This window comes from Manis pentadactyla, chromosome 3 (genome assembly GCF_030020395.1).
Source record: "Manis pentadactyla isolate mManPen7 chromosome 3, mManPen7.hap1, whole genome shotgun sequence".
NCBI classification, from domain to species: Eukaryota; Metazoa; Chordata; class Mammalia; order Pholidota; family Manidae; genus Manis; species Manis pentadactyla.
In genome coordinates this window covers 106,261,072-106,549,429 of record NC_080021.1, presented here as the reverse complement: position 1 = coordinate 106,549,429, position 288,358 = coordinate 106,261,072, and the positions used below count along the sequence as shown (strand labels likewise).

Sequence of the window (288,358 nt, the reverse complement as noted above, 5' to 3'; positions counted from 1 at the left end):
AGCCAACCACTTCCACTGTTTTTCTTCCAAAGGCATTTTTGTTGCCCTTCATCAGTTTTCCTTTGACTACCACTTTGCAACCGGTAAGTTTCCAACACGTACATTAAGTAGAAGTTTGAGCAAGTTATTAAATCATTTGTGTCAATATCATGTTTTGTGTTTGGATTACTGGGGAATCTCACCTGAGGCTTTCAGCCCCTGGCAGGTTCACTACAGATTTGGTGGGACAGAGAAATGACAACGGAAGTTCAGGGGTGAAAGGGTTTATACCTGGTTTTATTCTCATGGCTGTAGGTCGAGCACTAGAATTACATCTGCATCTGCATCCAGCAATCTGCAGATCCGTAATCCGCCCCAGTCTCTGCGGAGAGCAGTGGGCAGAGCTCTTCATATAGTGACTCAGTCAATCATAGCTTATTACCTACAGGTGTGGAAGCAGTAGCCTGGCTGCAGGCCAATACATCATCAAGTAGTTTGGGTTCAGGTGAGGATCCTGGCCCTAGGAACTTCAATTCTCCCCACACCATTTTAAGAACATACCTTTTTATAGAGTCAGTCATCAGATTTAAGCAGAGCTGAGCAAATGAATATCACTGAACAAGGTAAGAAAGATCCCCCCAATGTGAAACAATACAACACAATATACACTTGAGGGTAGGAAAATTCCTTGTGTCTTTTTTCATCAGCTAATTTTTAATTAAGTACATTTTCAGAATTTGTAATGTTTAAATACAGATATTCGAATAGCATGATTAATTTGAGCCCCAGCACACATAACTGATCATTTTCTCAAACATTTTTTTCCCAGAAATGACCAGTTAACTTTATTTACCTGGCTTTTCCATTTCCAGGTATTTAAGGAATTTAAATCTTCTCATTTTTCTAATTTCCTTTTAAGTATTTCTTTTAATTTAAAGAAATATAGAAACTCATAGTTTCTCTGTAACTCACAGTGTCCTAAGAACTGCCTTTTTCATGCTCTGTTCCCTGCACTCAGAACCACACTGTTATTTAAGCAGGTGACAGCAAATATTTGCAAAATGTAATGGATGACACAAGATGACTTATGCAAAACATAAATTAAGAGTTCACTTGCAAAATAGGCATGACTACCATGTATTACACCACCAGCATTCTTTCAGGAACAGGAAAGCCAAAAAGTATGAAATAAAAACTTGATGAAGAGCCAAAGCTCTAAGCAGTGCCCTGCCTTTGAGTCCACTCCCACCCCACACCTTAAGACTGAGTGACGGAAGGCAGAAAGAAAATCAATCGTTCTCACACAGAAACAAGGGTCTCACTATCGATATCCAAGAGCAGTCTTTGCTCTGGTGAGGCTGCCAGTTTCTGGTGAAACTGAGTCATGTTATCATCACTTAAAGGCTCCGTAGTGTCACGAGTATGTTATGGGTTTCAGGTTTTGGGGGTGAAAGGTCAAAAACCACTGGAAAACATGGGCATTTTCTCCCTAAAGTTCAATCCTCAAAGCCTCTCCCTTCCTCAGTGATCCTCAGGGAATGCATCCGCATGCATGGATGAGCCCCAGTCCACCTTAACTGGCTGACTTCTATATTAGACACCCAGCTTTGTCCTCTCTCTGATTGACACTACAAACTATGCTCCCTTGTTAGTATTAAGACCCAGAAAAAAGGTGCAGTATTCTGGGTTTGTTCCTTATTATCTGTGCAATCTCAGATCTCATCTTTTCATGCCTCAGTTTCTTCACCTGAAAAATTTCCTCCAAGTGTTGTGTAAAGATTCAGTGAGTTAACATACATCAGCACTTTGTATGTATTATATTGGTGTTTCTTGTAATGACTTATCTTAGAACCTAACAAATGGGACTCCTATTTCCCCAAATGTCTTCACTTTTATCATTTGTGATCTTTTGTGCAAATTGTTCCCTCTGCCTTAGTGACCTTTTCTCCCCCTAAATTCTATTTCTCAAAAACCTCTTCAAATACCAACCCTCCCCTTGAAACTTTCACTTCAAAAATTTGTCTTTTTCTGAATTCAAGATGGTGTATCTACCCTACTTTTATTCATAATAAATGAATTAATATATAGGTTTTAGTATTTTTAAATCTCTGTATGTCATTCTATAGAGCCATTATCTTAAATTGACTTTCTTCTTGCAGCCATACTCCAAACATCTTTTATTATGTTATTTTATTTCATTTGTAAGTGACTTTGAATTAGAAATAATTTTCAATTGCAAAGCCAGAAACAAAAACACAGTTTTAGGAAGAAATAAATTAGAGCTTTCTAAAAACATAACATTTTAGGGTTTAGGAAGATATTCAAGAGGACAGATTTAAAATATTTTTGAAGTATGAATACAAAGCATTTCTGAGCAATCTGAAGACACAGAGATAGCATTACTCCAATATTGTACCGACAAACTATACCTGGGGAAATTAGTCCAGGTGCAGCCAATTAGTTGTGGAGTCAGAAACTCCCCAGAGAAGGGCCGCTGCATGTTCCCAGCGTGTTCCCTACGTGAGGTTTCTCACACAACGTATCTTCACTTATAATGAGAGAAAAGCGCCCCCATGTGGTTTGTACTTCGCTTTGGATTTTTTTCTTTTTTCTTTTAATCTAAAGATTAAGTGCTTTCCTTCAGAACAGCAGGCCACCAAGCAGACGGCACTCCCCGCAGCGTCGGGGCCTCTCCTCGCTGGGATCCTTGTCGGCAGCAGGCCTCCCGTCTCAAGCCAGTGGCCGGACCCCATCTTCCCCCATCCTTGCCGGTGTGCTCGGTGCCGGGATCCCCTGATGACCAATCCATTCTGATGTTCTCAGGAAGAAAACAGAAGACATGCTGTTTCGGAGCCTGTGCTGGGACCCACTCCGCTTTCATCTATCGGTTCTTTAGTTTCCTTTTCCCATTCTTATCCTTCCAACCTCTCGACTCAACCTTTCTAGTATCTTTGATATTCTCTTATCTGTTTATTCTTATATTTATTTAGGTTTTGTGTGCGTTTCTTAAGGCCTTACAGAAATGGTATTGGGCTACAGCTACAGTCTTTCTTACTTGAGGTACTCAGCACTATGTCTTCAGGATGTACACGTGGCTGTGTATACATTCAGCGCGCTGCTACTGCCTGCAGCCTGTGTACCATGTGATGTTCCATGTGCAATATCATATCTGCCCGCTACCCCAGTGATACCCAACCAGATCACCTCCGACTCCCACAAACAGTACTATGAGGAGCCCCCACGTGCATGCTCCGTTGTGGACCTGTGGGTGAATTCCTTTGAGGAATACTAAGAAAGAATTCCTGGGTCCTAGCTATACACATACTTAATGTGATCATTTACTGATAGAACATGCTCCAGGATTTCTAATATTCCCACCAGCCGTGCTTGAGGGTACTTATAACTCCATATCCCTTTCCCTCTGCTAGGCTAATGTTTGTGAAGTGATATTTCATTGAAATGTTAACTGACATTTCTGATGAATAATATGTTTGAGTAACTCTTTGGTGCTGTTAACCTGTAAGGTTTTCCCTTCTGGAAACTGGCAATTTATATTGATTATATTTTCAGTCCATTTTTTATGTTGGTGTGCTTACCTTTCTCTGGTTAATTTACAAACATTCCCCATGTCTTATCTATTAAGTTTTAGCCCCTTGTCAGTTTTGACATTGTCATATAATTCTCCGTATCTGTCACTTTTTAATCTTGTCCATGGCACCATTCATTGAATGAAAATCCTTAGCTTTGCTTCATTTTATATGTTTGTGAAGGTGTAAGAAGCCCTTTCAACCCCCCTATGGGAAGATAGGCCCCCAATTTTTCTTCTATTAAACTTTAATGTGTACTTTCCACATTCACATCTTTAGTCTTATCTGGAGTCCACCTTTGCACATGGTTTTAGAGGGGTATCACGTTCATTTACCTGTATATGGGAGCAGTTTCCCACATCACCTACGACAATGCAGCTCCTCATATTAATTTGTAGTACCATCTTTATCATATACGAAGTCACCAAATTGTCTGTTCTAGCCCAGTGGCCCGTTTGCTTGTCTTTATGCCAATATCATACTTTTTAAACTGCTGTGGTTTTGTAATATGTCTCAATATATGGTAGAGCAAGAACCCCCTCTTCTCTTTTTCCTGAAGACTGATTTAGCCATTCATGGACCTTTATTTTGTCACATAAATTTTATAGTAAATTTAATAAGGAATTTGACTGAGATTTCCCTTGAATACATAGATTAATATGGGAAGAACTGGCATCTTTATAAAATTAACATCCATCCAGAGACACTGAACATTTAGATTAATTTTTGCATGCTTTATTCAATTTAAAATTTTTCTCAGAAAGGTTTTATGTATTCTTTGGTAATCCCTAAATACCTTTAAAATCATTGGGTTTTTTTTTTTAGTTAACTTATCCAGCAACCTGCCTAAAAAATCCCTTATATGTTTTAGTGGCTTGTATTGTTTCTGTTGGGTTTTTTCTAGGTAAATTATATCATCTACAGTAATGACAGTTCCATCTCTTTCTTGACCACACATTATACACCAGTTCTTCCTTTCCTTATCACATTCACTAGAATTCTTTTAGACAATACTAGTGCTTGTGGACATTTTTGTCTTTTCCCTATCTCAAAGGGAATATTTTTGGTTTGGGATATATAATGGTGACAAAAAATTCGCCTTTTTCCCCTTTTCCTTTTTTGTTACAGAACCTCTGAAGTTTTGGCTGGCCTCATCCACCTATAATTAAGATTACCTTTCCCAGCCTCTGTTGCAGTGACATATGGCTCCATGACTAGGTTCTGGTCGATGGGATATGATTAGAAGTGATGTGTTGATCTTTTGTTGTGACTTTAAAAAAGGAAAGCGCGTGGCTTCCCTTCCTCATTTCTGATGGCTGAAATATGGATACAGAGTAGCCACCATGGAACATACAGATGAGGCCAGTGTCCCAGGAATGTGACATCAGCAGGACAGAAGGAGCCTGGATCCCCAAACCATAAAACTATCAGCTCTGAATGGCTGCTGTGCAAACAGCACACTTGAAGGAAGTACTTAAGCTTTTATTTATACCCTCATGTTTCAAGCCATTATGGCTAGATATAAAAGTCTTGACTCAAAGGTCATTTTTTTCAACACTTTTAAAATACTAAGCTGTTGCTTTCTTGTATCCAGTATTGCTGTCAGAAGTTTGCTTTTTGTTTCTTTGTAGGTAATCTGCAATTTACCTCTAGAAACTTTTTAAATTCTTTCTTTGATGTTCTTAAATTGTACTATAGTATATAGGTGTGAGGGGTTTTGTTGTCTGCTTTTTAATATACACATCATACTTGGCACTTTAGGAGGCACCTGTTTTGGTCAAAGATTCATTTTTAAACTCCTCAAAAGAACAGGCATTGTGAGTAGGTAGACCCCTCAGTTGCAATCTGCTAGACCTGAGGGTTTAGAGACATAGAAGTAAAACATGCCAGACTGTGGCTGGTCATTCTTCATCTATTACTGTAAACTCTTCACTCCTGAAGGGACTTTGCACTGCCCTGATATTACCCCAAAGGCCCTGGCACCAGAGAACCGGGCTGAAATAGCTCATTTCTGTGGTGAAAGATCCATCAACTAATGACCTAAGTCATGTAGGGAAGAAGAAAAACTTGAACAGAAAAGCTTTCCTCCAACCTACTGTGCCTGCACTGTCCTCCACAAGCTACCCTCTTCCCTCCAGTCTGCCCTCCACCCAGCACCCACACCACCGCAGGAGTTTGCCACACATTCACTCCCCAGGAGGTTCATGCCATTTTTGTTAGTTTCCCAAATCTGTGCTTTCTTCTCACTTTCAGCTTCTCTATGGTTGATTTGAAGAGAGAAAGCCAGCAACCCATTCTAGTGTGCCATCTCACAGGAAGCCAAAATCAGGTATGGGCATTTTTTAATGGCTTTATGTAGATATTGTCATATTAATAGCAGAACTTTCAGACCTGGAAGGAAGAGAAGACATCTGCAGCTAGAGCCTGGCAAGGAAGATAAATTAAGTCAAATGGCACCTTGCTGGGCCACACTACTCACAGCCTATTGATGAAGACAAGTTACTCAAACCGTCAATGAGTCCATGTCTAAGGAAAGAAATGATCTGGAAGAGAGTAATATTTTGGAATGCCCTAGTGAGGCTTCTAATCAGGCATCACCTTGACTAGTTCTGATGGTGAACAGGACTCAGGTAAGAGGAGAAGTTAAATAAGGCTTTCTTTCCCATCACCCATTAGTATATCCCAGAAGCTCCTTGCAAATTAAACAGAACAACTGAACTAAGACTGTCCTGGTTGCGCACTGTTGTTTTCATTTTTGTTTTTTTTCCTGCAAGGATCATTCATTATCTAAATAGAGACTTGCCTTAGAGACCTTAGGGAGGTCCTCATTTATGCTGCCTTTTAACATGAAAAGTGCGGGATGAAATAGTCAAAGGCCTATGAATGCTCGCCCTTCTCAGTGTTGGAGAGTCAACATGGCTTTCATTGAGCCCAGGGACCATGTGGAAATCACAGCCTCTGGGCATTGTCTTAAGCCAGGTGCTCAAAAGAAAATATCTGCAACTATGATTAAATGGATGGATGTCAGGAATGAGGGTAAAAGTTCTAAAATTTTGCATGGGTCTGAGTTTGTTATCCTACCTTTTCTAAAGAAAAAGTAGAGATGTCTAGTCTTTTAAAATAAGCATTAGAAAATCCCAAATGCAAAGCACGGAAGGGCCATTCTAAAGAGCAAAATATGGAAAATATCAACAGAAGATAGTACTGCAGGCAATCAAACTGGAGTGATACAGAAAAGTACTTTGACATATTACCTTTATTATCAGCTTCTCAGACTTTATTCTATCACATCATCTACTCCTGGAGATAGCTTTGCCCATTAGTGTTAATTAAATGTGAATGTTAACATGTAGAAAGATTTATAACTTCCTTGGCCTGACAGCTGTACTGTAGCTGAAATGTCTCAAAGAGGATGAATGATCCAGGCTACCACATGTGAATTATGATACACTTCTCCAAATTGGCCAGAGCATTTTAAAAGTATTTTAGGGAACTTGCCAAACAAGCCTTTTCCCTCCCCTGCCATTCTATACACTACCATCACCATAAAAGGACCACATCTATATGAAGCAGTGTGTAAAACTCGGGCCCGGGTTTAAAAAAGGAAGAAAGTGATGAATAATGACCTCATGACTTACAAAAGTTGCAAATTATGAAGTTGCAAAAAAAAAGCAGTTTGGTCTAGAAATCCCCCCATTTGAGCCACAGCCAATGGGGACAAGTATATTCATATAATCTACCTGTACAGATTTAAGATGGGTCAGAAACAAAATTCGTGTCCTATTTTAGACTGTGGGGCTTAATGACCAAAACAATGGATGTCAAAGCACCTTTGAAATTTCAGAACAGAAAATAGAGAACATAAATTTGAAAATAACAATCATTCCTCATGACATGTAGTCATTCATGTGTTTTCAAATTCAGCTTTTCAAAATTAAAATAAAAATCATCCATAATTGTTGGAAATCACATAAAGATTTTTAACCCTGATTTTATGTATTCAATTTACTTACATAACTGGGGTATCTACATAAACATGATTTTATGATCCCTTTATCTTTGTAATTTTATTAGCATAACTTTATTATTCCAAGACACTCATGCTCAGGAATGACTTGACTAATCATTGCAGGACATTCCCAGAAACCCATCAAGGGTTCCTTAGGAAGCATCAACAGTTGGTTTATGCTGTCCTGAGACTCTTGAAGTTCCTTGCCTCAAAGTTCCTCCTTTGCTGTTGCCACCCACCCTGGACTGTAGCATCAGGATCCTTACCCAATCCTATTCAGACCTCTGCTCTGAAAGCCCCACATTAAGCAAAAGTTCAAATTCTTAATAAAATGTGACTTGCCTTTCTCCCTTGAAAACCTGTAAAAACTCTATTGAGGTTTGTCTTATCAACCTTGTAAAGAGAAGAAAATCTGTAGTTTTTAGGGAATAGTGATGGCCAAGCTTTGCGTTCTGTGGGAGGGGGAACATTTGCCCATATATTTTAGTGGGAAATGGGATTTTAGATGGAAAAAAACACCTTACTGAGCCTTTTTGGTTTATAAATTAGGGAGCCTTTAGAGTTCAAAGGGAGGAGAATTTAGCACAAAAATGCTCAGTTGTTTTGCATAATTACTGTGCCTGTGGGTGAGGAGAGATAGAAAGGAAGAATGGATGGAGTCTTGAGCAAGGAAGAGGCCTCAGGAAAGTCACTGGGTCAGGGAAGGCCAGGGAACCTTAGAAGAACCACATCTATTATTCAGGTTTTGTTTTTCTGTGCTCTGTACTCTCCTCTTCCATTATCTTTCACCCTCTGTAAAAGTCAGCTACGTGCATTTGTCTTGTGCTCAAGGCACCCTGAGGGACTTCGGTATGAGCAGTGAAAGGCAGGAAAGGCAATGGATGCTTTCTCAGATCATCCAGCTTTTGATGCTAGTGAGGCTGTGGTCCTGTGGTACAGGTAGAGTGTGTGGCTTCAGTGAGCACGGACGCAGACTCCCACTCCTCCACGTGACCCCTGAGGGCTGGGACCGGCACCTGCTGCTCCATAGTTCCCGCTGTCAGGAAGGCCCTATAAGTTAGGAAGAGAGTGGCAGCCAGACTAGGGTGAGGCAAGGGATTTGTAACTCAGTTGTCAAATGTAAGGGCCTTCCAGAACACTCAGTAATATAAAGAAAAAAGAGTTTCATGTAGTATATCAATAAGCCACAGTTAATGCAAAAATATGATGAACAAATATCAATTTTTAAATAAAGACAGGATCATTATGACTGATTGTTCCTTTTGTTTCAGGCTCCAGTAGGCCTAGCATGGCCCTATTACTGATTTTTTACTTTACTTGAAAGGTTACCATTTTGTTCTTCATACTTTGCATTGATTTTGATTTTTTAAAGTATCGTATTAGCATTCTCCATAGAAACAAACCAAAAAGTATATATGAAATACACAAATATATATGAGATTATATATATAATATATATGTCAATAGGATATATGTACATATATTAGAAAGATTTTTCTACAAAGTACTGGCTCACACAGTTACGGAGACTGAGATGTCTCACCATCTGCCATCAGCGAGCTGGAGACCCAGGAAAGCCAGTGGTGTAGATCCAGGCTGAGTCTGAAGGCCTGAGAACCAGGAGCATGGGGGTCAGAAGATTGATGTTCCAGCTCAAACATCAGGCAGAGGAAAAGCGAATCCTCCCTCCCTCCACCTTTGTGTTCTCTTCAGCTCATCAGTGGATTGGATGAGGCCCACTCACAATGGAGAGTGCCATCCTCTTCCCTCAATCCGCCAATTCAAACGCTCATCTCTTCTACACATGCCCTTACAGACACACCCACAAATAACACTTAATCAGGTATCTGAGCATCCAGTGGCCCAGTCAGATTGACACATAAAATTCACGAATGTTATCTATGTTGATTACTGAGTTTTTTGGCATCACCTTAAAGTTTTGCACAGGGGGTGACTGAGGCCCTGCATCACCTTAATCCCAGCCCTGGAACACAGATATTGTGCTATCACATATGTGGATCTTATTGCAGTACAAAACTTTTGAGAAATATCACATATTTATTTATTGAGTATAAAGCATTCGATTCAATTCTGGGGGTTGAAGAGCAAGACAGACAGTCTCTGCCCTCATGAAGCTTACTGTCCAGTGCAGGAAACACACATCACACAGTCAAGATGATGTTTCTTGTAGAGAAAGTAAAACAACCCTGGAAACCTGCAGCAGAAGACCCTTCTAAAGGCAAAGGGTCAGGGAAAGCCTCTCTGCAGAAAGAGTATGTCACCTTAGTCCTAAAAGACACATAGGAATTGCCTACATTAATGAGGAGGTAGAGAGCAGATGAATGTTCTAGGCAGGAGAATAATGTACAGAAAGACTTAGAAGTGAGGAAGCTTGTTTTTGTACAGACAGTGAAAGAAGGTCCATAGCTGAGAAGCATAAAAAAGTCAGGCAAGTTATAAAATAATTAAGTCCTAGGGATGCAACATACAGCATGGTGACTGTAGTTAATAAAATAGTCTTCAGATTTGCTGAGAGTAGATCTTAAAATTTCTCATCACAAGAAAAATAATGGTAACACTGTGTGGTCATGGATGTTAACTGGGCTTACTGTAGGGATCGTTTTGCAATATATGCAAATATAAAATTATGATGTACATCTGAATCTAATATAATTTTATATGTCAACTGCATCTCAAAAAAATGTTAGGCAAAGCTGGGCAAAAACAAAATATTCAGTCAAGATAGGCAGAGCGTAGAGGGTGGAGGACTTTGAAAGTCACATCAAGGGTCCTCAACTTTATCCACAGAGCAATGAGAAGACTTTAGAGTTGTAAATAAGAAGGGACATAGCCACATTTGAAAAATAAAATGTTTGAAAAATCAGAATTTAGAAGTGGTACTGGAAGAGGCAAGGGTTGGACAAATCAAAATTTAGAGGTGGTACAGGAACAGGTAAATGTGTATGTTTTATTGACCCAGGCAAGAGAGAGGATGGCCAAGATGAGGTAGTGTCAGACAGGTTAGAGAGAAGCAGAATACTTCTAGAGTCTTTTATAGATGAAATAATCAGGATTTGATTGCTCTTAAAGGGGTAGAAAAAAGGAATCAAATACAATATTTCAGTTTCTGGCTTGGCAACTGAGTGGCTGATTTCCTGGGGACTGGGCATGTTAAGGTAGCACTAGCTCAATGCACACGGAAGTTGACAACTGAAATGCTTATGTATGAGTGTTCTAGGCAGGAGAAAAATGTACAGAATAATTGCATTTACTTACTCCCCAAAGGAACCAGAACTTTTCTAGACAAATTTTTTAAATAGAAATTATTTCCATAAGTTGTTTCTTAAGAATTTATTAAGAAATTAGAAATTAGAAGTTGTCATCAATCATTTTGAAGAGAAAATGAGCGATATAAGCTTTTGGCAGTTGCACATAAGACAACCACAGAATAACAATAGGCGGGTCTCAAAAGTGTGGAAGTTCATTTCCTTTTTGTTCATCCAGTCTGTGTTTCTGAGCTTATTATTCATACATTCTGTAAGCTTGAATTTCTGAGAGGCTTATCATAGGAAAAAAGGTCATAATTCTCAATATTTATTATGAAGGGATTGGAATGATTTATTCCATAATATTACAAAATAGACAAAATGGCATTCTCCCCTGAGATCCCTATTTTCCAAGTCCCATTCAAGGATTGTCATTGTATTTTAAAACAGTATCATGTTTATTATCTGGTATGTTTGGGGGTGGGGAGAGGACAAAGCCATTACAAAGAAAAACAAATAAAATTTCACCTCGGGTTTTATATGTTTAAAAACATTTACAGCAGCACATTTGCTCCCAAATTACCCATGGGCAGCAAGATAGCAACAGTGGCAATAAGACAGTTTTTCAATCTCTCCAAATCACCCTCCACAAAAATAGAACAACTGAGACAGCGAAACAACCCATGGACAACATGCACAAGTGATAAGTTCCCACAAGCAGGAGGAGTCAAACACCAGCAGCAACCTACGTGGGGTGACAGCTGCAGGAGGTGGCGGAAGGTAAGGGGCTTGCAGCCAGCAGCCCAGACTCTCTCCCCAAGGGAAGGGTCCACTCAGGAAGTCTCTTCAAGCCAATCAGACAAGAGTAGTCAAAACTAGGAAGGGCCTTCCAGGCTCCAGATGCCCCTACAAACTCTCAGATTGCTCAGATCATGATGCCTTTAAAAAGATAAAGAAGTTTTTGTAATTCTAAAAGCTAACATTCACAATGAAGATAAGTCAGGTATAAATATTTCTGCACTCGATGGACAGTGACTGTGAAGGGGTATGTGCCTAGTAAACATAATGTTCTTCATGTAATTGTAGATTAATGATATCAAAATTTAAAAAAATAAAAAATAAAGGGGACTGGGAGAATTATGATATTTTACAACTAGAGCATGCTTTTGCTTGCAACAGACATTAGTTTAAAAAATTTTTTTTTAAATAAATAAATAAATATTTCTGCACTCAAATACACAACATCACCTTCATAAAGCAGAAATTACAGGATAAATTCTCAGTTTAAAGCCAAACTGCTGGGTATTGGGTATAAATGGAATAGATCAGGGACATAAAAGGAAAATGCAAGAGAAGAGCCAGACCAAGGTGGGAGGGGGGCAAGGGCAACATGTCTCAGAAACAGTAAGTCTGTCAAGCCCAGCACACCACAAATAATGATAGAAAATGGAGACCCAGAGCACTGGGGCCAGGAAGGATATTCTGGGCACCCTCCCCTCCCAGAGCACAAAAAACCATCATCAACAGCAATGACTGTGATTGACTCCATGTGTTATTTTAAGGAAAAAAAATAGTAATAATGGACAGAAGAACACGATTCCTATAGACAATGAATGAATCACGCAATAAAGACATGACAAAAACCAATAAAAACCTTAACTATTATTTCCAAATGAGCTAAGTGAATTTGAGAAAATGGGTAAAGCTATGGAAGAATGCCATAAATCAGGATTGAGAAGGGAGATGACTAGATAGAAGTTTGAAAAGTGAGCTGAGATAATTTGAGGAAGAATTAGAAATAAAGGACAAAATAATTTCAGAAATGAACCAAAGTGAGAAGAGCACAATGACAAATCAACATCATAAGAAAAAACAAAATTGAATGGGAAGAAAATTTAGAAAAGGAAAAATAAGGACTGGAGAAAAAGTGACTGATTATTCAGGAAGATATTCTTGATATAAAGAGGATGTGAAGCTACATATTTAAAGGGCACATGAGGACCCTGGAAAATCTACCCACAGTGGCCAAATGAGACATATTTTAGTAAATCTATTTAACTTAAATAAAAGGAAAAAAAACCTCATTATACATCAAAGCAAAATCATCAAGCCCCTCATTAGGGAAAGAAAAGGGAAAGACTGACTCAGACTTTTCGCTAGCAACATTTTATGCCCTAGTCAATGGATTAAGATTCATATTACAAGTGTTAAGAAAATGTGGACAAGGATTTTGTAACCAATAAAACAGACATTCAAGTTTAAAGTCATATAAATCTTATGAATATGCAAGAACTCAGTAAGTGTTGTTCTCATGTGTCTTTCCTGAGGAACCCACTAGAAAACAACTCAGACTGGACACATGTCCTTGGGCAAGGGGAACAAAATGAAAAATGAACAAATGGGACTACATCAAACTATAAAGCTTCAGTACACAAAGGATACCATCAGTAGAACAAAAAGGCAACCTACAGTATGGAAGAATATGTTAGTAAATGACTCATCTGATAAGGGGTTAACATCCAAAATATATAAAGAAGTCATACACCTAAACACCCAAAAAACAAAGAACACAATTAAAAAATGGACAGAGGACATGAACAGACATTTATCCAAAGAAGGCATACAAATGGTCAACAGGCACATGAAAAGATGCTCCACAACTCTAATCCTCAGGGAAATGTAAATCAAAACCACAATGAGATATTATTTCACATCAGTTAAAATGGCCATTATCCAAAAGACAAGAAATAACAAGTATTGGTGAGGATGTGGAGAAATGGGAACCCTGCTACACTGTTGATAGGAATGTAAATTGGTGCAGCCACTATGGAAAGCAGTATGGAGGTTCCTCAAAAACTAAAAATAGAAATAGCATATGACCCATTAATCCTACTTTTAGGAATTTACCTGAAGAAAACAAAATCCCTAATTCATAAGGATATATGCACCCCTATGTTTATTGCTGCATTACTTACAATAGCCAAGGTACAGAAGCAACCAAAGTGTCCATCAGTAGATGAATGGATAAAGAAGATGTGGTACCTATAAACAATAGAATATTATTCAGCCATAAAAAAGAAATCCTGCCATTTGCAACAACATGGATGGACCTAGAGGGTGTTATGCTAAATGAAATAAGCCAGGTGGAGAAAGACAAGTACTATATGATATCACTTATTTCTGGAATATAAAAACAAAGCAAAACAGAATGAACAAAACAGCAGTTGACTCACAAACACTGAGAGGGGACTGGTGGATACTAAGGGGGAGAGGTTGGGGTTAGTGGGTGGGGAGGTTGAGGAGGCTAAAGGGGCACAAAAATTCCCAATCATAATATAAGCTGGTCGCAAGGATGGCAGTACAGCATGGAAAATATAGCCAATTATTCTGTAACATCTTCCTATATTGACAGATAGTAACTGCACTAGTGGGAGTGAGGATTTAATAATATGGGGTAATCGTTGAACCGCTGTGTTATATACTTGAAACCAATATAAGGTTGTGTATCAATGATACTTTAATTGAAAAAATAACTCAGACAACTAAATGACAGAAGAATTGTCATAATGACTGGTTGTGAGCATCAAGTATATATTTACTTGTAAAACACAAAGTGATGGACATAAGGAAGACAGAATGGAATATACTGCATAAGATACAGTACAACAGTAAATAATTATAATTCAAGGTCTTCTTTAAAAAGCAAGCCCTTTAAATCAAAGTAAAATGAAATATAGAAACCTAACTGTTCATCCAGTTTATGGCATAAGCACAGAAAGAGGAAGCATTTTAAGTGACTGTAAACATGGCAATCTGTTGATACATCTCTCATGGCATGTACCCTAAAAATAAACAAAATTAATTTTAAACTGTTTCATTATACCTTTTATGTTCTACCTTATTATATTACTATTAAGAAATTACTGTTAATGTTTTAGGTTTAATAATGATGTTTGTTTAAAAGGACCTTTATGCTTTAGGGATCATACTAACATATTTTTAGAACAACAAATATCAAAAATACAGTAATATTTGCTTCAATTCAAAATGAACTTGACTCAAAATCATCCAGTAAATAAGAGTGTAAATGGGCAAGGATTGGCCTGGAGTTGACAACTGTTTAAAGTGAATGATAAAACCTGGGGTTTCTTGTATTATTCTCTGTATTTTTATATGTGCTTAAAATTTCCATCATGAAGAGTTTGAAAAACATACATGGTCATGATTTTTGCTTTTTTCAACTTTATCTTAATCAGTCCATCTATAATGAGCATGTTAGATACACTCTCCAGGGTACCGAGGCATTTGAAAAGGAAGCATGACACATTTCCTTGATGTTGGGGTGTATCACTTGTCAATGAATTTTAATAAACACTAGGTAGCATAGTGATTTTGTATACTGAACAAGCAAAAGAGAAAATGGATTATCCCATTGACATGAATAGTGTCACCAATCAATAGTATGGCATGGTGACATCACTTTTTGCAAGTATCCCATTTCTTAGTAGGTGAAAATATCTGTTCTCCTTTTAAAAATCTGCCTTGGTATTACAAATTCACCTAAACATAATTTATTTAAACTTCTTTTTACACAGTAATTTTCATTCTTGCATTTGTTTTTCATTTTTCAGTTTGTTTTAACATGGCTGTGCCCTGCCAGGAAGATGCTGAAATTGGACTTGGCTTAGTTAAATAGAAGGAAGAATTTTATATTCTTCAGACTGGATTGACACAAAATATTCCATATGCTGCAAAAATTAATATGAAGTAGCCTTGAGCCTTTTCTCTAATATCTGCATATTGCTTCTAGCTTATTCTCAAGTCATTAATTTGTCCCATAACTTGTTTTAGCTATCTAGATGTTCCCATCAGCTGACTTTTTTCTTGACCAAAATAATATATCATTCTATTTTTACAGTGCATGACTAACTGAAGGAATCACTGAAGTTTTAATTAATGGATTATGATTAAATAATTCAGCTTCCAAATCCATTATTTGGGACAGAAAATAAACTTAACCAGTGGGATAGTAAAAAGAACAGTGGGTTTGGATGTCTGGAGATCTGCTGTGTCACAAGGCATTTGTCCCCTAGACTCATTTCTCTGTGTCTTAGTTTCCTTCATGCAATTTTTTATTGAATGAATATTTATGCACCTACAAAGTGACTGGCTTTGCACTGAAGCTAGGAATACAGGGGTAAGCGCAGTACCACATCCCTATGGTGGTGTTTGAATGCACTGAAAAGATGTTTAGAGTCATCAGAGTGATGGGTATTTGGGCAAAGATGGCAAATTCAGAAAGGATTTGGTATAAAATAGAAAAGCATGACTTAGAATGAAGGGAGAAGATAAGAAAAAAGAGAGGTGCATCCACTAAATGGTGGGATTGCATGAAATAAGCCATCAAATCCTGCCAGTTCTAAATGCTTACATAATTGGATAGCAGTTGCATCAGAGAATCTTGGCTTTACCATTTATTACTGCCATGATCATAAGCAAATTCTTAGAATCTCTGTACTTCAGCAAACTAATCTATAAAATAGTGAGTATATATAGTGAGTATAATCTACAGAATAGTGAGTATACCTCAAGATTGTTCTGGGACTTAAATAAGATAATACATTTAAAGCCTGTGCCCGCTATACATGAAGCATTTTGTATATAAATGGTAGTGATTATTAGTTTATCCTTTGCCCTTCTCAGAGAAGCTCCTGAGTCTTTTATCTGATTTTATTCCAACAAAGTCGTAGGAGAGATTTATGAGATTTATGACAGAGTATCACTTCTGTTTCACAAATGAGAGAACTTAAAATCCAAGAGGTGGTCTAGGAAATGAACGGAAGAACCTTGTCTCCTGGCCTCCTGTCCAGCCTTCTTTTTCCCCGTCTTCTCATTATTTTGGCTTCCCTTTGAACAAATAACAAATCTTAACACAGATTGGGGCTTGTACAGATCTGTTTATCTTAGAGCTTAAGATTTTAGTGTTTTCCTTTGGGTTTTTTCTATTCCTCTACAGATCGATCTTACACAAAAGTGATTCCTCTCATGCTAAGCCTTCTTTTTGGAGTGTTAAGGTTATGAACGTCCTGTCACTCAATGACCTGTTAGAAAGAAGACCAGGAAGTTTTTAAAATCATTTTTATGTGCACCATAATCTCTTCAGTCATTCTTCCATTACTTTGGGTTTGTGAACTAAAGATCACTTTATAAGCCATTTCTCAGGGAATCAGGAAAGCTCCCACTAGAAACTGCTGCAATTGGAATGACATGCCTCAAATAAAAAGTCACACTATCATGGACTGTGAGCTCACCTTCTCTTGAAAATTCAGTAGAAGTCAAGTTTTCACTTGAATTGCAGATAATCAAGAAAAACCTAAAGCTTCCAGTGAATGTAAGTATTGGGGAGTGGATAAAAAGGATGGACAAACAGCCATATTAGAACAATCTTCCCAACCTTAAAACACTCTCTGAGTGACCTCTGGTGTTTAAACATAATTAAATGGAAGTTGCTCTAACTTGCCACTGTGCAGCTGGACATGCTGTACAAGGACTTCAACTTAGTTCTCTTCCAGGCAAAGTTCTTAGCTGGTCCAGGAAGAGGAATAAGACATTGTCTTCCTGACAGCAACTCGAAGGGGATATTCAATTTGTTGGTTTCCATGACCATACTAAGGAAATACTTCTTTTGCTCTTCACCTAAAATTTGCTTGGACATTAAATTTGTAGTATGGCTGATGATATTTCCTAAATATTGGATGTCCATTTTGAGTGTGTTGACAGGTGTGACAAGTTAATTTTACTGACACTGTCACTCCTGTTTCTATATACAGGTCAAATGTGTCACCGTCTTTATAAAACTTTTCCTGATACACCCCCCACCCACAATCCAATGGGATCTTGCCTAGAACCCCTGCCCTCCCCTAACCCATAGCCATCTATACCTCCCTTGAGTTGTGGTTGTGTCCTTGTCATAGCCCTTTCTAGATGATACAGTTCTTGAACTAAGCCTCTGTATCTCACCTCCCTGCAGAACTTACTGTGGCTGCCTGCAAATGGTAGGTAGGAATCCAGGAAGTGCACGTAGGATTGCACTCCCCTACCTCAAAGCAAAAGCACTTTACGCACCAGGAAGATGATGCTTGAGGCAAAAAATGCATTCCTTTGAAGCTTTAAAAAAAAGATGTTGGCCATGATACAGCATTCTTCAAATTATGGATCTCAGACTGCTAAGCTTTTAATACAAGCCATAAATTGAGGCATCAAATTGTTCTAGCTACAAAAGGGAAGAATGTACGGAGTTTTGGGGTGTATGCTGATGATTTGGGTTGTTTTTGCGATGGGAGAAATCTATCAAGAGACTTAAAGTGCTGCATCCTCTTTTACTACCAGAAAGCCAAGTTATTTATTCATGAGGTGTCTCACTGCTCTTAACCCAAATATTATTTTCAGTTAGTGAAGACATTTTTTCTCTGTTGGAAAATCTATACTGGAAGCTAGTTTATCAACAGAAGGTTGCTTGGTGAGCAAGGCTTCAGAGTAAGAAGTGTTCACTTAGCAATCTTGATGCTGTGTTACCAAATTCTAGTAGGTTGAGGCATCCATCTGCAGTTAGACATATACTTGCCAAAGGGACCCAATTTCCTAGATCTTCTCAATCAACATTCGCGTGCAGTTTCTTAGGGTGGGTTACTTTTGCAAACAGTTGTTCTTATGAATTGCATTTGAACTGTCATGACCATTAACTCAGTAAACTAGTAATTTCATATTAGTATGCAAAATTTCAACCTATACTTGCTTAACCGTCAGTATGTCAGAAAATGTAGTCCTTACAATTTGCCATCTGAAACCTTTGTAAAATATATATTTAGACATTTATGAATAATTAATAGAACTAACAATAAAGTGTGAATAAAAAATCAGTAGAAATTCTAATAAGAATTTTTACAGAGTAAACCTTTTTGTAGTAAGTGAATTCTTTTTGGTGCACAAACATCATAAAAGATGAAAGAAAACTATCACATGTCCTTTTAGCAAGATGGAGTAGTTCAGGTTCTTTTTGCAAAATAATTGTGCTGAAGTCTTTCATGTTGAATGGCTAGCTAGGTGAGAATATGAAATTTCCATTTTGTCCTTAGAAAAAAATGTATTGTTCACTCATCAGTTCTTGAGTTGGAGAAAATCCATTTACAATATAGTTATCTGAAGACTTACAGTTTGAGATTTCTCTTAAGTGACCAATTTCAACGTCATTACGAGAGGATAGAATGCAGTCTGTCTCTTTGCTTTTAACTTGTGATTCATCTAATAATTGTGAAATGCCTTCCTCAGGTAATTGCCATTATGGGCAGAAAATAAAAAATCCTGAATGCCCAGCTGTGTTCACATTGTGTCAGAAAACTCAGCAGAAGGCCTCAGGGGACTCAGCATGTAGTTGTTCTCATGGCTGAGATTTATTACAGAGACAGAGTAGGGATACACAGCTAGATGACCAGGGCCAAAGACAGGCTGGGTCTGGAGGAGTCCAACTGAGGCTTCCTTATGTTCTGTGCCTCCCATGAGGGGTCACACAGCGTCTTCTTCCCCCAAAAGCAAAAATGCAGCAACATCTATGTGAGGTTTCTGCCTAGGAAGCCCACTAGAGATTCAGTGCCCACAGTTTTCAGTAATCAAGGAGGTTTGTCAGGTAGGTATCCTCTGTTTAGCATGCAGCAAAATTCCAGGCTCCAGAAGAAAGGCAGGTGTTCAGCGTTTGTGCAGATAATTTAGGTACAGTGAGCCACCCTTGTCATTTAGGAAGAGTTTTTTATCAGTGTAGGGAACTGTATACTAGTCAAGTTCTCAGAAACCACCCTACTATTTAGGGATAGCAGTCACTAGACTATAATATTAATTGTTTTCTGTACAAGAACCTAAAGGTAGACTACAAAGATGGTGTTTCAGTCTTTTTTTTTAAGTGTTTTTAAAAATGATGCACTATTTTGGGTAATACAGTAAGAGAGGATAATTACTTATTTCATTGTTATATCATCATAGTTGGGAATAATGAATGAGTAATGATGAAATAATACCTAGGAAGATGAAATGGGGTAATTCTTCAAATTATAGGTAGCATAAAACCACTGAGATCCCATACCATATCTTAGATTTATGAATGGTCCAACAGACCTGTATGGTAATTGCAAAATAAGTTGAACTTTATTCCACTGAACAAAAAATAGGTTTTCTTTTTGTTCTTTAGAAGACCTGTAAGACACAATAAAAGTCATGAGACAACAATTTCTACAAATAATTACAACTGTTCAGAAAAGAAATACTAAAATTTGGTGCAGTGGCTCCTAATTGTATGCCAGGGTTAACCAAATGCTCTCGTTCTAATTATTGGCACTTCGTGTCTGGGAGGACAGTAGGCAATGTTAACTATTCAGTTTAGCAACAAAAGCAGGGATAAATACAAGAAAATTCCATGTTCAATCTGTATGTTTTGATATGCTAAAGACCACTAATGAGATAAACAATAATCAAATAAAGAGAACTTTAGGTTGCGAACAGGCATTAATAAAGGTACATGTTAACTTGCTGATGGTATAGCAATTTAGAAGTTATTTAATTTCAAGTCTTTCAGAAATAAAACATATACTTGTTTTCGTATATTTTTACTTTTCCCATGTATTTAGGATTGAAAATTTTCTTTTTCTTTTTGCTATTCCTCAATTCACAAGCAGAAATTGTGTGAGGAGAAAACATTTTCCAACCATGGTCTGTTTGAAGAGAGTTAAAGAGAACTGATGTTTAAAAAACCCCAGTACATTATTACCTATACAGTTTTCTTTCTTTTTTTTAGTTAAAAAATCTATTATATGAATGAAACTACACTATTTCTGAGTATTTCTATACCTATATAACACCAAACATATACTTTGCATTAGTCTTGCAGATGGTTAACCTCGCTAGATAGTCTGAAGGTTAGCATTAATTTTTTTCAATACCAGAGCAAAGAGGGGGCCGTTGCTGGGATAATTGTTTCCACAAGTTCAGCTGCACTTAGGAACATTTATAACTCCCCGTTTGAAGTGTTTTGAAAGTGTAAAGTACTATATCAATTAAAGGTAGGATTTTCTTTAAATGACAAAACATTTCATTTTTGGTGACTTTGTGTGATGAGGTGTTCAGTGCTCATGGGTTTGCAGAGTGGCTGCTAGTCAAAAGTATACAAGTCAGTCAATAAAATAGCCGTTTTATCTTGCTACTCTGTGCATTGGCTTGATTTTTAAAAATCCTTAATTAAAAAACAAAACAGACTGGCTATTTTGGCTGCATAGACCTTAGTCTTCTTCCTAATCTTGGATTTGACAATTATTTGTATTTTTTGAGCTCTCTGCATAATGTTGTACATATATTATGGGAACTACAAAGAAACAAAAAAGGTGATTTCCTTTGAGAAATTCGGTCTAGTTGGAAAGTATTAATACTTAACAAAGATAGCCTTTGGGATTCTAGAGCATTATTTAGTAACTTTTTCAGTAACTTTAAAAAATAACACAAACTCACCAATGTGAGAGGACTAGCAGAGATGAAAATGTAATAGCGCCCACTCTGTTCTCAGGCCTCACAGCTCAAGGGCCACTTCCTCTGGAAATCCTTCCCTCCGGTGGCACTAGACTTGAAGTTCCTTAAGAGCATGTGGACAGTGTCTGTTTTTGCTCACTGTTATGTCCCCATGCCTTGCACTGTACCTGCCATACAGATCCTCAACGAATATTTGTTAAGTCACTCTATTTGGGTTTATCTTGTGTCTTCGTGTCCTTTGTATCCCCTCAGCATTTTCTTTGTGTTCTGCTGTGTTTAGAGTTAGAGCTCTTGCCTCTAAGGCAATCCTTTCCTTATTCTGATAAACAGGGACTTTATTTTGTTTCCTTAGGATGTTTCTTCAGGTCATAACTATTTGGATATAGAAGACTTATTCTTTCAATAGAATCATATGTACAGTAGACAAATTTTAAAACTCTTCAACTTCTCTGCAGTGTTCACCACTGCTGACCTCTCCTTCCTTTGAAACCTTTCTATGTTGGTCTAATCGACACCACAGTGGCACTGGGCTCTCCTTAATCTCTCTGGTCAACTTAATATGAAGAACTGTTAACTAGGTATAAATTTTTTAACTAGATCTCTGAAAACAAACAAAGGACTCTCAAGTGTCAGAGAAGTAATAAGTGCAGATACCACCCCTAAAGCTGGGAGCAAAGGTAATAGGAGGTTGGAATTGCTAAAATTTACCCACTTCAAGGAGGAGCTGTGTGAAGGTGAAATTCAGGCCTTAGAAGGGAAGGGAGTACTGCCCCTCCAGGGTTTGTGTCCCTGAGCTCAGAGGGAAAGCTTCACAGCTCAGACCAAATGGCTGATGCTGGTGTCTCTGAGGGTGTACAGAAAGGCTGGTTCTGCTGGAGTCATTGCAAAATGAATTCAGCTGCTGTCACGGGAAAGCAGGATGCTGCCTGTGTGAACGGATTTTGCTGAAGTGATACAGGAACTGGAAACCAGCGGGAGGAAGTCCCTTCTTCCTCCATGTTTGCACTGGGTTGCTGACACCTCCCATTGGCAGAATCAGCTAGCAGCGCAGAAACGTGGCTTGAAGTCTCCACCACAGCATTGCAAGGCAAAGTACGGAGGGCTTACCTTTAGCAACTGGATCAATCAGAGAGCAACAGGAAGCCAAGTGCTAGGGTATTAATAGTACAAAATTGCATGATTTTACAGCTGTAGAAATACTGACATCAGTACTAAATAAAAGCAAGGCTTACATAACAACCAGAAATAGAAAAGATTGAAGGGAGAAGTCATGCATGAAAAAATTAAGGGCAGTTCAGCAAATTTATAACTATACAAATCACAAAAATGGAGTGATGGCACAAATATAAATCTTCCATGAAGTTAGTAGTTACAGATCGCAAAATTAGATTTAAAATTTCATTAATTTTTATTAGTGAACTATTATTTTTAGAGCAGTTTCAGGTTTACAGAAAAGTTGAAAGTGCAGCGGGTTCCTGTGTGTACCTGTGCTCCCACAGTTGCCTCATGGTTTTCCCTGATACTGATAATCTTGCATTAGTGTGGTGCATTTGTTTCAGTTGATGAGTCAGTATTAATATCTTCTCATTAATTAAAGTCCATAGTTTACAGTAGGATTCACTCTTTGTGTTGTACAGTTTAGTTTTTGAGCTTCCCTTCACCCCTCTGGTCATTTTTTAATGTCTAATTTGATGGTCTCTGTCCTTTGTTGTTTGAGTGTAGGCCTTCCCTTGGGAAGGTTTCTTAGGGCTGTTCCTTGGGGTCTGCTCTTTCATTTCCATATAGCTTTCCCAGTAACCTTTTCAGTAAAATGGGAGATTGAAGAGGAAACTTGAGGTTTTAACCACCACATTTATTGGCTATGTCAAATTCAGACTTAGGTCAGGTTTTTTCCACACTGGTCCCCTCTTTTATCTGAGTTTCCTAAATATTTTTAAAGCTGTACCTGACTGTTTGGTCATCCAGACTCAAAATCTTGATAAAACTTTTGACTTCACCAAGATGTAGACACATTGTGTTGCCAAGTCCTGTTGGTTTTAGCTGCATTGATGTCTGTCAGACTACTATCTCCTTCTCCCCTGCCGCATTGCAAGTCTGGGTTCCCGTTCTCATTGTTTCCTTGCAGCATGTGCTGCTGCTCACTAAAGTCTTCTGACCTTTGGAGAGAGAGACGTTAAGTGAGTTGTGCTGCAATGGACAACTGAGTAACGATCTGGCTTGCTTGTTGTTTCTGGCAGAAAAGAAACTGAGGAAAGACTTACTATGTTAGTGCAAAAAGAGAATGATCAATTATTTCCTCTTGTTGCACCATCATATTAAATGTTTTCTTAATGTGTGTTCCTTTACAGCATAATGGAAGTTTGGAGTAACAAGTGGTGTGACTTTCAACTCCAGTATCAAATTATTTTTCCAGTATAGCTCTTGGCATTCAGTCCTCAAATGTGTGAACACCTGCTACAATATCATTCCAATTCTGTCTGATATCCTTCAAGAATCTGTCAAAGAGAGAGTGACAAGAATCTTTCTTGCAGCATTCCGTGTAAGTGTTCTGTGCATTTTTCTTTGATTTTTTTCCTTTTTTAAAATTTTGATAACATTAATGTACAATTGCTTCAACAACATTATGGTTGCTAGACTCCCCTTATTATCAAGTACCCCCCAAAGAACCCATTACAGTCACTGTTCATCAGTGTAGTAAGACACTATAGAATCATTACTTGTCTTCTCTATATGTACTGCCTTTCCCATTCCCCCCTGCTACATTATGTGTGCTAATTGAAATGCCCCATTTTCCCCCTTATCCCTTCTTTCCCACCCATCCTCCCCGGTCCCTTTCCCATTGTTAACTGTTAGTCCATTCTTGGGTTCTGTGAGTCTGCTGCTGTTTTGTTCCTTCAGTTTTTTCTTTGTTCTGATGCTCCACAGATGAGTGAAATCATTTGATACTTGCCTTTCTCCACCTGGCTTATTTCACTGAGCATAATGCCCTCTAACTCCATCCATGTTGTTGCAAATGGTAGGATTTGTTTTCTTCTTATGGCTGAATAATATTCCATTGTGTATATGTACCACGTCTTCTTTATCCATTCATCTACTGATGGACACTTAGGTTGCTTCCATTTCTTGGCTATTGTAAATAGTGCTGTGATAAACATAGGGGTGCATCTGTCTTTTTCAAACTGGGCTGCTGCATTCTTAGGGTAAATTCCTAGAAGTGGAGTTCCTGAGTCAGATGGTATTTCTATTTTGAGCTTTTTGAGGAACCTCCATACTGCTTTTTACAATGGTTGAACTAATTTACATTCCCACCAGCAGTGTAGGAGGGTTCCTCTTTCTCTGCAACCTCACCAACATTTGTTGTTGTTTGTCTTTTGGATGGTGGTGGTCCTGACTGGTGTGAGGTGATATCTCATTGTGGTTTTAATTTGCATTTCTCTGATGATTAACGATGTGGAGCATCTTTTCATGTGTCTGTTGGCCATCTGAATTTCCTCTTTGGAGAACTGTCTGTTCAGCTCCTCTGCCCATTTTTTAATTGGATTATTTGCTTTTTGTTTGTTGAGGTGTGTGAGCTCTTTACATATTTCAGATGTCAACCCTTTATTGGATCTGTCATTTATGAATATATTTTCCCATACTGTAGGGTACCTTTTTGTTCTATTGATGGTGTCCTTTGTTGTACAGAAGCTTTTCAGCTTGATATAGTCCCACTTGTTCATTTTTGCTTTTGTTTGTCTTGCCCAAGGAGATATGTTCATGAAGAAGTTGCTCATGTTTATGTCCAAGAGATTTTTGCCTATATTTTTTCCAAGAGTTTTATGGTTTCATGACTTACATTCAGGTCTTTGATCCATTTGTAATTTACTTTTGTATATGGGGTTGGACAATAATACAGTTTCATTCTCTTACATGTACCTGTCCAGTTTTGCCAACACCAACTGTTGAAGAGGCTTTCATTTTCCCATTGTATATCCATGGCTCCTTTATTATATATTAGTTGACCATATATGCTTGCTTTTATATCTGTGCTCTCTAGTCTGCTCCATTGGTGTATGGGTCTGTTCTTCTGCCAGTACCAAATTGTCTTGATTACTGTGGCTTTGTAGTAGAGATTGAAGTTGGTGAGCATAATTCCCCCTGCTTTATTCTTCCTTCTCAGGATTGCTTTGGCTGTTCGGGGTCTTTTGTGGTTTCATATGAATTTTAGAATTATTTGCTCTAGTTCATTGAAGAATGCTGTTGGTATTTTGATAGGGATTGCATTGAATCTGTAGATTGTTTTAGGCAGGATGGCGATTTTGACAATAATAATTCTTCCTAGCCAACAGTATGGGATGAATTTCCATTTATTAGTGTCCTCTTTAATTTCTCTTAAGAATGTCCCGTAGTTTTCAGGGTATAGGTCTTTCACTTTCTTGGTTAGGTTTATTCCCAGGTATTTTATTCTTTTTGATGCAATTGTGAATGGAATTGTTTTCCTGATTTCTCTATCTGCTAGTTCATCGTTAGTGTATAGGAACACAACAGATTTCTGTGTAATAATTATGTATCCTGCAACTTTACTGAATTCAGATATTAGATCTAGTAGTTTTGGAGTGTATTCTTTTGGGTTTTTTATGTACAATATCATGTCATCTGTAAACAGGGACAGTTTAACTTCTTCCTTGCCAATCTGGATGCCTTTTATTTCTTTGTGTTGTCTGATTGCTGTGGCTAGGACCTCCAGAACTATGTTGAATAAAAGTGGGGAGAGTGGGCATCCCTGTCTTTTTCCTGGTCTTAAAGGAAAAGCTTTCAACTTCTTGCTGTTAAGTATAATGTTGGCTCTGGGTTTGTCATATATGGCCTTTATTATGTTGAGGTACTTGCCCTCAATACCCGGTTTGTTGAGAGTTTTTATAATGAATGGATGTTGAATTTTGTCGAATGCTTTTTCAACATCTATGGAGATGATCATGTGGTTTTTGTCCTTCTTTTTATTGATGTAGTGGATGATGTTGATGGATCTTAGTTTGTTTTTTACAGTGTGTGCGAGGCATTTTCACTGTGGAGTGTATTTGAGGGCTTTTTAGCAGGTAGGATAAGTTGCCTGTTCTCCATGTAGTTGTGAAACTATGTAGTCTTGGTGAACATGGAGTAAAATATCACTAATTTCTATTTATGGCATGGGGAGTGCAATGAGGGGTGGATGGAAACCATTTAAGTGGATGAAATGTGTGAGTTCCAGAATGCTTGTAAGGAAATGCAGTTTTATGATGTTCAAATAGAGGAAGTCCCTTTTTGTTACAGTGTGTTCCAAGAGACTGACTAGCCACATATTTCTCAGGCAACTATAATGATCTATAATTACTTCAAAGAGTTAAGTTATCCAATTAGGATATGAGAATTTTAGTGATTGTCTAAGTCAACTTCTTCCATTAAACTCATGAAGGAGTTAAGGGTAAGAGGGAAGCCGAGCTAAACTCTAAATCCTAGGTCTTTTGGCTGTCAGGAAGTTGTAACACAGAAATGAAGTACTGTTAATTGGTTACCCACAAGCAGTGTACAGTTGACCTGTGAACAGTGCAGGGGTTAGGGGTCCCAATTCCCCACACAGTGGAAAATCAGCAGGTAACTTTTGACTGTCTTAAACTTAAAAACTTAAATTCTATCTAGTACCCTTCTGTTGACCTGAAGCCTTTCTGATAACATAAACAGTTGGTTTATGCATATTTTGTATGTTACATGTATTATATGCTGTATTCTCACAACAAAGTGAGCTAGAGGAAAAAAGTACTTTTTCAAATTGTCACAAATCTTCAACAAATTTTCCAATATATTTATTGAAAAAAATCTGTGTGTAAGTAGACATGAGCAGTTCAAAACTTTGTTGTTCAAGGGTGAATTGTATTTATTATAATAATTGTCTATAGATCATTTTGTTGTTCATTTTAGGATTTAAATGGGCTTCTGAGGGATGGCTTGGCTGACCTAGTGTCTTTTAATAATAGTGGGCAGTTCTCATATATCGCTCACTCTGGGCCATGTGTTGTCCTAAGGTTTTCTTTTTGTTAACTACTTAATGCCTGCCATAGCTGTGCAATGTGGCAGTTAGTGTTGTTATTATTAATAAATTGGTATCATTAGTATTAGTATTGGTTTTCTCAGTTTACAAATGGGGATACTGAGGCAGAGAGGGCATGTTGCTGGCAGGTGGTATATGTGCAAATCCAAGTTATTGGCTTCAGAAATTGCTTTTGACCATTCTTTGTTCTTTTGCTATCTTTAAGTAAACAACAACAAATCAAAAATAAAAAGTACAGACATATTGCAGAAATTTAAATAGTGTAGACACCATATTTGCTAAATTAGTCACTAACATCTTTCAAATTTTTCTATGCACATAGAGATAAATATGTAAGTAGATGTGTGATTTTGCTTCATATTTAGGAATAGAGGAGGCATCATATTATAAATACTATTCTATAAGTTTCTTATATATAGTATGTTTTCATTTTTGTATGTGTGGATCTTCAGTATTCGTTACATCTGTGTTGATGTAAAGTGGTTTATTTAACTAGTATGTTATTGATGGGCATATGGGGTGTTTCCAGTGTCTTTTACATATGTTTGCCCACTTTGATGAATATTTCTGTTGGATATAGTTCTGAAGATGGAATGGTAGAGTCAAAGAATAAACTTGATACACTTTTGATATATAAAGTAAGTTGCCTTTCAAAAATGTGCAAATTTATATTCTCATCCACTGTATATTATCAGTGTGTTTTTCCATTCTTGAATTTGCATCTGATGTTATCTTTATTAATTGTTACAAAAGGAGAAAAATGAAATCATGTTTTAAATTTGTGTTCTGTTCATAATGAATGAAGCTGAGCATTGTTTAATATTTTTATCAATTGCTCATTCATAGAATCTGTCACCTTTTAAATCTCAAAATTTGATGTGTAGGAACTCTTTTGTAGATGTTTGCAGTTAATTGTAATAATAGCAACTGATGATTATTGAGAGGCTATTCTGTGTCAGGCACTGTTCTGATTGCTTTAAATGTGTTATGCATTTAATAACCCAGGAACACCATGCAATGGGCATTAAGTCACAAGAGGTTAAGAAATTTCCCAAAATAGCTAGGAAGTGGCAGAGTTCAGATTCAGGTGGGATGGCTTGTGCTCTTAACCATCAAGCTAACCTGTCTTTGAGGCTGAGAATAATAACTGTTACAATTTATTGAGTGATTTTTGTGCTTTGTCTTATTTAATCTTCGTGATCATCTAGTGGGTTCTGTTATTATTTTTATTTTGTAGATGAGGAAACCAAGACTTGGAGATTAATTCCTCAGTTAGTAAACAATAGGATTGGAATGTCAGTGAGATCTGTCTGGCTCCAAAGCCATCTTCTTAACCCTCTGTCATCTCCTTTTTTTCTTTCCCAGGTACATTTTCCTAGGAACATTAGGAGTGGCATTAGAAGGAGGGAAAACAATGCAAAGGGGAACCATAGGTCATGTGAGAGAGGAATTAATTCAGTTTCCTTTGCTGAAAATACTAGCCGCAGGCATTAAATCCTGTGTTTTTCCTAGCTGCCTAACAAGGGTGGAGTGAGTGGTTAAAGGCAGTGAGAAGCGAAGTTCAGTGAAATTTCTGTTTGAAAGTGTGGGAAGTGAAATAAAAGTGTGAATCGCTAGATATGATAAATGCCAGTCAACTGTTCACCAAGTGTTGTTCTGTGCATTAGAATTGCTTTTGATTATCCTTACCTATAAAAAGTAATGCTCTTTTTCATGTAAAAATTGCTCTGTGGTCCTTGAGATGTTTACTTTTAAGAAATAGGTAAATGTGGAACCTCCCCTGCCTCACCATATTGGCTCTGCTGTTTGTTTTTCTAGCAAACTGTATACATGAGTTGTCAATGTAAATTTCAGTCTAGTTCAGATAAATAATCAATTCTTAAGTCAGAGTCGGTTGTATTAATAAGATTCTACTCTGAAGTATTTTAGCAGCTAAGTTGAATGTATTTTTTCTTCAGTGTATCATTTTCCACATTCTTATTTATTTATACAGATGGAAACTGCTAGAAATAGGATCTGCCCCCAAGTGGGCAGTCCAGGTCGTACAGGCCTTGAATGTAATGGACTCACCAAGGCCCTGTGAACTAGATGTTCATGTAACGGAAGATGGTTATGGATGGGTTCTTTGCCAGCGGCTTGAACGGACACGCCAAACTATTGGATTCTGAGCACAACTATGGAAAGGAGCAGAGGTCCGGTACACCTCGGGGGAGGGAGAAGGGGACTGAGGGGTATTATGATTAGTATACATAGTGTGGGGTGATCATGGGGAAGACAGTGTAGCACAGAGAAGACAAGTAGTGACTCTGTGGCATCTTACTACACTGATGGACAGTGACTGCAATGGGGCATGGGGGGGGACTTGATAGTATGGGTGAATGTTGAACCTACGTTTTTCATGTGAAACCTTCATAAGAGGGTGTATCAGTGATACCTGAATAATAAATATAAAAAAGCCTGCAGGCTTATGATGGGGACTATGTTGAATCTACAGTTGATCTAGGGAGAACCGTCATCCAGTTGAATCTTGGAATCCGTGAACACGCCCACCTCTCTTCATTTATTCAAATCTTCTCTAATTTTTCTCAGTAATTAAAAAAAAACTTTTTATTAATACAATGTTATGAAGGAGTCACATGAGCAACATTGTGGTTACTACATTCACCCGTATTATCAAGTTCCCCCACTCCCACACACACCCCATTACAGTCACTGTCCATCAAAGTAGTGAGATGCTATTGTGTCAGTACTTGGCTTCTCTGTGCTATAGTGTCTTCCCAGTGACCGCCCTACGTTGTGTGTGCTAATCATAGTGCCCTCTAATTCCCTTCTCCCACCCTCCTCTCCCACCCTTCTCACCCACCCTTCCTCAGCAATGTGTTATGGTTGGTTTCAACCACCTTCCTAGCAACAAGGTTCCCGCCGTAGAGCGAGCGGCTCTGGGCGTAAAGAACGTGAGGCCGTAAAGCCGTGAGTGTCGTAAGCCAGGTGCGGTGCGGAGAGAAGCGGAGGACGTGTCTCCAACATACCGGCGGCCGCAGGAGGAGCCGACGGATGTCTCCGGGTGTCAGCGCGGAAAGCCGACGAGCCGGCGGTGCAGCAACGGTGAGTAGCGGAGGGGACCGGGGAGCGGCCGAGTCAGGGGGAGCCGGGCAGCCGGGGCGGCCGGAGCAGTGACGGCCAAGTGGAACGGAGCGCTTTCTGTCCGCCTCCGCTGCCGCCGCTGCCTGACCCGCCCCGCGGCCGCTCCGCCCTCCCTGCGCTGTCGAGTCTCTTCCTCGGTCTTTCTCCGGCTGGCCGCTCCTGCCGCCGCTGCCGCCCCCCGGGACGGTTCGCCGCCGCCGCATCCCCGGCGCTGGGCGGGCGGCCGGGACGCGGCCGGCCAGTTTTCTGGTCTGGGTGGGGCGGCTGTTGCTTTCCCCGCGTTTCCCCACTTTCCTGCCCTTCGGCGTCGCCTCCTCTCATCCCCCTCGGTGTTATCCTCCCTCAGCGCGGAGGCCCTGGGAGCCGGGCAAGTAACTTGTGCCCGGCGCGGACCCTGCAAAGTGCCTGCTGCGGGCCGCCGGTCGCTATCGCTCGGCCCCGCGGCTTGGGTCGGCCCGAGCTGCGGGTGTCGGCGGGCTGCGGGCTGCGTGTCGTCCGTGCGCGCGTGTGCGCGGGTCCCGGCTGAGTGTGAGTTGTGAACTCTAGCTGTTGGTAGAAGACCTTAGAGTGTGGCAGCCTGGGAAAAGCTTCATCATCTGTTTTGCAGTACCAACTACGTGTGTGCTCGAATTACTAGTAACAGATGCTTGTGACCACTTAATTCCCTCTCCCCTCCCTCTCTTTCCCCATTCATATTTAAAATTGAATGTGAATGGAAGATAAACGTGGGAATTAGGTCAATTTCTTATGTTTATTGTTGTATTCTAAGAATATTCTGAGATCTCTATTTTCTTCCAATTTTGGTTTTTAGATAAATAATCCAATTTCAATTTTCTTTTTATAAAATGTGATACCATTGTTATTTAGATACCTCAGTTAACTATTCGTGGTCATCAACCCACAATATATCCTAATTTTCCTAATCTCAGATCTTTATATCCATTCAGTCCAACATTCTACTTGAATGTTTGGGTTTTTTGTTAAATGCTCAGAGTGTGAAGCGTTTTTTTATTTAAAAATTCATGGTTCTCTTAGAATCTTACATTTTTAATATGGAAGGTATCCTCCGAGGTTCCTTTTTATCTGAAAACTATTACAGATAAGCTGAAATTTAGGGTCTTCAAGTTAGAAACTGTATAAGAGAAAGGATCATACACCATGACCAAGTGGATTCATCCCAGGGACGCAAGGATGGTACAACATTCGAAAATCCATCATCATCCACCACATCAACAAAAAGAAGGACAAAAACTACATGATCATCTCCATAGATGCTGAAAAAGCATTTGACAAAGTTCAACATCCATTCATGATAAAAACTCTCAACAAAATGGGCATAGAGGGCAAGTACCTCAACATAATAAAGGCCGTATATGATAAACCCACAGCTAACATCATACTGAACAGCGAGAGGCTGAAAACTTTTCCTCTGAGATCGGGAACAAGACAGGGATGCCCACTCTCCCCACTGTTATTCAGCATAGTACTGGAGGTCCTAGCCACGGCAATTAGACAAAACAAAGAAATAAAAGGAATCCAGTTTGGTAAACAAGAAGTCAAACTGTCACTATTTGCAGATGACATGATATTGTACATAAAAAACGCTAAAGACTCCATTCCAAAACTACTAGAACTGATATCAGAATACAGCAAACTTGCAGGATACAAAATTAACATACAGAAATCTGTGGCTTTCCTATACACTAACAATGAACTAATAGAAAGAGAAATCAGGAAAACAATTCCATTCACAATAGCATAAAAAAGAATTAAAAAACTAGGAATAAACCTAACCAAGGAAGTGAAAGACCTATACCCTGAAAACAGAATGACAAGACACTCTTAAGAGAAATTAAAGAGGACGCTAACAAATGGAAACTCATCCCATGCTCCTGGCTAGGAAGAATTAGTATCGTTGAAATGGCCATCCTGCCCAAAGCAATATACAGATTCGATGCAATCCCTATCAAATTACCAACAGCATTCTTCAATGAACTGGAACAAATAGTTCAAAAATACATATGGAACCACCAAACACCCTGAATAGCCAAAGCAATCCTGAGAAGGAAGAATAAAGTTGGGGGGGATCTCGCTCCCCAACTTCAAACTCTACTACAAAGCCATAGTAATCAAGACAATTTGGTGCTGGCACAAGAACAGAGCCACAGACCACTGGAACAGAATAGAGACTCCAAACATTAACCCAAACATATATGGCCAATTAATAAACGATAAAGGAGCCATGGACATACAATGGGGAAATGACAGTCTCTCTTCAACAGATGGTGCTGGCAAAACTGGACAGCTACATGTAAGAGAATGAAACTGGATCACTGTCTAACACCATACACAAAAGTAAATTAGAAATGGATCAAAGACCTGAATGTAAGTCATGAAACCATAAAACTTTTAGAAAAAAACATAGGCAAAAATCTCATGGACATAAACATGAGTGACTTCTTCATGAACATATCTCCCTGGGCAAGGGAAACAAAAGCAAAAATGAACAAGTGGGACTCTATCAAGCTAAAAAGCTTCTGTACAGCAAAGGAAACCATCAATAGAACAAAAAGGAATCCTCCAGTATGGGAGAATATATTCATAAATGACAGATCCGATAAAGGGTTGACATCTGAAATATGTAAAGAGCTCACACACCTCAACAAACAAAAAGCAAATAATCCAATTAAAAAATGGGCAGAGGAACTAAATAGACAGTTCTCTAAAGAAGAAATTCAGATGGCCAACAGACACATGAAAAGATGCTCCACATCGCTTGTCATCAGAGAAATGCAGATTAAAACCACAATGAGATACCACCTCTCACCAGTAAGGATCGCCATCATTGAAAAGACAAACAACAAATGGATAAAAACTCTCAGGTTGTGGAGAAAGGGGAACCTTCCTACACTGCTGATGGGAATGTAAATTAGTTCAACCATTGTGGAAAGCAGTATGGAGGTTCCTCAAAATGCTCAAAATAGAAATACCATTTGACCCAGGAATTCCACTTGTAGGAATTTACCCTAAGAATGCAGCAGTCCAGTTTGAAAAAGACAGATGCACCCCTATGTTTATCGCTGCACTATTTACAATAGCCAAGATATGGAAGCAACCTAAATGTCCATCAGTAGATGAATGGATAAAGAAGATGTGGTACATACACACAATGGAATATTACTCAGCCATAAGAAAAAAATCAGATCCTACCATTTGCAACAGCATGGATAGAGCTAGAGGGTATTATGCTCAGTGAAATAAGCCAGGTGGAGAAAGACAAGTACCAAATGATTTCACTCATATGTGGAATAAAAGAACAAAGGAAAACTGAAGTAACAAAACAGCAGCAGAATCACAGAACCCAAGAATGAACTAATAGGTACCAAAGGGAAAGAGACTGAGGAGGATGGGTGGGAAGGGAGGGACAAGGGTGGGGAAGAAGAAAGGGAGCATTACGATTAGCATGTATAGTGTGTGTGTGTGTGTGTGAGGGCTGTGCAACACAGAGAAGACAAGTAGTGATTTTACAGCGCCTTATTACGCTGATGGACAGTGACTGTGAAGAGGTATGTGGGGGGGACTTGGTGAAGGGGGGAGCCTAATAAACAGAATGTTCTTCATGTAATTGTAGATTAATGATACCAAAAAAAAAAAAGTAAATATTTGAGTAGTAGAAAGTATTGCTTAGAGGCATATTCTTCTTACTTGGATTACAGTTTTTACTTTTTATTCCCATTCTCAATTACCATTTACTCCGTCCTTCCTAATCTTCACTTGTACCCAATCTAACGTGTTTTATATATGTTCTTGCTTATGTCTCTGTCCTTGTATGTAGTTCTTTTGTGTGTTTTGCATCTGCATAGCTGCTATTTTGCTATATATTTTACTTTGTTCATTCAGCATTCTTTGAGGTCTGGTTATGTATGTACATCTAGTTCATTGCTTCTGACTGTGCAATATTTCATGGTTTGCTTTAGCACAAATGCACGCAGTGACCTCTTCTTCCAAAGGTGAATTGATAGTCATAATTTAATGTTAAAGCTTAACAGTAGCAAGTAGAAGTTTTTTGGAAAGCAATATTTGATTCAGGGATGTTGACATGACTCTTTTGGGAAATTCTAGACTGTGAAGAGAACGTTGGATAATTTAAGTGATTTGTGAAGAAGCTAGTAATATTATTTAAGAGTAGGCACCAGGGGTAAAGAGAACACTTAGATCCTTCTGAGCAGTGGTTCTTCATCCCCTGAGGGCCACACTCTTTTGAGACTCTGATGTTAGCTTACAGAAATTTCCATATAAATTCTACAGTTTTATAACTACATGAAGGTCTTTCTGTGGGTCAACGCCTAACCCTATTCCCACTTAGAGCCTGTACTTCAGAGGTTCTTGAGAGGTTTTATCCTATAGCTGTATGTTCATGATAAATATTGTCTCTGGGAGTTTCAGCTGTTTTTGTATGTTGTTTTGTTACCTATTTCTAGTAGTTTAACTTTCAGTAGCACTTGGTTTTATCAGGCAAACAGAGGACTGTTAGTGATTTTTACTTTAGAGTTGAAACTATGTATATGGCCTAATTCACTTTCACATATCCTTCAAAGAGACAGTATTCCCTACTTTATTTACTTGAGTGTCCTGTTTTTCTTTTCTAAGATTAATAAGGACATATGTTACTGTTAAATAAGAAAAGCTCTTGCAGCTGAATAAAGACATTTATTTTTTAAGAACGTGTACAAATGTATAGCAGTTTATAGCTTTGACCATCAGATAATTTGGGATGTTAACAAAGAATTCTGGGTAATTATGACAGGTCCCACCCACTTCTCTGCTAGGGAGACTAGGTCATGTAATATATGGTATTTTAAATTATTCTAGATTAATCCATCTCAACAGCACAGAAGAGTAAAGTATACCCCTGGTAGATATTGGGGTATAAAACCTTCATAAAGTGTTTCACAGAAAATACGTATTTCTCGATTATATTTTTGAAATTAATGCAAAATTGCTGTGTTACTATATAATTCACTTGTGTGTGTTAGTGTGAGGACTGTAGGAATTTGAACTTCTTCCCCTTAAAAATTGGGCCAAATGAGTCCCCTTGGGTGATTACACTATTTAATCTGTGTCTTCAAGTCTCCAAGTTGTTACTTCCTCCCTCTACCGAGCATATCTTTCTTTCAGAAGTCAAAACACTTAGGGGGGATTCATTTAATGAATTATTAACTTATTCTTTTGGTACACACCTGAAACCATTTGTAGTATAAACTATAGCAATTTAAAAGTCTGGTTTTTGTCAATGGAGCTGGAGCTAATCTTTAACATTTTAGTAATAGCAGTTAACATTCCAAAAGGAATAGTAAATCACCTTACCTTTCGTTTTTGGTTTTATATAATTTTACATTTTGGTACTTGATGACATCCTTGGTACAAGATGTGATAGTGTAATGTATCAAACATTAAATGATTGTGTACTGTGTTGTAGGACTGTGCTAAGTGCTAGGGATACAATGGTGGATAAAACTGGGTTTTGCACATATGGAGCTCGTGGTCAAAAGGTACAGAGAGTTATAGAAACAGATACTGTTAATACAGTATAGTCACTATAATATAGAGAAATGGAAAGAATGGTCAAAGAAAGCATTACTTGAAGAGATAATGTCCAAACTGAATAGTAAAGGATCAGAGAGAGAGAAGATGTGTGTGTGTGTGTGTAAAAATTGAGGTGAGGGGCACAGAGGAGGATGGAAGCAGAGGACCAGCCAAGGGGAGAACAGGAGCAAAAGCACATTGGAAATAAGGGACAGAGAGTGATGGAACCAGATTGTGGAGGGTTTTTTTTTTTTTTTTTTTGTGAGGGCATCTCTCATATTTATTGATCAAATGGTTGTTAACAACAATAAAATTCTGTATAGGGGGGTCAATGCTCAATCATTAATCTACCCCGAGCCTAATTTTCGTCAGTCTCCAATCTTCTGAAGCATAACGAACAAGTTCTTAGATGGAGAACAAATTCTTACGTAGTGAATAAGTTACATGGTGAATATTACAAGGGCAGTCATCACAGAAGCTTTCAGTATTGCTTATGCATTATGAACTATAAACAGTTCAAATATGAATACTCATTTGATTTTTATACTTGATTTATATGTGGATCCCACATTTCTCTCTTTATTATTATTATTTTTAATAAAATGTTGAAGTGGTAGGTAGATACAAGATAAAGGTAGAAAACATAGTTTAGTGTTGTAAGAGAGCAAATGTAGATGATCAGGTGTGTGCCTGTAGACTATGTGTTAATCCAAGCTAGACAAGGGCCATAAAACATCCACGTATGCAGAAGATTTCTCTCAGAATGGGGAGGGGGGAGGTTCTAAGTCTCACCTCTGTTGATCCCCCTTTTTCTCACCTGATGGCCCCCCTGCGACTACTGTGTCTGTCTTAGGTTGTTCCTCCCTTGAGAAATCTTACCCGTCTCTGGCTAACCAGTCATCTTCCAGGGCCATACAGGGAAATGTTAAGTTGGTAAGTGAGAGAGAAGCCTTATTGTTTGAAAAGGTTAGCTTTTTACTTCTTTGCATATTTATGCCTTGTGGATTCTATGCCCAGCATTTGTCTTGAGGTGTCTTTTCCACTTGGAAGAATTATGATACTCGGTAAATTCGATATGAGGCATGAATTCTATTTAAGGGTTGTAGTTAGGAAGGAAGAAGAAAAGCTATAGAAGTAGCAGGCAGAAGAAAACATGGGAAGATTGATTATTTCTTTGACATATCTTCTTGTAGAGTAACTTCAGCATGTATAGGTTTTAAACTACTAATTAAATTGCACACACACATTAACATAATAGGAGTACAGTTACATAACCAAAGCAGACCTATAATTACCAGCCATCTCCAGTGAAACCAAGAAAAACAGTTAGGCACCTTAGGCATTTGTGAAAACTTATCTATGATATGGTGGATATTATCCAACTGAACTTGAACCGTCTGAGAGAAATCAGACAAATTAAAACAGTCCATTCCTGGGGACTGTTCACATCTCATATGTTCTTTTAACAGTAAATAGTCTGTAGTTGTAAGATTTTGGAGCGCTACAATTCGCAGTTCTTCTAATTCTTGGTTGAGTTCCAACAGTATAGATCCAGTCAAATTTGTTGTTTTACTGTATGCACAGGCCAGCTTAGATATCTCCTTCTTCATTCCCATGGCAAGTCCAGGAACTGGTGGGATGAGTGCATCTACACCTGTAGCAGAGTGTGGATCTTTGTTGGGGTTTTTTGATGATCATCTTCTGGCATGAGTCTTCCAGAGAGTGCTGATGTTGGAAGTTCTTTTTCATATCGTATCTTAGTTCATTTTCGGGGTAGCCCAATTAGGCTTTGATCCTCTGTATAAACACAAACAGACCCTTTGCCTACACTTTTATATGCGCTTTATACCCTTGTGTAGGACTCATTGGAGGTCTCCACACAGGAACTGCCTTTTTTTTTTGTATCATTAATCTACACTTACATGATGAATATTATGTTTACTCGGCTCTCCCCTATACCAGGTCCCCCCTATATACCCCTTTACAGTCACTGTCCATCAGCATAGCAAAATGTTGTAGAATCACTACTTGTCTTCTCTGTGTTGTACAGCCCTCCCCTTTCTCCCACCCCCCCATGCATGCTAATCTTAATACCCTCCTTTTTCTCCCCGCCCCTTATCCCTCCCTACACACCCATCCTCCCCAGTCCCTTTCCCTTTGGTACCTGTTAAGTCGATTCTTGAGTTCTATGATTCTGCTGCTGTTTTGTTCCTTCAGTTTTTCCTTTGTTCTTATATTCCACAGATAAATGAAATCATTTGGTATTTCTCTTTCTCTGCTTGGCTTGTTTCACTGAGCATAATAACCTCCAGCTCCACCCATGTTGCTGCAAATGGTTTGATTTGCCCTTTTCTTATGGCTGAGTAGTATTCCATTGTGTATATGTACCACATCTTCTTTATCCATTCATCTATCGATGGACATTTAGGTTGCTTCCAATTCTTGGCTATTGTAAATAGTGCTGCAATAAACATAGGGGTGCATTGGTCTTTCTCATACTTGATTGCTGCATTCTTAGGGTAAATTCCTAGGAGTGCAATTCCTGGGTCAAATGGTAAGTCTGTTTTGAGCATTTTGATGTACCTCCATACTGCTTTCCACAATGGTTGAACTAATTTACATTCCCACCAGCAGTGTAGGAGGGTTCCCCTTTCTCCACAGCCTCGCCAACATTTGTTGTTGTTTGTCTTTTGGATGGCAGCCATCCTTACTGGTGTGAGGTGATACCTCCTTGTAGTTTTAATTTGCATTTCTCTGATAATTAGTGATGTGGAGCATCTTTTCATGTGTCTGTTGGCCATCTGTATTTCTTTTTTGGAGAACTGTCTGTTCAGTTCCTCTGCCCATTTTTTAATTGGGTTATTTGTTTTTTGTTTGTTGAGGCGTGTGAGCTCTTTATATATTCTGGACGTCAAGCCTTTATCGGATGTGTCATTTTCAAATATATTCTCCCATACTGTAGGGTTCCTTTTTGTTCTATTGATGGTGTCTTTTGCTGTACAGAAGCTTTTCAGCTTAATATAGTCCCACTTGTTCATTTTTGCTGTTGTTTTCCTTGCCCGGGAGATATGTTCAAGAAGATGTCGCTCATGTTTATGTCTAAGAGGTTTTTGCCTATGTTTTTTTCCAAGAGTTTAATGGTTTCATGACTTACATTCAGGTCTTTGATCCATTTTGAGTTTACTTTTGTATATGGGGTTAGACAATGGTCCAGTTTCATTCTCCTACATGTAGCTGTCCAGTTTTGCAAGCAGCACCTGTTGAAGAGACTGTCATTTTGCCATTGTATGTCCATGGCTCCTTTATCAAATATTAATTGACCATATATGTCTGGGTTAATGTCTGGATTCTCTAGTCTGTTCCATTGGTCTGTGGCTCTGTTTTTGTGCCAGTACCAAATTGTCTTGATTACTATGGCTTTATAGTAGAGCTTGAAGTTTGGGAGTGAGATCCCCCCTACTTTATTCTTCTTTCTCATGATTGCTTTGGCTATTCGGGGTCTTTGGTGGTTCCATATGAATTTTTGAATTATTTGTTCCAGTTCATTGAAGAATGTTGCTGGTAGTTTCATAGGGATTGCATCAAATCTGTATATTGCTTTGGGCAGGATGGCCATTTTGACGATATTAATTCTTCCTAGCCACGAGCATGGGATGAGTTTCCATCTGTTAGTGTCCCCTTTAATTTCTCTTAAGAGTGACTTGTAGTTTTCAGAGTATAAGTCTTTCACTTCTTTGTTTAGGTTTATTCCTAGGTATTTTATTTTTTTTGATGCAATTGTGTATGGAATTGTTTTCCTGATTTCTCTTTCTGTTGGTTCATTGTTAGTGTATAGGAAAGCCACAGATTTCTGTGTGTTGATTTTGTATCCTGAAACTTTGCTGTATTCCGATATCAGTTCTAGTAGTTTTGGGGTGGAGTTCTTAGGGTTTTTTATGTACAGTATCATGTCATCTGCAAATAGTGACAGTTTAACTTCTTCTTTACCAATCTGGATTCCTTGTATGTTTTTGTTTTGTCTGATTGCCATGGCTGGGACCTCCAGTACTATGTTAAATAACAGTGGGGAGAGTGGGCATCCCTGTCTAGTTCCCGATCTCAGAGGAAAAGCTTTCAGCTTCTCGCTGTTCAATATAATGTTGGCTGTGGGTTTTTCATAGATGGCCTTTATTATGTTGAGGTACTTGCCCTCTATTCCCATTTTGCTGAGAGTTTTTATCATGAATGGATGTTGAACTTTGTCAAATGCTTTTTCAGCATCTATGGAGATGATCATGTGGTTTTTGTCCTTCTTTTTGTTGATGTGGTGGATGATGTTGATGGACTTTCGAATGTTGTGCCATCCTTGCATCCCTGAGATGAATCCCACTTGGTCATGGTGTACGATCTTTTTGATGTATTTTTGAATTCAGTTTGCTAATATTTTGTTGAGTATTTTTGCATCTACGTTCATCAGGGATATTGGTCTGTAGTTTTCTTTTTTGGTGGGGTCTTTGCCTGGTTTTGGTATTAGGGTGATGTTAGCTTCATAGAATGAGTTTGGGAGTATCCCCTCCTCTTCTATTTTTTGGAAAACTTTAAGGAGAATGGGTACTATGTCTTCCCTGTATGTCTGATAAAATTCCGAGGTAAATCCATCTGGCCCGGGGGTTTTGTTCTGTGGTAGTTTTTTGATTACCGCTTCAATTTCATTGCTGGTAATTGGTCTGTTTAGATTTTCTGTTTCTTTCTGGGTCAGTCTTGGAAGTTTGTATTTTTCTAGGAAGTTGTCCATTTCTCCTAGGTTTCCCAGCATGTTAGCATATAGGTTTTCATAGTATTCTCTAATAATTCTTTGTATTTCTGTGGGGTCCGTCGTGATTTTTCCTTTCTCGTTTCTGATACTGTTGATTTGTGTTGACTCTCTTTTCCTCTTAATAAGTCTGGCTAGAGGCTTATCTATTTTGTTTATTTTCTCGAAGAACCAGCTCTTGGTTTCATTGATTTTTGCTATTGTTTTATTCTTCTCAATTTTATTTATTTCTTCTCTGATCTTTATTATGTCCCTCCTTCTGCTGACCTTAGGCCTCATTTGTTCTTCTTTTTCCAATTTCGATAATTGTGACATTAGACCATACATTTGGGATTGTTCTTCCTTTTTTAAATATGCTTGGATTGCTATATACTTTCCCCTTAAGACTGCTTTTGCTGTGTCCCACAGAAGTTGGGGCTTAGTGTTGTTGTTGTCATTTGTTTCCATATATTGCTGGATCTCCATTTTTATTTGGTCATTGATCCATTGATTATTTAGGAGCGTGTTGTTAAGCCTCCATGTGTTTGTGAGCCTTTTTGCTTTCTTTGTGCAGTTTATTTCTAGTTTTATGCCTTTGTGGTCTGAAAAGTTGGTTGGTAGGATTTCAATCTTTTGGAATTTACTGAGCCTCTTTTTATGGCCTAGTATGTGGTCTATTCTGGAGAGTGTTCCATGTACAGTTGAGAAGAATGTGTATCCTGTTGCTTTTGGATGTAGAGTTCTGTAGATGTCTATTAGGTCCATCTGTTCTAGTGTGTTGTTCAGTGCCTCTGTGTCCTTACTTATTTTCTGTCTGGTGGATCTGTCCTTTGGAGTGAGTGGTGTGTTGAAGTCTCCTAGAATGAATGCATTGCATTCTATTTCCTCCTTTAGTTCTGTGAATATTTGTTTCAGGTATGTTGGTGCTCCTGTATTGGGTGCATATATATTTATAATGGTTATATCCTCTTGTTGGTCTCAGCCCTTTATCATTATGTAATGTCTTTCTTTGTCTTTTGTTACTTTCTTTATTTTGAAGTCTGTTTTGTCTCATACCAGAATTGCAACACCTGCTTTCTTCTCTTTGTTGTTTGCATGAAATATCTTTTTCCATCCCTTGACTTTAAGTCTGTGCATGTCTTTGGGTTTGAGGTGAGTCTCTTGTAAGCAGCATATGGATGGATCTTGCTTTTTTATCCATTCTATTACTCTGTGTCTTTTGATTGATGCATTCAGTCCATTTACATTTAGGGTGATTATTGAAATGTATGAACTTATTGCCATTGCAGGCTTTAAGTTTGTGGTTACCAAAGGTTCAGGTTAGCTTCTTTACTATCTTACTCTCTAACTTAACTCGCTTGTTGAGCTATTATAAATGCGATCTGATGATTCTTTATTTCTCTCCCTTCTTTTTCCTCCTCCTCCCTTCTTCATATGTTGGGTGTTTTGTTCTGTGCTCTTTTTAGGACTGCTCCCGTCTAGAGCAGTCCCTGTAAGATGGCCTGAAGAGGTGGTTTGTGGGAGGCAAATTCCCTCAACTTTTGCTTGTCTGGGAATTGTTTAATCCCTCCTGCATATTTAAATGATATTCGTGCTGGATACAGTATTCTTGGTTCGAGGCCCTTCTGTTTCATTGCATTAAGTATATCATGCCATTCTCTTCTGGCCTGTAGGGTTTCTGTTGAGAAGTCTGATGATAGCCTGATGGGTTTTCCTTTGTAGGTAACCTTTTTTTCTCTCTGGCTGCCTTTAATACTTTGTCCTTGTCTTTGATCTTTCCATTTTAATTATTATGTGTCTTGGTGTTGCCCTCCTTGGATCCCTTGTCATGGGAGTTCCGTGTACCTCTGTGGTCCGAGAGGCCATTTCTTCCCCTAGTTTGGGGAAGTTTTCGGCAATTATTTCTTCAAAGACACTTTCTATCCCTTTTTCTCTCTCTACTTCTTCTGGTATCCCTATAATTCGTATATTGTTCCGTTCTCGATTGGTCACTCAGCTCTCTTAAAATTCTTTCATTCCTGGAGATCCTTTTATCTGTCTCTGCATCAGCTTCTCTGCGTTCCTGTTCTCTGTTTTCTAGTCCATTAATGGTCTCTTGCATCTCGTCCATTCTGTTTTGAAGTCCTTCCAGAGCTTGTTTTATTTCTGTATTCTTCCTCCTTAGTTCTTGCATATTTCTCTGCAAGTCCATCAGCATGGTTATGACTTTTGTTTTGAATTCTTTTTCAGGAAGACTGGTTAAATCTATCTCCCCAGGTTCCTTCTCAGGGGAAGATGTAGCAGATGCCGAAGCTGTCTGGGTTAGTCTTGTCTGGATCATATTTTTTTGCCTTTTCATGTTGACAGGTGATATTGACTGTCAGCTGGGAGGGCCAAACTTCACTTGCTACTGGCCTTTCTTTACTGGGACAACTGCCACCCCTAGTGGCTTGTGTTGGGTAATTGCGTGTAGAGTGGGTCTTTGTGTCTTGCCCGGCCGAAGTGTAGGAATTTTCGTTTCTGTGGGCGTTTTGCCTTAGGCTGTTTCTCTTTTTTCATAGTGCCTGGAGGGGTGGAGGGGTGATGGAATGGGGTGGGGGGGCTGTTTGGGTGTTTACCTCCGTGAGGGGTCTCAGAGATGCTGCCCAGGGGGTTAGTGTGCCCGGTTTTCCATGTAATTTCCAGCCCCTGGGCTGTGACCTGTGTTGTTTCTGTCTAGCTGTTAAATCCCTGTCCCTTTAAGACTTTCAAAAAGCACTGGCTTTTCTTTGTCCCAGGGGCATCAGCTTCGGCACCCGCTCAGAGGTCTTGCTGCCCTGTTTCCCTAGTTTCCAGCCCTCCATGCATGCACTGTGACTGTGCTCTGGTGCGGGTGGCTGGGGCTGGGTGTTTAGCAGTCCTGGGCTCCCTCTCCCTCCCGCCGGGAGCTGGGGGGAGGTGTGCTCGGGTCCCGCCAGGCCGGGGCTTGTATCTTACCCCTTTCACCAGGCGCTGGGCTCTCGTGCGTGTGGATGTAGTCAGGCTGTTGTCCTGTGTCTTCTGGTCTCTCTTTTAGGATTAGTTGTATTTGTTTTATTTTCAAAAATATATATGTTTTTGGGAGGAGATTCCCACTGTCCTACTCACGCCGCCATGTTGGCTCCGCTCTGTGGAGGGTTTTTTATGCCATGTTTAGGTACTTAAAACTTCAACTCTCATTCTATGTTCTGGGAAGCCATCGAAGAGTTTTAAGCAGAGGCCTTATCTGATTGTAGTTAGGTTTAATAGATTACTCTGGTAGGTGTTGTGAATTATAAATTTGAAGGGAAAAAGATTTGAGGCAGGGAAGCCATTTGGAAAATAATGGGCTTAATGAGAGCTGATGAGGTTTTAGATTCGGGCTCATTTAGTAGAAATGGAGAAGAGGGACAGATTTCAGATTCTTTACCTTTGTTGTTGGTAAATAAGAAATTCAGTAGGACTTGATGCTTGGAAGTAGTGGTCAATGGAGAAGTAAACAAGCTTAACTCCAAATTGGTTTCTAGCTGGGGTGACTGTGTGGGTGGTAATGACACCAAACCAAGAGAGAATATGTAAGGATCAATTTAGAAGCTAAGGAAGTCAGTTTGGAATGTTTTGAATTTCAGATGGTAGTGAAATATCCAGTGGGGGGTCTAACAGGGCTGTTGGCCTTTTGAATTTGATACTGTGGGATGTGACCGGGTCTGGGCTGGAAAAAATCAGTGTCTAAAGAGGTGACTGAAACCATGGGACCATATCGGGCATGTATGTGGGCTGAGGAGGAAAAAGAGCAGAAGGCAGCATCTTGGGGATCATCAGTGTTTCAGAGTCAAGCCTAGGAAGCGAAGTCCCACAGAGGAGAGAGAGTGCTAACCAAGGACACATGAAGGAATGAGTGATCACTACTGGGTCCAAGTGAGACGAGAAACTATGCATTGTTAATGGTACAGGTTGATACAGTTGTGATTTCTTTAGATGCCCTCTGTAGCCTAAATGAGTGATGGAGATCAGAATGTAGTATTCACCTAGGACTGAGGTTTTACCAGGCTGGTACAATGAAAAATGATGTGTAGGGAAGCTAAGGTATGGAGCAGTTTAGATGATCTGTTGTGGCAAATGTTGCATGTTATGTTCTGTGTGTTATCCTTTATAAATATTAACCTATTTAATCCTCACAACAACTGTAGTTGTTATAGAAGATTCTAAATGTAAATTACATGAGGGCAAGGAGGTATTTTTCGTATTCCCAGTGCCTGCCATAAAGAATGGGCTCAACTACTTGTTGAATAAATGAGTTGATATGAAGTACATATTCCCATTTTACAGGTGTGGAAGATGTAACTTATGCTATTTAATTGCAGAGCTAGTAGGGGAAGAAAGTGAGCCTAGGAGAGGGAGCTGGCAGAAAATTGAGGGATTCTAGGACTGGAGATCTCTATGAGGTGTCCTAGATAAGAAGGCAGGAGAGAGAAGAGGAAGAAGTATGGTCAGAGAGTGAAATGTTGGATTCTACCTTTTTGAGGTGGAGCCATTCTGGGTGATGACAAAGGGGCAGGTTTCAGGACTGGAGTAGAACAGAGGATGTTTCATTGTTGAAGCTCTATGGGCCAATACATAGATGTTGAAAGATTCCTAGAGTTAAAAATAAAAGTTTAGGTAGAGAGGAAGATTATGAGCAGTCCTCAGTAACTGAGGAGCTATTACATGGAAATGTATAGGTGAGGAACAATGGAGAGTAGAAGAGATGAATGCCATTTTCTTTGAATCCAGGTTTTTAACATAGGTTGGGGTTAGATCTGGTTTGCTGAAAAGACTGGAAAAAACTGGGCTTGCTGAATATGCTTTATTTTTCCCTCCTGGGTATGGATTATCTTCAAAGGTACTTCAAAGGTACTCAGAATATAAATATGAAAGTTTTAAAGTTTGCCTGATATTCCAGCCATACTTAAGGTATGAGTTCTAAATGTTACATTTTCCCCTTCAAAAACCCTGCCTCACTCTTTTTATATAGTAGTAGAGAGAATTTTGTCTGTAGCAGCATGGCTCACCTCTGTGTTTGGAAACGGTTGGGTACACATCCCAAGGTTAGTAAAAAACAAAATACACTCACTCTTCCAAATCTTCAGCCACTGCCCAGTGGATCGCCATTTGTTGCCAGCCCCTTGCTGAACCTTTTACCCTTCCCCTCCTCCAAGTCTCTGAATGCTTTTGTTTCAAGAAGCTCTTGAGAGCTTGCTTTCTGTATACATTGTGGGACAGAAAAAAGTAAAAGTTCATTTTAGCAGTAAATTATAGTTAACATTAAGTTGAACACTTTGGGAATGTTTCAATAACCCTAAGCAATTAATCCTAGTTCATTTTTAAAAGATCACTGAATGTTATATTTCATTTGCTTGGAAAGGCTCTCATTTCATTGCATGTATTTCAACATGTAATTTCTGTCCTATTTCCCTTCAGAAAAATATGAAAACGCAGTGATTTATTATAGGTTTATATTAAACCTAATTTCATTATTTATCATATTGATTGAGAGCATTGTCTCTGATTTATGGAGTTTATCATTTTGTGGCTGAATACTTATGTCTGCTTGTCCTGTTCGTGTATGTGTGTGTCTTTCCCACAAATGGGTAAGTGCTCTTAGGAAATATTATTAAAAATTTGGAGGAGATGATTTTCAAAGATGCCTTTTAGAGCAGATATACCATGATTTTCTGGTTCTCTACGCTCTGCCCACTTTGGGTCTTAGTATGCAGCAGCTGAAATACTGCTAAAGGACCTTTGACACAGAGCCCATGGATGCCCCAAGTATGATTTCACTTTCATCTCCCTATCTGAAAACCTAAGTGCTTGTCAAATCAGATGTGTGTTGAGATGTCTTTACTGAATGTGCCTTGAGGAGGAGAACAAAGTTGGGGTAAACTTGGCATAATCCCCACATTTATCTTTATTATAGAGGTTTATTGGGGAATACGGTGACAGTTCTTTCTGAGGAGAAAGTTGCGAGTGTAGGTGGACTTGCTGTCATCTTCATCATTTTCCTGCAGCCTCACCGGCCTGGTGATTTCCATACATTAATATAAAGCAGATCGGGTGGTATCTGTGCTCCCCATTTGATCCAAGTACTGTTACAGGAATATTACTTGACAAATTAAGGTACTATATTTGGAAGTATTTCGCTTTTCCCCTATCAGTAAACTAGATTAGATTGCCTCACATTAGTTATTATCATAAGAGGCTCTTCATGTGTTCCGGTATGAGTACAGTATGTATTAAGATATTTTCTGTGTAAATTTTTGTGAGTCTGGTAACTTTACCAATTCTGAAGTATAAAATATTTAAATATAAACATACTTCAATAAGTATTTAATACCTAATGGGATTTAAATTTGATACTAATAAAATTTGAAAATTCTTGAATTTTCTTTTATCCTTTTAAACTTTGTGATTTAGGTTCTGATAATCTGTTTGAAAATTAGGAATATGCTTAGACTCACATGACTTTTAGTGGCAGAAGCTACCATGTCTTTACTGGTTATAATTGATTAGAAGGTGCAAACAACAATCGCTAATTGTTAAACTGTAAGAACGTTGCAGGGAACCATATGACCAAAGAAGTAGTTAGCTTTACAGTTTGTTCACCAGACCTCATACTCTTTGTTGCAGAAGAAAGGCTCTATTCAGTGCTTAGAAAAGACCCTTACTCCCTTTAGACAAGGATTGTGGGAAATTTCAACTAATTCATTTTTTTCTTGTTTTGCTGAATCGGTAGTCTTGTGACCAAAACTTTTCTCTTTTAACAGATTTAATAAAGAAATATTAATTTAAAACTCAGTAAGTATTACAGAGTCCAATACTTTTGACTTGCGAGAACATAGACATCAAGGTATTTAAATATTTGTCTAGATAGTAAGTTTTGCCTAGAAGGAGATATTTTCTACCAGAAGAGCTGGTTTTGATATTAACAATTTGGGGTAGAGAGGAGTAAGTTGGGGAGGTGGTTAAGCCCAGATTAACCACTAACATGCTAAAAATCCAAATTCATAGGCGTCACACTAAACTATTTATATGTTCAACATTTTCATTGACTAGTCTTTTCATATCAGGCCTCCCAAGTTTATCCACAACTCCATTTGCAAGTTTATCTGTAACTTCATTTAGCTGAAGATGAAGGCATAGATTTTGGGGGAGTTGTTTTATACAATGTAATAAATTCTTCTGCAGCTATTTAAAACAGACACATTAATTTCAGCTTCAGAATTTACATAAAGGTAGACTGGTAACCTAAAATTAGTATTTTTTCTCTAAGTTTATCGCACTTTTCAGGATCCCTTGTGCTATAAGTTGTCCAGCTGTACAAAACTACTTTCCAGAAGCCTTGATGTTTCCCATAAAGGTATGTAGACAAATCAAAATCTTAACACTTTTTATGGGTTATGAGACTCATCTTGACTAAGCAGAATATCTTTGGGACCAGGAGTCTACAGGGAGAATGGTCAAAAGGAGGCTGTTAGCACAGACAGTGTCATTAATTTTTAGGAATCATCATGTTACAAGGGAAATCAGCTTCTCTATATCATAAGGAGGGTTTTGAACATGCTGGAAGAGCCTAGAAACTTTGCTGTGCGGGCTGTCAGAAAAAGACAAAAATATATTCTTTTACTCTTAAGTGCCCTAATCACTTTTGGAAGGGATTTGAAAAAGTCTGAGAGAAATAATAGATTTTTAAGTTGGAAACAGATTTTAAGGAATCAATCTGATCTAGTCATTTAATAGATAGGAATTGAGAACCTCAAAAAGTTGTGTGATTTACTGTAGATCATAGAGCTAGTTTGAAGCAAAAGGTGCAATTTCCTTACTGAGTTTGGTTGGTTAAAAGTGTGAAGTCACTGTGAAAATGTAAGGAGGTTATGTGGGACCATATGACAGAAGAACTAGTACTAGCTAATTTTACAGTTTGTTCACTGTACCTCCTCATCCACTTTGTTTCAGAAGAAAAACTGTTCAGTGACTTGGGTGAAAGACTGAGACCTTCCTACAAACATAAATTGTTGGAGAGTTCTTGCTGACTTGATATTTCAACTACTTCAGGGTTATTCCTAGGACCTAGATAGTTATTCTTCAGAATCCTGGTTAAGGAGACGTAATAGCAAATGAGTTTAAGAGTTGTTGATGTATGGAAACCATAGACCCAAGTTAAAGAACTATGTGAGTTTAGTACTTAAATTTTGAATGCAGCAATACTTTTTGAGATGTTTTATCAGTTGTCCCTCCCAATTTATCTTAAACTACATTGCTAATTCTTTTGGCAAGAAGTAAGTATATAAATGGATCTTATGTATATCCATTTTCTTTTTTCATGTGGCTAAGGCATTATGGTGTTCTTAGCAAGTATGTCTTGATAAGTCAGGAATGGACCACTAGTTGAAGAAAATTAAAATTGTAACTAAAATAGAAAAAAATCCCGTTAGAAAAAAATAAACATTCTTTTCACTCTTTTTTTTTTGTTATCATTAATATACACTTACATGAACAACATTATGGTTGCTATACTGCCTTCCCCATGCTCCCGCTACATTATGTGTGCTAATCATAATGCCCCTTTTCCCCTTACCCCTCCCTTCCCACCCATCCTCCCCACTCCCTTCCCTTTGGTAACCACTAGTCCCTTCTTGAAGTCTGTGAGTCTGCTGCTGTTTTATTATTTTTTTTATTAAGGTATCATTGATATACAATCTTCTGAAGATTTCACATGAGCAACACTGTAGTTAGTACATTCACCCATATTATCAAGTACCCCCAACATACCCCATTGCAGTCACTGTCCATCAGCATAGTAAGATGCAGTAGTCACTAGTCTTCTCTGTGCTATACTGCCTTCCCCATGCTCCCCCTTCATTATGTGTGCTGACCATAATACCACTTAATCCCCTTCTCCCTCCCTCCCCAACCACCCTTCTGACAACCTTTCCCTTTATTAACCGCTAGGCCCCTTCTTGAAAACTGTGAGTCCGCTGTTGCTTTGTTCCTTCAGTTTTGCTTTGTTGTTTTACTGCACAAATGAGTGAAATCATTTGGTACTTGTCTTTCAATGCCTGGCTTATTTCACTGAGCAAAATATCCTCTACCTCCATCCACTTTGTTGCAAATGGTAGGATTTGTTTCCTTCTTATAGCTGAATAATATTCCATTGTGGATATGTACCACATCTTTTTTATCCGTTCACCTACGGATGTCTACATGTACATGTTGCTCCCATGTCTCGGCTATTGTAAATAGTGCTGTGATGAACATAGGGATGCATATGTCTTTTTGAATCTGAGATTTTTTCTTCTGGTAAATTCCTAGGACTGAAATTCCTGGGTCAAATGATATTTCGATTTTTAGTTTTTTTTAACAACCTCCATATTGCTTTCCTCAGTGGTTGAATTAGTTTACATTCTCCTTTCTCCGCATCCTCACTAGCATTTGTTGGTCCTTGTCTTTTGGGTATTGGCCAGCCTTACTGGTGTGAAGTGATATCTCTTTGTGGTTTTAATTTGCATTTCTCTGATGATTAGTGATGTGGAGCATCTTTTCATGTGCCTTTTGGCCATCTGAATTTCTTCTTTGGAGAAGTGTCTGTTCAGATCCTCTGCCCGTTTTTTAATTGGGTTATTTGCTTTTTGGGTGTCGAGGCATGTGAGTTCTTTATATATTTTGGATGTTAAACCCTTGTCAGATATGTCAATTATGAATATATTCTCTGATAATATAGGATGCCTTTTAATTCTACTGATGGCTGTCCTTTGCTGTACAAAAGCTTTTTAGTTTGATGTAGTCCCATTTGTTCATTTTTGCTTTTGTTTCCCTTGCCCGAGGAGATGCATTCAGGAAAAAGTTGCTTGTGTTTACATTCAAGAGATATTGGCCTATGTTTTCTTCTAAGAGTTTTATGGTTTCATGACTCATATTTAGGTGTTCGGTCCACTTCAAGTTGACTTTTGTGTACGGAGTTAGACAATAATCCAGTTTCATTCTCTTAAATGTAGCTGTCCAGTTTTGCTAACACCAGTTGAAGAGGCTGTCATTTCCCCATTGTATGACCTTGGCTCCTTTATCATATATTCATTGACCATATATGCTTGGGTTTATAACTGGGTTCTCTATTCTGTTCCGTTGACGTATGGGTCTGTTCTTGTGCCAGTACCAAATCGTCTTGATTACTGTGGCTTTGTAGTAGAGATTGAAGTTGGTGAGCATAATTCCCCCTGCTTTATTCTTCCTTCTCAGGATTGCTTTGGCTACTCGGGGTCTTTTGTGGTTCCATATAAATTTTAGAAGTTCAATGAAGAATGCTGTTGGTATTTTGATAGGGATTGCATTGACTCTGTAATTGCTTTAGGCAGGATGGCAATTTTGACAATATTAATTCTTCCTATCCATGAGCACAGGATGTATTTCCATTTATTGGTGTCTTCCTTAATTTCTCTCAAGTGTCTTGTAGTTTTCAGGGTATAGGTCTTTCACCTCCTTGGTTAGGTTTATTCCTAGGTATTTTATTCTTTTTGATGTATTTGTAAGTGGAATTGTTTTCCTGATTTCTGTTTCTGCTAGTTCATCTTCAGTATGTAGGAATGCCACAGATTTCTTTGCATTAATTTTGTGTCCTGCTGGGGAGAGTGGGCATCCTTGTTTCTGATCTTGGAGGAAAAGCTTTCAGCTTTTTGCTGTTAAGTATGATTTTGGCTGTGGGTTTGTCATATATGGCCTTTATTATATTGAGGCACTTGCCTTCTATACCCATTTTGATTAGTTTTTATCATGAATGGATGTTGAGTTTTGTGAAATGCTTTTTCAGCATCTATTGAGATGACCACATGGTTTTTGTCCTACTTTTGTTGATGTAGTGTATGATATTGATGGATTTTTGTATATTGTACCATCCTTGCATCCCTGGAATAAATCCCACTTGATCATGATGGATGATATTTTTCATGTATTTTTGAATTCAGTTTGCTAATATTTTGTTCAGGATTTTTGCATCTATGTTCATCAGGGAGATTGGTCTGTAATTTTCCTTTTTATTTGAGTTTTCTTTGCCTGGTTTTGGTATTACGGTGATACTGGCCTCATAGAGTGAGTTTGGAAGTATTCCCTCCTCTTCTACTTTTTGGAAATCTTTAAGGAGGATGGGTATTAGGTCTTCTCTAAATGTTTGATAAAATTCAGCAGAGAAAGCCATCTGTTCCAGGTCTTTTGTTCTTAGGTAGTTTTTTGATTACTAGTTCAATTTCATTGCTGGTAATTGTCTGTTCCTTCCTGGGTCAGTCATGGAAGCTTATAATTTTCTAGAAAGTTGTCCATTTCTTCTAGATTATCCAACTTGTTAGCATATAATTTTTCTTAGTATTCTCTAATAATTCTTTGTATCTGTAGTGATTTTTCCTTTCTCATTTCTGATTCTGTTTATGTGTGTACACTCTCTTTTTTCCTTGACTAGGTGTTAACTATTTTATTTTCTCAAAGAATCAGCTCCTGGTTTCATTGATTCTTAGTCTTTTATTCTTCTCGATTTTATTTATTTATTCTCTAATCTTAATTCTGTCCTTTCTACTGACTCTGGGCCTCATTTGTTGTTCTTTTTCTAGTTTCATTAATTGTGAATTAGACTGTTCATCTGGAGTTGCTCTTCTTTCTTGAGGGAAGCCTGTACTGCAATATACTTTTAGAACTGCCTTCATGGCATCTCAGATTTTGGGGTAGAGTTGTTGTTTACATTTGTCTCCATATATTGCTTGATCTGTTTCAATTTGGTCATTGATCCATTGATTATTTATGAGCATGTTCTTAAGCCTCCATGTGTTTGTGGGGTTTTTTGTTGTTTTCTTTGAATAATTTATTTCTAGTTTCATACCTTTGTGATCTGAGAAGCTGACTGGCATGTTTTCAATCTTCTGAATTTACTGAGGCTCTTTTTGTGGTCTAGTATGTGGTCTATTCTGGAAAATGTTCCATGGGCACTTGAGAAGCATGTGTATCCTGCTGCTTTTGGGTGGAGTATCCTTAGATGTCTGTTAGGTTCATCTGTCCTAATGTGTTGTTCAGTGCCTCTGTCTTACTAATTTTTCTGTCTGGTTGATCTGTCCTTTGGAGTGAGTGGTGTGTTGAAGTATCCTATAATGAATGCATTGTATACTATTTCCCCCTTTAATTCTGTTAGTATTTGTTTCACGTATTTGGGTGTTTCTATGTTGGGAGCATAGAAATCTATTCTTTACATCTTATTGTTGGACTGACCCGTCCAACATAATGTCCTTCTTTGTCTCTTGTTACTTTTTTGGTTTTGAAGTCTAGTTTTCTGATACAAGTACTGTAGCTCTTGCTTTTTTCTCCCTATTATATTCATGAATATCTTTTTCCATCCCTTCAGTTTTAGTCTGTGTCTTTGGGTTTGAAGTAAGTCTCTTGTAGGCAGCATATAGATGGGGCTTGCTTTTTTATACATTCTGTAATTTAGGGTGATTATCGATAGATACGTACTTATTGCCATTGCAGGCTTTATATTCATGGTTACTGAAGGTTCAACGGTATCTAACAGTCTAACTTAACTCGCTCATTACAGAGGTTTAAACATAATCTAAAGGCTCTTTTTTTTTCTCTTCGTTTTCTTCTCCCTCCACTCTGTTTATGTTAGGTGTCATATCCTGTAGTGTATCCCTTGACTGACTTTTAGGGTAGCTGATTTAATTTTTCATTTTCTTAGTAATTAATTAGTCTACTTCCTTTTCTGTGGTTTTATTTTCTCAACTTCTCCTTATCTGGGTATTGTTTAATCCCTGCTTCAAATTTAAGTGATAATCTTTCCGAGTAGAGTATTCTCAGTTGCAGGCCCTTCTGTTTCATTTCATTAAGTATGTCATGCCACTCCCCTCTGGCCTGTAAGGTTGCTGCTAAGAAGTCTGCTGATAGGCTTTCCTTTGTATGTGATCTTTTTTTTCTCTCTGGCTGCTTTTAATACTCTGTCCTCATCCTTGATCTTTGCCATTTAAATTATTATATGTCTTGGTGTTGTCTATCTAGGGTCCCTTGAGTTGGGAGATTTGTGCACTTTCATGGCCTGACCGACTATTCCAGTAGGGAAGGGCATTGGCTCTCCATGATGTAGATGGCTTATGAGTAAACTTGCTGCATTCTGGAATGACTGTATTTATAAGATTTATGAGGAGGCCATTTAAACCTATTTATTAGTAAACCAGTTTAGAGAGAAAAGATAAAGCATCCATCAAAGACATTTTCAAGCATTTGCTTTTACCACCCTTTATGTCTCACTCATTATCTCAGAGAAATTAGGCATTAGGCACTGAGGCATAATTTAGAGCAACAATCTCTAGGGGAGGAAAAAGGGGGTGGGTGACCAAAGAGGACTAAAATAGCTAAGGAGGCAGTTAGTGCGTAACGTCGTCACTAAGGGATCCATCCCTTCTGTTTTACATGCATCCCTCAGGCAGACCACAGTGTTATTTTTAACCACTTTGTGAATTATACTGTTCTGCATCCCTGTCAGTCTTTCTTTATTTCACATGCAGGCTTTTATGTAGAGCAGAAGTATAAAGGATAATTTGTTCCAAGGAGCCCTCTAGTGAAGATTATAATCAAGAAAACAAAACTTCCAAGCACCGGATGAGCTAATGTGAGGAAAATGGAAGTTCCTATTGCCAGGATCCTCACCAGAACCTCAACTGCTCTGATTTAATTGGCCTGCTGCTAGGCTACTGCTTCAACACCCTGGGCAATAAGCTATTACTGACTGAGTCATTATATAAAGAACCCTGGCCAGAGGCAGAGATGAGGATTACAGACATGCATAATACTGGATGCATGTTTTTCTAGTGTCCAGCTATTGCTGGGAGAATAAAGCCAGGTAGAAACCCTTTAACCACAGGAACGTTCCATTTTCATTTCTTGGTCTCACTGAATCCATAGTGAACTTGCCTGGGGCTGAAACCCTCAGGTAAGACAGCTGAGTAGTAGTACTTGGCTGTCTTGCCAATGGGTTTCAGCCCCGGGCAAGTTCGTTATGGATTCAGTGTGGCCAAAGAAATTGACAGCAAAATGTTTTTGGGGTGAAAAGGTTATACCCAACTTTATTTCCAGGTGGCAGGTCAGTCACTAAAATCCCGTCCACTCAGAGCGAGTCTGTGTGCAGCAAGCCAGTCTCTGCCTCTGGGCCCTTCTGTCTGCACAGCTGTCCTCTGGGCCTCTCTGCAGTCATCCTGCACAGCCATCGTCTGGGCCTCTCTGCACAGTCGTCCCGCACAGCCATCCTGTGGGCCTCTGTCCTCGGCGTTGCCACCACTTCAGCCTCTGCTCTGCTCTCCTGCAGCCTTGCAGCCCTGCCACCGTGTCATGCCCAGAGCACTGGGCGGAGCTCTTTTTATAGAGTCAACAGCCATGTATTGCCCACAGGTGTGCAGTGAACTGGTCAACCAGGGCCAGGTGAGAATCCTGGCCACAGGAACTCTCATTTTATCCACATTGGCCCTTTGAGTTTAAGATGTAATCTTCCCCAAAAGAGTTAAACTCGTTAATATTTCTATTTAGTGGAATCCTTTAGGAAGCAATTTTATAATAATATCACTATCTAAGTTACAAAGCTTCAAAAACACTTGAGTTTCAAGACTAGTAGATCCAGTTAACTATGAAAATATTAAAAGGGAAAAATAAAGTCATTTAAACCCAAGGGAGAGAGAGATACAAACTGTGTTGAACAAACATTTTAAAGGTAAGTTCATTTACAGACATCATTTTCCAGAATATACTATCCAGTTAGCTTTCACTTCCTACTAATCTTATAAACCTGGCTCAATAGAAATAATGCTTTAGAGGCAAACGAATGAGCTTAATTTATTTTCTCTGATTCTGTTCTGACATACTTGTTTAGTTGATTTGCCAATGACTCAATAATCTTTCATTCTTGGAGGTAGAATTGTTTATATTTCTCCAATTCAGTTTTAATAGAGTCCTCTTGAGAAATTTTTTTGGAGAGTTGAGATTCCAGATCTTTAAATTCTGAGTTCTACTTGCCTTCTACATGAAGCATCATCATGCTCTCTCAACTGCTCTAACTTCTCTTGTGGTGGTGGTTCTACCTAAAGCAAATTAAAATAATACATTTTTAAGTAACTGTAATGTGAATAATTACAGCATATTTTTTTCTTTAATTTTGAGCCAATGATTCAGAGAGCATTTTAATTGTGAAATTTTAAATGTGAAAAAAAGACCTGAAGTTTAATATATTTATTAGAAACCTCAATTGAATTAAATCTGCATTATAAAAATGAATTTCAATCATTTTTATTTTAGTACTCATATAATATGACAATTCAAAGAATAACAGTCTGTTTAAGATATTCTAAAGTAAACAATATTATCCAAGAGTATGGTACAATTTTTAAATCACAAGTTTTCTTTTCCTCTTATTAGTTTTATACCAAACAGTCTTAAAAATAAAATGATTATCTAGTGAGAATCATTCTGAAAGATCAATTTTGTAAAAATAATGATAGAAACTGAAATATTTAAAGGGAGAAACACATGCTACCATCTTTCCAGAAATCTATAAAACCAACTGCTTTAAGTAGAGGAAACAGAGACAATGTATATGTCCAAAATGTATCTGCAGAGAGATGAATTGTTCTGCACAGACTAGATAAATACCGATGAGGGTAACGGCCAATGAGAACAGTTAGAGCTTCAGGAGAACAGAGGTGTGAGCAGGTTTGAGTAATTCAGGATTAGACAAGAGGGTCAGAAACTGAGAAACAGAAAAGACACATGAGAAAAGGTCAAGAGATGGTGAGATCAGCCCAGTTAACTCAGGATTAAATCAAGTGGCAGGGAAAGAAAAATCTATGTTCACCCAGTAACTTGCAAATGATTGCTCATAGCATCATCATTAACAGTCAACAAGTGGACACAACCCAAAGGACCATCAACTTATGAATAAGTGGTTACACCACACCATGGAGTATTGTTGACAAAAGAAATGAAGTACTGATATGTGCTGTAACATGCATGATGAACCCTGAACACTGCTAGTCACAAAGGACCACAAATTGTGGTTCCACTTGTATGACATATCCAGAATAGGCAAACTTTGGAGATAGAATATAGACTGGTGGCTGCCTGGAACTAGGGGTGATGGCTAAGGGATGTGAGTTTCTCTTTGGGGTGATGAAAATGTTCTACTTGATTGCAGGGACAGTTACAGAAGTCTGTGAATTTACTCAGAGATACTGAATTGGACATTTTAAATGGGTGAATTTTATGCTGTATGAATTACATCTCAGTAAGACTTAAAAAAGCCCAATGACTGGATGTAGATAATTTTCTTAATTCTCTATTTTGGGGTACATACTGTACATAATCTGAATCTACATTGTTATAGGGTATCTAAAGGGGAAAGGAAATGATGGAAGTATTTAATTTCAACTGGTTTATATAATGACCTTTTGTACAGATTATCCTGAAACCTATGAAATAAATGTACACAGATTCTATATACATTCACAATGGTGAAGATGAGAAAAATGACAATTTGTTGAAACATTGCATTAAACATTATCTTCTGATTTTATCTGGCTTCCCTCAACATGGCAAAAGAGAGATCTATAAAAAAATGTTTGGTACTAAAAAAGACAAAGTCTCAACTGATGTGAGGAATGATGCATAATCCTCAGCTTTTCTGAGCGTAAAAGTAAGAAAAAATGTCTAATATAAATAGGACTAAAGTCAGAGTTTAAGAAGTACATTGTAAAGACTGTAAAATTATAATAAATTTATTATAATGAAAATATAAAAGAAAGCTATCCACACAAATTAGTATTCTAAAACACTGTGTATTATTTAATCACCTCTAGATTAAATGTTAATATGTTAAATTTCATACATACTTGACTTATATATTTATTTAATTTCTTCCTTAAGTACTATGTCTTGTATATTAGTACAGCAATATGAGGTAACCTCTAGCGAAGCCTCTAAATTAGGTTGTTGTATTACGGTGTCATCCCGTTGTTGCTGGAGTTGTCTCACAATTGCCTAATAAGATATTTAAGATATTTGTTATTGCTTTTGTAAGTCACATTATTAAATTATGTTAATAATACATCACTCTAACATATATGTTTTGAAAAACATCACCGCATTCATCAATTCACCTTTTCCTCATGCATACACATTCCTGTTTATTGAATTTGGTGTGATCCTCCTGCCTAATCAATATTCTGTACTTAAGACAATGAATTCAGCCCCACTATCCACTCCCCCTAAGAATTTGCAGAGCTTTACTACCTACTGAAGTCTTAAAACAAAACAAAACAAAACAAAAATAGGCATGTGAATGGGACTTGGGTGGTAAATTCTACATTGTGAAAAGGTTTCTTTTTTTCCTAGTAACCTAAATTGACTTCGGAGTTCCTCACATAATGAATCCTCTACTCAAGCCCTTCCAACAGATCCCCATCTGAGAATAAATGTGAAGTCATGCCAATGGGACTCAGACCCTAGGTAACCTGGCTTCTACCTGCCTCCCTGACCTTGGCTCCTATAACGCACTCCATTCCTGCTATACATGAATCCTGCCACTGTCTATTAGTCCGAAAAAGGGCTCCAATCACAGACAGTTACAGTTCTCTTTGTACTGGACACATATACGTCTACTAAGTTTGTTATGTACAGACCTAGGTCTTATAATCTTTCCTTAACTACATTTATCCTTGAAATGAGAATTGTGAGTAAACTATTTGTAAAAATGTTTGAAGAAAACTATAAATAGTATTGGGAAGATTAAATCGTGTCGTTTTGCTATGCCTCAGCACATTTTTCCCAAATTACAATGTATTGGAAAGTAGATGCCTGTAAACAGAGATCAGAACAATACATGATCTGACACTAAAATGTTTCCTAATTTAATTCAAATTGACATGAATCAAAATAAAATTATACAAATTAAAAATGTATAAAAGCTACTGAAGGAAAAGGACTGTGACATATACAGTATTTGCTCTTCATCTCATCTGGGAAATCTAGAATAACTTTCAAGGTGATCCACTTAATTGAATCTAGAGGTTCATTTTAGGTATAAGCATTTCCACTTATCTGCTTCATCATGGTATTAAAATGTGATGACACAAAGATTAAAATTATTATTTTAGCAGTGAGACTAAATTATTACTATCAGTAAAAATTTATAACTTAACCTCTTAAGATTTCACAGTCAACACAAATGTCTTTCTTCAAAATAAGCACCTTTCAGGTCTAATTTTTTTGCTGGATATAAAGTATGCTTTTAAGCTGATTTATAGTCCATATTGTTTTTATATCCACTAGACTCAACATTTTTCCATAATCAAATATTACTTTGAATTTTCTTTCAGGAAGTTTGAAAAATATTTATTTTCTTAGATACTTACTTCTTGTTCTCTTTCCTTATTTTCACCTTGATTCATTGTTTCTTTGAGATAACTACTATCACTGATTAATTCTTGAAGGATAGCAAAAAACAAGAAATTAAATTAAAAATTTTACATACCTGTGAGTTGTTATATTCACTTCCATCAGGACTTTCTTCTTCCACTGATGTAATTTCTAAGTCTTGTTCTGCTGACAAACGGATATATATTTAGTTAAAATGAACTACATAGAATGGTTCAATAAAAGTCACAATCTTAAATAAAAACAGAAAATAACATTTTATCAATTGAGAGTTTAAATTAAGCTTAATCTTTAGCTGAATATTTAGTAATTTAGGAAATACTTCTAAACTGTCTACAACTTCAACAAATATTTGGGAAATACTAGAAATTGCCAGGTTAAAAGCACATAAACTTCTCAAAGACTCATTAAAAAATCCATTCATACAACATCAATAACAAAACAATCAGAAACAAAACAAAATTTTAAAATACAGTAGAAACATATAAAGCCACAACATACTCTATTTTCTACCTCAGAATTGTACCATTTTAACAATGTGCTAAGCTTCAGCTACCTTAGTAAGGATCCAAAATTACTGTTTTATGCCCCTATTAGAGTATACCCTTCCTTTTATGCAAAATGTTTGAATCTATTTGACAAACTCCTTTTCATCTCTTAAGATTCAGACTGCTATGTAGATGACATGATATTCTACATAAAAACCCTAAAGAATTCACTCCAGAACTACTAGAACTAGTAACTGAATTCAGCAAAGTTGCAGGATACCAAATTAATACACAGAAATCTGTTGCATTCCTATATACTAATGATGAACTAGCAGAAAGAGAAATCAAGAAAACAATTCCATTCACAACTGCATCAAAAAGAATAAAATTCCTAGGAATAAAGCTAACCAAGGAAATGAAAGACCTATAACCTGAAAACTACAAGACACTCATGAGAGAAATTAAATACCAATAAATGGGAATACATCCCTTGTTTATGGAGAGGAAGAATTAATATTGTCAGAATGGCCATCATGACTAAAAAAATATACAATCTACAATCAGTGCAATCTCTATCAAAATACCAAAGGCATTCTTCAACAAACTAGAGCAAATCGTTCTAATAAAGCAATCCTGAGAAGCAAGAATAAAGCTGGGGGGATTATGCTCCCTGACTTCAAGCTCTACTACAAAACCACAGTAATCAAGACAATTTGGTACTGGCACAAGAACAGACCACCAGGTCAGAGGAACAGAATAGAGAGCCCAGACATAAACCTAAGCATATATGGTCAATTAATAGACAATAAAGGAGCCATGGATATAAAATGGGAAAATGACAGCCTCTTCCACAACTGATGTTGGCAAAAATGGACATCTGCATAAGAGACTGGAACTGGATTATTGTCTAACCCCATATACAAAAGTAGATTTGAAATGGACCAAAGACCTGAATGTAAGTGATGAAACCGTAAAACTCTTAGAAGAAAACAGGCAAAACTCTCTTGAATATAAACATGAGCACCTTTTTCCTGAACACATCTCCTTGGGCAAGGGAAACAAAAGCAAAAATGAAGAAATGGAACTACATGAAACTAAGAAGCTTCTGTACAGCAAAGGACACCATCAGTAGAACAAAAAGGCATCCTAAGGTATGGGAGAATATATTTGTAAATGACATATCCAACAAGGAGTTAACATCCAAAACATATAAAGAACCCACACACCTCAACACCCAAAAAGCATATAACCCTGTTAACAAATGTACAGAGGGTCTGAACAGACACTTCTCCAAAGAAGAAATTCAGATGGCCAACAGGCACATGAAAAGATGCAAATTAAAACCACAGTGAGATATCACCTCACAGCAGCTAGGATGGCCAACATTGAAAAGACTAGGAGCAACAAATGCTGGCGAGGATGGGGAGAAAGGGGAACCCTCCTACACTGCCAGTGGGAATGTAAATTAGTTCAACCATTGTGGAAAGCAATATGGAGGTTCCTCAAAAAACTAAAATCAAAATGCCATTTGACCCAGGAATTCCACTTCTAGGAATTTACTCAAAGGAAACAAGTTCTCACATTCAAAAAGATATATGCAATATGCACCCCTATATTTATTGCAGCACTATTTACAGTAGTCAAGATATGGAAGCAACCTAAGTGTCCATCAGTAGATGAATGGATAAAGAAGATGTGGTACATATACACAATGGAATACTATTCAGCCATAAGAAGAAGACAAATCCTACCATTTGCAACAACATGGATAGAGCCAGAGGGAATTATGCTCAGTGAAATAAGCCAGGTGGAGAAAGACAAGTACCAAATGATTTCCCTCATTTGTGGAATATAACAACGAAGTAAAACTGAAGAAACAAAACAGCAGCAGACTCATAGACTCCAAGAAAGGACTAACGGTTACCAAACAGGAGGAGTGGGAGAGGTGGGGGGGGTAGGGAGGGAGAAGGGGATTGAGGAGTATTATGATTAGTAGACATGATCTGTGGAGGGTCACGGGGAAGACAGTGTAGCACAGAGAAGACTAGTGATTTTGGACATCTTACTACACTGAAGACAGTGTAGCACAGAGAAGACTAGTGATTTTGGACATCTTACTACACTGATGGACAGTGACTTCAATGGGGTATGAGAGGAACTTGATAATATAGGTGAATGTAGTGACCACAATGTTTTTCACGTGAAACCTTCAGAAGAGTGTATATCAATGGTACCTTAATAAAAAAAAAGGGGGGGAGGGAGGATTCAGACGGCTATGTAAAGTCCTCCCTTACCATGGCTATCTTCCCAAGATAAATACATATCTTTTTCTTTGGGACTGCCTTAGTGCTTTATAGATTTTTCTTGTATGCCTTTACCATACGAGCTGTAAATTACTTATCTGCATGTCTATCCCCTTTGCTCTGAAACTATAGGGGACAATCTCGTAATCATCTTTGTATAGTCTTTATTTATTTAATAGTTATTTATTGAGTTCCACTACGTACTTTAAAGAAGGTTTAAAGACGACCACGGATAAAAGGAATCTGGAACGGGGTTTTAGAGACAATGCCTATGCTGACTTAAACACTTACAAGTGTGCAGTGTAATTAGCTGTCCCTGGCTATACACATGCTCAGAAATCAAAGCAAAATAATGCTTTTCCTTGATCCTGTTATATCTTGAACTAATCAGTGGCTCCCAGATCTCTCTACGGGGGAAGTCTACACCCTAGTTCGTACTGGGCACATGGATCTGAGGACCAGCAACACTGGCATTACTTGACAGCTTGTTAGAAAAGAAGAATCCCAGACCTGCTGCTCAGAATGTGCATTTTTTACAAGGTCCCAGGTGACTCATTAAAATTTGAGAAACCGATCTCTTTTGAGTCTGCTTCCCCATTCCTTCCTTTATCTTAACTTATTAACCTTCTGGAATCTAGTGAGCAGAAAGTCTCTCACTATCACATCTCCAAAACTGAAAATGCATTAAAAGTCATAAGCTTTCTAGTGGACTTTTCATCATAAAAGCATATTTATACGTTCCTTGCTCTCATCTTTCTCCAGTTCTCTCACTTTGACCCACATGATGCTCTCCTTTGAGGCTGCAACATTTTATATGACATTCAAGTACATACACTTATACCTGACCACAAAGGTCTTTCCTCATCAAAACTCCCTTATTCTTGCTTTATCTATGGTAGGACCACCAAGAGTAACTATCTCAACTCTTACCTGGAGAAGAGTTTTGATAATTTTGAGAAGAATTAATTCCCTTGTCCACTTTGTATTTATCAATTAGCTGGCAAATGCTGTGTGTAAAAAAAGGTGATAAATAATATTACTACTTTAATACTGATATGAAAATCATTTACCAAATTATTAACTTCTTAAGAGTATTTTGGATAACAGAGCTAATACCAGAAACTTAATTAGCCCATGTACTCCAAATTTGTAAGTTTTACAAACTTTTTATTAAGAAAATAATTAAAGACAAACAGTAAGATAGTAAGGTGGACCAGTCATGAACTGAGGGCATTGTAGCTCAATAAATGCATCAGAGTTAGCTTGCCATAGGGATGTGTCTTGAACTCAGAAGGCCTAGCTCTGTAACCAATAACTATTTGTTATTGGATAAGCTGCTTCTCTTCAAGTAAACGTTGTGCTCTAGAAAGTAGGGATCTTGCTGCCTCATTTTACAAGGTGGTGGGAGGGCTTAATGAGCTACTATACCCCCCAAATGCTCAGAGAAACACTCGAGCAATGGAATGATTTGTTCTTTAACTTGAAACTATTTAGGAATACCAAATAAAACCCAGTGTGTGTTTTCACACCTTCTAACAAATTAGCTGCCATGTTCAGAAAATACTATTTTTGGTTATTAGCTCTTCTTTCTTTGTGGTAATTTAGGGCATCTCAGTTATTATAAAGTTACTTATAATGATATTACCTCATTAAATTGGATGAGAGCATTGTTCCCTATCATTGTAGCTAATCACACCAAGGGTAGAAAAGTACTGGTAGTCAAAACCTGGCTTCAACTGCTACTCTTCCTTCTCCATCTACTCAGACTCTGAATCAGCAGACTTTTGTTTGAATGATGCTTCATCTCCATGTCATCTCCAGTTCTCTTGGAAGACTGACCCCCTACTCTTGTAAATGTGGATTCTGATGAGACATGGATCGGGCTTAGCTCTCCTAATGACATGTAACCTACTTGAGATTCAGCAATTCCTGTTGAATGGCTGGCTTTCTTGTGAGGCAGAATCTGGAAGTATTTTGAAACCTGAAATCCACTCAAGTCACTTGGGAGATTTTCATTATTATGGAAAACAGACCACTTAAGGGGCCAACCTTAATTATGGCATCTCAAGCAAACTGGTGCCCACTATTCAGGGCAGGGCAAAATGGGGTGTTTCATGACCTAAGAAAGCTGCTCCACAGGATCTTAGGCACCCTGTGGGTACAGAACATCCTAGGAGAAAGGCAAGTCTAATCTCTTCCTGCAGCATTATTTGAACCTCTCTGCTCATATCTGCAGCTAATGGTGCCAACCAGTATCTGCAAACAAGGCAGACAGACAGTATCCTTCACAGACTCATTGTGAAGGTCTCAGCTAGGATGCAGGCCCTCCATAAGGCTTTTGAGGGAGGGTGTGCGGAAAAATGTTTGGTTGAAGCTAGCAGGCCAAGCTGCCAGAACAGGGCGTTCGTGCTCTGGAAGAGTGGCTGAGCATACAGGCATACATATGTGAACTGAGAAAAGGGGTAGCTTTTCTAGTCTAAGTGTGGATCACCATGAAGACAGGAATCTAGAATGGCAAGGGCTTCCTGGGAGCAAAGGTCAATCAGGACTGTCTGGAGGGCCATTTCAGCACTAATGCTGCAGCAGTACAAGCAGTGGAAACAAAAGAATGTAGAATGTCCCTTTTTTCCCCCTCCAAGTGACTTATGAAAGAGCACTGTCTCTTTGGTCTTAGGGAAACCCTTAGGTTCTTGAAAATTCAAGGGGGAGAGTATAGGTAATAGTCCCCAGGAAACAAGCCCAGGATTTTCTGGTATCTTGAAGCATGTCCAGGTAACATTAGAAAAATCAAAGATGTGACATTATTCATGCCCCATGCATAGTGGTTATACCTGGAATTAAATAGATAATGTTATGTCTTAAAAGTCCTGTGATATCGTTAAGCATCAGAGAAATGCAAATTAAAACCACAATGAGATACCACCTCACACCAGTTAGGATGGCCAACATCCAAAAGACAAACAACAACAAATGCTGGCAAGGATATGGAGAAAGAGGAACCCTCCTACACTGCTGGTGGGAATGCAAATTAGTCCAACCATTGTGGAAAGCAGTATGGAGGTTCCTCAAAAAACTAAAAATAGAAAAACCATTTGACCCAGGAATTCCACTCCTAGGAATTTACCCTAAGAATGCAGGTTCCCAAATTCAAAAAGACATATGCACCCCCCCTCTCCTGATGTTTATCAGAGCACTATTTAAAATAGCCAAGGTATGGAAGCAACCTAAGTGTCCATCAGTAGATGAATGGATAAAGAAGATGTGGTACATATATACAATGGAATATTATTCAGCCATAAGAAGAAAACAAATCCTACCATTTGCACCATGGATGGAGCTAGAGGGTATTATGCTCAGTGAAATAAGCCAGGTAAGGAAAGACAAGTAACATATGATTTCACTTATTTGTGGAGTATAATAACAAAGCAAAAACTGAAGGAACAAAACAGCAGCAGACTCACAGAACCCAAGAATGGACTAACAGTTACCAAACAGAAAGGGACTGCAGAGGGTGGGGGAAGGGAGGGATCAGGGGATTAAGGGGCATTATGATTAGCACACATAATGTGGTGGGGAGTGGCACAGGGAAGACAGTGCAGCACAGAGAAAACAAGTAGTGACTCTTTAGCATCTCACTAAGCTGATGGGACAGTGACTGCAATGGGGTGTGTGGGGGGGACTAGATAATATGGGTGAATATAGCAACCACAATGTTGCTCATGTGAAACCTTTGTAAGATCAGTGATACCTTAAGAAAAAAAAAGGACATAAAAAAAAAGTCTCTGGTATGTTGTTTGTTTCTGGGTTTTCTATGTGGTTTGCTTCTTGTACCAGTACTCAAACTTCTGTATAAAATATATTCCAATAATCATTATAGCTCCAAAGTTCCTTTGCAGTATTCTCTTGGCAATGTTTACCTCTACATTTTTTAAGGTTCATTTGTAATCACTATGGCAAGTTAAAAAGAATTCTTGCCTCCCACTTTCAAGGGTGGTAGAGTGGAAATCAAGTTGTCAAATGACCCATGATTTCATCCATTAAGCTTGTGTAATGAAATCCCATTAACAAACAGAAACTCTGAAATGAGGCTCAGAGAGCTTCTGAGTTGGTGAACACGTCTATGAACTGAGAGGGTGACATGCTTGGGGAAAGCATGTAGACCTTGCCCAGCCCTTGCTGCCTAGGTATATCTTCATCTGGTTGTCCCTTTATATTCTTTAGAAGTACATCAGCAATCCTAAATACAGCATTTTCCAGAGTCATTCTAGTGAATTCTCAAACCTGAAGGACGGTCATGGGAATCCCCAAACTTGTAGCCAAGTCAGACAGAAGAGCAAGGGGACGGTGCTGTGGGTCTGAGCCCCTTAACCTGTGGGGTCTATGCTAACTTCCAGTAGTTAAGGGTATCACACTCAATTACATGACAGTGGGTGCATTTCCACTTTACTCAGCATTGAACATGGCCATCTCCTGAGTTCTAATATAGAACCTAACAGCAAATTTCCTCCATCCCCTGGGGTTCTGGCTTGAGTGATAAATCCTGTCTCCCTCTAAAAAGCCTCCACATCAATGAATTCTTGCTTATCCAGTCTTATACTCCATCCCACTTATCAAGCCCCTTAAAATCCAATCCCAGGAGCACGCACCCTGGCTTGTGCTTGCTAAATAGGACACACTAACTAAAGAAAATTGCCATAAATGAAATATTCTCTATTAGATAAAAGACTATAAAATATATAACTCATAAATGTAAAAGTGATTATTAAATCAATGTTTTGGGAAACAGCAATTTGTGACAATCTTGACTACGCATGTCAGAACACATACACCAAAATGAAGTCCAGATCAGTAGTGTTTAGTCTTTCCATAAAAGCATTCAACCATTACGTATTTTTGAGAAACAAGCTAAGTGGTATTATTTAATGAGGAAATATTTTTCAAACAAAAACAGAAGTTAAAAAAGAAAATTATCAACACGTTTGGCCACATAAAATTTGTGATCAAATAAACTTAGTATAAATGCAAATGGCTGACATGTATACACACACACACACATCCCATACATAATTGTGATAGAAATTACACAAACATTTCACATTTTTGAAAAATGATACAGATGCAATTTTATCACCAAAAATGTGTTCCAGCAATAATCTGTTAATACACATAACTGCTAGTTTTCACTCATGGGACGTACGTAATCAGCAGGCAACATCATCTTGATTTTCATGCTTCTATGTTCAGGCCCTAAGGATAAAATTTAATTAAGTAAAATTTCTACCATTAGGAGGGTATATTTAAATGAATAAAAGCAAGCTATTTGCTGTGGACTCATTTTAGAGTAACATGACCTAATATCACTAATAAATATTTTAAACCGCAACAATCTGTCAACTGAAAGCCAAAATTTTAAGATCATCTTAATCCTTGTATTAAGAGGGAGAGTGGAATTCTATTTTCAGAAGATAGATTTACTATTAACAGGAATGTCATAACCTATTAAAGCCAATTTAAGATTTAAAATTAAAATTAAATAGTGGGAATTAATAAAATTATTCTTTTATCAACAGTATCCAGCAAGGAGAAACACATGGGCAATTGTCCCCAAAGAGTATAATCATATAAGCTACACTTGTTCTGTAAGAGGCCAAGTGATACTACTATTTTCAGATATATTTTTGCTTGTCCCTGTACCTTTTTCATAATCATTTCATAAAAAAAAAAGAATTTGTTCTTCAACACCATGAACCATGTTAAGACACAAAGAAAAGAGAAAACCTACCCATTAGGATTTTATCTTTGGAAAACTCTAGCTCCTTCATGGTGACCATTTCTTTTCCATCAACAGCTGCCTTTAATGCAGCTTGGTTCACAAGATTCTGCAATTCTGCTCCGGAAAAGCCAACAGTACCTCGAGCTATGATTTCTGGATCAACAGCTATGAAGACAGAATATAATATTAAAATTCCAAAGCAGCTAACAGAAAGCTTTTCACAATGAATTCACATTCCAGAAGAGAAAGAAAACACCTATCAGACCTATAACTTAAAATATTTATCTTAGTGAAACTACAGTAACTCAGTGTATTAAGGGAAAAAAGGCACAACTGCTATTAAAATTGGCATTGGGACAAACCAAAAAGTTCTTACATTTAAATAACAGTGAAAAACAAAGAAATGTATAGTTGCCAACATGATTTATAAACCTTCAATTTGACCTATATTGTTACTAGCCTAACAAAAAATTGAAAAAGTTATACCCATAGACAGAATTTTTCTGAGTTTCATCTTGAAATACTTTGTACATAAAAGCTGCTCTTATCAGAGGAAACATTTACTTTTATCTATTTTTACTATCTTTACTTAACTATCTGAAAATACTACAGCTTGAAAACTTTTTATTCAAGTGGATCCACAATATTTCCATGTGTTTATTTTACACTTTGCTTTTCCCTCTTCTGGCTCTAAAGCAACTATAATTATACCAAAAAGGTACCTTGCTTATAAACATGCAAGTGCTTTCTCTATTACTTTACATTTTATATTCATCTTAAAAACCACTTACATATTCATCTTCAAGTATTATCTATCTGAATGCTCGGAGGAAAACTTTCTGTATAGACTCAGGATTGAAATTATACAATCTCCTGGATATACAATAATAAAGAAATGGACTTTTTTAAAAGGACATATAAACTGGTCTTTTAAGACAGTTATCAAACAGGGACCAGAAACATGGTGGATTGATAGGTTACCATTTTACAGAGACAATGTTTTTGTTATGAAATCAGACTTACACTGATCAAACTTTATTTTACTGAGATACCATTTCAAAATTTCTGTTTGACCTTTTACATCTGGTCTTGGAACTGTAACTTGCATGTCAAAACGGCCAGGACGTATTAAGGCGCTAAAAAGAGAATAAAAACAGAAAACATAAATGAATGGGCTGACTATGCTGAAGGTCAAGTTAAACAGCACTGACACTCAAGAGACGATGGATGGAAGACAGTGGCAACCAGAGATCAGGCAGACTTTTGAACATAAATGTTCAGCTTGCTCCTTATAAAACTTGGCTGAAATAACAGTTTCAATAACCGTAAGGCAGAACAGAGGTTCATGGGGATATATGTGTGCATCAAGATAGCACACAACCCTCAGAAACAAAAACACCAAGTCAGTCAGTCAGGAACAAAAAATCCTATAGCAGTCTTATGAGAACTATACACCCATCTTAACTGCTTTAAGCTTAGAAGGGTAAACTAGAGTTTTAGGCAATAACAAACTATTAGATCAAATTAAAAGTACAAATAAATAAACCAACAAAAATGTTAAAGTGCAGTAAATTAAAAAAATTGCCCCCCACCTAAAAAAATTTTTGTTTCAGAAAATTCTTTTACCAGTTTTACTGGAATATTATTAACATATCACAGAGTTTAAGGTGGACAATCCAGTGGTTTTTAATATATTCAGAGTTGTGCAATCATCACTACAATCTAAGTATTTTCTCTCACACATACACACACAAACCCACCCACCCTAAATCCAACCATATCCATTAGCAGCCCCTCTCCCTTCTCCATAGCTTTCAGCAACCACTAATCTACCTTCTGTTACTATGGATTTGCTTACTCTGGATGTTTCCTATAAATAGAATCATGTAATATATGCTGTTTTGTGATGGGCTTCTGTCTCTGAGCACAATGTTTTTACAGTTCATCCATGTCAGTACTTGCCCACAAAAATCATTTGATACTTACTTATCTAATGCCTCTGGGAAGTTTGTGGCTCCTATGATGATAACTCCTTCATTGGGTTTAAAACTATTAAAAAGAAAAAGGACACTTTCACTGCAAATTAAAACAGCACATATAGAAATGCTCTACACAAAACTGTTTATTATTAACCTTAACAGAAAACAGGGACTGATCTTTTTTTATGCCCCAAAAAGAGTTTCTCTTGCTTTCTAAAAGGAACAAATGGTAGGCCAGTGCACTTTAACAAAACTGCTCATAACAAATCACCACATCATCTGTGATTATGCACCTTCACAATATTTGTTCTCCTTAGGAACAGCAGACCTGTCACAAAAAGCTTGAGCACTTAGTTTTGAAATATTATGTTCAAGTTTGCCCATTTGAATTATTTCCTCCTAGACTGACTTACCTATTTGGTTCTAGAATGTTTTTACATGACTTTAAGAAGGTTTTATTTTTGCTTCTTTCACAGTAACCCCATCTCTTGCATTTTATATTATGCAAATCAGCACAAGCTTTTAATCTACTGCAACCTTCAAAGCTGGTCACAAATTGTGTAGGAGCCAGTATACTCTCCCTTACAATCCCCCAGGCTACTATTGTCCAGCTGGAATTACTGCTTTCCTGTCATAATACAATAAACAAAAAAAAGGTGTAGATATTACCACTTAAGGGTAGTTGGCTGATACATCAGCTACTCTCTTAGTAATGTAAACAGTATTATACTGGAAATAGCTTATCTTGACTTATTGCACAAGGGACTACTCTGTTGCTTATAAACATAACATTTTTCCTATCTTTGAATGTTACCATATATGTCTCCATATTCCAAGCACAGAGGAAGATTCAATTACCCATGCATCTCAGCAAGAAGTTGATTTATAGTCTGCCTTGAATACGGATGCATCTGAAGTCAATACGCTTTCCACCAACAGAATCTAATTCATCAATAAATATAACACAAGGAGCATTTGCTTTTGCTTCCCCTAGGAAAACAGAAATGACTCAAATAACCTTAAAGAAATCAACACTTTTTGAACAAAATTGTATGAATATTAAATATTAAAAATCTGTAAGGTTGTCAAAAAGTCAACGAAAGATATAAAAGGAGATCTTTTTTAACTGATTGAAGGACAATAGCCTCAGAAGGAAAAAACCTAGAGAATACAGAATGATACCTAAGAAAGACAACTGAGCATTTGTCTTCCTAGCTGTAAAAGCCATATGCAGTCAATTAGATTGGAGGCTGATTACCCTTTAATTACGTATTATAGAAATGATGAAAAAAATGAAACAAAACCCCAGTTTTTCAGCAGCCCCTGACTTCATCCAGCATTTCCACTAACTCTTCTATTTTAGCTCACAAGTAAATTACCTGGAACCTGAGACCTGTAATGGCTATTTCAGCTTAGCTGACTATCAAATACAATCAAGTAGCAAAGAAAAGGAAAGAGCCCTCTTCCCCTCCACTTAAGAAACTCAGTATCACTACGAAAGATACATTCAAACTTACTAAAAAGATTTCTTATACGGCTGGCTCTCGTCTTCATCGTTGAAGCCAGCGGGCCTTGGTCAGTGACCTGGAAGAGGCTGCGGCCGTTTCCGGAGTCTCCCCGGCCTTGGGCACACTGGGTACTTCGGCGTCTACGAAGGGGAGGTGACGGGCGAGGCTGCGCTGGGCTGGGCGCGGCGAGCGGGGCAGAGCGGGAACGTCCCTTCGGCGGGCGGTGTGGGCGGAGTCTCCCTTTGAACCCTGTTGGCTGAAATTTCGGTTCGGCTAGGGGGCCTGGGCAGCGGCTGCGGGGTCCGCTTTGGGCTTCACTGCGATGGAGCCCACGCGGGGAGAGAAACGGAGAGCGGGGGAGGCGCGGCGACAGGGGATTGCGTGCAGAGGGTCCCGGTGCCGAGACCTCCCTCCATTGAGGAATTCAACATAGTGAAGCCCATTAGCCGGGGCGCCTTCGGGAAGGTGTATCTCGGGCAAAACGGCGGCAAGTTGTATGCGGTGAAGGTAAGAAGTCAAGGTGTAAAGAAGAAAGGGAGTGTCCGGCCCAGCGGCCCTCCTTCCCGCCCCCTGAATTGGGCGGGCCCCAGGTCCGCTGGAGCGGTGAGACTGAGGTCCCTTGACTTGCCAAAGCCTCCAGAGCCCTGGAGCTGACCTCTCGCTTCTCTTCGCGCCGAAACGCATAGGAGACACCAGCACTTAGGAACCCCCTTTACTGATTTGACCTTTACCTGGATTAAATTTGGGACAGTTATTTCTAAATTGCATTTTAATTCTATCTGTTCGACATAGGTTAATTTCTTTTGTTATTGAGATATAATTAACGTAGAACATACTGAGTTTCAGGTGTACACTATAATGATTCAGTATTTGTACATGTGGCGAAATCACTGTACGTCTAGTTAACATCCCTCAGGACACAAATTGTTTTTTCTTGCTGAGAACTTCTAAGATTTTAGCAACTTTCAAATAAACAATACCATATTTATTAACTATGCTGTGACATAGATTACTTTCTATATTAATAGAACCCCATTTTTTTTCTTCAAACCTTTCATTATAAATCTAGACTGTACTTTTAAAGACCTAAGCTGAAAGATGTCCTAAATCACTCCTTTATCCTTGCAGCCTTATATGTATCATTCCAAATGCATTCAAAAGCTTTCAGTGTTTCAAAGCTGTTCTGGCCACCTTGGTGCCCATCCACTCCCATAGTTTCAGATTACTCACATTTCAGCACTGATTTGATCGGATGATGGGAAGAAAGCAGCAGTCAGAGTGCAGATGCAGTTTCAGCCTCCTGTGGACACTGCTCTGTGACTACCTAGCAGGCTCCTGGAAATTGTACTTGAAACAGTTTCCAAACTGAACAATCCTCTCCACCAAACCACTCCTGTATTCCCTCTTTCCATTTTATACCACCACCATTATCTCTGCCATTCAGCCTACAAAATTGAGTCATTTTTAACTTTACTTGATTTGTATAGCCTGTCTCTCAACTAGTCCTGTCCATTCTGCCTTTTATTCATATTACCCCTTCCATCCCAAGTCTGCCCAGGTCCCCATCTCTTAGGTAGAGGCAAGCTTCAAGTAAGTCGCTGTTTGCAGAAATCTCAAACCGTAAGCAAAATTCCTTTTGATGATGAACAAGTCTACTTGCAGGGCTGCAGGGCTGCTCAGAAGCCTGTTCCTTTTCCTTCATTTTCTTTTGGCCCAAAGGTTAAAAAGCAGGAGACAAATACAGTATGAAGGCGGAGAACCCAAGCTGCTTCTATCTGTTATGCCATATATATATATATATATAGCATCACCCAGCATCTGGCTTTTCATAACATGCTGTTTTTGAGGCTCATCAGGCCCTTAGTTCCATACCTAGTCTACTGTAATAGGCCCCTAACTGGAATCACTTTTGTTTTATCATATATTCCTTAGGCTGTTATGTACAAGCTAAAGTTCAAATGCCTTAGAAAAGCAGTTATGCTACAAGTTATGACTTTAAACTTCCACTGTATCTTTCCCATATCCTGGCCAATTGGCTAGTCTCTGCATGATGTGTATTATTTTGCTTCTGAGCTTATGTTTATGCTGGTAATACTCTAATGAATCTTTAGAACGAATATGCCCTTTTTGTGGTACTTGTCCTTAGAATCGATCTCATTGCTACTGATGACTCACTTTAGTGCTCCAATTTTAATGTAGATTAAACTTTTGCTTCTGTACCAATTACCTTGAAACCTGAAAGGGTAATTAGTTATTTTCTGTAGGACAGCATTTGAGACTTAAATTTCAGGAGTTCGAACCATTCTCAAGATTTTTTTTCCCTAGGCAAAAGAAACTTTCTACATTCTTCTTCTTTCTGATTCTATTCCCATCCATCAAGGAATCAGAAGGGGGAAAAAATCTCACTAGCTACTGTTTCTCTGTGTCTAGATTCCTGATTATCTGGGGGCTTATTAGGAATATTACTATCTTTTGGCTTAGTTAGAAGAACAGCAGAACAGAATCTTCTCCTAATATGTAGGGCAGTCGGGAATTTGTTTACTTCTTTTTCCTCCTCAAAAGGGAAGTGATACTTTTGCTACTTGATTCCAAGACAAGCAGTTCTGTGTTGAGGAAAGTTTTTTTTTTTGGGCAGAGTTTCCTGATGGCAATGTGAGATCCAAATGATTTCTGCTTTCTCTCTCTGGTTGTTTTCATGAGGGCATCTTTGAAACCTGGAAACACCTTATAATAAAAAATAGTGAATCTGTCTGTTGTTGTGTTATCTACTATAGGTTGTCAAAAAAGCAGACATGATCGACAAAAGTATGACTCATCAGGTACAAGCTGAGAGGGAAGCACTGGCACTAAGCAAAAGTCCTTTCATTGTCCATTTGTACTACTCACTGTAGTCAGCAAACAACGTCTACTTGGTGAGTAAGTAATTTTACATTTCTTTTCTCCCTTTAGTCACTGAAGTCATTGACTTAAGATAGTGTCTGGGTTCACAGTACCTAGGTTTGGATCCCAACTCCTAACTTACTAGCTTTAGGACCTTGGCCAAGTTATCAGGTTACTGCACCTGTTCTATTTGCCAGGGTTTTCCAGGGTGAAAGAACTAATAGGGTGTCTGTGTATGTGTGGAGAGGGGGATTTATTTTAAGGAATTGCCCTGTGTGCTTGTGGGGGCTAGCAAGTCAAAAAACTAAAGAGTAGGCAGACTGGCTATAGACCTAGGGAACAGCTGATGTTGCAGCTCAAGTCCAAAAGCAGTATAGAGACAGAAAATTCCCTCTTGTATGTGTCTTGGGGTGAGGGGCAGCAGTGGAAGGGAGGTAAAGACTAGGACAACACCTTGATCTTGTAAGGCCTTCAACTGAATGGATGAGGCCCACCCACATTATGGAGAGAAAAATCAGCTTTTACTCAGTCTGCTGCTTTAAATGTTCACCGCATCTAAAAAATACCTTCGTAACAACATGTAGATTGGTGTTTCACCAAATGTCTAGGTACCGTGGATTAGCTGAACTGATGCATAAAATTAACTGCCATACCTCAGTTTCCACACCTGCAAAATGGAGATAATGATAGTCCCTACCTTACCTTGAAGGTTATTTTGAAGCATGTGAAACAATGTCTGAACATAGTGCTAGAATATTTTGTAGTCACAGGACATACACTTGACATACACTGTATAAAAGTTTGGTATATAATAAGGAAATCTAGGAAGTGGTAAATTTTGGGTGTGTGGACTTTGGGAGTTCTTGCTTTTCATTTAAAGCAACAGCTCAATATTAATTCTAGTGAAAAATTTGAGGGGGACAGCAAGAGGCAAGGTCATTTTGACTACAGATTCTTGAAGTTCTGACTTCAGAGAAGGTCTATGGATCAAATGTTTGGTAACTCCAGTAGCTTCTGTCTAGTATGTACAAATGGTTTTCCATGAATGAATAGGCCTTTAAAATGTAGAATTTAGATATGGGATATATGTGTTTATTAGCAGAAGGCTCATTCCTTTCATAATTTGATTGCCTTTAAGAGTGGAAATCCTTATCCTTGATATGCTCAAGCTGTCTGTGACCCTGGAACATAATCGCGCCACACTGCAACTTTATGCTATACTGGCTTGAGACTGAGCAGAACTCTGATGTGGAAGAACATGATATCCAGCTTTAAGCTAAAGACCTGAAAATTCAGGATAGGCCATAAAAAGAGTCTGATCTAAAACTCCCTTGGTACTTGATGATTAAATCCATTCCTAATCTTTCAGTAAATCTGTGAATATATTTAGACTGATGTTAAATGTGGTTGCAAAGATTTAATGGGAAGGACAGAAAACTTTGGAGAGTAAAAGGTTTATTTAGGACAGTGGTGAGCCCCTTTTTTGCATTAGGACTAATTCAAGATAAAATTTAGTTTTTACAAACCACAGTTGTTTAAATGAATGCATGTTAAATGTGATCATATTGTAAATGCTATTCTTCTACTTATTTTTTCCTCTTAGTGATGACCTCATCTTTTTTAATGACTGCATGGAATTCCATGGATTTATTTATGAATTCCATAATTTTTTTAGTGAATGCCCTATTGTTGAGTTGGTTTCTTTTTTAATGTTTGGTTTTGTTTTTTTTTTACTATTTTAAGTAACTCCAGTGAATACATTAGCATGAATTGCAGTGCATGGTTGTAATGACCTTCTCTGTGGGGAATAAGACCTGGTGATGCTGGGGGGAAGGATTTTGGAGTAAAGATACAAATTTGTATTAGAAATCACCCTCAAAGCAAGACTAAAGACAGCCCTTCAGGAAACCCCAAGGTTCTGAGAAAGCATGAGATAGGGGGTTACTTTTTAGCATGATACACTGTCTTAAGTCCAAAAAACATATATATATAGTAGCAGTAAGAAGATGAAAGACTTTCTGTCTTTTAAGCCACTGGTTGGCAAACTGGCCCAGTTTCTGTACAATGCTTCTTCAGTGGAGACATCTGATATCACCACCTTAAGTCAGTGGTCAAAGTTAACATCACCAATAATAGAACATGCTAACTTTAGGTGTCTCATCTGGTGTGAATCAGTAAGGACTCAACATTGCATATGCCGAAGATGTGTAGCATTTCTCATGAGGAAATAATCAGAGGTCATGAAAGACTTCCCTCTTTCATGGAAGAAAGGAAAAACCTGTTCTGAATTAAAGGAGACTAAAGAGACAGGACAACTAAATACCATGTGTGATCCCGGTTTGAGCATAGGAAATGAGGAAAAATGCTATCAGAGGCAAAATTGAGATAATCAGAGAAATTTGAATATGGACTTTACATTAAATAACATATTTGCATTAACTTCTTTGAATTTTATTACACTGTAGTTATGCAAGAATATCCTTATTAGGAGATATGTGATGAAGAATTTAGTGGTTGACAGGGCATGACCTCTTCAACAATATTCTTGAATTACTCAGCAAGAATTTTTTTTTTATTAAGGTATCATTGATATACAATCACATGAGCAACATTGTGGTTACTACATTCACCCATATTATCAAGTCGCAACCACGTTACAGTCACAGACCATCAGCATAGTAAGATGCTATAGAGTCACTACTTGTCTTCTCTGTGCTACACTGTCTTCCCCCTGCCCTGTTACATTATATGTGCTAATCATAGTTTCCCTTAATCCCCTTATCCATCCCTCCCCACCCACTCTCCCCAGTCCCTTTCCCTTTGGTAACTGTTAGTCCATTCTTAGGTTCGTGAGTCTGCTGCTGTTTTGTTTCTTCAGGTTTTCCTTTGTTGTTATACCCCACAGAAGAATGATACCATCTGGTACTTGACTTTCTTCACCTGGCTTGTTTCACTGAGCACAATATCCTCTAGCTCCATCCATGTGGTTGCAAATGGTAGGATTTATTTACCTCTTATGGCCGAATAATACTCCATTGTGTATATGTACCACATCTTCTTTATCCATTCATCTACTGATGGACATTTTGGTTGCTTCCATATCTTGGCTATTGTAAATAGTGCTGCAATAAACATAGGGGTGGATATGTCTTTTTGAATCTGTGATCCTGTTTTCTTAGGGTAAATTCCTAGGAGTGGAATTCCTGGGTCAAATGGTATTTCTATTTTGAGTGTTTTGAGGAGCCTCCATACTGCTTTCCACAATGGTTGAACTAATATACATTCCCACCAGCAGTGTAGGAGGGTTCCCCTTCCTCCACATCCTCCCCAGCATTTGTTGTTTTGTCTTTTGCATGTTGTCCATTCTAACTTGTGTGTGGTGATATCTCATTGTGGTTTTAATTTGCATTTCCCTGATGAATAGCCATTTGGAGCATCTTTTCATGTGCCTGTTGGCCATCTGAACTTCTTCTTTGGAGAACTGTCTGTTCAGATCGTCTGCCCATTTTTTAATCGGGTTTTTTGCTTTTTGGGTGTTGAGGTGTGTAAGTTCTTTATGTATTTTGGATGTTAACCCCTTGTCAGATATGTCCTTTACAAATATATTCTCCCATACTGTAGGTTGTCTTTTTGTTCTACTGATGGTGACCTTTGCTGTACAGCAGCTTTTTAGTTTGATATAGTCCCACTTGTTCATTTTTGCTTTTGTTTCCCTTTTCCAGAGAGATATGTTCATGAAAAAGTTGCCCATGTTACATTCAAGAGATGTTTCCCTATGTTTTCTTCTAAGAGTTTTATGGTTTCATGACTTACATTCAGGTCTTTGATCCATTTCGAGTTTACTTTTGTGTATGGATTTAGACAGTAATCCAGTTTCATTCTCTTACATGTAACTGTCCAATTTTGCCAACACCAGTTGTTGAAGAGGCTGTCATTTCCCCAGTGTATATCCATGGCTCCTCTTTCAGATATTAATTGACCATATATGCTTGGGTTTGTATCTGGGTTCTCTATCCTGTCCCACTGGTCTATGGGTCTGTTCTTGTGCCAGTGCCAAATTGTCTTGATTACTGTGGCTTTGTAGTAGAGATTGAAGTCAGGGAGCATAATTCCCCCTGCTTTATTCTTCCTTCTCAGTATTGCTTTGGTATTCGGGGTCTTTTGTCATTCCATATGAATTTTAGAACTATTTGCTCTAGTTCATTGAAGAATGCTGTTGGTATTTTGATAGGGATTGCATTGAATCTATAGATTGCTTTAGGCAGGATGGCCATTTTGACAATATTGATTCTTCCTAGCCAAGAACATGGGATGAATTTCCATGTATTATAGTCCTCTTTAATTTATCTTAAGAGTGAGTGTCTTCTAGTTTTCAGGGTATATATAGGTCTTTCACTTCCTTGGTTAGGTTTATTCCTAGGTATTTTATTCTTTTGATGCAATTGTGAATGGCATTGTTTTCCTGATTTCTCTTTCTGCTAGTTTATCATTAGTGTATAGTAATATAAGGGATTTATGGTATTAATTTTGTAACCCACAACTTTGCTGAATTCAGATGTTTGTTCTAGGAGTTTTGGAGTGGATTCTTTTGTTTTTTTTATGTACAATATCATGTCATCTGCAAACAGGGACAGTTTAACTTCTTTGTTGCCAATCTGGATGCCTTTTATTTCTTTGTGTTGTCTGGCTGGGCTAGGGCCTCCAGTACTATGTTGAATAGAAGTGGGGAGAGTGGGCATCCTTGTCTTGTTCCCAGTCTTAGAGGAAAAGCTGAAAGCTTTTCACTGTTAAGTATGATGTTGGCTGTGGGTTTGTCATATATGGCCTTTCTTATGTTGAGGTACTTGCCCTCTGTACCCATGTTGTTGGGAGTTTTTATCACGAATGTGTGTTGAATTTTGTTGAATGGTTTTTGATGTCTGTGGAGATGATCATGTGATTTTTGTCCATCTTTTTATTGATATAGTGGATGATGTTGATGGATTTTTGAATATTGTACCATCCTTGCATACGTGGGATGAATCCCACTCATCATGATGTCTAATTCTCTTGATGTATTTTTGAATTTGGCTTGCTAATATTTTGTTGAGTATTTTTGCATCTGTGTTCATTAGGGATATTGGTCTGTAGTTTTTTTTGTGTGTGGTGCCTTTGCCTTGTTTTGGTATTAGAGTGTGGTTGGCTTCATAAAATGAGTTTGGAAGTATTCTCTCCTCTTCTATTTTTTGGAAAACTTTAAGGAGAGTGGGTATGATGTCTTCTCTAAATGTCTGCTAAAATTCAGTGGTGAAGCCATCTTCTGTTCCAGTAGTTTTTGTTTACTGATTCAACTTCATTCCTGGTAATTGGTCTGTTCAGATTTTCTGTTTCTTACTGGGTCAGTCTTGGAAGGTTGTATTTTTCTAGAAGGTTGTCCATTTCTTCTAGGTTATCCAGTTTGTTAGCATATAGTTTTTCATAGTATTCTCTAATAATTCTTTGAATTTCTGTGGTGTCCATCATGATTTTTCCTTTGTCATTTCTGATTCTGTTTATGTGTGTAGATTCTCTTTTTTTTCTTGGTAAGTCTGGCTAGGGGTTATCTATTTTGTTTATTTTTCAAAGGACCAGCTCTTGGTTTCATAAATTTTTTCTGTTGTGTTGTTCTTCTCAGTTTTATTTATTTATTCTCTGATCATTATTATTTCCCTCTTTCTGCTGAATTTGGGCCTCATGTGTTCTTTTTCCAGTTTCAATAATTGTGAATTTAGACTGTTCATTTGGGATAATTCTTCCTTTTTTAAATAGGCCAGGATTGCTATATACTTTCCTCTTAGAACTGCCTTCACTGTGTCCCACAGGAGTTGAGGCATTGCGCTGTTGTTGTCATTTGTTTCCATATATTGTTTGATCTCTGTTTTAATTTGGTCATTGATCCATTGATTATTTAGGAGCGTGTTGTAAAGCCTCCATGTGTTTGTGAGCTTTTTCATTTTCTTTGTACAGTTCACTTCTAGTTTCCTACCTTTCGATCTGAGAAGTTGGTTGGTACAGTTTTGGTCTTTTTGAATTTGCTGAGGCTCTTTTTGTGGCCTGGTATGTGATCTATTCTTGAAAATGATCCATGTGCACTTGAGAAGAATTTGTATCCTGCTGCTTTTGGATGGAGTGTTCTATAGCTGTCTGTTAGGTCCATTTGTTCTAATGTGTTCTTCAGTGCCTCTGTTTCCTTACTTATTTTCTGTCTGGGTTATCTGTACTTTGGAGTGAGTGATGTGTTGAAGTCTCCTAAAATGAATGCATTTCATTCTCTTTCCCCCTTTAATTCTGTTAGTATTTGTTTCACATATGTAGGTGCTCCTGTGTTGGGTCCATAGATATTTATAATGGTTATATCCTTTTGTTGGACTGACCCCTTTATCATTATGAATGTCCTTCATTTACTGTCTTTGTTTTGAAGTCTGTTTTGTCTGATACAAGTACTGCAACTCCTGCTTTTTTCTCCCTATTGTTTGCATGACATAACTTTTTCCATCCCTTCACTTTTAGTGTGTGTATGTTTTTGGTTTTGAAGTGAGTCTCTTGTAGGCCACATTAGGATGGGTCTTGCATTTTCATCCATTCTGTAACTCTGTGTCTTTTGATTGGTGCATTCAGTCCATTTACATTTAGGATTATTATTGATAGATATGTATTTACTGCCATTGCAGGCTTTGAATTTGTGGTTACCAAAGGTTCAAGGGCAGCTTCTTTTCTATCTAGCAGTCTACCTTAACTCACTTATTGCGCTATTATAAACACAGTCTGATGACTCTTTTTTCTCTCCCTTCTTTTTCTTCCCCCTCCAGTCTTTATATGTTAGGTGTCATATTTTGTACTCTTTGTGTAGCTCTTGACTGACTTTGTGAGTAGCTGATTTAATTTTACATTTGGTTAGTATTTAGTTGGTCTACTTGCTTTTCTGTGGTTTTATTTTCTTTGGTAACAGCTATGTAGTTTTAGGCATACTTCCATCCAGAGCGGTCCCTTTAAAATACACTGTAGAGATGGTTCATGGGAGGTAGATTTCCTCATTTTCTCTTACCTGGGAATTGTTTAACCCCTCTTTCAAATTTAAATTATAATCTTGCTGGTAGAGTATTCTTGGATCAAGGCCCTTCTGTTTCGTTGCATTGAATATATCATGCCACTCCATTCTGGCCTGTAAGGTTTCTGCTGAGAAATCTGCAGATAACCTGATGGGTTTTCCTTTGTCGGTGATCTTTTTTCTCTCCCTGACTGCTTTTAATACTCTCTCCTTGTCCTTGATCTTTACCATTTTAATTATTGTATGTCTTGGTGTTGTCTTCCTTGGATCCCTTGTGTTGGGAGATCTGTAGATTTCCATGTCCTGATAGACTATTTACTTGCCCAGATTCGGGAAGTTTTCAGCAATTATTTCTTCAAAGACCCTTTTTATCCCTTTTTCTCTCTTCTTTTTCTTCTGGTGCCCCTGTAATGCATTTTTGTCCACCTGTTCCATTTGGATTGGTCACACAGTTCTCTTATATTCTTTCATTCCTAGAGATCCTTTTTTTATCTCTCTGCCTCAGCTTCTCTGTATTCCTCTTCTCTCATTTCTACTTCATTTACTGCCTCCTCTACCTCACCTAATCTGCTTTTAAATCCCTCCATTGTTTGTTTCATTTCAGTTATGTCCCTCCTGAATTTGTCCCTAAGCTCTTGAATAATTTTCTGTAGCTCCATTAGCATGCTTGTGACTTTTATTTTGAATTCTTTTTCAGGAAGATTTGTGATTTCAGTCTCACCAAACCCTCTTTCTGGTGTTTGAGGGATTTTGAATTGAACAAGGTTCTGCCTTTCCATAGTCCTGGAGCAATGGGAGTGGTGGCAGGTGAGTGGCACAGGTGTCAGCTGAGAGGAAAAAGTCCCTTCCTGCTTGCTGGTCACCATACCTCTCTCCACTGTTTGTGCTAGTTAACCACGTGCAGGGAGCAGCCTGTGGGTTAATCCCCTAAACTGCTGTGGGTGGGGTTGCCCGTGGGATGACCTAGGGTGATGGTGGGGGTCGCAGTCGAGTGGCGCAGCACCTGCAAGAACAAAGCTGTTTCATGCTTCCTGGTCTCAGTGCCCGTCTCTGCTGTCTTTGCTGGTCAACCGCATGCAGGGAGCAGCCTCTGGGTCTGGGCCCCTTAGCCATGTGCAGGGAGAAGCCTCTGCGTTAAGCTGTGTAGTTGCAGTAGGCAGGGCTGCCCTCCGGCTGGTCTGCCGCAATGGCCAGGACAGGTGGTTTGCTCGCAGGTGCTGGCAGGGTGAAAGGAACCACAGGGTGCTTGTCGTGGTGAGGGGCCTTGGGGCTGCATTGCCAACCAGGGGGATAGGGCGCCTGAAGCTCCTGAAAGTTTCCAGCCTGCTGGGCCGAGTGTTCCAGGACGATTTTGTCCACCTGTTCCTTTTCCTAAACCCTTGCCCCTTTAAAAGAGAAGTCTTTTAAAGCGCCTGTTTTTCTTTTGTCCTAGGGCAGCCAGTTGTGGGAACCTATTCACAATCTTAGTCTCAGACTTTGCTTTTCTGCCCCTCTTATCTCCAGAACACTATGCAGTGTGGGTCTGTGCTCCTGGGGTAGATTTCTAGGGCTGGGTATTGAGCAGTCCTGTGCTTCCTCTCCCTCCCTGCTCTGATTCTTTTCCTCCTGCCAGTGAGCTGCTGTGGGGTGAGTCCTCAGGTCCTGCTGGGTCGTGGCTTTGTACTTTACCTTTTCTGTGAGATGTTGGGTTCTCGCAGATGTAGACTGGCTGGTGTACCATTACTTCTGGTCACTCTTTTAGTAATGGTTGTATGTGCTGTATTTTCAAAATATATGTGGTTTTGGAAGAAGATTTCTGCCACATTACTCACGCGGCCATCTTTTCTCCGCCTCTTCAGCAATAATTTAAAAGTTGTATATTAATCCCAGTTGCTAATGTTACCATATTTTTTAAGCTGCTTATTCTGAACAAAAATACATGCATGTAAGAAATGTAGATTAATGATATTGTGTTCTTATGTTTATTTTCTAACATAATTAGTGATTAGTGTAAATATTTACTTCATATTCATATATGTGGAGAGAAAGAGAGCAGATGTGGCAAAATGCTAACAACTAGTGAATCTAGATGGAAGAATATATGGGATATCATTCTACTATTCTTACACCTTTTCAGTAAGTCTGAATTTTTAAACAGCTTAAATTAAATGAAAAACCTATGGGAACATGAGCAAACCTGGAATTAATTTGTACTGAGTAATACCAAGAAAATTTGTATCTCTTGTAGAACTATGCTAAAAATATGCTCACATTACATTTAATAGTAGTGGCTTTGTTTGCCACATTTATATTCCCTTTTGATAGGTAATGGAATATCTTATTGGTGGGGATGTCAAGTCTCTCCTTCATATATATGGTTATTTTGATGAAGAGATGGCTGTGAAATACCTTTCTGAGGTAGCATTGGCTCTAGACTATCTTCACAGACATGGAATCATCCACAGGTAAAGACTGACTTTTCTCCAAACTGTTACTGAAAAGCATAGGTTATCAAATTACGTATCAGATATTGGAGTCTTAAATATTTGCATTACCACTTGCCTATTTACCTGGGTTATCTAAAGTTTAGTAGTAACTTCTGTGAGTTTAGAAATAGAGTCAACTGTTTTTTTCGTCTCCCTGTGCTTTTTCAATTGTTTTGACTGTGGGTGTGCCATTTTATTGTGAAGAATATTGCATCTTTTTTCCACTCCTTTACCGTCATACCCAGCTAATTTACAGTGTTTTGCTTGGTGCAAAGAAAATCAGGTTATGTGGCTTTTTTCTTAAGGCTTAGTCTTACCCTCCTTGAAAGAGGTAAATGTGATTTGACCAGGCTTATGGTTTATTTTATCTGATGAAGCTTATTTATTTTAATGGAGTATGTAATGAGTAATGCCAAAGACAATCTAGCATTAAATCCATTAACATGCTTGTAGATTCAAATATACAAAAGATGGTTTGCTTTTGAGAGTTGTTTTCTGCACTTTGAAAGCCATCAATGAGTACTTATTTTAGGGAAAATAAATAGGATTTGATTCTTCTGTAACCTTCTATTTTTTTCCCTGTTAATTCTGTTAGCAACACTAGCTGTTTTTTAGTTATCTGCTACTTGTCTTTTGTATGCACAGGGATTTGAAACCAGATAACATGCTAATTTCTAATGAAGGTCATATTAAGTTAACAGATTTTGGCCTTTCCAAAGTTACTTTGAATAGAGGTAAGAAAAATAGCAGGTAAGTTACCTTTTTAAAAATCCAAGAAATTTTTAGACACTACGCTTCATTAACTTCCTCTGTTTTCATTTTTAGTTTATAATGAATAAAATTTGATGATTATTTGTTCCAAGATAGTCTAGAAACATGTATATTCTTGATTGCCCAAAGGTCCTCAAAGATCTTTGGATCGTCAAAAAGAACTCAGTTTCTGTTCTTCTGACTTCTTATTCCTACTAAAATTTGTTCTGACCAGTTAAACATCAATAAAATGACTAAAATAATTATAATGATTAAAAGTTAACCCTTAAAGAACTTATTCAAATGTACATAATAAACAACAGGCAAAGAAAATGAACACAGAATTCACACACACACACACACACACACACACACACACACACACACATGAGAATATATTAATTTCACTACTAGTGATGGAAGAAATTCTAATTTAAAAAAATAATGTATACATTAATACACTATTAAGCTGGCCCCCCAAAAAGGAGAACTGGAGATCCAAAGTTAATGAGACTGAAAAGAACACTGAGTTTTACTAGAGGCATTGTAAATTAGCATGGCGCTTTGCAAAGGATATTTACCAGTGTGTTTTAAGAAACAAAAGGCTTTAATTGTTTTTGACCTAGCGACCTGTATTGTGGCACTTATTCTAAGGAAAGCATTCGAAGGAACAATATATGTGAACAAAATTATTTGTAGAAGCATTGTTTCTAATAGGGAGAAACTAGAAATTACATACATTTATCAAAGAAACATGGATAAATGATAACTCATTGCTTTGGTGTCATAGTGCATTATGTATTAAATGGTAGAGGATAGAAATAACTGAATAGTGGAATTCAAAATTGAGCTTACAAATTACAAACCATGGGATTATAATTATTTGAAAAAATGTACAGATCTATAATTCTTTGTCTACAAGGACAAATTTCAAAAAGAGTTGAATACTTTAAGGTTTTTCATGTGTTAGGTAAAACCTAACCTGAGATGATATAGGCTGTTTGTAGTTTTTATTAATCCTATTTTACTTGATGACTCATACATTCCATGAATGTATGAGTACATGGATATTTGAATACAGGTAGCTAGATGAGATGCCACTAGAAGTGTTGTACGCTATGCTGTATGTTTATCACATTGGATTTCTAAAACCTAGACAGTTTTTAAATTGTGAAGCAAATATAACTCCCCAGGTTGCAGATAAAATATTGGAAAAGGGAGGAGCCAAGATGGCGGTGTGAGTAGGGCCACGGAAATCTCCCAAAAAAGATATATATTTTTGAAAATAAAACAAATACAACTATTCCTAAAAGAGAAACCAGAATATACAGTACAACAGCCAGGGTACATCTACTTCTGCAAGAACTCAGCGCCTCACGAAGGGGGTAAGATACAAGCTGCAGCCCGGCGGGACCCGAGTGCCCTCCTCACCCCAGCTCCCCAGCAGGAAGAGAGGAGTTGGAGCGGGGAGGGAGTGGAAGCCCAGGACTCCTAAATACCCAGCCCTAATCATCCGCACCAGGAGCACAGACACACATTGTGTGGTGTGCTGGATTTTAGGGAAATGGAACAGTAAAATCTGTGGGCTGGTCCCCACAGCTGTTGCCCCTGAGACAAAAGAAAAGCAAGTGCTTTTTGAAAATCTTAAAGGGACAGGATCCTCACAACTAGAAGGAAGTGTCCCAGCACACTCAGTCCAGTGGCTGGGAATCCCAGGGAAATTCAGGCACTCTAGTGCCCTATGAGGCAGCACAGCTCTGAAGCCCCTCATGGCAATAAACAACCTCCCGTCCATTCCCCCTCTGGCGTGGCCCCGCCATACTAGGGGAGCAGCCTGAGAGCAGCCACACCCACAGCAGCTGCCCAGAGCCTACTCTGCAGCAGCCCAGACCAGACTCAGAGGCCCTGCTGGCGTGCACTGAGGAAGCCGGGACAAGGTGCTAAGTGTCGCAGTTCTCGCAGGAGAGCACACCCAGCGTGCCTGCCCCTCCCCAAGGGGCTATGGGCTGCTGCAATGCCTGCTCTGCCTGCGGTGGCTCAGGAAATAAAACCAGAAGCTTCTCCCCGTAAGTGGGTAACCGTCAGAGGAAGCCCAGCTAACACACATGCCAACTGCCCACGGATTTTGTTCTAGGAGGGAAAGGCGACTACCAAGCAGTACCTCTATGGCCATGAAAAGGCAGAAGAATCTGATACACTCGAGAATAACCCAGACAACCCATGAGACAGTGCCTGGGCAGATAAATTTAACCAATCTTCCTGAAAAAGAACTCAAAATAAAGGTCATAACCATGCTGATGGACCTGCAGACAAATATGCAAGAGCTAAAGGATAAAGTTGGCAGGAAGAATACAGAAATAAAACAATCTCTGGAAGGACTTAAGAGCAGACTGGATGAGGTGCAAGAGGCCATTAATGGAATAGAAATCAGAGAACAGGAACACAGAGAAGCTGAGGCAGAGAGAGATAAAAGGATCTCCAGGAATGAAAGAATCTACGAGAACTGTGTGACCAATCCAAACAGAACAATATTCACATTATAGGGGTACCAGAAGAAGAAGAGAGAAAAAGGGATAGAAAGTGTATTTCAAGAAATAATTGCTGAAAACTTCCCCAAATTGGGGGAGGAAATACTCCTCAGACCATGGAAGCCCACAGAACTCCCAACAGAAGGGACCCAAGGAGGACAACACCAAGGCACATAATAATTAAAATGGCAAAGATCAAGCACAAGGACAGAGTATTAAAGGCAGCCAGAGAGAGAAAAAAGGTCACCTACAAAGGAAAACCCATTAGGCTATCATCAGACTTCTCAACAGAAACCTTACAGGCCAGAAGAGAATGGCATCATATATTTAATTCAATGAAATGGAAGGGCATTGAGCCAAGAATACTGTATCCAGCAAGATTACCATTTAAATATGAAGGAGGGTTTAAGTAAGGAAAATTTGAGGAAATGTGCCTGCCACAAACTACCTCTACAGGGTATTTTAAAGGGACTGCTCTAGATGGAAGCATTCCTTAGCCTAATTAGATGTCACCAGAGAAAATAAAATCACAGCAAAGAAAGCAGACCAACCAAATACTAACTAAAGGCAAAAAATAAAATCAACTACTCACAAAAGCAGTCAAAGGAAACCCAAAAGAGCACAGAAAAAGAACACCTGACATATAAAGAATGGAGGAGGAAGAATAAGAAGGGAGAGAAATAAAGAATCATCAGACTGTGTTTATAATAGCTTAATAAGCAAGTTAAGTTAGACAGATAGTAAAGAAGCTACCCTTGAACCTTTGGTAACCATGGATCTAAAGCCTGCAATGGCAATAAGTACATAACTTTCAATAATCACCCTAAATGTAAATGGACTGAATGCACCAATCAAAAGACACAGAGTAACAGAATGGATAAAAAAGCAAGACCCATCTGTATGCTGCTTCCAAGAGACTCACGTCAAACCCAAAGACATACACAGACTGAAAGTCATGGGATGGAAAAAGATATTTCATGCAAACAACAGGGAGAAAAAAGCAGGTGTTGCAGTACTAGTATCAGACAAAATAGACTTCGAAACAAAGAAAGTAACAAGAGATAAAGAAGGACATTACATAATTATAAAGGGGTCAGTCCAACAAAAAGATGTAATTTTTATAAATATGTATGTACCGAACAGAGGAGCACCAACATATGTGAAACAAATACTAACAGAATTAAAGGAGGAAACAGAATGCAATGCTTTCATTCTAGGAGACTTCAACACACCACTCACTCCAAAGGACAGATCCACCAGACAGAAAATAAGTAAGGACACAGAGGCAATGAACAACACACTGGAACAGATGGGCCTACTAGACATCTACAGAACTCTACACCCAAAAGCAGCAGGATACACATCCTTCTCAAGTGCACATGGAACATTCTGCAGAATAGACCACATACTAGGCCACAAAAAGAGCCTCAGTAAATTCCAAAAGATTGAAATCCCACCAAACAACTTCTCAGACCACTAAGGTATAAAACTGGAAATAAATTGCACAGAGAAAGCAAAAAGGCTGACAAACACATGGAGGCTTAACAACATGCTCCTAAATAATCAATGGATCAATGACCAAATTAAAATAGAGATCAAGCAATATATGGAGACAAATGAAAACAACAGTACAAAGAGCCAACTTCTGTGGGACACAGCAAAAGCAGTTCTAAGAGGAAAGTATTTAGCAATCCAGGCCTATTTAAAGAAGGAAGAGCAATACCAAATGAATAGTCTGAAGTCACAATTACTGAAATTGGAAAAAGAAGAACAAATGAGGCCTACAGTCAGCAGAAGGAGGGACATAATAAAGATCAGAGAAGAAATAAATAAAATTGGGAAGAATAAAATAGAAAAAAATCAATGAAACCAAGAGCTGTTTCTTTGAGAAAATAAACAAAATAGGTAAGCCCCTAGCCAGACTTGTTAAGAGAAAAAGAGAATCTACACACATCAACAGAATCAGAAAAGAGAAAGGAAAAATCATGATGGACCCCACAGAAATACAAAGAATCATTAGAGAATACTATGAGAATCTATATGCTAACAAGCTGGAAAACCTACAAAAATTGGACAACTTCCTAGAAAAATACAACCTTCCAAGACTGACCAAGGAAGAAGCAGAATATCTAAACAGACAAATTACCAGCAACGAAATTGAAGCGGTAATCAAAAAACTACCCAAGAGCAAAACCTCCGGGCCAGATGGATTTACCGCAGTATTTTTTTAGATATACAGAGAAGACATAATACCCATTCTCCTTAAAGTTTTCCAAAAAATAGAGGAGGAGGGAATACTCCCAAACTCAATTCTATGAAGCCAGCATCACCCTAATACCAAAACCAGGCAAAGACCCCACCAAAAAAGAAAATTACAGACCAATATCCCTGATGAATGTAGATGCAATAATATTCAACAAAATATTACCAAACTGAATTCAAAAATACATCAAGAGGATCATACACTATGACCAAGTGGGATTCATCTCAGGGATGCAAGGATGGTACAACATTCGAAAATCCATCAACATCATCCACCACATAAACAAAGAGAAGGACAAAAATCACACGATCATCTCCATAGATGCTGAAAAAGCATTCGACAAAATTCAACATCCATTCATGATAAAAATTCTCAACAAAATGGGTATAGAGGGCAAGTACCTCAACATAATAAAGGCCATATATGATAAACCCACAGCCAACATCACACTTAACAGTGAGAAGCTGAAAGCTTTTCATTTAAGATTGGGAACAAGACAGGGATGCCCACTCTCTCCACTCTTATTCAACATAGCACTGGAAGTACTAAGCACAGCAGTCAGACAAAACAAAGAAATACAAGGAATCCAGATTGGTAAAGAAGTCAAACTGTCACTATTTGCACATGACATGATATTATACATAAAAAACCCTAAAGACTCCACTCCAAAGCTACTAGAACTAATATCAGAATTTAGCAAAGTCACACGATACAAAATTAATACACAGAATCTGTTGCTTTCCTATACACTAACAATGAACTACCAGAAAGAGAAATCAGGAAAACAATTCCATTCACAATTGCATCAAAAAGAATAAAATACCCAGGAATAAACCTAACCAAGGAAGTGAAAGACCTATACCCTGAAAACTACAAGGCCCTCTTAAGAGAAATTAAAGAGGACACTAGCAAAGAAACTCATCCCATGCTCTTGGCTAGGAAGAATTAATACTGTCAAAATGGCCATCCTGCCTAAAGCAATCTACAGATTCAATGCAATCCCTATCAAAACACCAACAGCATTCTTCAGTGAACTGGAACAAATAGTTCTAAAATTCATAAGGAGCCACCAAAGACCCCAAATAGCCAAAGCAATCCTGAGAAGGAAGAATAAAGTGGGGGAGATCTTGCTCCCCAAATTCAAGCTCTACTACAAAGCCACAGTAATCAAGACAATTTGTACTGGCACAAGAACAGAGCCACAGACCAGTGGAACAGAATAGAGACTCCAGACATTAACCCAAACATATATGGTCAATTAATATATGATAAAGGAGCCATGGACATACAGTGGGGAAATGACAGCCTCTTCAACAGCTGGTGCTGACAAAACTGGACAGTTACATGTAAGAGGATGAAACTGGATCATTGTCTAAACCCATACACAAAAGTAAATTCAAAATGGATCAAAAACCTGAATGTAAGTCATGAAACCATAAAACTCTTAGAAAAAAACATAGTCAAAAATCTCCTGGACATAAACATGAGCGACTTCTTCATGAACATATCTCCCCAGGCAAGGTAAACAAAAACAAAAATGAACAAGTGGGACTATATGAAGCTGAAATCCTTCTGTATAGCAAAGGACACCACCAATAGAACAAACGGCATCCTACAGGATGGGAGAATATATTCATAAATGACAGATCCGATAAAGGGTTGACATCCAAAATATGTAAAGAGGTCATGCACCTCAGCAAACGAAAAGCAAATAATCCAATTAAAAATGGGCAGAGGAGCTAAACAGACAGTTCTCCAAAGAAGAAATTCAGATGGCCAACAGACACATGAAAAGATGCTCCACATCGCTAGTCATCAGAGAAATGCAAATTAAAACCACAATGAGATATCACCTCACACCAGTCAGGATGGCCGCCATCCAAAAGACAAAAAACAACAAATGTTGGTGAGGTTGTGTAGATAGGGGAACCCTCCTACACTGCTGGTGGGAAAGTAAATTAGCTCAACCATTGTGGAAAGCAGTATGGAGGTTCCTCAAAAAGCTCAAAATAGAAATACCATTTGACCCAGGAATTCCACTTGTAGGAATTTACCCTAAGAATGCAGCAGCCCAGTTGAAAAAGATAGATGCACCCCTATGTTTATCGCAGCACTATTTATAATAGCCAGGAAATGTAAATAACCTAAGTGTCCATCAGTAGATGAATGGATAAAGAAGATGTGGTACATATACACAATGGAATATTATTCAGCCATAAGAAGAAAATAAATCCTACCATTTGCAACAACGTGGATGGAGCTAGAGGGTATTATTCTCAGTGGGACAAGCCAGGCAGAGAAGGACAAATACCAAATGATTTCACTCATCTGTGGAGTACAAGGACAATGAAAAAACTGAAGGAACAAAACAGCAGCAGTATCACAGAATCTAAGAATGGACTAACGGTTACCAAAGCAAAAGGGACTGGGGTGGGTGTGTGGAAAGGGAGGTATGGTGGGTGGCGGGAGAAAAGGGGCATTATGATTAGCATGTATAATGTGGGGGTGGCATGGGGAGGGCTGTGCAACACAGGAAGACAAGTAGTGATTCTACATCTTCTTACTATGCTGATGGACAGTGACTGTAATGGGGTTTCTGTGGTAGACTTGGTGTAGGGGGGAATCTAGTAAACATAATGTTCCTCATGTAATTGTAGATTAATGATACCAAAATAAAATTTATTTATTTATTTATGTAAAGAAAGCTTAAATGAGGAAAATTGTGTATTAGGGGGATTTATTGATGATTTTAAATTCTTTTTATATTGTAAGTTTCTTTTTTTTCTTTCATATCTCATGATTTAAAGATGGCTCCCAAATGTTGTACATTAAAGTTAATATAAGCGCCATGACAATCATTTTGAACAAAATATAGACCTTTATGAATTTGGTTTCTTTTGTTCCTTTTTTGATTATGTTAAAAAAAGCTCATAACAAAGTTTGCCATTTTAACCATTGTAGGTATACAGTAAAGTAATGTTAACTATATTTACATTTCTGTGCAGCTGATCTCTATAACTTTCTTGTTTTGTAAATCTAAAGTCTCTACCCCATTTTCCACTACCCCAGTCCTGGCAACCACAGTCCATTTTCCGAATCTGTGACTTTGATTACCTTATGAAAGTAGAATCTTGCAGTACAGATCTTCTTGTGAGTGATTTTGTATTACTTAGCATGATGTCCTCAAGGTTCATCCATCTTGTGCCATGAGCCAGGATTTCCTTCTTTTTTAAGGCCAAACATTTTCTTTATCCATTCACCTGTCAGTAGACATGTGGGTAGCTTCTACCTCTTGGCTCTTGCAAATAGTGCAGCAGTGAACATGAATGTGTAAACGTCTCTCAGAGACCTTGCCTTCATTTCTTTCGGGTATATACCCAGTGTGGAATTGCTGAACTGTATAGTAATTCTATTTTAAAGCTTTTGAAGAACTTCCTTTGTCTTTTTCATGGGGCTGCTCTACTTCACATACCTACCAGCAATGCACAAGAGTTCCAGTTTCTCCACCACCTGCCAACATTTATATTCTTTTTTGATAATGGCTATTCTAATAGGTGTGAAGTATATTTCACTGAAATTTTCATTGGAATTTTTTTTATTGATCACTAATGTTGAGCATTTTTTCGTAAGCATGTTGGACATTTGTATATCTTCTTTGCAGAAGTGTCTATCCAAGTCCTTTGTCTACTTTTTAATTAGATTATTAATGTTTTGTTGTTACTGAGTTGTACTTCTTTATGTATTCTGTATATTAACCTCATCAGATAAATGACTTGCAAATATTTTCTCACAGTCTGTAAGTTGTCTTTTCATTCTGTTGATTGTTTCTTTTGATGTGCAAATGTTTTTAAGCTTGAAGTCAATTTTTCTATTTTTGCTTTTTGCCTGTGCTTTTGGAATCATATCTCATATATCATTGTCATAATACTTCTTAACACTTAATTGAAAAACATTCTTTACGATGTTTATTGTTACCTGTTCATCATTATTTCATCAGTGTGAGGTAGAAATGAAATTTTTTAAGTTCAGACTTTCAGTGTACCTTTTAAAATCTTAGGCCACATAGAGAATATTACACTTCTCTTACCATTGTTGAAATTTAAAGAACATAGTATGATAATATGTGTGAATGTTGAATTACTTTACAGTGTTATGCACTGAAACCTAATAAAAATCTGCATCAATTTTATCTTGACCTACTTATGTTAGTTAAAATGAGGGGCCCATAATTTGTATTAATTCCTTAAATAGATTCTGATGTTGAAATTTAACTTATATTCCTAATATCTTGATTCCTTTCTTAGCTTTTGTTTTTACCACCTTCTTTTCTAATATTTGATTTACCAAGAATTATTTTTTTTCCAGTTAGATAACACTCTCTGTTTAGTAACTGAGTACATGGTAAAAAGCTAACACTTTGGGTCAATACACTGCATTATCTTCATTCCAGAGGAAGACTGTTCTGTCAGAGTAATGATTTTTTTAATAGAGAAATGTTTATCTTTTAAATTATTTTTAATTTAAAAGATTGTTTTACTCTTCAATCCCCTTCACCCATTTTTCCCACCCACCCCCCATCTTTGGTAACCATCATTTCATTTTCTGTGAGATTGGTTTTGTTTTCTTTTGTTTTTTTAGATTCCTTACATAAGAGAGATCATACAGTATTTACTTTTCTCTGTTCAATTGCTTATGTTTACTCTATGGCATGGTGGCTTCCCTGGGTACATTTATTTTGCACAAGCCAATTCTGTAGATGAGTTAATACTGTAGAAAGAAGGGCAAAGTTCAGAACAGATGATTACTGACTTAAATCAAAATGGCAGTTGACACTTTTAAAGAATTTCATATACTTTGCTTTCCATATATAGATATCAATATGATGGACATCCTTACAACACCATCAATGGCTAAACCTAGACAAGATTATTCAAGAACCCCAGGACAGATACTGTCTCTCATCAGCTCTTTGGGATTTGTAAGTACTTGATAAGAAAAACCACATAACATGCCCTTTCATGATTGCCATTCATAATTAAAAATCCTTTTTCTTTTTTTAAATAATAAGCATGTTAAGTTACTTTAACAGATTACCTACTTATGTGGTGTTTTATAAAATAGATCTTAGCATTTGTTTTTGTCTTTCTATTTATAACAGTTCACACCAGCCTCAGGAAAAAATCAAGGCTCTGCAAATACTCTTTCAACTCACAGCTCTGAAACATCACAGCTTTCTCAAGAACTAATTTGTGCTATGTCTATAGATCCAAAGGACACTACTCCTTATTCTAACAAACTACTAAAATCATGTGAGTATAATGGAGTGTAAAAACAAAGTGTAACAGAAGGAACAAAAAAAGCAGTAGACTTATAAACACTGAGAAGGGACAGTGGTTACCAAAGGGGAAAGGTTGGGAAGGATGGGAGGGAAGGGAGAAGGTAATTAAGGGCCCTATTATTCACAATCACAACATAGATAGGTCACTAGGACAGTAGTACAGCATGGAGAAAACATCTAATGACTCTATAACTTCTTACTATACTGATAGACAGTGACCACAATGGAGGGCATGAGGCTTGATAATATGGGCGAATGTTGAACCACTTTTGTGTACGTGAAACCATCATAATATTGTATATCAATGATACTTAGGACACTTAAACAAACAGATAGGTAGACAGATAGGTAGGTAGGTAGGTAGGTAGGTAGGTAGGTAGTAGATAGATAGATAGATAGATAGATAGATAGATAGATAGATAGATAGATAGATAGATAAATAAATAAATGGTAATTCATTCCATTAAGTGTGTCTTGAGGAACAAAATGGTTTTGAATTTTTAAATTTCTAATATCAATTGAGTAACTTCAAAATGCAAATATTTAGCCACGCTGTGGCATTCTATATTTTGTCAAGTAAATGCCATTTCTGACAGGGACCATTGCAGATCTTTATGTCAACAGAATAAAGTGTCTAGTTAATGAGATATTCTTCAATTTGCTATAATATTAGAATGACCACTGGGTAAATTTCACTATACTGGGTTAATGGAAAGTTTACATAAAGAGGATGTAGAACTAACACTGTGTGTCATTATTCAAATTATTTCCAAAACATTTTGAAATAGTTGAAGTAAAGATATAATTTTTTAAATCAGCACACAATAAAAGACAAAGTCATAGTAGAGGAGGATATTGGGGCATTTTGCATAGCACTTATCTTCACCCTTTATAACTTACCAACAGGGGACATTTTAATTCTCTGCACTCATGTTCTTCATCTTGGGGATGTGAGTAATGATGCTCTGAAGAGTAATTAGCAGTAGTTGTTTTCATAGGTATTACCTCCTTTGAATTTGGTCCTAAAATCTGTACATATCTAGGATACATATTATATATTGTTGTCTCCTCTTAGAAATGAGAAGCTAATATTTGAAAATGTTTAGTTACATGCTAGTAAGTGGGTAAGCCAAGTCTTGATTACAAATACAATTTTTCATCTACTGACCCTTTCTTCCAAATTCAGTCAATCTTGTTTCTTCTGTGAAAATAAAAATGGCTGAAAACAATATGTATCTTTGATGCACAGAAAACTGCTAAAATATAAAACATGGAGGTGTTATTTAAGCCTTATTCTTAAGGAGAAAGAATTGTATCTCCCTTAGTTATTTTTAAATCTAGTCAGAGCAGAAAGGTGTGAGGAATTATGCTGCTCCCTTGAGTGGCTATGAAGGTGAATGAGAGGTCCTCGCCTCAGAAGAATGTGTAATTTTGTGGTGATTACAGGTATAAAGGGACAGTAGTCACAATCTTGTAAAGTAAATGCCGCAAGAGGCATACTGTGATAAAGCACAGAAAGTAATAAATGCTAACTGGAAAAATCAGGAATGGCTCTAAATTAAGGCAGAGCAATAGCCACACTGGACCTAGGAAGAGAAATACAGAGCTCAATAGCTCTAAGCATACTGCAAAAGGGCATTTCAGATAGAGGCATGAGAAAGGCATGGACACATGGAATTATATTCCATCTTCAGACAACATAGACTTGATGTGTTACGTGAGAAGTGGTAGCAGGTGCAGTGGAAAAGGAAGCTTAGCGGGTAGCTGGGGAAAGATCAAGTGTTGTCACAAGGAGCATAGAATGTGAGCTGTAGAAAAGGAGAGCCATCAAAGTTCCAAAGTAGGGATGGTCCAATTATACCAGTGATCCCGAAAAAACTTACTAGCAAATATATAGTGTGCACATGGCATTAACTTAGAAACAAGTTCCCGTATTACTGGGAAAAACCACCTGAGCTGTTTAGTTAAATATCACAGTCAATGTCCTGTTAGTTTCAGGAATTCCACTGAGAGGATTTATGTTCCAAAAACACAGTTGTTTTAGATGGACTTTGACATTCTTCTTTCAATGTTAAAGTTCCAAGATTTATTAAATTAAAACATTAAAAAAACTGTTATAATTATATAAATTAAATGATAAGACAAAGAACTTACTTGGGATTAAAGTTATGTTCACACTTTGTGGGAAAGAAAAACGATATACATATCTTTTTATGTATGTATAAAATCTTTACATGCACACAATAAAAGCATGATTGCGTATTATGTCTAATTATAAAGTTACAGAGCAATTCTTTTTAGCATCGTTATTTCAATGATAACGTATCATGTAGATGATGCTGCCTTGTTGCACTGGCTTGCCCTTAGCCAATTACTATTACTTACTTGTTTACTATTACTTGTTTTAAAATTCCCTTATGAATGTGTGTAATTCACACCTGTAAGCATGTAACCCTCGCCATTAAAATAAAGCTGTAGTTTTAAATACAAATTAAACTAAGTAAATTTGGTCACATTCCAACCTTGTATCTCAGCTCTATGTAGCATATCAATAATGCTTCTTTATGAAGAAGTTTTTATATTTTTTTAGTTTTTTCTTAAGATATCATTGATATACAGTTTTACAAAGGTTTCACATGAGCAACATTGTGGTTACTACATTCACCCATATTACCAAGTCCCCCCACACCCCATTGCCGTCACTGTCCATCAGCATAGTGAGATGCTATAGAGTCACTACTTGTCTTCTCTGTGCTGTACTGCCTTCCCCGTGACCCCCCTACATTATGTGTGCTAATCATAATACCCCTTAATCCCCTTCTCCCTCTCTCCCCCCACCCCTTTCCCTTTGGTAACTGCTAGTTCCTTCTTGGGGTCTGTGAGTCTGCTGCTGTTTTGTTCCTTCAGTTTTCCTTTGTTCCTCACAAATGAGTGAGATAATTGCCTTTATCAAGAAGTTTTAAGTTAGATAATAAATATTCAAAATGAATTTCCTCCTAATTAATTGGTTCCCTTGTCCTGATTTCTACTTTATGAATATGGAGAGTTCTTTTTTTTTTAACATTAGGACAGAATTTATATGCCCAAAACACTTAAAGCCATCCTTGTGGGTTGAATAATGTTCACATAGAAATAGTTCTGATACGCATACTTAATACTTTCCTAGTTATCTGTATACTCAGGTTCAGTGAAGAATTAAGAAGCTTAATTATGAAGAATTAACATAAGCTTCAGTATTTTCTCTTCCCTACAGGTCTTGAAGCAGTTGCGTGCAACCCCAGGATGCCTGTGAAGTGTCTAACTTCGAATCTCCTCCAGTCTAGGAAAAGGCTGGCCACATCAAGTGCCAGTAGTCAGTCCCACACCTTCGCATCCAGTGTGGAATCTGAATGCCACAGCAGTCCCAGATGGGAAAAGGACCACCAGGTTAGAGTGAGGTGTATCACCCCAAAACCAGTTATGCATGTCAAAGGAATGATAGAAACACTTTATATGTTTTTGTATAAATTCTGTAAGGAAATGAAAGTGTTACAGAATGGCAGTCAAGGTAATCTTCTTTTTTCTGTATATTCTGTCAAATTCTTTTGAACTATTTCTCATTGGGGTATGAAATTATTCTTGCTTGATATATAATGAGATCCAAATTTTTCTGAATTTTTGCAGTAAATCCATAGCAAATGTTTGGCTTCTAGGCATCTAGATAGATATCTTTTTAATTCCTTACCATGACACAGACATTAGCTTATGAGATTTTTTTAACCTATATCTTATTTCAAAACTTATACTTGATCCTACACTGTTTTCCACCAGTTTCTCATTTACTGGAATGGTAAATCTTCTGGGTCAGAAATAACTTGTAGACCACAAAGGTAATGTAGGTGTGTCTTTAAAAGTATCTGTCCTAAGGAGATTGCTTGCTGAACAGATTTACTTCATTTTATTTCATTTATAGACTCTGTTTTTGACTTTCTTACGCTATTAAGGCTAATAAATACTAAAGCTGAGAGGAACTACAATTTCAAATTTTATAGATTCCTTCATAGAATCCTGGTAATGTTAGACTACAATAATGGTAACACAAAGAATAAACATTCCTTTGATAAAGTCATTTGGGTTGTATTTGCTCCTTATTCTTAATAATAGGAGTTTATTCTTTATTGTTGGGTATTTGTATTTTAGGAGAAGGTCAAATTATTTTTTATTTAAGCCAGGGTTTCTTCGTCTTTTTTCTTTCCCTAAAGACTGGTCTGTAGGTAAGCTATGTCACAGGATAAACCAACCAGATTTCCATTCCTACTGCTATTATTTCACCTCTTCTCTATTCAAGGAAGCATATTGTATATTTCAAAATATCCACAGCTTCACCTTCTTCTTCCCACTTCTTCACCTGAGGAAAACAATGATTGGATTATAGTACTGCTTGCAGTTCAGTGAGTTGTAATTCAGGAATTTTCATTTGCTTCATGACTAAGTACTCATTATTATTATTATTATTATTACTAAGTTAATAAAGTTTAATTTTCACATACCAAAAACAGGCACAATTAGTTTACTGAAGACTCTCTAACTGAGTAATCTTGTAAAAATCCTCATGACCATGCACCAGTTTGCAATATTAGGTACAAAACTCTGGTTACACAAGCGCCTGCAGATGGGTGGAATACAAGTTTTTTAGGAAAAGTATTTTCTTACCAGTGCATCATCAATTCATCTTATTGACCATGGATTTTAACACGTGGTTTGCTTTTCTTTTGGGTTTTTGTGTTTTTTTTGGTTTTTCATTATAAATTACCATTAGTTTAGCTTCATCCTCATCAGCTTGGTTTTTCTTACACTTGTAAGAAGTGACACTTGTTTACATTAAAATATTTTTGGTCTATAACTTTCCATTAACTATATATATATTTGTTATCATTAATCTACAGTTACATGCAGAACATTATGTTTACGAGACTCCCCCAATCACCAAGTACCCCCACAAACCCCATTACAGTCACTGTCCATCAGTGTAGTAAGATGCTGTAGAATCACTACTTGTCTTCTCTGTGTTGCACAACCCTTCTCATGCCCCCCACCACCACATTATACATGCTAATCATAATGCTCCCTTTCTTCTTTCCCCCCTCTTATCCCTCTCTTCCCACCCATCCTCCCCAGTCCCTTTCCCTTTTCTAACTGTTAGTCTATTCTTGGGTTCTGTGATCCTGCTGCTGTTTTGTTCCTTCAGTTTTTGCTTTGTTCTTATAATCCACATATGAGTGAAATCATTTGGTACTTCTCTTTCTCCGCCTGGCTTATTTCACTGAGCATAATACCCTCTACCTCCATCCATGTTGTTGCAAATGGTAGGATTTGTTTTCTTCTTATGGCTGAATAATATTCCATTGTGTATATGTACCACATCTTCTTTATCCATTCATATACTGATGGACACTTAGGTTGCTTCCATTTCTTGGCTATTATAAATCGTACTGCGATAAACATAGGGGTGCATCTGTCTTTTTCAAACTGGGCTGCTGCATTCTTAGGGTAAATTCCTTAAAGTGGAATTCCAGGGTCAAATGGTATTTCTATTTTGAGCTTTTTGAGGAACCTCCATACTGCTTTCCGTAGTGTTTGAACTAATTTACATTCCCCCAAGCAGTGTAGGAGGGTTGCCCTTTCTCCACAACCTCACCAACATTTGTTGTTGTTTGTCTTTTGAATGGTAGCCATCCTTACTGGTGTGAGGTGATATCTCATTGTGGTTTTAATTTGCATTTCTCTGATGACTAACGATGTGGAGCATCTTTTCATGTGTCTGTTGGCCATCTGAATTTCTTCTTTGGAGAACTGTCCGTTCAGATCCTCTGCCCATTTTTTAATTGGCTTATTTGCTTTTTGTTTGTTGAAGTGCGTGAGCTCTTTATATATTTTGGATGTCAACCCTTTATTGGATCTGTCATTTATGAATATATTCTCCCATCCTGTAGGATGCCATTTTGTTCTATTGGTGGTGTCCTTTGCTGTATAGAAGCTTTTCAGCTTAATATAGTCCCACTTTTTCATTTTTGCTATTGTTTCCCTTGCCTGGGGAGATATGTTCATGAAGAAGTCACTCGTGTTTATGAACAAGAGATTTTTGCCTATGTTTTTTTCTAAGAGTTTTATGGTTTCATAACTTACATTCAGGTCTTTGATCCATTTTGAATTTACTTTTGTGTATGGGTTTAGACAATGATCCAGTTTCATTCTCTTACATGTAGCTGTCCAGTATTGCCAACACAAACTGTTGAAGAGGCTGTCATTTCCCCTTTGTATGTCACATGGCTCCTTTTTCATATATTAATTGACCATATATGTTTGAGTTAATGTCTGGAGTCTCTATTCTGTTCCACTGGTCTGTGGCTCTGTTCTTGTGCCAGTACAAATTCTCTTGATTACTGTGGCTTTGTAGTAGAACTTGAAGTTGGGGAGTGAAATCCCCCCCACTTTATTCTTCCTTCTCAGGATTGCTTTGGCTATTCAGGGTCTTTGGTGGTTCCATATGAATTTCTGAACTATTTGTTCCAGTTCGTTGAAGAATGCTGTTGGTATTTTGATAGGGATTGCATTGAATCTGTAGATTGCTTTAGGCAGGATGGCCATTGTTCAGACAATATTAATTCTTCCGAGCCAAGAGCATGGGATGAGTTTCCATTTGTTAGTGTCCTCTTTAATTTCTCTTAAGAGTGCCTTGTAGTTTTCAGGGAATATAAGTCTTTCACTTCCTTGGTTAGTTTTATTCTTGGGTATTTTATTCTTTTTGATGCAATTGTGAATGGAATTGTTTTCTTGATTTCTCTTTCTGGTAGTTCATTGTTATGTATAGGAAAGCAACAGATTTCTGTGTATTAATTTTGTATCCTGCTACTTTGCTGAATTCTGAAATTAGTTCTAGTAGTTTTGGAGTGGAGTCTTTAGGGTTTTTATGTACAATATCATGTCATCTGCAAATAGTGGCAGTTTGACTTCTTTACCAATCTGGATTCCTTGTATTTCTTTGTTTTGTCTAATCGCTGTGGCTAGGACCTCTGGTACTATGTTGAATAACAGTGGGGAGAGTGGGCATCCGTCTTGTTCCTGATGTTAGAGGAAAAGCTTTCAGCTTCCCACTGTTACGTATGATGTTGGCTGTGGGTTTATCATGTATAGCCTTTATTATGTTGAGGTACTTGGCCTCTATACTCATTTTGTTCAGAGTTTTTATCATGAGTGGATGTTGAATTTTGTCGAATGCTTTCTCAGCATCTATGGAGATGATCATGTGGTTTTTGTTGTTCTCTTTGTTTATGTGGTGGATGATGTTAATGGATTTTTGAATGTTGTAGCATCCTTGCATCCCTGAGATGAATCCCACTTGGTCATGGTGTTTGATCCTCGATGTATTTTTGGATTTGGTTTGCTAATCTTTTGTTGAATATTTTTGCATCTATGTTCATCAGGGATATTGGTCTGTAATTTTCTTTTTTGGTGGGGTCTTTGCCTGGTTTTGGTATTAGGGTGATGCTGGCTTCATAGAATGAATTTGGGAGTATTCCCTCCTCCTCTATTTTTTGGAAAACTTTAAGGAGAATGGGTATTATGTCTTCTCTGTACGTCTGATAAAATTCTGCGGTAAATCCATCTGGCCCAGGATTTTTGCTCTTGGGTAGTTTTTTGATTACTGCTTCAATTTCGTTGCTGGTAATTTGTCTGTTTAGATATTCTGTTTCTTCCTTGGTCAGTCTTGGAAGGTTGTATTTTTCTAGGAAGTCCATTTCTTCTAGGTTTTCCAACTTGTTAGCAATAGGTTTTCATAGTAATCTCTAATAATTCTTCGTATTTCTGTGGGATCCGTCATGATTTTTCCTTTCTCGTTTCTGATTCTGTTGATGTGTATTGATTCTCTTTTTCTGTTAATAAGTCTGTTTAGGGGCTTATCTATTTTGTTTATTTTCTCAAAGAACCAGCTCTTGGTTTCACTGATTTTTTTCTATTGTTTTATTCTTCTCAATTTTATTTATTTCTTCTCTGATCTTTATTATGTCCCTCCTTCTGCTGACTGTAGGCCTCATTTGTTCTTCTTTTTCCAATTTCAATAATTGTGACTTCAGACTATTCATTTGGTATTGCTCTTCCTTCTTTAAATAGGCCTGGATTGCTAAATACTTTCCTCTGAGAACTGCTTTCACTGCATCCCACAGAAGTTGGGGCTTTGTGTTGTTGTTGTCATTTGTCTCCATATATTGCTTGATCTCCATTTGAATTTGGTCATTGATCCATTGATTATTTAGGAGCATGTTGTTAAGCCTCCATGTGTTTGTGAGGCTTTTTGCTTTCTTTGTACAATTTATTTCTAGTTGTATGCCTTTGTGGTCTGAGAAGTTGGTTGGTAGAATTTCAATCTTTTGGAATTTACTGAGTCTCTTTTTGTTGCCTAGTGTGTGATCTATTCTGGATAATGTTCCATGTGCGCTTGAGAAGAATGTGTATCCTGCTGCTTTTGGGTGTAGAGTTCTGTAGATGTCTATTAGGCCCATCTGTTCCAGTGTGTTGTTCAGTGCCTCTGTGTCCTTACTTATTTTCTGTCTGGTGGATCTGTCCTTTGGAGTGAGTGGTGTGTTGAAGTCTCCTAGAACGAATGCATTGCATTCTATTTCCTCCTATAATTCTGTTAGTATTTGTTTCACATATGTTGGTGCTCCTGTATTGGGTGCATATATATTTATAATGGTTACATCATCTTTTTGGACTGACCCCTTTATCATTATGTAATGTCCTTCTTTATCTCTTGTTACTTTCTTTGTTTTGAAGACTCTATTTTGTCTTTTACTAGTACTGCAACACCTGCTTTTTTCTCCCTGTTGTTTGCATGAAATATCTTTTTCTATCCCTTGACTTTTAGTCTGTGTATATCTTTGGGTTTGAGGTGTGTCTCCTGTAAGCAGTATATAGATGGGTCTTGGTTTTTATCCACTCTGTTACTCTGTGTCTTTTGATTGGTGCATTCAGTCCATTTACATTTAGGGTGATTATTGAAAGATATGTACCTATTGCCATTGCCGGCTTTAGATTCATGGTTACCAAAGGTTCAAGGGTAGCTTCTTTACTATCTAACTGTCTACCTTAACTCACTTATTGAGCTATTATAAACACAGTCTGATGATTCTTTGTTTCTCTCCCTTCTTATTCCTCCTTCTCCATTCTATTTGTGTTAGGTGTTTTATTCTGTGCTCTTTCGTGTTTCCTTTGACTCCTTTTGTGAGAAGTTGATTTTATTTTTTGCCTTTAGTTAGTATTTGGTTGGTCTGCTTTCTTTGCTGTGATTTTATTTTCTCTGGTGACATCTATTTAGCCTTAGGAGTGCTTCCATCTCAAGCAGTCCCTTTAAAATACCCTGTAGAGGTAGTTTGTGGCAGGCACATTCCCTCAAATTTTCCTTACTTAAACCCTCCTTCATATTTAAATGGTAATCCTGCTGGATACAGTATTCTTGGCTCAATGCCCTTCCATTTCATTGAATTAAATATATGATGCCATTCTCTTCTGGCCTGTAAGGTTTCTGTTGAGAAGTCTGATGATAGCCTAATGGGTTTTCCTTTGTAGGTGACCTTTTTTCTCTCTCTGGCTGCCTTTAATACTCTGTCCTTGTGCTTGATCTTTGCCATTTTAATTATTATGTGCCTTGGTGTTGTCCTCCTTGGGTCCCTTCTGTTGGGAGTTCTGTGGGCTTCCATGGTCTGAGGAGTATTTCCTCCCCCAGTTTGGGGAAGTTTTCAGCAATTATTTCTTGAAATACACTTTCTATCCCTTTTTTTCTCTTCTTCTTCTGGTACCCCTATAATGTGAATATTGTTCTGTTTGGATTGGTCACACAGTTCTCGTAGATTCTTTCATTCCTGGAGATCCTTTTATCTCTCTCTGCCTCAGCTTCTCTGTGTTCCTGTTCTCTGATTTCTATTCCATTAATGGCCTCTTGCACCTCATCCAGTCTGCTCTTAAGTCCTTCCAGAGATTGTTTTATTTCTATATTCTTCCTGCCATCTTTATCCGGTAGCTCTTGCATATTTGTCTGCAGGTCCATCAGCATGGTTATGACCTTAATTTTGAGTTATTTTTCAGGAAGATTGGTTAAATCTATTTCCCCAGCCTCCTTCCCAGGAGTTGTCTGGGTTATTCTTGTCTGGATCAAATTCTTCACCTTTCCATGGCGATAGAGGTAGTCATGGGCAGTGGGCACGTGTGTCAACTGGCTGAACAAAGTCCCTTCTTGCTTGCTGGTCGCCTTCCTGTCCTGCAAGAACGGCGACCCCTCGCAGCCGCGCACCGACAGGGCCTCTGAGTCTGGCCCAGGTGGCTGCGGAGGCAGTTCTGGGTGGTTGCTGTGGGTACAGCCACTCTCAGGCTCCTCCCTTGCTATGGCAGGGCCGCGCCAGAGGGGGAGTGGGTGGGAGGCTGTTTATCACCGTGCGGGGCCTCAGAGCTGCCCTGCCGCACAGTGGGTTAGGGCGCCCGGAGTTCCCCAGTGTTCCCAGCTGCTGGACTGAGTTGCCAGGACACTTCCGTCCAGCTGTGAGGCCCCTGTCCCTTGAAGACTTTCAAAAAGCACTTTCTTGTCTTTTCTCCCAAGGGGCGCCGGCTGCGGGTACCCGATCGCAGATTTTACTGTTCCGTTTCCCTAGTATCCAGCACACCACACACTGTGTGTCTGCACTCCCAGTGTGTATGACTAGGGCTGGGTATTTAGCAGTCCTAGGCTTACACTCCCTGCCCGCTCTACTCCTTTCCTCCCGCTAGGGAGGTCGGGTTGTTGGGGGCTTGGGTCCCGCTGGGCCGCAGCTTGTATCTTACCCCCTTCGTGAGGTGCTGACTTCTTGTAGCCTGGCTATTGTACTGTATCTTCTGGTCTCTCTTTTAGGAATAGTTGTATTTGTTGTATTTTCAAAAATATGTATGATTTTAGGAGGAGATTTCCGCTTCCCTACTCACGCTGCCATCTTGGCTTCTCCCCCATTAACTATATTTTAAGCCCGGTGCATTTTGCATTTCAGAATAATCATCCATACCTGCCTTGCAAATTAGATACATACATAATACTGTCTTATCCCCAATTTTGTTTAAATATGTTGCCTGTTATTTTATTCTATTTAAATGACATGAAATACACTATGAAGTATATATTATAAAAGAGTTTATCTAAATTTTAAACCAGTGTTTCACTCAAAATAATGTATATGAATGTATACTAGTTTGTGTTGCTTTTTAATTCTGTTACCGTTGTTTTGTTCCACTGAAAAGTGGGAATGGGTTGCATAGTATTTTATGAAGTCATTTATCCCACCTAAATCAACAGAGGTTTTAAAGTTTAAAGAATCTCAACTTTAGGGTGACATAGGTGAAGGGGATAGAGAGGCACAAAACCTCAATCATAACATAAATTATTCACGGAAATGAAAATACAGCATATATATCTTTCTGTTGACAGACAGTAACCATAGTAGCTGGGGTGAGCATTTTTCTTTTTAAATAATGTAGGTAACTGTCAAGTCACTATGTTGTATACTTGAAACTAACAGACTGTTGTTTATCAACTACACTTCAATTTAAAAAATAAGGTAAAAAACAAAAAAGAATCTCAGCTTCACATAACTATAAAGTGTTTTCCACCTTAGGAAAGTGACAGTACACTGGGCTCCACAATGATGAGCTGGAATACAACTGAAAAGCCTTCATGTCCACATTCTACAAATGCCACCCAGACCCAAAGTTTCAACAGGAAGGATCTTGGATTCGGGCTTTCTGCCATCCACAACAGCAGCACCATTCCCTCCACTGGGAGCGCTTTGGTAAACTTGGCCCAAAAACACTTCTCTGGAGAGGTTTCTTGGGAAGCAAGAGAACTGCATCTAAATATTAAGATGGACGCTGACACAAAGCAGTCTGGTTTGCACCAGTCAAATCAGTGGGCTGTGGATTCTGGTGGCATGACTGAGGAACACCTTGTGAAAAGAAGCTTGAAAAGAAATTTTGAGTTAGTTGACTCCAGTCCTTGTCAGGAAATTATACAGAATAAAAAAAATTGTACATAGCATGATCATAGTAATGAAGTGAGAGGTTGTTGTGCAAATCAAAGTACAGGCTTAACAACTGATGTCCAGGACCTTAAGCTATCGGTATATACAGGTCAGCGAAATGATGGTGTTAATAAGAACATGGTTCATTCTTTTACTGATAAACAACAGACACCAGAAAAATCACCTATCCCAATGATAGCCAAAAACCTCATGTGTGAGCTGGATGAAGACTGCGATGAACATAAGAAGAAGGACTACTCAAATTCTAGTTTTCTATGTTCTGATAATGATAGAGCTCCTAAAAGTATTTCTATGGACTCGGGTTCATCTTTTCCTGGAATTTCTATAATGAGAAGTCCATTAGAAAGGCAGTCCTTAGATCCAGATAAAAGCATCAAAGAATCCTCATTTGAAGAAGCAAATGTTGAAGACCTACTCACCATATCACCCAGATGCCAGGAAAGTCCCTTGCAAGAAGGTGATGAGAATCCTGCTGCCCAAGACAGTAACCAAAATATGTTAGCTCCTTCTTCGGAGGGCTTGAAAATATGAGCCTTCTCTAAAAGAAATGTTGTAGCTTTCCAAAGTTTTAACAGTCACACTCATGCATCCAGTAACTCAGAACCATCCAAAATGAATATTTCTTCAGATGCAATGAGTCTTTCGTTTGCTTATAGTGGCTCCTATCCCATGGCTGTAAGCCCTATTCAAAAAGGAAGACCCTATATGCCACATCAGGTATGTTACAACTTTCTAACACTCTGTGTTTTAGGGTTCAGAAAAATAAACTGTTAAGGCCAGGCACTTGCCTCTCAGCTAGATTATATATTAATCGTGTTTTTCTGCTTGCTGGGCATTTATGGATAGTTGGAAATCTTAATGCAGAAAAGCAAAGCTGGCAGTAATGTTTATTCCTAACCACAATGCTGCCTTCATTTGTGTTGCTCTGTATGCTTTGACCTATTTTCAGTCACATGTTTATATAATTACAGTCGTGTATTTTCACTTGATCCCAGTGACTGTGAGATACAAAGTTAAAGTCCACTCCACTTCACTGCCCTCTAAGGACATACTTAAATTGTCTCTTGTCTTTGTAGAAAAGAGTTGAAGTAGATGTATTTCAAATCTTATTTTGTTTTTATTTTCTAAGCCTTTGTTTTAATAAACCCAAAGTTTCCTTTTTTCTTCCTTTGGAGAGACATTATGATATAGAAAGTATAATAGGGTTGCAAGGCTTGGGTTTTCTATGCAGAGCCTCGTGAGCAACTTAGAAACCCCTCTCCTTCATAGCCAGTTTCCCATCTGTCTGTAGAGAGAACGGTATCAGTCCTACTGGTCTTGCAGAGCCCTGTGAGGCAAAATATGTTTAAACTTTAAATGCCAGTTAGCATAAGAAGTTATTTATGTGTAGTTCTGTTTTATGTGTTGTAATAAGAATGTAATTATTTGTCATCCATAGCCTCCCTTGGTGACCATCCTTAAGCTTGTATTAATCCATGCTATCAAGAAATTTTTCTTGTGGGTTTTTTTTCATTGTTTCTTGAATATTTTCATTATTTCTTACTGAAATAATTGGTATTATCTAAGCTATTGATTTCATTAGATATCAGGACTTTCCTTCATTATAATTAGTTATGAGTCTATTTTCAAAACTGATCATGGATTTGAGTATATCTTTAAGGCCCAGGAACCTAGCTTTTCTTTGGTTTTATCATTTCTGTTCACTATAAAAGGTCTTAAGATGTTTATTTCCTCTTAAACTCCTTTTAAATTAGAAGACCTCAAATCAAATCAAGTTAGGAACTCCATTCCAAACCCCAAAGTCCATGAGAAGAGGGGCAGCCCCAGTAGAGGATGGGCGAATCCTAGGGACCCCAGACTACCTGGCACCTGAGCTGTTACTCGGCAGGGCCCACGGTAAGGCATGTGTGTCCTGAGTTTTTAAGTATTTGCTATCACTATACTTGCTTTTTTTTTGAGGTAAAATTGTTTTATATTTCTTTGGTACTCAGCCTACCTAAAGTAAGAGAAAATAAACTTGTGGACTACTGTTCTCTCATATAAATGGCAGTTATTATGGGAAAAGAAAACAGGCAGCCATTTGTTTTTTCCCTTCTGATTCAGTCTCAGTGATGCAGAGAGGCCCCACCTTCTACCTGCTCTGTTATCTTTGTCCTAAATGTGTTCTCAGGTCTGCTCTACTTTGGGCTCCTGCAGACAAAGTTGGACCAAATTGGGGTTTGGTCCCCAGAACCTCTTCCTGTTTAGAGCTTACCCTCACTTTCACCCTCACCAGCAGGGCTGAGCCTGAAATGAGCCGTCATTCCAAATGCAGTATAGGAATAAAAGGATGGCCTTTTCACCTGCCTTCTTTTTCCCCCTCACTCTGAAGAATTGTCCCTGCCCACATTCTGAGCCGAGCTGTATTGGTTTCCTAGGGCCTACTGTAACAAACTAGGACACGCTGGGTGGGTCAGCACAACAGAAATGTATTGCCTGACCATCCTGGAACCTCAAGGTCTGAAGTCAAGGTGCCCACAGGACCGTGCTCCCTTTGAAGGCTGCAGGGGAATCCTTCCTTGCCTCTCCCTGGCTTCTGGTGGTTTGCCAGGGATCTCAGCATCCTTGGCTAGCAGACACACTGCTCAGTGTCCCTTTGCACACAGCGCTCCCCGTGTGTCTCTCTGGTTGTGTGGCTGTGTTCTTACCCAGCCACCAGGCGTATTGGCCCAGGGCCCCGGCCCCCCTCCAATAGGACCTCATCCTAACCTAATGAGGTACATCTGCAAGGCTCCTGTTTCCAACTGCCACGTTCGGAGGACTCCAGGGTTAGAATCCACCTGCTTTTTTCAGCGGGACATAATTCACCCCATCAGGAACTCTTCTTCCCCGCCTTGATGTCCGTTATTCCCCTTGTCTTTGGGCTCCTTTGGTGGCCATCTCTCTCATCTTTCCCTCCCCACTCGCCACACATTCTGTTTTCCTTTGCTGCCTTTCCTTTTTAGCCAGAAAATAAGTTTCTATTTGTCCTCCTCTCACCACCTAACCTCTCCACGGTTGCCTATTCTCTTTGCCTGATGATTTTGGCTCTGGCAGTCCTGTTGTTGCCATTTTGTGAAAACGTTTGTATCAGTAACAGTCACCAGTGGTGTCCTTAGGGTCATGGTGGGCAACTGCTTCCCAGCCTCATTCCTCTTAGCCCTGCAGCTCTCCTCAGCTCCTCCCTGCTCTCTGCGAAACACCCACATTCAAGATCCTGCCCTCTACCTTTTTTCCCTACACGTGCTCCCTGTTAATCTCATCACTCCCATGGTGCCACTTGTCACATCTCTGGATGGTGCCCAGATATCTACCTCTAATGCTGACTTGCTGACTTCCTCCAGGTAGCAGTGTTCTGGGCACTGGGATGCTGAGCTTCAGGACTGCACTGGTTGTGTCTAGCTTGCACCTCTCACAATTTCACCATCTTTGTAGTGACACAGTCATTGTCCCTTCATTTGGGCATTTAAGTCACGTCAGTTACAGCTCTGCAGTGTCTGTCCTCACCATGTTACCTCGGCCACATGCTCCATAGGAACCTCGCCTTTCCTTTTCATTAATTTAACAGCTTGCTTTCTGGCCCCTCAATGTCATTTTACTGTCTGTAAGCACTGCCACCAATTTGTCCTCTTAATATGTAACACGGTTCATGCTGCTTCCCTCCTTGAAACACCGCGGAGGCTCCTTCCTACCTGCGAAATGAAGTCCAGATTACTGGCCTTGGCGTCTGAGGCTTAGCTCTTACACCAGCCTCGTCTCTCAAAGAAGCTCTTTACAGGCTTCCCATTCCACTTTTTAGACACATCTAGTTTCAGATTTTCCTTACTGTGCACACATGTACTTTGTTTAGAAAAGCCAGACCCCAGTCGTCTTCCTGTCAGATTTCTCCTCATCTCATCATCAGTTCAAATGCCACCTGTACCATAAAGCATGCCTTGATCAATTATGGAGAATTAGTTATTCACTTCCATACTTTATTAAAACTCTAAAAATTTATATCATTCTACCTATAATTAGTTGTTATATCTGTTCCCTCTACAAAAGCTTAAGAAAATTTCTTAAGACTATAGTAAGTTTTCCTTCTGCTTAGCACACAGGAGAATTCCTTGGCAGCACTCACTAAGCCTTGGGAATAATCTGCACAGTGTTGAAAGTTGACACCTTTAACATTCACCTTTCTGTATTAGCCAAAACAACGAGGGTCCTCTGGGCACGTGACTGATTTTTGTGCAGTGTCCCTTTTGCCAAGTCCCAGACTTGCCAACTCATTTCCTTTGTATTATAATTTCCATTTCTCTAACATAGATACAGTGTGACAGTAAGATTCATATTTAAAGATTTACTTTACAGCACCTTATTACTGTTCTAGGGGGACATCTAGTTACCTCAGCTATCCAGTGGTGTATTTTTTAATTTTTATTTTCTATAAAAGTAATTTGATACATCCTTCTAAAACAAAAAGAATGCAAAGAAACTTAGAATAACAATTTAGAAAGCAAAAACAAAAACAGTTCCCTCCTTGCTGCTAGGTCTTACCCCAAAAGGCAGGCCCCAGGGGCAGTCTCTTCAGCTTTTCTCTTTCTTCGTTTGACCTACTTGTAAAGATCCTGCCAAGACTTCTGATGCCTTTGCTGGTGCTCTGCCTCAGCCAAGCGGACTGAGGAACTCTGGCCTGAGTTTCCCATAGCTTCTTGTATATGTATATGTCTGTTTCGTCTCTCTTAATACTGTATTGAAGTTATCTGTATTGTCTCAGAGTAGGCTGTTTGCTCCTTGGGGAAAGCTCTTTGTGTCCTCATCTTTGTAATCCCTTACATCTGGCATAACACCTAGTGTCCAGTTCAGTGGGTGGTGTGACCATGAACTCATCATGTTAGTGCGGTGTACATAACTGCTGTTTTCTTCAATGCAGGATTTCTGGCTTCCAGTGAGTGAGCATCTCCCTAAAGTAATATTGCAAAGCACATTAAACTAAGCAAAGGGTAACCAGATCACATTGCATAAAAAGCATTTTCCCTTTCAACTCACTCATGAAATACAAAAATGAGTATCTTATGTCTTCTGAGCAGAAAGACATCCAGAGAAGTTGTCGTTCTCTGTGAAAACAAATACAGGCAATGTGGCAATTCTTTATAGCATTTAAAGGTAGCAGAGAATGAAGATACAGCATTTTTTATTGCAGCCTAGGAAATAGGCTTGATAAAAATGTTAAAATTAGCACAAAAGGGCTTGATTTTTCCAGACCATTTTGTTCCATTATTATTAGAAAATAGAAGGTAAAACAGTATTAATATACAAATTACAGAAGTGGTTTTTGAACTAGAAAACCAGTAATATAAGACAAGCTTGTTCTATTTCTCTGGCTAATGATATTTATTTGTTACAATTTACCACAATATGTGATCTTATTAGACTTTGACTCAAGTGTATGAGTGTGTGTGACAGATCCTTGGAGAAATCATGTATGTTATTGACATACATACACTTAGGCTGAGCTTGGAAAAGGGTCCTAATTTCTAACATAAGAGAAAAATATATTTTTGTCCTGATTTCTTCCTACTTTTTTGTTATGCAGTTATATTATCTAATCCAGTGGAATAACTTTTTCTCAGTGCTGCTTTAAAGGTCTATTAACTGAAGTGGTTCATATGTTCTTATACTGATTACTCTAGTAATAGAAGCCTATAGACTATTGCATCTTGTGTTTCTTAGGGAGGATGGGAAAAGGCACTCTAAATGCATGAATTCTTTTTCCTAATGGCAGATTTCACAATGCAGATTCCAAACTTTAAAACTACCTATTTTAAAAATGGAATGTTGGCAGCTGGTTAACCACAGTCATGAATTTTGTGAAATTGATTTTAAGACTAATTTTCAGGAAATTATAGTACTAGACTGGAATTCCTTTTCTGAATTTATATTGAAGCTAATCATTTTTAGACTGAAATTAACCTTTGCTTAGGAAACACTTCACTCATAGAACTAAACGAAAGCATAAACCAGATTATAAGGTCATATTTAGTTAGAATAATTGTTTAAACATCTTTGTATATAAAGGATACTTCTGACAAAGATTTTATTTAGAAATCAGTTTTACTATTAAGACCTATCTCCTAGTTACCTCCTCAAACCATAGTTTAAGTGAATATTTTTTGTTAAATGAAGTTGTCCATATTCTTAAAAGGAGCAAAGCTACACTAAAACAGTGTAAGGCTTTCCCTAAGTTACCACGTATCCTCCAATTAGGATAGATGTTCTTACCTCATCTCATACCTTTGTGAACAAGCAGTGTACAGAATCATCTAAACGTTACTGTTTCCTGACTTGAAATTGAGAAGTACTGTATTTTAGAGAAGAGCCTGTAGCTTAAGTACATTCCTTGATTATGTTTTAGGATTTAGAATAAGTAAGCATAACATCAGAGGTTATCAATAAGTGAAAAAAGATAGCTTTAACTTTTATTTAACCAGCTGTGCAAATGCTAAACGTCTTGGAAAACAGAAGGGAAGTAATTGCCACATTACTTAAAGGAGGGTAATTTGGCTTTTTGAATGTTATGAAGCTAGAAGAAAGTCTGAGGAAATGAATGCCTTGATCAAACATTTGTAGAAAATGCTTGCAAGCTCAGCTACTTCTTCCTCTTAAATTCCAGGTTCTGCAGTGGACTGGTGGGCACTTGGAGTTTGCTTGTTTGAGTTTCTAACAGGAATTCCCCCTTTCAATGATGAAATGCCACAACAAGTGTTCCAGAATATTCTGAAAAGAGGTGATTCCTTTTCTGTTAAGATAGGTTCTTTTACCTCTGTGTATTATTGTCCTGAACACTGGTTAACACGCTTATTTGTATTTGTAGATATCCCTTGGCCTGCAGGTGAAGAAAAGTTATCTGAAAATGCTCAGAATACAGTAGAAATACTTTTAACCATTGATGATACAATGAGAGCTGAACTGAAAGGTAATGTTTTGTGTTGAAATGAACCCTTTATTTACCCTTGATTTGTTTCAAGGGGTGAATATTAATAATGGTATCACGTACTTGTACAGTACTACAGATGGCTGACTGCAAAATTGGCTAAAAAATTTTTCAGTTTATTTTTGCCCTCAAGGTATACACTGATATACTTGCCCTTATTCTGCATTAAGATGGGATTTACTGTGGTCAGGTTGTGGTATATTCACTCATTGAATGTTATTAATCTCAAGCAGGGACCTGAAACAATCTTATCTTGTCAGTGTCTTAGGGTTTTCAAAGCTAGATAAAATTAACCATTGACAAATACAGCAAATGTTTTTATCAAAACTCTTTTCTCTTATTTCTTACTTCTTCATTTCTGATGCCATTATTGGTTGACACATATGTCAAGTGCCAGGTTGCCTCAAATAAGACAAATTTGGTACATTGTGAACCATTCAATGATTTTTTTCCAATGCAGGGGGTACATAAAACTCCAGTTTTGAAACGAGTGAATTTCTTAGCAGCTGCCTTAAAATCCTTTTTCTAACAAGGCATATATAGAGAGAGACAAATAAGCATTATGTCCTAAATATAGTCCACGTGAAGTAGAAATGATTTTGTACATACAGAGAAATGAGCTTTCGCTATGGGTCACTTGCATCAGCTTCAAGGTGTTCCCTCTAGTAAGATCCACAGTTTAGTGATTTACTTAACAGATCCCACAGAATGACTGCTAGGTTTCAGGCAGTGTTGCTGCGGGCGTATCCTAGAGATGAGCCGACTCAAACCCCTGTGCTCCTAGAGCTGTCTTTCTAGTAGGAAGACTTTAGTAAACAAATACTACCGTGACCTCCTGCCACCTAGTGGTGAGTACTATGAAAAAAGAAACCAGGTCAGAGGATGTGAAGCGGTGGCAGGAGAGTTTTGACAGGGAATGGCCAGGAAGACCTCTGGGCAGAGTAGGATTTGAGGAAAAAAGCCTGTGTAAAGTCAGAGTGCAGACTTTTGAAAACTCGGCTCTAAAAATTAATTTAGAAGAGTGGTCCTCAAGTGGCATGGTTTTGCTCCCCAAAGGACAGTTGGCATTGTCTACAGACATTTTTGGTTGTCACAGCTGTTGGTGGTGCCTAGTAGGTAGCGGCCAGGGATTCTGCTCAGCATTCTGCTATGCACAGGACGGGCCCAAAGCAAACGGTCGTCCAGGCCCAAATGTCCCTTGTGCCCACACTGAGAATCTGTTGCTTAGAGAATGGCTATAATGTACTATCGTTTGCTCAAAGTAAGTAGAGACAGAAGAAATGCATTCTTACCAATGACCTCAGATTTGTTTGTTTAATGAACAGTTTAGAGAGTGAACCAGATGCTAGGGGTATTCTTCAGTTAATAAACAGTTGCTCCAGCAACTATTTAGTTCATCTTAAACTAGAATTAAAATTCCTTTGAGTTCAGTTTAAATAAACGGTTATGATGAGGGTCATAGAACATCACATCACATGGAGATATCACAGTTTAAGAGTTACTCGTCACTGGTATGAGTAACTCTAAAGTAATCCATGCTCAGTTACTTATTTTGAACAATTAGGAGACAGATTCTCTGGATGTACATTATTTTTGCTATTTGATCATTAATCACGACCAGTCTTTTAGTTGAGGGAAGAACCAAGTTGTGAATATTGGTTGCCGACCTATTGCCCCAATACATAATTCTTCCCTGCCTGTGTAGTCTTCTCTCAATATGATCTGTAAATTTGGTTGTATTTTTAATGAGGTTTTTTTTTCGAACTAATTAATGCTTTGTCACTTAATATGTTGCCAGTGTCTTTATCATTGTCTTTTGAAGTGAAGGGTTGAGGAGAGAAGAGCTTATGTCTAGCAACTAAATATCACATATGATCAGAAGAGTGTATTTTCATTTAGCAGGTAGAAGGAAATAGGAAAGATGCCAGGTACTGAACATGTAGTTAAACAGGTGAGCAGAGGTGAGGTCTTTTAAGTGAAGCAGTCCTGTGTAGCCAGACTGCTGAATAGTCAGTGTGTCACAGAACCACAACTGCATGAAGCCACAGAAGCCAGAGACCCACGAAGAGGCTGTGTCAGAGGAGTCCTCAGTGCACATGCTGAGCTCACTGTGAAGAAGGATGGAGCAAAGGGAAGGCGGCGGGGGGATGGGGGACGAATTTCCTACTAACATTCTCTAGGGCAATAGATAGCGCTAACTAAGGATTGCAGAGATGCAAACATGCGTCAAGGCCTTGGAATGAGAAATGGGACATTTATCCTGGAAGATCAGTGGTGTGGAGGCTCTATGGGGGAGCAGGAAGTGAGCCAAGCTCTCTTCTACCTCAAGTCAGGGACTGTGTGAGAAAATGGAGGCATTGAGAAAGCTAGGCTTCTGTTAAGGCAGATTGTTCACTCGTTTGACAAATACAGACCAGGCACCTGTCATGTGCCAAGTGATACACAGAATGACTGACAAGTGTGTGTGCTGTTGTGAAGTATGTGGTTGAATACAGAGACAATAAATAAATGTCTGTGATGCTGGCATATTAATAAAGTAGGGCGAGATACGTGAGATGCTCTCTCCCTAATTCCTGTAGAACATTAATTACTTAGGTGATATTGTCATAATGTGGTTTTGTTTTGTATTTTTCCGAAGAGCTAAAACATCATCCTCTCTTCAGTGACGTAGACTGGGAAAATCTGCAGCATCAAACTATGCCTTTCATACCCCAGCCAGATGATGAAACAGATACATCCTTTTTCGAAGCCAGGAATAATGCCCAGCACCTGACCATATCTGGATTCAGTCTATAACACATACATTTTTCCCTTTAATCTAACCTATCTTATTGAATAAGCTAGCAAGCTTACATACTCCTTAATACTAGATTGATCTAAGAGAAGATCATTAATTTACCTGGATCAGTGAAATTTTAATGTAACAGCTTCCACAGAGTTAAAAGGCTATCAAGAATATAACCAGTATGTTATCTTGTTCTCAGAGCTGTATATAGGCTTCCAAAGCTATTTTCGTCTTATTTTGTTACTGCACTTTATGGAAATTAATGTATCAATCAAAGTAAAATGACACCATCTGTTAGAGAAAGCGTGAACTTGAGCTTGATTTTCTTTCACTTCTGTTGATTTCAGTCAACCCTTCAGTTTAGTGTTAAAAGAACAAAATCATATGGTTTTATTTTAATGTGATGTGTACAGTAGCCGTGAGGGCAGTCATTGAAGGCTGCAATTGTGATTTCCAGCTCAAAATTGTGACTGGAAAATGCCATCACTCGGAAGTGTAACTCTTTTAAGGAGTGAGGAATAAACAAAGAACTAAGGTTTAGGTTCCTTCACTACAAATACAGTTTTGTGGCCTTGACTGCTCTGGTGCTTTCTCTGCAATACCTGTTTGTTTAACATAGTACAGGGAAGCTTTGGTATGATGCGCTGTAACAATTTTAACAGCTTGTTCAATTTTAATGAAAAACGTAATGGCTTACATCTTTAAAATAATTCGTCTAGAACATGCAGTATTACTAGAGACAGCCTGATCTTAGCAAAAAAAATAATCTGCTTAAATGAATAAGTTGTAACATACGTCAAGTATATGATCTGTCAACATCATTCTTTTATATATACACGGTAAGATTTGGCTCCATGGTCCGATCTGGAATTCACTGAGGCTTTCAGCATTTTTACCCTCCAAAGGAACAACATTCAAATGTAAATTTCCTGCAAATCTATTAAATACTATTCTCCCTTTGGCAGATTCCTTAATGGGACTGTCCAGGACACCAACCTTATCAGGGACTTGCAACATTACTGAATAATTGGGTGAAATGGACAGTGAGCGAGCCTATTCCCAGTACAAGAACCTTAAGTGGAAAAATGAAAAAGTTTGCAGTTAAACAGACCTAGGTCTGCCTCAGTAGTCACCTGGAATGCTGTGTGCTGTAAGGGTGTTTACAGGGAGCAAGCGACTTACTAACTAAACTTAAACCCTTAATACACCAGCCAAGCTGTGGGTTCAGACACTTGCTAAGGAAAACCAGTGACAGAATAATAACAGCGGGAAATGGGACTGATCCTGAGAGTTGTGTCTGCGTGTGGATATGCATAAGCCTTTAAAGAGCACTCACTGCTTCTGCCAGTAGGAATCTGTGCATCTGTTGTGTTATACAATTTTTATTAACAGAAAATGATTTTCTCCCACCTCCACTAAATGTTAACTACAGAAAATATGTTTGAAGAGGCAGCTATTTACACTGGCTTACCTCTGTCAGAATTAAACAGGATGAAGTACATACCTCACTTAAAAGGGGTTTCATAAGTGATCATTATTTGAACCCTAAGTACTCTGCTACTTCTTAGCATATTTATCTTAACTTGGGGTTTGGGAAATGGGTCACTACATAAAACCTTGCCATTATTCTCCAAAAGCATCCCGAGGGACATTCTGGTCTGGTTACTCAGTTTGCCAGAAAGACCTGATTGTTAGCCAATTACAAACATGCTGAGTCCAAAAGGTTGTGCAAACATATGCTGTCTCCACCAGGTCTCCTTTCAATTCATACCAAACCAGCCATGTATGGGTCATTCTTGTAACTGTGGAAAATGTACTGGCCAGGGCAGTATCTGAAAGAGGGAAACTGTAGAAAGCTATTGAACCAGCCCACCTGGATTCTCGATATATTTTAGGGGTAGAATCAATGGTACTTCCTGATGGATGGTAGGAGGAGGATGACAGGACTGGAGGAACCAAGTCTGACACCTAATTTCTGACGAGCAACAGGGTCAATAGTGGTGCTATACTCTGAAAATGAGGGGCAGGATTGGTGGGCACATTAAGTTTGACATGTTTGTGAGACACCCAAATAAAGAATTCAAGAACCCAGTTAGACTTGTAGGTAGCAATGGTGAATTTGAATACATACAGCTTCCTTAAACTCAGAAACCCCTCTAAAAAGGGTGGCATTTTTTAAGACATAAACCAACATGGTAGCTTTACAATGTGTCTGCAAATTTTGTGGCATTATTTCCACAAGTGGAATCTAATTCCCATTCTCTTGCATGTGGACCAGGCTTACTAACTTGCTTCTAATGAAGGAAATTGTAGAAGTGACTGCACAGGTTAGAAAGGGCAACACAGCTTCTGCCTGGCTCTCTCCTGGGACATGCACCTTGGGAGCCTGAGCTGACATGTCAGAAGCCCTGCTAGTCTGAAGCCACCATACTGGAAAGACTATGGAGAAGACACATATACACAGAGATGCCCTTGGAACCCCAGCTATGTCAGCCTCCAGTTGGCCTCCACGAAGCAACTGCCAGGCATGCGTTGGGCGTGCATTCAGATGGCTCCAGTCCCCATCCTGCATCGACACATACCGTGGAGCCCTGCTGTGCCCTGTCCAAACTCTGGACCCGCAAAATCCATGAGCACAATAAATGGCTAGTTTATGCCACCAAGTTTTGGGGTAACTTGTAATCCAGCCAGAGTAACTGGAATAACCCACATGTACTGAGAATGAAGAGGACACACAGAGTTGTGAGAGGTGCTGAATGATGGGGGAGTAGTGAAAAACCTAGGAAAGAAAATCATCAGTGAGTCTTGGAGAGTGTCAAAAGTCAATCCGATTCACGAAGTGAACGGCGTCCCAAAGGCTCAGTCTCAGGCGTGGATGCCAGAACATCTCAGAGAGTGAAAGGGACTACAATACTTGAATTCCAGTCACAAAGCAGATTCCCAGGTCCCTCCCCAACTGCACACACCCTCTGACTGCCCCTCCCCGACTCCTGCCAATACTGTACTATTTTTTCTCTGTATAGGGAAGGCAGAAGGGATTCCAGCCACAGTTGAAGGCAGGGTACTGTGCTGCAGACCTTCGATTTGCCCCTCCAGAGCCTGCAGCCAGTCCCGAGAATCAAGAGCTCTCTATACAAGTCAGGACTCTGGCTGCAAGTGTCAGAAACCTAACTTACACTACCTTAACTAAGAAGGGAAATCTGTTAACCCATGTAAACAAACTGTATAAAGAGATGGGTAGGGTTTTCAGAGTTAACTGGATTAAGGGACCTGAACCCAGTGTTCCTGACTCTTGGCTAAATTCCTAGGTCTAGAAGTTGTCCTTATTATCTAAGATTCCTCCAAGTGGCAGGATGTGTGGCCCCAGAATCTCTAACGTGGTAACCTTACAGGCTATAATTCAGAGAGAAAGAAAATGCAACGATAATGAGATACCACTGAATACCCATCCACATGGCTGAACTCCAAAATACTGACAAATCAAATACTGACAAGACTGGACAAGAACTGTCATTACTGGTGGGAATGCAGTGCAACACAGCCACTCTGGAAGACCTTGGCAAGTTGCTCATAAAAAAGAAACACATTCCAGCAATTACGCTCTTCGGTGTTTACCCAAATGAGTTGAAAACTTGATCACACAAAAACCTGCGCCCAAGTGTTTATAGCAGCTTAACTGCTACAATTTGGAAGCAGCCAAGATATCCTTCAATAGATAAATGGATAAACTGTGGTACATCCATGCAGTAAAATATTATCCAGTGCTAAAAAGAGATAAGCCTAAACCAGGAGTCAGCAAACTATATCCCTTGGGCCAAATCTGGCTCCCTACTTATTTTTTAAGTGATGTTTTTTGAAACACAGCCATAAAATATATAAAAAGAAGTGAGCTTCAGAACTGAAGGAACAAAATAGCAACAGACTCACAGACTCCAAGAAGGGACTAGCGGTTACCAAAGGGGAGGGGACGGGAGGGAGAAGGGGACTGAGGAGTATTATGATTAGTACACATGGTGTGTGATCATGGAGAAAACAGTGTAGCAGAGAGAAGGCAAATAGTGACTCTGTGATATCTGACTACACTGATGGGGCGGTTACTGCAATGGGGTATGGGGGGAACATAATATGGGTAAATGTAATAACCACATTTTTTCATGTGAAACCTTCATAAGAGTGTGTATCAATAATACCTTAATAAAAATAAGAAGTGAGCTTCATAGCTTTCATCTCCATGAAATTACATGGAGAACCTCAGTTGCTTGTCAAGTGAAAGAAGCTGATCTTCAAACGCTACTTCCTGTGGGATCCTAAATATGTAACATTCTGGAAAAGGCAAAATGCTCTCTCTCCTAGCTTCACGAAATAAACCCAGAAGATAACTATGACTGCCTCACTTAGGGTCCTACGCCCATCCCTGGAACTGGAGCAGAGGGGAGGGTGGTGGTATCTGGAGGAAAGGATGCTAGGCAGAGTAAGACAATAGCAGTGGCTACATCCTCATCTGCATTATGTATGTATTTAAAAGTTGTTTCTAAAAAGGAAAAGGACATTTGTCACTTTCCAGTTTATAAAATGGGGTATCTTTGGGAAGAAGGATTCACAAAGAGCCACAAAGTCAGAGGGAAAACAAGGGGTTGAGAAACAAAAGAAAAGCAAACCAAGAAAGAACTTACGAAGGGGGCATTAATGGCCAAAAGATACGGCCTTCCCTACCATGCATGGGAAACATTAAATTTATACAGTGTTATCTATGTAAGCTGGAATAACTTTATTCTTTAATATGTTTATACACAAAGCAGTAACTATGAGACCCAGCTCTAAGATGGGAGGGAGTGTCCTGTGTGCACTCCAAGAAAGGTACTGCTTTCTGATCAGATAAGGTTCTTGGCCTGCCTGGGGTGTAGACACCAGACCTAGATGTACACCAGCCATCTGGCATGCATGAAGACAAACCCACACACTGAAGATCGTAGAACAGAAAGAAGGTTCCTCCATGTAGTTTCTTGGCTTTGTAGCTCATTTCTTTTATATTTTTGTGACTGTGTCCCTAATGCCCCTCTGGAAGCACCTTATCAGCCCTAGAACTTTCTACCTCCAGACTTCTTGTATATGAGAAAAAAAACAAAACTTAGGTGGTCAAGCCACTGAGGTTAAGTTTCAATTAAATGCAGCAGAACACCGATATCTTAAATGATAGAAATAGCTAACATTGCTTTTATCATTATCTATAGAAGTTACAAGTAATACATTTGCATTAAAGACGCAAAACCTTCTCACCACCAGTTGCCACCTAAACCCAACTGTGTGCATTTATGATGGCTGATCAGAGGTGCGCTGTGTCTCTGTGGGAAGCTAGCTATCTGGCAAAAGAACTGAAACCAACATCTTGACTGGATTAATAACATTCTCAACCAAATGCCTAAATGAGTTAAACTTCATTCCAGTTTCTGATTTTACAAAATTCTATGGAAAAGCATGGCTTTATTTTGAAAACAGCTCACTTACTTTATATGAACTCCTACTCTTTATTCTCATTTAAACCTTAGTATATAATCAGTGCACTTCTAACAGGAACAAGTAATAAAAACCATATCATTTCTCATTAACCTTTTATGGTTAACTTAGTTTTACAGTAAAGAAACAGAAAAGAAGTAGATCATTAAAAAAAAATACCATAGCTGTCAATTTAAAATTGTAAATGAGGTTCCTGGTAAAACAAAGTAGTAACGCAATAGCCTATAATTACATTTTTACTTGTATATATAAGAACTGTGTGCAAAGTGCTTTTCAGAGTGTAAATAAGACTTTGGAATAGGATATAAATGGTTATCCCTAAGAGTTAGTTACCCCCAACTGCTTCTAATCAATCGCAACTGCCTACATTCTTCATTTGCGTTTTATTTATTTAAATACTAAGAGAAAAAACACAATTTTCTGATACCAGATACTGCTCATTACAGTAGTTCAAACATAATCTAAAGGCTCTTTTTTTTTCTCCCTTCTTTTTGTTCTTCCTCAACTCTGTTTATGTTAGGTGTGATATTCTGTATTCTTTGTGTATCTCCCTTGACTGATTTTTAGGGTAGCTGATTTAATTTTGCATTTTCTTAGTATTAATTGGTCTACTTCCTTTCCTGTGGTTTTATTTTCTCTGGTGACAGCTATTTACCTTACGAGCACTTCCATCTACAGCAGTCCCTTTTAAATACTCTGTAGAGATGGTTTGTGGGAGGTAAATTCCCTCAACTTTTCCTTATCTGGGTATTGTTTAATCCCTGCTTCAAATTTAAGTGATAATCTTTCTGAGTAGAGTATTCTCAGTTGGAGGCCCTTCTGTTTCATTTCATTAAGTATGTCATGCCACTCCCTCTGGCCTGTAAGGTTGCTGCTGAGAAGTCTGCTGATAGGTTTTCCTTTGTATGTGATCTTTTTTCTCTCTCTGGCTGCTTTTAATACTCTGTCCTTATCCTTGATCTTTGCCATTTAAATTATTATATGTCTTGGTGTTGTCTACCTAGGGTCCCTTGAGTTGGGAGATTTGTGCACTTTCATGGCCTGAGCGACTATTTCCTTCTCCAGATTAGGCAAGTTTTCAGCAATTATTTCCTCAAAAATTCCTTTTCTCTCTTCTTCTTCTTCATCTGGTACCACTTTAATGTGAATATTGTTCCACTGGGATTGGTCACAGAGTTGTCTTATTATTCTTTCATTCGTAGAACCTTTTTTTTCTCTTTGCCTCAGCTTCTCTGTATTCTTGTTCTCTTGTACCTCTGCTAATCTGCTTTTAAATCCCTCCAGTGTGTGTTTCATTTCAGATACTGTATTTTTCAGATTTCTCTCTCAAAGTCATTCCTGAGATCTTGAATATTTTTCTGTAGCTCCATGAGCATGTTTATGCTTTTTATTTTGAAATCTTTATCAAGAAGATAGGTGATTTCAGTTTAACCAAGCCCTCTTTCTGGTGTTTGAGGGATCCTGCTTTGTACAAAATTCTTTTGCTGTTTCATAATTCTAATGATCACTATGGAATAATAACTTTGTGAAGGCAGCACCCTGTAGTGCCCAGAAGCTCTGCTCCCTGGATCTACCCAGTATCTGGAGCAATGGTAGGATCGCAGGTACATAGCGGTCACTCCTGTCAGGAGCAAAAAGCTCTTTCATGCTTCCTGGCTGCAGTGCCTGCATCCACTGCCAGGTCCAGTGAGCTGAGCATGGAGGGAGGAACCTCTGTGTTATGCCCCTGTAGGTACCCTAGGTGGGGCTGCCCTCCGGTTGACCTGGTGCAATCGTGGCATCAGGTGTGCGGACTGGTGGCTGCTGGGAGGAATGAGCAGCAAGCTGCCTATCACAGTGGTCTGCCTAGGCACTGCATTGCCAGCCAGGAGGATGGAGCATCTGATTGTCCTGCATGTTCCTTTCTATCCTGCTGGGCTGAGTGTGCAGGAATGATTTAGTCCATCTGTCCTTTCTCCTTAGCAGCAAGGTCTGTGCAATCCTTGCCCCTTTAGCACCCATCTCGCTGTTGGGAAGTCTTAAAAAGTGCTTGGCTTTCTTTTGTCCTGGAGTGGCCAATTGTTGGTTCCTGTTCTCCCCAAGCAACTGGTATCTCAGTATCTCCGAGTATTCTGCCCATCTTTGCTTTCCAACCTCTCTGATCTCCAACAGAGTACCATGTAATGTGGGTTCCTGCTCCCAGAGCCAATCTCCAGGCATGTGAGTTTAGCAGTCCTGGGCTTCTCCTCCCTCCCTGCTCCATTTCTCTTTCTCTCACCTGTGACCTTGGGTTGGGGGAGGCCTTGGGTCCTGTGGAGTTGGGGCTTTGCTACTTTACCCTTTTCTGTGAGGTCTTCTCTTTTCCCCAGATGTAGGCAGTCTTTTGCAGTCTTCTTTCGGGTTGCTCTTTCAGGATTAGTTGTATTTGCTATATTTTTGTTACATGTGGCTTTGGGAAGTGGTTTCTGCCTCAGTTCTCTCTCCGCCAGCCATCTTTTTCCCCTCCATCAGACAAATACATTTTACATTTCTTTCAGATCATATCATTTTTCCTCAAAATCTGTGCATATTGCTGTGACATCTTCAGAAGTAGAGCTTGAGTTGGAGTTAACCCATCCATAGATCCTAGAGGAGCAGCTATACAGGATTTAGATTCAAATTCAGTGGCAACTGGAAAGAAACAGAAAAAATTATACCCTTTGTATAAAATACTTCAGAGTTAACATGTATGAGTTAGTAAAAAATGTTGGGACCTTTATGAGTGTTAAAAATGAAAAATATCTATATACAACTGCAGTACAAAATAAAAGACTACTAGGAAATGTAACTTGCCCATAGTTACACACAATTAATTCCTATTGTGGCTAAGTATCAGAGCTTCTGGTTTTCTTATTACAAGATGGAACTGTACAAGATAGATGACACAGTTCACCATGACAACCATATGCTATAAACCAGAAAAACAGACCAAAAAGCAGATCCCATACAGTCAGGTATACCATGACAGGTGTAAAACAAAGTGCTATTAGAACACACAGAGGGAACATCCCAGTTTTATGTCAGTATTGGCTGTTTGGTGAAGGTGACATATAAATTGATACCTGTAGGACAAGAGAAAGATGTGCCAGAGAGAGGGAAGAAGAGAGCTAGAGGTGAGAAAGAACAGTTGTGGTATTGTAAGTAGTCTACTTTTAGTGACATGCTGGAGCAAATGGGCAGAGTAAGGTAAGTAGCAGGAGATAACACTGAAGGATTTGGCAAGCACCAAATTTGATTTGGGTGTTTTTATTCCTTGCTAAGGTATTTGGTTTTGGAATTTTTCCTGAGACTAAAAAGGTAAAACCAATGACCAAATCAATGGCTGTAGATTTAAATGTCACCCTTTAAGTGACACTTATTTGAACTGTAATTGCCTATTAGTAGATGAGTCTTAGATTTTGGCCTTAAATCACTACCAGAGACATGAGAAGCTGACAAAGCCCATGTGTCCAGAGAAGTGCAGGATGAGAGTTCTATAGGAATAGCAGAAGTAAAGGAAAGGTATAGCCAAAAATAACAGATCCACGGATGTGTTGAGATTTTTAAAAAGCTATGGAATATGCTGAACAAATAAGGAAGAAGTATATTCTTCACTATGAATGGCTAAGTGCCCACCTTTTCTCATTAACATGTATATAAGAAACAAATATTTAATGTAATAGCTATTATCCAAACAATGGAAAGGGTTTCTATTTACTATTCAGAGTTCTCTTCAGAAAGTAATGACATCTAAATTTAATTCATAAATTTTGGTAACATATCTTCTTTTAGTTCTCTAGTTACATTTTCTTCCAATTCCTGCTTCATCTGAAATAAGCCAAATATTATTTGTAATTTTTAAGTTAAGACATTATCATGTAAGTGATAGCTGATGAAATATAGCCTTTAAATAATACTTTTAGAGACTAGACAACTTGGGGATTGCTTAAATAGAAAAATAATCACATGAATAAAATAAATTCCTATTTTAGATAATGTATCTGTAATACTATTTTGATTAATCTGACAAAAAGTACAATATTGGTGTGTTGAATATACGTAATTTCAGAAAGGTGATATTCGATCTTACTGGTAAGAAGAAATTTAAACAATTCAAGTCATATTATACACTGACTGCATTACTTTGCAATTCTTAGAAAAACTGCCCTGTATAAAAGCTTAATCAGTTTTTTTAACCTAATGAATTTTTCCTTAAAAAGGGCTCTCTATTCTTATACTTTTAGAAAATTTAAATCTTAGGTATAATCTGTGCTATTGATTTTTTAGCACAGGATCTTAAATACATAAAATGAAGAAAGTGGGGTTGTCGTAACAACGTCATGTAAAAATTCTGGCAAAAAATTAAGTAAAATCATTTTTCTATCTGTACTATGACTACAAAATCTCTTTTTATTCATATGGACACAAAGATTTCAAAATATCTGCTCAAAGAAAGGAAAAATAGAGGAACTACCAAATACTAACATAAATTACATTTTCCCAAATCTCTTTTCCTAAATATTTACTTCCTTGACCTTTAGGTTGACTTCTGGGTAAGGACTGTGTTCTGATGGTGGAAGTAGCTCAAAGTCAGTTAAGCAGGAGAATACATCTGCAATTTTATTTATACTTTTCCATTTATTAAAAACAGAGAAAAGGGAACAAATTATACACAAGCAAACAAAGTATCAGCTAGATTTAATGCAAAAGATTTTTCATTAGAAGGATTTTCTCACGATTGCTGGTCCTCAAACTATGTTCTTAGAAATCTAAGGTTCCACTGGGGACACTGCCACACCATCTCTCTAGCTGGACAGCTCTCCTTATCTCTGTTTTATATAATAGTTTGATGTGATTTTGTATTTTTTTAAAGAAACCCTCTATTGTTTCAAAAAAATTTTTTAAGCTAGGAAATGCACTGATCTAGTCACAAAGTCCCTAATTTTAGACAAGAGGCAAAAAAAGCTCAGTGACACAATAGCTTGCCTAATGTCGCAAAACCAATGAGGTGCAGGCCAAAAATATAGGCTTTAGGTCTTCCTAATGAGCTTAGAATTCTACAACAGCGAGTTCCTCAAATTCAGAAAAAAATACATAGATTTTTAACTGTAACTCAGATAAAATAAATATGTAAAACCTTGTCACATAGCCCAGTAATGTTTTGGCCAGAGATACAAAATAGCTTTACAACTAAGTTATAAGTCTTAAAGTCATGAATAAAAATAAAGCAAGAGAAATTAATATCCTAACTCCTGTTAGCAGCCAGTATTCTCAATCTGTAAGACACAGTTTTTTAAATCACAGGACAGGGACCTTGAAGACAAAAGTCTTTAGTTGGATCAAGGAAACTGAAATTGAGGAAATTCTTCCTTAAAAGAATTATTCATTTCCTCCAAATAAAATTTTGTTTACCAAAATCAATCAACAAGTAAATTATCCATGTGGTGGGTTGCTTATAGAAAAATTTGAAATAAAACACATTTTTTTACCATCTGGCATATTTTCTGTCCACCTTCTCATGATTAGTTGGCATGTACAAAGACATGATTAATTTCAATTATAATTTAAATCCAGTCAGAAATTTTAGGAGAACCTGCATTTCCCTGGCCTTAATCGTCCATGTGAAGAATTGTACTCTATCTTCTTCATGAGAGGAGAGATTTACCTCCTCACAATGGGTGATTCTGAGAAAAGGAACTAAGCAGCATGTACTCAGTCCTGAAACTCTTCTTTGATAAGATGTGTTTGCCCACAGGAGCATGAATTTGGGCCTGCCTGTGCCTGTGACAGGTGTCAGGCATTTGTTTCCTCCATTTACAACTGTGTGGGGAAGTGGGATAAAAATCTGGGATGAAGTGTTGGGATGCCTGCCGTGTTGCACATTTTAAGTACATCCTCTAATTCATTAGTATGTGTTAGTAATGAAACTCATAAGTCTCTTCATCTACCTGACTCCTGTGTTCTCAACTCAGGAGGTGAAGAGGGGTGTTATTTACCACCTACCCCACCACAGCTCCAACAAGAAGTATAACTATACAACACTTAAAAAACATTTTCTTCTACCTTGACTCTATAATTAATGCACATTGTTCAGAACAGCCCCCACTTTCAAGACAGAAAAGGGTGAAAGGAACTTTTAGAAAGAAATATAATGAAGCCAATAATGATAGCAATAAATACATTATATGTTCGTTCATTCAACAATAATTTATTGAAAGGGTACCATTATAATTAAGATTACAGGTTGGAAAATGATGTTGCATTCTCCTTTTGAGACCAATTTGATAAATACATATATACTAAACACACACACACACAGAGTTAACAGTTTCAATGTCTATTGATAGTTTTAAGTTAAAATTTGTTATTTTAATTTTAAATGTTACAAAAATAAATATAAAAATGTAATAAAATCAAGTAACTTTGCCCATTTAAACCACTTCAATTCATCATCCAATTGTAAGTAGGCTAATGTATGAAGGAAATTCTGACACTCTCCATCTACTTTGCTAACACCACTCAGCCTGCCACCGCATTCACCTGCAGACCTCCCACCCAACATTCCCACCCTGGCAGGTGCCCCTCCAATTGGCTTTCACCCTGCCACAACAAATATCTATGTATCCAACATAGGAGCACTTAAGTATCAACACACACATAAAGGGAGAAATTGACAGTAACACAATAATTGTAGTGAACTGTAACAACACTAGACCTACATCAGTAGATTGATAATCCCAAGAGATCAGTAAGGAAATGACTTGGACTGATACAGCAGATGAACTTTAACAGAGATATACAAAACATTCCTTCTAAAAACAGCAGAATATATTCTTCTGAAATGCAAATGGAACATTCTGCAGGGCGTATCACTTGCTAGGCAATAAAACAAGTCTCAATAAATTTAAGAAGACTGAAATCTTAGCAAGCATCTTTTGCATTTACAATGGCATTAAATTAAAAATCAAGTACAAGGAAAAACCCTGTAAAAAACAAACATGTTTAGGTAAACATGTTATTAAATAACCAATAGGTCAACAAAGAAAGAAGAAATTTAAAAATACCTTGAAACAAATGAAAATGGAAACATAACATTCCAAAATCTTAGGGACACAGCAAAAGCAGTTCTAAGAAGAAAGTAATTAGCAATACGGGCCTACATCAAGAAAGAATAAAAGCCTTAAGTAAAGAATCTTAGCTTACTCCTAAATTGAAGAACTAGAAAATAACAGAGCAAACAAAGCCCAAAATTAGTAGAAGGAAGGAAATCATAGTGATTACAGTGGAAGTAACTGAAACACAGACTTGAAGAAAACAGTAGAAAAGATCAATGAAACTAAGATCTGATTCTTCAAAAAGATAAACAAAATTAGTAAACCTTTAGCCATACTTATCAAAAAAAAACAATAAAATCAGAAATAAAAAGAGAAGTTACAACTGACATCACAAAAACATAAAGGACTATAAGAGATTAGTACAAAAGATTACATGCCAATAAACGGGACAACCTAGAAGAAATGGATAAATCCTTAGAAACACAATCTCCCAAGACTGAATTAGGAGCAAATAGAATATTTGATTAGACTGCTTATCAGTAATGAAATTGAATGGTAATAATAATAAAAAACCTCCCAGCAAAAAAAAAAAGTCCAAGAATAGAAGTCTTCACAGGTGTATTCTACCAAACATTCAAATAAGAGTGTGGATAAAGTGAAGGTTCCTATGGTCAGGATTCCCACCTGTTACTGGTCCGCTGTCTCACTACACATGTGTGTGCAATACATCATTATTGAATCTATATAAAGAGCTCTGCCCAGTGCTCACATGGCTGCAAGGCTGCAAGGAAGCAGAGAGCAGAGGCCAGAGGCTGAGATGCCTGCAGAGGCAGAGACTGGCTTGTTGCATGCAGACTTGCTCTGAGTGAACAGAATTCTAGTGACTGACCTGCCACCGTGGGAATAAAGTTGGGTATAAACCTTTTCACCCCATCAATGTTCCACTGTCATTTCTTTGTTCTCATTGAATCCATAGTGAATTTGTCCAGGGCTGAAACCCATTGGCAAAACCAAGCGTTAATACCTATCATCAAAATTTCCAAAGAACTCTTGAAGAGAACGGACTGCTTCCAAACTCATTCTATCGGACCAGAATAACCCTGATACCAAAACTGGACAAAGACACTACCAAAATAAAATTACAGACCAATATCCCTGATAAACATAGATGCAAAAATCCTCAACAAAATGTTAGTAAATAGAATTCAACAAAACATAAAAGGATCATTCACCCCAACTAGAATCATGTAGAAAGTAAGCCAAAGCATCTCAAAGCATTTTCTGGTTATTAGGCAATAATATTAAGTTTCTAATTTAAGCAGTTTTGATGCATTTTTTTCAAGATGCAGCTTTTCACAAAATTTAAAATGTGTCAGTTTAGTTAAATTTATTGAATAGAGTTAACATTAGGTATCTCTTAAAAATGAGAAATCCAAGCACTTAAATAAATAAAATTTCTTTCTCCTTTCTTAGAAGCACAAATAATTATGACTTTTAAATAGCATTAATCAATTAAACTCAGAATTTTAACAAACTAAAAACAAGAATTACATCAGAAATTTGAAACCCAGGGGTAAAAAAGATAGAGACATTCTTTACCAAGGTTAGTTATACTATTTCGTTACCTTAAGTCCAGCAGCTTGAGGTGCGATCACTACATTTTCTCTTGGATTACGATCTCTACTGAGACCTGGACCCGTAAGATTTTCAACACAAGTTGGCTCCAGCCCTGGCCTTGTAGTAAGAGTACTGGGTGAAGATCTCTACTGTTTGTTTCTCTCCAAGAAGTTTGGTATTGATCTCTGCTACCCTCTCATTAGTCCTGTGGAGACAGCGTAAACAAATCTTATTATTTCATTTTTCCCTAAGTGATACCTAAACGACTTGCATTGAAAAAAGTTACTACAATGGTAAATTGAATTTCTTACAAAACAGTGCTTCAGCACTGAAAATGTGCTGAAGAACTACTGTATACAATTAACTACAAGTTTAAACTTGTTCTATAGAAGTACATATTTTTCTAGGGTGATTCCTAACTAACAAATAATTCACAGTAGGGAAGGGCATTGGCTATCCATGATGTAGATAGCTTGCGAGTAAAACGTGCTGCATTCTGGAATGGCTGTATTTATAAGATTTATGAGGAGGCCACTTAAACCTATTTATTAATAAACCAGTTAAGAGAGAAAAGATAAAGCATCCATCAAGGACAATTTCAAGCATTTGCGTTTACCACCTTTTATGTCTCACTCATTATCTCAGAGAAATTAGGCATTAGGCACTGAGTCATAATTTAGAGCAACAATCTCTAGGGGAGGGAAAAAGGTGTGGGTGACCAAAGAGGACTAAAATAGCTCAGGAGGCAGTTAGTGCGTAACGTCGTCACTAAGGGATCCATCCCTTCTGTTTTCCATGCACCCCTCAGGCAGACCACAGTGTTATTTTTAACCACTTTGTGAATTATACTGTTCTGCATCCTTGTCAGTCTTTATTTCACATGCATGCCTTTATGTGGAGCAGAAAACATATAAAGGATAATTTGTTCCAAGGAGCCCTCTAGTGATAATGCCAAAGATTACAATCAGGAAAACAAAACTTCCAAGCACCAGATGTGCTAATGTGAGGAAAATGGAAGTTCCTATTGCCAGGATCCTCACCAGAACTTCAGCTGCTCGGATTTAATTGGCCTGCTGCTAACCTACTACTTCCACACCCTAGGCAATAAGCTATTACTGAGTCATTATATAAAGAACCCTGGCCAGAGGCAGAGATGAGGATTACGAACCTGCATAATATTGGATGCATGTGATTCTAGTGTCTAACTATTGCTGGGAGAATAAAGCCAGGTAGAAACCCTTTCACCCTAGGAACGTTCCATTGTCATTTCTCGGTCTCCCTGAATCCATAGTGAACTTGCCTGGGGCTGAAACCCTCAGGCAAGACAGCTGAGTAGTAGTACTTGGCCCTTTGAGTTTAAGATGTAATCTTCCAAAAAAGAGTTAAACTCATTAATATTTCTATTTAGTGGAATTCTTTAGGAAGCAATTTTACAATAATATCACTAAGTTACAAAGCTTCAAAAACACTGAGCTTCAAGACTAGTAGATCAGGTTAACTATGAAATTAAAAGGGAAAAATAAAGTCATTTAAAAACAAGGAAGAGAGATACAAACTGTGTTGGACAAACACCTTAAAGATAAGTTGATTTACAAACATCACTTTCCAGAATATGCTATTCAGTTAGCTTTCACTTCCTACTAATCTTATAAACCTGGCTCAATAGAAATAATGCTTTAGAGGCAAACTAATGAGCTTAATTTATTTTTTCTGATTCTGTTTTGACATACTTGTTTAGTTGATTTGCCAATGACTCAATAATCTTTAATTCTTCTAGGTAGAATTGTTTATATTTCTCCAATTCAGTTTTAATAGAGTCCTCCTGAGAAATTTTTTTGGAGAGTTGAGATTCCAGATCTTTAATTGAGTTCCATTTGCCTTCTACATGAAGCATCATCATGCTCTCTCAACTGCTCTAACTTCTCTTGTGGTGCTGGTCCTACCTAAAGCAAATTAATACATTTTTAAATAACTGTAATGTGAATAACTACAGCATATTTTTCTCCTTAGTTTTGAGCCAATGATTCAGAGAGCAATTTTAAATGTGAAAAAAAGACCTGAAGTTTAATATATTTATTAGAACTTCAATTGAATTAAATCTGCATTATAAAAATAAATTTGAATCATTTTTATTTTAGTACTCATATAATATGACAATTCAAAGAATAACAATCTGTTTAAGATATTCTAAAGTAAACAATATTATCCAAGAGTATGGTACAATTTTTAAATCACAAGTTTTCTTTTCCTCTTATTAGTTTTATACCAAACAGTCTTAAAAATAAAATGATTATCTAGTGAGAATCATTCTGAGAGATCAATTTTGTAAAAATAATGATAGAAACTGAAATATTTAAAGGGAGAAACACATGCTACCCTCCTTCCAGAAATCTATAAAACCAACTGCTTTAAGTAGAGGAAACAGAGACAATGTATATGTCCAAAATGTATCTGCAGGGAGATGAATTGTCCTGCACAGACTAGATGATAAATGCCAATGAGGGTAAAGGCCAATGAGAACAGTTAGAGCTTCAGGAGAACAGAGGTGTGAGCAGGTTTGAGTAATTCAGGATTAGGGCAAGAGGGTCAGAAACTGAGGAACAGAAAAGGCACATGAGAAAAGGTCAAGAGATGGTGACATCAGCCCAGTTAACTCAGGATTAAATCGAGTGGCAGGGAAAGAAAAACCTATGTCCTCCCAGTAACTTGCAAATGAATGCTCATAGCATCATCATTAACAGTCAACAAGTGGACACAACCCAAAGGTCCATCAACTTATGAGTAAGTGGTTACACCACACCATGGTGTATTGTTGACAAAAGAAATGAAGTACTGATATGTGCTGTAACATGATGATCCCTGAACACTTTATGTTAAGTGAAAGAGCTAGTCACAAAGGACCACAAATTGTGGTTCCACTTCTTTGACATATCCAGAGTAGGCAAACCTTAGAGATAGAATGTAGACTGGTGGCTTGCCTGGAACTGGGGAAGATGGGAGGTGGGGGTGGTGGCTAAGGGATGGGGGTTTCTCTTTGGGGTGATGAAAATGTTCTACTTGATTGCAGGGACAGTTACAGAAGTCTGTGAATTTACTCAGAGATACTGAATTGGACATTTTAAATGGGTGAATTTTATGCTGTATGAATTACATCTCAGTAAGACTTTAAAAAGTCCAATGGCTGGATATAGATAATTTTCTTAATTCTCTGTTTTGGGGTATATACTGTACATAATTACAATTTACATTTTTACAGGGTATCTAAAGGGGAAAGGAAATGATGGAAGTATTTAATTTCAGCTGGTTTATAGAATGACCTTTTGTACAGATTATCCTGAAATCTATGAAATAAATGTACACAGATTCTATATCCATTCACAACAGTGAAGATATGAAAAATGACAATATTCTGAAACATTCCATTAAACATTATCATCTGATTTTATCTGGCTTCCCTCATCATGGCAAAGAGAGATCTATAAAAAAACAATGTTTGGTACTAAAAAGACAAAGTCTCAACTGATGTGAGGAATGATGCATAATCCTCAGCTTTTCTGAGGTTAAATGTAAGAAAAAATGTGTAATATAAATAGCAGGACTAAAGTCAGAGTTTAAGAAGTAAGTACATTGTAAAGGCAGTAAAATTATAATAAATTTATTATAATGAAAATATAAAAGAAAGTTATCCACAGAAATTACTATTCTAAAACACTATCAGCTCTAGATTAAATGTTGAAATGTTAAATTTCATACATACTCGACTTCTGAATTTAATTTCTTCCTTAAGTACCATGTCTTATGTCGGACATTAATATGGCAATGTGATGTAACCTCTAGTAAAGCCTCTGACTTAGATTGTATTATGGTGTCATCCCATTGTTGCTGGAGTTGTCTCACAACTACCTAATAAAACATTTAAGATATTTCTGTTTTTGTAAACCACATCATTAAATTAGGTTAATAATATATCACTCTAACATAGATATTTTGAAAAACATCACCACATTCATCAATTCACCTTTTCCTCATGCATACACATTCCTGTTTATTGAATTTGGTGTGATCCTCCTGCCTAATCAATATTCTGTCCTTAAGACAATGAATTCAGCCCCACTATCCACTCCCCCCTCCCAACAATAAGAATTTGCAGAGCTTTACCACCTAGTCAAGTCTCAAAAAAAAAAAAAAAATAGGCATGTGAATGGGACTTGGGTGGTAAATTTTTCGTGAAAAGTTTTCTCTTTTTTTCCTAGTAAGCTAAATTGACTTCAGAGTTCCTCACATACTGAATCCTCTGCTCGAGTCCTTCCAAAAGATCCCCATCTGAGAATAAATGTGAAGTCATGCCAATGGGACTCAGGCCCCTGGTAACCGGGCGTCTGCCTGCCTCCCTGACCTTGGCTCCTATAATGCACTCCATTCCTGCTATACACGAATCCTGCCTCCTGCGCTGTCGATTAGTCCGAAAAAGAGCTCCAATTACAGACAGTTACAGTTCTCTTTGTACTGGACACACCTACGTCTAGTAAGTTTGTTATGTACAGACCTAGGTCTTGTAATCTCTCAACCACATTTCTCCTTGAAATAAGAACTGTGAGCAAACTATTTGTAAAAATGTTTGAAGAAAACTATAAATAGAAGTGGGAAGATTAAATCAAGTGTTGTTTTGCTATACTTCAGCACATTTGTCCCAAATTATGATGTACTGGAAAGTAGATGCCTTTAAAGAGTTAGAGATCATAAGAATACATGATTTATACTAAAATGTTTCCAAATCAAATTCAAATTGACATGAATCAAAATAAAATTATACAAACTAAAAATGTATAAAAGCTACTGAAGGAAAAGGACTGTGACATACAGCATTTGCCCTTCATCTCATCTGGGAAATCTGGAATCACTTTCAAGGTGATCCACTTAATTGAATCTAGAGGTTCATTTTAAGTATGAGCATTTCCACTTTTCTGCTTCATCATGGTATTAAAATGTGATGACACAAAGATTAAAATTATTATTTTAGCAGTATAAGACTAAATTGTGACTATCAGTAAAAATTTATAACTTAACCTCTTAAAATTTCATAGTCACACAAATGTCTTTCTTCAAAATAAGCACCTGCCAGGTCTAAGTTTTTTGCTGGATACAAAGTATGCTTTTAAGCTGATTCATAGTCTATATTCTTTTTATATCCACTAGACTCAACATTTTTCCATAATCAAATATTAATTTGAATTTTCTTTCAGGAAGTTTGAAAAATATTTATTTTCCTAAATGCTTATTTCTTGTTCTCTTTCCTTATTTTCATCTTGATTCATTCTTTCTTTGAGATGACTACAATCATTGATTAATTCTTTACTTTTTCCTATTAGCATAAAACACTTTTTGTATTCAGTTTGAAGTTCTTCTACAGATTCCTCAAGCAGGTTTAGGATGTTAAGAAGTGTCTTTTTATTATCTTCAGCTTTGTTCTGAGAATCATTCAGTTGCTGTCGGAGCAACTCATTTTCATGTTGTAGTTGAGATAATCTCTCTTCTGAGTACTCCTGCTTTCTGATGTATTTCTTCAGTTTATTTAGTTTGTTTTGATACTTGTGTTCAAGTATCTTCTTTTGACACTGTATGAAAAAAAAATTTGGATCCAAACATCAAACTTTATACAGGCATAAATTACCAACAGTTCAAAAATTTAACTGCAGACAATGAACCCATAAGAGTAAAAAAAAGAACTAAGAATTTTCAAGAATCTCAGAATTAGAAAGGCCTTTCCCCAAATTACAACTCAGAATGCATAAATTTAAAGAATAATAAAACAAAACTACAATTAAAAATTGACTTTATAGTCAAAATCTAAACTATTCAGTTACCCTGGAGTAAGCCTTAGGCCAGCATATATTTGGGCATATTAAAATGCCTACAATTCTTTTTCCTAAGAATTATGAAACTTCTGTTTTAACTCAAATGTGATGAGTTTAAAATTATTTTTTGACTCCAATTTGCCTACTTTGATCCACATTTCCTCACAGTTTTGTGTATGAGGAAGATCTGAATAGAGAGATATATTCTATCACATTCCTCATTGATTTACAGACTTCTTAATGAGGGATGATCTATTGACTCTGAAATGCAAATTCAAAAGGTAATTTCATTTGAACTATGTTACAATATTAAAGCATAGCAAAAAAAACAAGAAATTAAATTAAAAATTTTACATACTGGTGGGTGGATGTATTCACTTACATCAGGACTTTCTTCTTCCACTGATGTAATTTCTAAGTCTTGTTCTGCTGACAAATGGATATATTTAGTTGAACTACATAGAATGGTTCAATAAAAGCCATAATCTTAAATAAAAATATAAAATAACATTTTATCAATTGAGAGTTTAAATTAAGCTTAATCTTTAGCTGAATATTTACTTATTTAGGAAGTACTTCTAAACTGTCCACAACTTCAACAAATATTTGGGAAATACTAGAAATCGCCAGGTTAAAAGCATATAAACATCTCAAAGATTCATTAAAAAATCCTTTCAACAACATGAATAAACAAAACGATCAGAAACAAAACAAAATTTAAAAATACTGTAGAAACATATAAAGCCACAACATACTCTATTTTCTACCTCAGAATTGCACCATTTTAACAACATGTTAAGCTTCAGCTACATTAGTAAGGATTCAAAATTATTATGTTTTACGCCTTTATTAGAGTATACCCTTCCATTTATGCAAAATGTTTGACTCTAATATTTGACAGACTCCTTTTCATCTTTTAAGATTCAGACTGCTATATAGATGACATGATATTGTACATAAAAAATCCTAAAGAATACACTCCAGAATGGCTAGAATTAATAACTGAATTCAGCAAAGTTGCAGGATACAACATTAATACACAGAAATCTGTTGCAATCCTATATACTGATGATGAACTAGCAGAAAGAGAAATCAAGAAAACAATTCCATTCACAACTGCATCAAAAAGAATAAAACTCCTAGGAATAAGGCTAATCAAGGAAGTGAAAGACCTATACCCTGAAAACTACAAGACACTCATCAGAGAAATTAAAGAAAATACCAATAATGGAAATACATCCCTTGTTTATTGAGAGGAAGAATTAATATTGTCAAAATGGCCATCCTGACCAAAAAAATCTACAATTAATCTAAATAAATCTACAGTCTACAATCAGTGCAATCCCTATCAAAATACCAATGTCATTCTTCAATGAACTAGAGAAAATAGCTCTAATATGGAACCACAAAAGACCCCCAATAGCTAAAGCAATCCTGAGAAAGAAGAATAAACCTGGAGGGATTATGCTCCCCGACTTCAAGTTCTACTACAAAGTCACAGTAATCAAGACAATTTGGTACTGGCACAAGAACAGACCAACAGGTCAATGAAACAGAATAGAGAACCCAGACATAAACCCAAGCATATATGGTCAATTAATGTACAATAAAGGAGCCATGGATATAAAATGGGGAAATGACAGCCTCTTCAACAACTGGTGTTGGCAAAAATGGACATCTACATGTAAGAGAATGGAACTGGATTATTGTCTAACCCCAAATACAAAAGTAAACTCAAAATGGAACAAAGACCTGAATGTAAGTCATGAAACCATAAAACTCTTAGAATAAAATGGGCAAAACTCTCTTGAATATAAACATAAGCAACTTTTTCCTGAACACATCTCCTCGGACAAGGGAAACAAAAGTAAAAATGAACAAATGGGACTACATTAAACTAAAAAGCTTTTGTACAGCAAAGGACACCATCAGTAGAACAAAAAGGCACCCTAAGGTATGGGAGAATATATTTGTAAATGACATATCCAACAAGGAGTTAACATCCAAAACATATAAAGGACCCACACGCCTCAACACCCAAAAAGCAAATAACCCTGTTAACAAATGTACAGAGGGTCTGAACAGACAATTCTCCAAAGAAGAAATTCAGATGGCCGACAGGCACATGAAAAGATGCAAATTAAAAACACAATGAAATATCACCTCACACCAGTTAGGATGGCCAACATTTAAAAGACTAGGAACAACAAATGCTGGTGAGGATGGGGAGAAAGGGGAACCCTCCTATACTGCTGATAGGAATGTATATTAGTTCAACAATTGTGGAAAGCAATATGGAGGTTCCTCAAAAAACTAAAATCAAAATACCATTTGACCCAGGAATTCCACTCCTAGGAATTCATGCAAAGAAAACAAGTTCTCAGATTAAAGAAGACTTATGTACACCCCCTATATTTATTGCAGCACTATTTACAATAGCCAAGATATGGAAGCAACCTAAGTGTCCATCAGTAGATGAATGGATAAAGAAGATGTGGTACATATACACAATGGAATATTATTCAGCCATAAGAAGAAAACAAATCCTACCATTTGCACCATGGACGGAGCTAGAGGGTACTATGCTCAGTGAAATAAGCCAGGTAGGGAAAGACAAGTACCAAATGTTTTCACTTATCTGTGGAGTATAACAACAAAGCAAAAACTGAAGGAACAAAATGGCAGCAGACTCACAGAACCCAAGAATGAACTAACAGTTACCAAAGGGAAAGGGACTGGGGAGGGTGGGGGGAAGGGAGGGATCAGGGGATTAAGGGGCATTATGATTAGCACACATAATGTGGTGGGGAGGAGCACAGGGAAAGCAGTATAGCACAGAGAAGACAAATAGTGACTCTATAGCATCTTACTATGCTGATGGACAGTGACTGTAATGGGGGTATGTGGTGGGGACTTGATGTTCAGGGGAATCTAGTAACCACAATATTGCCCATGAATATTAATGATACCATAATAAAAAATCATTTTATATTAATGATACCATGAAAAAAAAAGTCCTGTGATAAAGAACTGGGCACACTGCTACTGCTAGTCTAGTTTTTTGCTGGGTTTCTGGCTAATGACATAGACTAACTCACTGCCATTAGTATTTAATAGGCAGTCAAAAATAATTGTTGAAGGAATGAAAGACATTGAATTTTTGTCTTATATCTCTAAATGTGGAATTAAAAGCTTTATTTCCAGTTAAAGGAATGCCATGTAGTGGCCAGCAAGCGGGCAAAAGGGTGGCTTTCTCCTTGCTCCTCAAATCATACTGGCTCTGAAAGTAAAGCTCCTGTATTATCTCATATCAAAATAGGGATTCTGGGAATAATAGAGCAACCACTTTTCCTCTTCTACTTTTCTTCTTCCTATATATGTTCTTCCTCTTATCCCTTTGTCTCTAGACTCTCAGACACTGGATCTTTTAGCATTGCTATACCTATATGACTTCAAGAGTATATCATTTTTAACACATCCCTATATGAAAAATTTTTTGTCAGTAATATATTTGTAATGAAACAAAAAATTAATGGCCAGAAAAAAAGTGAAAGTTTTCTTTGAACTCCCTATATATATGATCATGCAAGGAAAAGATTGTTAATGAAAATTAAAGCAAATACAATAATGAAAAAAAGTAATGGTACTTTGAAATTGGATTTATACTTTCATCTTGAAAAATGGAGGAAAACTTATATTTACATACTCTCCAATCTCAGTAATGAACAGTAAATAACATTACAGTTTCTATTTTAAAGTCTAAATGACTTCATCAAAACTGATCTTTTCTGCATTTTTATGCAACAGATAGTATAACTAGGTTTGTAACCTCTCTATGCTTGTAGGTGATCAAAGCATGCCTTATTACTTTTAACTTCAAAAAGCTATTTCACATAAACCAACAGATATACAAATACTTGGAAAAAGTCTTAAAGACAAAGATAAGTATGACAAATATTTTGAAATCCTTTCATATGCCAAAAATTACAGTGGTGTCATATATTGGTCTTTTGGGGATGGATTCTAGCAGCTTTCAGATGGGTCTACAGTTAGGAAATTTTAAAAAAATTTCCAAGTGGTCATATAGAATGACAGATTGAAGCAATTCAATTTTGTCTCTGTCTTTGCATTTACTGTACTATCACTTATTTTAAATTCACTGTTGAAACACAAAATGTGTAGTTTCAAGGATTTTGGACACATGAACTGCACCAGACAAGCTCCAGCAGTTCTAAATGATGACAAACTTACTCTCAAACAAACTTGTAGCTGAGTCTTATGTGTCTGTTGCAATTATATAACTGGGCAATCTCTGAATTAACTTCTATGCAGAACCGAATGTGTTAAAAAAATAAGAAGATAAAATTTCTTACTTGAAGTATACAGTTTCTATTTTACACAGCATTAAAACTCAACAACAGAGGGGAGCAAAGATGGAGGCGTGAGTAGAGCAGCAGAAATCTCCCAAAACCACATATATCTATGAAAATATAACGAAGACAACTTTTCCTAGAATAAAGACCAGAGGACACAGGACAACATCCAGACCACATCCACACCTGCAAGAACCCAGTGCCTCTTAAAGGGGGTAAGATACAAGCCCCGGCCCCACGGGACCCGAGCGCCCCTCCCCCCAGCTCCCGGCGGGAGAAGAGCAGGCAGAGCGGGAGGGAGACGGAGCACAGGACTGCCGAACACCCAGCCGCAGCCATCCGGGCCAGAGCGCAGACACAGTGCGTGCACGGGGGGCCTTGGATACTAGGGAAACAGGGTAGCAAGAACAGTGAGCGGGTACTGGAGGCCTGGTGCCGGAGGACATAAGAAAAGCGAGGAGCCATTTTTTTCTTTTTTTTTTTTTCTGTTTTGTTTTGGTGAGCGCTTTTTGGAAGTCTTAAAGTGAGAGGGACCCCAATACTAGGGAAACAGGGCAGCAAGACCAGTGAGCAGATGAATGAGGCTGGCACTGGAGAATAAAGAAAAACGAGCGGCCATTTTTTATTTTTATTTTATTTTTTTAATTAAAAAAAATTTTTTTTGTGGTCGTTGTTTTGTTTTGGCAGGTGCTTTTTGGAAGTCTTAAAGGGGCAGGGCGGGGCACTTAATCCAGAGGTAGAGAATCCGGGGATCTCTGGGCACCCTAACCCCTGGGCTGCAGGGAGCTCGGAGGCCCCTTACAGAGATAAATAGCCCCCAGGCCCCTCCCCCTCCAACGCGACTCCACCATTTTGGAAGAGGAGCCCGAGCCAGGCCACGCCCACAGCAACAGCGGAGATTAACTCCATAGCAGTCGGGCAGGAAGCAGAAGCCCTGTCTGTGTGCAGCTGCCCAGCACAAGCCACTAGAGGTCGCTGTTCTCCCAGGAGAGGAGGGCCACAAACCAACAAGAAGGGAAGTTCTTCCAGCCGTCACTCATCCCAGCTCTGCAAACTATTCCTAATACCATGAAAAGGCAAAACTACAGGCAGACAAAGATCACAGAGACAACACCAGAGAAGGAGACAGACCTAACCAGTCTTCCTGACAAAGAATTCAAAATAAGAATCATACACATGCTGACAGAGATGCAGAGAAATACGCAAGAGATATGGGATGAAGTCCGGAGGGAGATCACAGATGCCAGAGAGGAGATTACAGAAATGAAACAAACTCTGGAAGGGTTTATAAGCAGAATGGATAGGATGCAAGAGGCCATTGACGGAATTGAAACCAGAGAACAGGAACACATAGAAGCTGACATAGAGAGAGATAAAAGGATCTACAGGAATGAAACAATGTTAAGAGAACTGTGTGACCAATCCAACAGGAACAATATCCGTATTATAGGGGTACCAGAAGAAGAAGAGAGAGGAAAAGGGATGGAAAGTATCTTGGAAGAAATAATTGCTGAAAACTTCCCCAAATTGGGGGAGGAAATAATAGAACAGACGACGGAAATACACAGAACCCCCAACAGAAAGGATCCAAGGAGGACAACACCAAGACACATAATAATTAAAATGGCAAAGATCAAGGACAAGGAAAGAGTTTTAAAGGCAGCTAGAGAGGAAAAGGTCACCTATAAAGGAAAACCCATCAGGCTAACATCAGACTTCTTGACAGAAAGCCTACAGGCCAGAAGAGAATGGCATGATATATTCAGTGCAATGAAACAGAATGGCCTTGAACCAAGGATACTGTATCCAGCACGACTATCATTCAACTATGATGGTGGGATTAAACAATACCCAGACAAAAGCTGAGGGAATTTGCTTCCCACAGACCACCTCTACAGGACATCTTACAGGGACTGCTCTAGATGGGAGCACTCCTAGAAAGAGCACAGCACAAAACATCAAACATATGAAGAATTAAGGAGGAGGAATAAGAAGGGAGAGAAGAAAAGAATCTCCAGACAGTGTATATAACAGCTCAATAAGCGAGCTAAGTTAGGCAGTAAGATACTAAAGAGGCTAATCTTGAACCTTTGGTAACCACGAATTTAAAGCCTGCCATGGCAATAAGTACATATCTTTCAATAGTCACCCTAAATGTTAATGGACTGAATGCACCAATCAAAAGACACACAGAAATAGAATGGATAAAAAAGCAAGACCCATCTATATGCTGCTTACAAGAAACTCACCTCAAACCCAAAGACATGTACAGACTAAAAGTCAAGGGATGGAAAAGCATATTTCAGGCAAACAACAGCAAGAAGAAAGCAGGGGTTGCAGTACTAATATCAGACAAAACAGACTTCAAAACAAAGAAAGTAACAAGAGATAAAGAAGGACACTACATAATGAAAAAGGGCTCAGTCCAACAAGACGATATAACCATTCTAAATATATATGCACCCAACACAGGAGCCCCAGCATATGTGAAACAAATACTAACAGAACTAAAGGGGGAAATAGACTGCAATGCATTCATTCTAGGAGACTTCAACACACTACTCACCCCAAAGGATAGATCCACCGGGCAGAAAATAAGTAAGGACACAGAAGCACTGAACAACACAGTAGAGCAGATGGACCTAATAGACATCTATAGAACTCTACATCCAAAAGCAACAGAATATACATTCTTCTCAAGTGCACATGGAACATTCTCCAGAATAGACCACATACTAGGCCACAGAAAGAGCCTCAGTAAATTCCAAAAGATTGAAATCCTACCAACCAACTTTTCAGACCACAAAGGCATAAAACTAGAAATAAACTGCACAAAGAAAGCAAAAAGGCTCACAAACACATGGAGGCTTAACAACACGCTCCTAAATAATCAATGGATCAATGACCAAATAAAAATGGAGATCCAGCAATATATGGAAAGAAATGACAACAACAACACTAAGCCCCAACTTCTGTGGGACACAGCAAAAGCAGTCTTAAGAGGAAAGTATATAGCAATCCAAGCATATTTAAAAAAGGAAGAACAATCCCAAATGAATGGTCTAATGTCCCAATTATCGAAATTGGAAAAAGAAGAACAAATGAGGCCTAAGGTCAGCAGAAGGAGGGACATAATAAGGAACAGAGAAGAAATAAATAAAACTGAGAAGAATAAAACAATAGCAAAAATCAATAAAACCAAGAGCTGGTTCTTTGAGAAAATAAACAAAAGAGATAAGCCTCTAGCCAGACTTATTAAGAGGAAAAGAGAGTCAACACAAATCAACAGTATCAGAAACGAGAAAGGAAAAATCACGACGGACCCCACAGAAATACAAAGAATTATTAGAGAATACTATGAAAACCTATATGCTAACAAGCTGGGAAACCTAGGAGAAATGGACAACTTCCTAGAAAAATACAACCTTCCAAGACTGACCCAGAAAGAAACAGAAAATCTAAACAGGCCAATTACCAGCAACAAAATTGAAATGGTAATCAAAAAACTACCAAAAAACAAAACCACCAGGCCAGATGGATTTCCATCGGAATTTTATCAGACATACAGAGAAGACATAATACCCATTCTTCTTAAAGTTTTCCAAAAAATAGAGGAGGAGGGGATACTCCCAAACTCATTCTATGAAGCTAACATCACCCTAATACCAAAACCAGGCAAAGACCCCACCAAAAAAGAAAACTACAGACCAATATCCCTGATGAGCGTAGATGCAAAAATTATCAACAAAATATTAGCAAACCTAATTCAAAAATACATCAAAAGGATCATACACCATGACCAAGTGGGATTCATCCCAGGGATGTAAGGATGGTACAACATTCAAAAGTCCATCAACATCACCCACCACATCAACAAAAAGAAAGACAAAAACCACATGATCATCTCCATAGATGCTGAAAAAGCATTTGACAAAGTTCAACATCCATTCATGATAAAAACTCTCAGCAAAATGGGAATAGAGGGCAAGAACCTCAACATAATAAAGGCCATCTATGATAAACCCACAGCCAACATTATACTGAACAGCGAGAAGCTGAAAACATTTCCTCTGAGATCGGAAACTAGACAGGGATGCCCACTCTGCCCACTGTTATTTAACATAGTACTGGAGGTCCTAGCCACGGCAATCAGACAAAACAAAGAAATACAAGGAATCCAGATTGGTAAAGAAGAAGTTAAACTGTCACTATTTGCAGATGACATGATACTGTACATAAAAAACCCTAAAGACTCCACCCCAAAACTACTAGAACTGATATCGGAATACAGCAAAGTTGCAGGATACAAAATCAACATACAGAAATCTGTGGCTTTCCTATACACTAACAATGAACCAACAGAAAGAGAAATCAGGAAAACAACTCCATTCACAATTGCTTCAAAAGAAATTAAATACCTAGGAATAAACCTAACCAAAGAAGTGAAAGACTGATACTCTGAAAACTACAAGTCAGTCTTAAGAGAAATTAAAGGGGACACTAACACATGCAAACTCATCCCATGCTCGTGGCTAGGAAGAATTAATATCATCAAAATGGCCATCCTGCCCAAAGCAATATACAGATTTGATGCAATCCCTATGAAACTACCAGCAACATTCTTCAATGAACTGGAACAAATAATTCAAAAATTCATATGGAAACACCAAAGACCCCGAATAGCCAAAGCAATCCTGAGAAAGAAGAATAAAGTAGGGGGGATCTCACTCCCCAACTTCAAGCTCTACTATAAAGCCATAGTAATCAAGACAATTTGGTACTGGCACAAGAACAGAGCCACAGACCAATGGAACAGACTAGAGAATCCAGACATTAACCCAGACATATATGGTCAATTAATATTTGATAAAGGAGCCATGGACATACAATGGCAAAATGACAGTCTCTTCAACAGATGGTGCTGGCAAAACTGGACAGCTACATGTAGGAGAATGAAACTGGACCATTGTCTAACCCCATATACAAAAGTAAACTCAAAATGGATCAAAGACCTGAATGTAAGTCATGAAACCATTAAACTCTTGGAAGAAAACATAGGCAAAAACCTCTTAGACATGAACATGAGTGACCTCTTCTTGAATATATCTCCCCGGGCAAGGAAAACAACAGCAAAAATGAACAAGTGGGACTATATTAAGCTGAAAAGCTTTTGTACAGCAAAAGACACCATCAATAGAACAAAAAGGAACCCTGCAGTATGGGAGAATATATTTGAAAATGACACATCCGATAAAGGCTTGACGTCCAGAATATATAAAGAGCTCACACGCCTCAACAAACAAAAAACAAATAACCCAATTAAAAAATGGGCAGAGGAACTGAACAGTTCTCCAAAACAGCAATACAGATGGCCAACAGACACATGAAAAGATGCTCCACATCGCTAATTATCAGAGAAATGCAAATTAAAACTACAATGAGGTATCACCTCACACCAGTAAGGATGGCTGCCATCCAAAAGACAAACAACAACAAATGTTGGCGAGGCTGTGGAGAAAGGGGAACCCTCCTACACTGCTGGTGGGAAAGTAAATTAGTTCAACCATTGTGGAAAGCAGTATGGAGGTACATCAAAATGCTCAAAACAGACTTACCATTTGACCCAGGAATTGCACTCCTAGGAATTTACCCTAAGAATGCAGCAATCAAGTATGAGAAAGACCAATGCACCCCTGTGTTTATTGCAGCACTATTTACAATAGCCAAGAATTGGAAGCAACCTAAATGTCCATCGATAGATGAATGGATAAGAAGAGGTGGTACATATACACAATGGAATACTACTCAGCCATAAGAAAAGGGCAAATCCTATCATTTGCAGCAACATGGATGGAGCTGCAGCGTATTATGCTCAGTGAAACAAGCCAGGCAGAGAAAGAGAAATACCAAATGATCTCACTCATCTGTGGAATATAAGAACAAAGGAAAAACTGAAGGAACAAAACAGCAGCAGAATCACAGAACTCAAGAATGGACTAACAGGTAGCAAAGGGAAAGGGACTGGGGAGGATGGGTGGGTAGGGAGGTATAAGGGGGTGTGAAGAAGAAGGAGGGTATTAAGATTAGCAAGCATGGGGGGCTGGGAGAAAGGGGAGGGCTGCACAACACAGAGAAGACAAGTAGTGATTCTACAACATTTTGCTATGCTGATGGACAGTGACTGTAAAGGGGTTTATAGGGGAGACCTGGTATAGGGGAGAGCCTAGTAAACAAAATATTCACCATGTAAGTGTAGATTAATGATAAGGAAAAAAAAAAAAAGCAGTTCCTGTGTGGTGACCTCCAATGAGTTCTACGCAATGATATAAAGGGCCTATAAAAGTGTAGGCAAAGGGTTTGTTTGTGTTTATACAGAGGATCAAAGCCTAATTTGGCTACCCTGAAAATGAACTAAGATACGATATGAAAAAGAACTTCCAACATCAGCACTCTCTGGAAGACTCATGCCAGAAGATGGTCATCAAAAAACCCCAACAAAGATCCACGCACTGCTACAGCTGTAGATGCACTCATCCCACCGGTTCCTGGACTTGCCATTGGAATGAAGGAGGAGATATCTAAGCTGGCCTGTGCATACAGTAAAACAACAAATTTGACTGGATCTATACTGTTGGAACTCAACCAAGAATTAGGAGAAGTGCAAATTGTAGCGCTCCAAAATCTTACAACTACAGACTATCTACTGCTAAAAGAACATATGGGATGTGAACAGTCCCCAGGAATGGGTTGTTTTAATTTGTCTGATTTCTCTCAGACTGTTCAAGTTCAGCTGGACAATATCCACCATATCATAGATAAGTTTTCACAAATGCCTAAGGTGCCTAACTGTTTTTCTTGGTTTCACTGGAGATGGCTGTTAATTATAGGTCTGCTTTAGTTATGTAACTGTACTCCTATTATGTTAATGTGTGTGCGCAATTTAATTAGTAGTTTAAAACCTATACATGCTGAAGTTACTCTACAAGAAGATATGTCAAAGAAATAATCAATCTTACCAAGTTTTCTCCCGCCTGCTACTTCTATAGCTTTTCTTCTTCTTTCCTAATTACAACCCTTAAATAGAATTCGTGCCTCATATCGAATTTACTGAGTATCATAATTCTTCCAAGTGGTAAAGATACCTCAAGACAAATGCTGGGCATAGAAGCTACAGGGCATAAATATGCAAAGAAGTAAAAAGCTAACCTTTTCAAACAATAAGGCTTCTCTCTCACTTAGCAACTTTACATTTCCCTGTATGGCCCCGGAAGATGACTGGTTAGCCAGAGACGGGTAAGATTCCTCAAGGGAGGAACAACTTAAGACAGGCACAGTCGCAGGGGGGTCATCAGGTGAGAAATTGGGGATCAACAGAGGTGAGGCTTAGAACCTCCCCCCCACTGTTCTGAGAGAAATCTTCTGCATACGTGGATGTTTTATTGCCCTTGTCTAGCTTGGATTAACACATAGTCTACAGGCACACACCTGATCATCTACATTTGCTCTCTTACAACACTAAACTATGTTTTCTACCTTTATCTTGTATCTACCTACCACTTCAGCATTTTATTAAAAATAAAAATAATAAAGAGAGAAATGTGCTATCCACATATAAGTCAAGTGTAAAAATCAAATGAATATTCACATTTGAACTGATTGTTTATAGTTCATAATGCATGAGCAAAACCGAAAGTTTCTGTGATGACTGCCCTTGTACTGTTCACCATGTAACTTATTCACTATGTATGACTTTGTTCTCCATGTAAGAACTTGTTCGTTATGCTTCAGAAGTTTGGAGACTGACGAAAATTAGGCTTGGGGTGGATTAATGATTGTGCATTGAGCATTGACTCCCCTATACAGAATTTTATTGTTGTTAACAACCATTTGATCAATAAATATGAGAGATGCCCTCACAAAAAAAGAAAAAAAAGTACACACTTCCGATTGTAGAATAAATAAGTAACTGGGATGTAATGTATAGCATACGGAATATAGTCAAAATATTGTAACAACTTGGTATGGTGATAGCTGGGACCTAGAATTATCATGTATATGAATGTTGAATCACTGTGTTGTACACCTGAAACTAATGTAATGTAATACTGTGTGTCAACTACCCTTCAATAAAAAATAATTATCTACAAAAATATTTATATATATATATGTATTAAAAGAGAAAGAAAAGGTTTTAGGTGAATCTAGAGACCTAGCTCTCCAAATCTTTAGAAATTGTGTGTTTATAGTCTTAATTTAATTACTGATTTTTATAACACCTTTCTTGAGATATATTTCATATACATATAATTCACACTTTCATGCAATGTATTTTAGTACATTCACAAAGTTGTGCGAGAATTACCCCTAATTGCAGTACATTTTCCTCACTTCAAAAGAAACCACATACATGAGCAGCCACTTGCCCTTCTGCCCTTCCCCAGGCCCCCGCCAAATAGTAATCTTCTTTCTGTCTCTCTGAATTTACCTATTCTGGACATTTCATAAAATGCAATGTGATCTTTTGTGTTTGGCTTCTCTTTCTTGGCATAACATTTTCAAGGTTTATCCACGTTGTAACATGGAGCAGGATTTGGGGTTTTTTTTGTCCCAATAATATTCCATTGTATGGATGTATTTTATTATTTTATTATCCATTCATCAGTTTGTGGATATCTGGGGTATTTCCATTTTTTGGAAACTATTAAGCATAATGCTGCTGTGAACATAATTGTACAAGTTTTTGTGTAGACAGAGTTTTAATTTCTCTTCAGGATATACTTAGGAGTGAAACTGCTGGGTTATGTGATAACCTTGTGTTTAACATTTTGAGGAACTGCCAAGCTGTTCTTCAAGGTGGCTGCACTATTTTACATTTTACATACAAATTTATACATTATTAGACATATTTGCAAATGTTCTTCCCCTTCTGTGGGTATGTTGTTAATTTTTCAAAACCAAACACAGTCTAGGTAGGCTTATTCAAGATTGTAACAATGCCATAACACTTACTTTGGGTATTATTCCTTTCATATTTGTATTTTTCTCTCCATTTCTTTTTTCCTGTTTAAAGCTCAGTGTTACTGTTCTGAAATTACTTAACATGTGATCATCAAAGACAAATAGTACCTTGACATAGAATACTTAGTGGAACTCCTCTCTATAAAACATGTGCTCTTTTCATCTTGCGCTGCAATTTTCATTTCTTTGTATCTGTAAGCAACCAAAAAAAAAAAAGAAAAAGGTTTTTCTAATAAATGCCCTCATCTCTTGTCTCTTACTCACACAGTCAAAGGTAATATCACATCTTATAGCTGTAGGTAGTCTCTGTGGGTTGCTTCTGTCAAAATTCAGAACAGCTATGTACTTCCAGCTCTGTTAGGGATGCATTTTTCTTTCCTGCTGTCAGGACCTGCTGCTGTGCTTTTCAAAATGAACATCTTTTTAGGGGCCATAATCCTTGATTGTCAAATGATAATCTCTGTCTAATCTGTCTCAAAATTTTAATGTCCCAGAAGTTTGTATTAAAAGGAACATCAACCCAAATAATTGTCCTGGAATAGAACACTTCCAGTTTTTCTTTCTTTCTTTCTTTTTGGATTTGTCCATTATTCTTCACTCTATCTTCAGATAGTTATTGACAAGCTATCAAATTGTGTCATTTATTTCTTTCATGAGCCTTCCTATGACAAGATAACTGGAATCTGACCTGAGACCTTCATTCTGCTTTTAGGGATTTTTCACTCTTTGGGTCTTTTTGAAAACCTAAACCTAAACTATTTAAGGTCTTTCTCAATACTGTAAGGAGGCATTTTGATAAAATGGTTGCCATAGCAAAATACATCCTCACTATGAAGTGGGAGTTATGTGCATCCTTTGGTGACCATGCAGCAAAAGGTGGAATATTTAATAAAGCCACATAAGTCTTCTCTGTTGTAAAATTATTGTGAATACTTTAAATTTCTCAATTTTGTTAGAGATTTTAAAGAAATTATTTTTGGGGAAAAAAATATCCTGAAAGCCTATATAGTTGTTTCTATTGTCATTTCTCTATACTTGACTCTTATTCATATAAAATTATCAGGAAGTTACATTGTAGGTTGTGAATTTGGTTAGCTAAATTATTGAGAGAGAACTAAGTGGATTATTGGCCATCCACACAATGAATATCACATATCTGATAAATATTTATCAGAACTAATAATAATATGAAATTATGGTTATTGCTAAGTGACAAAATAGGATGCACAGTAGATCCAATGTAATACCAACTATATAAATAAAAAGGCTTGTCAAAGATTGAAAGGCAATTCTCTGAAGTATTAAGTAATTGAGGAAATGCATGACTGTTTTCTGTTTATCAGTAATTTCCAAGTGTTCTGCAGAAGCAATTTTATTGATTCTAAGATGCACCTTTTCCCATTTTAACAGTTTTAAGGTTGGGACGCACCTCGCCATCACTCTCAGCCAAGCTGCATGTGTGACAGTGTCTATGCATGAGCATCGATACCATGCAGCAGATGCCAGAAGCTTGGAAGAACATCCCAGAGCCAAGTGGAACACTCATTTAAGCAATGCTATATCGGTGACACCCCTGCTCTCACAGAGGACAGTATCACATGGAAAATAAGGACTTTGGTGATTTTGTGTGAAAATTATTAGAGAAATTGGACTGCAAGCTTTGCTTATATTTCTTTGCATATTCTCATATAAACACAAAAGTGATGTATGTTTTCAAAATTCTCTGCAAAAATATGCCTAGAAGGGCCTTTAAAAAAAAGAGTCTTTTAAAAACAAAGATTTTTAGTGATAAGAAAAATTTGGAAAAAGTACATATGAAAGTATATTTTCTTTTTTAGGGTTATAGACATGAAAAGTGCATACAATCTATGGCATCTTGGAGTAGGCTGCATGTAACAGACACTCCAAATAACAGTGGCTTAAATGAAACAGAAATTCATTTCTCTTTCTCATAACTATTTGCAGATAAGTGATCTGGAGCTGGTACAGTAACTGTACAACAACAAGGTCACCTAGAGAGCTGGGCTCCTTCAGTCTTGTTACTTAGCCATTCCCAGGGTGCTCCTCTCATCACTATGGCTCACCACTGCCTGAACTCAGGTGCCAAGCAGCAGGAAAGAGAAAGGTGAGCAAAGGGGCATGCCCTCTCCTTTAAGGAAATAGCCCAGGTATGTGGGCTGAACTAAGGCACATGGCCCCACCTAGCTAGCTGCAAGGGAGTCTGAGACATATTTTCTATATTCCATATTACAGGTCAGCAAACATTTTTTGTAAAGGATCAGATTGTAAATATTTCAACCACACAACATCTGTGCTGTATCTTCTTCCTTTTTTTACAACAACCACTTAACCACTTTGTGATGGTTAATTTTATGTGTCAATCTGACTGGGCTAAGGGCTGCCAGGAGAGCTGGTAAAACACTTCTGGGTGTGTCTGGGAAGGTGTTTGTACAAGAGATTAACATTTGATTCTGTAAACTGAATAAAGAAGATGGACCTCACCAATGTGGTAGGCAACACATGATCTGTTGGCAGTGGGAATGACACAAAAAGCCAAGGAAGAACAAATTCTCTCTTCCTTTCTTGAGCTTGGAGTCTCCTATTTTCCTGCCCCTTAACATCACAGCTCCTGGTTCTCAGACTCAAACTGAATTATACCATTAGCTTTGTTGGTTCTATAGCTTGAAGATGGCAGAATTTAGGACTTTAGGCCTCTATTATCACATGAATCGATTCCTATAATAAATCTCCTCTTATCTATATCTACATATATATCCTATTGGTTCTGTTTCTCAGGAGAACCCTAATACACACAAATATAAAAACCATTCTTAGCTTGGAGATTGTACAATAATAGACAACAGGCTGGATTTGGTCCAGAGGCCATAGTTTGCCAACCCCTGTTCCAGATGGTCATGTGGAAAGCTACAAATCTAGATCCATGGAGGACTGGGGGGAGGAGTGGGAGAGGAAGGGTGGAAATACACTGAGAAACAACTAGCTATCTCTGTCAAAGCATATATTCATGTTATGATGTTTGTAAAAATTAAGACTACCACTTATTTAATATAATAGGGAAAATACTCATGACAGAGTAATAAGTATTTGTATTAAGGCAAATGAAAAGTTTATTGTATGTTTTTAAGGCCCCAAATAAAAAAATTGGACATGGAAGGAAATCTGGAAGAACAGTAACAAAAATATTAATACTGACTCTCTGGTTGATGTACTTCTGAATTATTTCATTTAATTTATTTTTCTATTTGTCTGAATTATAACAATTGTATTATAATGAGCACATATTACCATTTAAATGCAAATTTTTTAGAGAGTAAAAAAGTCATTAATAACTTGGACTATCCCTTTTTTCATATATAAGAATAAAGCCATATTTTTCATCTATGTGATTTATAGCATAGTGATATATTAAAAATGAAATACTTGTTAAAATTTCAGAGGTGGAAAGAACCTTCAAATCAATAAATTAAAAAAGATAAATGCACCCCTATATTTATCTCAGCATTATTAACAATAGCCAAGATATGGAAGCAACCTAAGTGTCTATTGATAGATGAATGGATAAAGAAGATTTGGTATACATATACGATGGAATATTACTGAGCCATAAAAACAATGAAATCTTGCCATTTGTGACAAAATGCATGAAACTAGAGGGTACTATGCCAAGTGAAGTCAGACAGAACAAGACAAATACCATATGATTTCACATATATGAGGAATCTAAAAAACAAAACGAATGAACAAACAAACAAATAGCCATGGAGGACAGACTGGTGGTCATCACAGGGGCATTGGCGAACTGAGTGACTGAGGTCAATTGTTTGGTGATGGATGATAGACTTATTGTGGTGATCACTTTGTAGTGTATATAAATATTGAATTATTATGCTGTACACCTAAAACTATTACATTATATACCAATTTTACCTCAATAAAAAAGTGCTTTCAGACTGCCTGAGGAAATGTTTGTGAGGCACATAGCAGTAGTAGAAGCTGCATCGCTTATTGAATAAAAGGTTTGGGAATGTAATTCCAGTTTTTATTCTGTTGATCCATGTGACTTAACCTTTATCTTCATTTGTATCCTTAGATGTTCAACAGGAATAATGTTAATGACCTACTAGCCATGGTGAAGAAAAAATTAAGACTATCTACTCTAAATCATAAGATGAATATAAATTACTATCTGATGAATAATGAATGACTTTCAGCCAGGCTGCTCTCCCTATCCTGAAGTTTCCAAAACTACCTTGGAAGAACCTTTGGTACCTTAAAAAAAAAAAGCAGTCTATCTCAAAAGCGTAAAGTTGCAAAACCTGTTCTTTTAAGAGCATGATCCTAATGTAGTAGCAGAAAATAAAACCCTTACCTTTCCTTTTCTGGGACACAGCTGTCATCTTAGCCTTGACTGTAGCTGTTAATTTAGTCTATGACTACTTCAACTCCAGCTGAGCAAAAGAAACTAGTTCATTAAAATCTATTTCTCAATTCAAACAACTGCCAACATACAAGCTGTCCCTGCATTTAAGGAAATGTAAAGTGATCCCCCGCAGAGAGGAATGAAGTCAAGTCAGAAGCTAGGCCAACAAATCACTCTCCTTACGGCTTCCCAGAAGAGCTCTGGCAGTGGACATGACTAGACCATGAGTGAAACTAAAAGCTGAAGGTTGGTTTGTATCATGCCTTTATATATTCACCAAAGAACTTTTTCCCCTGGACTCTGCTAAATTATGGATTCTGTCCAAAGTCTATACATTCCCAATAACAGTTGCAATCAAGTTTTATACTACCAAGAAATCTGGAGTCTTAAGAATGATCACAACATTTGGTAGATCAAGTCCACACTGTTTTACTTCTGAATTCCTTCATTATAAATTCAAATATATTCAAATAAGCCTCAAGCAGCTATAATTTTACTTTCCAATGCATTCTCATAACTGAACTATAAATTGCTTTGTATTTGAAGTAGTTCTTTTTCGTCTTTCAGCAAAGACATTAAGATTTCTGCATGCAATTATTGCAGCATTTATTCAAAAAGTCATTTGTTCCATGTTTTCCTGAAAAACAAAATTATTTTATTAAACACCAGTCTGCTACTCTTCTGATAGCATTTTTGCATGTCTTTATTTTTAATAATTCTCAAGGTTGTTTGCTTGATTAATTTTAGGGAAAATACGAGAACCTGAATTTAGTTCATTGTCATGAATGACTCATTTTGAAACCTTGTTTAAATCAGATATTAATAATCAAATAAACAAAGTTATGCTCTACCACATCTAATGACTCAGAAGCTTCTTGGAACCTATAATGTCAATATAGAAATGTAGAATAATTATTGCATGAACCCCAAACAATTTACCAGCTCACTAGTTCTATCCCAGTACCCCACAATTGCTCACCGTCTCACTTTGTCTTTCCTTATCTCTCCCTTTTCCTGCCACATACAGACACACCCACACAGACACACACATACTCGTCAGCTATTTGAGAGATTTAGATCAACCTAATTAGAATATTTAAGAAGAAAATTAAGTGGTTCGTTTTTCTTCCATCATACACATTGTCCCCCTTCTCTGAAATATCTTTTAACTACCTACCATGCAGAATAGCCATAAAAATAAATACAATGAAATAAAACACAAAACCCCAAATCAGTCCTACTCTGTATGGTTTTCTACAGTTTAAAATAATAAGAAAAACATCACAGTGAAAATAGAAACAGTCTGTGTACACTGTGGCAAAGGTGTCCACTGGGAAGAGGTTGTAGTAAACCTACAGTATAGAGGAAAGTAAATTGCAGCAAAACTGAAAGACCAAAGATAAATAGCTCTACCTGATATCAAATACCTCTTTCAAATTTATAAAGACCATGAAGAATTCCATAGATGCAAACAGTGAAAACATGTTCATCTTAATAATCAGTATTAAGACAATTCTGAAGTACCATTTTATATCTATTAAATTAGTCTTGGAAAACATTTTATAAGTGCTGGTGTGACTAGAATAAAAGCATAGTTAACAGCATGAATATTAATATAAACTTCTGTAGAAACAACATGATAAAAAAAATGCACCCAGAATTATTAAAACATCCATACTACTGAATCCAGTAATGCAATTGATCAATATTTATTCTAAGGAAATAATTCAATAGAAGTATTAACTATCTGCTGACAGTGTTCATTTCAGAATTATTTTTACAATAATGCAACTTATTGAAAATATCCTAACAGATGAAAATATTATCTGCTAGAAGTTGCTCACTGCAGCCTTCTTTATAGAAATGGAAGGAAAAAGCCTAGTCAAATTAATATCCAAAAAAGGGACATTGTGTAAATTACATCAGTTCCTTGAAATATGATATAGCTATTTTAAATGTTAATTATAAATGCTTTACATAAATATAAAAATGGTATCATTAAAATATGTGATTACACATGTATTAAAATCATGGAGTTGAATTATGGGTATTTTTTCCTTTAGAATTTTCTTTGATTTTAAAAATACATTTCTTAGAAATAAAAATGGGGTTGCTAAATCAGTGCCAGTCCATAAGAACCTTAAAGTGCAAGTAAATTTGTGCTACATCTATTTCCTTTGAGAAATAAGAAGTTTCTTCACCAACCTGCTTTTTCTTCCTCTTGAGTACAATTTGCTATGATTATGTGACTAAAGTTTTGCTAATGGAATATCTGTGAATGCAATTGCCACATCTGGCTCCAAAAAACTTCTACATGTGAATCCATATGTCTTTTTGGCTCTGTTACCTTAATATAGACAGGCACATTGACCTTGGAAACCTCAGGCGAAATATGGCATGTCCAGAAGGTAGAAGAAGGCTGGCTCCCCCAGTCACTGTTGGGTGAGTTGCGCACCAATCCTTTTTCCTTGTTTTTTAAATTCAAGTATTGTTGATACAGTATTATGTTGATTTCAAATGTCCAACACAGTGGTTCAGCAGTTACCCCCATTATTAAGTCCTCACCCCCTCCAGTGCAGTTACTATCTATCAACATAGAAAGATGTTACAGAATCACTGACTATATTCTTCATGCTGTACTGCTATCACTGTGACCTACTTATATTGTGATGGTGAATTATCACACCAATCCATTTTTTACTTTATGGAAAGTTGCTGGAAGTTGGGTGTACTGGTTAGTAAGAGCAGCTAGCTATACTCTACCACCCCGACTTTCAGTTTGAGGATTTCTAATTAGCTTTAGGCAGGAATTAGTAGGAAACAAGCTGGAGCTCAGTGGATCAAAAATTCCAAGTTAGACCTTTGAAACCCCCATGCAGACAACCCTGACTCCATTCTTCCTCTTTCAATAAAAACTATTCCATTCTTTCATTTGCCATCTGCCTTCTTCCTGTTCAGACTTTTCCATCTAAAAAAAAACTCATAATTTTGGTGTCCAGTTAACATATCAATAAGCAACTGAAAATAACCTACCCAATATCATGAGGAAGGAGCATTACTGGCTACTCTGCAGCAGTTACTCCAGGTGGGTGTTTGGCAGACAGAGGTGAGCTGCCTAGCAGCTGACGATCAAGCCAAAGAAACAGAAGTCTGAGTAGTGTATGGCCAGGGGATGCATTTCTATGCCAAAATTTAGTCCTTATGTCTCTTAATGGTTAAAAGAGTTTTAAAAAGTCAGTGTGCTTACTAAAGCATTGGCTCAGACAATTGCTAGGGTTCTAGGACTTTGGGGATAAGTTAAAGAAGAATCATCGAATATCTTGCCATTACCACAGGACGGAGTTGTGAGTAGATTCTCCTCAATAGGGATAGTAAGATTTACAGGACATGTGATAGCACTGGCTACATTGTGCCCATGCAGATGTCACTAAAGATCCTGGCACTCTAGCTGATTCTGAATCCTCTGCATAGCACTCTGGCAGCCACTATCAGTGAGTCAGCAGGTCAGATGAGAAATTGGTGTTGCAGCTCCAAAGGCTGGGAATTTCTCTAAGGATCTTGCAATTGTAGCTCAAGGTTGCTTGCCCTCAGACAGTGAGAGGGCATTCTGGAACTGACAAGATGATTTAAGTGCCTTGAAACAGGAGGAGAGTATCAGAAATAGGAACTCTTGAACATGAAAAAGAAGTTTTAATTTAAAAAAATCACAAATTGTACCAGCAACTGTACGTGATGCCAATAAGACAGAAGTGTGTAACTTCCAGTCTCTAATCAACTTATCAAATTCAATTAATCTAATCAAAATTGACATGTGGGCAGAGCCAAAATATTGTTTATTCTTAAACTTAATTACAATACTTGAGAGCTTCCTCAAAAAACTACTATTAAATAGATCCTGAATTAAAGCAGACTTTACCATGGCACAAAGAAGCATTGTCTGGCCCCCTACTCCCTACATATCACCATTCTGTCACAATGTGCTTCTATCAGAATGACCAGCATACATTTGTTTTCCATCTCCTTAAAAATCTGGGCTCTGCCTACACCTCCATCCTCATCTCTCATTACTTCTCAGAAGATACTTTGTATACTAGTCACACAAAAAGAACTACTTGAAGTTTCCTATCCTAAACTCCAGAACTGCATGCCTCTGCCTGGCACACCCTGCTCCAGCTTTCCCACAGAAACGAAATCTACATAATCCTTTAAGATTTAGCACCAGTCTGGCCTCCCCTGCCAATCCTCCCTGGACTAGTTGCCCCTCTTGTGTAGCCCCATAGTGTGCTCACACAGGAATCATCACACACACTTTCAACTGCAGGCTCACTTGCCTTTTTTTTTTCTTTTAACAGATTGTAAGTCCCCTGAGGGCAGGAACAACCTTTCATCTCTGCATGCCCAGAGCACAGTGCTGGCATCCAGTTGTTTGATAAATTTGTTCCTATGATTGAGTGAATTCTGCAACTTAGAGCTGATTTGAAAACCAAGGACACGAACACTTGCCAACCTGTCCCACACCACCAAGCTTTTTAGTTTGGCAGAACACAGTCAAATACTATGGTTGCTAAGGAGTTGTTGAGATCAGGTTTATTGAGACAAGGCTTTTAATGCTAGTTAGAATTTGCATATAGTTTATCAGAAATCCCTAACAAGCTGCTTGTCTCTACACATCAGATGCTATGGTACAGGCAGGTATTAACAATGAGAGCATCTAGCACACATTGTTGCAATTCAGTCTTCTATTGGTACAGTTCATCTACTCACTCCTTCCCTGCGTATTTCAGTGCCTACTCAACGCCAAGCTGTTCAAGGGGTTGGGGAGGCAGCAATGAAGAAGATAAAAAGACTAATAAGCCTGCTATCAGTGAGTTTACAGTCTATGTAGGGGGAAAAACAAACAATACATATTAATGTTAAGTTGGAGTCTAGTGGGTACAGAACACAGTGAAGTGGGTTGTTACTCCATAATGTAGCCAGGGAAGCCTTCTCTGATAAAGTGGTATTTTGAATAAAAACATAAATGGAAAGGAAGGAGTTACAGTAATTGCAGTGAGCCTAAGGCAGGAGCATGGATGGCATTTTCCAGAAATAGCAGGGTATCAACTGTGGTTGGAGCAAGTAGCAAAGGAAAATAAGGTAAAAGGTGATTGTGGTAGTAGGAGAGAGGCAGCAGAGAGGTTAGTGGGGCAGACTTAGGATTTGCGCTTCTACTCTGAGAAAAGTAGGGGGTTACAGGAAAGTTTTAAGAGAAATGACATGATTTTCCTTTTGCTTTAAAGGTAACTCAGCCTGCTGTATCAAGACCACAGGGAGGCAGGGATGAATTGCAGAAAGTAGTTAGGAGACTTACACAGGATAAATGCTAAGGAAAATGGTGGCCAGACCCAGAATGCTATCAGCAGCAGAGACAAGAAATGTTTGTTTTCTGGGTCAGTATGGAAGGTCAAGCCAACAAATTGTGAGTTATCAGAGAAAACAATATATCAGTGATGACTGCGGGGTAAGAGGAACAGTAGAAGAGATTTGCCATTTACTGATACATGGGATTCTGTTTGGTGTATCTTCAGGGGAAATACAGACAACGTCTTCTGTATTTTCTTCTTCTGTTAGCTGATAAGGTCATATTTATAACTTCTGTGCCTAAAAATGCTGAGATTATTTGAGGGTGAACCTTTTCCTCTCCCATTTCTCCCCAGTCACCAAGCCCTTAGGTTTCTTTCTTAACATCTCCAACATGTCACCCACCTTTACCTTTTCTCTCCTGCTCCCTCAGTTCAGGCTCTCAGGACGTCTCGATGGGATAAGCAGCAGCCTCCTATGTGGTTTCCAGCCTCTGGTGTTTGACTCTTCTAGTCCCTCCCACATGATAAAAGCACAGAGAGAACTGTTTCACCATGTTACAAAATCCCTGATGCCCTTGTCTGCCTGCTGACTAAAGACCACACCTCTCTGCTGGGTGTGAGTCCACACAATGTGCTTTTCTAGCCTTCTATCTTAGTAAACGGCCCGACCACGTGTAGTTTCTGCTGCATATGCTCCTGGTCTCTTAGTTTTATGGGTTTGCACTACTCCTCTTCTGGACCTGCCTCAGCCCAAACTCACTCCCAACTGTGTGCATGATGGAATGTTTCCAATCCTTTAATGGCCACCATTCCAAAGGAGCCTTCAAGCTACTTCCAGTAAGAACTGTTTTCCTCCCTCACATACTTGCTTACACCCCTTTGGGCCTCTGCTTAGCACCCTGTATAGGTGGTATTTATGTTTCTTTGTCTCCCTTTGAGTCATGGTCAACTGTATCAGAATGCAATTTGTTTTAACCACATTTCTTCTACTCTCAGCAGAGTACTGCTCAGAATAGATCAGCAATAAATATCTATAGTTTAAATAGCAAATTGTTGCTACACTGAGAACACTCTTAATACTAAGAAAAGATTTCCAACATTTTTGGTTTGTCCCCACCCACACATAAGCAGTACACACACACAATTTTTTAAATGCAGTATAGGACATTTTTATCATAGTCTGTTTAGAACAAAATCACAAAAACAATGTACTTTAAAGGTCACATTCAGATATTCTCCAAATATATAAGCCTCTTTGGAGTAATATTTAGAAAACATTGTAAAATAAATTAAATAATTTGTTCCTCTGAGGCCAAGTATTTTTTTGTGTGCAAATAATTTGATTTTTCCTTTTCTTTACTGAAAAATAATTATTTAAAATTAGGTGCTGCAGAAAGCCAGATGTCTAAGAGAACTGAAATAGAAAAATTAGTACCACTTCTTTTAAGTTACGGCTATCTAAAGACAGAACTGAGGGAAGTTGTGATTTGGAAAATTGAAGCTAGCCTAGTTATACCCTGCTTAATACCAGGAGTGCCTCCAGTACCCAGTTCACCAGTAATATGTATTAATATTACTGGTATAAATGTTTTTTCCTACTAGATTGCTGACCTCAGAGCTGTACTTCACTCCTGTGTGTTGAAATTATAGGCATATATTTTTCTTCACAAGATTGTACATTTCTTGAGGGTTGGATTCCCTAAAGTTATTGGTATTCATAAATGTGTTTTCCCCACTAGAACTTTAAGTTCCTGGAGGGCAGGAACTGTCCTTTATTTATATTCCACCAGCTCTTACTAGAACTTTGCACATGTCATTCATTCAACAAATATTAAATTCATCGTGTCCCTTAGCTTTTTTGCTTAAATGACACTATAACCTATCCCTGATTTAGAATCCTGTGTTACTTGTAATATAGGCCCAGAATCTGTATGAGATTCAAAATAAGAGCACTGTACACAGTCCAGGTGTAAGCTTCCCAACTCACCCCTCCAGTGTAGCCTACTTGCACAGGTGGCTCTGGGCTTCTGTGCATGGCTGTGCAGGATGTGCACTGCACCACTCTGTGGGTCCCATTCATATTGGGGTCTCTGGGGACGGTGCCTGCTGTGCTAGTGCAATGTAAAATTGCATGGCTGTATTCAGCAGCCCTGAGGCTGCTCCATACTGGTAGAGATTCAGCTCCTTTTTCCTATGACTCTACTATTGCTAGAGAGCTCCAAGTTCCATCACATTCCAAGATGGATCACTGTCACTCCATCCACATTTCATTGGCACATGCTTACTGGAAGTTGCATGTGTCATTTCCACACACATTCCTTTACCTAGAGCTTAGTCATACAGCCGCACATAACTATAAGGGAGACTGGAAAATATCTTTAATCTCAGTGCCTAGTTGTAACTCAGGGTTGAGTTGAATTACTGTGTAAGTGGAGAACAGATCCGGGGGACAACTAGCTGTGTCTATTACAAACCAGAATGCCATCTTTCATTCTGTCACTTACATTTCTATTTCTGCAGTTTTTATCCCAGCTATCACTTCTCCTTTATTCCTGATAACCAGGAGCACTTTAATTATTGCCTGAATTTCTGGAATATTATCTGTGAATACTGACAGTATTCTTTCTTTCTTCCCTCATCCTTATACTTCCCTCCCCCTCTTCCCTTATTATACTAGCCAGGACTCTGAAACAAGGTTAAACTGAAGAACTAATAGTGAACACACTTGTCTTGTGACAAGAAGGAAAACATTCACTAGATCACCCCTCAGTAGGATATCTGGTATAGGCTAATACTAATTATTGGATTCAGAAAAGCCCTATTATTCTCACTTTGAAGGACAGGGCATCTATAAACAAGAGTTTCTTAGAGATCTCCATTCAAGCCCCTTGAGACTTCTTCAGATGCTTAAAGATTCAATATTCTCCTCCTTTGGCCCCTCTATTAAGCCAACTCTTGCTTTCAGACATTCTAGTATAAATTTAAGATGTTTTAGCTCCATCAGTGGTCTTTGTTGTTTGTTTCATTTCATTCGATCATGTATTCTCTATTCTATTTTACAAAAGGTTTTAGAAGATTTATAAGGACCATACATCAAAGTAGGAAAGTGCAAACAGCAATTAACCTTATGGAAAATATAATTAGTGTACAAAGTCATCACTAAGGCAAAGTTAACATGTAAATTTATGCAGGTCATATTCTATAGCTTTATTAAATTTGACCTGCAAATTTTTCTGATGTTCCTTACAGTAAGTTTTGCATGAACTATGAGATAATCATAGCATATCCTCACAGAAAATAAAGATTTCCTAGCACTAGGATTTGAAACAGACCAATCAACCTTTTAATACTTTACAATGAGGTAATGTAGAGGGTATTATCCACAACTCTCAAAGAAATGCAGAAGCAGATTGCCTCTGAGGTTTTCCTCAAGATAAGCAGAGAACATTATTCCAAAGCAAAACTCATTAAACACAATTTTTCAAGCAACCCAAGTATCTTGGACTAAGTAGTCTGTTAACTGATGCTCCTCACTGATCCTTCGGTGGGGCATGAACATTGGTTTGGAGTTATGACCTTAACTTCTTATGACTGATTAAAGATGGACATAAATGATTTGTCCCTCTCCCTTCAAGAGGTGGCTCCGCTTCCCCTCAGAGTCCAGGCTGGCCCCAGGTGGGCCGGAACAACAGGACATGTGGCGAGTGTTGCTGAGCCGGGCCTGGGTCCCACCTTTGGGAGGACACTTCTCCTTCCTTCCTCTGGGGGCACAGCCTCTTAGAACCCCGCACGCCACACATAAAGTCGGTACAGAGAAGAGCCAGCTGAGAGCTCAGCTCAGCTCCCAGGTGACAGTTTGCAGCAAATGCCATCCACGTGTATGAGTCACCAGGATTATTTTAGCCCAGGTGAATCACGAGGTGACTGCAGCCTAAGCTGACATCACATGGAGCAAAATAACTGCCTAGCTGACCCCTGTCCCCTCAGAGGACAGTGAGAAGAAAATGTCATTTGAAGCTGCTAAATTTTGGGGTGGTTTCTTAACTTGGTATATGAAACAAAAATACTTCTCATTCACATTGCTATTCACTGCACAGTTTTACTCTCTCCACTCCAAAGCATCTGTTTTGGTAAAGTTCATAATTTGCTGGGGAAACCTAACGTTCCCATTCCCACCTTAGGAAACTCCTGCTGCATTGGATTTGCTGACCCCACCCTCATAATTTTTTTGACTGACCACACCCTCTTTAAAAAAATATATGGGAACCTGTTCAAAAACTAAAAGCTTTAAAATTGAGAAGCCTTCCCTCCATTTTTTCCACACCAGTTTTGCGCCCACTTCGGCCCTCACAGGGTAAAAACTATCCTTATTTTCTTGAGTTTCTGTATGTTCAAATATATATTTCATTTCTCTTCTTCACACTTTTTAAACAAAACATACCTCTTACACATGCTATTCCACCCCTTTGCTCTTTTCCCCATTAGTAATTGGGCAGTTTTATATGTAGGAAACTCAATTTTAAAATCATATTCCTTAAAAAAAAAATTCTACCATATTGCTAGTCCTACATTAAAATGTGCTTTGTCCCACTAAAGGATTTCTAGGCAGCCCACAGAAAGGTAAGAAATTTTAGAACATAGGTGGCTCTCTTTCCTTTCTAGATTCATAAGTGACCAAATATGCCATTTCTAACTGAGGCCTGCCCTTAACAAGAAGAGATAATCAACAAGTAGATCATAAGTGGATTTTTCTTTTCACCTTGTAGTGCCTGTCAGTTAGCTTTTGTGATTGTAATATAAGTGTCCGACATTAAGCTTTTGATTGTCAAAGACTCCATTTCAAAGACATCCATAAAAGGCTGCACCCTGCAACAGGAAGTTCTTCTTTTAGAGAACCTGGGGTAACCTAGGTAGCAGACTGACTGAGTGACCTTTCTTTTCCCTTCTCAGGCTTAAATTCCTCTTATGTTTTAAATTTAACAAAGAGTGAACCCAGGAAACCTTAGGCTCCACCATCCTGGATGCCAGCTCCGTGCTTTCTCCCCTGAACACAACCTCACTGTGGGGCCCCCTGGCATGCCCTGTGCCCTCCAAGACTTGTGAGCAATAAACCTTCATTTTTCAAAGTTCTCTGATAGTTGTTGTCGAGATGCATCTTACAATCCTAAGAACCACAATGGTGGACTGGCCACAATGGTGGCTCCAGTTGGGGAAATGTTTGGGAGTTCCCCACAAGCAGTACAGGCTCAGGAGAGTGCCCCTGACACTTTCGGCCATGGCATCACTACCAATAGGCTGACACAAAGTACACCTCCACCAAACAAGTATTTCCTTTCAGAGTGAAAGTAGATTGATGCTTGTATTTGAAGAGACATGAAGACAAAAAGCGTGGGAACCAAAACACACATATTCCCTACATGTGTGATGAGTCCAAGGATCTCTTCCTTTGTCTCATAGTAGTATTGTATATTCAAGTAACCTTGAAAGTTCCCCTAACATATACAACTATGCAGCATTCCCCTTTGGAGTGAGGATGGTCTAACTCAGAGAATTAGGTCCATGAAGGTAAAAATAAAATTAGATTTCCACCCTACACCGTAACACTCAAGTCTCAAATGAAGTTACACAAGCGATAAAAGAGTAAGAAAAGAAAATGTACTTAAGATTGTGAGGTGTCTCAGACTTTTTAAGCAAAACATAAAATCAAGACTGGCAGATTTTGTACAAAAAAATTTTAATCTTCTGTTAAGACATTAAACAAAGCTAAACATAAGCACTCAATGCAAAGAAATGTATATGACAAAGACTGCATACAAGTTACTTAGATATGCACCCACAAATTAATAAAAAAGACTAACAATTCAATAGAAACATGGGCAAACAATATGAAAGGGCAACTCACAGGAAAACTACAAATAACCAATAAACATGAAAATGTTCTATTTTAATAAACAGGTGAATACAAATTGGAAAAAAATAAAGATCTACACTATTTAGTGTAAGAATATAAGGAAACAGGAGCTCCATGTCCTGCTGTTGAGTTTGAACTGATACAGCTTCTTAATTTTTTTAATTTTTAATTTTTTCATTAAGATGTCACTGAAATACAGTCTTATGAAGGTTTCACAAGAAAAACAATGTGGTTACTACATTCACCCTTATTATCGAGTCTCCCCCATGCCCCATTGCAGTCACTGCCCATCAGTGTAGTAAGATGCCACAGTCACTACTTGTCTTCTCTGTGCTACACTGTCATCCCCGTGACCCCCCCCACACCACTGACAGTTTCTTTAGAACACAGTTTATCAGCATATATCAGTATTTCAAGTGGGTGTTTCCTTTAACCTAACAATTTTGTACCTAGGAATCTCTCTTACATGCATACATCTGTACAAAGGTACAACATAGATGGGCCTGTTTCTTAACCTGAGACTAATCCTTCATCGGTAAAATATTTATTATAATAGTATGTACCTCATTTGGGTTTATTTTTAAATGAGATAGATTAGCACATGGCCTTGTATACAACAAATGTCAATAGATGTTACATACTGACATGATTATCATCACCATTTATTGTTAATTTCTGTGTACCTTTATAAATCATACATGTATAATTATAAATCATAAATATAAAGGTCCATCAATGGAGAAGTTGGTATTATGAAACAGAATGCACATATAAGTAGATATGCACATAAATCTCTCAGATGTGCTAGTAAAGTCATATAAAATATGTATAGACTATTTCCACTTATTTAACAATCTGGGTGTGTATATGTGTAAAGGGAAACAGAAAGAATGAATGTGTGAATTATAAAGGTCTAAAAACATATCAAACTATTATTAATGCCTGTAGTCTTGGAACAAAGGGAAACAGTGAAGAGAAACTTACCCTTTTTTACCCCATGTCACTCTGTGTAATTTGAATTTTGACCTTTATGAACAGCCAATGGAAGCTGCAATGTTCCCTTTAAAACCAGCAACCTTAGCTCTTTGGAAACCATAAGTGGGCTGTATGACTTCAGTCAGTTCTAACCATTTGGATCATCTTGTTTTTCACATTACAAATGATAGAAGCAGATTTATAATCTAGATATTTTGTACACCATTTAGGATAACAGGGATCTACATCTAATTTTTTTAAATGGGACTTAAGATGAGCTTAAGTTTTTGGAAAATCATCTTATGGCTAGCAATGGCAGATTAATGAGGCATTTAAGAATAAAACTACTTCATCATATTCTGATTAAGGAACTCTTCATTTGAGAAAGCTGTACAACTTTTATATTATCCAAGTACTCCCAGACATATAAATTATTAATAATGTGCTGACACAATAGAACTCTCTAAATGATCTCCTATTGTAAAGACAGGGGCCACACACCTCAGTCCTAGGATTCCTGCTGGTGGTTCATGCAAGCACTGCCAGAGGGTCAGGCTGGCTGGCCCAAAGCTCACCAGAGCTCCTGCCTTATTTAAAACACTATTAAAGGACAGGGTCATCAGGAAACAACATACACCCCACAAGAGACCAATCTGCAGGTAGCTCTTTTTCACTGTTCTACTATTAAACGAAACAATAGTCTTCTACTTCTAATTCAAGATAAGAAAAATGGTTAAAAATAAGCAGTCTTCTAGACTGACAAAAATAGAATAATACAGGAAAAGGAAACTTTACCAAAACAATTCTTGGTGACATTAGATTCCAACCAAGAAATAAATGGGTTTGGTGTGACTTCAGAAATTTCACCTGACAGTATACAGCTGCTGCTAGAAAGCCATAAAAAGTTAATTGTCATTAATAACAACATTTATAGAGTATTTATATTCACCAAGTTCTGTGCTACAAAGTCATAGACTTTATCTCATTCCCAACTCAGAGCACTTCTTACTCCATTGTATAGAAGAGGACCCTGAAGTTTAAGAATGTTAAAGTCTTTTTCCCAAATCTAGCACAGGTCTCACTCCCAGACCCTAGTTCTTAACCCTTACATGTCACCATTTCACCACTGAATGTGGTTGATGAGAATTTTTAAATACCTGCCATCATAATCTGGTAATAATACCCGAAGGTATTGTTTATTTTTTATTAGTATTTATAATGAAATAAATTCTATGTACTCTTTGCCCCTAAAGAAACATTTACAGCTTTAAATTAATCCATTTCATTCATTACAAGACTAGATTTGGTACTACACAATTCAGCCTTAATTCCACAAAACTTTAAAATATATGTGGTAATCATTTATTTTCTTCTTCTAATGTTTATCCAACAAAAAACATATTTTAAAGTAAGGAAAGTCAATGAGTGTTTACAAGGTATATATACCTCTAAAATTAATTTACAGAAAATATTTTTAAAATAGTTTCAAAAACTATCTGAATGCACTGACACAAAGCAGATAACCCCATAAGCATAATAAATAATTAGGAATTTCCAAGGGTGAAATTGCTTCATAACTATGCAATGTACAACCTTTAAAACAAAATTTTCACAAAACGTGTTTAAAAGCCTCTTTCTTTACTAGCTATGCTATTACCTGATAGAATCCAGACCTTTCAAGTAAGCCCACCCACCATCAGAGACCTAGGTGTCATCTTACCTAGGCTACAAGCATTCTCCAGAGGACATGGCAAGCCACACTCCCACCCTTCCCCTGACCCCTCCCCTCAAAGAGCCCGCCCAAAACCCTGGCCATAAAAAGCCTCTTGACCTGTTGTTAGGGACCCCTTTCCTTTATTCTGCTGGCCAGGACAGAGGGGGCCCTCTGAGGTTCAGCAATAAACCTGCTTGGACTGTTGAGTTTGCATCCCCTTCCATACCTAAGTCCTGCCACCTATTTACATTGTTAGTTGATTCTACTTAATACAGATGGTATCAACTCTTCTGAAAAAAACTATCCTGAAATTCTGAACTTGCTGAAATTTTAATTTTAATTTAAAAATTAATATATTTTTAATGCCACAAAATTAGTTTCTATGTAAATTATCTCATATGTTGATTTTGGAATTGAAACCAAAACATAACACCAGATTTTGAAATAAATGCTTATGCAACCAAGTTATAAAGTTGCAGCTTTGAAAAAAAGTTAATATCTGATGCTCAAAAACCTACACTCTCCCAGCTGAAAACTGCTAAAAAGTCACTTTTTTCTTCTCAAGTACACTTAATGTAAATTAATCTTTCCATTGCCTCAGTTCTTAAGATTAATTTATACTTTAAGGGTTTTAATAAAGTTCAGTTAAGGTTTAACTCAATTTAAAACTAGCTTCTGAACATATTAACTTAGCCACAAACCTATTTTAGTCAACTGATCATTAAATTATAAGTAATTCAGGTAAATTACAATTACTTTCTGTCATGCATATTTTTTAATAACAGGAGCATATACATTTTTTCACAATTTTGAGTATATCTCTAAGATTGTGTGTTTGATTCACAAAAAAAGAGACAAGCTTTTAAGTTCTGTTCAATTAATACTACTAAACTAAAATCTTTCAGCAGTTTCTAACTGTAATGATGTCTATTCATTTCATCTCATTAATTCATTGCAACAACAAAAAGCCATTACTTTGAATTGTACTACTGTTATCTGTGTTATGCTCTATGCTACTTAAGTGAATAGACAGGTCAGTTGTGTGCCTGTAAAATATGCCTAAAACACAAAGAAAATATCTTACTACTTTATACTATGTAAGTATCAAGTTTCTATTTGCATAAACTTACAACTCTGGTGTTCATCTTGATTAGAAACAATAAAGAATGATGTAGAAATGTTGACTTTTTTTCAGATTAAGTACACTAAATATGACATTTGTAAGACATCATCTCCCTGCACCCTGCCCCCCGCTATTTCTCTGCAGTGTTTCTCCAAGGGTAGTGGTACAACAAAAACAGCCCACCTCAGAACTGCCCAGCACCTTTCTAAAAATGCAGACAGCGCAGTCCCATGGCCATTGATGCAAAGGGAAGGACTCCAGAGCCCTCAAATGAGTCTTATGAAAGATAATGGTCTAAAAACATTTTTCTATAGTCATTATCTTCAAAGTAAAACCACAAAGTGTTAAGGGGACTTAAGAATAATTTTTAATTTTCAAATTATACAAATTGCATTAAAAAATATAGAGTTAAGGCACTATCACAAATCAAGAAATAAAAGGTGCTTTTGACAGCAACCTCAATCTTGCTAGTGAAGGAGAACAACATGGGATGGGTATTATATGATAATGTAGGACAGAATGCTATAGTTAAGAACTTTTAAGCAAAACCAAATTACTCCAAATTACTTACTCATGGAGTTTGTACAGTCAATGCGCATAAAAGTCAATATAAAGGCGAGTTAATAATATGCCTGGAAATTGAAAATGTATAAAAGAGTTTGGTACTTTTTAGCACTTAAAAAGACATCAATCTTCATGTATCAGAGCACAGGCACATTAACTAGGTAAAAGAAATCCCAGCACCTTGCTTCAAAGACAAACTTCAGTGAGTTAGATCGAAAGGCCTTCTACTAGTAAAATACCTATTCGTTACTCTAACCAAAACATGAATAAACAAAAACCCCAAAACATCAGTCAATATCACCAGTCAATGGAACAAATGAATATTTTGCCAGTGAATAAATTACATCTAATCATGAGGAAACAGCAAACAAACCCAAATTGAGAGACTTTATACAAAATCCTGTACTGTTGAAAATGTCAGTCATCAAACATGAAGAAAAACAAAGGAAGTGCTCCAGGCTAAAAGAGATGACAACGAAATGTAATGCCTAAAGCTGCACTGGATGCTGCCCCAGCACAGGTATATGCCCAGAACACGCAGGCTGATGAGATTTGTGTATGGTCTGTAGTTTAGATAAAGGTGTCCTAGCAACGGTCACTTCCTGATTTAGGTCTTTGTACTGCGGACATGTAAGAGAACATCCTTGCTCTTAGTAAATACGCACTGAAGTAATTAGGGGTTAGTATTTCCAGCCTACTCTCAATCGGCTCACAAAATACTATGAATATATAGAGAGAATGCTACAACAAATGGACAAAATGTTAGCAAGTTGGAAATTCAAATGCAGACTTTTCAGTATTCTTGCAACCCTACTGTAAATTTGAAATTATTTCAAAGCAAAAAGTGATTAAAAAATAATTTTAAAAGCTGTTAACAGAAATACTCCAAAAATATCTAAAGTTTTAGAATACATTTTTAAGGTTCCTATCTATAGGAACTATTTATCTCTAAGACATTTTGTACATTTAGACTAAAATTATGAACTGAATTTTCAATTCCATTTAATGTCTTTATACTAGAAATTACAAAATTGTGTTGGTCTTAGTTTTTACTTTATCAATGATGTTTAGTCCAGATCTATGTATATGTTAACGGAAAACACGTCTGCATTTTGCACATTCATTTGAAAAATAATTTACATGTTCCTTTTTATATTTTCCCTTCAATATTGTGCCTTAATGATTGACTTTATCGGTTTCATGTCTATAATTGATTCAGTTTATTTGAAAGCAGTTTTAAGCCAGGATGTTATCTATTAGTTGTGCTCTGATATGCTTATACACAAAGAACCCTGCAACATCAGATTACCAATGCACAATTATTTTGTGAAAGCACAGAAAATTGTTTTGCAAAGTTATTTCCTAACAAATCTAACCTAGTAATTGTGTCAGAGGTTTACTGTGTAAGGTAAAAAGATGACAGGAGGAAGATGTTAATTCCCTACAACAGTGCTTGGCACACAGTAGGCACAAAATAAATATTTGTTAGGGCAGGGTGGGAGGATTATTGCCCAATTCTGTTATCACTTGCAATGTATCATCAGAAATGATGAGATAGTGGCATAATAAATAGCTGCTTACAAATCTAAAGATGTGATCATCTTCTGAGAATTAACAGATGCCAAGTAACAAAAGCTTTTGGTGAAAATGACTTTCCTATATAGTTTATTTTGGCATTCTTTTAACTACTAGGGATATTGCTGTATTAACATCAAATTAAGACCATGAAAAGTAAAAAAAAAAAAAAGCCTATTGTACATACTGTATAATGTATCAAGCTTAAAGCTTTGAAAAATTAAAAATGACAATTTTATAGAATGTCACCAAATATAATTCAGTGTTGCTAGCATCAAAATTCCTTGATATACGTTCTTCTGATGATACATTGCGAGTGATAACAGAATTGGGCAATAATTCTCCCACCCTGCCCTAACAAATATTTATTTTGTGCCTACTGTGTGCCAAGCACTGTTGTAGGGAATTAACATCTTCCTCCTGTCATCTTTTCACTTTACACAGTAAACCTCTGACACAATTACTAGGTTAGATTTGTTAGGAAATAACGTTGCAAAACAACTTTCTGTGCTTTAACAAAATATTGTGCCAGGATGATTTGATTCAAGCCCTGACTCACCCACTGGAAGGAATATTAAGGTGACTTGGAGAGAAATCCCAAAGATGCAGGCACAGGAAACAAGTGCAAAGGAAATTCAAGTCCTTTTTCTTTTTAGAATCACACTATCATTTAAGCACTTTATTTTCTACACAAGGGACAGTTTAGGATAGTTGACAGCTGCTTGAAGAGAGTCCAAGTTGAATCAATGCAAATTTTAGGAATAGGATTTAAAATATTTTTCATGAGACAGGCATCTAGCAAGATAAACAAGTGAACTTCTTATACTGATGTTACCAAAGGGAAAAAATCCCTGAAAATTTCTTCCACAGAAAAATTCAAGAAGAAAACGGATCAGTGTAAAAGCAGAATGAGCATCAGCATTCTGAGAATTTGTTACCTAGTATCTATTGCTCATTAAAACATTCAGCTGCAGAGAAATATTAGAATGTAATGTAATAAAAGAAATAGCACCTTTGAAAAATCAGGTCATCTAAAATGAAAGTTTGCAAAAAACTATTCTGAACTACAAATCTCCAGGTGAAAAAGTCTGAAAAGGAGGTGGTATCACAAACAAGCAATTTCGAAAAGTGTAATGCTATGTGTTGACTGCCAATGCAAATACAGAACATATAAAGCCAAAATACCCCTGTGTATCTATAGTAGGCAAAAAGTTCCTTTTCTTTAAAAGTTACATATTTAATATTCTAAAAGGCAGAATACATTAATATGAGCGGAAGACATTTTTAAAGTACTTACTTAAGAATTAAAGAAGTATTAAGCTAGCTTCAGTGTATTTCTCTATTAAACATGTAGACAGAAGGTTTATTGTAAGACTTCTTGCTATTCAATAGAATTCAAAATAAAATGAGTCTGTTTTAGGTCATGCCCCAAAACTTTTCATTACTTACGTACTACAAAGGGACTATCATAACATGACTTTTATTGTAGATAATTCCATGGTACAGAGCAGCCTTTCTCAGACAGACTTCTGAACATAACATTATGATTAGATCCAATATTAGTTTTTTCAGAACTAAGGCAAAGTATATAATTATAGTCTTTCTAGTGCCTTAAAATCCTTACAGTTGAAAAGGTTGTCCTTGGGTGGTTAATTCAAATAAAAATAAACTTGCTTGGTGGTATAAGGATTTTCAATTGGCCTGCCCATACATTCTAAGAATATTCTCCATTGTGACATCTACTTGAATATTTGTTTTTTGTACAGCCACTTTTTCTATCAAAAGTCTTATGATAGCAAATTATATCCATGCTTCCAAAAATTGTTATTAATAAAAAAATGCTGCCTTAGAACTTGAAGAAATAGATATTGGACTCAGGAAATACCAATACATTATGAACAAGTTATTATAATTATGTATTTACTTTCACTTATAAATATCACATAAATATCACTAGCAGGTACCATAATGTTCAATCATTAAACTAATTTTTAAATATTGATTTAAAAAGCTTTGAGCATATGTTGTGAAAAAATTTAGTCAAACTAAAATAAGAGACCAACAAGATTTTTTTTCCAGGTATACACCCAATTAATTTCTTAATGATCATAACCTATCCAGAAATTGGTAATAAACACTTACATAGCTCTTGTAGAAAATGGACCTGGCACAATGTAAAGACAAATATTGGCAAATGACATGTGTCTCAAGTTATATTTTAAGAAATGAAAACAATCCATGAATATTTCATGAAGCTATTTATTCTTGTTATTAAAACTTGGACACAAGTAATCCTGGTTTTTCTGGAAAGAGCACCTTGTTTGTAGGGATCATTTAATCATCCTTTTCCACAATCACCTCCCCGTGAAGCACCTTTCTTCTTTGACGTAACATATGAAAATAGAGTTGTGGAAACACTTAATTGAAAAAAGAAAAAAGGTAAGCTATTGTTGGAAATTATTTACACTTGAAACCTCTTAAATGTGGAAAACTTTAAGAGCAAGTACATCATATACCACTGCTACCCCCCCCTATTTACAGAGCTCAGGGTAAGGTTATACTAATACTATAAAACATTAGGGTTTTTGTTTTTTTTAGCAAACTTAAATATCTTGATTCATGTACATAATGAACTGAAAGGCTATGTCTGAATTTAGAATTCTGTAACTCTTTGGAATACGGTGCCAGCATGCTTCAGTACAAGGAAAGCTGCCCTTCTCTCCAGTCCACTGGTGTCCTGTACTGAACAGTCTGGTGAACACGTGTGGCTATCCAAGCCTACATAACCCAGCTTCATCTGTGCCCCTCACAAATAGCTGCCCCTGGGCTACCCTTGATCTCAGATATGTGTACACTGGTAACGTGGTTTAACCATCAGGAAAATACACTGGGGAAGAGGCCTGTGCACTCCCTAGATGCATACTCAGAGCCATTAAGGTAGCACATTTCATGGTCCCAGGTTTCCAGAATGTGACCTAGATAGGCAGGGGTACCAATTTTCTACACCTGAAAACACAGTTCCAAAGTTACTGGTTCGATGGTTTTGATCCATGATGTTAGATCCTGGGTTTCCGTGGAGATGCCTCAGTGGTTACAAGGAAGAGGGGAACCCAGTACTTGAACCTGCAACTGTGACATGACGGACACTGAAGCAAGGTCTGGCTCTGCTCATGGTGTGCTGCCATTCACTAGATGCTGGGGAGGGCAAGGGGGTGTAAACAAGTGTGGTAGGTAATACCACTCCTTAGCTCCTGAACTAGCTCTCAGCTGTGGTGGATAATCTGATAAGAGTCAGGCTGAAATGATAGAAGATCAGGGGAATAAAAAACTGTCCAACCATCAAGTAAATTTCTATTTTAGAAAAGCTTAGAAGCTGCAGGGCCTAAGCAGCTAGCCAAGGGTTACACTCACACCTATTAGAGGAAACATTTTATATCTTGTCAATGTAGATTTTAGATTGTATAAACTTTTCTCACTTCCTTTTTTCTCCCACTCACATCAGCCTCACTAATTTTATTGAGAAAAGTAAATAAATAAGGTCTGCTTTTACTTAATTCCTGTTACTATCAAAGTTTGACCTAAAATATGCCATGATTAGTATTTAAATGAAATAAGTAAAGCCTCATCAATTAATTCCAACTATTAAAAGGTGATGAGAAATTAGAGAAGAGGCTGAATTACTCAAAATAATTTTAAAAAAGCAGCTTCATTATTTTTTTAGTGCATAAAGCAACACACAGAAGGCTAAAAAGCACTCCTACATGATTTTTCAAAGTATAGATTTAAAGGATAGAAATGACCTAAAATTTTGGATAAAATGTTGCTATTCAGATGCATAATTCTAAATGCTTGCCAATAGTTCAATGATTTATGCTTTATCTTTTCTTTAAAAAACAAACCATACTAACCTCATTTTAAAATGATTTTGAGAAGGCAACTATTCACATATTAACATTACATTTTTCTTAACTGGGAGAAAGTTTTTGACTCACTTGCTCTTCAGTTATTTCAAATTATGAATACATGTGGACTGAGGTTTTGGTATACTTGTAAGCCATTATTTCTCATTTCTAAACTAGTGCATTATGATTTTTTCCCCCGAAATGTTCGTTGCATATGCTAAATCAAAGTACTAATAAATATATACTTACATGGTATATATGAGGCCATGGTTATTAGGAGAAAATAATAGTAGTCAAAAGAGACATTGTATTTATTAGGAAGTCTTATTGAAAACATTCCTGATTTTTTCACGTATGGTAAGGCAGCATATATCGTAAGAAGTTCACCAGCAACTCCAACAGGATACAAGATGATAAAAAAATTGTATCTGGAAAAAAAAACACCAAAAAACTCAGAGAATTATAACTGGATTCTGTATCATTGATCTCTTGTTACTATTGTATTTTAACTTAAAAATTCATCTTCCCATACCTATTTATAATAACCTCACATAAAGTTATTTTCCTACTTTAATAATTTGCTTATTAATTATAATCCTTTTTTCTCATGGTAGTTTCCATTTTAAATGGCAGGATCTTAATAAGTCCACTTATTTTACAGTACTGAAATAATTATATACATTTAAAAAATGTATATGCAGACTTAAAAGTATTTTCAAGTATGTAAGTATTATAAATACTGTATTGTAAAGTATATGTAAGTATTGTAAGGTACTTCCTCCTGTAAGGTACTAACTCCTTTGACACCTGGATTCATGACTGACTGATCCCTGCAGCTCATTTATTGATCCAATGTGGCATTTTAAAAGACTAGTTATGATCCTGATTTTATATCTAAACCTTGAAATTACAAAAGTCGTTCTCTGGAAGTATTTGGAAAAACTTTTATGGTTAGTAATTTTAAAAAAATTACTTTAGAGAACTGTAATACCACTTAAAACAGCAGTACTATTAATGAATATATTGTCTGAAACTGCTTTCATAGCAAAACAGGTAAGACAAGTTGTTTCCTGAATTCCCACTTTAAAGTAATAGTTAGCTTGCTTAAAACACATCTGAAAAAGTTTCTGTTCAAAATCCAAAATCACAATGTGTTCCTTTGGATTGCGGCAGGTTCTCTAACATAATTTCTGCCTATAGCTGGAACCACCCTCTTAAGTCCATGGGTCTCCAGCAGGAAGAACCTCAAGGACCCAAAGCAATGACATTTCTCTATTAAAGAAAATGATCTTCCTCTGAGTTAGTCACTATGTAACAGTTCCCACAGAAAATGAAGGTAAAAATTTTGGTGGAAAAGGAAAGAAATCAAATTAATCCATAATTTATTTAACAATTTTGTTGGCATAAGAAATATTTATAAAGGAAAGTGAAATTTTCAATATGGCAGAAGCTTGGGACAACTTAAAAATCATCTTATTCCTATGTGCCAAAGATATACAAGGATAAGAGATGGTGGAGGGGGACAGAAATATCTGCCAAAAATAGATTAACTAGTAATTGCTTTCTTACCAGTCTTACTGCAGTTATTTGTCTATCATTGAAATCAATCCTTTCCAACCTCAATTTCCTATCTCAATTTAAGATCACATAACTGAACATTTTATATTTCTCTCTCAAGTATAACATTCACACTTAATTTAAGTGATATTTTTAACTTATGTGACTCTCAAATGACTTTTTGGTAGCATTGTTTTTTAGTAGAAAAAAGTATATCACTCCTAGAATAAACTAGTATAATACCTTAAAGATGGTGATTATTTTTAATGAAATGGGAATAAATTATACAATTTATTTTACTTTATTTGCACTTTAAAAAAGATTGCATGTCACCAACTCTGTTCTAATGGCAGCATGAGAGATTTTACTATTATTCAGAAAAAGATATAATGCTTCCTTAAAGATTCCTAACAATTTTCATCTAAAAGCTTTTTGAAGGGAATCCATTTTAGAAATAAAAATGGAAATCAGTATGAAAACATAACAATAAACAATTGTCTACTCAATTGACTTCTCTAGGAATATGTCTAACATATAAACAGAATCAAAGTATATTCAAACTGTCACAGTAAGCCAACTATTTATACATAAGCCATTTCTAAAGTGAAATTCTGAGAGCAACAGCTCCAACATCTTAACATAAATCAAATATTATTTTAAGTTATTTAATGGGGTTGGCAAATATATATAGACAATCAAGATCTTTAAGGTTTCTGATGTGAAATATAATTATTCATCAGAAATCATAATTAACTGATATGATGTATATGCTAACATGTGCATTTCAAAATTGAAAGATTTTTACAGTACCTTTTTTAACATTAAGGCTATTGAGAAAGCATTTCAAAACAACAAATTTAAACATGCAATGGCAGTTTTGAACTTTTCCAGAAATTCAAGACATGCAAATGCAGTCCAAAAGGCAGACAAAGCTATTATCTTACCACAAACAGATTTTATAAATACAACAAATGAGAAAGGACTATATCGGTGAATTAGTACTTTTTAAGGTGATAGAAGTCTGGAAGACTGAGATCATGCAAAATGGCATTGAGATGCATTCTGGGAGTAGAATCAAGCTACATTTCAAACTGCCAACTTTGTGAAAGGCCCCATAGATAAAATTCAAGAAGTTTTCAGGTACCGTAAGAATAAAACCAACCAAACTGATACAAATAGCGGTGCAGCTTCTTATGACAGACAATGTGTTCAAATTGAAATTAAAATTTTAAAGCATTTTATTGTATACAAAATATTTAAAAAGGATGTAGAGAATATTAAAGTCTGAAAAACTAGATAATACAATTAATGGTGATTATCTTTGTGTAAGTAATTGTGCAAGCAATTAACTATTTTTTCTTCTTCTTGGCTTATTTATATATTCTAATTTATTGTATTTGAACATGTACAATATATGAGTTATAAAAAAGGAGTAATCACTTAAGACAAAGTGTTAGGCTTTTAATATATAGGGATCAAGGACAAATCTGACACTAGTTACGGATTATCTTCAAACAAGTTAGGATATATTAATATACACATCGGAATTTTAAAAAATAACAGAAACATGGGTATAGCATTGCTTATAATATCTCAAAGCAGAATTTATAATATTAGAAAACTGGAAATGATATTAATTCTAGCAACAGAGACCTGGGTCAGTCATACTAGAAAATACTGTGCAACATTCAGTGTTAAAGACTAGATCCAAATGTGCCTGTACAGATTAAAAAAAAAAAAGACCTCCAAGATATAAACAAGTATAACGCCATCCTATTTATGTTTTCATAAGCTCATATTTGTGTGTTCATGTTTGTTAATACAAAAACATTTGAATGGGTAAACTCCAAACTTTTTCTCTCTCCAGAGGAGGTGGGAAGGATGGAGGATAAAAAAGAACTTTTTTATGTACTTCTGTACTGTTTGAGTTTTTTACATTGAGAACATTATTACTTCCATAATTTAACAAAAAATGTAAAGGATGAAAATACTGTTGAATCCTTTTATCCTACCTATGTGGGATGGACGTAAGTGGGATAGACATTCCTACTCCAACTGTCACCTTGCACTTCTTGCCACCTGGCTTTTCACATACCCATGAGTTGTTTTGTTTTTTGTCTCCTCTGTCTTAAGAGGACAGAGATTTTATTGTATTCCTACCTGCACCTCAGGTATGCAGCAGGTGCACAGCAACTACAACATGGTGGATGAAATGAACAAATCTACGCTGGCTTGTGATTTGTTTTCCAAAGAGCAGTCTTGTTTTTATAGTAACTTTGTAAAGTATCAGCTGCTCAGAGAATTCAAACTTTAAAAAGAACATATTTTGCTTTAAAATTTGTTGCTTCAGGATAGATATGTTGAGAACCCTTGAGATAGAAATTTTGTTTACATTCTAAATAATAACAATTTCAAATAACAGTGGCTTTAAAATGTTTGCTTCTACTTTCAAAAAATACCAAAAATGTTGACATTATTTATATAAGATACTAAAAATTGTGGATAGTAGGTTCACTATTAATTTAAATCAACTGAGAAATGCCATATTTTGGAAATACATTTAATTTCAAAAGTATTTATTTTGATTTCAAAGAAAAATGAACCACCAATTCACAAGTTATTTAAGGATACTAATATGTCTTGATCGATTTTACTCAAAAATGTATTAATGATTTCTTTCTAATTTAATTAAGCTTTTAGAATGCAAATTATAGTACTGCTGGTCCAAAACAGCATCCTGGCATCACGGGGCTAAGACAAAAATTTTAATTCTCTGGTGTTAGCTCAGCACACAAAATGCTCATGCACAGAACTGTGAGAAACTAAACTGGAAGACATCGCCACCTGGCCCATTTAATGAAGTATGGCAAGTGGTTGAGAAGATTGAATGTGTAGAAGGAATAGCGAGTGATCTCTGTCACAGTCCACGCGACCAGAAAAAGCACCACACTCTCCTCATTCTGGATCTGCAGAATTAGAGAAATCCACAGTGTGTTTAACCTTGAATTTTTTTTCTCCATGAAGACATTTTATTTTAATTATTTACTAGGGATCTTTTATTATAATGAAATGTTAAGGTTACATAGATACAATACAGAAATTACAGAAAACTTAATGAAGTCACCATTACATAATTCACTAAGCACACACAACTTAAGTATGTCCCAAGTGCTGGAATGGTCCAATTTCTACTGGTTTCTCTCTCTCACCTTTCACTCTAGCCAGTAACTTAAGCATCCAGGCAACTTCACCCTCTCAAAACAAGCATGGGAATGATCTGACTCCCCAACTTCCATTAGTGATCGAATCTACCCATTCTTCAGTAACACTAACTCCTGAATCTACCCCGTTGCCTTTAGCCCTGCTACCACTATTTTAATTTAGGGCCTTATCTTCCCTCACCCAGACTATACTGTTAACAGCCTCCTAAATAGTCTTTCCATTCTCATTGTCTTCAAAGATGGAAGTTTTTCGTTAAAAGAAAAACAAAGAAGCAAACAAATAAAAACCAAATTAGATGCAGCTAGTCTTGCGATTTAAAAGCCTTACTGGTTTCCCACTGCTTAACAGGAGAGAAGGATAAAATCCTACCACCTAACATGATGTTCAAGGTTCTTTACAACCTTTGCTCAGAAATCAAACCAACTTCATCTGCGATCATTCCGTCCCCCACCCCTGCCCAACCAACATCACCTCTCTCTGGTGATACTAACTCTATATATCCAGAATATGCTCTGAACATTTGCCTGTTAACACATGCCATTGTATCTAACTAGAATGCTGCCCCCTTATTACTTCCCATAGAAAACACTTTCTCATTTTTTAAGATCCAGTTCAAACATCACATCCTCTAGGAACTTTTCCCTAACTCTTCCCCTTCCCATGAGCAGTTACTTGTTTATCTTCTTTGTTCTCAAAGCATTGTTCAATTCTCTATTATAACACTTGCTAATTCATATTAAAATCTGTCTGCCTAACTCTTGTGTATCTATCAGTGCTCAAGTTATACATGCCTTCCTCAGGGAAGTCTTCCTTTACTTCCTAGGTCAGGCAAAGTCCCCAGATACTTGCAGTGCATATTGGTCTTGTTTCAAAGCACTAACACTAACATAATGAAACAATTATTTGTGCAACTGCCTGTTTAGCATCATTCCCAATTATACACTACACAAAGTGGGAACCATATCTGTATTAAGAGCTAGATCCCCAGCACGATGTTGGGCAGAGACTACGTACTTTGTTGAATGATTCAACATCCATATGGCTGTGCCCCTGACTCCCCAATAGTCAGTACATAACACAGGTAAGAATGACTTCTTTTTGCAAATTCAGAAATTAGCACAGTGCCAGGTTTACAGAATGCACCCAATAAATGTTGGCTGAATAAATTAAAGAGTGGTGGGAAGGTGCCAGTGGAGAACTATTGTTAGAGAAAATGAAAGAGTAACAGGAAGGCAGAGATCCTCTGGGGGATAAAAGAGCAGATGTATGATTTTTCTCTGTGGACAAGCCACCCTTTAGCTTCTCTTCTTCAGTTAATGTTGGTCACCCTGTCTTGTCTTCCTTCTTCTTCTTCAGTCTTCAGATTCTTTGTGGTCCTGGTCCAGCTACTATGTTCATTCACTGTCTGGAATAGTTTCTCTTTTATTCTGTTAATGTTGGACTCCTGTTTTTAAACCGTGGGGCAATCTGAATAAAAAGTATGGTTTCCTGCATGGCATGCACTCACTGCTCTCCATATGGCAGCTGCTACTTAAGGACCAGTTGGATCAAGTAAGCTGGGTAAAAAATACTGATCAAGAGGGCTAAAGTGTAGAGTATTAATTAAGAGGGCAGAAGGTCAGAGATCTGCCTCCATGCAGACAGGAGGCAAGTAAGTCCAGGAGGCAATGGAAGGGAGGTTAGGTATCATCCCAGGCAGAGAGGAGACAAGAAAGGCGTCTGAGGAATGGAAATGAGGCCAGAGATCTGTCTTCAAGTAGACAGGGGACTCCAAAGGCTGTCAGAGAAGGTCAGAAGGGCCCATCTGGAAAATGATTCTGTTATGGGTTAAAAGGCCCAATGTCCTGACATAGTAAGCATGGTGCGTGTTTATCTAAGAGGATTTAAGACATCAATTAGATTCGGGTCCATCTCCTGTCATGCCTCAATAAGTGATATGCTTATTTTCCCTAAGGTCCTCCTCCCTTGTAACTTTCATTTAGTCTTTTCCATTTGTTCAGATCTACAGAACTACATTTGCTACAACATTCAACAGTAAATAAGGAAAAATAAACTCTTTATACTCACAATTTCAATTATGTAATCAAAGGGAATACACAGGAGAAAACGTTTTAACTATTTGGCAGAATATGAAAATTAGTTTTAAAACTGGAAAACAATGCAGGAAAAGCATATTAGGATTATAAAATGCCAATATTCTGTTTTGCTTATGGTTTCCAAGTCATTCTGCTAATGCACTAAGTCAATGTATAATCAACCATACTTAAATCCCAACCCAACCCATTTATACAATGGTTCTGCTTCCTGAAATATACCAATGTTAATATTTAAGATTCCTATTAATAAAAAAAGCTTTCCTACAGACTCAAGTAGACAACATGTTCATGTCACTTACTGGTTTTATACTGTGAGTAATGAGCCACACCATAAAGATTCTTGAACTCACTTGGACCCCAGCCACAAGCACAGAAGTAGGTACAATTCCTTAAAGAGAAAAACAAGTCAACCATTGCTCAAAGGCAATTTATACCAAAAATAAAAACTACATGAAAAACTTACCAATTAAACAGTGGACTACCTGCAAGCAAATAAAAAAAAACTGTTAAGTCAATAGCATACAACATAAAATAAATCCCTGTCAATGGCATTTTCAACAAATCCTAGGTAGTATGTCATCAGCAAAGTAAGATTAGTTGTGCTCAACAAATAAACTTTCAAATAAAAATTATGATAGAAAAACAGCATTATTGCAAGCTTACCTCAAGCAAGGCAAATGTCTGGAAAAATTTAAGTGTCTTCTGAATGCTTTTATATAAACCTTTGTGTGTTCCTTTTTCCATATAAAAACGTACCATGGCAATAGCTAGAACCAGCCACCTACAGAAATAAGAGTATTTTACAAAGTTCTATCAAAGTGAGTATCACTGATCTTCCTGAAAGGAAATGCCCTAATCTACATAGTAATATGCATGCTTTATTATGCTCTCAGTTAATTATTCTATTTTAAAAACATTTATTTTTATACTGATGCTTCATTGGGATGAACAGAACATATTCCAGACCAACTACATACAAATGTCAAACAATGTTCATTGTATTTTTGGTTTCAGCAGATGAAACTGACAGACTGAAGAAATTAGTTTATTTTAAGACATTTAATAATTACATATTTAATAACTATATAATTGAAACATATTAAATACAAATATATGTTAATATGTAAATACTAATAGTGAAAAAATATAATTACATAAGGCTTTCTTAAAGTAAAAATATGTACTTTATACACTATATAAATACAGTATGTAATTTTAAGTAAAAATCTTTAGTAAGAATGCTTTTTAAAGTTTTTAAATAAATAATAACAATTGTGCCACAGAGGCATACATATAGGTCAGACATGGGTCTGCTTTCAAAGAGTTTGTTTAAAAAAAAAATCCATATGCCCTCAATGCAAAAATCCATTTGCACGTTAAATAGATTCTCTGCTGCGAATTCATGTACTTAAAACACAAGCTGTCTTGGTAGAGACTAACCTTCTTACCCTATACTCCATATCCCAGAGTTACTGATAAGAGGTCATTTTTTTCCTGGTTTCCCTCACAATTACAAAAGCACTTAAAAGTTTAAAAAGTTGTACCACCTCTAAATATTTAATAATACACCTATGGAAATGAGTAGCTACCTCAGGCTCTTAAATCAGTGGTCTTCAAAGTATCTAGTTAAGCAGATTTATGGATTGTAAAATTATTATACAGTTTTTTAAAATAGAAGAACACTCATAAAATGGACAGATGGCTTAAAGATTCCTGCCAAGAAACTACTGATTGAATATTAGCAAAATGCAAGCTCAACAGAATAAGAAAATGGCAAAATGGGTACCTCTAGTCTGGGAACTTCTACCTCTCAGCACATAATGAGGTTAAAGAAATTATTTTTTTAGAGATTTAACAAGTCAGGTAAGCACCTGAAACTATCACAAAGACATATGAAATGTAACAATGTTAATGAGTACACCTTCCGAGTGCTCCCAAATGTTGTAGACAACATTCTAATGCATATTTAATATTTTAATATTTCACCCTCACAAAAACTCTATGAGGTAGGGATTATTATCCTACTTCACTGCTGAGGAAACAAGCAGAAAGGGTTACACAGCCAGTCAGCTGCGACGGAAAGCCACCACTGAGCTCAGAGTCTGTTCTCTTGTATCACTATGCAGTACTGGCCTGCTTCTAAGTACATACTGTGACTTGAGATACTAGCTAATCATAGCAATTTTTCTATTTAAATTATAATTTTAAAAGTTATATGGAGAGTTATGCTCAAGAATTTTAGTGACAGTAATGTGCTATCAAAAAAGTTTGAAGGCCACTGTTTCATATGAGACGATCACCATGTAAAGACATGAAGTGACTAAATGCTAAGTATTAGAGTAATTTATGGTCAAGTTTGAAATTGAAGCCCTGAGGTCTCCTAAGCCGTGGTGCTGTACCTTTTCTACTATTCTACAGCTTTACTGGATTCAGCTGATGGGTTTCCTCCCATATGGCAGCCAACTTTAATTCTGTGCTGAGCAACTAGGATTGCTAATTTGGAGAATGTTTTAGGTACCTTTTGGGTTTAAAATGTTATAATTTCATTATATTCAATTCCAAGACCCTATACTACTTCAAAAAGCTTAATGAGATGTTGTTATATTCACATTTTCCACACAGATCTCTTTTTAAGGCAAATCCAAATCAGATTTTTACAAAAGATCAATTTGAGAGGTAGTTATTAACCTATTAAAGACTTCATCAAAAGATACATTTAGATAGCAAGCTTTCTACGTTTTTCAATAGCATGATATAAAAATTCTTGCACCGTAACATTACAACAAATTTTAATGTTCCATAGGTGGTGGTATTGTCCTAACTAGAATAGTTTATAACACCATTCACTAACCTAGTTGAAATAAAATAAATTAATATTCTGGGATTAGACCACCAAACAATCTACTCTAACCTCTCATCTGTTTTCCAGTAAATACGGCCAGGAGCTAATCTAATCAGTGCTGGTTTCCTAAGTGAGCTTCCCTTCTCATGAAATTTGTCTCTGGAAGATGCTGAGAGGTTTGTCTGGCAGTTCCCTCAGCCTGGGTTTTGCCAGTTGGATATCCACATGTCGTTTAGTATGTTCTTCTGTTCCCTGTATTTCCTATAAACTGACAGTCAATTCTCAGGGCTTGATCAGATAAGATTCACAGTGGAGACTAATTCATAGGCTGGGTGACAATTTCTCTAAGGAATACACAATTATTGGTTGTCCCTCTTGTTTGGGATGTTAGCAGCATTGACGATTATTGCCCAGGTTCATTATGTCCGCAGTTATTGAAAAACAGTAATATCCTAATTTTATCATTTCTTCCTGACAGTTCATGTAAAGCGACCATTTAGAGACTTGTACCAGAGATGGTCTTTGATGTTTACACTATCTCTACTTTCATTTGTTGCTTGTAGACACCTCTAAACTGCCTTTCCTAAACTAAGAACTTTGTTTAGCAGCCAATACGTGTTTCAATTTATCGTATGTAGAAAATCATGCTGCTAAAGTTAAGCTGAAAGGCTCATAAGAGAAAAAAAAACAGAGTAACTGGACTTCATTAAAATTAAGACCTTCTGCTCTTTGAGAGACATTGTGAAGAGATGAGAAACAAGGCAAAACTAGAGGAAATATTTACAAATCATATATCTGATAAAGGATTTGTAGCCAGACTATATAAACAACTCTCAGAATTTAATAACAGAAAATCAAACAATCCCATAAAAAATGGGCAAAGGATATGAACAGACCTTATACCAAAAAAGATATACAATTGGTGTAACACATGGAAAGATGTTCACTGTCTTTGGTCACTAGGGAAATGCAAATTAAAATCACAATGAGATGTACAATATACCTATGAGAATGTCCAAAATTATCATGACTGACCAAATCAAGTGCTGATGAAAATGACCAATAGCTAGAACACTCACTCATTGCCTGTGTGGATGTAAAATGGTGCAACCACTTTGGAAAACAGTTTGGCAGTTTCTTAAGAAATCAAGAATACGTCTGCCAGGTGACCTAGCCATCACACATGTATATGTTTATCAAAGAAAAATGAAAGCAGGTATCTATGCAAAGACTTGCACATGAATACTCAAAGCTTTGTCACAGTCCCAAACTGGAAAGAACCCAAATGTCCATCAACAGGTGAATGCATAAATATACAAGTTGTGGTAGATCCACACATGGATATCTCCTTCTCAGGAATAAAATGTTTGTTACTTAATGTTTTGGGAAGTGTATAGGCCTGAATATTAGATTTGTCCTCATTAATAATTTCCATTATGTATACTGTGAAAATATCTTAAATACTTTTTCTTCCTGCATGATGTCCATTTGTAAATTAACTACTAGGAACAGCAAATACCATTTTTAAACATCCACTGTGTGTCAGGTACCCAGCTGACCACCTCATTCATTATCTTTTTAATTATTTTTAATAATCTAGCAAAGTAGTTGCGTTGTTCCAATTTTACTGAGGAGAAAACTCAAGGACAGAGAGGTTAAGTGATTTATCTGTGTTTACCCAGCTAAAAAGTAGTGAAAGATAGCCTTTAATCAACACCTTCCTGTACCATTAACAGTAAAATTCAACCATGTTTGCAAGGCAATTAAGTCCCTGTGCAATGGCCTAAGCTACTTGTCCATCTTAATTTCTTACCCCACACTTCAGGCCCATTTGTTGTTGCCTCAATAAGATGTCTGGCAATGTCACATCTCTGTAACCTAACTCATGCTCTATCCTCACCCATGCCTATCTGTGAAATACTACTCATCCTCCAAAGCTCAGCTGAAATGCTATGATCTCCCTCACAAAGCTTTCTCTGATTCTCTCTACCTGTCTGACCTGTCACTCTGTTGAGCATATTTCAATCTGTCTTTTATTATCCCAGGTTACATTTCTTCAAGGACAAGGCCCAATATATTTTTCTTACGTCTCACTTCACCTAAGACAATGCAGTTAACACATATAAGATCAGAATTGTTTGCTAAAAAGTCAAAAAAAAGCATGAGAAAGAGATGCTCACTTTTCTAGTCAAGCACCTATTATGAGTTAAGTACCATAAAATCCTTACATCCTTTAAAAGTATAACTCTACTCCTGGGGATTCACCCTAAGCAACTAAATCAACAGAAAGGAATAAAAGCAAAACATCATTAAAGGCATGATTTAATTCATTTTTATACATTACTCTATCACTCATGTAATCATGAAAGACTATATATTAACTACATTGAAATATTTAATAGAATATTAAAACAAGAGTATGTAATAGAGCAGATACTATAACTACAATGCTCTGTAATATGTATTCATTCACTCAATACTTATTGAGTGCTTCACAAAGCTTACACTCTAATGGGAGGATGACAGACAACAGCAACAAGACAAATAAGCAAAATACATCATTCAGTTATATGGCAACAGTGTGATGGAGAAAAATAAAGCAGGCAAGGGGGATAAGGAGTGTTTGTATGGGGCTGCTATTTGAATGAAGGCAGCCAGAGAATGTCTCCCTGAGAATGGAGATTTGAGTAAAAATCTGAAGAGAGTTAGATACTTGTATGAAAGAGAGTAAGGAAAAAGGGAAAGGCATTAGGAAAGTTCTTTTTTAGATTTGTGTAAAATTTTTATTTTTTAAATATTTTATTGCTTTCAAAACTATTCTAAAAATTAATAAACACAAAAATTCTACTAACCCTGAAACACAAAATAAGCAAGTTAAGTAAATACACACAAAGAACTTCAACCAACCCTCTGCTATCCACACCATTAAATGTTTCCCACTTTCCACACCACTTCTCCAATCTTATTTACCACTATCCCCACCCTTCAATTAAATCAAGAGAATATAGCAGGCTTTCTCATATCTCATGCCTATTTCCAGAATTCACCTCATTTGAATTATCTATCCTCACTATGCCAATCCTATCTTTCAAATCTCATCACCTCTAGAAAGCCTCCAATAAGTAGGTTGCAGGTATTACTAGATTTCAGTTACTCTTGCCTTTTAAGTACAGATGAAAATGACAAGGGACTTTCTTAATATACACAAGTTTCAGAGAAGCAGTAATTCATTAGGTTGGTAGGAAAGATGGCAATGAACTGTGAGAACACAAAGTAGAGAGCATTTAATTCTGCTCCATATGCGGTAGGAGACTCAGAAACTTCAAAAAGGTTGGCCTGATTAAAAGTCATGGGAGGAATAAACAGGACATAATACAAAGAGTGAACAGTCTGAGCAAAGATGGAGAGAGCGGTCAAAGTAGAAAGGCTTAGTGCTTTGAGGGCACCATGAGTTAGAAGAGATTTCAAATGCAATAAAACCAGAAAAAGGAATTGGGGAGCGTATTGCAAAGGGTCCTGAATGACTGGCAGCCTAAATCCCTTAGATTATGGTGGTGATGATGGGGAGTCACTGGTGACTATTAAACTGGAACTATGCATTGATTTTCATTTCTTGAAGGCCAAGAGTAACTTGGCTTATAAAAGAGAGAGTGGACTGGAAAGGGAGGGGACAGCCAGACCAGTTAACAAGTGTCAGGTGTCCAAAAATATGTATTAACTGCAAGAGACTATTACAGAGGACAAAGAATTCTTTCAGCCTCTACTATACCTAAAGACAGTAGCGCGTGGTGGGTACTCCATTGTTCTCCAGTTGCTTTGAATCTGTTATTTTTCTCCTTCAAGATTACAAAATTTAGTAAGGTGGAAAGGTGATGTAGTAGCCTACCTCTGGAACCAGATCGTTTGGGCTGAAATACAAGTCTGACACTCTCTGGTTGTGTGACCCTCGGCAAGTTACCTAACCTCTTTGTGCCTCAGTTTTCTAATCTATCAACCTAATTATCATGCACCCCTCACAGGACTGTAGAAGACTAAAACTGATAATAGTCCATCTAAGGTAACCAACGCAGTGCCCGAGACACCGAAAAATCCTCAATAACTATCATATTTTTTATAAACTGCATGTGGTATTCAGGACTATGCACTAAGCATATAATAGGGGCTTGGTACTGGGCCAAATCATGTATTAAATTTTTGTTAATCTTCTTCTATAAGCCCTGGAGAAAGTTTAAGATATTAAACTTTCCCCCACATTTTTGTAGGTTAATAATATTTCATATGATAATGCAACGTCTTTAAAAGGAAATGCAATTTAAAAACTTAAGAGCACTTTCCCGACGGGTTTTGAAAAGCAGTTGACACAGAAGTCACTCTGACGGCTTACTATCTACTGAGCGATAGTCACTGTGTAACCTTAACTTTAAATCATATTCAAAGCCAGGAATAAAAGTACAGGGAACCAGGAAACGGAGCATGGGGCAATAAAGATGCTGGATACCAGTGCCATGCTCCGACTCCGCTAGGTTTTTAGAACATGGTCCCAAGTAAGAAGCTGTCGGGGTAGAACAGCTTACTTAAAAAAACCACAAAAAAAACAAAATCGTGGTGACATTAACAGTTAGGAAAACTGTGTGGCATGAAGAACACGCTTTCGGGGCAGGCGGCCGAGTAGCAGGTCCGGGCATCGGCCTGGGCTCCGGGCCCCAGCGTGGCTGGACGGGCGTTTCTCCCACAGAAGGAGCAGCGAGCGGCAGCCCCAGGCGGCCCCGCATTCCTTCCCGGGTCTATACTTAACCTCCCGCCTGCGCCCCGCGGCCACCGCGCCCCACCGTGCACCGTATTAGGCAATGCCGAGCGCGCAGGACCCGCCCCCCGCCCCGCTCCATTCAGCGCCCTCGCAGGCGCCCCTCCCCCACGGCCCCGCGCGCACCCCCCGCCGCTCCACCAGCGCCCCGACGCTGAGTGCCGGGGGGCGGCCGCGTGGGGACAGCCAGGAGCAGAAAGACCTCCGGGGCGCACGTACCCCGCGGTCATGGCGATGTTATAGAAGGTGAGCCAGACGGTAGCCAACAAGCTGAGGCGCCGCCGCTTGCCGGCGGCCTCCCTCTCCTCGCCGGCGTCCGGGGCGCCGCCGTTGGTGCCGTCCTCCTCGCTGGACGCCATGGTGGCCGCGGGGCCCAGCGTGGTGGAAGAGAGGGGAAGGGGGAGTGGGAGGGAGCCCGGCCGAGTGCTCCGCAGAAGCGCCGCCGCCGGCTGCTGCAGCCTCAGGCGCCCCACGTGCCGCGCTCAGGGGGCTCGGCGCCGCCCGCCAGCAGGCCCGCAGAGGGAGGAGCGGGCGCCCCCGGCCGCCGCCCCGCCCCCGGCCCTCGGGAGCACGCGCGGGGCAGCTCCTCCCAGTTTCGCGCGGGGCGCCGGGCGCCAGGGGTCTGAGAACCCCCCTGGCTCAATTTCTCGGCAGCGGCGTCGTTTCTGCGCCCACGGAGAAGGTGTCCAGTCCTATTTGCTAGCTGCGAGACCTCCTCTGAGAGAGGCGCCCAGACGTCGTGGGCGCCCGCGACGTGCGCCTGGAGGGTGCGTCCTGCCGGGACAGGCTCACACCTGGACTTGGCAGCCCGGCCCCGGCCGGCTTTTTGTAGGGTAGTTTCTGGTTGTGGAGACAGGTAGAGGGATCTTCCCGCCAAAGGCTCATTCATAAGATCATCTGGGGAAGCAGCATCCACTTCACCCTGTTCACTTTTACTGGCCAGAGGGGCACGTCTAGGGGGCATACGATAGGATCGCCCCGCTTGTGTGCGTTCCACTGGAGCAGTGGTCTAAGGACATTGATTTCAGTGCAGCGCAGAATGGTGGCTATTACAGCTAAACTGGAGGAAAGGTTAGAACAAGATAGCAAAGGAGAAAATTTGAACAGATACTGGAAATCTACAGATACAGGGCTAACAAGAACCCCGGGTGAAGATAGTCTCCCACTGTTCTCCACTTTTTATCTCTTTACTTTTTAAAAATCTTTTCCCAGATACCCATGTTTTCTTTTTCTTTTTTTAAAAATTTATTTTGGTATCATTAATCTACACTTACATGAGGAACAGTGTTTACTAGACTCCCACCATCACCAAGTCCCCCCCCAACATACCCCATTACAGTCACTGTCTATCAGCGTAGCGAGATGCCATAGAATCACTACTTGTCTTTGTGTTGTACAGCCCTCCCTGTGTACCACCCCCCCACATTGTCTGCTAATAGTAATGCCCCCCACCCTTTTTTCCCCCTTATCCCCTCCCTTCCCACCCATCCTCCCCAGTCCCTTTCCCTTTGGTAACTGTTAGTTCATTCTTGGGTTCTGTGAGTCGGCTGCTGTTTTGTCCCATGTTTTCTTAATAGCTCTTCCCTCTTTCTCCTTAGAGCACACCGTGAAGAAGGCAGGCTCTGGAGTCAGATTACTAAAATTCAAATTCCAAATTCTTGACTCCCAGCAGTTTTATTAGCTGTGTGAACTTGGGCAACTAAACCTCTCTTTGCCTCAGTTTCCTCAAAGGGAATAATTCTAAAACCTAAGTCATGGGGTAGTTATAAGATTTAAGTGAAATCATCCATGTACACCACTTACAGGCCTGAAACAGTGTGAGTCACCCAAATCAGTGTGTTAACATATTCTGGCGACTTGGATCTCTGCTGATCCTGCGAAAGAAATCCTGCGCAGGCCAACGGAAGCAATCTGCTTGTTGGGTCGTCCTCCTTGAACCTGAGCCTGGTCCCTGGCAGACCACAGGACACCACATAGACCTAAGTCGGGATTACTCCTCAGGGTATGGAATCATCCTCATGCGGAGAACAGGATCAGAGGGCACACCAACGAGAGAAAGGGGCACCCCATCCACACGGGTCCAGATCTGGGTTCCTGGACTACGTGCACTACCAGTCTGCTCCTGGAAACTTAGATTCTAATTTTGAGGAAAACGTTCCCCTGTGGGGATGGTATGGAGCCGGGGGGCCTGAAGCATGCTTGGGGAAGAAACAATAGCTGAAAGTTGTTCAAATTTGATGAAAATACAAACTTTTTTAAAAAAGCATTTAAATTGGAAAGGAAGAAGTAGAACTATTTATTTGCAAATGACATTGTATAATTAGAAAAGCCTAAGGACTCCACAAAAAAGCTACTGGGACTAGTTGCAGAATAAAGGTCAGTTTCACCACAGTCAAGTTTTCTACATTCTGGAAAACTGGATATTGAAATTTACAGTAAAACCATATAGTGATCATCAGCAGGCAAAAACATGAAATATACAGGGATAAATTTAACAAAACATGTGCAAGACCTGCACACTAAAAATGTTAAATCACTGCCAAAAGAGACTGAAGCCCTAAATAAATAGCTATTCCATGTTCATGAAGAAGACTCAATTATTGTTAAAATGTTAGTTCTCCTCATATCCCAGCAGAAAGTTCTTATTTTTTGACAAGTAAACTCTAAAATTTATACAGAAATACATAGGAAGAACAAAGAGCACAAACAGACCTGTTTTCATTTTAGTATAAAACTCTAGTTTACTAGACAGTGTGACTGGTAAAGGATTGACACATGTATCAATGAAACAGTCGAGACCCTTATGTATGTGGTCAACTGATTCTCAACAAAGGTGCCAAAGTAAGTCTTCAGCAAGTGGTGCTGAAGCAACTGGATATCCACATGAAAAAAATGAACCCTGGCCCTCACATTTCACCATAGACAAGTATTAATTTGATATGGATCACAGATCTAAACAAAAAAGCTAAAACTATAAAACTTCTAGAAGAAAGCAGCAGAATCTTTACAATCTTAGAGAAAGCAAAGATTTAGACACAATGGAAAAACCACTAATCATAAAAGATAGCTGGAACTTCATGAAAATGTACAATTTCTGTTATCCCAAAGACACCAGTAAAAAAGTGAAAATATTCATAATACATTTATCTGTCAAAGAACTTGTATTCAGAATATATAAAGAACCCTTGCAACTCAATAATACAACCGGAAGATTTGAACAGACCACTAAGAAGATACAGAAAGAGCAATAGCACATGAAAAGATACTCAATCTTATTAGTCATTAGGGAAATGCAATTAAACCCACAGTGAGATACCACTACATCTAATATTTTTCATTGTTGGCAAGGATGTGGAGCAATTGGGATTCTCATACAAGAGAATACCACTTTGGAAAACAATTTGGCAAATTTAAAAAAAGATCAGCATATAAGTATTTATCATATGACCCAGCAATTTCATTCCTAGGTATTTAACCAAGAGAACAAAAACAGGTCTACACAAAAACTTGGACACAAATGTTCACAGCAGTTTTTTAAATTCATTTTATTATCATTAATCTACAAATACATGAATAACATTATGGGTATTAGACTCCCCCCTTCACCAAGTCCCCCCACAAGCCCCATTACAGTCACTGTCAATCAGCATAGTAAGATGCTGTAGAATCACTACTTGTCTTCCCCTCCCTATGCACTCCCCCCCCATTATACATGCTAATCGTAAGGACCCCTTTCTTTTTCTCTGCCCTTATCCCTCCCTTCCCAACCCTCCTGCCCAGTCCCTTTCTCTTTGGTAACCATTAGTCCATTCTTGGGTTCTGTGCTTCTGCTGCTCTTTTGTTCCTTCAGTTTTACTTTGTTCTTATACTCCACATATGAGTGAAATCATTTGGTACCTGTCTTTCTCTGCCTGGCTTATTTCACTGAGCATAATACCCTCTAGCTCCATCCATGTTGTTGCAAATGGTAGGATTTGTTTTCTTCTTATGGCTGAATAATATTCCATGTGTATATGTACCACATCTTCTTTATCCATTCATCTACTGATGGACACTTAGGTTGCTTCCATTTCTTGGCTATTGTAAATAGTGCTGCGATAAACATAGGGGTGCATCTGTCTTTTTCAAACTGGGCTGCTGCATTCTTAGGGTAAATTCCTAGAAGTGGAATTCCTGGGTCAAATGGTATTTCTATTTTGAACTTTTTGAGGAACCTCCATACTGCTTTCCACAATGGTTGAACTAATTTGCATTCCCACCAGCAGTGTAGGAGGGTTCCCCTTTCTCCCCAACCTCACCAACATGTGTTGTTGTTTGTCTTTTGGATGGTGGCGATCCTTACTGGTATGAGGTGATATTTCATTGTAGTTTTAATTTTGCATTTCTCTGATGACTAGCAATGTGGAGCATCTTTTCATGTGTCTGTTGGCCATCTGAATTTCTTCTTTGGAGAATTGTCTGTTCAGCTCCTATGCCCATCTTTTAATTGGATTATTTGCTTTTTGTTTGTTGAGGTGCATGAGCTCTATATATTTTGGATGCCAAGCCTTCATCAGATCTGTCATTTATGAATATATTCTCCCATACTGTAGGGTTCCTTTTTGTTTTATTGATGGCATCCTTTGCTGTACAGAAGCTTTTCAGCTTGATACAGTCCCACTTGTTCATTTTTGCTTTTGTTTCCCTTGCCCAGGGAGATATGTTCATGAAGAAGTTGCTCATGTTTATGTCCAAGAGATTTTTGCCTGTTTTTTTCCAAGAGTTTTATGGTTTCATGACTTACACTCAGTTCTTTGATCCATTTGGAATTTACTTTTGTGTATGGGGTTAGACAGTGATCCAGTTTCATTCTCTTACATGTAGCTGTCCAGTTTTGCCAACACCATCTGTTGAAGAGACTGTCATTTCGCCATTGTATGTCCATGGCTCCTTTATATATAAATTGACCATATATGTTTGGGTTAATATCTGGGGTCTCTGTTCTGTTCCACTGGTCTGTGGCTCTGTTCTTGTGCCAGTACCAAACTGTGTTAATTACTGTGGATTTGTAGTAGAGCTTGAAGTTGGGGAACAAGATCCCCCCCCCACTTTATTCTTCCTTCTCAGAATTGCTTTGGCTATTTGGGGTCTTTGGTGTTTCCATATGAATTTTTGAACTATTTGTTCTAGTTCATTGAAGCATGTTGTTGGTAATTTGGTAGGGACTGCATCAAATCTGTATATTGCTTTGGGCAGGATGGCCATTTGGATGATATTAATTCTTCCTTGCCAAGGAAGTGTCCTCTTTAATTTCTCGTAAGAGTGTCTTGTAGTTTTCATGGTATAGGTCTTTCACTTCCTTGGTTAGGTTTATCTTAGGTATTTCATTCTTTTTGATGCAGTTGTGAATGGAATTGTTTTCTCTTTCTGCTAGTTGTTAGTGTATAGGAAAGCCACAGATTTCTGTGTATTAATTTTGTATCCTGCAACTTTGTTGAATTCCGATATTCTAGTAGTTTTGGAGTGCGGTCTTTAGGGTTTTTATATACAATATCATGTCATCTGCAAATAGTGACAGTTTGACTTCTTCTCTACCAATGTGGGTTCCTTGTATTTCTTTGTTTTGTCTAATTGTCATGGCTAGAACCTCCAGTACTATGTTGAATAACAGTGGGGAGAGTGGGCATCCCTGTCTTGTTCCCGATCTTAGAGGAAAAGCTTTCAACTTCTCACTGTTCAATATGATGTGACTGTGGGCTTATCATATATGGCCTTTATTATGTTGAGGTACTTGCCCTCTATACCCATTTTCCTAAGAGTTTTTATCATGAATGGATGTTGAATTTTGTTGAATGCTTTTTCAGCATCTATGGAAATGATCATGTGGTTTTTGTCCTTTTTTTTGTTTATGTGGTGGATGATGTTGATAGATTTTTGAATGTTGTACCATCCTTGTATCCCTGAGATGAATCCCACTTGGTCATGGTGTATGATCCTCTTGATGTATTTTTGAATTCGGTTTGCTAATATTTTGTTGAGTATTTTTGCATCTATGTTCATCAGGGATAGTGGTTTGTAATTTTCCTTTTTGGTGGGGTCTTTGCCTGGTTTTGGTATTAGGTGATGTTGGCTTCATAGAATGAGTTTGGGAGTATTCCCTCCTCTTCTATTTTTTGGAAAACTTTAAGGAAAATGGGTGTTATGTCTTCTCTGTATGTCTAATAAAATTCTGTGGTAAATCCATCTAGCCTGGGGGTTTTGCTCTTGGGTAGTTTTTTGATTACTGCTTCAATTTCGTTGCTGGTAATTGGTCTGTTTAGATTTTGTGTTTCTTCCTTGGTCAGTCTTGGAAGGTTGTATTTTTCTAGGAAGTTGTCCATTTCTCCAAGGTTTTCCAGCTTGTTAGCATATAGATTCTCATAATATTCTCTAATAATTCTTTGTATTTCTGTTGGGTCCATCGTGATTTTTCCTTTCTCATTTCTGATTCTGTTGATGTGTGTTGATTCTCTTTTTCTCTTCATAAGTCTGGCTAGAGGCTTATCTATTTTGTTTATTTTCTCAAAGAACCAGCTCTTGGTTTCATTGATTTTTTTCTATTGTTTTATTTTTCTCATTTTTATTTATTTCTTCTCTTATCTTTATTATGTGTCTCCTTCTGCTGACTTTAGGCCTCATTTGTTCTTCTTTTTCCAATTTCAATAATTGTGACTTTAGACTATTCATTTGGGATTGCTCTTCCCTTTTTAAATATGCCTGGATTGCTATATACTTTCCTCTTAGAAGTGCTTTCACTGTGTTCCACAGAAGTTGGGGCTTTGTGTTGTTGCTGTCATTTGTCTCCATATATGGCTTGATCTCTATTTTAATTTGTTCATTGATCCATTGATTATTTAGGAGCATGTTAAGCTTCCATGTGCTTGTGAGCCTTTTTGCTTTCTTTGTACAATTTATTTCTAGTTTTATTCCTTGGTGGTCCGAGAAGTTGGTTGGTAGGATTTCAATCTTTTGGAATTTACTGAGCCTCTTTTTGTGGCCTAGTATGTGGTCTATTCTGGAGAATGTTCCATGTGCGCTTGAGAAGAATGTGTATCCTGCTGCTTTTGGGTGTAGAGTTCTGTAGATGTGTATTAGGTCCATCTGTTCTAGTGAGTTGTTCAGTGCCTCTGTGTCCTTACTTATTTTTTGTCTGGTGGATCTGTCCTTTGGAGTGAGTGGTGTGTTGAAGTCTCCTAGAACGAATGCGTTGCATTCTATTTCCTCCTTTAATTCTGTTAGTATTTGTTTCACATATGTTGGTGCTCCTGTATTGGGTGTGTATATAAAAGGTCTTCATTTTGATGAAGTACTACTTACCAATTTTTTCCATAGATTGTTTTTGTAGTTATATGTAAGAATCTGTGCTTAAACCAAAGCCACAAAAGATTTTGTCCAGCTTTCTTGTGGAAGATTAATAATAGCTTGAAATTCTATGTTAGGCCTATATATTCCATTTTAAGTTAATTTTTGTATAATTAAAATTTTGTAATTTAATTTATGTTCTGAGATAGAGACTGAAGTTCATATTTGTGTTTATGGATATCCAGGTGTTCCACCATCATTTGCTGAAAACCTATCCTTTACCCACTGAATTGACTTTGTCCCTTTGTCAAAAATCTGTTGTCCATATATGTATGGATGTATTTCTGAAATATCTATTCTGTTCCATTAATCTATTTGTCTATCATTACACCAATGTCATACTACCTTGATTATTGTAAATCTTGAAATCAGAGGTAGTGATTTGTGTTAAGTGATGTTGCTTATGTATATTGCATGTTTCTAGCATATAATAAAAGTTGACTAGGTTTGGTATGGTTATTTTAACAGGATGACAGCAATATCATTAATGGGAAGTGATGTTAATTTGAGAGAAAAAAACAACTTAGACTTTTAACCTGTTTTTCTTTTTGTAGATATCACAATAAGAATGAATGAGAAGAAAGCTGGTGGATTTAGAATATTTTTGCCCTGCAGCAGAAGTGAGTAATGGAAATACAATTTTAAAAAAATAGAATGAATGAGAACTGAAATGTGAACAGTGAGAAACCTCTAAACATAGGTTTTACTCTAGAAAATGATAAATTGAGCACTGTAGTTTGAAAGCAATATTGTAATTGACTATTGAGGTGAAAACTAAGGCCCAGGGATGTCCTTACCTAGAGATTATCTTGAATCGCCTCTAAATTTCGACCAATTATACAAATTTGGTTGTAGGCTGTCAAGTCAAATCTTAGTAAGTAAAATCCTTCTCTTCTTTGGCATGTTGTAAAATAAGAACTTCTTTCCTGAAGGATCATTTCATACCTTACAACCTTACAAAACTGATCATGAAAATAAAACAAAACATACACATATGCTATTATAAACATTAATTATGTTAAACACAATACAATAAGTAGTATTTTAAATGTTCCTTTTGGGAACATTTTCTACACAGTCACAGTTAATTGCCCAGGAAACTTTAGAATGAAAATGCTTTCTTTCTTCTTGTAAATTTCCCTATAGTAAGCATATACATTTTTAATTGTGCCCAGAAACTTTGACCTACCTTCAAAATTAAGTCATCTGTTTTGAAAGTCTATGGCTTATTTTAATATACATGAAAGCCTCTTAAAAAAGTATTTGAATTGCAAGTGCTGGGGAGAAGCAGATTCCTTGGTGAGGTCTTCATTTTCAAAGATCCTGCAGGATACACCAACTGTAAATTTGGCAGAATTACTAGCTAGTGAGTGTTGCTAATCCAGGTCACCCAGTCTTTGATGGTTATTAGGTTAAAGAAAATATATGATTTTTATCATAGTAAAGGGGGCAAAAGGAGAAGTTATAAATTGAGCTATAATAAATCAAGGGAATTTATATTTATTATAAAACTATCTTTGTTGTGAAAAGGCAATTTATAGACCCTGGCATTATACAGATTGGTCCAATCTGCTCAAAAAAAATGTTAAAACAGTCAGCAGCAGCAGCTGTTCTACAATTATCTATTAGGAGAGGCTGGGGAAATGGAGCAATCTAGTTGGGGAATGGGCTGAGGGTTTTTTTTAACACTTTAACCTTCACTTAAATTTTTCATCATAACTCTAAAAAATTGTCATCATAATTATAAATTGTTACAAAGGATATAATTTCTGTGATTTTTAGAAGCTCTATTGAGGTATAATTGACAGAATAATCTGCACATATTTAAAATGAACGATTAGGATTGACCTATGCATACATCCATGAAATTATCACCACTACCAAATAATGTACCATTTAACATTCCCATCAGCTATATAAGAGTTTCAGTTGCTGCACATCCTGGCCAACACTTGATAGGCTCAGTCTTTGAAATTTTACATGTTCTAATATGTGTGTTGTGCTATCCCACTGTGGTTTTAATGTTCATTTCACTAATGACTAGATAAGTCTATCAACACCCTCCACCCCCAGATTTCCTCCAACTGCTTTGTAATCCCCAGTGGATCCATCTAGGCCTGAAGTTATTTTGTTGAAGGTTTTTAAACATGAAATTACATTTCTTTATTAAGAATAGAGCTCTTCAGATTAAATATTTCTTTAATGAGCTTTAGTAGTTTGTGCGTTTGAAGCAATTAGCCATTTCCTTTAAGCTATTTGGTTTATAGGTACAAAGTTTGTTCCAATATTCCCTATTATCCTTTTGGTACCTTTATCATCTGATGTCACTTCTCTCATTCCTGAAATTCGTAATTTGTATCCTTTTTTTCTCATCAGTCTTGTTTTATCAATTTTATTGATCTCTTGAAAAAGCTAGCTTTTATTTTCCTTATTTTTCTATTTTCTTTTCATTGCTTTCTTCTCGTTTATGGTTTCCCTTCTTATGCTTACTTGGGATTTCATTTGCTATTTTTCCTAGATTCTTAAAATGAAAGGTGAGATAATTAATTTGAGACCTTTCTTCTTTTCTAGTACATACGCTCCCTATAAATAGTCTTAATTTCTGCCTGCAAATTTTGATATCTTGTGTTTCATTTTCAGTCCACTCAAAATACTTTCTAATTTCCATCTTTATTTTTCCTTTGGCCAATGGGCTATTTAGAAGCATGTTAGTTTCCAAATATCTGGGGACTTTTAAATATCCTGTTATTTAAATTAATTCCATTGTAGTCAGAAAACTTTATATGACTTAAATCTTTTTAAATTTGAGATTTGTTTTATGGGTTGGAATATTCTCTATCTTGATAAATGTATGTGCCTGAAAAGAGTATGTGTTCAGCTTTCATCAGATGTAATGTTCTATTAATTTAAGATGGTTTATAGTATTGTTCAATCTTCTAAAGCCTTATTGATTTTATGCCTACTTATTCTATCACTTTTGAGACAGGGGAGTTGAAATTTCCAAACATAATTGTGGAGCTGTCTATTTTTTCTAGAAGTTCCAGTTTTTGTTTCATATTCTATGAAATGTTATTATTATATGTAAAACCATTTAGGTTTGTCATGTTCTCTGATTATTTGACCCCTTTTTCATTATAAAGTGACATTTTGTATTTCTGGTAATATTCTTTGATCTGAAACCTACTTTGATATTAATACACCTATTTCAGCTTTCTCTAAAATAGTGTTAGCATGTTCTATCTTTATATGCCACAATATAGTCTTATATTTAAAGCAGGTTTCGTGTAGATACCTTGGTAATTTTTGATCGGATGCCAGACAATTTCTTTTATCTTGTTAGATTGCAGGTATTTGTGTTCCAGAATGCCTCCAGTACTCTGCCCTGCAAACCCTGACAGCCTGGGTCCCTCTGGACTCCCAGCTCTGTGGCCACATCTCAAGGAGACTGACAGTCTATGCCCTGACCTGGAAAATCTATCCAGGAGGTAAGCTAGGGCAATCATAAGGCTCAGTTCATTTGTGTCCCATCTCTCAGAAATCACTGTCCTTCGCTCCAGATGTCCAGTGTCATGAAAACTTTTGTTCATATATTTTATCCAGCTTTTCAGTTGTCCCAGGCGGGGCGGGGGGTGGGATAAATCTAGTCTCTGTTATTCCATCTTGGCCAAAGTGAAGTCTGAAGCCTATATTCCTTTTCTTTTTATCTCGACTTTAGTACTAAGACCACCATTATAATATTAAATAGTAGTGTGAAAGTGGGCTCTCTGGTAGTACTTGTTTACATGCTACATCTGGAAGTGCTCTAATTTGGGTATAATGTACATGCGTGCAAGATGCTCTAACTTGTTCTGAGTGGGATGCAAAATCTCTAGTAGATGCTCCTTAACATTTCTATGACATAGAGAATTATTTAATTTGTCAAATAAACATAAATAAAATTATTAAATAACCATTTTACGTTGTCAGGAGTCTAACCAAATTCTAACTACATTTCTCGGTTTTCTATGTTTTTGCTCGATTTAGGCGGGAGGCTATTGTGGACATACTTGGCTTGTTAAACTTATTTTCCAATCACCACAACTGCTGTGACTGCACAGTCAGCAGCTGCCAACGCCCAACTACAAGTGCTTTCGACAGGGACTCTGAAGCCGGGCGTTCAGGGACTCTCTTAGGTGCCAGCGTTACCTCAGCCTCTCCGAGGAGCGCGCGCCCTGACACTCCCCTCTGTGCGGATTCAAGCCAGTCCGTGCCGCTCACATGACTTCGTCCAAGCAAGTTTCTTGTCACCTCAGACAGAGAACTGAACCCATGGGCTTTTTACTTAGGTGACCCCAGATGAAAATTTCCATCCCTCTCCTAGGGAACCACGAAGTTACGACAACGGAGTGAGGAAGGAGGCGGGGGTCTTGCTCAAACCCAAAGCGACCCTTCTTTCTGTCTCTGATTCACTCCCGGGCTCGCTGGTTGGCTTCGGCGCGCCTGGAGGACCCCGTCCTCCGGAGAGTCCTGGCTATGGCAAAAGCAGAAAACAGAGGCATTACTCCCGCTTTCTTGCAGGACTAGTCAAAAGGGAAGTCAGGCGGAAGAGCTCTGTGGTTGGGGCTGTTTTGGCGGGACAAGTTCTGGGTAGATTTTGGTCAGGCAGCGCTGTGCTCTCCCAAATTCCCGACAGGCTCTAGGCGGGGGGCCTTCTCGGCTTCTTTGCTGTTGCCGCCGTCGCTGTCGCTGCCGCCGTCGTTGCTGGGGGTTTGGGAGAGCCGGAGCTGTTGTAGACCCTGAGGAGTCTGTCTGTTTTGCTGATTTTGCTTGAGGAGACTTCCTTCCTACGTCACACCCTGACTCCGGTGGTGTCGAGGGGGAGTCTCTGCGGACACCTGGGCACGCAGTGGCGATGCCTCTCTTTGCCACCAATCCCTTCGATCAGGATGTTGGTGAGTCCTTTCGCCGCTCGGTGTCAGCCCCCGCCGGACACACGCCCACTCTGGCCGCTGTGTGCCTGCGTTCTGGACCTCCGGACAGGGCCAAGTTCTCCTTCCTGAGGCTCCTTGTAGAGTTTGGAGGAGGTTAGGGGCTTGGCGCATCGTTTTTGAAAGAAATAGGACTCAAGACAGCCTGCGAAATGGGCCTTGAGTTAGGATTGTGGGTTTTGAAAAACCTACTTAAAGGGTTGATGTAGAGGGCCTCGGAGGAACAGCTGGTGTAGCATCTGGTGCTGGGCCAGTGCTTCTGGAAGAACAGACTTAAGAGCTGAGGAGTATCTTACCTAGGGTAGGAATGTCTTACTTAGAGTAGGATTGTAAACCCTATGATAAAGTTGCCTGATCAAATATTAGCTAAGCTTTTGGAACTAGGAGAATGTTACAGGTTAGCTCCCTAGAGGATTTTTAAATCTTTTTTGGAACTCTTTAACAGGAGGCAAGAGCTTCTGGTGAAGGGTAGACTCTCAAAAATGTTGGGAGACATGAAAATGGAATACTTGAAACAACTGAAACCGAATTCTAGATCTGAGCCATTGGGCTGCCCTCTTTAGGCTAGATGTCAGTACTTTAAAGTGTGGAAGAGGACCTCGAATTTGAAATGCTAATTTGATTTTGAAATGCTATTTTTTGGGTTTTCTGAACCATTGGTTTTAGGTGCTGAACATACCAATTCAACAGGTTAGCTTTTTAGTTTTTTTCTGGTCCCAGAGAATTTTGGAGTGATTTTAATGCCCTTAGGAACTAACTTGGTACACAGGTGTGGAATGAAGGCAAGCCAGATGCCATGTCTAATTTTAGTGTACTAAAGAAACGTTAGGACAGCCTTATAGAGTTGCTTTATGTATCTTTGGATATTTTAATTATGAAAGGTGGGTGTTGAATTTTGCTTTTGAACTCTTTTACAGCCTATTGTTGAAGCTGGAGGTTTGGGTTAAGACTAGAAAAAGGTTCAGTCCTATCTCTGCTACTGCCTAGCTAAGAATGAGCAAACTGGGCAAGTTACTTAAGCTCTTAGAGTCCCAGTGTCTTCATCTTTAAAGAGGGGAAAAACACATTCTGTATGTGATTCAATGAAATAAAATGTGTAGAAGGTCTGCTATAGTGCCTCTATTTTGTAGTTTTTTGTAGTTCCAGTGAAAATGAATGTCCTGAATCTTCACAATGAATGAAACTTTAGAGATCACCAATAATACTTAAAAAATAATTGAAAAATTGCTTTTAATTTAGTAAGTTTGTACAACACACTATTTATAGGGCATTGCTCAGTGATAGTGATGAAAAAGAAATTTCTGCTCAAGCAGTTTTACAGCTTATTAATTCTTATGGCAAATACTTAGAATAAAACAATTTCTTAATATCTGCTTTCTCTGTTTCCAGCATTTTTATCTAGTTTTCATGGCCATATATAATCTTAACTTCCAACTCTCCAGTTACCTTTTTTGAACACACATTTCTGTTGGATTCAGATAACTTTCTTAATGTCATACCTTTTTCCCAGGACCTACATCACACAGTTCAAACACAGGCTCCTTTTGCTTTTATACTTTTGCCTCTATTGTTTCTTCTACCTTTCTACATGTTCTCATGCTAAAAGGTCAACTCAGAATTCAGCTTGTTATACCTGAATCATTTCCTGGCTCTTGCCCGGGTTTTCTCCCATAGTGACACTATTGACTTTTGGACCAGATAAATACCTGTGTTGTGGGGGGTCTATCCTGTCCAGTGTAGGATGTTTGGCAGCATTCCTTGACCTCTACCATCCAGATGTCATTAGCACTGGCATGATTTAAAAAGTTTCCAAACATTGCTAAAAGTCTCTTGGAGGCATAAAATACCTCCTATTTGAAAACCACTTCTCTAGCCACTTTAATCTCCATCCTTTTAAAAAATTCCTGCAACACTTTTGGTCTTTACCAAGTTATTTAGCATTAATACAATTATACTCTGTATTATGCTCCTTAATTATTTTACTGGTTACTGCATAGTAGGTGCTTAATAAATGTTGACTTGAGAATCTGTCAATTGAGTCTGCTAGTCATTAAGTTTTTTGAGTGTAGGGACACTGTTTTGTTCCAGGAAAGCTAAATGTTTAAAGTTGGTCAGGTTTTTGTATTTGGATCAATTCTGTTCTCATGATCCATGTATCAGAATGTCATGGAAGGCTATCTAAGAAGACCTTGTCAGAGACTCCTAGTAAATAATTCTTGGAGAGAGTTGAATAGACTTGCCTTAAATTTTTCACTTTGTAGCATGTGGAATACAGTATGTAGAATATATGTAACAATATTCCTTCTAGCTTTGTCTATTGAGTATGCCAGTGATATTAAAGTACTCCTACTAACTCACTTGGTAAAATTATTTACCACTTAGCTTTAGTGTACTTTTGTACTTCTTCAAAATTGTCTTCAGCTTTATTCATAAACTGAAATGGTGAATCAGAAACTTAGTAACTGATTTATTTAATACAATATTTCATAAAAAGAGGAAGAATACTGATCATAGTTAACATGTTATTAGCATGTGAGCTCCATGATGACATGGATATTGTTTGGCTTGTTTAGTACTATATTCCCAGCATGCAGACTGGTGTTTAGCACTAAAATATTAAGTAAACATTTGTTGAATAAATTAATCTCATTTTCTATGTTCTATTTCTTGCTAAATTCAACTCTTGAATTACAAAGGTAGCTCATTCCTTCAAGCTTTTTATTTCATAGTCCCTACTGAATTCCATCTTGCCAAATCTAATGGTCAACTCCTAATCCATTTCTTTGTCGATCATTTAGCATTCCTCTTTGTTATACTTCATTCACTTCATTTCCAGGACACCAAACTTTTTCTAATTGTCTGCTAAGCTCTTTTTTAGGCATTTTGGCTTCTCCTTTTTTTGACTTCCAAATGTTGAACTGAGCCCCAGGCTCAGTTGTAGAATTTCCTCAACCTTTTTTTTCCCTTAGAGTCTAGAAGGCGATTTAGCTTAGCGTTAAGAATTCAGAGTCTGAAGCTGCACTGCCGGAAGTCAGTCTCCAGGTTTGCTGCTTACCAGCAGTGTAACTTTGGGCTAGTTGCTTAGATAACTATGCCTCAGTTTTCCTTTAATATGGGATATAGAGATAATAATTGTTGGTTTCTTTCCCCAGACCTGCTCATTCCTCCATTCTTGCCTGTTCTAATAGATGGCACCATTGTTACTTCCTGTCACTCATCTCTAATTCACAATCCACGTTTGTTCTGTCAGCAAGATCTTACGGCTCTACTTTAAAAATATATCCAGAATCTCATCAGTTCTTATGTCACTACTATTATCTTGTTCTAATCCTCATTATCTCCTTCATAGACTATGGCAGGAGCCCTATAGTATGTTTCTTTGCTACCACTCTTGTTTCCTGCAATAATTTCTCAGCTACAAAAGTAAATGAACTTTTAAAAATCTTAGATAATGTCACTTACCTGCTCAGAACCCTCCAGTAGCTTCCCATTCCACTTACGGAGGAAACAAAATCCCTTGTTGTGGCCCACATCCAGCTCCTTCCTGTGTCTCTGATAAGATTGTGGTCTCCAGACACTTTGATTCTAAGCTTCTTATGTTTGAACATTCCAAGCTCATTCTTGCCTCTCTATCTATGATGTGCTGTTTTCGGCCTGGGATACACTTCTCCTGTGTATTTGAAGGTCTTTTTGACCATCACATCATTCAAGACTGTCAAATGAGCCTCTGAGAGAGGCTTTCTTTAATTACCTTCTGTAAAAAGTACCCATCTTTACCCTAGTTAAGTTTCCTTGTTCCATTTTATTTTTCTTTTATAATACTCAGCTACCTGACATTAATTAATTGATAGATTGTCTCCTGTGTGGAATATAAAGTCTACAAGGATAAGAACTTTTAATTTCTATTCTTAATATCTTAGGAATAGTACCTGGCACATAGTAAGCAATCAATGAGTATTTATCAAGTAATGAATTACTAGTATTTTTCTAGATCTATTGTCTTGTATTTCTATTTGGTGTTTTGTTATAATCTAAAAATTAATCAATCAGAAAAATGAATCTTTTCAGTGTGGTTCTTCCTTCATTATATGGTAATTTTATAATGTTCTAGTTATCTTGATTTGAAACCCAGGAGGCATCTTTGAATCACTACCCTGCCTCTGCTAAATCATCATATCTTTGTTTTTATAATTGTATATTTGTATTCTTAGTCAGACTGCTTTGACCAGTTCATATTTTCCAGACTTGGACATGTTTTTAGTCCTCTTTGTTAGCCTGGTCAGTATCATAAAACCCAGCCACTGTGATCTTCGTAAATGTTAATGTGACATTACTCTCCTGCCTTATGGTATGGTGGAAGACAGTGGACTCTGGGTTTAAATTGTAGCTGCAACATGCTATTAGTAAGTGGGCAAAATGTGGACCCAGGCAAGTACAGAATCTCTTTGAGTTCACTTTCCACCTTTGTAAATGGGGATAAAACATCTACCTCATGGAATTGCTAGGAGGAATACTTTAAAAACACATTTTTTTCTAGACATTCTAACTCTTTACTGGAGTTGAAAATGCTTCAAATTCGGCATGTTCAAAATCCTGTTCAAACATTTCTTCTCAACTATGTTTTTTTCTCTGTTCTGATGACTTGTACCTAAGTTTACTTAGTCACATATGTGAAGAATCTGGGAAGTCATTTTTGACTTCTGTAATTGCAATTTTTTATGTTCCAAACAACAAATATACACTGTCTACAGTGTGCCAGGTGCACTGAATATGCCCTCATGGATTCTGTGTTGTGTCTGCATGCTTTATCTTCCTGTTAGCTCTTGAATCCATTCATCTCTCCTGCCATTCATGCCTCCTGTCCGTTCTAGTCCCATTGCCACTGGTAGGGCAGGTTTCCATCATTGTTCTGTTAGATTAGCACAGCAGCCTCTAACTGTTGTCTCTGCCTCCAGTTCATCTCTAGTCATTTTTCGGGTGTCTGATAATGATACTTCTAAAATGTAAATGTAATCATATGGCTTCTGTAATAAAAATTTTTCAGTGAATCTACAGCTTTCACAGGAATTTGAACCTTTCAGCATGGCATGTAAGACATTCTAGCACTTGGTTCCTTTCCCCCCCTTCTGCCTCACCTTCCACTATTTTCCTCAAGGCATATTTCCTTACTGGTTTTACACTGCTGCTTTTTCAGGTGTGTGTCTTCTGCCCTGACAGCCTTTTCTTCATTTAGTCCTCATTAGAGTTGTTTTAAGGAGATGGTGCATGTAAAACACTGGGAACAGTACTTGACATAATAAGCAATGGATGTATTTTAGCACCTCTTATAATAAAGTTAGAAATAGATGTGAGGCCTTTGGAGGCTACTCAAATCCTTAGGGGTGGCATCAGTATTGTGAAAACATACTCAAGAGAAATGTGAAAATTCAGAATACAGGTCGGTTAAAGGTCTGATACTCACTGGGTTAACAAGATACTCATTGTTTCTTCTATTTCTGTTTTACTTCTGTAAGCTGTTCTTTGTAATGCTTTTAAGTTTTCATTTCTATTTTGTGCTCTTCTCTAAGATGCTTATATGCTGTTCCTTTGATCCCTACTTCCTTTCTGGTTAGTAAAGCTTCAGGTTACTTTTCTTAGTAGGTACAGTTTCCAGTTGTGGTGGTGGTGGGAGCAGGGGTGTGGGACAGGACATATTATGTAAAACATTTTTGAAAAATTGATGACCATAATCTGAAACGGGGGATAATTTCTTTAAGACTTGCTTTCCCCATTGGCCATTTTTGATGAACTGTTAAATCTCCCAACTGATTGAATGATAGTCTTTTTCCTGTAGCCTGAACATGATGGGCAATAGTCCTGTCAGTGTTTCTTACCTCCTCAAATTTTTGGTAGTCATAAATTTTGGGAAAATCAGAAGTAGTTGCTTATCAGAAAAAAGTTCTCCAATCCATTTAGAAGACTGTTGAACTTCAAATGGGGTTTCCTGTTTGATTTTTCTGTGTACTGCTTAGGCATATTGCTCAATGTCTTCTTTCTGAGTGTTAGAGTAAGAATAATCTGAGGATAAAATGAGATAATTTATGAAGCTTTGGATTCTTTTGAAGCAAGTCTTGTGTTATTTTTGCTGGTCACTTTTCCCTTTCCAACAAGCCCTGTTTTTGTCTTAGAAAATAGTAGTTTTTACTCTATTTGCTATTCACAAGACCATGTTAAACTGGTGCTAGTAGTTTATAATCTTCTGATTTAAAATGTTTTATAACTGCGAAGAACTGTGCTACTGCTCTTACTGATCTTGAGGCAGCATCATTAAATAATGTGCACAATTTTAGAGTTCTGAAATGGGTTACATCTCTGATCTATATATGTATAAGTTTGAGTCAGGTACTCATCATGTTAATCATAGGGAAGTAAAGAAGTAGTTCATGTGTGTTCAGCATATCTGCTAATGACTATACCAGCCACTCCTGGATATGCCTTAATTCAGGAACTGTAAGATCATACTCAGTTGTGGAAATGAGCAGTTTATATTTAATCAGATATAAGCCTATCATTTCTAGTTAACTATTAACTTTTTAATAAGTTGCAGTAAGCTTAGCTATTATATTTTTAAGTGAGGTAATCAGTTTTAAGATATAAGTATTTTAAACAGTGCACTGTGCTTTTAAAAAGGTTGCTTGGCTACCAGTCAGTAAGGATGATGAATTAATTATTTAAATATACTACCAGGTCAAAGTAATAACTTGCTTTCCTTTTCTAGCATAAAGTAAATGTTAGACTGAAGGATATCGTTCAGGATGACTCACTCAATCTTCTTGGGCTTCCAAAAGGTGGGGGGCCTTTTGGGTAGGGCTCTGGGACTCCTTAATTAGAGCAGTTCCACCTGGATTTGCTTTATATACTGTATTTGTCTTAAGATAAGATTTTCTCATAAAAGAGTGTGTCAAATAATAAAGAATTTGGCTGGCCTTTGTTTTCTGGGAGGGAACCTTTAAATCCTTGGAGTTTCCTGAGTGATAGGAGCATCTTATTCATAGTGGACTCCTGGGATGACACCTTAGTTTACGCTGATGAGGTGATTCAGCCTGGGAGCCGTCACTCCAGAAAGGCAAACCTTGTGATTAGATATTTGGGGTTTTGCATCACATGACATCAGCCAGACCTCCAGGATTGGGGACAGCAGGAGATTGAATTCTAGGAGGTGGCCAGTCATTCCTCCATAACAGAAGGCCAATAAAAACTCTGCACACGGAACCTTGGTTGAGATTCCTGGTTGGTAATGCATATTGATATGCCAGGCGGATGATGCATGCTGAGGGCACAAAAACTGTGTTACCCAGACCTTGTACTATTCATGTCCTCCTTGGCTGGTCAAGATTTGTATATTTTTATAATAAAACTGTAGTCATAAGTGCTTTCCTGAGTACTGTAAATTGTCTTAGTGAATTATCAAACCTGAGGAGGTAGTGGGAACCTCTAAACTTGTAGCCAGTTCAGGAGGTGGACAGGGACTGGGAACTACAGATTATTGCTTGCATCTGATTTGAGGGGAGCTTTGTAGATTCTGTTCCTAAGCCTGTGAAGTCTGGTCCAATTCTAGGTAGTTAACATCAGAATTACGTTGTGGAGTGTTTCTGCGCTGAAAAGTAAAATTGGAAAACCATTGAAGTGGATGCTATTAAAGGTCCATGTGTTTCAATGACTTTGATGAATTCATATTGCAGTTACATGATAGATTTAGTATTTATTGAGCACTTAGGCTGATATCATGAATACTGAAAAGAATTACCCAAAGTAGAAATTGTTATTACTTTCAAGGATTTACAATATACTGTGGAAACTTAAACATTGATAGGTTACTATATATCTATATTGTTAATAGCTTTTGAAATATTGTTGCTTTTATCACTTCTCATGTTTTCCTTGTCCTTGTGTGTCTTTCAAAAAATCCTTTTATTGTAATTAAGGGAGGGAACCAAATTAAGTGGTTGAGTTCAGCCTGCCATAAGTCTGTTAATGTTCTTAATTTGTGAAGTTTTTATTTAAAGGAAAACATTCAGTTAATGTTGGTTTTCTTTTGTTCATTTTCCTGCTCCCCGTTGTCAGAAATCAAAATCAGCAAGAGTAGATAATTAATTAACTTAGTTACCTGAAACATTTTGACAGAGATCAGTGCTAAGTCATGTTCTTTCACTGCCAAGTAAAACTAGAATTATTTGACAATGAAAAGTTTTCTTATTTTAGTCTTTCTATGTGTAGAAAGGGGTAGACCTGTATACTCTTTTTTAAGAAAAATCAGTGGCCTTTTTTTTATAAAAAGTTGCAAGCAACTGGTATATGAATGGGGAAAATAATTGTGATAGGTAATAAAGGTGCATCTATCCCCTTTTAAAGGTAGATTTGAACATTTCATTAACCAGATGGTTGACAAGTATTCTGATTCATTGTTGGTACTTGATTGCATTACAATTTGGTAATTTGAATGTGGTTATTTACCTCTTAAAGATTTTTAAAAATAATGTTTTTGCAATTTCTTTTTGTAATATACAGAGAAAGCAACCAGTGAGATGAATACTGCTGAGGACTGGGGCCTCATTTTGGATATTTGTGATAAAGTTGGTCAGTCTCGTACTGGGTAAGGATTTTTTTTTCATTCTTTTATTAACATGAGTAAAGCAAGAATTACAAGGTAAAGCATATTACAGTCACAATTCAGTTTAAAAAGAGAATGATTTTGCTAGCAATATTTGAAGAATCATCCCATTTAGGTTACTCCTTATAAGCAGTTAGGGCAACATGACTGGTAACAATGTTGGTTATCAGTCACCCTTGCCCATATTTGTTTCCTGAAATCTAGTCTTTTTCCACTGATTTTTAAAGTCATCAGTGGATTCTCATTTACCAAGCTTCGTGGTTATTTCTCAGTTCTTTTCTTCATTACATCTGCAAAATTCCATCCAACTAACTGGTGACTATTAAAAGAGATAGTTTTAGGGAAATAGAATCTGAAACTTTTTGGCATACAGACTTTTTGGTAATGCAGTGCTTTCTAAACAGTGCTGTGAATGGATTAATCGGTATCCAGATTAATGGTTTCCTTAATTTCTGGGCTAATAATATCCAGTTATTCACAGCTTCATTTACCCCTTTGTGCCACACAGATATGTCATATTTCTGTATTTTCATGTGAAGAATGTTAGGGAACACTGCTGTATTACACTTGATTCTTCTGATGATAATCTTAGACCTTAGACAGTTCTTCTTTGGCTTTTCTTTCTTCCCTTCTAAATACAGATTATTCCTTAAACTTTCTTTGATCCTATTTTTCCGTAATACTTTTTACTATTCTAATACTTTTTATTTTGAAATCTCACTTTGAGGTATCTTTATGTGGAGACATCTGTATTTTCAGCTGTGTTTCTTCTTACCCAAGCACTAGTCCCGTGACAGAGCATTATTTTTGGATATTGTACTAAAGAGCCTAATCACACCCTCTAGAAACCCGAAATTTCTTTTTGCTTTAAACTTACTTTTTCTCCTTTGTTTTTAGTTAACGACAAGATTATTTTTTCATTTGCATTTAAAACCTCAGAGTCACCTCCACATTAATTTTATCGCTAAATTCTATCAATCTGCCTCCTTAACATCTCTCCAGTGGTGGTACTATGAAGTCTTCTTAGTTCAGTCCTTGAACATGGCCAAACCAGGTGGTGGCAGTTTGTCTTCAGAGCCTTTCTACCCCTTCATTCTAGCCCTTTGTTGGCCCCCAACTTGCTCCTCCTGTCAGGTTCCCAGAAATGTGGCCTCCCATTATGGCATCATCTATCCCCTTTGTTATCTTTATGTTTTCGTATAGTAAGTCTTGTTATTTCTGACTCTGTTAGCTCCTCAATTTAATTGAAATTTGAGTAACTACTGTGTGCTACATATCTCTTCCTTTTTCTCTATTTCTGTTGGCCCCACTTGAGACATAGCTTACTATGCCTAGACAAGTGATTTAACTGTCTGACATTTTTTCCAATTTCTATCTCTTTTTCTGACCAGTTGCCATACAACAACTCTGATTATATTACTCCCCTACCTTCCATACTGAGTTGAATCTAACCTCCTAGGCCTCTGAACCATTTATTTTCCACTTCTCTTGCACATACCATGCTTTTCAACTCAAGCTTTCTGTTCCTCCAGCATGGAATATAGTTCTCTTTCTATCTCTGTGTCTCATACCCTTCTAGGCCCATTTCTTCCACAGTCTTTCCTTATCCTCTTTAGTGAAAATCATACCATGGTCCTCTGAATCATCAAAGCACTCTATCAAAATCATTCTTATTTGTGTTTTGTCTTATATTACAGTAATTTATGTCTATCTAGTTGATTTAGAATTTGTAGAATGAAAGGTCCATGAAATGTTGTACATGGAAAAGAAGCAAATAGCTTAGTGGTTGAGAGCATGGACTTTGGAATGAGACTATGTATAAAGTGTTTATCATAGTGCCTGGCACATGGTTAAATGGGTACAACTTGTGTCTTTTTGCTTAAAGTCCTATTTTGTGACAGTTTGTCTGTTGAGGACTGGTTATCAACCTAGCTCCAACTCTCTGTATTTTGGAGATAATAGTTTATCTAACATTCCATTTGCAAAGTCCTTCTTCTCTCTCCACTCAATTGGTTATCTTTTTATCTTTACTTTGGTATTCTTCATTTTGTAGACACTTTTTATAATAATTTGGTTAGGTGCTTGAAATGAAGAGACAAACTGCCTTTCATTACTAGAAATATTTTATACTTTCCTGTTAAAAACTAAACTTGTGACCCATCTGAAATTATGTATGATGTATATATAATAAACAGATCAATTTTTCTTCATGTTAACATTGTTAGACTAGAAACATGTATTTGTTCTTCCTGTTTTTTCTTGTGATGAGAACTTTAAAATTACTCTCTTAGCAACTTTCAAATATAAAGTATTGTAACTATACCATTCATGCTGTATATTACAACCTCAGAGCTTACTTATAACTGGAAGTTTGTACATTTTGACCACCTTCACCCATTTTGACCACCCCCACACCCAGCTCTGGCAACCATCAATCTGTTCTCTAGCTGTAAAAAACTTTTCCATTTATCCATTTTTTGTTTTTGTCTAGTATCACTAGGTTTAGATACATGCTCATTTTTTTATTTTTTCAAATTTAGATAACATTCTCTCAGTATATTCCTTAATATTTCATTTATTCTTTTGGGATTTTAATTGATATTATGCTAAATATATGAATTTAATTAGGAAATATTTTCAACTTTCCTAAGTTAAATAATGAGAGGTGGTTCTATTTGTCCTTTTAATAAATATTTTTTCCTTTCTGCTCTCCCTTTTCTTGCTTTTTTCTTCCTTATTTTTCCTCTTTAATACTTACTGCTCTGTAGTTCCTTTAAATCCTTACCAAATTAATTTCTAAGCATTTATTTGTTTATGGGAATGTGATACCTCTTTATAGCTCTTGTTAATAAAGAATTGTTTGGAAAGGATTAAATATTTTAATACTACTGAGCTTTTTAAAAAAATGTCAGACTCTCAGTATTTACTCAGGTGTGTGATTTCTCTTTTAAGAATAATGCTTTACATCATATCCAGTTGTGTTTTTACTTCCTTGCTGCCCTTGATAATTATGTAATAGGAAATAGTAAACAGAAGGGCCGTATTATGAGTTTCATGGACCCTTGGCACTTTTGCCTTTATGGGTCCCTTTCGCCATAAAAAATAACAGAAATATTTTACGACTGCATTGTTATAGGGACAGCATATTAATATCTATTAAAACATTATCTTTGACTTAATAGTTCATCTTCTTTCCTTCTTATTTTAAAAGAAATTAAAATTTTGTGGGCCTCTAAAATTATTTAGAGATCCTATGGTGTTGTACCTAGATGCCTAAGGATAAGTGCTATAGAATTGGGTTGCATATTTTCAGATAACTTAGTAATAAAAAATAATTAAGGTATTTTTCAGAAGAGCAACATTTTAGATTTTTTTAAAAAAGCATTGCCATTTGGTGTTAATCTGTAGTTTTGTAAAGCATATAGATCTGTGTAAGACAGTGGATTTAGGGACAGTAAAGGGAACTTTATGAAAAATACTTCTTTTTTCAGTAAGATTTGTTTTTTTTTTAATGATTTTTAATCAGCAGTATATTGTAGAAATATTTAGTGCAAAAATAAAATATTTTATATTAACTTAAGGCTTTCTTCCCTAGGAGAATACTTAAAAAAATCCTCTTGGTCTTTTCTTTTCTTTAAGAGTCATCATTTTTAAACTTGTAGTAATTTGGAAAATATTCTAACATTTTTGGGGGATGGAAAAGATCCAAAATTGTGAAATCAGTCAGAACTGTGACCCAGAAATTTGGTTTCCAGTGGTATTTTGAGACCCTCCTTAAGTCCTTTAAAAAAACCTTACTCTGTTCTTTAAACTATATGTATATGTGTATGTATTTATGTTTGTTGATTTAAAGAAATACCTATGCTTACATAAAATACATACTTTTTGTTTCAAATATAGGTATGTTCACATGATTCAAAAATTAAAACAATTTTAAAAGGTGAATACTGACAAGCCGAACTCCTATTACTGTTCCCCTCCCTTGTCCTGTATTTGTCACCACTTTTGTATCTTTCCATTGTCACAGTACAAATTGATTTCCCACCATTCATATCTTATAATCATCATATGCACTGTTCTACATTTGTAATTGATTAAATCCTTAATATATCCTGTCAGTATTTCTTTTAATGTCAGTTAGTGTTGCAGGGTTGTCAAACTGACAAGTTTAGAAATTATTTTCTACTTTAACATTAGTTAATTAGTGGCATGTAAATAATGAATACACTGTAATGATTATTAATTAAAATTAATAAACTCAAATAATAATGTCAATCTGAGGAGACCTACTAGATGTAGTTTCTTTTTGCTCCCTCCAGGTTATAGTTATTATTTTTTTAAGCCTGAAATGTTTGAATATGTTGAACTTAAAACTATAAAAAACATTCTGAAAAAATTCTTCTGACTCCTTAAGATAGTCACATGATTTTTAGTGTGTAGTTGCAGTGTGTGAATAAGGACTGAAAAATGCCTAGGCAGTGAGGTCATGTTATGGACTGAAAAGTCTGTTTAGAATCAAGAGATCTTTGAGAATGATAGTAATAGTTTACATTCAGGCTCACTCTGTGTTGTACAGTTTTATGGATTTTGATATATCCACAGCGATATGTATCTGTCATTACAGTATCACACAGAATAGTTTCACCATCCTAAAAATGTCCTGTGCACTACCTATTCATCCCTCTCCTCCCTCTCTGAATCTCTGACAACCACTAATTTCTTTTTTTGTTGTTGTTATTTCTCTAGTTTTGCCTTTACCAAAATGTCATGTAATTGGGATCATGTAGTATGTAGTCTTCTCTGACTGGCTTCTTACATAGCAAAATACATTTAAGCTTCATGTATGTTTTTTCATGGCTTGATAGCTCATTTCTTTTAATTTCTGAATAATACTCCATTATATAGATGTATTCTAGTTTGTTTACCCATTCCCTGTTGGCAGACATCTTGACTGCTTCTAGTTTTTGTGATTGTGAATCAAGCTGCTATAGAATACATTCATGTGCAGGTTTTTTTTGTGTGGACATAGGTTTTCAACTCAATTGGGTGACTACCTAGGAGCATGGTTGTTGGATCATATGGTAAGACTCTGTTTGTAGCTTTGTAAGAAACTGCCAAACTGTCTTCCAAAGTCTTACACCTGTGGTTTCATTTTTTACATTTAAATTTTAATCTTTTTGGAATTTGTCCTGTTATGTAATATGAAGTATGGCTCTAACTTTATTCTATTGTTTGGCTACCCAAAAATTCCAACACCATGTACTAATTAGTCCATCTTTTTTCTTTCTGATTTGAACACTACCTTTATATATTCCATCCTCCGTGTATTTGGATCTATATTTTGAAGTTTCTCTCTTGTCCCTTTGGTATATGTCTATTAATGTGCTGCTACCACATGGTTTTAATTATTGAAGCCTTATAATACATTTTAATATTTGGCAGGACTAGTTTCCCTCATTGTTTTTTTTTTTTTTTCCCTTCAGCGTTTTTCTAGATACTCTTGCTTTTCCCTGCTGTCCCCAGATAAAATTTGGGTTTGGCATAGTTTTAAATTAATGTCTTTGTGATATTAAATCTTCCTATTCAAGAATGTAGCATATCTTTGTATACTTTAGAAGTGTTTTAAAGTTTGCCTTTTATTAGTGTTGCACAGTTTTGGTGAAGTTTATAAGGTATTTTGTCCTTTTTTGCCACTGTTTAAGTGGAGTGTTTCACTTAACTGGTATTTCTTTTAACTGGTTGCTTGATCAAAATTTTCTTTTTTCAGAGGTAGGCTATAATATGACATGCTATAATATGACATCTGTGTATTCTGAAGAAAAATGTTCCATTGTAAGGGGGAGATTAGGATGATGATTCGGAAGAAAGTGGGGAAAGCATCAGGAACCAAGTCCTTGACCAGGCAATGGGGTATAGGATCTGATTAGAGCTAATTTTTCCATCTTTACTTCTCCTAGACAGTGATTTCATTTTTATATATTACTATAATTTTAAAAACACCACGTATTTTATAGATGGAACCTACAGAATCTATGACTGTGCTGGTCATTTCACAGATGAGTAAACTTAAAACCCTGAGATTTTAGTGGTTGTCTAAAAGTAGTAGCAGAGGCAAAATTAGAAGTCAGGTTTTTACTTCCTACTTTTTTTTTCCTTCACCTCATTGTGCTGAGTTCTTAAGTACCTATAATGAATAGGTATTTGAAGTTGAAATCATGAATTAAGACATACCAGTTTCATGTTGAAGTTTTTTGTGTTTCTTCTCTCTCCCATATGTTATATTACATTGTGTTTTGTTTTGTTTGACTGAAATACACTTTAGTGTTACTCGGTCTGGGAAGCTCAAAATGTATCATCTATGGAATTTAAGTCTGTGGTGCTGTTATTACCTTCCATTAATCCTCAATATTTAGTATGTAGAAGTTTAGTTTACCTCCTTTTCTGATGAAGTCCTTTGGGATCATGAACCTGTTTGTTAGCCAGATAATGTTGTTTGCATACTATATTCATGTTCCACCCATCATCTCATAAGAAATGCCTACTTTCTATGCTCAAAATGGAGAACTGGATATTTGTACTCTTTCCCCTGTACTCCTTTTGTCGTGTAGACTGTGTTTTATATAACATGTATTACAAATCAAGTATAGTTTTTGAATATGCCATTGAATATTCATTTCAGTTCTGATCCCTTTCATATTTTCTATTAGAGTTTCTTTATAGTTAGTGTAATGCCTTTATGCTTTGGAAAGGCATCCCCTAAATTACACTCCTCTCAATATTTAAGGAGGTCTTTGCTATCTGTTAATAAAGTAAATATATTTTTTTTAACTCAGCAAAGATTTGAGTTCCTATATCTTTTAGTGTGTGACTGCTAGGTACTCGCATATACTTAGACTTATAAAAACTATGCATACACATTTACCCCCTCATATAGATATACATAAGTACTTGAATGTAAATGGCAGTAAAGCACTTTTTATAGCTTGTACAATGAAAATGTAAAGTTTAAATCACTCTAAAATAGCTTTAAAAGTGAAAGTTGTAAAAGTAACTTGATAGAAGAGTAAGATATATCTGTGCTTTGTTGTAGTAACATTGTCGAATGTCTCTAAGTCCCAGGCATGATTCTAGGAATATTGTAATAATATACTGATAAGGAAGCATTGAACTCTCCTTTTAAGGTGAAGTCTGTCAAGCTTCAGATCTTTTTCTTCTCTATCACAGTGCTGCTTTTGTCTAGCCCTGGTGGTATTGTTCTATTAAGGATGGTTTTGGTTATCACAATGACAGGGGGTTATTAATCACTGATTGAGTGGGGACCAGGGGTGTGATATGCCAGATTGTCTTACACTACAAAGAATTATTCTACCCTGAACACCCGGTGGTGCCCCTGTTTAGAAACAAACTGCTAGTGTCTTTGTACTTTTTCATTCTTTCTTTATAGGTATTTAGAGGTTAACTATGCAAGTACATTCATTAACTGTTCTTTATATGCTTATTACTATTAGTTTTTTGTTTGTTTATACTGTTTTTCTTTTATATTTGCAGTAATTTAAGGAAAATGTCCTATTATTCTTCTCTCAAGCCCCATGAGGGAAGTAATTAAGAGGAGGTATCCTCATTTTGATTGATCTAAAATCATTGATGGATTTGAAGTAGTAGATAAAATAATTAGAATTTAAATTTTCTCTTTTCAATAGTAATAATTTCCTTAAAAGTATAAAACTTATCACAGTTTAACCTGTCATTTTTATGATACAAAAGTACTTTTCAAATGAGATGTAGCAATCAGACATATTTGAAACAAACTTTTACAAAGTTTTATAAGGCATAAGATACCGCAAATCTTGACTCATTCAGAATCATTAAGTATTTTTGGTTTTCTCTTCATATATTAATAGAAAGACTCAGGTAGTCTCATTGACTGGTGAGTAGTGATTAGTGTTGTCATAACTGAACAACATACCTATAAGTAGGTAAACATTTATAAGTAATGTGATGATGATTTTAGAAATTTACTTGGGGGCTATTCAGAGATCTGAAATTTCATTATAGTAACTCTGGGGGGTAAATCTGCCTCCCAGCCTGGGGCAAATTACCTTTGAAGCCAAAATCAGTCAAAGGGAGAAATAAAGTGGGAGAAACCCATTTATTGCTTATAAGCAGTCTTCCACTTCTGCACACCCAAGAATGTCTCTCGCATCCCGGTTGCAAAAAGGGATACCACTCAACCTCTCAGGTCCAGGTATGCCCTCTCACTCCCCTATGTGATCATCTATTGATAATCACCTGTTGATGTGGTGATGGATTACTTCTCTCCACCCCTTGGAAACAGCTGTTGGATATGGAGAGGTAAGAGATTCTGGAACTACTGCAATTTTACCCACAATTATTCTTTGAAAAGAGAATTGCAGGAATGCAAAATTAGTCTTAGTTTTCTGTATATTCTGAGTATAGATTTGAGCTGTGTTATATGCATGTTTAACTTGTTGAATTTACCTGCATTCTTTTGCAGCCCCTCAAATTGTATTTTTCCTAAAAACTTGTTCCTGCTGTTCACTTAGTGAGCGTGTATGTGCTGCCTCACAGTTACAGCTGCCATGAGTGTAATTCTTGCTCTGAGTAGGCATGTTTAAAGCAACATGGCCCTATATGCAAACACACTGTGTTAGAGGTGAGTCTAGTGACCTATTGCTACCTAACACACCATCCTAAGACTTAGTGGCTTAAAAGAGCAAGTTATTATGTTCACAGTTCTGTGGTTAACAGATGGGCATTTCTTGCTTGGGTTCTGTCATGAAGTAATCAGATAGTGGCTGGGACTGGAGTCATCTGAAGGCCTGACTGGAATGTGTGCTCATTATGGCTGGCAATTGATGACTGGCTATCAACTAGGACCCTAGCTGAGTCCATCACTTACAATGTTTACTGAGGCCTCTGCATGTGACTTGAGTTTCTCATAGAGTAGTGACTGGGTTCCCAGAGGGAGCATCCTAAGAGCAAATGTTCTAAGTGATGTACGTGTAGTCTGCATGGCTTCTTATGAACTAATAGTCTCAGAATGTCACTTCCTACATTCTGGTGGTCAAGCAGGTCACTGAGATCGGCCCAGATTCAAGGGGAGAATTATTAAACTTTATCTCTCTTTGGGAAGTGGCAGGGTCATATCATAGAAGAACATGTGGGAATGGAGTTATTGTGGTTATCTTTGGAATATATAATTTGCCACAGAGGCCTATTAGTTCTGTAAATATTGTATCAGAACTTTGAACTATATAGCAAAACAGTGAAATATCTATTTAGAACAAAGCAGTAGATTTTAATAAAATAGTAAATTCCATTTTTGATACTTGAGACACATAAGAATTTGAATGTAATGTGGAGGTTTATTTTCATCTAACACTTATTTATGACTTTTCACAGAAAAATATTATTCTGTGTTGAAAGAGTTCTTCCCATGTGTACATATTTATAAACAGGGACAGCCAACATATGAAATCTTAACTTATTTGGTAGTCATGAAGATTTACATTAATGTTGACGTTTTATGGTTTTGCTTTGTATGCATGATGTAATAAAACTTTTAGTGTATGAAAAGTCATAAAAGGCAAAGTGAAGATAATGGCATAACATTAGTTTATGAAACCGTTATCAACTGAGTCATTTGCAACTGTTGAATATTTTTTTGCAATGTCATTTTAATTTACAGGGAGCAGGTGATTCACTCTGATGTTATTGGTAACCAAACTGGATTAATCATAAGGGTCAATATTCTTTAGCACTGACATAAACATATAACACTATATGTGGAGGACTTTTGCTTTCTGGGTACTTTTCCAGTGGAATGAGTGAGCAAGAGTGAGATGTTTTCTTTATTCATTTTTAGATCAGAGGAATGACTGCTGATAAAATTCATTTAAAGAATATATTCTTTCCACAGTTGCCATAGAGCTTTATGTTCTTCAGCGTCGGTGTTTTGTATGGGATATTGGAAAAGTCTGAATTGCAGGTTAAAGCACAGTAGCATGGCTCTGTGATATTTGGGTCTGAAGATTAAGGAGAGTTCACACCTTAATTTTAATTTATCTTTGAGCATGAGGTAGCTTATTTCTAGTAGCTATGACTTCTCATAGAAACTGAATGGCTAAGAGTGGTATGATGGGAGGGGAGTGGGAATAGAGAGGGTTTGATAGAGAAAGAGCCCCCTCTTAAAGCTCTGTTTCCTTTAAAGCCCACAGTACAGTTTGTTGAAGGGGATTGGTGTAACTCTTTGAATAATGGAGTTGACTTTGATGCTTTAGTTCATCAGAGTTGACATATGCAAAGGCAGTATGTACATTCCTGAAATGTCTATTTTCTGTCCTCTGATTAGAGAAGACATTAGAAACCAAAACTACATGAAAGTACAGGTGTCCCCTGCCTTTTGAAAGTTCATGTTATGCCATTCACTTTAGGAAAGAATTACATGAGTACCTGTTTTCACTTTATGAAAAAAGGTGGAAAGTGAAAATAGCATTCAGCATTTGTTTTGCAGTGAGCTGTTAGAGAGGCAGCTGTGCACCCCCAGCAGTAAGAGTGGCCCCATCTAGCTCATTCCCTGGGAGCTACACTCAGCATCTCACATCAAGCACTGGAGCTTTGAATTGTGTCTGTGAGCATCTGTGCTTTATCTCTTCTTATTTTATGTATCCCTCAGCAAGATCTGTCAAAAAAGCTAAGTTGAGGTTAATTTGGGGGTCTGGAAATGCTCAAAAAATTTTCCATATAAATGAACGGTAGTTGCTTCTTTGCTTCATGCCATTTCAACTTCCTAAACGTTTCATAGGAACATGCTACTTCGGATAGTGGGGGAAACCTGCATTACCTTTTTATTCTCACCCTCTTATGAACTACATTTCCCAGATCTATGCATAAAAAAGATGGTTTTGTGGGTGATCATAGTTTTGGCTGGTGTGACCATAACACCCAGTTTGCTTTGGATAATTTCACTTTATGCCTGCTGTTATCTGTATTATGCCCAGGTAACAACCCCTTTCACTCTCAAAAAGGTACTTGTACAGATGAGTTATATAACTGTGTTTGTAGTCAACTTCCATTTGTCATTGACATGATGATATCCATACTAACCTACTTTAAATATACTTAGTCTTAAACCTTTTAAAAAACAGTACTCTGACCATAATCTTCATTAAGTTACAAGACTTAATAACAATGTATATGTATTACTTCAGGTTCACTTCTGTGTTTTGTGGAAATACTGAAACACTGAATCGAAAAAAATGCACGGAGCAGAATGAGATAGTTAATAGATTTCTGTGTATCACTTCTGCTGTTGAGTAGTGCCAATTTTGTACACAATTCTGAAGGTTTTTGGCTTATGTGAGATATTGCTGTGCTAGGATATGTGAAGTGTTCATCAGCACTTAAAAGTATTCTAATTGGCTTTTTATGGCATTATCCTTTTTTATAGTGCAATAGCCAACTTTGTTTTGGTGCCAAAGATATCTTTGCCTTATCCATGAGCACGGAATGTGTTTCCATTTATTGGTATCTTCTTTAATTTATCTTATGAGTGTCCTTTACTTTTCAGAGTATAGGTCTTTCAGTTACTTGGTTAGGTTTATTCCTAGGTATTTTATTCTTTTTGTTGCAATTGTGAATGGCATTGGTTTTCTGATTTCTCGCTCTGCTAGTTCATTCTTAGTATATAGGAGTGCCACAGATTTCTGCATATTAATTTTGTATTCTGCAACTTGCTGGATTCAAATACTAAATGTAGTAGTTTTGGAGTAGATTCTTTACAGTTTTTTGTGTACAATATCATGTCATCTGCAAACAGGGACAGTTTGACTTTTTTCTTGCCAATCTGGATTCCTTTTATTTCTTTCTGTTGTCTGATTGCCAAGGCTAGGACCTCCAGTACTATGTTGAATAAAAGTGGGGAGAGTGGGTATCCTTGTCTTGTTCCCAATCTTAAAGGAAAAGCTTTCAGCTTCTCACTGTTAAGTATAATGTTGGATGTGGGTTTGTCATATATGGCCTTTATTATGAGGTATTTTGAGGTATATTGAGGTATTTGCCCTCTATACCCATTTTGTTGAGAGTTTTTATCATGAATGGATGTTGAATTTTGTCAAATGCCTTTTCAGCATCTATGGAGATAATCATGTGGTTTTTGTCCTTTTCGTTGATGTTGTTTATGATGTTGATGGATTTTCGAATGTTGTACCATCCTTCCATCCCTGGAATAAATCCTACTTGATCATGATGGATGATCTTTTTGATGTATTGTTGAATTCGGTTTGCTAATATTTTGTTGAGTATTTTTGCATGTATGTTCAGCAGGGATATTGGTCTGTAATTTTCTTTTTTTGTAGTGTCTTAGCCTGGTTTTGGTATTAGAGTGATGCTGGCTTCATAGAATGAGTTTGGAAGTATTCCCTTTTCTTCTACTCTTTGGAAAACTCTAAGGAGGATGGTCTTCGCTAAATGTTTGATAAAATTCAGCAGTGAAATCATCTGGTACAGGAATTTTTTTCTTAGGTAGTTTTTTGATTACCATTTCAATTTCCTTGCTGGTAATTGGTCTGTTCAGATTTTCTGTTTCTTTCTGGTCATCCTTGGAAGGTTGTATTTTTCTAGAAAGTTGTCCATTTCTTCTAGGTTATCCAGTTTGTTGGCATATACTTTTTCATAGTATTCTCTAATAATTCTTTATATTTCTGTGTTGTCCGTAGTGATTTTTCCTATCTCATTTCTGATTATGTTGATGTGAGCAGACTCTTTTTTTCTTGGTAAGTCTGGCTATGGGTTTATTTATTTTGTTTATTTTCTTGAAGTACCAGCTCTTGCTTTCATTGATTCTTTCTTTTGCTTTATACTTCTCGATTTTATTTATTTCTGTTCTAATCTTTATTATGTCCCGCCTACTGACTTTGAGCCTCATTTGTTCTTCTTTTTCTAGTTTCATTAATTGTGAGTTTAGACTGCTCATATGGGATTGTTCTTTCCTGAGGTAGGCCTGAATTGCAATATATTTTTCTCTTAGCCTGGCCTTCACTGTGTCCCACAGATTTTTGCGGTGTTGAATTATTGTTGTCATTTTTCTCCATATATTGATTGATCTCTGTGTTTATTTGGTCATTGATCCATTGGTTATTTAGGAGCTTGTTGTGAAGTCTCCATATGTTTGTGGGATTTTTCATTTTCTTCGCATAATTTATTTCTAGTTTCATACATTTGTGGTCTGAGAAACTGGTTGGTACAATTTAAATCTTTCTAAATTTACCGAGGCTCTTTTTGCGGCCTAGTATTTGATCTATTCTTGAAAATGTTGCATGTGCACTTGAGAAGAATGTGTATTCTGCCGCCTTTGGGTGTAGAGTTCTGTAGATGTCTGTTAGGTCCATCTGTTCTAATGTGCTGTTCCATGTCTCAGTCTCTTTACTTATTTTTTGTCTGGTTGATCTGTCCTTTCATGTGAGTGGAGTGTTGAAGTCTAGAATGAATGCATTGCATTCTATTTCCCCTTTTAATTCTGTTAGTACTTGTTTCACGTATGTAGGTGCTCCTGTGTTGGGTGCATAGATATTTATAATGGTTATATCTTCTTGTTGGATTAACCCCTGTATCATTATGTAATGTCCTCCTTTGTCTCTTGTGACTTTGTTTTGAAGTCTATCTTGTCTGATACAAGTACTGCAACTCCTGCTTTTTTCTCCCTATTAATTGCATGAAATATCTTTTTCCATCCCTTCACTTTTAGTCTGTGTATGGCTTTGGGTTTAAAGTGAGTCTCTTGTAGGCAGCATATAGAAGGGTCTTGTTTTTTTATCTATACCGCGACTCTATGTCTTTTGATTGGTGCATTCAGTCCATTTACATGTAGGGTGATTATCGACAGGTATGTATTTATGGCCATTGCAGGCTTTGGATTCCTATTTACCAAAGGTTCAAAGTTAACTTCCTTACTATCTAAGAGTCTAACTTAATTCACGGAATATGCTATTACAAACACAATCTAAAGGTTCTTTTTTTCTCCTCCTTTTTCTTCCTCCTCCATTCTTTATATATTAGGTATCATATTCTGTACTCTTTGTCTATCCCTTGATTGGCTTTAGGGATCGTTGATTTAATTTTGCATTTGCTTAGTAATTAACTGTTCCACTTTCTTTACTGTGGTTTTATTACCTCTGATGACAGCTATTAAACCTTAGGAACACTTCCATCTATAGCAGTCCCTCCAAAATAGACTGTAGGGATGGATTGTGGGAGGTAAATTCTCTCAGTTTTGCTTATTTGGAAATTGTTTAATCCCTCCTTCAAATTTAAGTGATAATCTTGCTGGATTAAGTATTCTTAGTTTCAGACCCTTCTGCTTCAGTGCATTAAATACATCATGCCACTCCCTTCTGGCCTGTAAGGTTTCTGCTGAGAAGTCTGATGATAGCCTTGTGGGCTTCCCTTTGTATGTGATCTTATTTCTCTCTCTTGCTGCTTTTAATAATCTGTCCTTATCCTTGATCTTTGCCATTTTAATTACTATGTGTCTTGGTTTTGTCTTCCTTGGGTTCCTTGTGTTGGGATATCTGTGCACTTCCATGGCTTGAGAGACTCTCTCCTTCCCCAGATTGGGGAAGTTTTCAGCAATTACCTCCTCAAAGACACTTTCTATTCTTTCTTCTCTCTTCTTCTTCTTCTGGTACCCCTATAATGCAAATATTGTTCCATTTGGATTGGTCACACAGTTCTCTCAATATTCTTTCATTCTTAGAGATCCTTTTTTCTCTGTGCCTCAGCTTCTTTGTATTCCTCGTCTCTAATTTCTATTTCATTCATCATCTCCTCCACTTTATCTAATCTGCTTTTAAAACTTTCCATTGTATGTTTCATTTCTGATACTGTGTTCTGTATCTCAGAACCTGGATTCAGTTCTGGATTTCAGACTGCAATTCATCCCTGAGTTCTCGAATATTTTTTTGTACCTCTATGAGCATGTTAATGATTTTTATTTTGAAACCCTTTCAGGAAGATTCATGAGGTCGATGTCATTTGAATCTTTCTCAGGAGTTATATTCATAATTTTACTTTGAACCAGGTTCCTTTGGCACTTCATATTTGTACATGGTGCCCTCTAGTGTCCAGAAGCTCTACTCTCTGGAGCTGCTCAGCGCCTGCAGCAATGTCAGGGGTCTCAGAGGAGTGGTATTAGTGCCTGTGGGGAGGAAAGAGCTGTTTCCTGCTTTCCGGCAGCTGTGGGCCGAGCACACAGCTATAAGCCTGTATGCTTTGCGGGTTTTTTTGCTGTATACAGGTCTTTGCTCTGGCTGCCCTAACGCCAGGGTAGGGTTTGCTTATTTGCGAGCCAGGTGGGGCTGGCTGGGGGAAAGTTGCAGTAGGCTGTGTATCACGGGAGGGGGTCCTTGGAGCTGTGTGGCCAGCCAGGGAGCGGGAGCACCTGAAGGTCATGAAAGTTCCCAACATACTGGGCAGATTGCAACCCAGAAATTTTGTCTACCTGTCCATTCTCCTGAGCAGTAAGCTCTGTGCAGTCTTTGCCCCTTAGCAGCCCTCTTGCTGTTAGTAAATCTCTCAGACTTCCCACCTTTCTTTTGTCCCAGAGCAGTTGGATATGGATCACTGCTTCCCACAAGCAGCTGGAACCTCAGTGTCTCCAGGAGTTCTGCGTGTCTTAGCTTTCCAACCCCCAAATCACGAGAGTACCATGCAAGCACCATGAAATGTAGGTCTGTGCTCCCAGAGCAGATCTCCAGAGTTAGGTATTCAGCAGTCCCAGGCCTCCACTTCCTCCCCGCTCTGTTTCTCTTCCTCCTGCCAGTGAGCTGGGGTGGGGGAAGGGCTTGGGATCTGCCTGGCTACGGCTTTGGTACTTTACCCTGTTCTGTGAGGTTTATTCTTTTGTCCAGATATATGCAGTTTGGCGCAGTCCTTTTTCCTGTTGCTCTTTCAGGATTAGTTGTATTAATTATATTTTCATATTATATGCGGTTTTAGGAGGAAGCCTCTGTCTCACCTCTCATGCTGCCATCTTAACCCTCTAGATCCATATGTCAATTTTATGTTTAACTTTTTGTGGAATTCCCAAACTTTTCCTTAGTGGCTACACCATTTTACATTCCCACCAAAAATGTATAAGGCTTCCAATTTCTCCACATTTCCAATACTTGATATTTTCCTCTTCTTTTTTCTTTTCTTAAAATAATAACCCATTCTAATGGGTGTGAAATGGTATCTTATTGTGGTTTGATTTGCATTTCCCTAATGAGTAGTGATGTTGATCACCTTTTCATGTGCTTATTGGCTATTATGTATGTTCTTTAGAGAATGTCTATTCAATTCCTTTGCTCATTTTTGAATTGGGCTGTTCTTGCTGAGATGTAGGAGTCCTTTATTCTAGACATTAATCTCTTATCAGATACATGATTTGCAGATATTTTCTCCTGTGTGTTTTCTTTTCACGTTTGATGGTGTCCTTTGGTGCACAAAAGTGTTCAATGTTGATTAAGTCCAGTTTGTGTATTTTTTATCTTTTAGTAATTCAGCATTTTTACTTATTATGTAGGTGTATTCCAATTTTTGTTTCTTCTGAGAGTCACAAGTGTGTCTTTTGAGGAAATTATCCAGTTCATCTAGGTTATCTGATTGGTTGGCACAGAACTGTTCATAATGCTTTTTTCAAAGTCCTTTTTACTTCAGTAAGGTTGGGAGTATTGTTCCCTGTTTTCTGATTTTAGTAATGAGGGTCATCTTTTTTTCTTGGTCATACTAACTAAAGGTTTGTCAATGTTGTTGACTGTTTTAATGAATGAACTTCTAATTACATTGATTTTGCTTTGATTTTTCTATTCTCGATATCATTTTTCTCTAATATTTGTTTTTTTCCTGCTTTCTTTGGGTTAGTTCGTTCTTTTACTAGTTTTTAAAGGTAAAAGTTTAGAGTATTAATTTGAAATCTTTTTTTAACATAGGTATTTATGGGTAAGTAACCTTTATGCTCCTCTTTTACTTCATGCCATAAATTTTGGTGTGTTGTATTTCCCTTTTTTTGTTAATCTCAAAGTATTTTTTGAGTTCCCTTGTGATTTTTTTCTTTGACCCATTGGTTATTTAAGACTGTTTAATTTTCTTATGTTTCTGAACTTTCCAAATGTCCTTATGATACTGATTTTTAATTTCTTCCATTGTGGTTGAAGAATACAGTTTCTTTGACATGTATCCTTTTACATTTATAGACATTTGTTTTATGGTCTAACATATTGTTAGTCCTGTATAATGTTCCATGTGCCTTGAGAAGAGTGCATACTGCTATTTTAGGTGGAGTATTATATAGATGTTGGTAATGTTTTTAATTTTAAGTAAAATAAGTATATGTCATTTCAATCTCATCAATTAATATTTTGAGGCTTTCTTCCTTTGGCTTATATGAAGAACATTTAGCTTGTAATATATTAATATATTTTAAGGCAGTAATGAGGTCAGAACATAGAGTATTTAGAGTCAGCCACATCTGGTTTGAATCTTGTTTGTACCAGTTACTACCTGGTAACTGATATGGGCAAGTCTGAATTTACTGTGTATGCTTTGAATATTGAATGAGTTCCTTATCATATAATATTTAGAGAACTTAAACACAGGTGTTCCATGGTCGTAGTTACTTCCTCTTATTATTATTGTTAATTATATAACATCCCCATGAAATACATGTTTACCACATGCATGGCCTGCTATTTTAAAAAATCTGTTTTACTGATTTATCTATTGTAAAATGCATTCCTTTTAAATGTACAGTTAGCTAATTTGGTTGATTTGAACAAATATGAATGCTATGTAAATACCATGTATATCAAGATAGAGAGCATTTAATCACTCTTAAAACTTCCCTCTGCTCTGAACAACTGCTGATCTGCTTTCTGCCATTATAGATTAATTTTCCTTTTTCTTGAATTTCATAAAATGAAATCATGTAGTATGTACTCTTGCATCTAGCATAGAATGTTTTGAGATAAATCCAAATTTTTGTGTGTATAATAATACTGTTTAATGCTAAGAGATATTCCATTGTATGAATATCTTACAATTTGTTTATCCATCTACCTGCTGATGGAGATTTGATTTGTGTCCAGTTTTTAGCTGTTATGAAGAGAGCCTTCTTCATAACAAGAGCCTTCTTCATGTACAAGAGTGAACATTCTTGTATAGGATAATTGACAGTGTGCTTTCTTTTTCATTTCTTTAAGTGAAGTTATGTTTCTGTGATTTCATTTGATGCAAGAGTTATTCAGATATGTGTTGTTTTAATTGTGGATTTGTCTATTTCTCTTTTCAGTTTTAACCATGTATTTTGAAGCTCTGTTTTTAGGGAAGAATACACACTTATGACTGTTGGGTCTGCATGGATAATAGATCCCCTTATTATTATGTAACTTTCCTGTTTGTCCCTGGTAACATTACACAAAGTATACTTCGTCTGATGTTAATATAGGTACTCCGACTTTTTTGTTCGTGCTCGTATGATGTTATATTTGTTTCCCTATCCTTTTACATTTGAGTTTTATATGTGTGATATTAATATAGCTATCTATTCCAGCTTCCTTCACGTTCATGTTTGCGTGATATATCTTTGTTTTCCCCCACCCTTTTGCCTTTAAGTTATATGTCTTTATACTTAAAAATTTCTTGTAGAGAGCATTTAGGTGGATCCTGCTTTAAAAACTTTTTTCGTATCCAATCTAGTATTCTCTGTCTTTTATTTGGTATGGTTAGACCATTTGTATTTAATATATATTGATATGGTTGGAATAAAATATTAAAACCTTTTTTTTTTTTTTACATATTTGTTTCTTCTGTTTAACTTTTGTTTATTTCCAATTGTTTCTTATATGTCAAAACTTTTTTAGGATTTTTTAAATCTCCATATCACTTTAAAAAATATTTTTAGTGATAGCCCTGTATTAAATTTTGTTAGTCTTTTTTTGTCTGTAGTTAAGTTCAGGCACTTGAAGCATGTCTTCAGATTTACTAATCTTGCATTCTTATCTGATTAATTCCATCCAATTAATTTTTCATTTTATATGTTCTTTGTTTCTTGATGTTTTATCTGGTTCTTTGTTATATACCATTTCTTTCCTCATTATGCTAATGATATCTTTTGCAGCATTGAGCATACTTAAAATAGCTTATTAACTAGACTGCTAATGCCATTATCTCTGCCATTTCTGCATTTTCAATTGACTGAATTTTATCCTAGTTATGTTACTTTTTCCTGCTCCATATTATACCTAGTAATTTTTTATTGAATGCTCAATGTTATGAAGTTGTATTGTTGAGTGCCAGGTTTTGTTGTATTCCTGTTAGTAGTATTGTAGTTTATCTGTCAGAAGTGAAGTTACATTTGAATCAACTTTATTCTTCAGTGGCTTGCATCTAACTTTTATAGGATGGATTTAGAGTAGTCTTTTGGGAGAGTTAGTACCCTTACCAAGGTTTAAATCATTGGAGTACCCACTGAATGCTGTAGATATTCAACAAGAACTCTAACATTGGTATGAGGTCTGAAAACTGTGTGAGCTTTGAGAAGTCTTCAGTATAGAGCTCTTTGTCACTTTTTGCCCAGCCTTGGGACATTTTAAATCTATGCATGTGTGGCTTTTTCCACAACAGACTTGTGGATCCCTATGCAGGTATCTAGAACTCTTCTTTGTCAAGCTCCTTGTAGTCTGTCTTGCAAATTCTAGCTCTCAGACTTCCTGAATTCTGATTCCTTTCCCCTCAACTCAGTGAGACCACCATTGTCTTGGGATCATCTTTGCAGTAAGATCCAGAAAGCCTGTATTGATGTGTGGAAAAGTACCTTCAGGTAGAAAGTTGAGGCAAATATCTGGCTTACCTAATTTGTATTCCTTCTTTGGCATTACCATTCAGCACTGCTCATGGCCTAATATCCCATGCAGTTACCTCAATATATACTGTAAATATATTTTTCTGATTGTTTATAGCAGGAATATAGGTCTGTTTCCAGTTTTTCCATCATAACTGGAAGTGGAAGTCTTGGTCTACCATTTTATTTTCAAAACTTTTCTTCACCGAGAATTATCCCAGAATACCTAATCTATAACTGCCAAGAGAGCCCATTAATATTGTTTGAAAGTTTTAAATAAACTTGTTAGTGTACAGTTTAATTGAATCACTAAAAATTAATAATAATAAAAATTAAACTTTTCTACAGTATTCTCCTTTTGTGTAGTAGTCTAGCACCTATTACAGTTAAGCCAAAAAATAAGAAACTGAATATACTACTAACTGATTGTTACATTTCTTATTTTTTAGACCTAAAGATTGTCTTCGGTCTATTATGAGGAGGGTGAACCATAAAGATCCTCATGTTGCTATGCAAGCTCTGACTGTGAGTGATTTCATTTTAGGTTCTACCACAAAATTGTCTGCTGAAATAGAGCCCTTTTAACTTCTGGTTTTGTGCTTTTAGCTTCTAGGAGCATGTGTATCAAACTGTGGCAAAATTTTTCATTTAGAAGTATGTTCAAGAGATTTTGCTAGTGAAGTAAGCAATGTATTAAACAAGGTAAGGAACATTATTTTCAGAAATGAATTAAGACAGTCTTCTTGTATTTTATTGTACATTTCAAATCCCAAAGGACTACTAGTCTGTGCTTTTTGAAAAAAAAAAAACTTTCTAGGCTACGTCTATCCATTATATAAGTAAATGTTACATTTTGCTTGAAGAGACTACAAATGTTTAACTATGAGAGTTGGGTTTTTTACAAGCCAAATTAGAGTACATACAAGCTTTTCTTCAGCACTCCTTTCATTTGATACAAAAACATGTGATTTCTCTATTTGATTAAATAATGCCAGTCCATTTTAGGCACAGTTTTTGTAACAATTTTTGTAGGCACAGAGGTATTTCCCATTGTAGAACTATTCAGAAATAATGCCAAAATTTGGCATTGTTAAGATTTCATCTTACCATGAATGAATAAGGACACTACCTAACCATCACAGGGTTTTAATACTGTACTTATTATCTGCTTAACTGAATGTAGAATTCAAATCCTATAATTTCAGAAATTTAAAACAAATTAAATTATGAAATAGCATATGAGTTTTCTCAGTAAGAATTAATGCAGTCTGTTCTAAAGGAAATCATTTCTGGCTTTTTTGGGGAGGGTGGTATTATATATCAAGAAAACATTTTAAAGTGTTGAAAGGGAAACTGCCTCATGTTCAGTGGGAAAAATAAGTATTTCCAGGTTTTAGTAGAAAACAGTACAGAAATGAAATAAGAATTTAAAATTCTGTAGTTCTTTTCAAACATGATTATGTGATAACTCTTTTTCTGTTCTTCATTCTGTTATATTTAGTTATTTCTTACTTAATAACCATTCTTTCAATGTTCCTTAAGTCCATCAAAATGTACAACTATTTATGAAGGGATTCTAATAATGGTTTCTCTAATTTAATTAAAGATAATGGTACTCAAAAGCTTGTATTTAGTGACATGAGCAGCTATTATGAAAAGTAAACAGCTGTATATTGGAGAAAGGACTTCTCTTTTTTTCCAAATGTTTTACAGTTTACATATCAATTTTTTGCTTAATGGGTACATGTTATTTTGAAGAATTAAGTTTCCAGGAATATTGACGTGCAGTGGACCTCAAACTGGGCCTCAGATAATTAAATAGCTTGAGGAAAACACAGTCATGCACATTATAAGACAGATATTAGGCATAAAGGAACTGTACCATTTATTCTCTTTCACCTTATTTTTATTGGTTTGCAAAAACCAAAGTAAAAAAAAATGCTTTCCTGATGTACAAAGATTGCTTAATTGCAGAATGGTCTGTAAGGTGTTGTCCTTCTGACCTCCAAAATAAGTTATTACATATTTAATCTGTTTGAATTTGCTGTGAGATATATATTATGGTATCTCCCATTGTTATTTTCATAGTGTAAAAATAAAATTAGTGTGTTTCTAATGACCAACTATATTATGTGTCATCTATAGCTAGGAGTAATACATAATTCGAAAAGAGACCTATAACACTATTATATTTAAGGTATCTGTATTAAATTGTTAGCCAGCAAACAAGCACTTTTTTTTCTCTATATTTTAGGGTCATCCTAAGGTGTGTGAAAAATTAAAAGCTCTTATGGTTGAATGGACAGATGAATTTAAGAATGATCCACAGCTTAGTCTGATATCAGCAATGATTAAGAACCTTAAGGAGCAAGGAGTTACATTTCCAGCTATTGGCTCTCAGGTATTTTGTATTCTTGTGTGTGTGCTACAGTTTGTTTCTCTAAAGTAGCCATGTTTATTTGAATTTTTCTTTTTTTCCTCCAAATGCAGGTAGTTTTTACTACTCCAGAGGAATTTTATTAATAATTTTGCATTCAGATGTGCCGAAAGAAATGTAGTAGAATATTGATGTGTTCCAGCTTCTTCTTCTATGTAAATGAATTGGTTTAACATTTTGCATTAAAATTTTGTTTTCTGGTTTTTATAATACAAAATTGCTTATTATTTCAAGTAATACTGGCAGTCTTATTAAATTGTCTTACTGCTGTAATTATGTCAAAGAATGACAGCTCAAAAATCAGGATATTCTTAAAGCTAAATGGTGAGTTTAGAGTTTCTTTTGTGAAATTATGACTACTTATATTAAAAATGCAAAGGAGATGTAAGGGCATCAGTGGAAAGAAAAGCACACAATGCATTTCTCCCCTTAATAGGAGCTGAGCAGTGTGTAAGTCTTCTTACTCACTACTAGTAAATAAGATTGATTGAAAGGCTTAGCTTCCTTCACCCCCAAATTTTTTATGTAATTGATGTCATATAGAAAAAAAATGAAAGGTATCTTTTTTTCTTTTTCTATTCTGGGTAACCATCTTTTAGGATGCCCAGCTAATCAGGGGCACTTAAAATGTGTGGTAATCTACTGTACACTCTTTCCCCACTGTGTGGATGAGGGTACAATATAATGAGTAGAGTGAAAGCATGAGCAGAGCTGTGGAGCCTTCAGTTCACGGTTGTGACCAGTTCAGGGAATCATGAAGTGAATCATCGAGACTTACCTAGATTTTCCTCCCAAGGCACTTCTAGTTTATCTGAATATTCCTGAGATGTGGAGTTCTAGAAATATATTCAGGGGATGAAGGTAGGATAGGTATTTTTCTTCTTTCTTGAAAAAATTGGTTTATGAATAGTTTTACGATGATAAATTATGTCTTTGAGAAGTATTCATTCATAATTGATGGCTGGCCTTTAATACTCTTAGAATAATTTCCAAAATCTGAATAATTAAGGAATAATTTTATGCAGAATAATCCGTGATATTTAAAAGTTCCTTGACAGCAGCAATGTTTAATTTTCAAAGAGTAGACTCACTACAGAGAACCAAAGAGTGTAGATGCTAGGTGAATTTGCAGTTTCTGTACTGCGAACCTGTACTAGAGCTTGTTACTTAAAATGTGGTTTGTTTCCCATCATCATCATCATCACCACCAGGTGGAAGCGTAGATAGAAATGCAGCATCTCAGGTTCCATTCCAGACCTATTGATTCATTATCTCCATTTTTACAAGCTCCCTGGTTAATTCTTTATGCTCGTTAAAGTTTGAGAAGCACTGCTGATGAGTACAGCTTGCAGTGCAAGTAAAAACTGCATTTCAGTGCATGAGAGGACTTGTTCTAATAAGAGAAGGAAGAAGAAGAATGATCTGATAAGCTTTGTTTGGTTAACCGAGAATCTCAGATAGTTGTGGGAACAACTTATAGGAATTCTCTAATACAACCCCCTCATTTTACAGATGAGGAAACTGAGACCCAGAAGGGTTAAGTGACTTGCCCAGGGCCACAGCTAGTAGTTGACAGAGCTGGAACTAGAACACAGGCCTCCTGATTCTCAATCCAGTGTTCTTTCCACTACACGATCCTGCCTTCCATTTGATATAGAGGTTAGTGGATATGTGTTTGTCCAGACTAGGTTTCAAAGGACAAGAGTGGAGTGAACACTGGCAAGAGCATTTACTTACTGACTGGCATAGAAATTTGGTTACTGTCCTGTTCAAAAGATATAGGACATAGATCAGCAATAGTAAAATTAATAGTTACTTTCCTTTTTATCAAGATGTTATAAAATAAGTGAAAGGTAATTTTGTGCTATTTTCCAGCCCCAATAAATATTTTAAATTCATATAAAGTAAATATGAGGTAGAATGACAGTTTTTTATACTGATTTCTGAAAAACTTGTTATCAAAAGCCCTGTTTGCAAAGAGCGTCATGTTTAATGAAAAATGTATTATCTAGGATCATTTGCACAAGTTCATCTAGTAGTTAAGTCATTACCACATTTTACTCAAAGTAGGTCTTTGTTAGCATACTTAACAAAAGCCTTGAAAATATGAAGATTACTTTTTTTATTAAAGTGTCATTAATATACAATCTTATGTTGGTTTCAAATGAACATCACAGTGGTTTAACAGTCTCCATGATCAACTTACATTGTGATGCTGAATTATTGTGCCCCTTTATTCCCCCTCTCCCCACCCCAACCCAACCCTTCCCCCTTTGTAACCACTAGTCACTCTTAGTGTCTGAGTCTACTGCTATTTTACTCCTTCTGTTTTGCTTTGTTTTTATATTCTACAACTAAGTGAAATCATACAGTATTTGTCTTTCTATGCCCTTATTTCGCTCAGCACAATACCCTCTACATCCATTCATGTTGTTGCAAATGGCAGGATTTCTTTTTCTTTTTATGGCTGAATAATATTCCAGTGTGTCTATGTACCACGTCTTCTTTGTCCATTCATCTATTGATGGACACATAGGTTGCTTCCATATCTGGACTGTTATAGATGGTGTGGTGATAAACAAAGAGGTACAAATGTCTTTTCAATCAGGAATTTCGTTATCTTCAGGTAGATTTCTAGGAGTGGATTACTGGGTTAAATGGTATTTCTATTTTTAGTTTTTGAGGAACCTCCATACTGCCTTCCACAACATTGGCACTAGTTTGCATTCCCAACAACAGTGTAGGAGGCTTTCTCTTTTTCCCACATCCTTGTCAGCATTTGTTGTTTCAGGTCTTTTGGATAGTGGCCATTCTAACTGGTGTGTGGTGATATCTCATGGTGATTTTAATTATTATTTCCCTGATGATTAGCAAGGCGAAGCATCTTTTCATGTGCCTGTTGTCCATTTGCACTTTTTCTTTGGAGAAGTGTCTGTTCAGGTCTTCCACCCATTTTTTGAACAGGATTTTTGTTTTTTGGGTGTTGTGACATATGAGTTCTTTGTATATTTTGGATGTTAACTCCTTAATCAGATGAGTCACTTACAAGCATTCTCCCATACTGTAGGATACCTTTTTTGTTCTGCTGATGGTGTCCTTTGCTGTACAGAAGCTTTTCAGTTTGCTGAGGTCCCGTTTGTTCATTTTTAATTTTTCCCTTGTGCAAGGAGATGTGTCCAGGAAAAAAATTGCTCATGCTTACATTCAAGCGTTTTTTGCCTGTGTTTTCTTCTAAGACTTTTATGGTTTCATTACTTACATTCAGGTCTATGATCCATTTTGAGTTTACTTTTGTGTATGGAGTTAGACAATAATCCAGTTTCATTCTCTTACATGTAGCTGTCCAATTTTCCCAACATCAGTTGTTGAAGAGGCTATCTTTTCCATGTTGTATATTCATGACTCCTTTATTGTGTATTAATTGATCATCAATGTGTGGGTTTATATCTGGGCTCTCTATTCTGTTCAATTGATCTATGGGTCTGTTCTTGTGCCAGTACCAAATTATTTTGATCTGTGGCTTTGTAGTAGAGTTTGAAGTCAAGGAGTGTAATTCCCTCAGCTTTGTTACTCTTTCTCAGGATTGCTTTGGCTATTTGGGATCTTTGGTGGTTCCATATGAATTTTAGAACTGTTTGTTCCAGTTTGTTGAAGAATGCTGTTGGTATTTTGATAGGGATTGCCTTGAATCTGTAAATTGCTTTGGGCAGGATGACCATTTTGACAATATTAATTCTTCCTACCCATGACCATGGGATGTATTTCCATTTATTGGTGTCTAATTTCCTTCATGAGTGTCTTGCAGTTTTTAGAGTATAGGTCTTTCACTTCCTTGGTTAGGTTTATTCCTAAGTATTTTATTTTTTTTGATGGATTTGTAAGTGGAGTTGTTTTCCTGATTTCTCCTTCTTCTAGTTCATTGGTCGTATATAGGAAAGCCACAGATTTCTGTGTATTAATTTTGTATCCTGCAACTTTGCTGAATTCATGTATATGTTCTAGTAGCTTTTTTGTGGATTCCTTAGGGTTTTCTAAATATAATATCAAGTCATCTGCAAAGAGTGATTGTTTAACTTCTTCCTTACCCATCTGGATGCCTTTTGTCTCTTTGTTTTCATCTGATTGCTGTGTCTAGGACCTCTAGGACTATGTTGGATAAAAGTGGTGAGCATGGACATCTTTGTTTTGTTCCCGATCTTAAAGGAAGAGGTTTCAGCTTTTCGCTATTAAGTGTGATGTTGGCTGTGGGTTTGTCATATATGGCCTTTATTATGTTGAGGTACTTACCCTCTATACCCATTTTGATGAGAGTTTTTATCATGAATGGATGTTGAATTTTGTCACATGCTTTTTCAGCATCTATGGAGATGGTCTGTTGTTTTTAATCCTTGTTTTTGTTAACGTGATGCGTGATGTTGATGGATGTAGAATATTATACCGTCCTTGCATCTCTGGAATAAATCCCACTTGGTCATGATGGATGATCTTTTTGATGTATTTTTGAATTCAGCTTGCTAATATTTTGTTGAGGATTTTTGCATCTTTGTTCTCCTGGGATATTGGTTTATAATTTTTTTGTGTGGTGTCTTTGTCTGATCTTGGTAGTAGAGTGATACTGGCCTCATAGGATGAGTTTGGAAGTATTCCCTCCTCTTCTAATTTTTGGAATACTTCAAGAAGGATGGGTATTAGCTCTTCTTTAAATGTTTGGTGGAATTTGACTGTGAAGCCATCTACCTGGAGTTTTGTTTTGGGGGAGTTTTTTGATTACCAATTTCATTTCATTGCTGGTAATTGGTCTGTTCAGGTTTTCTGTTTCATCCTGTGTTAGTCTTGGGAGGTTGTACTTTTCCAGGAAGTTTTCCATTTCTGCTAGGTTGTCCAATTTATTGGCATATAATTTTTCATCATATTTTCTAATAATTCTTGGTATTTCTCTGATATCTGTTGTGATTATTCCTTCTTCATTTTTTGATTCTGTTTATGTGTGTACATTCTCTTTTTTTCTTGATAAATCTGGCTACAGGTTTATCTATTTTGTTTATTTCTCAAAAGAATCAGCTCCTGGTTTCATTGATTTCTTTTTCCTATTGTTTTATTCTCTACTTTATTTATTTATTCTCTTATCTTTGTTATGTCCCTCCTTTTACTAACTTTGGGATTCATTTGTATTTTTCTGGTTTCTTTAATTTTGATTTTAGACTGTTTATTTGGGATTGTTCTTGTTTCTTGAGGTAAGCCTGTATTGCTATGTACTTTCCTCTTAGTATTGACTTTGCTGCCTTCCACAGATTTTGGACTGTTGTGTTTTTGTTTTCATTTGTCTCCATGTATTGCTTGGTTTTTGTTTTAATGTGTTCACTGATCCATTGATTATTTAGAAGCATGTTACTTAGCCTCCATTTGTTCATAGGCTTTTTTGTTTTCTTTGTGTAATTTATTTCTAGTTTCATATTATTGTGGTCTGAGCAGCTACTTGATACAATTTCAGTCTTTTTAAATTTATTGATTTGTGGCCTAGTATGTGATCTATTCTGGAAAATGTTCCATGTACACTTGAGAAGAATGTGTGTCCTGCTGCATTTTAGTGGAATGTTCTGTAGATATCTGTTAAGTCCATTCTATCTAATATATTGTTCAGTGCCTCTGTTTCCTTACTTATTTTCTGTCTTATTGATCTGTCTACTGATGTGAGTGGTGTGTTAAAGTCTCCTAAAACGAATGTGTTGCCATCTGTTTCCCCCTTTAATTCTGTTAGTATTTGTTTTACATATTTAGGTTCTCCTGTGTTGGGTGCATAGATATTCATAATGATTATATCTCTTGTTGGACTGATCCCTTTATCATTATGTAATGTCCTGCTTTTTTTCTCCCTATTAGTTGCATAGAATATCTTTTTCCATCCTTTCACTTTTAGTCTGTGTATGTCTTTGGGTCTGAAATGAATCTCTTGTAGGCAGCATGTAGATGGGTCTTGTTTCCGTATTCATTTTGCTGCTTTTTGTCTTTTGATTGGTGCAACATTTAAGGTAATTATTAATAGATACATACCTCTTGCCATTTTATTAATTGTTTTCTGGCTGTTTCTTACAGGTCTTCTCTGGTCGTCTCTTTCTCTCATACACTTTTCTCTTGTTATTGATGGTTGTCTTTAGTATTGTAATTGGATTTCTTTCTTTTAAAAAAGTATTTTTATTTGTGTGTATTTATTGTAAGCTTTACTTTTGTAGTTTACAAAAGTTCAAGCATAGCTTCCTTACTATATAATAGTCTCTCTTAAATTGCTGATTAGTCTATTTCAAACACAATCTAAGAGTACTTTTTTCCTTCTTCCTCCTCCACATTTTTCATATTAGATGTCATAATCTTCATTTTTTTGTGTATTCCTTGACTGATTTTGTGTATAAATTGATTTTGCTCTTTTGTTTTAATTTCGTACTTGCTTGGCAGTTAGTTCTACTACCTTTAGTGTGGGTTTATTGTCACTAGTGAAAGCTGTTTAGCCTTTGAGTCATTTCCATCTATATCATTGTCTTTAACATACCCTCTAAGGCTGGCTTAGTGGTGGTGTATTCCTTCAGCTTTTGTTTATGTGGAAATTGTTTAATACCTGCTTCAAATTTAAATGATAATGTTGCTGGGTAGAGGATTCTTGGTTGAAGGTCCTTCTGTTTCAGTACATTAAGTATATCATGCCACTCTCTGCTGGCCTGCAGAGTTTGTGTTAAGTAGTCTCCTGATAGCCTGATGGGATTTCCTTTATAAATCATCTTTTTTCTCTCTGAGACTGCTTTCAGCACTCTCTTTATCCTTGATCTTTGCCATTTTATTATTATATGTCTTGGTGTTTTCTTCCTAGGTGTGGGTAAAATTGTAATACCTCCAGAATATCATGCCTGGTTTTAGTATATTTGCATATCAACGGGAGCTCAAGGGCGGAGAGAAGTATGGTTTTAGTGGATTTGCATAAGGGGTGGAGAGAAGTTCATCTCCATGTCAATGGGTATTACCTGGGCAACTGAGGGGCTTATCTGTACCTGAGAGGAGAGAGGGGTGCCTGTTTTGCTGCTCCTTGAGCAAGAGAGAGAGATGGGCTGGACTGCAGTGTGTAAGAATAAACAGATTTTTAACTTTATTTCTCCCTTTGACTAATTTTGTTTTTAGAGGTATTTTGCCCCGGGATTTCCTCCCCCCGGACTTACATTAGGGTTATTTTGGTTAGGGGTTCTCTGTGCTTCCATCACCTGAGTATCTATTTCCTGTCCCCAGATTGGGGAAGTTTCCAAAAATTACTTCCTTTAAGAAACTTTCTAACCCTTTTTCTTTCCCTTCTCCTTCTGGTACCCCTATTTATGCACGTATTGTTTCATTTGGATTGGTTACATAACTCTCTTATCATTTTTTCATTCCTAGAGATCCTCTCTTCTCTGTGTTCTTCAGCTTCTTTGTTTTCCTATTCTCTAATTTCTATCTTTTCACCATCTCCTCTACCTCCTCTACTAATCTAGTCTTAAATCCCTACATTGTATGTTTCATTTCAGATACTGTATTCTTCAGCTCTTAGTGGCTCTTTTTCAGGTCTTCTGTCTCTTTGTTGAAGTCCTCCCTGAGGTTTTGAATACCTTTTTGTAAATCCATGAGCATGTTATGACTTTTTCTTTGATATACTTATGAAGAAGATTGGTGATCTGTTTCATTTAACCCTCTTTCTGGGATTCTGTCTTGTAGTTTTGTTTGATCATATTCCTATGCCTACTCATTTTGTCAGGGTTTCTGTGTTTCTTCCTTTGTATTAGATGTCTCTGCTATGCTTTCTGGCCTCTGGAGTAACAGTTTTATGAAGAAGACATCTTATGGTGTTTAGAAGCTCAAGATGCTTTACTCTCTAGGATCTGGTTCTATTTTTTGGGTCCGCAGTTCTTGGCATGCAGTGGGTGGAGTCTGTCTGTTTTGACAGTTTGCTTCAGCCACTGCTTTTGTTATCAGCTCAAGAGTCTCTGCTGAGCTCACTGTGGGCAGAGCCTCCATCTGCCTGGCTTACAGAAATGGCAGGGCTGCAGGGATGATGGGGTGGGCAGGGTGAAGTGCAGCTCTGCCCAGGCAGGTCATGCAGCACCATGATTGTACACTCACAGGGAGGAAGGAGCTCTTGGGGCTGGCTTATGCAGGCATCTCCCTAGTTGGGCTGAAATGAAGCCAAGGAAGCTGGGAGAGTCTCCCTCTGCCTACCAGACAGCAAAGTCTGACGCTGCTGCTGTGCCAACTGGGTTTTCTACAAGCAGCATTTGCAGGGAAGAGCCTTGGGGCTGCATTTCCAGCAAGGGGGATGGAGTGTGGGGCTCCCGAGAGTTCCCAATCTTTTGGTCCAAGAAACGGCTGGGGAGGTATCCTCCACCTGCCCTTTCTCCTGAGGAAAGAGCTCCATCCATCCCTCACCCCTCTGGTACCCCTCCTGCTGCTGGCAAGTCTTTCAAACTGCTTCCTCTGTTTTGAGTCTCAGGACTGACAACGGAGCATGCCTGTCCTCCACAGTGGCTGGAGTCTTAGCTTCCCAGAGTGTTCCACCTGCCCCTGGTGTCCAGCCCAGCTAATCATCCGAACCCAGTATAATTGGCTTGTGCTCCCAGAGCATATCTCCAGGGCCAGGTGTGCAGTGTTCCTGGGTTCCTACCCCTCCCTGATCCATTCCTCTGTTTCCCACCTGTTGGCTGGATTGTGGGGAGGGCTTGGGTCCCAATCTGTCTTGGTTCTTTCACTTTACCCTTTTCTGTGTGGTCGTATCTTCTTCCTCAGGTGTAAGTAGTCTGTTCTGCAGTCCTCAGGTCGTTTTCAGGTTTAGTTGTATTTGCTGTATTTTCTTTTATGAGCTTTTGGGAGGAGGTTTCTGCCTTGCCTTCCTATTCTGCCATCTTTTTCCACACATCAAGGATTATTTTAAGGTATATTTTTTCATCCAAGTACAGAAGAAAATAATATAAAAATTTGAGAAGATTCATACTTTCGTCACCTAACTCAGGTTGTTGCAGTCCTTTTAGTACTAATTTTTGTATGTGTGTGAATTATTTGCTATTTATTCTCTTGATATCCTGTAAGACTACTTAGAAAGCTTGTTATATCAGCATTGACACACCTTTTAGCACTAACTTTTGACAGAAGATATGCTCTCCCTGCTGCTGCATTTGACGTTAAGAAGAAAAGTATCATTGCCATTTGTAGAACCTGATGATAGAAGAGAACTTTGAAGAGTGTGTAGTTCAGGAATGTACATCTTACTATAGCTTGTTTCTGCACTTCCTTCATTTTTTTAATTGAAGAATAATTGAGGTAGATTATGTTATATTAGTTTTAGGTATAAAGCATAGTGATTTGAAATTTATATACATGACAAAATGGCCACCACAATAGGTCTATTTACTGTCTATCACAATGCAAAGTTGTGACAATACTGATTATATCCTCTGTATTGTACATTACATCCCTGTGTCTTATTTATTTTATAACTGGAAGATTGTACCTCTTAATCCCCTTCATCTACCAATGAAAAAAAATAGGTATGTTGACTCAGGTGCTCTGTCCAATTGCCCAATTTTTAATTGAATTTTTTTTTTTTTGCTATGAAGTCCATCAAGTCTCATGTGTTGTTTAAGGCTAATGTTTATTCACTAGGTTTTTGAAGTCCATCTATAGTATTTTCCATTGCAACTGCACTAATTTACATTCCTAGCAAAGGTGCACAAGGGTACCCCTTTCTCCTCATCTTTGCCAACACTTTTATTTCTTGTCTTGTTTGTACAAGCCATTCTGACAGGTGTGAGTTTATATTTTTATGGTTTTGATTCACATCACCCTGATGATTAGTGATACGTGATATTGGGCATCTTTTCATGAGCCCGTTGTACATCTGTATGTCTTCTTTAGTCCATTTATGTTAAAGCAATTATTGATAGGTATGTATTTATTGCCATTTTGTTCATTGTTTTGTGTTTTTTATAGTTCTTCTCTGTTCCTTTCTTCTTCTCTTGGTCTCTCCCCTTGTGAATAGATGACTTTCTTTAGTGTTATGTTTGTATTCTTTTATCCTTGTTTTTTGTATGTCTCCTGTAAGTCTTTGGTGTGTAATTACCATGAGGTTCATATGTAACAACCTATGTATATAGCAGTCTCTATTAAGTTGGTAACTTAAGTTCAAATGCATTCTAAAAGGACTACAGTTTTGCTTCCCCTCTTCTGCATGTTTTGGTTTTTATCTTTTTTTGTGTATCCCTAATTATGGTAGATATAGCTAATTTTAATACTCTTGTCTTTTAACCTTCATACTAGCTTTATAAGTGGTTGATACAATATTTTTACTATATGTCTGCCTTTACCTGTGAGTTTTTTTGGTCCTATATTTTGTTATTTCTAGTTACAGACTTTTCTTTTCCACTTAATCCCTTTATTATTTCTTGTACAGACAGTTTAGTGGTGATGATCACATTTAGCTTTTATCTGGGGAACGAATTCTTGATCTCCCCTTCAATTCTGGATGATAACCTTGCTGGATAGAGTGTATGTGGTTGTAGGTTTTTTCCTTTTAATACTTTGAATATATTGTCTCTACTTCCTTTTTAACCAGTACAGATTCCTTCACAGACCACAAAAGATCAATATGTCTGTTTTGTGAAATTAACCATATTGTGAAAAAAAATTCATGTATAATGAAAAACTGCCTCTGATGAAGCATTTCAGATATGAATGATAATTAAAACATTATCTGAAGATGATTACAACTAGTGATGGATCAGAATTGAGAATGCTTAAAGGTGTATTCAGTGAACTACAAAGAGCTTTTTTCTAATCAGCTTTTCTAAATATAAATGCCATGCTCATTTGCTTGCAATTAGAATATAGTGAGTGAAGAATATAGAACTGTATTTTACTATAATGTTGAATATTTTGCCTTTTATTACTCAACAATCTTCTATGGATTGTTTGTAATTAATATTTAGGCACATACACCTTCAAGGCATATACAGCCTGGTTATGGAGTCCTACATGTAAGCAGATAATTTTAATAGAAGCTGAGATTTACTGTCTGTCACTTTGTGTAAGGCACTATTCTAGATGTTGTACATGTGGTAGTTTGAGTATTTTTTAGAATTCCAGTTTTTGTTTACTGGTTATTCTGGAATTTATAATATACTTGTAAGTTTTCACAGTGTGTTTTGAGTTAGTGTTCATGTAAAATGTAGAAACCTCACAACTGTACAGGATTTACTTCCCATTTCAGCATTCTTTATGCTATAGTTATTATATGTATGACATACATTAATTCTACATATATTATAAATATCAGGAAATAATGTTCTTCTTCTGAATGGGTCCCCCACCCCAACCATTCCACCTGATTTTGGAGGCTGCATGTTAATTTAATCCTCTCAACGTCTATGGTGTGTAGGTGCTGTTGCTATCCTTGATTTGTAGATGAACTTAAGGCACAAAAAGGTCAACATACCAAGCCCATACTTGAAAGTGGTGGATCTGGGATTTGAATCCATGTTTGCCTGATGCCACGATTTGCATTTTTAATTACCCATATTATAGTACCTTGTGAAAGTGTTATTAACAGAACACAGAGGAGGGGATCCTTACTGAGCAAGTATTATTTTAGCTGTTTACTGACCAGTGAATTGAAACTCAGTCAGAAAAATGTGGATGGAATAAAAGGAGCCAGAGAAGATATTATAAGTAGAAGCAAGTGTGTGTTAGAGGTGTTGAAGTGCCAGTAGATAAATGTATATGCTGCAGTTTCCAGTAACTGACAGAATGGTTGATGGTGAGGCTAGAGTCTGATTTGTCTTGATAGCCATGCAAAAACCCTCAGAGGCCATTGAGGCTTAGAAGCTTATAATTGTATAAGTGTGAATCAATTTATGTACATATTTACTTGTATACAACCTTGTCTACAAAATATGCTTAAGAAAGGAATATATTGTCAGAATTAAGTACTTGTGTTTGGTTTACAAATGGTATTTTATGAGCACTTATATTGTTACATATAAATTGGGGTTCCTAAAGGTAACAGCCTGATTTTTCACCTGGAAGGAGGCAATAAAATGTAACTCTTCAATAGGTACTTTAAATTTTCAAAAATTTTGTTTTTAAAATACCATCTCCTTCCCTTGCTCACCCACTTTTTTGATTTTAGAATTTTCTAAAAATTTGTAAATCTTCCTTTAGTTAGTGTCTTCTCTGTTTGCCTACTGTCTGCTTTTAGTTTATCAACTTCACAGATCTGGAAGGGTGTGACTAGGCTATCATCCCTCATTATCCAATTGTCTCAGTTTGTTTTCTCCAATTCTAACTCTTCCCCTCCTTTCAAAGTGGAGGCTGCTCCAATTTGTAATTTTTTCTTATTCAGAAGTCTATGATAGATTGATAAGTAGGATCTTGCAAGTTCTCAGATTAGGTGGGAGAAGGAAAATTTGAGAACAACCCTCAAGTACTGTGTTCTTTTTTTGTGTTAGGCTGCAGAACAAGCGAAAGCAAGCCCAGCTCTGGTAGCCAAAGATCCTGGTACTGTGGCCAATAAAAAAGAAGAAGAAGATTTAGCAAAAGGTAAGTTTTTAAGTCTCTGATAGTGGGAAGAAATTAGGACTCTTGCTTAATATTTTTTTCCCAGAGATTTTTACAAGTAAAAGAAATAAGACTTTACAGCTAAAACTCACATCTATTTTGTCCTCTCTTCAATATCACTTCTTTCCTCTTCTGAGACAACCACTATTATATGTGTCCTTTTTTCAGCCTATATTTACAATATTTTTACTACACTGTATATCCATAAACAAAACCAAATACTTCTTTATGTTCAATAAATTCTTTTTCTGTAAGTAGTACACCCTAATTACCATCTATAGTGCAACAATATATGTTTTTTGTGTGTGGCAATATGCTTGAGATCTGTTCATGAGACATATATATCAAGTTCCATTTATTTTAACTGCTGTATAATATTCCAGTGTGTGAGCAAATATATACTGTAATTTATCCACCTAGTGATGGACATTTGAGTTTCCTGACCGTTTTTTACTATAGTAAGTGCGTATTCAGTATCCCCTGTACCTTTTCTTTTGTGTGTGTGTGTGTGTGTGTGTGTTTGTGTATGACTATTTTGTGTGACTAAAAGCAATATTGGTGGCTCATGGGAGGTATATCTTCAGCTTTGCTAAATAGTTGTGTCATTTTCTTTTCCATCAACAATGTATGAAAGCTCTTAACTATTTTATTTTTAATTTGACATGTGGTATTGTCATTTGAACTTATATCTGATAGGCTTAAATGATGTAGAATTATTTTAATTTTTATTTCTTTGATTAGTAGTGAGGCTGAGTCCCTTTTTTGTATGTTTATTAGCTATTCTGTCTTTCTATTGAGTCTTTTCTTTCTAATAATTATATGTAGAAAGTCTTTATTTTGGATGTTATCTTTTGCCTGTTGTATTTATTATAGATGTCTACTGTTGGTTTTTGGCTTATACTTTTAACTTTTTTTTTTTTTTTTTTTTTTACTTTTAACTTTTAAATTGCATGTTTTATCAAACAGTTTTAAATTTTGATGTCAAAATTTTTTCTTTTCTGTTAGGATTTTTGCTTTTTTTGTGTCTTCAGATATTTTTTCCTACCCCAAGTTCCTAAAAGATATTTTCTGTATTTTCTAACGATAGTTTTAAAGTTTTGCTTTCCCATCAGGTCTCTTATTGATCTAGAACCGAGATGGAAGGGAAGGAGTTATGGTTTGAGGTGAAATCAGGGTTATCAAGATTGATTACATTAAGGTTACATTGCAGAGCCTGAGTGACACATGGTAATGACTCTCATTAGGGGAGGAGTGGTAGAGAGAGAGGAGGCACATTTGGAATCCATTTTATTTTGGTGGATTTGTTAGGTGTGGGACTATTTATTTCCAAATTCCAATTCCCAGACTGATTATGTAAGAATTACCTTTGGAGCAATAAAATATAGGTTCTCAGATACTACCTTTGAGGCCCTGATTTAGTTAAGTCCTTAATGAGATTTGGTACTCTTGACTTCCCAAGTGATTTTGATTATCGTTTTGGATACTTGAGCTCCAGAAATATACTGAAAAGATAAAATATAAAATATCTGCAGCAAAATTTTTTTTTTAATTGATCTGAGAGTTTGTCTTTTTATTACACAGAACAATTTAAATTTTATCTGTTCAGTAGAAATGTCACTGTGCTGTTCAATTTTTTTTTGTTATTTTTAAACTTTTAGTTGTGAATGAATGAGTAAAATTGATGAAATGATTTTTGTTCAGTATAATAACAGGCTATGCTGTAGTTTACAGTTACACTAGTGAAAGGATACTTTTGACTTTCAGGTGTCTTTTTGTACTTCTTTGGATTATTAGATATATTAATATTTTGGGTCTTTTAAAACCCATTATTTTCTAGCCATTGAGTTATCCCTGAAGGAACAAAGGCAACAGACAACCACTCTTTCCACTTTGTATCCAAGCACATCCAATCTCCTAACTAACCACCAACATGAAGGCCGAAAAGTTCGTGCTATATACGACTTTGAAGCTGCTGAAGATAATGAACTTACTTTTAAAGCTGGAGAAATTATTACAGTTCTTGATGACAGGTGATGGTTAATATTATATTGAACATTCATATGAAAATATGTAACATAGTACTTCTGTTTCATATTATTCCTGTTGAATGCCATTACCAAATGTATTTAAAAATATTAACACAGATACTTTTCTCTGTATGATGGTTGCTTTGCTTGTGTCATACTGTTTGGATTCTTATTTTGTAGTTTAATTTTTTTCTCATCTGTTTATTTTGGCAGCCTAGTTTAGTCTATTCATTTGTGGTTCTAATAATATAGATTATTAAATTAGAAAAAGTTCAGATTTTAGAAAATAGTTTGAATATGTATATATATTTAAGGAATTTATAAGAAATACATAATATATTTATTTACACAAAATAGTATATCTGTGAAACAAATGAATTTTACATGGAATTATATACACTTACATTTTAGGGGAGGCAATACATCTGTTTAACGGTGGCTTAATGTTTACTTGAAAATTGTTACTGATTATTGTTAATGATAAGTACTAAAATTTGCAAGTAATTAAAAAAATTCAAATAGATTTAAAGTTATTCCTATACTGTCACACTTACGGTAATATGTTTTCTTGAGTGTAAGAAAATGATGTGAAGTTTGAGCTGGAAATTGCACAAAACCTTGATTATTCATTCATTCACAAGTATTTATTTAGAGCTTGCTAGCTTTCCTTATACTGGGTACAGGGGACACAATGGTGAACCATGGGTATGTACCTGGGAGTGTGATCCTTGTGAACATTTTGTGCTCTAAACAGTGTCATCTGTCATACGTGGTGTTGTCGTGTGGGGGAAAATTTGCTAATATGTATTAGAGAAAGCATTAGTTTAGAAATGGAGATTTGGATTAAAAGCTACTATATATCTTATTATAATGAAAGGATTCTATACTGGCACCCATGAACTACCTGAAGTTGACAGTTTTTAAGTGTGGAGACATCTTTTTTAAAGAGTGATTCGGAGCCTTATATTAAATCCTGAAAGCATTCACCAGCCTTCCAAAATATAAAGAACTGTGTGTTTCATAGCTTATTAACTTCTCTGAGGCCTCATCTCTTCTAACAATGTTACATTTCATTTTTCACCTCTGCTGGATTATTGTGGGATTCAAATTTGGTAATGATGTAAGTTAAACACTTAACATTTATAAAAGGTAAAGATTTATAGAAATAAGTATCTTAATTATAGTAAAGCATTCTTTTTTGTTCCTCATAGTGATCCCAACTGGTGGAAAGGTGAAACCCATCAAGGCATGGGGTTATTTCCCTCAAATTTTGTGACTGCAGATCTCACTGCTGAACCAGAAATGAGTAAGTATTTTCCATTCTGTCAGTGGATGACAATACATAATCCTCTTCTTAATGTAAATTGAGTAAATTCAACTTTCTGCAACAGGGACTCTGAAATGTTAGTGCTTCCAGTGTGTTCATTAAACATGCAGCTCCCTACCAGTAAATTGTCTAATCGTCCAAGAATTGAAATGATCTACCAAGATTATCTATAGACAGGCTGTGGATTTTTCTAAATATAAATATAAATATATATATATATTTTTTCTAAATAAATAAGTGTGTATATATATATATATATATATATATATATATATAGTAAAAATGGAGAATAAAAAGTGTTATGGAATTTATGCAGTACATTTTTCATTATCAATTGATAAAAGTGTGACAAATGAGCAAACTCATTGAGAATGCTTCCTAATCAAAAGTTGAGACATTTCTCTAGTGGCTAGCCCCAAACTTGAAAGCAGTGGCCTCTAAGCAACTTAATGGCTTTCCTAAGTCCCTATGTCAGATATTCAGAAAGAGCCATAACTAGTCATATAAATAGCTTTTTGTTTGATTTACTGACTAGGAGAAATAAAATAGAAAGTGGGGCCAAGAAGGTGAAGTGATATCACAGGCACAACAGTGGCAGATTTTAATTGCTGGCAGCCTATTAGAATGTTGGTATGACAGTTCACTCTATATTTCTACATAATAATGTACTTTAATACATCTTTATAATGATGTGTTCACGTCGTCAAGATTAAGTCATAATCTCCTGTTTGAGGAAACACATATGTTCTAGTCTAGAAAGATTTCTGTTAGCAATTGAAAAGTTTAGAATTTTAAGAGTGTTTGTCTATAAGTTGATAAGCTACAGTTGTCTGGCAAAATACTTTAACTCATCTTGTCCTTCTGTAATACCAGATAGAAGGGGTTAGAGAAAAGTTGAAAGCTGCAAGATATTTGGGTCTTTAGTTTACAAGAATTTTAAGAGAGGATTCATCTTTGTCATCTTTTCATTTCCAGCAGCACCTAGTACTGAATACTTTCCAGAATACATACTATATAAATATTTATACAATAAATGATTAATAAGTGTGTGTTTGTTTATGTATCACTTTAAAGAAAAGGCGATTTTACAAGAAACCAAACATTAATGTTCATCTTAGGTAAAGCAGTGCCCTTCATAGTTACTGCCACGTTGTCTTTGCCATTTTTATAGAGACAGATTCCTGATACCCATTCATTTAGTGGAGTTCTTTTTGTTGGAACTCAAAAACATATTATAGAACCTTGTTTAAGTGGCGTGTATAACATGCCTACTTTGTAACCTAGGCTGACGGTGGTGGGTTTATTGTTTGTTTTTTGGCTTTGAGTTTTGATTTTTTTTTTTTTCCTGAATCACCTGTTGGAGAGGATTGAATTGCCTTGGACTTCTGTTGAAGATGAGATCCAAAATCTCATGTAGCTAATGTAGCCATCTCTCATGTTTTTTCCCATCATATAGCATGCAGCATTGATATAAATGTTCCAACTCTTCTCATATGTTTCACTATCGACCACCTAAGAGAAACATCAGAGTTTATGTAATAGAGTTGAATTCTTAAGCTTGGAAAAGGAGTGTTAGCGTGATTCTTGTAGCATTACTTTTCATGAGGAAACAGGAACCCACTTTACTTAATGTGTCAAGTAGAAAGACCTGCCCTATTTACCTTGTTTTTGTTTTGGAGATGCAGTAAGATAATGTGAAAGCACATTATCATATACATATATAAATATTTTTATACACACACACAATGCACACACACTTACTCGTACATACATAGTAATTGTATTAGTCCCTATGAGAAAAAAACACTGTAAATTTGTGCATGGTCAGGGTATTATGTCTACCATGTGATCTCTTATGGACAGCAACAATGTGCTGTGCCAGCTTTCTGTTATGAAAGGCAAAAACATCTAAATCAGATGTCTCTTTACCCCATGGGAAAATGAAGCTAGTTGGAACTTTTTTTTTGTATGTAGAATTTCGCTTTATGATGACTTGAATGGGATGAATATATTCCTTATGTTGGACATTAAACTATTTTTATTTTTTAGAGAAGCACATAACACAGACTACATATGTGATACGATGTCTTGATTTCAGAGAAAATCGCAGGCCAGATGCCAGTAGTGTGGGCTAGTAGAGTCAGAGAATTGCTATTCAAAACCAAGCTTTGCCATTTATTAGCTTTCTCCTGAAAGAAAATTAATTTTCTAAGCTACCGTTAACCTCGATTATAAAATGGGCACATCTCATACGTTTGTATTGAAGTTTCATTGGGGGAAACGTAGTATTTCATTAAGCACATTTAACAGTTTAATAAATACTATTTCCCCTCCTTAATTCTACCCCTTTTTCAGTTCCCTTTCCATCTTGATTTTTAATATTTTTATGAATACTGATTGACCACATTGATAAAAGATTAATAATCCAGAAAAGAATATCAGTCTTTTAAAGCTGTATGTGCCTTTCAGTGTTATTTCCAAGAAAACTCATTGCTATGTAAATCATAATCTTATGTTGACTAGTTAATGTTATATCGAATAGTTTTACAGGATTGCTTTCTTGAGCAAGAGAAGTATGGCTTCTAGACAATGGTTTGCAGATCCCTTAATGGTTATTTTTTCATTGCAGAGAGTCATGTAATTAAAAATATGGATTGATTTAGTGAAGAATTCAGATCCCTGTCAATACCACTTGAAAAATTCTCCAGTGGCCTGGTTGTCGTTCTCCTAGGAAAAAGTCTAGTGAAAAAACTCTGAGTGGCATGCTGAAAACATACAGCTACTTTCCAATTCATTACACTGAAATAGCATGGTGTACAAATGAGATTTTTCTTTGTAAGGTCTGATAATTTAAAAAGAGGGTTTATTTTAAATTGCCAAGTTCATTTATGCTATGTAAAACTTGCTTTTTGTTCACTAGTTTACTAAATTCTCATAAGTAGTAGGTGATTAATTATCCTTTCAGAAATACATCTCCTAATTTTAGTGAAGTACTTTTTATGAAAACTAAAATGTTTATAAGAGAAAATTAATACAATTTCACAAAGTAATGTTCTATCATTATTGGTTAAATCTACAACCTGATTCTTAAATTGAGTCTTTCAGCTTGAGAGGAATATAAGAAGAAACCAAATTCTCTCCTGGAACTAAGGATGCTTTAAAATAGATTTTCAAATTTATTATAAGGAAAAGATAAATGTAACATATTTTGCAGTTAAAACGGAGAAGAAGACGGTACAATTTAGTGATGATGTTCAGGTAGAAACAATAGAGCCAGAGCCAGAACAAGCCTTCATTGATGAGGTAAGTGATTTCGTCCGTGACACTGGTTCATACTTGGTATTGAAGTTGAAATGCTTTTCTTTGTTGAAAAAAATTGATTACTTGATTACTGCATGTTTTTGTTGTTCAAAAAAGTCAACCAACATAGACAAAGCCAAGATTTTCCTTGAAACTCCCTCTCTTGTCCCATTCTTACTGTACCTATATATATATAGTTGTACCTCATTACTTCAAATTCCTGTCTAATATTCTGTGCAATGATTTTATCATGATTTAATTCTGTTTTTGGATGCTTAGGTTTTTTCCATTTTTTTCTGAGTTTTTTTTTTTGCAATTACACAATTGCAGTGAGTTTTTTTAAAGGACCTATTTGAAATAATGTGTGACTGTTTTATTTTAAAATGTCAGTATTTAATGCCCTGAAAGTATATACTTTGTAACATTCTAAATATGAAAAATGAGATGTTTAAAATATGTGGAAGGATTTATAAGGTTTCAGCTGCCTTTTGGGGAGAGTCAGAAGCAGCAAGTTTGAAGACCATTCTTTTTTTGTTGTTTGTTTTGTTTTGTTTTTGTTGTTTCAGATTTTTAATGACAAATGTTGGAAAACTTACCAATAGTTCTGATTACAGAAGTAACATTCAAAAAGAATCCTTAGAGGATGGAAAATAGATTAAAACCCTCCAAACTAATGTAACACTATGCATTTGGATTACCTTAGATAAAATAAAAGAAGCAATTGCAAGAACTTAAAATGTGATGAACCTTGTTTGTCAGGAATTCATGTGAAAAAGACCTGACATTTCTAGTTAACTGTGAACATAATATAAATCAACAATATAATGCATTTGCACAACAAAGGCTAATACAGCACTAAGTTACATTATTGGCTGTTGTGGGATGAGCACATACGAAGAGCATTTTATTTTACTTTTTATTTATTTTTTACTGAAATTCTTTTTTTTTAAATTAAGGTGTCACTGATAGACACTCTGATGAAGGTTTCACATGAAAAACAATGTGGTTACTACATTCACCCATATTATCAAGTCCCCCCCCCACACCCCATTGCAGTCACTGTCCATCAGTGTAGTAAGAGGCCACAGAGTGCCTACTTGTCTTCTCTGTGCGACACAGTCTTCCCCATGATGCCACACATACCATGTGCACTGATCATGATACCCCACAATGTCCCTCTCCCTCCCTCCCCACCAGCCCTCCACCACCCTTCCCCTTTGGTAACTGCTAGTTCCTTCTTGGAGTCTGTGAGTCTGCTGCTGTTTTGTTCCTTCAGTTTTGCTTTGTTGTTATATTGCACAAATGAGGAAAATCATTTGGGATTTGTCTTTCTCTGCCTGACTTATTTCACTGAGCACAATAATCTCTAACTCCATCCATGTTGTTGCAAATGGTAGGATTTGTTTCTTTCTTATGGCCGAATAGTATTCCATTGTGTATATGTACCACATCTTTATCCATTCATCTACTGATGGACACTTAGGTTGCTTGCATATCTAGGCTATTCTAAATAGTGCTGTAATAAACATAGGGATGCATATGTCCTTCTGAATCTGAGAACTTGTGTTCTTTGTATTAATTCCTAGGAGTGGAATTCCTGGGTCAAATGGTATTTCTATTTTTAGTTTCTTGAGGAACAGTGGTTGAACTAGTTTACATTCCCACCAGCAATATAGGAGGGTTCCCCTTTCTCCACATTGCCAGCATTTGTTGTTCCTAGTCTTTTTGATGTTGGCCATCCTAACTGGTGTGAGGTGATATCCCATTATGTTTTTAATCTGCATTTCCCTGATAATTAGCGATGTGGAGCATATTTTCATTTGCCGGTTGGCCATCTGAATTTCTTCTTTGGAGAATTGTCTGTTCATATCCTCTGCCCATTTTATAATAGGGTTATTTGCTTTTTGGATGTTGAGGCGTGTGAGTTCTTTATATTTTTGGATGTTAACCCCTTGTCGGATATGTCATTTACAAATGTATTCTCCCATACTGTAGGATGCCTTTTTGTTCTGTTGATGGTGTCCTTTGCTGTACAGAAGTTTTTTAGCATGATGTAGTCCCATTTGTTCATTTTTGCTTTTGTTTCCCTTGCTCAGGGAGATGTGTGCAGGAAAAAATTGTTCATGTTTATATTCACGAGATTTTTGCCTATGTTTTCTTCTAAGAGTTTTATGGTTTCATGACTTAACATTTAGGACTTTGATCCATTTTGAGTTTACTTTTAGTATGGGGTTAGACAGTAATCCGGTTTCATTCTCTTATGTGAAGCTGTCCAGTTTTGCCAACACCAGCTATTGAGGAGGCTGTCATTTCCTCATTGCATATCTATGTGTCCTTTATCATATATTAATTGACCATATATGCTTGAGTTAATATCTGGGCTCTCTATTCAGTTCCATTGGTCTATGGGTCTGTTCTTGTGCTGGTACCAAATTGTCTTGATTACTGTGGCTTTGTAGTAGAGCTTGAAGTCAGGGAGCGTAATCCCCCCTACTTTATTCTTCCTTCTCAGGATTGCTTTAGCTATTCGGGGTCTTTTGTGGTTCCATATGAATTTTAGAATGAATTTCTCTAGTTCATTGAAGAATGCTGTTGGTATTTTGATAGGGATTGCATTGAATCTATAGATTGCTTTAGGCAGGATGGCCATTTTAACAATATTAATTCTTCCTACCCATGAGAATGGGATGTATTTCCATTTATGGGTATCTTCTCTCATTTCTCTCATGAGTGTCTTGTAGTTTTCACGGTATAGGTATTTTACTTCCTTCATTAGGTTTATTCCTAGGTATTTTATTGTTTTTGATGCAATTGTGAATGGAATTGTTTTCTGATTTCTCTCTATGCTAGTTTATTGTTAGTGTATAGGAATGCAACAGATTTCTGTGTATTAATTTTGTATCCTGGAACTTTGCTGAATTCAGATATTAGATCTAGTAGTTTCGGAGTGGATTCTTTAGGGATTTTTATGTTCAGTATCATGTTATCTGCAAAAAAGGGACAGTTAACTTCTTCCTTCCTAATCTAAATGCCTTTTATTTCTTAGTGTTGTCTGATTGCCATGACTATGACCTCCAGTACTATGTGGATTATAAGTGGGAAGAGTGGGCATCCTTGTCTTGTTCCCAATCTTAAAGGAAAAGCTTTCAGCTTATGGCTGTTAAGTATGATGTTGGCTCTGGGTTTGTCATATATGGCCTTTAGTATGTTGAGGTACTTGCCCTCTATACCCATTTTGTTGAGAGTTTTTATCGTGATTGGATGTTGAATTTTGTTGAATGCTTTTTCAGCATCTATGGAGATGATCATGTGGTTTTTGTCCTTCTTTTTATTGATGTGGTGGATGATGTTGATAGATTTTCTAATATTGTACCATCCTTGTATCCTTGGAATAAATACTGCTTGATCATGATGGATGATCTTTTTCATGTATTTTTGAATTCTATTTGCTAATATTTTGTTGAATATTTGCATCTGTGTTCATCAGGGATATTGGTCTGTAATTTTCCTTTTTTGTGGTGTCTGTGTGGTTTTAATATTAGACTGATGCTGGCCTCAGAGAATAAGTGTGGAAGTATTTCCTCCTCTTCTACTTTTTGGAAAACTCAAGAAGGATGGGTATTCAGTTTTCATTAACTGTTTGTGATAAAATTCAGCAGTGAAACCATCTGGTCGAGGAGTTTTATTTTCAGGTAGTTGTTTGATAACCAGTTCAATTTCATTGCTGGTAATTGGTCTGTTCAGATTTTCTGTTTCTTTGTGTGTCAGTCTTGGAAGGTTGTATTTTTCTAGAAAGTTGTCCATTTCTTCTAGGTTATCCAGTTTGTTAGCATGTAATTTTTCATAGTGTTGTCTCATAATTCTTTGTATTTCTGTGGTGTCCTTAGTGATTTTTTCCTTTCTCATTTCTGATTCTGTTTATGTGTGCAGACTCTTCTTTTTTCTCTTGATAAGTCTGGCTAGGGGTTTATCTATTTTGTTTATTTTCTCGAAGAACCAACTCCTGCTTTCATTGATTCTTTCTGTTGTTTTATTGTTCTAAATTTTATTTATTTCTGCTCTAATCTTTATTATGTCTCTCCTTCTACTGACTTTGGGCCTCACTTGTTCTTTTTTTAGTTTAATTAACTGTGAATTTAGATTGTTTCAAACGGGATTATTGTTCTTTGCTGAGATAGACCTGTATTGCAATATACTTCCTTCTTAGCTCAGCCTTTGCTGCGTCCCACAGATTTTGCAGTGCTGATTTATTGTTGTCATTTGTCTCCATGTATTGCTTGATCTCTGTTTTAATTTGGTCATTGATCCATTGGTTATTTAGGAGCTTTGTGAAGCCTCCATGTGTTTGTGGGCTTTTTCATTTTCTTTTCATAATGTATTTCTAGTTTTATACCTTTGTGGTCTGAGAAGGTGGTTGGTACAATTTCAGTCTTTTTGAATTTATCTGAGGCTCCTTTTGTGGCCTAGTTTATGATCTATTCTTGAAAATGTTCCATGTGTATTCTCCTGCTTTTGGGTGTACAGTTCTGTAGATGTCGTTTAGGTCCATCTGTTCTAATGTGTTGTTCATTGCCTCTGTCTCCTTATTTTCTGTCTGGTTGATTTGTCCTTTGGAGTGAGTGGCATGTTGAAGTCTCCTAGAATGAATGCATTGCATTCTATTTCCCCTTTTTATTCTGTTATTATTTGTTTCACCTAGGTAAGGTGCTCCTGTTTTGGGTTCATAGATATTTATAATGGTTATATTCTCTTGTTGGACTGATCCCTTTATCATTATGTAATGTCCTCCTTTGTCTCTTGTGACTTTCTTCGTTTTGAAGTCTATTTTGTCTGATAAAAGTACTGCAACTCCTGCTTTTTTCTCCCTATTAGTTGCATGAAATATCTTTTTCCATCCCTTCACTTTTAGTCTGTGTATGTCTTTGGGTTTAAAGTGAGTCTCTTGTAGGCACCATATAGATGGGTCTTGTTTTTTTATACAGTCAGTGACTCTCTGTCTTTTGGTTGGTGCATTCAGACCATTTATATTTAGGGTGATTTTCGAAAGATATGTACTTATTGCCATTGCAAGCTTTAGATTTGTGGTTACCAAAAGTTCAAAGGTAACTTCCTTACTATCTAACAGTCTAATTTAACTCAGTATGCTATTATAAACAAAATCTATAGGTTCTTTTTTTTTTACTCCTTTTTCTTCCTCCTCCATCCTTATATATATTAAGTGTCATATTCTATACTCTTTGTCTATCCTTTGACTCACTTCACGGTAATTGATTTGATTTTGCATCTGCTTAATAATTAATTGTTCTACTTTCATTACTGTGGTTTTATTTCCTCTGGTGACAGCTGTTTAGCCTTTGGAACACTTCCATCTATAGCAGTCCCTCCAAAATACACTGTAGGGATGGTTTGTAGGAGGTAAATTCTCTCAGCTTTTGCTTATCTGGAAATTGTTTAATCCCCACTTCAAATTTAAATGATAATCTTGCTGGGTAGAGTATTCTTGGTTGAGGCCCTGCTGTTTCATTGCATAAAGTATATTATGCCACTCCCTTCTGGCCTGTAAGGTTACTGTTGAGAAGTCTGATGATAGCCTGATGGGTTTTCCTTTATATGTAATCTTCTGTCTCTCCCTAGCTGCTTGTAAAAATCTATCCTTATCCTTGATCTTTGCCATTTTAATTATTATATGACTTTGTGTTATCTTCCTTGGGTACCTTGTGTTGGGAGATCCTTGCATCTCTATGGCCTGTGAGACTATCTCCTTCCCCAAACTGAGGATGTTTTCAGCAGTCACGTCCTCAAAGACACTTTCTATACCTTTTTCTCTCTTCTTCTTCTGCTACCCCTATAATGCGAATATTGTTCCATTTGGATTGGTCACATAGTTCTCTCAATATTCTTTCATTCTTAGGAATCCTTTTTTCTCTCTGTGCCTAAGCTTCTTTGTATTCCTCTCCTATAATTTCTATTTCATTTACTGTGTCTTCTACGTCATCTAATCTGCTTTTCAATCCCCCCATTGTATGTTCCTTTTCGGATACTGTATTCTTTAGTGATTGAATCTCATTCCTGAATTCTTGCCTGAGTTCTTGAATATTTTTCTGTACCTCCATGAGCATGTTTATGATTTTCTTTTTTTTTTTTAGGAGAGCAAGGTACAGGCTTTTATTTAGAGATACAGTGAAAGGACAGAGCTCCCGGCTCACGCCAGGAGGGGACAAGAGAGTCCCATGTTTATGATTTTTGTTTTGAAATCTCTTTCAGGAACATTGATCAGTTCAGTTTCATTTGGACTTCTTTCTAGTGTTTGTGGGATTTTGGTTTGAACCAGTTCCCTTTGACATTTCATATTTGTATGTGGCACCCTCTGGTGCCCAGAAGCTGTACTCTTTGGAGTTGCTCAGCCCTTGGAGCAATGGCAGGGGTCGCAGGGGAGCGTCACTGGTGCCTGTAGGGAGGAAAGAGCTGTTTCCTCCTTCTCAGCTGCAGTGCCTGTCTCCATTACCAAGGGCAGTGGGCTGAGTTTATAGGTGGTAGTCTCTGTCCTTTGCCCTTGTAGCTGCCGTGGGTGGGGCCTCCCTCTGGCTGGCCTGGCACAAGGGCAGGGGCAGGCAGTTTGCAAGCCTTTGCTGGCCAGGAGGAAGGCACAGCAGGCTGCGTATCATAGTGGGGGGTCTTGGAGCTGTGTACCAGCTAGGAGTATGGAGTGCCTGAAGCTCCTCAAAGTTCCCAACCTATTGGGCAGAGTGCGCCAGGACAATTTTGTCTACCTGTCCTCCTTTCTTCTGAGCAGCAAGCTCTGTGCAGTCCTTGCTCCTTTAGCAGCCTTCTCACTGTTACGAAGTCTCTCAGACTTCCTGCCTTTCTTTTGTCCCATAGTAGCTGGATATGGATCCCTGGTTTTCACAAGCAGCTGGAATTTTCTTCTCCATGTATTCTGCCTGTCTTAGCTTTCCAACCCCACTAATCTATAGAGCCCCATGTAATGTTGGTTCATGCTCTCAGAACAGATCTCCAGGGCTGGGTCTTCAGTAGTCCTTGGCCTCCACCCCCTCCCTGCTCCATTTCTCTTCCTCCCTCTGGTGGCTGGCATGGGGGAAGGGCTTGGGTCCCGCTGGATCACGGGTTTGGTACATTCCCCTGTTCCTTGGGGTCTGTTCTTTTTTCCCAGGTGTATGCACTCTAATGCAGCCTTCTTCCCTGTTGTTCTTTCAGTTGTATTAACTATATTTTCATATTGTATGTGGTTTTGGGAGGAGGTTTCTTTCTCACCTCTCACACCGCGATCTTTAATGCTGAAGACCATTCTTTTAGAGAAACATTGTGGAGAACTGTTGAGAGCTAAGGAATCCAACTGGGTCAGGGAAAGTTGTTTGGCTGAGTGCATTACGTAAGTAAATACGTGTATGATCAGACAAGAGGTATTTTTGGAAATCTCATTTCTTTATAGATAATTTCAAGTAGGATGTAGAATTCAGTAAACAAACACAAACAAAAATTTTTTACCTGTTAGTTGACTGCCACTCTTATTTTACAAAACCCCCTTCTTTTGTGGTAGGCAATATTTTCAGACATGTGCCTTCTTTTTTAGACTATGTAAAATGAAAAATTAGAATCTTTTATATTGAAAACACAGTGTACATTTCAAAATACAAAATCTTTTGACATCTATAGACTTTTTTATATACTTGTGTCACTTTCACTCTTGTGATTAATTCATCTGTCAAAATAATTTCTTTACAGAATACAGAGTTTTAATTTTGGTTTATTTAACTGCATAGAATTGATAGTCTAGGTTATTTACCTAATGTACCTATAACCACATAAAAACCATGCATGAAAGAAAATCTATAATTATTATAGTTCTTTTGGTACATGAGATCTATGTTTTGATATTTAAGAACTTACATATAAATGCATATTTACCTATGTAACATATAGATATATTTTTGTAATGATGGTTTCATTAGTTCCATTGGTTCTTACAACAAAAGATTCTGAACTAGATCTGAATCGTTTTGAGATGCCTTGCAGCCTTTCCCAAATAGAATAGATAAGTCACTTCCTTTTATTCCAAAGTGAAACACTTGTAAAAAGAAAATGTACAACAAATCCTTATGGTCCTACTCAAGTAGAACAACTGTAACAGAGCTGAGCTTTGCTTATATAAAACAGCTGTTATTTCACCATGGTGGAATAATTGAGTTGTTAGTCATAGGTAATGCCATCTTGAGAGAGTGGTTATACCTATCAGCCTGGCAAGGCTATAGCTGCTCCACAACAAAGTGATGCAGAAGTCCACTAGCATGGCAGAACACATTGAGAAATCCAACATTTCAAGTTTAAATGTGGCTCTACTTCTCATTTAAGGGAATCTCTATTAGCAGTTTCAAAAGTAAATAGGAAGATTTTAAACTGACTTCACAGGGTAATGAAGAGAATACACAGACAATGACTTCATAGAAGCAAAATTAAAGTCTTCGTATCTATGAATTATATAAGTTCTTTGTCCATTACTTAATTAACAAAGTGAAAACATGTTGCATAATGATTTTGTTGCTTTTTATATTAACTGTTTAATTCCTGTAGGATAAAATGGACCAGTTGCTACAGATGTTGCAAAGTACAGATCCCAGTGATGATCAACCAGATCTTCCAGAGTTACTTCATCTTGAAAGTAAACCTTCTTTTCCATTTACTTTGCAAATAAAAAATAATATGTATCTACTATTCTGTTACAGAATGGTCTTCTATTTAAATGACATTGAGAATGATATAAATGTTAACATTTCTTAGTCTTCTGTAATTCAGTCTTACCTTTGTATACAGTTCAAACTTTCAGTAGAACTCAAATTCTTAGATTTTTCTATCCAAATTAAATATTCAACATTTAATTTATATGTTATATAATGAAAATCGGCATTAAAAATTTTTGAGTTCAGTACAATTACAGTACTGATTTTCTAAATACCCAAGAAGATAAGTCTTGGGTTCTGTGAGCTAAGGTTAATTAATACAATTTTTATTACTCCAAATTAGATTTTTTATTCCTTAAAGTATATGAATATTCATCAGGGATTTGGTTTCTTTTGCTCTGTTTTCTTATATTTCTCCTAATTTTGTCATCTTAGCAATGTGTCACCAGATGGGACCTCTCATTGATGAAAAGCTGGAAGATATTGATAGGTAAAAGAATACTTGTAGTATCTGTAATGTGTACCTTCTTCTTTAATGTTCTCTAAATTGCATGCTGGGAAAGAGCTGCCTTTTTATTTTATTGTTATTTTAAAGATAGTGCCAAAGGAAACAGTTCTTATTCTCTTGTGTTTTACTAGATGTGGAAATTAGAATTAGAACTCTCTGTCCTTTTTTTTTTTAAAGACAGAATTTGACTTTGACTTCATTAGTCATAATTAAAATTAATGGTTTATTATTTTAATCATGTTTGCTAGAATTAATATTGTCAGAATCTGAAAATGACTCATCTGTTACTAGGGAAACCTAGATACGTAAAAGTTAAGTACAGTAACCTAGAATTCTCCCATCACCAGTACCTAAACATTCAATAGTTTTAGTTGCCTTGGAGCTAAAATACAGGATTTTTCTGTCACAGGTTAAATTTTTAATAATGTCTACTTATACTACTTTTTGTTATTTTTGCTATTTTGATGTGTCATATTATTTAGAACATTACTTATATAGCAATTATGTTTCAAATTATTGTATAATATTTCAGAAAACATTCAGAACTCTCAGAACTTAATGTTAAAGTAATGGAGGCACTTTCATTGTATACCAAGTTAATGAATGAAGATCCAATGTATTCCATGTACGCAAAATTACAGAATCAGCAGTATTATATGCAGTCATCTGGTGTTTCTGGTTCTCAGGTAAGCTTTTAAAAACTCAAGTATATCATTTTAAATTCTCAAATTTTTTTTTGTAAAATGTTTTCGTAATGTTTTTTCAAAATGAGAAGCCTTCTAAAAGTGATGTTCAGAATAAAAGTGAAGTTTAAAGGAATTTTGTACTTGGAAAATACAGTATTTTATATCCTAATTATACCAATAGTTTTTTTTTTTATTGTTTTCTACAGGGGTGCACATCTGAATAACCAGTCTAGCTTTTTGAAAAAATACAGATGCTTTGGCCCCATCCCATATCATTTCAGCCAGAATCTTGAGGATTGAGACCCAAACATCTGTATATTTTTAAAACTTCATAATTAATTACTTGGTTAAGAATTGTAGTTTTTGTTTGAGTAAATTTCTAATAAATTCTTTTAAGTATCATCAGTTTTTAGTTTAATAATGAGCTTCTTTAATCTGGGTTTTTCTTCCTTTACATTAGAGTGCATATACTGTAATACAGAGCCCTTTATCCTTCTTTTAAACCTAGGCCACTATTTAAAGAGCCCCTTTCCCTCAAGTACAATAAGTTCAGAATATAGAGAGTAATTAGCTAGATACTGCATTTTATCCATGTAGAATGGTGCAAACTTTGGTCCATTTCCCAAATGCATGGTCCATTTCCCATGAATTGAGGAGTCAGGACCCTGGAGATGAGCAGCCAAACCTGAGAAATGCAGGGCTAGCTGACATCTACTGTTGGGTCTTCATACCAGTTTGAGCCAAAAAGACAAACAAAAAAACCCTTTGTGCTTCATTTGCAAAGTATTAAAAAAAATGTATTGATGAGGACTAGAATAGATATGTTTATAATGAAGACCTTTTGGATTCTGATGTTCGGTGAGTCACAACTTAACAGAAGTGCTAAGATCATTGTTGTCTCTTGATGATTGTGTTGCTCTCTTAATAGCTGGTAAGAGTCTTACTACATAGACAGTGGAGCTCTCTTTTCAAACATATGAAATGAAAGGTTCTAATGAGAATACTATAGAAAATTAAAGCATTGTATATGTTTAAGATATGAAGCATTTAAGACTTCAGTTTCTTTAGAAGAATAGTTTTTAACTGAAAGTGTAGGCAAACAGTGGCCTTGGACCCAAATCCAGCCTCCCTGTTTTTTTTTTAAATAAACTTTTATTGGAACACACCCATTCTCATTTGTTTATACACTGTTTCTGACTGCTTTCTGTATAGGCAGAGTTTAGTAGTTGTAACGGATCCACAAAGCCCAAAATATTTAGTATCTGGACTTTTACAAAATTTACTGACACCAGCTTTAGAAAATTTGCTTCCTCTATGTTCAATAAACTGTAATTAAGAAATATAAATTCTACTATAAGGAAATGCAGTCTGTTGATAAAAACAATGAATTCATAGACTTCTTAACATCGTTTGGGGATTCATTTTAGGGAAGTATTTAAAATATCAACATGGAAGGAGAGATTATAGTAGTATAAAGTTTCAAGATAAATTCCTTTACTACTTGTATGTGAGATACAAGTTTAGCTAGTATTTCCCTAAGAATAAAAATCATCAGAAGCCCACTTCACTGAAAAGTGTTTTTTGTAATGCCTGTCAACAGGAGTAACTGTAAAAAAAGATTTCAGAGGTTTAACTGTTCTTTTTGTAATTGAATGCCTCTACAAAGAAAGTTTGGCATGCTTATTAAAGTCTTAGAGAATCTAATTAAGTTTTATCATGAACTGTTCTAGGTGTACCCAGGGCCTCCTCAAAGTGGTGCTTACCTGGTTGCAGGGAATGCGCAGATGAGCCATCTCCAGAGCTACAGTCTTCCCCCAGAGCAACTCTCTTCTCTCAGCCAAGGAGCAGTTCCACCCTCCGCAAACCCAGCCCTTCCTAGTCAGCAGGCCCAGGCTTCTTACCCTAAGTAATTTGATTTTTTTTTAGTATTGTTTGGCGTCAATGAAGTTGAAAGTTTTAAGTGCCCTTGATCATCTGTGACCATAAGAACTGGATAAGAAAAATCCAGGGTTGGTGTCATCACTGATCCCAGATGATCAGCCCTGTTTGTGGTGATGAGCAGGTTCTTAGGAATCCCTGCAGTATTGTACAAGCCACCAAGCCAGTCCTCTGTCTTAATGACTCATTGAATTGCTATATTCTGTACTTTTTATATTCCTATGATGATTTTTTTATTCAGATAAAATTGGCATGTAATATAAACTTAATGTGTACAATTTGATACCTGTGTGCACTACAATTTGATCACCACTAAACAGATAGTTACCACTCATCACTATGTATAGTTGACCACTTTCACCCATTTTGTCCACCCCCCATCCCATTCCCCACTGGTACCCACCATCTGTTCTCTGTGAGTTTTTGTTTTGTTGGTTTGTTCGTTTGTTGTTGTTGTTGTTTTGATACCACATTATGAGTGAAAATATATGGTTTTTATCTTTTTCCATCTAACTTATTTCACTTATCATAATCTCTTCAGGGTCCATCCATGTTGTTATAAGTAGCAAGATTCCATTCTTTTTTATGGCTGAGTAGTGGTCTACACATCTTTATCCATTCTTCCACTGATGGACGTTTATGCTGTTTCCATTTTGTTGCTATTAAAAATAATGTTGCAGTGAGCACAGGATGTATATACCTTTCAAATCAGAATGTTTATATTCTTTGGATAAATACCCAGAAGTGCAATAGCTAGGTGATACAGTTTTCTATTCTTAATTTTTTGAGAAACCTGTGTACTGTTTTCCATAGTGGCTGCACCAGTTTACATTCCCACCAGCACTGCATGAGGGCTCCCTTTTCTCCACATCCTTGCCAACACTTGTTATCTCTTATCTCTTTGATAGTCATTCTAACAGGTGTGAAGTGATACCTCATTGTGGTTTTGATTTGCATTTCACTAATGATTACTGATATTGAACACCTTTTCATGATCTGTTGGCCATTTGTATATCTTTTTAGGAAAATTGTTCATTTTCTCTGCACATTTTTAAATTGGGTTGCTAGTTTTTTTTGCTATTAAGTTGTATGAGTTCTTTATATATAATTTTTGAGAGTAACCCCTTATCAGATACATAATTTGCAAATGTCTTCTCCCATTCCATAGGTTGCCTTTTCATTTTGTTGACCATTTCTTTTGCTGTGCAGAAGCTTTTTAGTTTGATGTAGTCCCACTTGTTGATTCTGCTTTTGTTGCTTGTGTTTTTGCTGTCATATCCAGGGAATGACTGCTGAGACCACTGTTAGAGAGCTTTTTTCCCTGTTTTCCTCTAGGAGTTTTATGGTCTCAGGTCTTATGTTTAAGACTTAATCCATTTCAAATTCATATTTGTGAATGATATAAGACAGGGGTCCAATTTCATTCTTCAGCAGGTGGTTATCTAGTTCTCCCAACATCATTTATGGAACAGACTGTCTTTTTCCTCATTGAGTATTCTTGGTCCCTTGTGAAATACTAGTTGACCATTGATTTATGTACTTACTGGTTAGTACAAGCAAACACACAAAAACATGTAATTATCACATAAATTATGAATAAAGGTATGTGCAGGATACTTCAGGAGCCTAGGGTTTGGGAAAGTTCCTAAGAAAATATGTTCAGGTTGTGTTTTCTTAGCCTGGAGGGGAAAAGTGAGAAAAATTTTCTGTCATGAGCAAAGACAGAAGTATGGAATAGCATGGTACCCATGGAATGAATAAAATGGAGAGTTGTAAAAGTGCATGATATGTGTTGAGTATTACCAACAGTACAGTGTTACAACAGGATTAAAGTTTTCTGGGAGAGATGAAAGATACACTTGAAGTTATTGGCAAGGATATGACTGGTCTTAGATACTATGTGAAGGGGCCTGGGTCTTGTCCAGGAAAGCTCCTAGTGGGCTTGAAATGGTAGTTCAATGGGTGGATTCATAGGGGCTAGGTCAGAAACTGGGAGACTGTATTAGGCAAGAAATTAAGAGTGTCTAACTGTGTGATATAATGAGAGAGATGGGAAAAGAGTTATTTAGGAGATTAGCAAAGGACTGCATATGGGTGACAAATTGGGGAGATGGTTTGGAGCAGAGATACCAGCAAGAAGTATTGGGCACATTGCCGGTTTTGCCCTTGGACAATTGGGTGGATGGTGGAACTGTAAGTTGAGGTAAAGGAATATGGTACAGAGTGGAAATGATTTCATACTGCTAACATTTATGGGATGTTTAGTAAGCACCATGCACTGTGCTACATGCTTTTCATGTATTAATTCATTTATTCCAACAACCTATGGAGTAGGTACATTATTCCCATTTTATAGCTGGGGAAACTTGAGGCATGGAGGGAGTATGGTCCCACTTAGTTATGATACAAAATGAGACATTCTGGCTCCAGAGTTTAGCATTTAGTCTCAACAATGTATTACAGTAGTGTGGTAGCCCTTATTGATATAAATAGTAGCATGAAATCTGACTTCTTATAATACTTTATATCTCACAGTGCAACACAAAAGGAATCATAATGGGTGATGCTGTAAAGCATTCCTTAAGTGTTTATATTTGTGGAATTTAGCAGTAAATGACCATCTCATACTAATGAATTGTTTTAATTTGTGCATAGTAACGGAGCATTGAATTTACCAACAACTGATTTATAAATCCAACAATTGGAGAAAAGTTTAGAAATAGGCAATATTTTGAAAATTTTGGGCAATTATCCATTATATAGCTTTTTTACATTTTTAATCAAAATGTAGGGGAGAATGTCAGTGTTAAATCTCTTAGTATTTCTATGTATCTAACCTGGAGTCTTACACATAGTAGAAACTCAAATAACAGGTTGGGAATGGGAAGAGAGGAAGCAGACACCATGAATAAAACTAACTCTGAAGGGTTTTCACTTTTTTTTTTGTTTTGGTGGAATAGGAGCAGTGCCTAAGTATAGGGTGCCTTGGATGGGAGCACTGACAATTGATCAGTTACAGCAGGAGGGAAAGCAGAGTATATGAATGGGTATAGATACAGATAGCTGATAAATGTGGTGGTGAGAGTAGATGGAAGGTCTCTGATTTACTTCTGTATATTCTGGGAAATATGAGAAATGAGGTTATCAGGCTTTCATATCCCCTATTCACAGAATTGCTTTTATAAAGGACTGGTGATTTCCATATTGCTAGATCCCATGGCCACTTTCTTTTTGAAATATTTTCTTCACTTGGACATGACCATTCTCTTAGTTTTTCTTCCACCTATTGCCACTTCTCCATCTTCTTTGCCTAGTGCCTCTTTATCTTCCTAACTTCTAGATCTAGGGCTCAAAATATGGACTGCTTTCTTCTCTTTTTACAGTCATTGTCTAAGGGATCTCATTCAGGCCTATGACTCTGAACACCATGTGTATGTTGATGACTCCCAGATGTGTATTTCTAGTCCTAACCCCTCCACTGCACTCCAGACTTGAATAGCTGACTGCCTATTCATTATCTTTTCTTGTAAATCTCCTAGATACGTCACTTGACGTGTCCAAAAGTGTGCTTTGATTTTCCTTCCGCAGTGTGCTGTAGTCCTTACCTGTGGTCTTTTCTTTTTTTTTTTTTTTTGTAGATAATTATTTTTTATTGAAGGGTACTTGACATACAGTATTACATTACATTAATTTCAGGTGTACAACATAGTGATTCAACATTTATATACATGACAATTCTAGGTACCAGCTATCACCATACCAAGTTGTTACAATATCTTGACTGTATTCCTTATGCTATACATTACATCCCAGTTATTAATTTATTTTACCATTGGAAGTGTGTACTTTTTTATTTTTTATTTTTTTGTGAGGGCATCTCTCATATTTACTGATCAAATGGTTGTTAACAACAATAAAATTCTGTATAGGGGAGTCAATGCTCAATGCACAATCATTAATCCACCCCAAGCCTAATTTTCGTCAGTCTCCAGTCTTCTGAGGCATAACAAACAAGTTCTTACATGGAGAAATTCTTACATAGTGAATAAGTTACATAGTGAACAGTACAAGGGCCGTCATCACAGAAACTTTCGGTTTTGCTCATGCATTATGAACTATAAACAGTCAGTTCAAATATGAATACTCATTTGATTTTTATACTTGATTTATATGTGGATACCACATTTCTCTTTATTATTATTATTTTTAATAAAATGCTGAAGTGGTAGGTAGATACAAGATAAAGGTAGAAAACATAGTTTAGTGTTGTAAGAGAGCAAATGTAGATGATCAGGTGTGTGCCTGTAGACTATGTGTTAATCCAAGCTAGACCAGGGCAATAAAACATCCACGTATGCAGAAGCTTTCTCTCAGAACAGGGGGGGTGAGGTTCTAAGCCTCACCTCTGTTGATCCCCAATTTCTCACCTGATGACCCCCCTGCGACTGTGCCTGTCTTAGGTTGTTCCTCCCTTGAGGAATCTTACCCGTCTCTGGCTAACCAGTCATCTTCCGGGGCCATACAGGGAAATGTAAAGTTGATCAGTGAGAGAGAAGCCTTATTGTTTGAAATGGTTAGCTTTTTATTTCTTTGCATATTTATGCCCTGTAGCTTCTATGCCCAGCATTTGTCTTGAGGTATCTTTACCACTTGGAAGAATTATGATACTCGGTAAATTTGATATGAGGCACGAATTCTATTTAAGGGTTGTAATTAGGAAGGAAGAAGAAAAGCTATAGAAGTAGCAGGCGGAAGAAAACCTGGGGAGATTGATTATTTCTTTGATGTATCTTCTTGTAGAGTAACTTCAGCATGTATAGGTTTTAAGCTACTAAAATTGCGCACACACATTAACATAATAGGAGTATAGTTACATAACCAAAGCATACCTGTAATTACCAGCCATCTCCAGTGAAAACAAGAAAACCAGTTAGGCACCTTAGGCATTTATGAAAACTTATCTATGATATGGTGGATATTGTCCAATTGAACTTGAACAGTCTGAGAGAAATCAGACAAATTAAAACAACCCATTCCTGGGGAATGTTCACACCCCTTATGTTCTTTTAACAGTAAATAGTCTGTAGTTGTAAGATTTTGGAGCGCTACAATTTGCACTTCTCCTAATTCTTGATTGAGTTACAAACCTGTGGTCTTTTCTAACTGGCCACTCTACCAGTTTACTCAGTTCTAAAACTCACACATGCTTGACCACTCTTCCTGTTAAGAAAATTTGACAACACCACCTTCAAGATCTGATCGTTTCCTCCTCCACCATGTCCACCATGGCTCTGGCTGCCTATTGGCTCTCCCCTGGACAATTATAATAGCCTCTAGTCAGGTATCCTTGCTTTTGTCTTTGGCCCACAATGAGCCTGTTAAAACCTAAGTCAAATTATATCACTCTCTTGTCCAAAACCAATAACAGTCTTCTCATCTCACTCAGATATAAGTCAGAATCTTTATTATGGTCTACAAGGTACTATATATTTCAAGGCTCCCCTTCCCCTTAATTCTTCCACTTTATCTTATACTCCTCTTTTCTAACTCTGCCTCAGCCATCATGGCCTCCTTTCTGTTCCTTGAACATGCCTGGCATTATCTTTTCTCAAACTTGATCTCCTTGCCTGATATGCTTTTTTCCTTAGATAATTGATATGACTGCCTCTCTCACTTTTACACCTCTTCTTTAGTGTTGCCCTATGTGAAAGGCCTTCCCTTAACACCCTACATAAAGTGGAATCTCTTTTCTCAACTATTCTTGGTCTTTCTACTATGTTTTGTTTTCCTTCATACCAGTTATTACCACTTGTCATATTATAAATTTTTTTATTAACTATTTTCCTACTAGAATGTAAGCTCCATGGAGGTTAGGGACTTTTTTTGCCACTTTTATGATATCCCAGTGCCTAGAATAACAATATTTGGCACATTATTGGTATTTAATAAATGTTTATTGAATGGATTGAATGAATGAATGTTTAATGAGTAACTTTCCTGTTTATTTCTAAATAGCTGTGTACGTCCGTATTGATCTAACTGAATGTTTTTTCCCCTCCACAGCACAATAGTCGGTTCTGTTCAAGGAAATACATATCCCAACCAGGCTTCAGTTTACAGTCCTCCTCCTCCTGCTGCTGCTGATGTCTCTGTTTACCAGAATGCAGGAACTAGTGTTTCCCAGGTGCCAAACTACAGTTTAACATCAACACTGCCTCAACCAGGAGGCAGTCAACAGCTGCCTCAGCCACAGCAACCATATTCTCAGAAGGCTCTGCTATAGGACTTGTGATCCCTCTTTGTGGCAAATTTCTGCTAAATGCCACTGACAATGTTACGAGATTGTTTATTATCTTAAGGTTTGTGTATCCTCAGCTTATAGGAATCAATCTTGGTCAACAAGTTCAAGTGTTCAAGAAGGTAGAACTCTCTTCAATTTGCACTGACGTTTTAGAGGTTCTCCCCTATATATAGGATATAAACAAAAAAGGAATGAAACTACTTAGGTTTAGTTCCTTCATAATATGAAAGAATTGATAGAAGATTATTTGTCTCCTAAAATTACCTGGTCTGCAAGAAGTCAAAATTACAAAAGCTGTTGTGGCAAATCTTATGTACATATTGTTGTGTAACTTCATTAGTAACCATTTTGAATCACAGTGGTGATCATGTGAATATATTTAACATTGTTAAATTAATTTGCATTGCTATTTTATTTTAATCATGAACAACTACTGTGTTTCATAATATTTTGTTTAGATTTAAGATGATTACACTGTCCTTTTAAACCACAAGAGAACAAAGCTGTAGCATATTTACATAAAGACATTATGTTGTCCTTGTTTCAGTTTTGCATTAAACAATTCTTCCTTTGACTAATTGTGAGCTGAACATATGTATATTATGTCTTTGTGTAGCCTCTGCATACTACTAGCTGTCATCACACCAGCATACAGTAGCTACATTTTTGGTGCAGTTAAAGCAAATGATGATGCTCCCTTTGAAACTTACATTTTGGCATGGTATTTCAGAATATTGTGGGACCATGAGACAAAATTAAGTGGGATCACATTCTTTATATCTTATTTTTAAGGAAATAATGTTGATTTACTTTTTCCTAGTTGAAGATAGTAATTAGGTTTCTAAGCTGTATACTGTGTTTATTGGTGGCAGTGACACCAAAGATAGAGGCATTGGATGGAAGTGTTTAAACTGGAATGAAAAAAACATGAATTACACTACTTTTCAAAGTCTCTTGTCATTATTTAGGATATAAACAATTTGATTCATCTGTCTTACCCCACTACTAGTCTTTTAAATATGTCTTTAACATATTGTATCCTTTAATTCTTCATTAAAATGAATATAAGTAGATGTTTCAAAATAATCTATATTCCTGATTTTGCCTAACAATTTGTATATTTATTCTTGCCTTTAAACTGGATTTTTGGCCTGCTCTCTGTCTCTCTTAAAGGTCTAATGGAATTATTTTGCCTTCCTATTCAAGAGTATTTTTGAATGAATGCTTTTCTTTTAATCCCCATATGAATATGTTTTCCACTGATATTTTAATTTTTTTAATATTTATAATTTCCTTAGTTGTGCTGTATTATTACTTAAGACTGATATTTGAAATGAACACTATTATTTGAAATGAAAAATTGAGTTGAGCATCACATTAAATGAATTGACTTAACAGGTTTCACACCATAAATGAAAATGTTGTTTTTATGTTACAAGACTATTTAACCAGGTAGCTAGTTGTTTTTTTTTTTTGACAGATGAGTCCATCTTTGCCAAGTAATCTTAATAGTGATTAATTTCATAGGTTCAAATTTAAAACATCATCTTCAACTCAAGTGTGTCACCTTAGTGTGTGTTCTGATTTTAGAGTATGTTGTCCTCAAGTAGTAATTTTAGAATTTGAATTCAAACTTTACATTCACACATTTTTTAATACATTGTTTTTTGATAAAGATTGTCAAATACATTGTAATCTTTCTCATTCCAACTTAGGTATTCTAGTTTAACTGATTTACCTTTTCCCGTCATAGTGTATTTTTCTGTCTTTTGATAAATTCCTGCTTACCAATGGCAAATGTGTCATTTTCCCATTTTATCTTGATACCTTTCATTCTGTAAAATCAATTACATATTCTCTACTATACGTTTGCCTTGTAAAAGATCAACAATGGTGAAATGAAAAAAGGCTATCATTATTACAATGCATATGTTTTTCTTACCTATTACTTTACTAGAATTATAAAGGTTTATATAATGAAAACTTAAAACTAATAGTATATTAGTTTGTTCTTTTCATTTACTAGGTATAAAAATTCTAGGGGAAAAGAACCACTGGGCTTTCCATCTTTCAGATGAAATGGCAAGGACAAAAATAGGAAAGGAGCAATAGGGAGCATAGGGAATTTGTTCTGAAACCAGTGTATGTGTTAAGCTTTCAAAAAATCATTCTTTAAAATATAGTTGTCTGTTTATTTAAGGAATAGAATTATTTATAAAATGAACTAACCATAATATGAATTTCTGTGAAGCAAATTTTACTTAACAGTTTATTTCCTTTATAAAGTTTGAGTATGTATCCATAAACCAGTGACATTTAAATGGAGAAATTCAGCCCAGTTACTACCTGGCATGAATAGCTGACATACCCCATGGCCAGTTGGATGTGATAATATATCACTGCCCTAAACCTACTGAGAGTAATAAGCAAATGTACTTACTGTGATTTTAGTCTTTTCTACTCTGTAGTACTCCTTCACTATCCCTCCTGCTCAGTGAGAGACCTTTTTATGTGCCTAGAAACTCTGTTTTTTTTATATGAAAAACTTCTGGAAATTTGTTGCTGTACCTCTTTAATTTTTATATTTATAATGCTTTATTGACCACATTATTTTCTGAGTTTTCATATATGACATATGTAATTCAGCTTGAAAATACCTTTAGTATTTTCAAATTTATATGACAGATTAGTGTCCTGTATGATAAACTATGCAGTTATAAGAAATGTAAATTTTTTTCAAAAATGTCCATTGGTATAGCTGGTCAAGTTTTCATCTGTTTAATACATTAAAATCACTCTTCTTTTTCTTATCTATATCCTTGGTTTACTTACCAATTGTACTAATAATTACAGCTTCCTGTTATATCATTTTAAAAACATATAATAACAAAACTAGTTTAAACTTTTCATTGTATCATTTTCTAGGTTTAAAAAATTTTTTTTCTTGTTATTGATTAACTACTTATACCCCTTAAAATAGAATATATTTAAGAAACTTACCTAGTATTTTCTCAAAGGCCTTATTTTCAGTTATCTTTTATTTTAGAATCATGGTTTGATTAAGTGTTCTTGTCAAGTATCTAGATTATTTTCTATACTATTTCTATATAATGACATGCCTCCCTGGTTTTTGAGCAAAGCTGTCTGAAAGTATTCTTTTTTAGTCTGATCTTCCTTTGAAATTTAAAATTGATTTTTTTCTGAAGTTTTCCTAGCTTCAATATTTTTTTCTTTATGATATTCAAGAGTGTTTTAAACCTTAGTGTTTAAAATCTTAGATTGCCTTGCTGAACAAAATTTTACATTTTATTGGTGATAACTTGTGGCCATACTGCCTTTCGCTGAGTTTCTGACTCTAGTTAATGCTAATAGTTCCTGCTACCATCATTGTTTGCAGCTGCTAATACAGACTTAATTTCTGAGAAGGATTTCATATTGAGTCAGCAAGCCCCTGTATAAAAGAAAAAGGGACTGGTTTTAATGAACTTTTGGTGGTGAGGAAGGTGGCAAGGAAATCTAAGATTTTAAACACTAAGGTTTAAAACACTCTTGAATATCACAAAAAAAAAATATTAAAGCTAGGAAAACTTCAGAAAAAAATTAATTTTAAATTTCAAAAGAAGATCAGACTGAAAAAGAATACTTTCAGACAGCTTTGCTTAAAAACCAGGGAGGCCTGGGGCAAGGAAAACAAAAGCAAAAATGAACAAGTGGGACTATATCAAGCTGAAAAGCTCCTGTACAGCAAAAGACACCATCAATAGAACAAAAAGTATGGGAGAATATATTTGTAAATGACAGATCTGATAAAGGCTTGACAACCAAAATATATAAAGAGCTCACCCATCTCAACAAACAAAACACAATCCAATTAAAAAATGGGCAGAGGAACTGAACAGACAGTTCTCCAATAAAGAAATACAGATGGCCAACAGACACATGAAAAGATGCTCCACATCACTAGTTATCAAAGAAATGCAAATTAAAACCACAATGAGACATCACCTCACACTAGTAAGGATGGCTACCATCCAAAAGACAAACAACAACAAATGTTGGCAAGGTTGTGGAGAAAGGGGAACCCTCCTACCCTGCTTGTGGGAATGTAAATTAGTTCAACCATTGTGGAAAGCAGTATGGAGGTTCCTCAAAATGCTCAAAATAGACTTACCATTTGACCCAGGAATTCCACTCCTAGGAATTTACCCTAAGAATGCAGCACTCAAGTTTGAAAAAGACAGATGCACCCCTATGTTTATCGCAGCACTATTTACAATAGCCAAGAATTGGAAGCAACGTAAGTGTCCATCAGTAGATGAATGGATAAAGAAGATGTGGTACATATACACAATGGAATATTCAGCCATAAGAAGAAAATAAATCCTACCATTTGCAACAACACGGATGGAACTAGAGGGTATTATGCTCAGTGAAATAAGCCAAGCAGAGAAAGACAAATACCAAATGATTTCACTCATCTGTGGAGTATAAGAACAAAGGAAAAACTGAAGGAACAAAAGAGCAGCAGAATCACAGAACCCACGAATGGACTAACAGTTACCAAAGGGAAAGGGACTGGGGAGGATGGGTGGGTAGGGAGGGATAAGGGGGGGGAGAAGAAAGGGGGTATTATGATTAGCATGCATAATGTGGGGGGTGGGAGAAAGGGGAGGGCTATGCAATACAGAGAAGAGAAGTACTGATTCTACAACATTTTGCTATGCTGATGGACAGTGACTGTAATGGGGTTTGTGGGGGGGACTTGGTGTAGGGGAGAGCCTAGTAAACATAATATTCTTAATGTAATTGTAGATTAATGAAAAAAAGGGGGGATTACTCCCTGATAGGATAAAACTAACTGCAAATCAATGATTAATGCATGCTTTACATATCCTTAATTTTCATCTTTTAAAGGGTGTCAGATAATCAGCTATGGAAGTACATTTTTCTGATAATATTCCTTTCTCTTAAAAAAAGTTCCTGGGTGGTTCTTCACAGTGGTATAAAGGTCATATCAAAGTGTGGGCAAAGGGTTTGTTTGCGTTTATACAGAGGATCAAAGCCTAATTTGGCTACCCAGAAAACGAATTAAGATACGATATGAAGAAGAACTTCCAACATCAACATCCTCTGGAAGAGTCATTCCAGAAGATGATCATCAAAAAACTTCAACAAAGATCCTGGTGCTGTTGCAGTTGTAGCTGCATTCATTCCACCGGTTCCTGGACTTGCCATGGGAATGAAGAAGGAGATACCTAAGCTGGCCTGTGCATACAGTAAAACAACAAATTTGACTGGATCTATACTGTTGGAACTCAACCAAGAATTAGGAGAAGTGCAAGTTGCAGTGCTCCAAAATCGTGCGACTGTAGAATATCTACTGTTAAAAGAACTTATCATATTAGATGTGAACAGTTCCCAGGAATGTGTTGTTTTAATTTGTCTGATTTTTCTCAAACTATTCAAATTCAGTTAGACAATATCTGTCATATCATTGATAAGTTTTCACGAATGCCTAGGGTACCTAACTGGTTTTCTTGGTTTCACTGGATATGGCTGGTAATTGTAGGTCTGCTTTTGTTATATATCTGTATTCCTATTCTGTTAATGTATGTACGCAATTTAATTAGTTTGTTAAAACCTATACATGCTTATGTTACTCTACAAGAAGATACGTCAAAGAAATAATCTTCCCATGTTTTCTTCCGTCTGCTACTTCTATGCCTTCTACCCTCTTCTTCCTTCCTAATTACAACCCTTTAGTAGAATTCGTGCCTCATATAGAAAATTACCGAGTATCATAATTCTTCCAAGTGGTAAAGATACCTCAAGACAAATGCTGGGCATAGAAGCCACAGGGCATAAATCTGCGAAGAAGTGAAAAGCTAACCTTTTCAAAGAATATTGCTTCTCTCTCACTTAGCAACTTTACATTTCCCTGTATGGCCCTGGAAGATGACTGGATAGCCAGAGACGGGTAAGATTCCTCAAGGGAGGAACAACCTAAGACAGGCACAGTCATAGGGGGGCCATCAGGTGAGAAATTGGGGATCAACAAAGGTGAGGCTTAGAACCTCACCCCCCCTGTTTTGAGAGAAATCTTCTGCATCCGTGGATGTTTTGTTGCTCTTGTCTAGCTTGGATTAATACTTAGTCTATAGGCATAGACCTGATCATCTACATTTGCCCTCTTACAGCACTAAATTATGTTTTCTACCTTTATTTTGCATCTACCTACCACTTCAGCATTTTATTAAAAATAATAATAAGGGAGAAATGCGGGATTCACATATAAATCAAGTATAAAAATCAAATGAATAATCATATCTGACTTGATTGTTTATAGTTCATGATGTGTGATCAAAACCGAAAGTTTCTGTGATATGACTGCCCTTGCACTGTTCACCATGTAAGAACTTATTCACTATGTAAGACCTTGTTCACCATGTAAGAACTTGTTCGTTATGCTTCAGAAGATTGGAGACTGACGAGAATTAGGCTTGGGGTGGATTAATGATTGTGCATTGAGCATTGACTCCCCTATACAGAATTTTATTGTTAACCATTTGATCAATAAATATGAGAGATGCCCTCTCAAAAAAAAAAAACCAGGGAGGCATGTCATTATATAGAAATAGTATAGAAAATAATCTGGATACTTGACAAGAACACTTAATCAAACCATGATTCTAAAATAAAAGATAACTTTAAAAAAGTTATATTTTTAAAAGGATAATATCCAAATTTTTTTATCTGATACTCCCATCAGTAACAAATATTTTTGAGTATGTATTGCCTCTAAATATGTATGTATATATATTACAAACTGCCCAAGTTCTACTATTGGCCAAGTTCCTGAACCTCTCAGGCTGGTCAGATTTTTCAAATGCCTGATACAGTACCTGGTACAGAGCAAGTGCTCAACTGATGCTAAGTCCTTTTCTGTATATTGGTCAAAATCAATGTAAAGAACCATCCCAAGGTGAATTTAAGGTTTCATCTCAAGATTCAGAGACCCACGCTCCCCCTCTGTGGTCCCTGTGTTATTACTACATAAGAATATATGATCCTTTATAATGATGGCTTGTCAGTGCATAAACATACCTTGTTTTCATTAAAGGCTAGTCATTCACTAGTGTCATTCTTAGGTAATATATCTTTCATTGTACATATGGTTAAGATCAAGCATGTCACAGGAAGCGTGTCACTATTCCATGGAATTGCCAGATCTTTAAATAAAACAAAGCTTTTAAATATCCTAGAAATGTATCTGTACCTGACTATAGTTGTTTTTATGAATTAGTCTGCTGCGGTAACTTGAGAATCAAATTAACAGTAGAACTGAGGAAGAAACATCAGTATGTTTGTAGACCCTGAAAACATGTATTTAACCTTGCGAGCATTATTCTCAAGAATTGCATGCCTGCCTTGGTCTGTCTGAAGAAAGAATCTGCGGTGCTGCATTCATAGAAGTTTTTGTTGTAAACGTAACTATTGCTCTCCACCTGGGAAGGATTATTCCTCAGTGTTCTGAGTACTGGCAATATCTTACACAGTGGGCATTAAATAATTCAGAATTTCCAAAACCTATGTTGGGTAAATCAGGATAACTTGTTTTGGCATCCTGATCTAAGTAGAAATCTCCCAGTCATCACAAGAACCCAAATGTGGGATATGGGGGCTCTGTCTGACCAGTTTAACTTTAGAATAAGCTGCCAATTCTTTTTCCAAAGTCGTTGTACCATATTACACAACCATCAGCATTTGTCAATGTCCATCTTTGAATATTTAACCATTCTAATGGGTATACATGGCATCTCATAGTTAATTTGCCTTCCTTGATGTTGTGTACTTTTTCATGTGCTTTTTGGCATTTATATCTTTCTGGGTTAAGTGTCTGTTAAAGTTTTCCACTTGTTTTAAAATTAGGTTGATTGCTTTTCTCTCACAGTGTCATAGGAATTATATATTATGGATATAAATCCTTTCTTAAATTTATGTATTTGTATTTTTTCTCAAGAACTATGACTTACCTCTTCATTTTCTTACTGATGACTTTAATGAGAAGAAGTTTTTAATGCTGATGATGTCCAATGTATCCATTTTTTCCTTCACAATTAGTCCTTTTTTCCTACTCCAAATGAAGCCAATTTAATAAACAAAAGTCAGACAAAATACATTTATTTAATAAACAAAATACATTGGTGAGGGGATACAGGTGTGTTTCCATAATAATTTGTTTTAGCATATGCTGCCTGCTGTGAGTGGCTCATAAGAACCTGGGGTATAAAGAGAAAGGCTTTAGATCTTTTCACAAATTTCTTAGGATAGAGTTGTCCAAAGTGATGACTCAAGCCACGTTGCTGAATTGTTTTTGCAGTTTTCAGAAAATACCCATCTAACCAGTTTCTTTTTACCACATGCACTGTATGTGTGCATGTGTATGCATATTTGATAAACACACATACACACCAATTCCCCTTTACATAAAATTTCCCCAAAAGTTAAAAACAAAACAAAACACAAAACCTGACACTTAAATACTATGACATCCGGATTAGTAAACACAAAACAGAACGTTTTACAAAAATGAATAAAATATACCATATATACTCAACTTCCACATGGTAGTACCCAAGTGAGGAGGCTGCTTGTGATGATGTCTATAGAGTTTCTCTTGGTGGACTGTTCCAGCGGAATTGCCATTCTCAATTATTTTGATTTGGTTGTTGATCCATTGATTATTTAGGAGCATGTTGTTAAGCCTCCATGTGTTTGTGGGCCTTTTTGCTTTCTTCGTGCAATTTATTCCTAGTTTTATACCTTTGTGGTCTGAGAAGTTAGTTGGTAGAATTTCAATCTTTTTGAATTTACTGAGGCTCTTTTTTTTTTTTCTCGGTTTTTTTTTCTTTTTAGATTATTATTTATTGAAGGGTAGTTGCACAGTATTACATTACATTAGTTTCAAATGTACAACACAGTGATAAAACATTTATATACATAATTCTAGGTTCCAGCTATCACCTTACCAAGCTGTTACAATATCTTGACTATATTCCTTATGCTATACATTACATCCCGGTTACTTATTTATTTTACCATTGGAAGTCTGTCCTTTTTTTTTCTTTTTTTTTGTGAGGGCATCTCTCATATTTATTGATCAAATGGTTGTTAAAGACAATAAAACTCTGTATAGGGGAGTCAATGCTCAATGCACAATCATTAATCCACCCCAAGCCTAATTTTCGTCAGTCTCCAATCTTCTGAGGCATAACAAACAAGTTCTTACATGGAGAACACATTCTTACATAATGAATAGGTTACATAGTGAAGAGTACAAGGGCAGTCATCACAGAAACTTTCGGTTTTGTTCATGCATTATGATCTATAAACAGTCAGTTCAAATATGAATACTCATTTGGTTTTTATACTTGATTTATATGTGGATACCACATTTCTCTTTATTATTATTATTTTTAATAAAATGCTGAAGTGGTAGGTAGATACAAGATAAATGTAGAAAACATAGTTTAGTGTTGTAAGAGAGCAAATGTAGATGATCAGGTGTGTGCCTGTAGACTATGTGTTAATCCAAGCTAGACACGGGCAATAAAACATCCATGGATGCAGAAGCTTTCTCTCAGAACAGGGGGGGTGAGGTTCTAAGCCTCACCTCTGTTGATCCCCAATTTCTCACCTGATGACCACCCTGCGACTGTGCCTGTCTTAGGTTGTTCCTCCCTTGAGGAATCTTACCCGTCTCTGGCTAACCAGTCATCTTCCGGGGCCATACAGGGAAATGTAAAGTTGCTAAGTGAGAGAGAAGCCTTATTGTTTGAAATGGTTAGCCTTTTATTTCTTTGCATATTTATGCCCTGTAGCTTCTATGCCCAGTATTTGTCTTGAGGTATCTTTACCACTTGGAAGAATTATGATACTCGGTAAATTTGATATGAGGCACGAATTCTATTTAAGAGTTGTAATTAGGAAGGAAGAAGAAAAGCTATAGAAGTAGCAGGCGGAAGAAAACATGGGAAGATTGATTATTTCTTTGACATATCTTCTTGTACAGTAACTTCAGCATGTAAAGGTTTTAAGCTACTACTTAAATTGCGCACACACATTAACATAATAGGAATATAGTTACATAACCAAAGCATATCTGTAATTACCAGCCATCTCCAGTGAAACCAAGAAAACCAGTTAGGCACCTTAGGCATTTGTGAAAACTTATCTATGATATGGTGGATATTGTCCAACTGAACTTGAACAGTCTGAGAGAAATCAGACAAATTAAAACAACCCATTCCTGGGGAATGTTCACATCCCTTATGTTCTTTTAACAGTAAATAGGCTGCAGTTGTAAGATTTTGGAGCGCTACAATTTGCACTTCTCCTAATTCTTGGTTGAGTTCCAACAGTATAGATCCAGTCAACTTTGTTGTTTTACTGTATGCACAGGCCAGCTTAGATATCTCCTTCATTCCCATGGCAAGTCCAGGAGCTGGTGGGATGAGGGCATCTACAGCTGTAGCAGTGCATGGATCTTTGTTGGGGTTTTTTGATGATCATCTTCTGGCATGAGTCTTCCAGAGAGTGCTGATGTTGGAAGTTCTCTTTCATATCGTATCTTAGTTCATTTTCGGGGTAGCCCAATTAGGCTTTGATCTTCTGTATAAACGCAAACAGACCCTTTGCCTACACTTTTATATGCCCTTTATACCCTTGTGTAGAACTCATTGGAGGTTACCACACAGGAACTGCCCTTTTTTGTTTGTTTGTTTTGTTTTGTTTTGTTTTTGGTATCACTAATCTACACTTACATGACGAATATTATGTTTATTGGCTCTCCCCTATACCAGGTCTCCCCCATAAACCCCTTTACAGTCACTGTCCATCAGCATAGCAAAATGTTGTAGAATCACTACTTGCCTTCTCTGTGTTGTACAGCCCTCCCTTTTCTCCTACCCCCCCATGCATGTTAATCTTAATACCCTCCCACTTCTCCCCACCTCTTATCCCTCCCTACCCACCCATCCTCCCCAGTCCCTTTCCCTTTGGTACCTGTTAGTCCATTCTTGAGTTCTGCGATTCTGGTGCTGCTTTATTCCTTCAGTTTTTCCTTTGTTCTTATATTCCACAGATGAGTGAAATCATTTGGTATTTCTCTTTCTCCACTTGGCTTGTTTCACTGAGCATAATACCCTCCAGCTCCATCCATGTTGCTGCAAATGATTGGATTTGCCCTTTTCTTATGGCTGAGTAGTATTCCATTGTGTATATGTACCACATCTTCTTTACCCATTCATCTATCGATGGACATTTAGGTTGCTTCCAATTCTTGGCTATTGTAAATAGTGCTGCGATAAACATAGGGGTGCACTGATCTTTCTCATACTTGATTGCTGCATTCTTAGGGTAAATTCCTAGGAGTGCAATTCCTGGGTCAAATGGTAGGTCTGTTTTGAGCATTTTGATGTACTTCCATACTGCTTTCCACAATGGTTGAACTAACTTACATTCCCACGAGCAGTGTAGGAGGGTTCCCCTTTCTCCACAGCCTCACCAACATTTGTTGTTGTTTGTCTTTTGGATGGCAGCCATCCTTACTGGTGTGAGGTGATACCTCATTGTAGTTTTAATTTGCATTTCTCTGATAATTAGTGATGTGGAGCATCTTTTCATGTGTCTGTTGGCCATCTGTATTTCTTTTTTGGAGAACTGTCTGTTCAGTTCCTCTGCCCATTTTTTAATTGGGTTATTTGTTTTTTGTTTGTTGAGGTGTGTGAGCTCTTTATATATTCTGGACGTCAAGCCTTTATTGAATGTGTCATTTTCAAATATATTCTCCCATACTGTAGGAATCCTTTTTGTTCTATTGATCGTGTCTTTTGCTGTACAGAAGCTTTTCAGCTTAATATAGTCCCACTTACACATTTTTGCTGTTGTTTTCCTTGCCCGGGGAGATATGTTCAAGAAGAGGTCACTCATGTTTATGTCTAAGAGGTTTTTCCCTATGTTTTCTTCCAAGAGTTTAATGGTTTCATGACTTACATTCAGGTCTTTGATCCATTTTGAGTTTACTTTTGTATATGCGGTTAGACAATGGTCCAGTTTCATTCTCCTACATGTAGCTGTCCAGTTTTGCCAGCACCACCTGTTGAAGAGACTGTCATTTTGCCATTGTATGTCCATGGCTCCTTTATCAAATATTAATTGACCATATATGTCTGGGTTAATGTCTGGATTGTCTAGTCTGTTCCATTGGTCTGTGGCTCTGTTCTTGTGCCAGTACCAAATTGTCTTGATTACTATGGCTTTATAGTAGAGCTTGAAGTTGGGGAGTGAGATCCCCCCTACTTTATTTTTCTTTCTCAGGATTGCTTTGGCTATTCGGGGTCTTTTGTGTTTCCATATGAATTTTTTAATTATTTGTTCCAGTTCATTGAAGAATGTTGCTGGTAGTTTCATAGGGATTGCATCAAATCTGTATATTGCTTTGGGCAGGATGGCTATATTGACGATATTAATTCTTCCTAGCCACGAGCATGGGGTGAGTTTCCATCTGTTAGTGTCCCCTTTAATTTCTCTTAAGAGTGACTTGTAGTTTTCAGAGTATAATTCTTTCACTTCTTTGGTTAGGTTTATTCCTAGGTATTTTATTTTTTTTGATGCAATTGTGAATGGAGTTGTTTTCCTGATTTCTCTTTCTGTTGGTTAATTGTTAGTGTATAGGAAAGCCACAGATTTCTGTGTGTTGATTTTGTATCCTGCAACTTTGCTGTATTCCGATATCAGTTCTAATAGTTTTGGGGTGGAGTCTTTAGGGTTTTTTATGTACAGTATCATGTCATCTGCAAATAGTGACTGTTTAACTTCTTCTTTACCAATCTGGATTCCTTGTATTTCTTTGTTTTGTCTGATTGCCGTGGCTAGGACCTCCAGTACTATGTTAAATAACAGTGGGGAGAGTGGGCATCCCTGTCTAGTTCCTGATCTCAGAGGAAAAGCTTTCAGCTTCTCGCTGTTCAATATAATGTTGGCTGTGGGTTTATCATAGATGGCCTTTATTATGTTGAGGTACTTGCCCTCTATTCCCATTTTGCTGAGAGTTTTTATCATGAATGGATGTTGAACTTTGTCAAATGCTTTTTCAGCATCTATGGAGATGATCATGTGGTTTTTGTCTTTCTTTTTGTTGATGTGGTGGATGATGTTGATGGACTTTCGAATGTTGTGCCATCCTTGCATCCCTGGGATGAATCCCACTTGATCTTGGTGTACAATCTTTTTGATGTATTTTTGAATTCGGTGTGCTAAAATTTTGTTGAGTAGTTTTGCATCTACGTTCATCAGGGATATTGGTCCGTAGTTTTCTTTTTTGGTGGGGTCTTTGCCTGGTTTTGGTATTATGGTGATGTTAGCTTCATAGAATGAGTTTGGGAGTATCCCCTCCTCCTCTATTTTTTGGAAAACTTTAAGAAGAATGGGTATTATGTCTTCCCTTTATGTCTGATAAAATTCCGAGGGAACTCCATATGGCCTGGTGGTTTTGTTTTTTGGTAGTTTTTTGATTACCATTTCAATTTTGTTGCTGGTAATTGACCTGTTTAGATTTTCTGTTTCTTTCTGGGTCAGTCTTGGAAGGTTGTATTTTTCTAGGAAGTTGTCCATTTCTCCTAGGTTTCACAGCTTGTTAGCATATAGGTTTTCATAGTATTCTCTAATAATTCTTTGTATTTCTGTGGGGTCCGTCGTGATTTTTCCTTTATCGTTTCTGATACTGTTGATTTGTGTTGACTCTCTTTTCCTCTTAATAAGTCTGGCTAGAGGCTTATCTATTTTGTTTATTTTCTCGAAGAACAAGCTCTTGGTTTCATTGATTTTTGCTATTGTTTTATTCTTCTCAATTTTATTTATTTCTTCTCTGATCTTTATTATGTCCCTCCTTCTGCTGACCTTAGGCCTCATCTGTTCTTATTTTTTCAATTTCGATACTTGTGATATTAGACCATTCATTTGGGATTGTTCTTCCTTTTTTAAATATGCTTGGATTGCTATATACTTTCCTTTTAAGACTGCTTTTGCTGTGTCCCACAGAAGTTGGGGCTTAGTGTTGTTGTTGTCATTTCTTTCCATATATTGCTGGATCTCCATTTTGATTTGGTCATTGATCCATTGATTATTTAGGAGCGTGTTGTTAAGCCTCCATGTGTTTGTGAGCCTCTTTGCTTTCTTTGTACAGTTTATTTCTAGTTTTATGCCTTTGTGGTCTGAAAAGTTGGTTGGTAGGATTTCAATCTTTTGGAATTTTCTGAGGCTCTTTTTGTGGCCTAGTATGTGGTCTATTCTGGAGAATGTTCCATGTGCACTTGAGAAGAATGTATATCCCGCTGCTTTTGGATGTAGAGTTCTATAGATGTCTATTAGGTCCATCTGCTCTACTGTGTTGTTCACTGCTTCCGTGTCCTTACTTATTTTCTGCCCAGTGGATCTATCCTTTGGGGTGAGTGGTGTGTTGAAGTCTCCTGGAATGAATGCATTGCAGTCTATATCCCCCTTTAGTTCTGTTAGTATTTGTTTCACATATGCTGGTGCTCCTGTGTTGGGTGCATATATATTTAGAATGGTTATATCCTCTTGTTGGACTGAGCCCTTTATCATTATGTAGTGTCCTTCTTTATCTCTTGTTACTTTCTTTGTTTTAAGTCTATTTTGTCTGATATTAGTACTGCAACCCCTGCTTTCTTCTCACTGTTGTTTGCTTGAAATATGTTTTTCCATCCCTTGACTTTTAGTCTGTACATGTCTTCGGGTTTGAGGTGAGTTTCTTGTAAGCAGCATATAGATGGGTCTTGCTTTTTTATCCATTCAGTTACTCTGTGTCTTTTGATTGGTGCATTCAACCCATTAACATTTAGGGTGACTATTGAAAGATATGTACTTATTGCCATTGCAGGCTTTAAATTCGTGGTTACCAAAGGTTCAAGGTTCGCCTCTTTAGTATCTTACTGCCTATCTTAGCTCGCTTATTGAGCTGTTATATACACTGTCTGGAGATTCTTTTCTTCTCTCCCTTCTTGTTCCTCCTCCTCGATTCTTCATATGTTGGGTGTTTTGTGCTGTGCTCTTTCTAGGAGTGCTCCCATCTAGAGCAGTCCCTGTAAGGTGTTCTGTAGAGGTGGTTTGTGGAAAGCATATTCCCTCAGCTTTTGTTTGTCTGGGAATTGTTTAATCCCACCGTCATATTTGAATGATAGTCGTGCTGGATACAGTATCCTTGGTTCAAGGCCCTTCTGTTTCATTGTATTAAATATATCATGCCATTCTCTTCTGGCCTGTAGGGTTTCTGTTGAGAAATCTGACATTAGCCTGTTGGGTTTCCCTTTATAGGTGACCTTTTTCTCTCTAGCTGCCTTTAACACTCTTTCCTTGTCCTTGATCTTTGCCATTTTAATTATTATGTGTCTTGATGTTGCCCTTCTTGGATCCTTTCTGTTGGGGGTTCTGTGTATTTCTGTGGTCTGTTCGATTATTTCCTCCCCCAGTTTGGGGAATTTTTCAGCAATTGTTTCTTCTAAGATACTTTCCATCTCTTTTCCTCTCTCTTCTTCTTCTGGGACCCCTATAATATGGATATTGTTCCTTTTGGATTGGTCACACAGTTCTCTTAATATTGTTTCATTCCTGGAGATCCTTTTGTCTCTCTCTATGTCAGCTTCTATGCGTTCCTGTTCTCTGATTTCAATTCCATCAATGGCCTCTTGCATCCTATCCATTCTGCTTATAAACCCTTCCAGAGTTTGTTTCATTTCTGTGATCTCCTTTCTGGCATCTGTGATCTCCCTCCGGACTTCATCCCATTTCTCTTGCGTATTTCTCTGCATCTCTGTCAGCATGTTTATGATTCTTATTTTGAATTCTTTTTCAGGAAGACTGGTTAGGTCTGTCTCCTTCTCTGGTGTTGTCTCTGTGATCTTTGTCTGCCTGTAGCTTTGCCTTTTCATGGTGATAGGAATAGTTTGCAGAGCTAGGATGAGTGACGGCTGGAAGGACTTCCTTTCTTGTTGGTTTGTGGCCCTCCTCTCCTGGGAGAACAGCGACCTCTAGTGGCTTGTGCTGCGCAACTGCACGCAGACAGGGTTTCTGCTTCCTGCCCGGCTGCTATGGAGTTTATCTCCGCTGTTGCTGTGGGCGTGGCCTGGCTCCGGCAGCTGCTCCAAAGTGGTGGAGTCGCGTTGGAGGGGGAGCTGCTGGGAGGCTATTTATCTCCGTAAGGGGCCTCCCTGCTCCCTGCAGCCCAGTGGTTAAGGTGCCCAGAGATCCCTGGATTCCCTACCTCTGGATTAAGTGTCCCGCCCTGCCCCTTTAAAACTTCCAAAAAGCACCCACCAAAACAAAACAACGACCAAAAAAAAAAGTAAAAAAAAAAAAAAAAAAAAGAAAAAAGAAAAAAATTTTTAAATTAAAAAAATAAATTTTTTTTAATTAAAAAAAAAGGTGGTCACTCGTTTTTCTTTATTCTCCGGTGCCAGCCTCAGGCCTCTGCTCACCGGTCTTGCTGCCCTGTTTCCCTAGTATTGGGGTCTCTATCCCTTTAAGACTACCAAAAAGCACTTGCCAAAAATAAAAAAAAAATGGGCGCTCGCTTTTCTGGTGTCCTCCTCTGCCAGGCCACCAGTGCCCGCTCACTGTTCTTGCTGCCCTGTTTCCCTAGTATTGGGGTCCCTATCCCTTTAAGACTTCCAAAAAGCACTCGCCAAAACAAAAGAGCAAAAAAGCAAAAAAAAAAAAAAAAAAATGGCTGCGCCTTTTCTTATGCCCTCCGGCACCCGGCCTCCGTTGCCCGCTCACTGTTCTTGCTGCCCTGTTTTCCTAGTATCCAGGGCCCCCTGGGCACGTACTGTGTCTGGGCCCGGATGGCTGGGGCTGGGTGTTCGGCAGTCCTGGGCTAAGTCTCCCTCCCACTCTGCCTATTCTTCTCCTGGGAGTGGGGGGGAGGGGCGCTCGGCTCCCGCCGGGCCGGGGCTTGTATCTTACCCCCTTCGCGAGGCGCTGGGTTCTCTCAGGTGTGGATGTGGTCTGGATATTGTCCTGTGTCCTCTGGTCTTTATTCTAGGAAGGGTTGTCTTTGTTATATTTTCATAGATATATGTTGGTTTGGGAGGAGATTTCTGCTGCTCTACTCATGCCGCCATCTTCTGCCCCTCTCCTTACTGAGGCTCTTTTTGTGGCCTAGTATGTGGTCTATTCTGGAGAATGTTCCATGCGCACTTGAGAAGAATGTGTATCCTGTTGCTTTTGGGTGTAGAGTTCTGTAGATGTCTATTAGGTCCATCTGTTCTAGTGTGTTGTTCAGTGCCTCTGTGTCCTTACTTGTTTTCTGTCTGGTGGATCTGTCCTTTGGAGTGAGTGGTGTGTTAAAGTCTCCTAAAATGAATGCATTGCATTCTATTTCCTCCTTTAATTCTGTTAGTATCTGTTTCACATGTTGG

The 288,358-nt window shown here is 37.1% G+C and overlaps 3 protein-coding genes, 1 long non-coding RNA gene and 1 pseudogene across 11 annotated transcripts; 2 read left to right on the top strand and 3 right to left on the bottom strand.

Moving 5' to 3' along the window:
- Positions 1–30,452: 30,452 nt before the first annotated feature.
- Positions 30,453–118,597, top strand: LOC118914297 (serine/threonine-protein kinase greatwall-like; annotated as a pseudogene).
- LOC130682921 (ATP-dependent zinc metalloprotease YME1L1-like) lies at positions 55,824–71,633 on the bottom strand. 4 transcript variants are annotated; one of them, XM_057498259.1, is made up of 10 exons: positions 71,486–71,633; positions 70,827–70,958; positions 69,976–70,038; positions 69,013–69,125; positions 67,999–68,154; positions 67,414–67,463; positions 63,147–63,223; positions 59,523–59,590; positions 57,883–58,030; positions 55,824–56,079 (listed from the first exon to the last, which is right to left on the bottom strand). In XM_057498259.1, the coding sequence occupies exons 2-7, from the start codon at positions 70,877–70,879 to the stop codon at positions 63,206–63,208; spliced, it is 453 nt and encodes a 150-aa protein (XP_057354242.1). In that variant the 5' UTR covers positions 70,880–70,958; positions 71,486–71,633; the 3' UTR covers positions 55,824–56,079; positions 57,883–58,030; positions 59,523–59,590; positions 63,147–63,205. The 4 variants fall into 4 exon arrangements, with proteins under 4 accessions (XP_057354242.1, XP_057354243.1, XP_057354241.1 ...); XM_057498260.1 differs by lacking the exon at positions 57,883–58,030; XM_057498258.1 differs by lacking the exons at positions 55,824–56,079; positions 57,883–58,030; positions 59,523–59,590; positions 63,147–63,223 and having other exon boundaries at positions 66,960–67,463.
- A 16,685-nt stretch (positions 118,598–135,282) lies between the features above and the next one.
- Positions 135,283–155,335, bottom strand: LOC130682922 (uncharacterized). The gene is made up of 4 exons (XR_008996375.1): positions 154,457–155,335; positions 150,175–150,258; positions 137,034–137,101; positions 135,283–136,435 (listed from the first exon to the last, which is right to left on the bottom strand). It is a non-coding gene; the product is annotated as an uncharacterized LOC130682922 (long non-coding RNA).
- An 18,617-nt stretch (positions 155,336–173,952) lies between these two features.
- Positions 173,953–190,706, bottom strand: HACD1 (3-hydroxyacyl-CoA dehydratase 1). Of its 3 annotated transcripts, none has more exons than XM_036889010.2 (7): positions 190,354–190,699; positions 183,152–183,269; positions 182,952–182,970; positions 182,788–182,876; positions 180,015–180,136; positions 175,863–176,041; positions 173,953–174,128 (listed from the first exon to the last, which is right to left on the bottom strand). In XM_036889010.2, exons 1-7 carry the CDS (start codon positions 190,491–190,493, stop codon positions 174,046–174,048), a joined length of 750 nt encoding a protein of 249 aa, XP_036744905.2. In that variant the 5' UTR covers positions 190,494–190,699; the 3' UTR covers positions 173,953–174,045. The 3 variants fall into 3 exon arrangements, with proteins under 3 accessions (XP_036744905.2, XP_057354238.1, XP_057354239.1); XM_057498255.1 differs by lacking the exon at positions 173,953–174,128 and adding an exon at positions 174,135–174,906 and having other exon boundaries at positions 190,354–190,706; XM_057498256.1 differs by lacking the exon at positions 173,953–174,128 and adding an exon at positions 174,135–174,840 and having other exon boundaries at positions 190,354–190,704.
- Positions 190,255–271,936, top strand: STAM (signal transducing adaptor molecule). Of its 3 annotated transcripts, XM_036888978.2 has the most exons (15): positions 190,255–190,380; positions 198,069–198,134; positions 211,029–211,113; positions 231,478–231,553; positions 231,635–231,730; positions 233,283–233,429; positions 245,972–246,062; positions 247,918–248,110; positions 249,319–249,413; positions 252,649–252,737; positions 261,324–261,411; positions 261,866–261,920; positions 262,471–262,624; positions 264,355–264,530; positions 270,626–271,936. In XM_036888978.2, the coding sequence occupies exons 2-15, from the start codon at positions 198,083–198,085 to the stop codon at positions 270,843–270,845; spliced, it is 1,617 nt and encodes a 538-aa protein (XP_036744873.1). In that variant the 5' UTR covers positions 190,255–190,380; positions 198,069–198,082; the 3' UTR covers positions 270,846–271,936. The 3 variants fall into 3 exon arrangements, with proteins under 3 accessions (XP_036744873.1, XP_036744881.1, XP_036744889.1); XM_036888986.2 differs by lacking the exons at positions 190,255–190,380; positions 198,069–198,134 and adding an exon at positions 202,203–202,445; XM_036888994.2 differs by lacking the exons at positions 190,255–190,380; positions 198,069–198,134; positions 211,029–211,113 and adding an exon at positions 219,521–219,805.
- The last annotated feature ends 16,422 nt before the right edge of the window (positions 271,937–288,358 follow it).

What these genes read in the sequence shown, in the direction of transcription:
- LOC130682921 (XM_057498258.1), bottom strand. Translation starts at nt 70,879, where the DNA reads ATGCATCCGTATTCAAGGCAGACTATAAATCAACTTCTTGCTGAGATG. An exon ending in TTCCCAGAGGCATTAGATAA is followed by an intron (nt 69,126 to 69,975) that starts GTAAGTATCAAA and finishes TTCTCTTTTTAG; the next exon opens with CGCCTTAATACGTCCTGGCC. An exon ending in TAAAATAAAGTTTGATCAGT is followed by an intron (nt 68,155 to 69,012) that starts GTAAGTCTGATT and finishes CTGTCTTCATAG; the next exon opens with CTGTTGATCCAGAAATCATA.
- HACD1 (XM_057498255.1), bottom strand. Translation starts at nt 190,493, where the DNA reads ATGGCGTCCAGCGAGGAGGACGGCACCAACGGCGGCGCCCCGGACGCC. An exon ending in AACATCGCCATGACCGCGGG is followed by an intron (nt 183,270 to 190,353) that starts GTACGTGCGCCC and finishes TTATTTCTGTAG; the next exon opens with GTGGCTGGTTCTAGCTATTG. An exon ending in CATGGCCTCATATATACCAT is followed by an intron (nt 174,907 to 175,862) that starts GTAAGTATATAT and finishes TGCCCTCCCCAG; the next exon opens with CATCTAGTGAATGGCAGCAC.
- STAM (XM_036888978.2), top strand. Translation starts at nt 198,083, where the DNA reads ATGAATGAGAAGAAAGCTGGTGGATTTAGAATATTTTTGCCCTGCAGC. An exon ending in AGAGTTACTTCATCTTGAAA is followed by an intron (nt 261,412 to 261,865) that starts GTAAACCTTCTT and finishes TTGTCATCTTAG; the next exon opens with CAATGTGTCACCAGATGGGA. An exon ending in AAGCTGGAAGATATTGATAG is followed by an intron (nt 261,921 to 262,470) that starts GTAAAAGAATAC and finishes ATAATATTTCAG; the next exon opens with AAAACATTCAGAACTCTCAG.